Source organism: Erinaceus europaeus, chromosome 7, assembly GCF_950295315.1.
Source record: "Erinaceus europaeus chromosome 7, mEriEur2.1, whole genome shotgun sequence".
Lineage (NCBI taxonomy): Eukaryota > Metazoa > Chordata > Mammalia > Eulipotyphla > Erinaceidae > Erinaceus > Erinaceus europaeus.
The window spans coordinates 91,481,167-91,753,191 of NC_080168.1; the positions used below are offsets into that span (position 1 = coordinate 91,481,167).

General features: G+C 37.4%; 2 protein-coding genes across 2 annotated transcripts; both read right to left on the reverse strand.

Annotated features, from left to right (window-relative positions):
* Positions 1-68,981: 68,981 nt before the first annotated feature.
* Positions 68,982-230,544, reverse strand: TRHDE (thyrotropin releasing hormone degrading enzyme). Its single transcript, XM_060194935.1, has 13 exons — positions 230,483-230,544; positions 194,844-194,909; positions 193,978-194,159; positions 190,001-190,089; positions 181,014-181,147; positions 180,828-180,883; positions 129,348-129,495; positions 126,906-127,003; positions 126,311-126,418; positions 84,497-84,664; positions 83,841-83,981; positions 80,128-80,209; positions 68,982-73,979 (listed from the first exon to the last, which is right to left on the reverse strand). Exons 1-13 carry the CDS (start codon positions 230,528-230,530, stop codon positions 73,836-73,838), a joined length of 1,464 nt encoding a protein of 487 aa, XP_060050918.1. The 5' UTR covers positions 230,531-230,544; the 3' UTR covers positions 68,982-73,835.
* An 18,157-nt stretch (positions 230,545-248,701) lies between these two features.
* LOC107522950 (guanine nucleotide-binding protein G(I)/G(S)/G(O) subunit gamma-5B-like) lies at positions 248,702-251,894 on the reverse strand. The gene is made up of 2 exons (XM_060193518.1): positions 251,698-251,894; positions 248,702-248,741 (listed from the first exon to the last, which is right to left on the reverse strand). The coding sequence occupies exons 1-2, from the start codon at positions 251,892-251,894 to the stop codon at positions 248,702-248,704; spliced, it is 237 nt and encodes a 78-aa protein (XP_060049501.1).
* Between the last annotated feature and the right edge of the window lie 20,131 nt (positions 251,895-272,025).

A 272,025-nucleotide genomic window follows, 5' to 3' on the forward strand; every position in this document is an offset into this window, starting at 1 on the left:
AAATCAAATACAGGGGAAAACCCATAAGACTATTAACAGACTTCTCCACCAAAACTCTAAAAGCCAGAAAAGAATGGCAAGATATCTATCAAGCCCTGTATGAAAAAGGGTTTCAACCTAGGATAATATATCCTACTAGACTTTCATTCAAACTAGATGGAGTGATGAAAACCTTCTCAGACAAACAACAGTTAAAGGAAGCAACCATCACCAAACCGGCCCTGAAAGCGGTTCTAAAAGACCTCTTATAAACAAGAACTTCACTATAATATTTGAATATGTCAGAGCAAATAAAAAATTGTTGAACAATGGCACTACAACACATTAAATCATAATATCAATAAATGTCAGTGGCTTAAACTCACCCATCAAAAGGCACAGAGTGGAAGGATGGATCAGAAAACATAACCCAACCATATGCTGCTTGCAAGAATCCCACTTGACCCAACAAGATAAACACAAACTTAAAGTGAAAGGATGGAAAACTATCCTACAAGATAATGGACCACAAAATAAGGCAGGAACAGTCATTCTCATCACTGACACAATAGATTTTAAATTAAATAAAGTAATAAAAGATAGGCAAGATCTTTACATAATGATTAAAGGATCAATCAGCCAAAAAGATACAACAATTATTAACATCTAGGCACCCAATGAGGGACACCTAAATACATCAAGCACCTACTCAAAGAACTTAAAAATACATCAATAATAATACAATAATAGTGGGAGACTTTAACACCCCACTCTTACACTTAGACAGATCAACAAAGCACAGACTCAACACAGAAACAAGAGAATTAAATGAAGAGATGGTCAGACTAGACCTCTTGGACATTTTCAGAGTCCTTCACCCCCAAAATTTGGAATACACATTCTTTTCAAATCCATACAACACATACTCAAGGATAGAACACATGTTAGGACACAAAGGCAGCATCAACAAATTCAAGAGCAGTGAAATCATCCCAAGTATCTTCTCAGACCACAGTGGAGTAAAGCTAAAATTTAACAATAAACAGAAAATTATTAAAAGTCACAGAATTTGGAAACTAAACAACATACTGCTTGAGAACCATTTGGTCAGAGAGTCACTCAAGCAGGAAATTCAAATGTTTCTGGAAACAAATGAAAATGAAGACACAACCTATCAAAATATTTGGGACACAGCTAAAGCAGTACTGAGAGGGAAGCTCATAGCCATACAATCACATATTAAACAACAAGAAAAAATCCAAATAACCTTACTGCACACCTTAAGAACTTAGAGGAAGAGGAACAAAGGAACCCTAAAGCAACCAGAAGGACAGAAATTACTAAAATTAGAGCATAAAAAAACAACATCAAAAATAAGAGAACCATACAAAAGAAGAATGAAGTTGGTTCTTTGAAAAATTAAACAAAATTGACAAACCCCTAGCCAGACTCACTGAACAAAAAGGGGAAAAGATTCGAATTCATAGAACTGTAAACGATAGAGGAAATATCACAACTGACACCACAGAAATCCAAAAACATGCGAAGTTTCTATGAAGAACTATACACCACCAAGCTAGAGGATCTGGAATAAATGGAAGAATCCCTAGAAGCATATGCCCTTCCAAAACTGAACCAAGAAGAACTACAAAAACTAAATGCACCAATCACAGACAAAGAAATTGAAACTGTTATTAAGAATCTCCCCAAGAACAAAAGTCTGGGACCAGATAGCTTCACAAATGAATTCTACAAAACCTTCAGGAGACTGTTAGTGCCCATACTTCTAAAGCTTTTCCATAAGAACAATGGAACAGGAACACTCTCTTCCACCTTCTATGAAGCCAACATCACTCTGATAACAAAAGTAGATAGAGACACAACAAAAAAAGGAAAACTACAGAATGATATCTCTGATGAACATATATGCCAAAATATTAAACAAAATCTTGGCCAACCAGATACAGCAGCCTATCAAAAAGATTGCTCATCACGACCAAGTGGGATTCATCTCAAGAATGCAAGGCTAGTTCAACATCCGTAAGTCTATCAATGTCATTCACCACATCAATAAAAGCAAAGCCAAAAACCACATGATTAACTCAATAGATGCAGAGAAAGTCTTTGACAAAATCCAACAGCCACTCTTGCTCAAAACTCTACAAAAAATGGGCATAGATGGGAAATTCCTCAAGTTAGTGGAATCCATATATAGCAAACCTACAGCCAACGTCATACTAAATGGACAGAAGTTGAAAGCATTTCCCTTCAGATCAGGGACTAGACAGGGATGTCCACTATCACCATTACTCTTCAACATAGTATTGGAAGTTATTGCTATAGCAATCAGGCAAGAGATAGATATCAAAGGAATACAGATTGGAAGGGAAGAAGTCAAGCTCTCACTATTTGCAGATGATATGATAGTATACAAAGAAAAGCCTAAAGAATCCTGTAGAAAACTACTGGAAGTTATTAGGCAATATAGCAAGGTGTCAGGCTACAAAATAAATGTACAAAAATCAGTGGCATTTCTCTATGCAAACACTAAAACTGAAGAAGAAGATATCCAGAAATCACTCCGACTCATTGTTGCAACAAAATCAATAAAATACCTAGGAGTAAAGCTGACCAAAGAAGTGAAAGACTTGTATACTGAAAACTATGAGTCACTCTTCACGGAAATAGAAAATTATACCAAGAAATGGAAAGACATCCCATGCTCATGGATCAGAAGAACAAATATCATCAAAGTCAATATTCTCCCCAGAGCCATATACAAATTTAATGCAATACCCATCAAAGTTCCACCAAGCATCTTTAAGAAAATAGAACAAAAACTACAATCATTTCTCTGGAACCAGAAAACACCTAGAATTGCTAAAACCATCTTGAGGAAAAGAAACAGAAATGGAGGCATCTCACTCCCAGATCTCAAACTATATTCTAATGCCATCATCATCAAAACAGCATGGTACTGGAACAAAAATAGGCACACAGACCAGTGGAACAGAATTGAAAGCCCAGAACTAAACCCCCACACCTATGGACATCTAATCTTTGATAAGGGGGCCCAAAGTATTAAATGGAAGAAGGAGGCTCTCTTCAATAAATGGTGCTGGAAAACCTGGGTTGTAACATGCAGAAGAATGAAATTGAACCACCTTATCTCACCAGAAACAAAAACCAACTCCAAATGGATCAAGGACCTGGATGTCAGACCGGAAACTCTCAAACTCTTAGAGGAAAACATTGGTGAAAGAAACACTTTCCCACCTAAACCCCAAAGACATCTTTGATGAAACAAACCCAATTGAAAGGAAGACAAAAACAGAAACAAACCAATGGGACTATATAAAATTGAAAAGATTCTACACAGCCAAAGAAACTATTACACAAACAAAGAGACCCCTCACAGAATGGGAGAAGTTCTTCATATGCCATACATCAGACAAGAGACTAATCACCAAAATATATAAAGAACTCAGCAAACTTAGCAACAAAAAAGCAAATGACCCCATCCAAAAATGGGCAGAGGATATGAACAAGATATTCACTTTAGAGGAGATCCAAAAGGCTAACAAACAAATGAAAAACTGTTCCAGGTCGCTGATTGTCAGAGAAATGCAAATAAAGACAACATTGAGATACCACCTCACTCCTGTGAGAATAGCATACATCAAAAAGGACATCAACAACAAATGTTGGAGAGGCTGTGGGGACAGAGGAAACCTTCTGCACTGCTGGTGGGAATGTAAATTGGTCCAGCCTCTCTGGACAGCAGTCTGGAGAACTCTCACAAGGCTAGACACAGACCTTCCATATGACCCAGTAATTTCTCTCCTGGGGATATACCCCAAGGATTCTATAATGCCCAACCAAAAAACATGTATGTACATCTATGTTCATAGCAGCACGATTCATAATAGCTAAAACCTGGAAGGAACCCAGGTGCCCAACAGCAGATGAGTGGCTGAGAAAGCTGTGGTACATATACACAATAGAATACTATGCAGGTATTAAGATCAATGAGCCTACCTTATCTGACCCATCTTGGACAGAGCTAGAAGGAATTATGTTCAGTCAGCTAAGCCAGAAAGATAAAGATAAGTATGGGATGATCCCACTCATCAACAGAAGTTGAGAAAGAAGAACAGAAAAGGAAACTAAAAGCAGGATCTGATTAAATGGAGAGTAGGGCACCAAAGTAAAATCCCTGTGGTGAAGTGGAGGTTGGCCATTGGGCTTTCATGTGCGGCGGTGGGTGGGGAGATGGGGGTTCAGGGGGTGGGGGTGCGTGGTGGGGATGGGACACGGTCTTTTGGTGGTGGGAATGGTTTTTATGTACATTCCTATTAAAGTGTAAACATATAAACCACTAATTAATATGAGGGGAAAAATTGATCATATGTCTAGAACTTCTTAAAACACAGACTGAATTTTTTAAATATATAGCATACAGGTTATTAATAAATTAATGAAATCCTATTTACTTTTTCTATTATTAATTTGCCTTATATTTTGTTTAATTATGTGTCTAGCCTTGAAGAAGACTAGACATCTGAAGAAGCTAGAAGGTTTTTTTCTTTCAACCCCCATAATTCACTTTGAAAAGCATGGATCTCCTGCAGTGGTACAAAAAGAAACAGCTAGTCAGTTACTAAAAGGACTCTGACATTAACTTTCCTGACCATGCCTATTCATTCCATTTGGGACAGCTGAGTATTTTGACATTCCAAAGGATAACTGATACTTTATATTGATGTGCTCCATCCTTAAATTAATGTGCTTACAACTCTACTACCCTCACCTTAGGAAAATTCTTTCAGTGTACTATCCCTTAGGAACAGAATGCATCTTACCATTTTTTTTTCTTACTTGAAGTCACTTGTAGTGGTTCAAAAATCAAATGAAACAATTCTCTAAAGACATTATAATGACACAAACTGAGTTACTCAATTTTTTTACAAGGGTAAATGATTTTTAGGAGGGCCAAAAGGTCTACTGTTTACTTGTTAATACCTATATTGTTCCTGCTAACAGATTTAAAGCAAAATAAGTGCTATTTCAATACAGATTGTGGATCTTTAACTCTGCCTTAAAAATAATTGTGGAGAGTCAGGCAGTCGCGCAGTGGGTTAAGTGCACGGGGCACAAAGTACAAAGACCCAAGTAAAGATGCTGGTTCCAGTCCCTGGCTCCCCACCTACAGAGGAGTCCTTCACAAGCAGTGAAGCAGGTCTGCAGGTATCTATCTTTCTCTCCCCCCTCTGTCTTGTCCTCCTCTCTCCATTTCTCTCTGTCCTATCCAACAACAACAACATCAATAACAACAACAATAATAAAAAGGGGCAACAAAAGGGAAAATAAATAAATATAAATATATATATATGTATATAATTGTGACCCTGAAATGTTGTTTATGTTATTAATACTTACACCTATCTCATGTCAGAAATACTAATATTTCTTAGTCATAAAGCAATTAATAGTTTCATAAAAATCTGTTTTTCCCCCTAATCATAATGTTGAAAATGGAATTTCATATATGAACATGACAAACTTCTCCATGTCTAAACTATAGTAAAAATATTCATTTTGACTTTTGAAAGATAATTTGAACTTCTTTTACATTATGTATGCAATATGTTTTTCATAATTGATTTACTTTGTGGGCTTTTAAAATATATTTATCATAGGATATCATGAACTTTTCATAATTTTTGCTTCTTAAACCCCAGGCAGTATGCATCTTCTGGTTAACCTTCTAATGGATGTAGATGTTAATACATGAAAAAGGAAAAAAACTGTACTTTCTTTCAAGGCACAAGTATTCAGATATCTTACATTCCTCTACTGACCATATCACCAAACAAAGCTATTGCATTATTCCAGATGGAAATACTTTTGAGTCTCTTTTTTTTTTTTCATTGTGCTTAAAAGTGACTTACAAGATTAAAAGAATATAGGGTATAATTCCACACCCCATCCACCATTCAAGTTCTCTGCCCACCCCACCCTCTCAGTGATAACCAACACAATCCTTACACAGTCCTAAAGGCAGTCTATTTCTGATTTTGTTTGTTTGCAGGTTCATGTGTTTCAGTTCTCTAGATTCCACATATAAGCGAAACCATCTGCTAGTATTCTTTTACTGCTTAACTTAGTTTGCAAAGCATAATCACTTCCAGTATGGAAATAATTTTTATAATGATATTGCAACATAAGAATTCAGTAAAAGAATTTTGTGTTCAATAATATTCAAGATTAAGTTTTTGTGCTCTTAAAGTTTATTATTTCTTGTTTTTATATTAACATAAATATAAACACAGGCAAAAAATATACTTGGGTGGGGGAGAGGAAAGTGTGTGTGTCTCTAAGGCCTCTAGCATAGATGATTCTGTTGTTGAGGTAACATTTTAGTTATTTTTGAGATACATATATATATCTTTTACTTCATCATTTTATGAAATAAAGATATATATATATACATATACGTATGCATATACATATATGTCAGAAAACTCATGATACATTTTTGCATAATAAGTACTTGCTCTACTGGGTGAGTTATCTCCAAGCATGCACCTGGATATCTTGTCCTTAGAAATTGCTTTGAAAATAAATAAATGGAACTTTGTTTGTTTGCTGTGATGGCTCTAGATTTAAACAAAAAAGTTTAAAATATGTTAACTAGTGAAAATAAAAGTCAGCTTTAAGAGAAATTTTGTCTCAATTTGATGGTAGATTTTGGATGCATTGCTGGAAAACCTATTTGAAGAATTCTCCCTCGGTTTTATAAATTGAGTTCATTTTCTGACTGATTATTCCCATTGTTTTATATTTAAGGCATAGAAATTTCTATGTGCAAAGATTATGATAAATGTAATACAATAGATGTGTTCCTTTCTATTTCCCTTTGAATATCCCAGCAATTTTTCAAAGCCTTATTATAGAAGAAAATATACATAAGATGATAATGTGAAAGGTGGCATTTTTTTAAAAAATGGTAACTGGGAGCAACTACTGAGAAATGACACCACCTGTATGGTTTTAACTGGGGCAAGATCTTTAGTCTGAGTGAAGAAGTACTTGTTATAAGTTGTGAGATGTCATCTGAGTGACAAAGACTGATGATTATGAACTATTTTTTGCCAAAGAATAGAATACAGAAGAAGAATTATAGACAAAAACAATTTAAACATGTAACATTAACTTACTCTTTAAACAATTATCTCATCTTGGTCTTTTTTTTTCCTATAAAAACTCTTTACTTTTTCTCCCCAAGTCAAGTCACATTTTTAGGTTTCAACCTGAATCTTACTATATGTTAACTTGAAATTATTTGAGTCCAAATAATATACTTTTCCTTTTTAAGACCACTTGATCTTTTAGGCTAGCAATACTGTTGCCTTATTATTGTTTTAAGTAGAAGGCATTTTGAAAATATTTTTAAGAATAAATTTATTGGGGAGTCGGGCTGTAGCGCAGCGGGTTAAGCGCAGGTGGCGCAAAGCACAAGGACCGGCATAAGGATCCCGGTTCGAACCCCAGCTCCCCACCTGCAGGGGAGTCACTTCACAGGCGGTGAAGCAGGTCTGCAGGTGTCTATCATTCTCTCCCCCTCTCTGTCTTCCCCTCCTCTCTCCATTTCTCTCTGTCCTATCCAACAACGACAACAACAACAATAATAACTACAACAATAAAACAACAAGGGCAACAAAAGGGAATAAATAAATTAAATAAAACATTAAAAAATTTTTTTAAAGAATAAATTTATTGGTTACCTAACAGAGAGATATCACATGAATCAGAGAGGAGGAGTTAGAGGAAGCAAAGGAAGAGGAGGAGGAGGAGAGAGAAGCCAGAGAACCACTGAGATATGTGCAAAGCCAGTGATTGAGCTGGAAACCTCAGGCATGAAAATCCAACACAGTACCAGTTGAACTATTTCCCCAAGTGCAAAAATATTTATTAAAGTGCATGAGAAAGAACACAGGCCTTAGGTATTAACATTTTCTTGCTCATATTAATCCATATTGTACTAACTGTATTGTCATCATTAAATTTAAGACTAATAAAATAGAAGTAAAGTCTAATCTAAAACCATAGAACAAGTATCTACATATTTATTTATTTATTTTACCAGGACACTGTTCCATTCTGGCTTATGATAGATCCTGGGATTGAGAAACTCCAGGCATTAATATCTGCTGCACAAATCACAGTGCTATCTCCCTGGTCCTAACTCAGAATTTTTTTTGTATTTTTATTTATTTGTTTGTTTGTTTGTTTATATATGTATTATTGGACAGAGATAGAAATTCAGAGGGAAGGGGAGATAGAGAGGGAAAGAAACATAGAGACACATCTGCAGCCCTGCTTCACCACTCATGAAGCTTCCCTGCAGTTGGGGATCAGGGGCTTGAACCTGCATCCTTGTGTACTCTAATGTGTGCACTTAACCTGGTACACCACCACCTGCCCCCCCTGAATTTTAAAGTAGGAAAATCACAAGAAGCTAACTTTTATGTGCACAAACAGGGACATAAAGTTTGTGATTATCTTCAGGATAATCTTGGTTCTTGGATTTATAATGCCTAAAGTATGCTTAATTTTGCCTTTTGTTGGTGTACATGTGAAAAGGGGGTATTTATTTATTTTATTAAAGAAGTTACATTGACATTTTCTCAGAAGATTTCAATTCTCCAAGAAAGCTGGTATATGTAAAATACTGAGTGACAAAGTACCGAATTATTATTTCCTTTCAAGAAGATTTTCATTTCTTAAAAACAGGCTAAACTTGAAGAGATAACTTTTTTCTAGTTCTTTCATTATTCTAGAATCTTCATACAGCAACAAGATCATTTATGTCAGTTTTGCTAGTACATTGTATTTATTTCATTCAATTTATTTCTCTTATGTCTCAGATGCTATTATAGATCACAGCTGACCTGTTTCCAAGTACTTAATTGTTCCTCCTTCTTATGAACCAAATTGATAAGAACATGCACTTCATAATATTTCGGAAATTTGCCAACACTGGACTATTGATGTTGGTTACAAAGTTTTCCCTTTAATGCTGAAATACTGCTCAGAAATGATTAGAGTGGTGTCTGAGAACTGAAGACCATTTTATTGAGTCTCTTGCTGACATGAATGTATTTGTACAAATAAACATGCAAAAAGAAATGTCATGGGGAGATGTTAAGGGTATCACCATTATCAGAAACAAAAAATATTATGGGAATATTTGAAGAGCTTGGTAGAAGTTTTGAAATGTTAACTAATATTTTTTTAATATTTATTTATTCCCTTTTGTTGCCCTTGTTGTTTTATTGTTGTAGTTATTATTCTTGTTGTTATTGATGCCGTCGTTGTTGGATAGGACAGAGAGAAATGGAGAGAGAAATGGAAGACAGAGGGGGGGAGGAAGACAGACACCTGCAGACCTGCTTCACCGCTTGTGAAGTGATTCCCCTGCAGGTGGGGAGCTGGGGGCTCGAACCAGGATCCTTAAGTCATTCCTTGAGCATTGCGCCACCTGTGCTTAACCCGCTGCGCTACTGCCCGACCCCCGTTAATTAATATTTTAAAAACTTATCAAACACTTGAACTCTGTGCTAAAACTCTCTGAACTTAAGAATTAAGTTCCAGCTCCATCATTTATAAATTGGGCAAGACTTTCTACTCCTAATTTTTAACTGTAGATCATATTGTCACTTACCTCACTATCACTTACCCATGGCCTATTATTGGCAATATTATTTCTGACTTCACAGAAATCAGACTTTAATGGAAGAGAAAATAATTAATATGGATAATGAAATAGTTCATTTCAATAGTGCAGTGCTTTGCTCGGGTTCATGCCTGGTCCTTATCACACTGAAGGAAGGTTAGGTGCTGTGCTTAACTGCCCTCTCCCCTTGCTTGTCTGAGTAAAAACAGAGTGAATCTTCTTCCCACACAAAGACCCTTAATTTAATCTGCTCTATTTCTACCTTTGGGTTTCTGTTGATTAAACTACTTTTCTTGCTCTATATCTCACCACCTTTAAGCCACCAAGTTGAAGATGCTACTAGCATTCCATACTGACTTCCCTGGGCAGATAACCTCACCAGTGTGTCCAGAAACCTCACCTCTCCATAGCCCTACCCCACTAGGCAAAGATAGAAACAGACTGGGGTTATGGATTGACCTGCCAACACCCATGTCCAGTGAAGAAGCAATTACAGAAGCCAGAATTCTCACGTTCTGTACCCCATAAAGATCCTGTGTCCCTGCTCCCAAAGGGATAAAGAATAGGAAAGTTTCGAATGGAGGAGATGGGACAATGGACTCTGGTGGTGGGAAAGGTATAGAATTATATCCCTATTATATTAGAATCTTGTTAATCATTATTAAATCACTAATAAAAATATAAAGCCCCACCTGCAATGGGAAAGCTTCATGAGCGGTGGAGCAGGGCTGCAGGTAGAAAAAGAAAGAAAAAGAAAGAAGCAAATAGATAAAAACATAACCTGTCAATGCCCATGTTCAGCGGGGAAGCAATTACAGAAGCCAGACCTTCCACCTTCTGTATCCCATAATGACCTTGGGTACATACTCCCAGAGGGATAAAAAATAGGGAAGCTATCAGGGGAGGGAATGGGATACGGGAATTGTGTGGAGTTGTACCCCTCTTATCCTATGGTTTTGTCAGTGTTTCCTTTTTATAAATAAAAAAATAATAAGAAAACCCATAATTTTCCAAGGATGTCTAAACTGAAATAATACAGGATAAAACAACAGAGAGTATAGGTAAGAGTATAGATGTCTAAACTGAAATAATACAGGATAAAACAACAGAGTATAGGTAAGGAAAATATTAAGGATGCTAGTGTTTTTAGAAAAGGTACTTATGAATATTCTCATTATGAAGTTGAACACTGTAGAAAGAAGACGCCAAACCATGCAGATTATGGGGGGGGGTCCTATAAGCAGAGAATAGGAAAGTGTTAATTTATAAACTATCATGCCAGTCCTCCATTCCAAACCTTTCAATGGCTTTCCATATTTATAAAACAATCCAAAGCTAGTACCAACACTGAATGAGCCCAAATACAAGTCTGGCCTTTGTCTAATTGTCTAATTTCTCTCACCACTTTTCTTTCACATTTTCCACTATAGCTATAATATGCTATTGCTAGTGCCAAAAAAAAAAGCATCATATTTTTTTTTCTTTTGCTGTCTATCTGGTCAGTGATTCATTGACAAAACTCAACCAAAATTCAGCTTGTAAGGATGTCTGGAAATGCTGTTTGCAGCCTTCTGATTCTATTAATACAAAGAATACAGATGAACAAGTGTGGTGTGAACTACCAATAAACAACTATCCTGTGCCCTTGGCATAATATAAATTGCACAATAAATATTTGAGAAGGTAAAAATGAATATGTCCTCCTAAGAGTATCTCCAATTAATCAGTACCTGCTTGTAAGATTAGATGCAATACAGCAAGGTAGAACTAATGACAATAGAAATGGTCACTTGCAAACTGTATAATAAATAAGCAGCAACAATAGTCTAGAAAATTCACAAGCCAGTACAATTCAACAATCTTTTCATAGGCTGAAGTTGAATTAAAACATCTTATTCATTATCACTCTTATTCCGGCTCCTCTCCTGGGAAATGGATCATGGTGCCAGCTTAAGTTAAGGGTCCTTGGATCCAATGCTGGTGATGATAAAGCTGCTATGAGTGTCATACCACTTAAACCCATGAACTGTGGCAGATCTCTCTCTCTCTCTTTTAATATTCAATTTTTATTAATGGTTTAATATTCATTTATAAGATTGTAAGGTATTTAATAAGGGTATAATTCCATACAGTTCCAACCACCAGAGCTTCATGTTCCATCCCTTCCACTGAAAAATTCCCTATTGTTTATCCCTCTGGGAGTACGGGCCAAATATCTTTTCAAGGTGCAGAAGGTGGGAGTTCTGGCTTCTGTAATTGCCATTTCTACTGAACATAGTCATTTGCAGGTCAATCCATACCCCCAGCCTGTTACTATATTTCCCTAGTGGGGTAGGGGTCTGGAGCAGTGAACTTCCAGGAAGCACTGGTGAAGTCATTTCCCCAAGGAGGTCAGGATGGAACAACAGTAGCATATGGAACTTATTGGCTGAAATGCAGTAAGATGGAAAGCAGGACAAAATGTTTAGTAAACAGGATCCATATAGTAGGACTAGAGCAGATGAAAATAGGGTTAGGGCTTAGGGCAGAAGAAAGCTAAGGGATCTATTTTAGGAATGTTTCTAGGAGCCAGTGTCTTAATAATCTTTGCTTGAGCTTGATAGCTTAACATGGGGATGGGCCTGAAACATAACTGGAACTAGGAAGCATGATTCGGGCAGAGAGTTGCTCATAAACTTGAAAAAAATATATAAAACTCTTTACCACAATGATCTAATCCATATCCATTCATATGTAGCATAGGAGCCTGTACAACCTCTGAGTCTCTGTCAGAATGATCTCAAGGTCCATAGTCACAGAGAACTGGAAGTATTAAATCTACTGTATGCCCTTGAAGTTAATAAGAGTATAATTTTACACTGTTGCTATCACCAAAGGTCTGTGCACTACCCTCCACCTCTCCTAGGTAATTACTGTAGGTTTCCCACAGTCTTGGATATTGGTTGACTATTGTGTTGTGTTTTCATGTTCCTTTGTTTAATTTTCTATATTCCACATGAGTGGAATACCATTCTCTAGTTGCCCTTTGCCTCCTTGCTTACTTCACTAAGCATAATCTCCAATTCCATCCATTTTATCTCAAAGAACAGAAAATCACTTTTTATTGATGAGTAGTACTCCACTGAGTATATGTTCCATAACTTTTATCGAGTTATCTGTTGATTTTTGTTGCTTCCATATTTTAGTTATTGTGAATGCTGCAGCTTTGAACATGAGGGCACATATATCCCTTAGAATTAGTGTTATTATATCTTTTGGTTAAATGCTTAAGAGTGGGATTACTGGACCATAAGGTGTTTTCATTTGTATTTGATAAAGATTTTTCATACTGTTCTCCATAGTGGTGACACCAGTGTGCATTTCCACCAGCAGTGTAATAGAGTTCCACTTCCTCCACATCCTCTCCAACACTTATCCTCTCTCTTTTTATTTATGATGGTCATCATAACAGCTGTGAGGTGGTATCTCAATGTGACTTTAATTTGCATTTTTCTAGTGAGTGAATTGAAGCATTTCCACATGTCTGTGTGTCATATGTATCTCTTCTTTAGAGAACTGTCTATTTCATATCCACTTTTTTTTACTGTTTTTTTCTTTTTGTTGAGCTGTATGAGTTCTTTATAGATGTTTATTATCAATTGCTTGTCTGAAGTGTGCTGTGCAAATAAAGTCAAATAAAATGCAAATAAAAACAACAAAGAGATATCACTCCACTCCTGTGAGAATGCCATACATCAGAAAAGGTAGCAACAACAAATGCTGGAGAGGTTGTGAAGGCAAAGTAACCTCTTGCACTTTTGGTGGGAATGTAAATTTGGTGCAAGTCCTGTGAAGAACGGTCTGGAGAACTCTCAGAAGGTTAGAAATGGACCTACCTTATGACAAGCTATCCATCTTTTGGGGATATATCCTAAGGAATCAAGTACACTCGTACAAAAAAAAAAATCTCTCTTTTTAAATTTTTTATTTATAAAAAGGAAATATTAACAAAACCATAGGATAATAGGGGGTACAATGCCACACAATTCCCACCACTAGAACTCTGTATCCTATCCCCTCCCCTGAGAGCTTTCCTATTCTTTATCCCTCTGAATAATACAGAGTGCTACTAAAACTAAAGCATGACATTCATGGAACAAGGGAATGAAGCCAAAAACATGAATTAGGCAACAGGACAAGAACTAGTCATCAGTATAAAGACAAAGCCCTCCAAATAAAAAATTTGAAGTGGGACTTTTAAAAACAATTCTTGCAGTTGTGGAATATAACTTACTTTTTTTTTTTTTTTTTGCCTCCAGGGGTTATCTCTAAGGCTCAGTGCCCGCACTACAAATCCACTGCTCCTGGAGGCCATTTTTTTCCATTTTTTTTTTAATTGGATAAGACAAAGAGAAATTGAGAGAGGAGAGGAAGATAAAGAGAAGGAGAGAAAGATAGACACCTGACGACCGACTTCACTGTTTATGAAGCACCCCTCCTGCAGGTAGGGAACCAGGGGATCAGACGGGATCCTTGAGAAGGTGATTGCACTTCCTACTATGTGCATGTAACCCGGTGTGCCACTGCCTGACCCCCCCCCCACTGTAACTTTTTGAACAGAAGTTTTTATCCTTTTTTGTTGAAGAATATGTTCTAACGTAAGACTAGAAAAGGCATTAGATTAAAAAATTCATTATTCTAGTAAATTATATTTATTTCAATAAACATTTGCATGAATGTATTATTATATTTTCAGTTCATAAAAACACTCAGTTATCCATGGGCTCAATTTTACAATTTTGTAAACTAAGAATAAGACTTAAGAGGTTAAGTCACATTCTCTAAGATAAACAATTCAGTAAGAAAAACTGATGAAGTCAAATAATGACTTCATTTCATAGCTTATTTTCTTCCTGTTATCTATACTGGTCCAGGTAAAAGTTTCACTAGCTGACATCAAATAAACTAAACATAAAGAAACTAAACTAAACACATACATATAAGAAAGAACATTTTATCAATAATGCAAGATATACTTAGAACTGCCTTTAGAACTTAAGTGGTGAACTGATTTATCTTGTTAATTAAGTTTCTTATATTAGTGTTATAATGCATTTTTTTTTGTCTAGTAACACATTGCAAGCCATGAAAGAATTTGTGAACATTAGGATACTGACTGGTGGGAATGAACATTTGTGACAGCAATCCACAAAATCATCTGCATGAGCCTGAGTGAAAACTATATATGTTACCTCTGTTTTATCAGATCACTAAATCATTATTCTGGAAAACTATATTGATGACAAACTACACATTGGACTTGTCTTCTTACTTATAGAGCAAAGCAAACAAATGACTATACATTTGAACTTTTGAATTCTGGTATTTATTTTTTAATTTTGCAGATTAGTATAATGAAACAGTTATTTTTTTAAGCTGTAGAAAAATACTTCATTTTATGTGCCATCTTTTTATGCCTATATAGCAGAATGAAAACAATGGGCTATCTCTAAGAGGAGTTAGGAATGTAATATTTAAATCAGCAACATCTATTCCCAAGCATATTTTCCTAGTAAGACTGAAGAAAAAATGCAGTCAAGAGGATAAATTTTAATCACAGTTTAAAGATGTAACTGGAAAGAATAATTTAAGTAAATATATTTTTCTCTTTACTTAGATCTTGACAGGTGGTAATGTTTTACATAAAAAAAAACTTTTGTTCTAAAAAAGTTAATATATGTAGCAAAGATTTGTAAGCGATTCTGCTCAATATTCACTTCCCTTGGTTGACTTTCACACTGTTTAGGGAAACCATTACATGTTGTTTCCTACAGAATAGTGTTAGAATTATTGGGGCACTTTAGGGAGTTGGGTGATGGTGCAGTGGGTTAAGTGCACATGGGGCAAAGCTCAAGGACCCACATAAGGACCTGGATTCCAGCCCCTGGCTCCCCTCCTGCAGGGGAGTCACTTCACAAGTGGTGAAGCAAGTCTGCAGGTATCTATCTTTCTCTCCCCTCTCTGTCTTCCCCTTCTCTCTCCATTTCTCTCTCTCCTATCCAACAACAATGACATCAATAACCACAACAATTTTAAACAAGGGCGACAAAAAGGAAAATAAATAAATAAATAAATAAATAAAAAATTTAAAAATTAAAAAGATATCAACAAGAAGGTATATTTCTTGATAAATTATTGAAATTTTTTGCCAGTAATGAATGAAGATTGAGGTAGTTTGCCATTTTAAGGTATCACCACTTCCATTCAATACTATACTAGAAGTCCCAGCAGTACAGTATATATTTCTATGCAAAAATGCATCATGGCTTTTCTGACAACTCAATAACAGAAATAAAGCTTTAAAGTTAATAAAAAATCAACTGTGTTCTCAGAAGAAACAGTTGTACACTTAGAAAATACATATTTGCATTATGTGTACTTACATCTACACAAATTAAGAGATAGGTAAATTATAGAGGCATAAGTAAATAGGGAAATATACATAGATTTTATATACACACAAATATTAAAAGAATAAAATTAGATATTCCAAGGAGAAAACTTGCTCCTAGCAATTAACTTCATAAAATAAATTTAAATGTTTTCACTTTAAATATATTGATGTAATATGAGAAAATACATTATCACTTTAATTACATTAATGCAATATAAGAAAAAAATCTAATTCTACAATAGTTTAAATTTTTAAGTGACAGAGCAGCTTTGATATCTGACCCAAAGAGAAGAACATATGAAGTCATTTTTGCTTTGTATTGAACATACATATTTTGTAGAAAAATATTTAAATTGTCATAGTAATATAGTCTGCTTGATGTTTTTGATTTTTTAAAGTCAATTTAAAGATAAAGCACTTAAGTCTATGATTATAATGACAAAATTGAATGCAAAATACCACATATACAAGACTTTATAGATGAGAATGTTTTCTGGAACATACCTAAAATAAACTTCCTAGCTTATTCCCACTAGAAGATCCCTAATTTTATGTGTTCTATTCCTACCTTTGGGTCCCTGTTTATTAAATTTGTCTTGCTTTATATCTCATCACCTTTTAGCCACCAAGTTGCAGGTGCTACTAGCATTCCATCCTGACCTCCCTGAGCAAACTATCTCATCAATGTGTTCTGAAGTCTCACCTCTCCAGAGCCCTACCCACAAACAGGCTAGGGGTAGGGATAAACCTGTTAACATCCATGTCCAGCAGAGAGGCAATTACAGAATCCAGACCTTCCACCTTCTGCATCCCAAAAAGTCATGGGCCCTTTGGAATATACCTAAAATAGATCTACTAGCTATTTTCAAAAAGGAGACCCCCAATCTTCATTTGCAATATTCCAGCCTTTAGGTTCATGATTAGTCAACAATTTGTATGGCTTTATATGTTAACTCTTTTTTCAGTCACCAGGTTCCAGATGATATCATGATACCAACTGGACTTCCCTGGGTGATGACCCCACCAATATGTCCTGGATCTCTGCTTCCTCAAAGCCCTGCCCCACTAGGGAAAGAGAGAGACAAGCTGGGAGTATGGATCAACCTGTCAACACCCAATGTTTTTATCCCTTTTATCCTATGGTCTTATCAGTGTTTCCATTTTATAAATAAATTAATTAAAAATAAAAACATAAAAAATAATAATTTTGGTCCATACTCCTTGAGGGATAAAGAATAGGGAAGTTTCCAGTGGAGGAGATGGGACACAGAACTCTGATGGTGGAAACTGTATGGAATTATACCCCCTTTTATCTTACAATCTGCTAAATCATTCTTAAATCACTAATAAAAATTCTAAAGAATGATTCCCATAAAATGAAGACACTGAAATAGGAATTTGAAATCAAGCACTTCCCTGGGAGTTAGTAAATAATAATAATAATAATAATTATCAAAGCAACAATAACAAAAGAAAACAAATGAACAACAATAAAAAAAAATGCTAGTCAGCAGGGAAATGAGAAAGTGAAGGAAAAGAAAGTACTAAAAAGAAGCATTACTGATCATAGCATTTCTACCATGCCTGAGCTGGCCTATGGAGACATTCTAGGAGACAATGCAAAACCAGAAGTAGTACAGAGTGTCACAGGAGCCAACAAGCAAGTTAAATGGTTATAATAGGGATGTCAACAGCTTCTACTGAAATGTACACTTTGTACTCAATTCCAGCCATGTATCAAAATAACACCACTGTGTGGCATTTTTCAAGTTGGTGTCCAATCAAAAGAGGACGTGCATGAAACCTATCACTGACTTAGGCATTTGTTCTCTCATTCGCTCTCTCTTTCATTCAGCGTTCATTCTGGATCCCACTCTACTAGACCACCTCTGTTCTAGGTTGTTCTTTCTGTGGTTATCCCAGGCCTTTGTCATGAGGTGCCTAAGTCCTCAGTCACCTTGTCCTCGCCAGGCTTTGGTTGCTGCTGTTGCTCATTCCTAATCCTCACAGGACATGAAAGCCACAAAAGGAAATTTGTATTCCCTGAGTCTTAAAGTAATTCTCACTCTTCCAGTATGCTATACCAGCACAGAGAGGGTCTAAAAACAATCCAGTCAGTTATTCCTGACTGATCTGCTCACATAAGGAGCCTAAAAGGACTCAGGAACAACTTTCAGTTTAGATGAACATTTACTGTGTCTTGTGCATTGGATCGACCTTCCCGTGGTGCATCTCATGAGTACCCATTCATTGGGGAAACTGACGATCCTTCCTAGCCGACTGAATCCACATGGATCCCAGTCACTTTCAAAGCCAGCAACAAGCAGCTCCTGACAGCTTTCAAGCTGTTGGTCCTGCTCTTCGAGTCCTCCAACTTAATGTTGAGGGGCTGTCCTTTGCCAAACACGTTCTTATTGGTCAATTGGCTATACAGCATCAGGCAGATGTTATCTGCCTACAAGAAACACATATAGCAGTCGATGAAGCTGCTCGATTCACCATCAGTGGATTCGATTTAATATGCTATAATGTCCATCCTAAACACGGCCGAGCCATCTACGCCAAATCGTGTCTTGCAGACGCTTACCATACGGCCTCTTCGACCTTCTACGACTCCATTACTATTGGAACTATTCAGCTTGTCAATGTATATAAGCCTCCCAGTGCCTCATGGGATAATGAGGTCCTGCATAGCCCGAATCACCCAGCCGCTTACGTTGGAGACTTTAATAGTCATCACCAAGACTGGGGATATTCCTCCACTCGTGCTGACGGCTCTATCTTAGCCGACTGGGCTTCAGCGAATGACCTCTCCCTATTATACGATCCCAAACAGCCAGGCTCTTTTCACAGTGCTAGATGAAATAAAGACTCATCACCCGATCTGTGCTGGATTAACACAATCAACGGCCAAGCCTTTCCCGCTACAAGACAAGTTCTCAAGATCTTGCCGCACAGTCATCACCGCCCAGCTATCATCCACATTGGTCTCCAGCTCCCACTGATTCTGTGCTCGGAGAAACTAAGATGGAACTTTCGGAAAGCAAACTGGCATCTGTTCAGTGATCTTACCAACAAATCTATTCCTGCAATTCCAATTAACTCTATCCCCTCTGAAGATTCCTACAGGCGCTTCCACCAAACCATCTTCAAAGCAGCTTCCCAAGCCATTCCTCATGGGAGACGTGCTAACTATATGCCTTGTCTTGATGCTGAATGCGAGCAACTACTAAAGCAGTATGATAGTCGGGCGACCCAGATGTGGCTGACCATCTCACTGCCTCCCTGGATGCAGCACGCCAAGCCCGCTGGCAACAACTCACGGAAAGTCTGAACTTCACCCACTCAAGTAGGAAGGCCTGGAAGCTTCTTCACAGACTGGGTGCCGGTAGCCAACCCCCTCCCGTCTCCCATCCTCCCGTATTTACAAACTCAGTGGCCAGTCACCTAACTCAAGTTGGACGTGCTAAGATCGACCCAGTCTGGAAAAGAGAAATTTCCCATGAGTGGTCATCCCACTTCCGGTTATCTTGTCCATCTCCAAAACTCTCTCCCTTTACACTGTCTGAACTGGAAGATGCTTTGAAGAGGGTTAAACCGGGAATAGCTGCTGGCTATGATAACATCACCCCAGAACTCATTCTTAACCTGGGTCCCGTGGCAAAGAAGTGGCTCGCTTCATTCCTGTCCCACATCTTGGAATCTCAGTCTATGCCCAAAGTTTGGCGTCATGCAAAGATTATAGCGGTTTTGAAACCAAAGAAAGACCCAACACTGGCCGCCAGCTATAGACCAATTTCTCTCCTCTCCATGTGTTACAAACTCCTTGAGAGGCTGCTTCTGTCACGTATTTCTCCTCTTACAGAGAAATTCCTATCACCCGCCCAAGCTGGTTTCCGCCCAGGAAGATTTACCTGCGAACAAGCCCTGGCCCTCTCAACTTACATTGAAAATGGATTCCAGAAGAATTTAAAGATGGGTGCTGTCTTTGTTGATCTCACAGCAGCCTATGACATGGTCTGGCACTGTGGTCTCCTAGTCAAGATCTCAAGATGCCTGCCTCCATGGGTGGCCAACACTATATCATTTCTTCTCCAAAACAGAAGATTCTGGGTGCATCTGGGTGACAAGTCTAGCAGATGGAGACTTGTCTCAAGTGGCCTCCCCCAGGGCTCTGTTCTGGCTCCTACGCTATTTAATATTTACATTAATGACCTCCCAGAAACTTCTTCAAGGAAGTTCATCTATGCCAATGACATCTGCTGTGCAACTCAGGCATCCAAGTTCGACATCCTCGAGGAAACACTCATGAAAGACATGTCTCTGATATCTGATTACTGTAAAAAATGGCGACTAATCCCTAGCACTGCAAAAACGGTATCATCTGTTTTCCATCTACACCATGCCTCGGCCTCAAGTGAGCAGCTTGGCGATACGAGAATCCAGCATGAAGCCCAGCCAGTCTATCTTGGCGTTACTCTCGATCGCACTCTGTCATTTCACGAACATCTCGTAAAAACTGCAGCAAAGGTGGGTGCGAGAAATAACATCATTGCAAGACTGGCCAGCTCCTCATGGGGCGCGAGCACTTCCACACTACGATCATCATCTCTGGCATTATGCTATTCCACTGCAGAATACTGTGCCCCGGTATGGTTCCGTAGCCCCCATGTCCACTTGGTCGATTCCAAATTATATTCCTCCATGAGGATAATTTCTGGAACCATCCGTTCCACCCCGGTTCCATGGCTGCCAGTTCTTAGCAACATCGCCCCACCAGATATTCGTGGGGATGCAGCATCATCTAAGTTCATTTCCCACGTCTACGCTCCACCAGACCTGCCAATATATGCGGATATCTTTGCCCACCCTGTCCAAAGCTTGACGTCTCGTCACCCAATCTGGTCCCCTATGCCTAGACTGAACTTCTCTGATCCAGTCTCTTGGAAACAGAGTTGGCAGTCAGCTGAGGTAAAGAACAAAAACCTCATCACAGACCCCTGCAAGCGTCAACCCGGCTTTGACCTAGCACGTTATGATTGGGCCCTCCTCAATCGCTATTGAACAGGCATGGCCTGTGCGCCGCTATGTTCCATCACTGGGGAGCCAGAGACGACCCGAACTGCCCCTGCGGCTCCAGACAGACTATGACCCACATAGTCAACGACTGCCACCTCTCCAGATTCAAAGGAGGTCTTGAAACTTTACATCAGGCTCAACCTGATGCTGTAGACTGGCTAAGGAAGAAGGGCAAATGATAGAAGAAGAAGTAATTCCTAGATTCCCACATCCAATTTAGGACCTTGAGAGCTTGTTTGGAAGTTCTAGCAGGGGTGCTCAGCTACTGTTATGCCCTCGACCAAAGACAAGCCCACCCATATTCAAGGAAGGTAATCCTCTTTGCAGCTTTGGGAGGGACACACATGGAGTGGTGAGGGAGGAAGGGGACACCAGTCTAGCCAGCCAGATCAGCTGAATCAACCCTGGGAATCACTGGGGTGACAGATGTCAGAGCCAGACCGCTTTCAGATCCCTACATCCAATTTAGGTACACAGATGTTTAGCTAAGGTAAACAGAAGGCACAAGGAGCACAAATCACTTGAGTGGATAAATCAGGTTAATGATAAATTAAAACTATTCTACTTTCACCACTTGTTTCATAGACCCCTGTATTTTAGCTATTCACTTTTCATTCATAAAATGGTCATTAGTTCAAAGTCTATACTGCACCATAAACTTCAATGCCCCCCCCTTTTTTTTCTACAGAAATAGCCACTCATGCCTTGATGATTTCATCACTCTCAGGCTGACTTTTTCATTGACAGAAAGAGGTACAGAAAGATAAAGAGGAGGAGCTACACTACAGGATCAGTCCCCCAAGGTATCATGATACTTTATTTTCCTGTGTAACACCCAAATCCAAACCTGGATGCACACATGGCAAAATATCCATTTCAACCACTTTGCTGTCTCTCCATCTTGCAGCTCAGTGTTCTGATACTGCAGAATATATTCCCCAGGATAAACCTCACACACATTGTTGAGCTGCCCTCTCAACAGTGAATACATTTAGTAACTCTTGACCTGTGGATGTCTTGATACCCTGCCTTTCTGCCCTTCCTTTATCCCATAATGTGATTTGTGTTCTACCATCGATTTTACCTTATCATGATTCTTTGACAAGTCAGAGATTCTATTTCCCTTCTGACAATTCCATTAGTTGAAGTACTATAAACAAAATTATATACCAATCTCTAAATGAATGGCTGTCAATATAACTAATAACCAGGTTATATTAATCAAAATATGATGCCATATTAAGGGTTCAGTGTGAAGATAGGTGAGTTCTGATACTGAGCAGTATACTGAAATCTTGGCAATTATCGGATAATATACTAAAACCTAGCAGAATGCATGTTACTTCATCCAGAGATAATCATCATCCAGTCAGTCATGCATATATTAGGATATAAAAACAGATACCGTGTATAGCATATACTAGAAGACTAACTGTATCTATCTAATGTTAGTAGCACCTCTGACATTGACAGTTTGTAATAAAAATTTCCATGAATCACAAAATATCCACAAGCCTTCCTGCTACTACTACATATATCCAAGCTTCCACCCATAAGTTCTTGTCCCCAGTTTTCTGCTTCTGCATTGTGCATATGGATGAATGAAAGTGGTGAGGGGGAACATCTTCCAGTGGACAAACCTTCATGCAGTACATATAGATGTCAACTTTACATTAAGATAGAAGGGATTTAACACACACACACACAGACACACAAACACACACACACACCTGAAGACTGGTGAATATCTTCCCAGGGTGTTCATACATCTTCAAAGTGCAACAGGAGAAAACTGGGACATTTGTAGCAACATAATGAGAAATACATCCATTCTTGAGCTTCAGGTGTTTTGCATGTAAGGAACCCTCACAGAAGATGTACAGGTGCCTCTGTTATCTGAGAGTGGAACTTTCCTATGAAAAACTTCTCTAAGCCAAAACTATGTAACAAAGGAAAGAAGCTATATTCAATGTTTCTCTTTTGTTTTAAAATGAAAAATTCTCTATGGATTTATTTTCAGCTAGTGGAAACAAGCACTACATCTTTCATAAAAAGTAAAGTGGTGTGCAGGGGGGAACAGTGCTGTTGTTTCTCTTCCCTCCCACCTTCCTCACCCTGATTCACTCTATCTGCAATAAAAGGTATGAAAAAGTCAGCCTGAGAGCAATAGAATCACACAGGTGTAAGAGCCTGGAGACTCTAACTCTCTCTCTCTCTCTCTCTCTCTCTCTCTCTCTCTCCCTCTCTCCCTCTCTCTCTCTCCCTCTCTCTCTCTCTTTTTCTCTCTCTCTCTCACACACTCATATACAGTAAATGATATAATTTAAACATTTGGAAAAAAAGGGGGAGGATATCCGTACCTATGAGTTTACAGAGAATTGATGCTATGACCATAGTAAGTAACAAGGTTTCCGGTGATGGGCCTAATATGAATTGTTTCTGGTAAAAGCTATCTTATTTCATTATTATGTAGAAAAAACTCAGTTATTTTCTATAGTTATTTTTCCCAGGTCTATCTTTTTTTTAATTTCACACCATTGTTATACTCACAATACTTAATTTCTAGTAACTAAATATATGGAAGAATATATATATATATATTTATACACATACATACACACACACACACATATGAATTCTCTGGTACTAGCTGGATATTCTGTTGGGCATTACACTAGTTCCCCCCTGCTCTATGCTGCATTGCTTGATGCTGTAGTCTATTTGCATAATCATTGTTTTGCCTGAGACCCACACTGCCTGCAGGGTATTGGTTTAATCCCCACTGGTTAGAACCTTTGCAACAGCAGGAGACCTGCCCTGCCTTCAGGGCATTGGTTTAATCCCCCCACTGGTTAGATGGAAGCTTGCTCTCTCCACCCACTCTCCTAAGTATTTCCTTCTTCCGACCTGCCACTTCCATCTCAGAAGGTATAGAGGCAGATCAATAAAAGCATTGCATTGCATTTCCACTCAGTCACGAGAGTTCCTGATTCCTCTCCCGCTTCGCTGAGTAAGCTGCAGCCTAGTTTGGCTCTGGCCGAGTTCTCTCCAACCCAGAGATCATGTTCCCCAGGAAGAAACATCCTCAGGCTAACCCAGCAATATCCTACAGTGTAACTCAATTCCTGTCCTGTCTACTTGGAGATAATGAAATATTCCACTGTTAAAACGTTCAGTTCCATGAACTGATCTCTCCCTCTACTCCATACTCAACCCCCAAACTTTAGATGCCAGTCATGTGTCTAGGTTATCAGCTGATAACTAACTTCTAACCATCTGTCTATAGACTGGAAGTTCTATTTACCTTCTATTAGTCAATTAATTTGCTGAATTATAGAACTCAATGACACACTTACATACTTCTACCTGTTTGTTAAAGGATACAAAAAGGAGACAGATTACACAGGGACACATCTGAGGAAAGGGTTCTGAGTTTCCATGTTTTCCCACAGTTCACCACATTTCCTGTGTCTCTATTTTTAAAAGTTAGAATCTCACTCAATCCTATACTGGGGATTTTTTTTTCCTTACTGGGGGATTAATATTTTACAGTCGACATAAATACAATAGTTTGCATATGCATAACATTTCTCATTTTTGTATACAATACAACCCTCTCATACTGTGGATTTTTATGGAGAGAAAATCAGAGGCTTTATCAATTGCTAACACCACTTCTAGCCTGTCTCACTTCTTAATATAATAAGGGCTGTTACTGAAGATCCCAGGCTTCTAACCATGACTTGTTTTTCTGCTGACCAGTCCCTATCCAGAAGCCTACCCAGATGCCATCTCATTAAAACAAACAATACGGTTATATAGGAAATTATATGTGTTTAAGAGTTGGGGCCAAAGACTAAACATTAGAACCAAAAGAAATTCCCCTCGGGCATTAGCAGATGTGTACCAGGAACTATATTTACATTATCTAACAATCTTCTAACAAGTTTGTCAAGATGACTTACTACACCGCACCCCTGCCCCCAGCAGAGAAATAACTATCTTGCAGATCTATGAAGTGAATGTAGACTAAAACTCCATTTACCTGTGAACCCCACACAAACACACACACAAGATACTCATTCAATGTTTGGGTTGTATGTTATTAATGCAAATTCAGGACTTGTATGCTAATATTCTCAAAAGGCATAGATACTTCCTCTTTCCCCAGTGTTTGTTACCTACTAGACACTTCTGAAGTGTTTTCCTCTCCTTCAATCAATAACCCTAACTGTGAAAACTGGCTGAACACTGGAATCAAAAATTGTCATTTTTTTCCATTACAAATGTTGGCATCAGGGAGTCGGGCAGTAGCCCAGCGGTTAAGCACACATGGCACAAAGCACAAGGACCAGCATAAAGATCCTAGTTCAAGCCCCTGACTCCCCACCTGCAGGGGGGTCACTTCACAGGCAGTAAAGCAGGTCTGTAGGTGTCTATCTTTCTCTCCCCCTCTCTATCTTCCCCTTCTCTCTCCATTTCTCTCTGTCCTATCCAACAATGACAACATCAATAACAACAGCAACAATAAAAACAACAAGGGCAACAAAAGGAAAAATAAAACATAATAAAAAAAAGAAAATTAAAAAAAACATTGGCATCAATCCTCTAGTTCATATCCTTCTTTGATTATATAGGTCAGAAGTCTATGAACTTCTTCTACAAAAGGGTACATAGCATTGGGTTGTCAGAATAGTCATGATGTGTTTTATATGTTTATCCATGCAAAAGTACATTATGACATTCCAACAACCCAATAAATATTTTATGGCTTTACAGGTCAAACAGTTTGTGTTGAGTCTACTTAACTTGACCACTGTAGCATAAAACAAGGTAAAGTAAAAAAAAAAAAAAAAAAAAAAAAAAAAAAAAAAAAAATATATATATATATATATATATATATATATATATATATATACATAACCCATACTATTTGGGCTGGCTTTGACCCAAAGGTGGTAGCTTGCTAGCCTTCATTTGGGTCAATTAATACCTTTATCGGTTGTCCATGGACAACCTATTTCATGCCTAAGAAATCTATAGTCTATAAGCAAAGATGGATCCCATAAGGTACAAAAGTAAGACTTTGCATATCATTTTGAATAAGCTTCCCACCATAATAACTTCTATTATGTTGTTGATAAGTTAGTACTGCCACCTGATTATCATATATGCCATGATTTTACTGACAATATTGACTCTAGGGAGGCAAGCTCTACTCTGATATATTTTACCATCAATGGAAGCCTACACAGAGAGGTATTTACTGTTTCTCACCATTTGAGGTGTCTTCCTCAGTAGTGATTTCCCTATCGCTTAATAAAAGAAACATTCTTTGAACCTCCCCAAGAAACATAGTCAAATATTATTTTTCTAAGCTCATAAAGTCCCTCTACAAGTTCACTTCTGGGCCTTGTACAACACTGTACAAACATGAATCTACTAAATGTATTTTCTATAGACTATTTTCCAAATCTCAAAGAGCCCTTGTAATAAAAGTCATAAGCGTGACTCATGATCTTATTTCCTTAACTTTGCGGTCTGACTTCTGAGACATTATCCCCAAATCAATAGTGTCTACTATCTAGTCTTACATTCCGTCTTCCCACCCCACACCACTCAAGAGTCATTAGGAGGCATACTAAGCTAATTCCTGGTTGTAAATTTAACAAAAGTTTACTGGGTGTTTTTTTTTTGGGGGGGGCATAGATATAACACTACACTACTTGGGACCAAAAAGTGGCCTAAAGGAAGTGAGAGGAGATGAGGAAGGTCATGAGAAAAGTACACATATAAATAGAATCTTCTTTGTAAGAGACTATATATAGGGAAATACTGATGGCCTAGTACATTCAGAGAAACAAGAGTATTAGAACTTCTCAAGTCCATTTACACAAGTATCTTCATCTAGTTGTCAGAGTCCCATACCTCTCAGGGACTTTGATGTAAGAGAACTATGTATTCAACCTCTTGTGTAATGGTTTCACTCTTAAAATCACATATCGGACCTGATTTTTTTTTTAAGCAGATTTTATCCCATTGGTTTCAAGATTTCAGATTTTCTTTACTGTTAACACAAAGATCTTCTGACTTTTGCACAGTCCCTTTATTATGATAGAAGGTTTGAGTCTTTCATGTTCCTCTTTTAGGATTTTTACAGCAACAGAGGTTAACAATAGCAAATCAATTCTCGGATTCGCATATAAAGTATTTTTCCACATCTTTAAAGCACTAGAAATATAGCACAACCCAGCACTTCTCTTTCACCTGCACTTCATAATTTATCAAAATTATTTGTAATAAAAGCCTCTAGTGATATTATGCACACCAGCATATACCTCACCAACTATTGATAGAACATTATGCACCATCTTTCAGATGTTTGCTAATTCTAGTTCAGATCACTTCTCATCCCTTCCATATTTATGGCAGAGTAAACTAAATGAAGTTCTACTCTTCTTCTCCACCTCTCTCTCTCTCTCCTCTCTCCTCTCTCTCTCTCTCTGTCTCTCTCTGTCTCTCTCTGTGTGTGCTTCTTTCAGAGCTACCTTTGAGTAGCAGTAGGAAATTACTCTAAGAGCCCATCACTATAAGCTTAGGGAGATTTGTTGATGGAGTCATTATTATGATGTAATTGATAACCTCTGCAGTTCCAAAATCTCACATCTATGAGATAATTTCTTAAACTGTTTTTTTTTCATAAGCATGGCCCAGGGAGTCCATTGGAGGACAAACAACTTATTTGAGCATTGTTCCTAAGAAGTATGGGTTTAAAAAAGATAAAGTAAGAAAAATAAAAGAAATAGAACAAAATAAAGTATTCTTAGTAGTCTATCAAAGAAGTTACTAAAATTCATAATTAAAGTGCAATTTTGCTAAGAAACTCACAGAGGAAATATAAGCATGCCTCAAAATTATTGTTCACAATGATGAGGAAGGCTGAAGTTTTTGTCTTCAAACTTCAATCTATCATTGAACAAAGATAACTGCTCCTGAAGTGCTAACACTTTAGTACTTCCAGATGCCTTAAATGTAAATCGGAATAAGCCATGAGACTGAAAGCGGCAGAAGCCTGCAATAGGGCACAGTGATATATAATGACATAGTGCATGTTGAGGGGCTAGGGGCAGGGCATCAATTACATATGCTACATTCAGTAAGCTGATGAGAAGCAAGAAAATGATGAGCGGAGGAAAGATGGATATTTTATTTCTTAGAGTAAAAAGCTAAGATACTGTAACAGACACTCCCAACACTATGATTCAAAGGAGATAAAAGCTAATTTCCATTTCATATTATTCTCAAAATTCCTGGGCTCTTCCATAGACAATCATTAAGAATCCAAGGCTAAGAAACCACGAATTACTTATGGCAGTTCTGTAACAAAGAATACGTGGCTTCCAAGACTACATTTTGATCACTTTTTCAGCCAAGGAAAACAGGAGTGAAAACATATGAAAAGAATAGAAGGTAGAGATTTTCTTAATATGTGGCTTGCAAAAATGTTCTCTTGTTCCAGAAGTTGTCTATTTTAATGATTATTTTTTTCAATTACATTTCTATCTATTGCCCCAAACTATAAAATAGGATATTAATAAGGTATGTGTGTTCCCATCTTCATAGCAGCTTTACTCACAATAACTCAGCCATGGAAACAATCTAAATGTCTATTAACAGAAAAATTGATAAAGATGTGACCTAGAGAAATAATGAGAGAGAAACCTTATTTTTTCTCTAGAAAGAAGGAAATTTTGCCATTTCTAACAAAGTGAACATACCTGGAAAGCACTGTGTAAATGAGATAATATAGAGAAATAAAGACAATACAAATGACATATTATATTATGTATACATGGAATCACAGAAAGCTACATTTCTGAAACAGAGTAGACATTTGTTTACCAAAGACTGGGGGGGGGGGTGAGGAAACTGGAAAAAAGTTTTTCAAAGGGTACAAACTCTCATTGTACAAAATGATTAAGTGCTGGGATTCTAATGCACAACACTGTGATGGTAGTTAACAGTAGCTGTATAATATACATGAAATATGCCAAGATAGTTGATCTCAGTTTCACTCAAAATAAAAAAGAATAGTATTTGATATGAAGGTGTAGCTAACATTACTGTAGTAATAATATTGCAATATGTAAATGTACCAAATCATATTGTTATACACTTTGAAGTAAAGATGTCTTATGTCAATTTATCTCTATAAAATTGACTTACCTTTTAAAGAGTAAAGGAAAATATGAGAGAGAGAGAGAGAGGTTGACTATAAAGAAGTCAATCAAATTCTCATGTTTCTTGAAAGAGAATCAATAGTAACTGGTTAAAGGTAATAGAAGTTTATTCATGAAAACAATCACAAAGTTTTTTTTTTCTAATTTAAAAAAATATAGCTTTGTACTGGAATCCGAGGAATAGACTTAAAATAGACGTCCTGGATTCTTTCCAATTTAGGCACCCTATTCTCATGGGCTTTAATCCTAATATTTTATTCCCTTTTAATTAAACATTTTATCCTACTTTATATTTTACTGCTTTTCAGCTACCAAGTTCCAGAGACTACTACAATCCAATCCTGACCTCCCAAGACAGATGACTTCACTAATGTTCATTTCAGTAGAGAAGCAATTATAGAAGCCAGACATCCAAAAAAAAAATTAGTTCACACTCCCATTTGTGAAAGTGTTAGGGGAAGATGACCAGAGGTCTCTGAACTCCAGTTCCACTGGAACCAGGAACTTTTGTGTTCAGGAAACTTTGTTTTTGCCTTATCTCTAAAAGGGAAGAGAATCTACAGAACACTCAAGAAAGTTAGGTGCTGTTTCTCTTATCTGAGAGGGAAGAAGGTAAAGAAAAATGTCAAAAAGTTGTAACAAATGTAGGTGTGGTTTTGAAAGGAAGTGAAGGCAGGGCCTTAGACCTGAATAAAAATGGACATCATCTTCTACATGGGGTCAGCCATCTTTGCTCACATGCTTCTCTGGTGCACACCTTTTCATCTTCCTGATTAAAAGTTTAAAATATCAGGGGGGGAAAACAGTGAAGAATACTTAGTGATGGGGGAAGCCTTTAACAACAGAATAAAACCGCTAATTTTTGTGATACAAAGAAAAAGAAGGGGAAGAAGAAAGGGAAGATGGAGGAAGACGAACTGGAGGAGAAGAAAAAGAAGGTGGTGGAGAAGGATGAGGAGGAAGAGGCATAGTCAGTGGAGTACTACTCAGCAGTTAAAAGAAGAGAGTATCAATGGAGTACTACTCAGCAGTTAAAAGAAGAGAGTATCAATGGAGTACTACTCAGCAGTTAAAAGAAGAGAGTATCAATGGAGTACTACTCAGCAGTTAAAAGAAGAGAGTATCATATATCCTTTGGGGCTAAATGGTTGGTACTGGCAGTGATTCTGCTTAGTGAAGTAAGAAAATAGAGGACAACTATGTGACAATTTCACTCATGTGTGGAATACAGAGAAATGAAACACATGAACTTGAAAAGAAAATTATGTGTGTATGTATGTATGTAGCCATATAACCATATCTGTGCTCTTGGGAGAATTGTAGTGGTTACTGTTAAAGGGGTGTGGGGCTCAAAACTTAGGTGATGAGAGTGGTGTGGAACTGCACTCCTCATATTTTATACTCTTATAAATCATTATTAAATCACTAATGATAAATATTAAAATTAAAAAGGAATAGCCTTGGGGCTGGCAAGCAGTACACATTGTTGAATGCACACATTGCAGTGTGTAAGGACCCAGGTCCCCATATGCAGGCAAGCTTCATTAAGAGGTGGAAGACTGTTGTAGGTGTCTCTCTTCTTCTCCTTATCTGACTCTCCCTTCCCTCTCAATTTCTCTATCAAAATAAATTAAAAAAATATGAATATATATTAGCTTCTAGATTTGAGCTGTCAGAGGAAGTAAAATTTAATTCCTTATAGGGAGAACCACTGAATCCAAGCCACTAGACCATGAGGCCTCTTGCCATGGTTTTAACAGTAATTAAAATAAAGCTTCAAAATGTAAAAATGACATTAAGTCTTGATAGGCTGATTCAAAATTTTTTAAAAATATGTAACTGCTAAAATCAAAATACACAGCAGAATTTTTTAAACTGTCATCCAATTAGTGTAAATAGTAAAAGATACATGTTAACACATGCTTCATTGTGCTTATAAATACTTTTAGAAAGATATTTATAAATTATTTGTAGTGATTATTATTAAATACTAAAATTATTTTCTGGTCAAGAGTTTATTTCAAGAAGCTTAGGACGGTAAAGAACAGTACTTGCAGTACTTCCAAGCTTTAGAATACAGATTCAGTCTCTCACACAGCACATGCCAGAGTGGTTGTTTACTCTCTCTTCCTCTGCTGTTAATAAATAAATACTTCTTTTCTTATTTTTTATTTATTTATCTTTTCCTCCAGAATTACAGTTAGGCCTTGGTGCCTGCACTATGAATTCACTGCTCCTGGAGGCCATTTTTTCCCTTTTGTTGCCCTTGTTGTTTATCGTTGTTGTTGTGATTATTATTGTTGTTGTTATTGCTGTTGGATAGGACAGAGAGAAATGGAGAGAAGAAGGGAAGACAAAGGGGGGAGAGAAAGATAGACACCTGCAGACCTGTTTCACCACTTGTGAAGTGACCCCCCTTAGGTGGGGAGCTGAGGGCTTGAACCAGGATCCTTAGGCCAGTCCTTGCACTTTGCGCCATGTGCACTTACCCCAGTGGTTACCGCCTAGCCCCCATCAACAATTATTTAGAAAAAGGTTTGACAGCTGAGGTTTGGTTTACATAATAGACTTTCATGCCTGAGACAGCAAGGTTCTGTGCTCAATCCCCAACATGGCTGTAAGCTAGTGCTAACCAATGATCTGGGCAAAAAAAAAAAAAAAAAAAAAAAAATGTTACCAGTAAGATCAGGTGTAACAAAGTAAAAAAAAAAAGTTTCAATAAAAAAAGGTTTTAAGTTTTTATGGATTTTTAAAATCATTTCACTGTATCAATATGTATACAAAATAAGTCCACTGAACTAAAAAATAAAACGATTTTTAACTATGTCTTTCAGTCCTGAAAGTTAAGCTGTTAACTATGTTAAAATTCCTCAATGTTCACTGCAGCTGTCTTCCATCTGCTAGTAGAATCACTGAGTTATAACATCCAGAGTTTCATTAATATGGGGAAAAAGGAGCACTCTTCTTTCTCACATTCCCCATCAGTGCTATCTGACTGACTTCCATCCACTCAGAACAAGACAGTTCTGAGTTAGCATGAATTTATTCATCCATTTATCAATTCATTCATCTCCTTGTAATCTCAAGTCAAAAGCAGCAACAAAATCATTAGAAGCAGCTGATGAAAGCCTCATGACGGTGATGGATGGTAGAAAGAGAATTTCTGGAGACAGCAAAGTTTCAGAATAGGTGTTTGCATTATTTAAGCAAGCCCTACCACGGTCAAAGTTACAAGAGATAAGTTTTAGTCTTGCTTCAATATCTTATGTTCTTTTTCATCATAATACCTTTTGAAATAATAGCCCCTTGAGTGTAAATAGTAAGAACTTGGGGATCTATTAATATTTTTTGTTGAAGCACCTTAGTTGATATGATTATTCAAGAATGGAAGATGTCCTGACATATTGGCTCTGCTTAACATACTTTGTACAACCAAAGAGTTATTTGCGCACTGCAAATACAGTGTGTATTCATGAGCTATGTTTTTAGTATAAGATTTCCATTCCCATATAGCGAAACATTTTATGATGGGATATTTGCAGTTACCTGGCCTGGTTTTGTTTTGTTTTTTTCCTCCAAAAGTGATCAAATTTTCCATATAGTTTAAGTAATTAGGTTTCTATAGTCTTTGATAACATCATTCAGACTCTTACTTTTGCCTGGTGCTTCTGAATACATGGATGCATTCTAAGAAGTTCTTTGAGCTATTTGTACAAGTCACTTAAAAACGTTGTTATTAGGGCTGGAGAGACAGGTTACCTGGGAGGTTGTTTGCTTTGTTGTGTGTGTGATTCATGCTCAAACTCCTGGTATACTTCAAAGGAATACTATGGAAACATCAGTGCCTTGGCCCTTCTCTGATTCTCTGTATCTATCTCTCTATCCAAAAAAGTCAATGTAGAGTAGTGAAGCCCTAGCAATGACTACATATATGTGTATATGCACAAATATTTTTAGTTATTGACTGAATTCTCCTTCTTCTCCTCAAGCAATAGGATAGGATTACTGTGAATTCCGCTGTTGGGTTAAAAGTAAAAGTTTCACTCATAGGCATCAGGTTCAAGAAGCACAAGAGTGAAAACAATAAAAAAGTAAGCATATAACTAAGATCAAAATAGAAAGTTAAGATTCAGAGGACAATACAACTTGAGGCTATTAAGAAACAGGAGTCCAGAGTTATGATGTGAATGCAAGAAAAAGAAAATGTAGAAGTCTTAAGAAAGTGCCTAAAGGTTGTCGGGCGGTAGCACAGTGGGTTAAGCGCACAAGGTGCAAAGCTCAAGGACCCATGTAAGGATCCCGGTTCAAGCCCCTGGCTCCCCACCTGCAGGGGAGTCACTTCACAGGCAGCGAAGCAGGTCTGCAGGTGTCTGTCTTTCTCTCCCCTCTCTGTCTTCCCCTCCTCTCTCCATTTTTCTCTGTCCTATGCACCTACAATGACAGCAATGACAACAACAATAAAAAAACAAGGGCAACAAAAGGGAATAAATAAATATTAAAAAGAATATATAAAAAAAAGAAAGTGCCTAAAATAAATGTTAGGTTTTCATCTGTGACAGTGTTTTCCATTGGCAGGGTCACTGTGTAGAACTCTTCAGCACACACAGTACATAAAGTGACAGAAGATACAGAAAAAAAAAAAGAGACAAAAATCTAGAAGAAAATGAGGTTTTGGAACAAATAAATAGTGGATACCAACTTGAATATGACCTAGGATTTCTGGTGGCAACATTCCCACACAATAGGAGAATATCATGGCAGGGCCCAAGAACAATAAAGTAATATAATATTTTTATTACATTATTATTTTAAATTGATAATGAGATTTTTTCATTTAACTTCATCTCCAGCTATGTACTGAGTTCCAAGTATATATGCTTTTTTTCAGAGAAACAATGCTTGTTTCTGGACGAGGAAACAGACTGCTAACCTTCTTTGCAGAGTAAATGATAGTTTATGAAAATACATAAAGGCATTTCATTACACATAGTTGAGTACATGGCTTTTGAATTACCAAGCCTATGATAAGTAATGAATACCCTGGAGAAATTAGACAAGTGTTCTGATGCTCCAGATTTTCAGTTGACAGTACCAAATCCAGTTACAAACACTGGAGGGATCACTTCCTTATGAAAATGCAGTGTAACATAAAGGAGTATAGAGGTATTCCACCTGCGTTGAGAGCCAATTCTGTTTCATTACATATTGCCAGTGATTTACAATGAAGAAGTCCATCCTCTTCCTACAACTGCCAGAATGAAAGATCCTTCAATTTGAATTCCACCACACTCTATTAGTGAGAGATTCTACCACTGTCAATATTTGTGGGGGAAAAAAGGATAAAACTTTCCAATATTGAAAGAACATATGAGAAATTAGGGAATGAATTAATCTTTGGATATATTTATTTATCATCATTGGATAGATGGTAAATAAATTCATTTATTAATTTATCATAAGAGAGATTATAATTGGAGAATTAATTATCATCGGATAGAGATAGAGAGAAATTGAGAAGGTAGGGGGAGGGGGAGAGGGAGAGAAACACCTGCAAACTTGCTTCACCGCTCGTGAAGCTTTCTACCTTCAGGTGGAGACCAGGGGCTTGAACCTGGGTCCTTGTGTACTGTTAGGTGTGCTCAACCAGCTGCACCACTGCTTGGACCCCCTAAATGACAGCAGAACAGCAGAGCATTTTCTTTTTCTTTTCTTTTCTTTTTCTTTCTTTCTTTTTTTTAACACAGCACTGCTCAGTTCTGGTTTATAGTGGTGGTGGTGGGGGGGCACTGAACCTGAGACTTGGAGCCTCAGGCATGAAAGTCTCTTTGCATAACCATTATGCTATATAGCCCCAAATCTCTGCTATTATTCTTTGAATATGGTTTCTGCCTAATTTCTTTTTTTCTTAAATTTTTTATCCCTTTTGTTGCTCTTGTTTTATTGTTGTAGTTATTATTATTGTTATTGATGTCTTTCTTGGATAGGACAGAGAGAAATGGAGAGAGGAGGGGAGAGAAAGATAGTCACCAGCAGACCTGTTTCACCTCACCGCTTGTGAAGTGACTCCCCTACAGGGGGGGAGCCAGGAGCTCGAGCCAGGAGCTTGAACCAGGATCCTTATGCTGGTCCTTGCGCTTGGCGCCAAGTGTGCTTAATCGCTGTGCTACCGCCGGATTCCCTCTGCCTAATTTCTTCTTAATGTTTACTATCTCAAACAATTTTTTTTGTTTCTTCTAGCTGAAGATAATGCTCAGCTGTTAAAGCTCGTGTGATTAGGTGAATCCACCTGGATAATACAGGATGATCTCTTTATTTAAACCAACCCCAGGTTTAATTTATCAATGAAGTAAATAACTATTCATAGTTTCAAGGGGCCATGGGGGTGTGCATCTTTGGAAAGCCATTAAGAGTGATGGGTGTTTCTCTACCTTAGCTTGATTTCATTATGGGAAATCTGCTGGGGAAAAAAAAAGAAGACATGATAGGATGATCAGCTAGTTGACTGGAGACAAAAGATGCTGTATCTGTTTTTGTTTTGTTTTGTTGTCTATCTAGATAGCAGGATCAGTGTTGGTTTCATTCTGAAATGTGTTCGAATATTACCTCTGTTATTACTAATTCTCACCATTCCTCACAATAATTTCTTCTACCATTTTATTTTCTCTTTTATTTAAAAATTTATTTAATAAAGAAAGAGAGGGAGGGAGTGGCAGAGAAAGAAAGGGAGAACTGATCATCATTCTGGCACATGAGACGGTAGGGATCAAACTCAGGATCTCATGCTTGAGTCTAAGTCTCAAGCACAACTTTCAGGCTTTTGAAAAAAATAATTTAAAATTTTTTATCTTTATTTGTTTATTGAATAGAGATAGCCAGAAATTGAGAGGAAGGGTGAGGGAGAGAGACAAAGAGACACCTGCAGCCCTGCTTCACCACTCGTGGAGCTCGCCCACTGTGAGTAGGAACCAGGGGATTAAACCTGGTTCCTTGTGCATTGTAAGGTATGCTCAACCAGGGGTTCCCCCACCCGGGCCCACTTTTACTTATTCTGACATTAAGGTTGCTGCATGGAATAACTTTCATTTTACCTTTCTCATCCATTCATTCTATTCCTGGTAATACTACTCTTAACTCTACCAACCAACTCTGTGGCTGGAAATAATCTGTCTGTTGAATTCCAAATCATCTTTCAAGAGTTAGGGTTGTTTGCTTTGTTTTAAATGACCTACATAAAATACACTGTCAGCACTCTGGGAATTAAATTTTTTTTCTTTTTCATGTGCCCATTATTCTTTGTATGTAACTCTTTCATGAGAATTGCCACATGATATCTGAGAACAGAAACCATTTATCTGCTTGATTGTTACTCTTCAACCTAATACATCCGTAGAATATTGTATGCTTCAGTAAGTTGTTGGCTAGGGAATGGAGTAAATAATCAATTACCCAGAGATTATTTCTCATAATTAAATCTTATCCCACCAAGAAATATTTCAATAACTGTCACTAACAAGTGTCGTGTCTTTTCCTTCAGTATTCTCTTGAGTACTTAGCACAATAAAAAGCATATTGTAAGCAGTACTTAATTGATTAAATACTGTCAACAGGTGCAATCCTTGCACGTAGTAACGTGTGCTCATCCAGGTATGTCATTACCCAGCACCCCCCCCCAGTATCTCTAAAGTATATATATTTCCTCCTTTTGAAGAGGAATGTCTTTTATCAAAAGAAGTCCATACCTATGGAACTCATTAGATTGTTTCATAGGTTAGTCTAGCTTAGGATTTTATTTTATCAAACATAGACAACAGATACTATTGTAATTACCTTGAAATCAAAAGTGTATTCCTCTGAGTTCTGTACATAGGATATGTTGAAAAGATAGATGATTTTGTCCTAATTCATGTACTTGTTCTAATTGTACAAAAACTACAAGCAAAACTTACAACAGTACTACTCAAAATACCAATATATGCCCCTAAATATGAGAACTCCTCTTCTATCTAATGAACTCAGATTTTAATTATCTAAATTTTAAATATGTATTTATTCTAATATTTATTTGTTGAGAGAGAGAGCGAGAGAGAGAGAGAGAGAGAACACCAGAGCGCGACTTTGATACATGGACTGCTAGGGGTTGAACTATGAATCTCATCCTTGAGAAAATATTCACTTCTTCCCCACCATCTTAGACCCTGATTATTTTGCTGATGTTGGAACAGAACCTCAAGAATGTGTGATTTTACTAATTTAGGTCATTAATTTTATTTTCCATTTAGATATAGGGGGATGTATTTAGAAGGAGGAGACACTGCTGCACTGAAACTGTATCCATTGCCACAGCATCTCCCATGGGGCTTGAATCTGGGCTGTGCACACATCATTGCAGGCATCTCTACCTGGTGAGCTTCCTCCCAAACTCCCCTCCCCCAAATCAACATTCTTTTGAAAAGCAAGTATATTTTTTTCTTAAAGATGCACAGCTTGCCATCAAAAGCAGTTTTTTTTAAGGTCTCACTCTGTATTTATTAAAGATACAGTCATACACAGTTAAACTTTTTTTTAAATCTTTTATCTCAGCTTTGGGATATACCAGTGGTTCCAAAATGTTGCTGCATTCTGGAAAAAACTTTTTTTTTAAATACAAAAACATTGATTAAAAAAAAAAGACTAAGCTAAGAAAGGAAAAAGGTTGGGCACAACAGGTTAAGCAAAGCACAAGGAGTGGCATAAGGATCCTGGTTTGAGCCCCCAGCTCTCCACCTGCAGGGATGTCGCTTCACAGGCAGTGAAGCAGGTCTGTAGGTGTCTTTCCCCTTTCTGTCTTCCCCCCTCTCTCCATTTCTCTCTGTCCTATCCAACAAAATGACAACAATAATAACAACAACAAGGGCAACAAAAGTGAATGAATAAATAAATAAAAATAAAAAGATGTTAAAAAAAGAAAAGAAAAAAAAGGTAATCAAGTTACAGATGTTAAATACAATCCCAAGTGTTTTCCATGTAGGTTTTGTATATGTTCTAACACCTAGAGGATTTTTTTCAGATTTTATTTTTTTACATCTTTATTGCTAAGTGACACACAGCAGCAATACTAACTTTTAAATCTATAGAGCAAACTTTTAAATGCTTCATAGAAAATTATTGGCACAAAATAACAGTCAACAAATGTTAACTGTGATAATTTATTTCCAAATTTTGGGGAGCGTGTGATTGCACATCAATTCAAGACAATTTCCTTTGTAACGATTTGTCCAGCATTGGCAAGAAATATTCTGACTGTTCTTAAAAATCTTGTTGATAATAATTATTTACCCTTTAATTAGAGGAGAAAGAAAACTCTCAATATTTTGTGGTGAAGGGAACCAAATTTTCTTTCTTCATTACTTTTTATTTTTAAGCAATAAGTACTCTGCTCTGACACATGGCAGTATAACGATCAAAACTTGAGGTCTCCGGGGCTTCAGACATGCTGGTCCTATATCATTGATGGCTAATGCTCCCCAACCCATTTTTTTCTAATAATATATTATATTATGTTTCTACTGGTATCTACATCATAGTAACATAGTATAGTAGCAATATGGTAATTTCATGTTAGTAATCATAGACTCTGTTATGTGCCAGACTTTAGAGGTGTTAAGTGGCAAAATGTCTTTCTCTTAGAATGTTTTCATAGAAACAACTAAATTATATCCAATGATTGTTTTATGTTTTTTTTTAATATATATATTTTTTATTTAAGAAAGGATTAATTAAAAAAACCATAAGGTAGGAGAGGTACAACTCCACACAATTCCCACCACCCAATCTCCATAACTAACCCCCTCCCCTGATAGCTTTCCCATTCTCTATCCCTCTGGGAGCATGGACCCAGGGTCATTGAGGGTTGCAGAAAGTAAAAGGTCTGGCTTCTGTAATTGCTTCCCCGCTGAACATGGGCATTGACTGGTCAGTCCATACTCCCAGTCTGCCTCTCTCTTTCCCTAGTAGGGTGGGTCTCTGGGGAAGTGGAGCTCCAGGACACATTGGTGGGGTCTTCGTCCAGGGAAGCCTGGCCAGCATCCTGGTGGCATCTGGAACCTGGTGATTGAAAAGAGAGTTAACATACGAAGCCAAACAAATTGTTGAGCAATCATGGACCCAAAGCTTGGAATAGTGGAGAGGAAGTGTTAGGGGGGTACTCACTGCAAACTCTAGTATACTTCTGCTTTCAGGTATATATTTTGCAGTAGTTTATGGATACGTGTGAACATAATCTCTCTCTCACAGAAACTGGTGTATATCTACGTTATAGGACTTTGTTAGAAAGTGAACCACCTGAGATGAAATTAGAGTGTACTATAAAAGGAAAGGTCTCACCTGAGTAATGAAGCTGAAGGGTTGTCATTCCACATGTGAAGTCTCTGGACACAGTCTGAGGTGAAGCATGTTGAGGTAGCAATCGTTGTGTTGGTTAGGTTGTGATCGGCAGATGCAATATTATTTGGTATGGATTGGGAGACACATACGGGAAAGCAGGCCCTATCCAAGGGTTCCAGGACTGGGGGAAGTAGGGGCTCTATAGTGGAGATGTGAGGTTCCTGCTGTCTTAGGGTTCAAAAAGACAATCGATAGTTAATGTTATCATCACATTATTTGGTAATTAGGTTAACTTTGAAAAGTCCTTTTGTCATGGTTTGCTGTACAGTATCCAGTATCTTGTATATAGCTGTGCTTTTGGATGCTTTTAATCTACTTGGTCTAGCCTTTTGAGAGAGTCTGCATATCAAATACACAGCCTATATATTAAAAAGATTCAGTTTGTGTTTTGAAAAACTTTGAGACATACAATTGATTTTCCCCCTCTCATATTAATCAACTACTGATTTATATGTCTACATTTTGCTAGGAGTGTACATAAAAACCATTCCCACCACCAAAAGACTGTGACCCATCCCTGCCACCCAATCCCACCCCCTACTGGCCCAGAAAGCTGCATGTCTACCCTTCACCACAGGGTTTTTACTTTGGTGCCCTACTTACAATTTGCTCAGGTCCTGCTTTTAGTTTCCCTTTCAGATATTCTTAGTCAACTTCTGTTGATGAGTGGGATCATCCCATACTCATCTTTATCTTTCTGACTTAGTTCACTTAACGTAATTCCTTCTAGCTCTGTCCAAGATGGGTCAGAGAAGGTGGGTTCATTGTTCTTGATAGCTGCATAGTATTCCATTGTGTATATATACCACAGCTTTCTCAGCCACTCATCTGGTGTTGGGCACCTGGGTTGCTTCCAGGTTTTAGCTATTATGAATTGTGCTGCTATGAACATAGGAGTACACACCTCTTTTTGGTTGGGTGTTATGGAGTCCTTGGGGTATAACCCCAGGAGAGGAATTACTGGATCATATGGATGGCCCATGTCTAGCCTTGTGAGAGTTCTCCAGACTGCTCTCCACAGAGGCTTTACCAATTTACATTCCTACCAGCAATGTAAAAGGGTTCCTCTGTCCCCACATCCTCTCCAGCATTTGTTGCTGCTGTCCTTTTTGATGTATGCCATTCTTACAGGAGTGAGGTGGTATCTTAGTGTTGTCTTAATTTGCATTTCTCTGACAATCAGTGACCTAGAGCAGTTTTTCATATGTTTGTTAGCCTTTTGGATCTCCTCTGGAGTGAATGTTTTGTTCATATCCTCTGCCCATTTTTGGATGGGGTCATTTGCTTTTTTGCTGCTAAGTTTGCTGAGCTCTTTATATATTTTGGTGATTAGTTTCTTGTCTGATGTCTGGCATGTGAAGATCTTCTCCCATTCTGTGAGGGGTCTCTCTATTTGTTTAATAGTTTCTTTGGATGTGCAGAAGCTTTTCAATTTGATGTAGTCCCAATGGTTTGTTTCTGCTTTAGTCTTCCTTGCAATTGGGTTTGATTCATCAAAGATGTCCTTGAGGTGTAGGTAGGAAAGTGTTTTACCAGTGTTTTCCTCTAAGTATATGATTGTTTGTGGTCTGACATCTAGGTCTTTGATCCATTTGGAGTTGATTTTTTTTTCTGGTGAGATAAAGTGGTTCAGTTTCATTCTTCTGCATGTTACAACCCAGTTTTCCCAGCACCATTTATTGAAGAGAGCCTCCTTTTTCCATTTAATCCTTTGGGCCCCCTTATCAAAGATTAGATGCCCATAGGTGTTAGGATTTATTTCTGGGTTTTAATTCTGTTCCACTGGTCTGTGTGCCTATTTTTGTTCCAGTACCATGCTGTTTTGATGATGATGGCTTTATAATATAGTTTAAGGTCTGGGAGTGTGATGCCTCCATTTCTGTTTCTTTTCCTCAAGATGGTTTTGGCAATTCTAGGTGTTTTCAGGTTCCAGATAAATGATTGTAGTGTTTGCTCTATTCTCTTAAAGAAGCTTGGTGGAACTTTGATGGGTATTGCATTAAATTTGTATATGGCTCTGGGGAGAATATTCATTTTGATGATATTTATTCTTCCAATCCATGAGCATGGGATATCTTTCCATTTCTTGGTATCAGTTTCTATTTCTTTGAGTAGCGACTCATAGTTTTCAGCATACAAGTCTTTCACTTCTTTGGTCAACTTTATTCCTAAGTATTTGATTGATTTTTCTGAAACAGTAAATGGGAGTGATTTTTGGATGTCTTCTTCAGATTTAGTGTTTGCATAAAGAAATGCCACTGATTTTTGTACTTTTACATCCAATGATTGTATTTGGCATTTATACCTAAACCTTTATATTAAAAAAAAATCCCCCCAAGTGTTTTGAAATTGTATACGTGGGTAGACCCAGTTCCACCAAAGAAATTAGTAATAATAATAGCAGTAGTAACAATAAATTCATCTTACTGTAGCTTTATTTTTGGGGGAGTGTTTGTTTTGCCTCCAGCTTCCATTTTATTATTTTATTATCTAGAGAGAAATTGAGAGGGGAGGGGAAGATAAATAGGAAGAGAGAAAGATAGACACCTGCAGACATGCTTTACCTCTTGTGATGTGATGTGTCTCCACCTGCAGGTAAGGAGCAGGGGCTCCTTGAACAGGTCTGTACATAGTACTTTATGTGCTTAACTGGGTGCACCATAAACTTTTGAAAAATTTTAAGGTCTTGAAGTTTTGTTTATCAGTTGCACACAAACATGTTTCCCTTATATTTTTCTATAAAGTTTTAAAAAATATTTCATTGGACACCTGGGTTGCTTCCTGGTTTTGGCTATTATAAACTGTGCTGCCAAGAACATATGTGTACACAGATCTTTTTGGATGGATGTGTTGGGTTCCTTAGGATATATCCCCAGGATCATAGTGTAGGTCCATTTCTAGCCTTCTGAGAGTTCTCCAGACTGTTCTCCACAGAGGTTGGACCAATTGACATTCCCACCAGCAGTTTAGGAGGGTTCCTTTGACCCCACACCCTCTCCAGCATTTGCTGCTGTTACCTTTTCTGATGTATGACATTCTCACAGGAGTGAAGTGATATCTCATTGTTGTCTTTATTTACATTTCTCTGACAATCAGAAACTTGGAGCATTTTTTCATGTGTTTCTCAGCCTTTTGGATCTCTTCTGTGGTGAATATTCTGTCCAAGTCCTCCCTCCATTTTTGGATGGGATTATTTGTTGTCTTGTTGTTGAGTCTGGCAAGCTCTTTATATATGTTGGTTATTAAACTCTTATCTGATGTATGGCATGTAAAGATCTTCTCCCATTCTGCAAGGGGTCTCTTGGTTTGGGTAGTGGTTTCTTTTGCTGTGAAGAAGCTTTTTAATTTGATGTAGTCCCATAGGTTTATACATGCCTTAGTCTTCTTTGTAATTGGATATTATAATATTAAAAAATATTTCTTTTATGTATGTGATACACACATACATGTTTATCGAAGCTTACACAGGGTTGAGGTGATGAATATCATTATATTCAGATAATTTGATATGTGGTACATGACCATCTGATTCCCCCCCCCCTCCCCATCTTACCACTCATTAAATAGAGGCTAGAAAAGTTCAAATTATCCAAGGACACTGACTAGGAAGTTTTATTCTTTTTTGGTAAACAAAAAATCAACTCCAGTTTACAGCCTAGCTCCCACACACTGAGTTACATTTTGAATGGGAAAAAATATTCAGTCCTCTATGTTTCTATCAACCTTGTGGTCGAGGAAGCTTCCTTTCTTGTAGCTTTCTGTCTCCTATGTAAGTCTATTTCTTTCCATTCTACTCACCACCACCCCCAGGAGAACAACTGGTCAGTGCCCTCCTTCTAATAACATTAAATTAATTCACTGTTCGTGTGATTTTTCTTATGAGTGATTTTAAGTTCCCAGAGAACTAAATATTGACTCACTGAAAAAAAAAAAATCCACACTGAACAATTGCAAGAGAATATTTCCTAAGCATCAAGCTTCCCTTCAACTTTCAAAGTGGGTGTGATGAAAAGAAGTAGACAATATTAGAGAGGCAGAAGTAAAAACATTTTCTCATTTTTTCGCTCTAACTTTGATCAAGAAGTTGCTGACTTCAGTCAGAAAATTTGATGGAAACTCCAAAAATATTGAGAAAATACCCACGCAAACATTTTTTTAGTGTTTATACCTCAACCAAATTGTCAAGAATTGCTTAAAGTATTATATTAAAAAAAAAGTCTTCACTACAGTAATATATTTTAGGTAAAACTATTTTACTCAAATTTATCATTCAGTAATCACTTTGAAGTTATTCTTATGTTATGAATATTTTTGCTGGTTATTTTTGTGAGCTTTCTTATCAGATATTTAACAGTTCACTATGATCTTACTCATTAATCTCTGCTTCTCCTTTGGAAAATAATCTGTGTTTAATGATCGCCTTATGTAATATGCAACAAGGCAATTCTCTCTCATTCATTCCAAAAAGGGCAAGCATTGAAATGTGTCAACAGCAGACATTTTCTCTTCGGCATAAACATTTTGCTGAGTCCTAGCTAAACCAGTCTGGCTGGGTTACATGATATATATTAAATGACCTCTAAAATGAAAACAATTGAAAATCAGTATTTTTTTTGTAATGAGCTAAAGAAATGCCTACTATCTTAGTGAATGAAGGGGTGTATGAATAAACAAATGACTGTTGAAGTAATTAGGCTTTTTGATTATAACCCAGTTTGTAATTACCTCAACTTTTTCTTGAAATTAACAGGATATCAAAATTCCATACAGAAAAACCTGTGTAGAAAGGAATGCCCTGACCCAGAGAGATTGCTCACAATGTAGGGAATATTCCTTGCCATGTATACTGAATCAGGGAAAACTTTAGCGCTGCAATCTCTCTCTATGAATGGATGAATAAACAAAAAAGAAGACCAAAAACAATGAAATCATCCATATCTTTGGCCCTGGCTTCTTAAAAAAAAAATCAAAGTCCTTCCCTTGTTATTGTTATGTGTTCACTTACTAGATATCTATATGATGATCAGTATATTAAAAGTCTGTACACCACAATCTTTGCTTACCACAGGGGGGTGGGGGGAAGGTCCTTCATAAGTTAATAGAGTTAACATCCTAGTAGGAATACAAAAGGGTAAGTTTTTTGTTTTTTAAGAATTTATTTATTTATTAACTTGAAAGACAGGAGGAGAGAGAGACAAAACCAGACATCACTCTGCTACATGTGCTGCTGTGGATTGAACTCTGGACCTTATGCTTGAGAATCCAATGCTTTACCACTGTGCCACCTTCCGGACCACCAAAGGGGTTAAGTTTTGATAGATCATTTTCATGTAAGGTGGAAAGTATGGAGGTTTGCTGGAATGAGTATACAAAAGATAACTAATCGCTTGGTAGAGCATTCATACAGGACAAAACAGTATGAATGTATTTAAAACTGTCCACTCCTATAATTTATTCCTTGTATTTCACCCATGAATACTAAATCTGCATCAAAAAATTACCACATCCCTCCATAAACACTGTTAGTCAAATGTGAAAAGTGTAATATATATAAGCTATTTTTGATTTATTTATAAAATAAAAAATATCGACAAGACCATAGGATAAGAGGGGTACTATTCCTACTACCAGAGTTCTGTGTCCCACCTCCTTTCTTGAAAGCTTTCCTATTCTTTATACCTCTGGGAGCATGAACCCAGGATCATGACGGGGTGCAGTATAATAGCTATTTTTATTATTTACTTTATACAGGGATTGTTCTGAGTTTTATGGACAATAATTCCCAATTCCTATAGTAGGTACAGTTATTAATTAACTCCTTTCATAGATGAGAAAACTGAGGCAAAAAAGTCTAGTTCCTTTCTCAATGTAACTGCTAGAAATTAGAATTTAAATTCATACTCAATCTGACTACAAAACACCCTACTCCTTTAATGATAGAAATGACCTCCCAGAAACTTCTTCAAGGAAGTTCATCTACGCAGATGACATCTGCTGTGCAACTCAGGCATCCAAGTTCGACATCCTCAAGGAAACACTCACGAAAGACATGTCTCTGATATCTGATTACTGTAAAAAATGGCGACAAATCCCTAGCACTGCAAAAACGGTATCATCTGTTTTCCATCTACACCATGCCTCGGCCTCAAGTGAGCTTAATGTACAGCTTGGCGATACGAGAATCCGGCATGAAGCCCAGCCAGTCTATCTTGGCGTTACTCTCGATCGCACTCTGTCATTTCACGAACATCTCATAAAAACTGCAGCAAAGGTGGGCACGAGGAATAACATCATTGCAAGACTGGCCAGCTCCTCATGGGGCGCGAGCACTTCCACACTACGATCATCATCTCTGGCATTATGCTATTCCACTGCAGAATACTGTGCCCCAGTATGGTTCCGTAGCCCCCATGTCCACTTGGTCGATTCCAAATTATACTCCTCCATGAGGATAATTTCTGGAACCATCCGTTCCACCCCGGTTCCATGGCTGCCAGTTCTTAGCAATATCGCCCCGCCAGGTGTTTGTCGGGATGCGGCATCATCTAAGTTCATTTCCCACGTCTACACTCGACCAGACCTGCCAATATACGCGGATATCTTTGCCCACCCTGTCCAACGCTTGACGTCTCGTCACCCAATCTGGTCCCCTACGCCTACACTGAACTTCTCTGTTCCAGACTCTTGGAAACAGAGTTGGCAGTCAGCTGAGGTAAAGAACAAACACCTCATCACAGACCCCTGCAAGCGTCAACCCGGCTTTGACCTAGCACGTTATGATTGGGCCCTCCTCAATCGCTATTGAACAGGCCATGGCCGGTGCGCCGCTATGTTCCATCGCTGGGGAGCCAGAGACGACCCGAACTTCCCCTGCAGCTACAGACAGACTATGACCCACATCAACGACTGCCACCTCTCCAGATTCAAAGGAGGTCTCAAAACTTTACATCAGGCTCAACCTGACGCTGTTGACTGGCTATGGAAGAAGGGCAAACACTAGAAGAAGAATGATAGAAAGTGTAACAAAGTAAAGAAAACTTACTTTGGCTCCTAACCATAGAATTAAATAGTTCTGCCACTGTAGGCAATATTCCTAATCTCAATTTTTATTTTCAGGTCACAGGGTCTTATATATAAATGATTCCCCTGCTCCTACAGATCCTAGGTCAACATTTCCTTCCTTCCTTCCTTCCTTCCTTCCTTCCTTCCTTCCTTTCTTTCCTTCTTACTTTCCTTCTTTCTTCTTTTTTTTTCTTTTCCCCAGAGCATTTCTCAGCTCTGGCTTTTGATGGGGAGGATTGACCATGAGCTTGTAGCCTCAGGTATGAAAGTCTATTTGCATAACTAGTATGCTAACTAGATGGCCCCACTTATCAACAACAACAAAATAGCCTAGAAAATTTTAATCATGTTAAAAACTACCCATGAGGTAAATAATTTTAATTGTTTGCATCTTATGCTGAGTAATTTTGAAAGCCAAACCAGTCAGGAAGTAGCATATCTAGGATCCAGGCAGTGGTGCACTCCATAGAGTAGACATGTTACAACATGCAAGAAGTCAGGGTCAAACCCTTTGCTCCCAACTGCAGGGGTAAAGCTTCACAGCTCGTAGCAGTGTTGCAGGTGTCTGTCTTTTCTCCACCTCTATTTCCCCCTTCCCTCTCAATTTCTCTCTGTCTCATCAATAAGTAAAACTTTTAAATAAGAATTTATATTTTCAGCACTCCCAACTTATTGTTGGTTGCTGGAAATGTATTTTTAAACATCTTTCCCTTTTTAAAAAAATCATCTTAGTTATTTTATATGAGATACATAGAGACTTTTTATTATTGTTGGATAGGACAGAGAGAATTGAGAGAGAAGGAGAAGACAGAGGGGGAGAGAAAGATAGACACCTGTAGACCTGCTTCACCACCTGTGAAGTGACTTCCCTGCAGGTGGGGAGTTAAGGCTCAAAACTAGATCCTTAACACTGGTCCTTGCGCTTGATGCCACCTGTGCTTAACCAGCTGCCCTACCGCCGGACTGCCACATAGAGACATTTTAACCTAAGACAGAAGCCAGAGTATCTCTTCAGCACAGGAGCAGGAGGAAACAAATGAGGAGCCTCAGGCATGCACACTCCAGCTGAAATTATTATTTTTTTTTTAGCATTTCTATAGTGGCAAAAACACAACTCTGTCTCTCTGTCTTCCTATGACACCTAAATTCCTGTCTTATAAGAACTCATTGCATTAGAGGCTGTCCTAATCCAGTGGGACTGCAACCTAGATGGATTAAATCTGCTAAACCTGTATTTTCAAATTCAGTTATATTCCCAGTTATCATAGGTTTAGAATTCCAACGTGTGTTTATATATGTGTGTTTCGGGGAGAGAAGGAGTTGCAATTAAACTCCTAACACTCTCCATCTGGTCTATCTCTCTCTCTCTTTTTTTTTCATTTGCTCCTTTAAATTATTCTTTGCAAATGCAGTCAGAATGTTTCCCAGGTCAGATCATACTCCAACTTTTGCTCAACCCCCCACCCCCACCCCCCAGCCTCATCCCACCAGTTCATATGACTTGAAAAGAAAAGAAAAACAAATGTTCTGCAAAAGGGCAGAAAAAAAATTTAATCTCAGTCTATTCAGACTTGCACGTCATGCACCCACCCCAGGAACACTTCTCAGAACTCCTGTGTTTGGAAATCTTTTCATTCCACCTACACCCAGCCCCTTTTTAGTTCTCCTGTTCTTGTCCAAAAGATATTGCACATGGTGTTTCTTCTAAATGAAATTTTATCTCCCCACCCCTTAACTCCAACAGCCTTAGGATCCATTGTCCCTTTCCCTTCAGTTGTCTACCGAAATATCATTTTATAAGAAACGTATTTGTGGATAATGTCACAGAAATGAGTACTGTGGCACCTTGGTACTTGTTAACTGGTTCCAGCAGATACTGTGAGTGGTGAATAAAGACAAGTACCGAACAAAAATTTTCCCAGAAGAGATGAAAATTGAAACAATGCATTTTTGAACTCCAGAAATCTCACATTTTCTTTAATGATTTATAACCAGTAATGATATATATATATATATATACATATACATATACATATATATATATATATATATATATATATATATATATATACAAATCTATACACACGCAAAACCTTAAATGAGGCAAAAATAAATAAACGTAAAACAATAATCAGGTTAGCTAAATTTTAAGTTCACTTTACCTGTGTGTCCAGGAGCTGCTGCCCTACTGGGGGTAGGGTGGGGAGGGGAGGAAGGGGAGGAGAAGGATGGGAGGAGAAGGATGGGAGGAGGAGGGGGAGGAGGAAGATGGGAGGAGGAGGGGGAGGAGGTCAATGATAGTGATGGCGGCAAAGACAGAGGTGAAGGGAGAACTCTTGGGAGGGAAAGGCCAGCCCCAGCCTTGGAGAAGTGGCCAGACAGCAAACTTGGTGCCCCCCTGCCTGGTGGTGGCCTCATCTTATAGTAATGAGTGAGCGCCCTGTCCGCAGCCACCATCAGGTCCAGCAGGAGCTGAGCAGGGCTGAGGGCAGGAGCTGATGGACCAGTCGTGCAGGAGGGGCGCTGATGCTGCTAGGCCCTCATGCTTGACCAGCCTGCCTGGGGCACACAGAGTGGCTCACCATCCCTGACCACACGCCAGGGAACATGGCCAGCTCCTTCCCCTGAGCTACAGGCGCTGCATACAATATCAGATGCAATGTCTGGAAAAGTCACATGTAGGCCTTTCTCATGAGACCAGGCTGGAATCTTTTTAAAGTCACAGAACATATGGACCTCTGTGAAGAACCCACTGTCCACAAGGCTGTCACAGTGGACCCAGTCCCACTATTTAACTCGGGGACTCTGTGCAGACGGCACAACAGGACAGCAAACACTGAGCACATCCTGCAGGGGCGCAGGGTGTACCTTACACAGGTCCTCTGGACGGTGGTGTTGGAGGCCTGGGCACACTTCCTGGCTTCAGTTCTGGTGGGACATGGAGTTGTCCAGTTCCCTGACTCGTTACTGATCCTCACAACCTAGAGGACCCAAGAGACCCTGGATGTGTCTCAGACTGGACGGCGAGTGGCTCCCAGGAAGGCTGTTTGCTGTGTCCAGGCTGTTCTGCTGGAAACAGAGGATGTGGACCAGGAGAAAACAGTCCAGCTCCTACTCCAATATCTCAGTGCCAAATGCTACAAGAATTGCCTAGTCCATGTCCTCTAGGCTTTTCAGAAACTCCACACACCAGCATCAGGTAAACCCTTAGTCCTGGCCCACAGCCCCCCATCCACTCTCCTGTGGCAGCCTGGAGATGGAGACCAAGGACCTCTCAACCCCACCCCACAAACCCAGTGCCTGCTAGCCTGCCAGCCTGCCTAAATGCTTAATCTTGTGGAATGTGTTACAGCCAAGTGCCTGGTATAACTTCATTTCTACTTTCCCGTTGTACTTAGCATCAGCATCATAGCTCATGTCTCTAAACATCGATTACATATGTATTTATTTTAGATTTGATCCCAAACCCTAATAACCTCCACTTATAGGAATGTACATGTCAACAAAGCAGAGACTCAATTTTGTGTCTGTAGAATTGGCACTTCCAGTGCTTACAAGAGTCCCACAAACTGTCAAATACTTTATGATTGTTGGAAATAACTCTTCATAGGTTTATCAGCTGTGCCAGAGGGAATTTTTTACTGACCATTGCTTTGTGAATAAGCAAAGTTCTATATACCTACTTTTCATCTAAGCAGCTTTTCATCTATTAAGCAAACTCAAATATCAGCACTCCTGATGGGTGTGTGTGTGTGTGTGTGTGTGTGTGTGTAAATTACTTTGAACAATCTGTAACATATTACTGGTTCTCACATTCCCTTAACAATATCCACGTTGGTCAGGCTTCTGGAAAGGGATGGATATGAATTAAATTCTAAAGTGGAGTTAGGTACTGGGAGAGGCACACCTGATATAAACACTTACAAATCAAATGCATTAAGAATTAGTACGTAATAAATTCCTGGAACCTCTAATTTTCAAAAAGGTAAAATCAGGGCTTTCCTAAAAATATTAAATGAACAAGTTATTCATTACTTAGCTCACCAACAGGAAAACAAGAAAAATTGAAACCACAGTAAAAACCTTTATCTTTATAACTTCAATTCTTTAAAAATTCATACATAGAAAATGTTTTCAAGTGTTATAAGCAGAAGATATCTCTGATGTCTTGTCATCCTTCCTTTATGTGTTAATCTTTATCTCCAAAAATGCAAAAAACATATCACCTCAAAATAATCAAAAGAACACATTCCTTAAAAATAAGATAATCCTTGAGTTTACTCTCTTTAGCATTTAGAATTCCACTGAAAAACATATAACTACCTTTAAAAAAATCTTTTGATGACAGCAAAGTAGCCCACTGAATAGTGCACCTTAGTCATGTATGAATCAAGTTTTAGCCTAGTCACCACCACAGGGGAGGAAGTTTCAGTCCTGTGGTATGTTTTCCTCTCTTTCTCTGTCTCTATTTTTTGGTCTGAAAAAGTTGATCTGGACTAGTGAAATTCCTGAGAAAAGAAAAAAAAATTCCTTCAACCTTTCCTAAAACTACTAAGTAAGTAATGTAGTATGCAAAGGCTCACAGGTTTCTAAGAGTGATGAATATTTGAGTGAAGAGGTAGACCAGCTAGAAACAAAAGTCATAAGCAAGTTAAAATGCTATACAAAAAGTTATAGGAAATACAAATTCTCAAGCACAGGAGTGTCTTGAAAGGAATTTTGTTGGAGAAGAATCATTTTAGCAGAGATGTAGTGAATAGAAACTTAGAATTGCATCCATGATGCAAGACAGGGTGACGACAGGAAATAAGAAGAGTGGCATAAATATATTGTATGAGAATTCAACCCTGATCTAGTTCTGGATCATGGAAATTATTAGAATGAGGTTGGGTAGATAGCACTGGAACCTGATGGTCAAAACTAATTGAGCTGACTAGCATACCTAACTGTGGGACTCTATTTTCTCAACTGTGCATTGCTAAGAAAGGATCATTTATTTTTTATGCATGTTTATTGTTTTTGACTATGTTCATACATGACCTTTTTACATTCAAATTATTGCATCTCTCCTTTTATATTTATTTATTTATTTCCTTGTTGTTGCCCTTGTTTTTATTGTTGTAGTTATTATTATTGTTGTTATTGATGTTGTCATTGTTGGATAGGACAGAGAGAAATGGAGAGAGGAGGGGAAGACAGAGAGGGGGAGAGAAAGACACCTGCAGACCTGCTTCACCACCTGTGAAGCGACTCCCCTGCAGCTGGGGAACCAGAGGCTCGAACCCAGATCCTAAAGCTAGTCCTTGCACTTTGCACCATGTGCACTTAACCTGCTGACTTAACCTGACTCCCTGCATTCCCCTTTTTACTGAACCTTAAGCTTTTATAGTTTTCCTAAAATATTTTCCACTCCTATCTCTAGAGAAAGTCATATATAATTTTTTAATTGAAAGTATCTATTCCACTTCTACAAAATTATTTGTAATATTCTATGATGGATGTTATTTATATGACAAGTCTGGTGAATTCCACTAATATTTATTTAGAACCTAGTTCAAATGTAATATTGGGTGCTAATTAAGGGTCTTGTAATACTTATGACAGGCTCAGATAAAGTAGTCTTCTTTCTACAAATATTTTCCATATTTCATTAGATAAGGTTGACATATAACATGTTTAAGTTGTATAATGGAATGATTATATATACTTATATATACAAATTGTAATCAGAAGTTTCATTATTTAAGTTTTAATCAGTATTATGTGTATTTATATATGTAATATATTTTACACATATTTATATAAATATATATATATGTTAGATCAGAAACTATTAAATAGAGGAAAATATTGGCAGAACTCTTTTCCATCTAAATTTATTTATTTATTTATTTTTGCCTCCAGGGTTATTTCTGGGGCTCGGTGCCTGCATTACGAATCCACTGCTTCTGGAGGCCATTTTTTCCCACTTTGTTGCCCTTGTTGTTGTCATTATTGTTATTGTTGCCACTGATGTTGTTGTTGCCAGATAGGACAGAGAGAAATCAAGAGAGGAGGGTAGACAGAGAGGGGGAGAGAAAGATAGACACCTGAAGACCTGCTTCACCAATTGTCTTGCAGGTGGGGAGCCTGGGGCTCAAACCAGGATTCTTGGGCAAGTCATTGCACTTCACGCCAAGTGCGCTTAATACACTATATTACCCCCTAATATAAATTTTACACAATGGAATACTATGCAGCTATCAAGAACAATGAACCCACCTTCTCTGACCCATCTTGGACAGAGCTAGAAGGAATTATGTTAAGTGAACTAAGTCAGAAAGATAAAGATGAGTATGGGATGACCCCACTCATCAACAGAAGCTGACTAAGAAGATCTGAAAGGGAAAATAAACGCAGGACCTGATCAAATTGTAAGTAGGGCACCAAAGTAAAAACCCAGTGGTGAGGGGTAGACATGCAGCTTCCTGGGCCAGTGGGGGGTGGGAGTGGGCGGGAGGGATAGGTCACAGTCCTTTGGTGGTGGGAATGGTGTTTATGTACACTCCTAGCAAAATGTAGACATATAAATCAGTAGTTAATTAATATGAGGGGGGGAATCAATTGTATGTCTCAAAGTTTCTCAAAAGACAAACTGAATCTTTTTAATATATAGGCTATGTATTTGATATGCGGACTCTCTCAAAAGCCTAGACCAAGTAGATTAGAAGCATCCAATAGCACAGCTATATACAAGTTACTGGATACTGTACAGCAAACCATAACAAAGGGACTTTTCAAAGTTAACCCAATTAACAAATAATGTGATGATAATATTAACTATCAATTGTCTTTTTGAACCCTAAGACAGCAGGAACCTCACATCTCCACTATAGAGCCCCTACTTCCCCCAGTCCTGGAACCCTTGGATAGGGCCCACTTTCCCGTATGCATCTCCCAATCCAAACCAAATAATATTGCATCTGCCGATCACAACCTAATCAACGCAACGATTGCCACCTCAACATGCTTCACCTCAGACTGTATCCAGAGACTTCACGTGTGGAATGACAACCCTTCAGCTTCATTACTCGGGTGAGATCTTTCCTTATATAGTACACTCTAATTTCATCTCAGGTAGTTCACCTTCTAACAAAGTCCCATAACCTAGATATACACCAGTTTCTGTGAGAGAGAGCTTATGTGCACATGTATCCATAAGCTACTGCAAAATATATACCTGAAAGCAGAAGTACATTAGAGTTTGCAGTGAGTACCTCCCTAACACTTCCTCTCCACTATTGCAAGCTTGGGATCCATGATTGCTCAACAAATTGTTTGGCTTCGTATGTTAACTCTCTTTTCAATCACCAGGTTCCAGATGCCACCAGGATGCTGGCCAGGCTTCCCTGGATTGAAGACCCCACCAATGTGTCCTGGAGCTCAGCTTCCCCAGAGACACACCTTACTAGGGAAAGAGAGAAGCAGACTGGGAGTATGGACCGACCAGTCAACGCCCATGTTCAGCAGGGAAGCAATTACAGAAGCCAGACCTTCTACCTTCTGCAACCCTCAACAACCCTGGGTCCATGCTCCCAGAGGGCTAGAGAATGGGAAAGCTATCAGGGGAGGTGGTGGGTTATGGGGATTGGGTGGTGGGAATTGTGTGGAGTTGTACCCCTCCTACCTTATGTTTTTGTTCATTAATCCTTTCTTAAATAAAAAATAAAAAATAAAATTTAAAGACATCTAAATTTTCATCTAAATTTTAAAGACATTTTCATCTAAATTTTAAAATTTCATCTAAATTTTAAAGACATTTTCATCTAAATTTTAAAGACATCTTCAATGAAATGAATCCAATTAATAGAAAAGTAAATTAAAAAATAAACCTATGGGGGGGCAGGCAGTAGCAGTGGGTTAAGTGCAAGGACCATCATAAGGATCCTGGCTCCCCACCTGCAGGGAGGGGTCATTTCACAGGCGGTGAAGCAGGTCTGCAGGTGTCTATCTTTCTCTCCCTCTCTCTGTCTTTCCTTCCTCTCTCCATTTCTCTCTGTCCTATCCAGCAACAACAATAGCAACAACAACAACAATAATAATAATGATAAACAACAAGGGCAACAAAAGGGAAAAAATAGCCTCCAGGAGCAGTGGATTTGTAGTGCAGGCACCAAACCCCAGCAATAACCCTGGAGATAATAAAATAAAATAAAATAAAATAAAATAAAATAAAATAAAGCAATGGGACTACATCAAAGTAAACAGCTTCTGCACAGCAAAAGAAACCAGCACCCAAAGAGACCTCACACAGAATGGGAGATCTTTACATTCCATACATCAGACAAGAGGCTAAAAACCAAAATACATAAGGAGCTCACCAAACTCAGGAACAAGAAAACAGATGACCACATCCATAAAAGGGCAGAGGATATGAGTGGAATATTCTCCATAGAAGAGATCCAAAAGGCCAACAAACATATGAAAATATATTCCAAATTATTGATTATAAGAGAAATGCAAATAAAGACGACAATGAGATACCACTTCACTCCTGTGAGAATGTCATACATCAGAAAAGGTAGCAGCAACAAATGCTGGAGAGATTGTGGGTACAAAGAAACACTCTTGCACTGGTGGGAATGTCATTTGGTCCAACCCATGTGGAGAGAAGTCTGCAGAACTCTCAGAAGTCTACAAGTGGACCTACCCTCTTACCTGGCATTTCCTCTCCTGGGGATATATCCTAAGGAACCAAACATACCCATCCAAAAAGATTTGTGCAAACCTATGTTCATAGCAGCACAATTTGTTCATAGACAAAACTTGGAAGCAACCCAGGTGTTCAACAACAGATGAATGGCTGAGAAATTGGTAGTATATATACAGAATGGAATACTACTCAGCTACTAAAAATGATGAATTCACCCTGTTTACTCCATTTTGGATGGAGCTTGAAGAAATCATCTTAAGTGAGATAAGTCAGAAATAAAAGTATGAATAGGGTATGATCTCACTCATAGGCATAAGTTGAAAAACAAGATCAGAAGGGAAAACACTAAGCAGAACTTGGACTGGAGTTGAGGTATTGCACCAAAGTAAAAGACTCTGGGGTAGGGGGTGCAGGAGTCAGGTCCTTGAACATGATGTCAGAGGAGGACCTAGTGGGGGTTAAAATGTTAAGTGGAAAACTGGGAAATGTTATGGATGTAAAAACTATTGTATTTTACTTTCAACCTCAAATCATTAGTCCCCCAATAAAGAACATTTTAAAAAAATCTATAGAAACACACATTTGAAATGTGTAGGTTTTATTCTAATTAGTGGAGAACCACATACCAAATAACACCCTTATTATATTACAGTTAAGCAACTGAAGTTCAAATCATTCCTCTAGTTTTTAATTTAGTATGTTTTCTTCACTTACTTGGACTTTGTCAAAATTAAACATTGGTATTTTAGGTGAATGCCCTTTTAGTAGCTTGACATATTCTAAGCAAATATATGTACTGCAAAAATGCTTAGTTAAAGCTAACCTTTGAAAATTCAAACTGTAATAAGGACATTATAAATGATTCACTAGTGACAGACATATAGGTAATTTTTATGACCTCAGCCATGAATTGTTCTGTAGTTCTCGATTCAAGTGACTACTTTTCACTATGTGAAGCCACAAGTTTCAAAAATAAACCTTTTGCTGATAAGGAGATTTACAGAGAACAAAAAAGCCTGAGTCAACTATTTATCTGGGACCAAATTCTGTGAACTAAGCTTAGTTCAAGCAAAAGGTTTTTAAGCAGTTCATTTATTTTAATATGGTACAAGCACTTTGGAGTTACACAGTAGTTTATACTCACAGTACAATGACAGAAGATGAGGAGAAAGGCCTAGAGGTAGCATTTTATACATTCTTAAGAGATAAGAATTGAGCTTCTGCTAGAAGCAAACTCCCTTCCATGCTAGATGCTTTAGAGATACACAGAGCTACCCTGCAAGGAACTTATCCCTATTATAGAGGAAATAGAGGAGGTGCACTGATCATTGTTATGATAAGTTATATTTTAAGATGAATATTTTGAATACTTTAGGAAGGTGTAAAAGCATTCTTTTCTTTTCATTTTCTTAGAAATTCCAAAAAGAAAATACATTATTTTCTAGGGGGATGACACAGACTTCATGACACGTGAATAGAACATTATTTTTCAAACTTCTGCATACATTACATATACTTAGGGAGCTTGTTAAAATTAAGATTGCTGGGCCATCCCTAGAGATTCTGATTTTTATAGAGGATTTGCATTTCTAACAATTCCCCCAGGTGACTGAGATAAAACAGGCCGAAGTTCTAAACTTTAAGAACACATATTTAGAGCCCTGAAAGATATCATTGACAAGGCATCAGTGAAGGGATAAAATATTCAGAGTAAAGGGATACTAAATAAATATGGCTACTGTCAGGTTTGAGGTCTTATCTGATCTGTAGAAGACTTTGGGATTCTTTCTCCTACCCCAATTAGTCTATTTAAATTGCAATGGTTTCTGACAAGCCATTCTAAAAAAAAAAAAAAAAAAATTGAGACATGGATTAAGCTGACGAAAGAACATATGAAAGATCAATAAGAGGTCTTTACATCACTAGTTGAGATTATGTAAGCAACATTAATATGCCCAAAGGAAAAACTTCACAGGAAAAACTCACAAAGGAAGTCAGCATAGCAATGAATTATTTTGGAACAACTTGTGAAGGTGGTTTTCTATAGATCTGTGCTAAGAAACCCATTTTGCTACTGCCAGACTGATGGGGCCTATTCCTGTAATCCATGAGCAATACTTATAAACTGTCAATTATAGCCATGGTGAACATTCAGCTATCTTTCTATGCTCCATTGCAAGTGACTAGAAGTTCCTTCCTTCCTTGCTTGTCTTTAGCCATAAACTCAGATATTTTTCATTACATTTTGCTCTTATTTACATCCCTACATTTCATCTTACTTGCCATGATATAACATTCTACAAACAAGGAACCCACATATCCTTGTCTAGGTGAGTAGAAGGACTAAAGCAGCAGAGAAAGGATCTAGGGTTCGAAACAAAATTTTGAATTGTTGGAAAAGTCATGACACGTTTTTGCGTAGAAAAATACATCATAACATTTCCGACAACCTCATATAGATTGATGAATTATATGTAGTCAGCCTATAACAGATGTGAGTCTTCTCCTCCTCCACTTCTTCCTCTTCCTCTTCTCCTTCTCCTTTTCCTCCTCCTTTTTTTTAAAAAAAAGATTTTATTTATTAAGATTTTTCTTTTTTAAAAAAAAGATTTTATTTATTTATTAATGAGAAAGATAGGAGGAGAGAGAAAGAACCAGACATCTTTAACCAAAGTTCTGCTCACCTCAGGTTTATGGGACTTTGGAGCCTCAGGCATGAGTGTCTCTTTGCATAACCATTACGCTATCTCCCCCAATGAGATATAAATTTCTAAATGTCTATTGTCACAAAAAGTTTGCAGGGCCAGTAAGATAAATCACTAGAACAAAGAGCCAGCTTTGTCATGCAAGTGACCAAGGTTTAACTTGGCTTCCAACACAGTAGAGGAACTTTTGGTGCTATCATGTCTTTCCCTATTTCTCTATTAGGTCTCTGTCTATCTATCTGGGAAAAAGTTGACCTGGAATACTTAATGACAACAATAAAGCTTGAAGAAGTTTCAAGAGATCTATGACTAAAAGATGATACATAAAGACTAAGAAGTAATGAATAAATACTATGTCAAAAACAAATTGTGTATAACTTGTGTCAGTGTAGAAGACAATTTTCAACAAAGTGAATCATTACACACAATCCAAGTTGCACCAAATTAAGTTTGAACTGCATGAAAAACATGGAGAAATTGGCTATTAAAGGCCAGATATATAGGGACATCTAAACAGACTCACAGCTTTAGGATTCTTTTATACAATAAGTTCACCAAACCATATACTATATTGATCTATGAAAGGAATATATTTCTACCATATTATTTATCTCCAATGTTTCTTTTAAAATATTTATTTATTTACTTATCAAGAGGCCAGAGCAACATTCTGGCTTATATATACTCTGCTGGGATTGAACACAGGATATAATGCCTTTTAAGTGTTGTATAGCTAGCTATGTTGCCTCCTGGGCCACTACAATGCAGGGAACTCTTTAAAGTATTCATAGGGCCAGCAAAATAGTTCACTTGTCTAGTATGTGGTTCTGTCATATACACAACTCAGTTTCACACCAGGCCCTTCTGTATTGAAGGAAGCTTCTGTGCTGTGATTTCTTTAACTCTCTGGCTCTCTGTCTCTATCAAAAATAAATACATAAATAAAAACTAAATGAAAGAAATCATTCATGAAATATTTAAACCAGATTTCCAAAGAGGTGATTTCTCTAGAAGAGAAATACTATGTTTTATCATATAAATTGTATACAGAATAAAAAAAGATCATAAAGTGGAGATCTAATGGGTTACACACTTCTTTCTTCCTAGACACTTGCATTACCCACATGTAAGAAGACATTAGTTCTACATCTTAGATTCTTCCCTTAGTAACTGCTGTTTCTGATAAATAGCATTAAAATAGAAATGGGGTAGCTCAGGAGGTACAGCAAGCAGGTAGAGTGCAGACTGGCATGAAAGAGATCCTGGATTAGATCCCCAGCATTGCATGTGCCAGAGTGATGCTCTGATTCTCTCCTAGATAAATCTACACATAAATAAGTCTAAAATAGAAATACTATGTTTTCATTAAATCAGATAGAATTACATTAGAGTCAGTTTTTTTTTTTAAATAATTTGAGTGAATAAAACAGATGAAAATAAGAGAACGTAAGGTCTCTAAATTTCCTTCAGGTCATTAAATATTTCCTTTATTTTAACCAGTTTCCAAATTCTCAAATTTGACCTTTCCTTTTGCTGAATCTACAGAATGGTCAACAGTCTTCCTCTACTTTCATTTACTAAACAAAACTTATCCTTAAGAGCTCAATGCATGTTAACTTTATCTTTTCATTAAGCGAAAGAAATCTAAAGAGAAATTTTCATTTATAAAAAAGATGAAAAGTGAAATTATGATAGACATTTGTTTGGCAGTGGTCAATCTAAAGACAATATATTTCTTGAACAGCCAAAGTGGCTCCATCCATCAAACTCTTTCTCCAGATATTACTTTTACAGGTTGTGTCTTTATCACATTACCCAGGTTACTATGTACTAAGCATTACTTTAGGATTCATATGTCATTTGGTACCATTGATTTGCTATTCTCTGAGTCTGTAAATGCTAAAATAGCTGTCCATATAAATTAACAGTAATTGCTTCTTCCTTTTATACAATTTCTATCTATAACTTTTCATAGGAGAACACTGTTTTCAGATTCCATGAAAACCATGTACTATATGTTCTCCTATATTCTATTTTGTGCAGAGTTGCCCAGTCAAAAATATATTCTCAACTAAGTCCTATATTTTACATAAATTTACATCAACCTAGCATTTACTATAGGTTTTAATACATAGTAGATTAACAAAAAAGGTACCATTCACTAGCTCCTTTGTAATTATATCTCAGATAATTATTATTTAGTATTATGAAACACAGTAGTAGCATGAATGCCTGGGTACTTCTGTAACTGTGCTTCTACATCATAGTAAAATCAAGGGCAGGGCTTAGGAAGGTTGCTCAGTGGTGGAGTACTTTCCTTGCATGTGTAAGGCCCTGACACCATACGAGAGTCACAAATACAGAAGGGGAACTCAATGAATGTGGGAGCAGTGCTTTGCTCTCTTTATGGCTATTCTTGTGCACTGTAATGTGAGCATAGAACCAGATGCACTACTTTCTGGCCCCATGGCCATTCTTTTATTCTATCTTTATCCTACTCTCTCAGACACAAATATGCCATTAACCTGGGGAGGTAGCTCAGCAGTAGAATGTATGTATAAGACTTTGATTCCAATCTCCAAAACTATATAACTTTTTGGTTAATCAGGAGGTGAAGGTTCCATACACACTATTCATGGTGAGCCAAGAATTTACAAGGAATTTCAGAACTCTTAATCATGTCATTTCTTCAGATTATGTATATAGCTTGTGGTAATAAGGGAGGTAATTATGTGATCTCCACCTGTTCTAATAGGAAAATATCTGATTTCTGAATGAAGACAATAATTTGAGAAGGTAGTAAGCAGATGCAAGTATATGTGAGATTCACAGAATATTAAGAGGAAAAAAATTCTTTGTTATCACAGATATCTTAGTTAACAGTGGACAAAAATCTCTTTAAGAAAATACTATAAATACTTTCATAAAATTATACTTCTTGGTTAGTATAGTTCTTCAACTAAAAATTATTTCTGCGTTGTGCAGTTTGCAACCTTTTGGCAGCTTTATTGTTGAAAAGCCAAGGTACATTCATAATTGCACCACAGTAACATGCATTTATCATTGGCAAAGGTTCTGTACTTCTGTACAAATGAATTACTATAATAGATGTGGCATGAAATAGCATCTTATTATCCTCCCCTTCTTTCTCTCTACCACGCAGGTCAAAGTCCATATCAAATGTTATAATAGATATTTTTTGAACAAATTAAAAGGATGGAGTGAGTTTTAAAGCTTTGGTTTTGTAATACTTTCAAACGATAAACACTTTATATTCTAGTTATGTCTCTAAATCCCCCAGACACTTCCAGCTTTTCATTGATCTGTGATGTTTTTGCTCATGCTTGAGAATCATTGGTTTCTATATTGGCACTTAAGTTGTTCTCAATCTCAAAAATGTGATTGAGAATTTATTATATTTGAAGTTTCTTTCAAGAAATGAAAACAGATGCCATTTTTAACCTGGAAGAATTTACAATCTAGCTCAGAAATAAAACATATTGGCATAGAATTCCAAAGTGTGAAATGATTGGCAAAGTTAGTAGGAACTACATACAGTAAAAGGAGAATCTATTCAGAAGAGAGGAATATCAAATTGGTCTAAAAAAATCAGTTGTGAATAAATCACTGTATAATTTAGAGCATAGGATTTCAAACTGGGTTTATCCAGGTACGCTTAGAAACATTAAGAGAGGAAAAATGATTCCAACCTTTCAAAGTAAAATTTTAAAATGTTTTAGAATAAAAAAATAAACATTTCATGGTGATATGATATTTTGATAACTGCCATTTCAATGTTTTTGAGGTGAGATAAATGGAGTTATCAGAAACAGAAGTGTAGCATCCTGCTAGCATGCCATTTTATTGTCTATAAGGAATCTCAGAGGAGATAGTACATAGTCTATAAGCAGAGGAGTTCTTGCCAGGAAAGAAACATAAACACAGACAAAAGATCAAAGCAACTAAGCAAGTGAGAAACTACTGGTAGTTATCAGGTCTGCCAGCACAATGATATCTGAGAAAAAAATATCCCTATCTCCTGGTTTAAATGGGGACAAAGGTAGCATTATATAGGTGCAGAGTGAAACTGTTATAATGAATGTAAAAAATTCAGAATTCCAGAATTCTCATGATAAAATATAACAAGAATTAAATATTTATTTTCAGTTTGGTTCCCAAAATAGCTAGGAGTCAACAGAATTCTGCCTCAATAGCGTTCAAACTTTGGGTCCTTAATTATGCAGAACAGTTGATTTTTTAAAAAATATTTTCCTCTTTTTTTAATATTTATTTTATTTATTTATTCCCTTTTGTTGCCCTTGTTGTTTTATTGTTGTAGTTATTATTGTTGTTGTTGTTGTTGGATAGGACAGAGAGAAATGTAGAGAGGAGGGGAAGACAGAGAGGAGGAGAGAAAGATAGACACCTGCAGACCTGCTTCACCGCTTGTGAAGCGACTCCCCTGCAGGTGGGGAGCCGGGGTTCGAACCGGGATCCTTATGCCGGTCCTTGTGCTTTGCGCCACCTGCGCTTAACCCGCTGCGCTACAGCCCGACTCCCAGAACAGTTGATTTTTATATTAAAAAAATGCCATATTAGATGTTGTTAGATATACAGTACCTAGGGCATAGCAGGAGATATTTTGCATAATTATAATTTGGCTAATATGCATAATGTCTGTATTATAAAATCAAACTTTTCAAATGATGATAAACATAATTATTAAAGTAGTCATAGCAAATGGAGTATTTGTACACAAGCTTCAACAAAAATTTTGCCTTCACTCAAGTTGAAATTACTGAGACTGAACAGAAACTTAACATAAGGATTCATATTTTAAGTGAATTGGTGACAATATGAGCAGATGCTCATAAATAACATCTAAGTTTAGATATCTTTTGTTACTGATTTTTCTAGTTGTATTTATCCAAAGATAAGTTTTGGATATTTTAGCAATAAGGGAACACCCACTTTCTGGATGTCTAGTTATCTACTGAATCTTAATCAACAGCCTAGGAACTTGTGGCACTTTCTAGTGAACCAAAAATTACAGTATCACACTTCCATCTACATTTCACAAATAAACCCTCAGATATTTTCCCATGTGAAGCAAGATGAGTTTCAAGCCAGCATATTGAACAAGTTCTGTCTAAGAGGGTGCAAAGTGTTTTAATTTGCAATGTGGGATGTAATTTCAAATGATTTTCCTGAGTAATTATACCTGGTTAAAGGGGTCAATATGTGGGCAGTGGCATACCCAGAGGTCAGAGATTCAAACTCCTGGTCAGTCCCCACCTGCAGCAGGGGAAGCTTCATGAGTGATAAAGTAGTCTATCTCAGCTTCCAACTCTTATTTATTTCTCTATAAGAATTAATTTAAAGAAGAAAAAGGAAGAATGAGAGAAAGAAAGAAAGAAAGAAAGAAAGAAAGAAAGAAAGAAAGAAAGAATGAATGAAAAAGAAAGAAAAAAATGGCTGCCAGGATCTGTGGATTTGTCCTATAAGAACTTTTCCCCAGCGGTATCCCTGGAGGAAAAAAAAAAATCTATTATCTGCTCTCAATTTTTGTCACCCATCTCCTCCATCCAAATAGTAGAACTAGATGGTTTCTAGATATTTTAGTGCTTTCAAGCAAGTGTACATACACACTATCTAGAAACCATCCAGTTCTACTAGCCACAGGCAATTTGAATAGGACTGCAACTACTATTTATTTTGAAACCCGTGTTTGTTATACGAAAATTCACATTCACTTCATCCAGTATTTACACTGAAAATATTGAGGTGAGCCATGCACTAGAATAACTATTATTTGTATAATATATCCCTACTATACTCACATTGTCTGTAGTCCTTTCAACAATGGTTGTCTCTGTATATTTGCTGTAAGCTAAAGTCCTCCTGCCATCTTGAATCTAGCTAGCTACTTTGGAATCTCTCTTTTGTGTTAAATCTTGTGTCTACCTAGCAATGGTGAAGCTATTCCTATTAAGATTTAGCTTAAGGACTTTTATGTAGCTCTTTGCTTATTAAGCAATCCAGTCCCCATCCCCCCAGCAGGCAGTTGTTGGAATTCTTGGGTAAACATGAATTTATCATAACTGTATCAATGAAATCAGCCAATATATAAATTCTTATAGATTAATAAAAGCTACTTACTTGGAAGGTCTTACTGTGGAGCAAAAATTCCATTTCTGCAAATAATAGGCTCAATTTTAAGTCACACGAAGATAACTTTATGGCAAAAACTGAAGATTGAAATTGGTAGCAAAATTAGGACAGTAGAAATGTGTGTGTGTGTGTGTGTGTGTGTATGTGTGTGTGTGTGTGTGAGAGAGAGAGAGAGAGGGAGAGAGAGAGAGGCGGGGGAGAATGAGAGAGGGAGATAGAGAGACAAACACACAGAAAGAGGATGAACCAAATGAGATTTGCCTCAAAAGTTCAACTATGTCATTAGCTTTCTCTACCAATTTGCTAAAATGTTCCAGGGATGATAATATTTCATTGTGTGGTAATTTTAACTTACATGTAAGTCTTGAAGTCTAATTTCAGGCATAAAGAAAATGACCCTTGGGGAAAAAAATTTTACCTTTCACAGAGCAAAGGTGCACTCCTTTGTCAGAATATACTGCTGGCCAGGAAGGTAATATAGTGCTTACACAAAGGACTTTCATTCCTGAGGCTGAGTTCCCAGGATTAATGCCTTGAACCACCATAAGCCAAAGTTGAGTAAACAAAACAAAACAAAAAAACCAAAAAAAAAAAAAAAAAAAAAAAAGGAGGAGGAGAACGACACTGCTAGCAGACCATATTTGTATTTAAAAATAAAATGAGGGGCCAGGAGGTGGTACACCTGCTTAAGCACACACATTATAGTGCATAGGGACCCAGGTTCAAGCCCCTGGTCCCCACCTACAGGGAGAAATCTTCATGACTGATGAAGCAGGTCTGCAGGTGTCTCTCTGACTCTTTCCCTCTCTACCTTCTCTATCCCCTCTCAATTTCTGTCTCTATCCAATAATAACAATTTAAAAAATAAAATGAAATATGAGTTCAAACATTTTTATTACTGATAATGAATGTAGATATTGCCATACTAATTAAGACTGCAGAAGACTGTATGGACAATGATAGGACATGGTTCAAGTCAGAAGTCAGGGTGATGTGGCTGACATGTGAAGAGAGAACCACACAGCTCTGCACTGTAGCAATAATTATTAGAGAAGGTCAGTTATCAATCTACTGATTAATGTGTCTCATTACACAGGCTAGTTTATAACACATTTTTATTTCTGTATTAGCTGAAGGAAGTCAAAACAACAGTAGCAACCTTTTTAAATATCTGAAAATTAGGTATGTTGGACAATATTCTATATATAATACTTAGTTATATTCTCTAATGATGAACTATAGTTTGGAATTCCTTTTTAAAATATTTTATCTATTTACTTAATGGATAGATATAGACAAATCAAGAAGAAAGGAAGAGGTAGAGAGGGTGAGAGACACCTACAACACTGCTTCATTGCTTTCAAAACTTCCCTCCTGCAAGTGGTGACTGGGTGATTGAATCCTGGTCCTTGCATATTTTAACATATACACTCAACTAGGTGTGCCATCACATGGCCCCTAGTTTGGAATTCCTTACCACTCAGTTTGGTATGTCTTGTCCAGGGCTCTCAATCCTGAAAGCATATTAGAATGTACCCCTCTTATCCTATGGTTTTTTGTTTCCTTTTTATAAATAAAAAATTAATCATTGGTGTTTTAAATATGTGCTGCAGATGTCCTATATCAGGAATTCTTGTTGATTGTAGTGTGGCCCAGGAAACAGTGTATATATAATTTTAACATGTTAACACGCATGGATTCTGGGTGGCTGTTGGCATACCCAGAGCATGCACATGTTAAAACGCACAAGAACCTATAAGGTGGGAAGCTTCACAAGTGATGAAGCAATATTGCGGGTGTCTCTCTCTCTCATCTTCCCCTTACTGCTCAAATTCTTTATCCATATATATATATATATGTGTGTGTGTGTGTGTGTGTGTGTGTGTGTGTGTGTGTGTGTATAGTAAACTACTGAGGTTAGACAATGTTTCTTGAAGTGTGACTCATCTGCAACTCTTATTCAAAATTCAGATGATATGAGTACGTCCCATACAACACCAACTAAAGCAAAATGTCTAGGGGTGTAGGTCAGACAGAAGTTGCTTCTTAATAAGCTTCTTTACAGTTGTTAGAATTTCTGAAATTTCACAATCACTCAGGTGAGGAAGGCACCTACGCTCAACTCCTCAACTTCCTATTTAGCAACAGCCATTTTTGACTTGTGTGTTTACTCTCCAGTACAATTATAATTTGAACAGTAAGAAAATATATTCTATTAAAATAAAATATATAAAAAATAAATTATAATTATACCTACATAATAATATAAATGTGCATATATATTTCTATTATATATGCATCATATACACAAATAGATAAGAACTATAATACTAATGGGACTATTCTTGATTCTGTCAAAGAAGATTTCCTATAGTTTTACTAAATATCATTGATAATGTTCAAATGGTAGACATGCAGACTCAATTTCTAATGTTCTCTAGATAATACTTAGAAGGAGAAAAAACAGAGACACTGGAAAATATATTTGAGTACTACTTATGAGCTCTGATTATATATATTTTATAGTCCTGTTATTGAAAACTGTTCTTGAAATTCAGGAAGGCTGACAGTCTGTTGAATGCAGAAAACCTATTAAAAAGCAATCTGAAATGCATTTCAGGTGAAATCACTTTTACCAAAGTGCAGATCATTTCATTTATTCTAAAGGCATGTAATTAGACAGAAGACTGAAATGGTACTTTTTTATTTTTTACAATATAGTACAAATACGCACTTCTTTATTTTAGATTCAGCATGTGTATGAATTTGAAAAAGTCCATGTCAAAAGAGAAAGTGTTTTTTCCTTCTTTTCATGGACTTCTATAGTATGTATACCAAGACTTTTTAAAGTGTTTTTTCAAGTGAAAATAAAACATGATAAGAAAGCAGTAGTTGTTATTTATCTTGGCTTTATCTGCACATGTCAGAAAATTAAGACAGTGATGAATTACACATTACTGTAGAAATTTTTATTATCAGAGGCAAAATTCAAATTTGTTTTCCTTAAAATACAGAAGACAAATTTCTTATTTAGAAAAATTCATTTTGATAGTTCTTGGTTATCAAGGGATAAAAATTTCATGTTGAATATATATTGATTCAATTTTCCTGAATAAATTTAAAGGCATACACTAGAAAACATTTATCTGCTAAACTAACACGAAGTTATTTATTTGGTAAATGCTTTAGTAATGTGTATTTCCTGAAAAAGAAGGTACTTATTCTAAAATCATAAAATGTTAGAAAGTAAAAAGTGCTTCTATTTGACATTCTAAATGTCTGTTCACTTGGGGGAAATGGCTTCAGGAAAATAAATCCTTGTTGAATAAATTCAAATTCATTAAAAACAGTTTGGGTAATATTTTAAAAATATTATCTCATAAATTCAGTAGTGTGCAGAAAACAAATTATGAAAACTCAAAGGCAGAATTTCTGTTCTTGATCCACATAACTATACAGTCCTAAAGCTTGGAAGTCCTAACATGTTTTGTAGTCCTGTTTTCAAAGACTTTCAAAACACAGAGGTATTAAAATATAGCAAAGAAAAATAATAAATATATTCATATGTTGCAATATACAGGAAGTATTAAAAAAGATAATATGAGACCATTATACAATGTTTCTAAAGTTAGAATCCAACATTTCAGGAAAATTTCATTAAAATATTTTATACTTATGAAATGCACGATGTTAAGCTTATTGTAAGTGAAATCAAATAACAAATAATAATGAATATTCACACCCATTGGATCATAAGTTATATGAAGGTGGGAACACAATACTGTAGAAGAACAGACATAATACTATATGCCTACTGGGGTTAAAAAGATAGCTTTAGAATGATTAACTTAAAAGAAAATGTACTGCACATTCAAGGCAGATGTTCTTAACTCCATGGTAATATTTGCTATAAAACACTTTGCTTTCATTTACTTATATGACACAATAAAAATGTGTGTGATTAGAGGAAAGTTGACCTGTACAAAACTAGGTCAAAGTAGTTATCTTAAACTGTATCTACTCACAGCAGGACCATGTAAAATATAACTTCAAGTAAATTAAGCTACTTCAGACTATCTATAGTTCTATGCAGAGAGAAATCCTTTTCTGACCTCATCAGTTAGCAAAGAAAATTTCTGACTACATTAATAGATTTCCTTTGAAGACAGCGCTGAGGTTTAAGCTGGTCCACTGTTGAAGAGCAGATTTGCAATCCACCCTTCTCATTTTTCACGGTTCTTTGGATGAAGTACATGCTAATTACCTATTATATCTCAGGACCAACAACAACAAATTGATATAAAATATACTGACAAAAATTCATTTATAGCTGTTTGAATAACCTTACTAAGAAGTGAGTGACAAACCAGAATGTACTTGTCTCTAATGAGACAGTAATAGTGAGAAAGTTGAGTTTCTGTTCAAATCTTCGACAGTGACTGTTCCGCACAGATAATAATAATGTTTCCACGCATGTGAGAGGCGTGGAAGACTTGAATTTGCAGGGTCTTGAATCCTACCTAACACCTACTACCACTTAATTACATAAACCAATCACAACTCTTAGCCTCAGTAAGTTGGGATTGATGACATTTCAGAGTTATTAAATGAAGTGATATCCAATAACGGATTATCATGTAGTATAAACTCAAATTTTTGTTTTTCCCTCATATTAGTACAGCACAAAAATTTTAATCCAAATCAACATGAATGATTTTTTTCTTTTCACTTATTTCATTATTACACAAACTAATAATGTCCAAAAGATAAGTATATTCAGTGTACTAGCACTAATGTATTAAATATTCAATATAAAAATCTCTTCAAGTTCTTTGCTTTCAAAGTTTGGATAAAACCATAACACCTCTTAATAAGGTCCTTTGTGAAGAACATATTTAAAATATGAAAATGCATGTAACCACACATATGCTGTATACTTAAAATTGGAAAATATATGTTCACCAAAATACATGCATATATATATATGTAATTTAAAACAACTTAAAATTTGTTTTTTTCTAAACTTTGAAATAACCTTATAAAATAAAAGCTAGTAAGATGCACTTTTGTTAGATATTTCATGAATATAAGATATATTGAAAAAAATAATTTAATAAAAGTAAACTTTATTATTCAAGGTAATTAAATTTGGGCTGGAGAAATAGCTTACATAGGTATTTCCTTGCTTTGTCATGTGTGTGATCTAGGTTCCTTTTGTTGAGGGAAGCTTCAGTGTTGTGGCCTCTTTCATTCTCTTTCTACCTCTATCCTCAAATAAAAAATAAAAAAGAACAACAATGTAATTAAACTAAAGGTTTCTCTTATATAAGCAAAACGTTAAATTCTAGAATATTTTAAAAGATTATTTTTGTATTTAAAATACTACATATATTAATTTTAATAAAGGCATTATTAGGGCAAGTACTGTTGTGCCTGCCTTCAAGGATATATTACTAATTAAAGTAATATATAACTAATTAACACATTATGAATAGATAAGTAGTGTGCTAAAATCACTTAAGAAAACGTGAACCATTTTTTATACAAGTAGGCTAAGCACTGACCCTGTAACTTACTGATATTTGCTCAAACAGCTTTTCTTAAAAGTAAATTCTACACCAGCTTTAATATAATTATAAGTTTAACCTATGTGATTTTGTTCTACTTTCTAAGTGGTATATATTTTTGTAAAACACAATTAAGTGTTGTGAAACCAAACAATGGCAATTATTCCGATGTGCTGTCAAAATATTTGAGTAAAAAAATAAATGCATAGTATTATATGTACCTAAAAATTATTTAGTACCACTTCTGTAGATGTGAGCATTATATGTTGCTTTTATAATTCTTATTGGCACATTATTTCTCTATGTTACTTCTCCAATAGCTATAAGTTGTTATATCAAGAGAAGACCTAGGATAGTAATTGAGCTATTTTAGGTTTTTAGATTTCTTAGAAAAGGATTTCTCAAAATTTGAGTAACCAACAAATATTAATTAAATATAAAATTTCAACTTATTATGAATCCTTTTACTGAAGATAATGCAGTTCTAAGATTGTGTACATTTTTAAAGAAACTTAGCCTGCATACATATATGCACATATATAAAGTAAATGATCATTAATGTTTTCATAGTTTGACATTATGCACATTAGAAGCACAGATTTTTAAAAATAATACATTGATGTAGATAAATTTTAATTAAGTAACTAGATACTCTTTCAGTATTGGGAAAAATTTATACTTGATTTAATGGGTAGAGATATTCTAAACTTGTCTTTGCATCTTATTTGTAGGAAGGCTGTATTGAGCAACTTAGTTTAATGTTTTTATTTTCAAAATAACAGCTACGTAATTGTTTATCACTGTTACTTGAGGTCTTAGTTTTCTCAAACTATAACTGCTAACAAAATTCTTGGTGTTTTTCTAAAGAATCAAAAAAAGTGTAGAAGTTCTTGAAGATGATATGAAATCTTAAATGTATTGTATAATCTTATAATAATTTTGTAAAATACTATATATTTGTAAATTTAACTATCACAAAAAATCTTGCTTCTATAATTATCTTACAAATAATATAAACCAAAAAAAAATTAACCTCCAGCTAAAACTTCTTGTTATTGAAACTGAAGGAAAAATAAATCAAGCTCTGAAACATTAGTCTTAGAAGTTGAACCTGCACACTTACAAAACTTCAAAGGTTATAGAAAAAAAGGGGAAGATGTAAAAACAGGTAAATTTTTCATTTACAATTCTTAGAGATATTTAATATTTAATGTGGTAGGTAATTTAGTTTTTTCTGAGTCCAGATATTGCTGATATATATATACACACATATATATATTAGCACAATAAAATTTGAGCCTATAGGCTGCACAATTTAAAGTTTGTTTCATGCATACATATTTGTAAAACAGACAAAGCGAGAAAATAACATAAAAACTCTATGTAGAAAATAGAATTTTATAACTACACTTTACAGAATATTCCAAGAGAAGTCATTGGTCATTTTATTATCTTGAAAATATTACTTATTTAAACAACTAAAAAACGTTAAAGTTTGATATAATCTTCAACATTGGAAAGGACAAATATTGAAAAATATGTAGAACAAAAATTCCATTTCAATGCCATTGATAGCACAAAACTGCTTAAAGTATTCTGTGAGGTATTGAACATTGCAGATACTTATACACAATATTTGACATTGTAGCTAGACCAGTTGTTCAAGGCCACTAAAATACTGAAAGATGATTGAGATGATTAACAGTGGGGAGGAAAAAAACCTATAAAATCCCTTCTAAATCAAATTTGGAATGGCAATATCACTCAAAATAACATCACAACTAATAAGAATTTGCACTAATTCACAACACAAGACAAGACATTTGCCTCTGACTTTTTATCTTTTCTATTATATAAACCCCATGGTGACATAGTAAATGTTTTGGACCCAAATGGCAGTGTCTTTTTTTTTTTTTTCATTTTGTAGAATTTATCCCTTAAACATTTAGTATATGCAGTATTTATTGATTGAACTTCATAGCTCATGATAAATGAGATGCCTTTCTGGCTTTATACTAAGCATTAGGTATGTCTTATTCACACGGCGATATTTAAAAATCCATGTTTTAACTTAACATAGTGCTATATCTCTAGGCAATAAAAATAGATTAAATTCAATTTTAGGTGATGGCTGGCATTAGGATTTGCTCCTGTTCACTATAAGTCTACAGTAAATCTATGGTTCTGTTTGCTAACACATACTTTTTTCTCCCTAGTGTTAAGTGACTGTAAGACTATATTTGTTTTAATGACTCACAAGATTTCGGATAGTGAAAAAACTCAGGAAAATAGAAAGTGGTTCTGACACATTGGCGGTTGTATAGGTGTTTTATAATGGCAAAGTTAAAGTGTGCTCAATTTGGAATTTTCTAGTGATGCTCGGAGAGCTGATCTACTGAGCGAGAACATTATGTAAAAACACTTTTGTTACATACCATGCAACCATGAAAAGAACTATTCCAAATTCACAAGTAGAATGAATTTGCCACTGCCAAAGGAAAAACTATGCTCAAGAAAATAACTTTTCTTTGTAAGGGATGGCACAGTTGACATTAAATGTCATTAAATGCTAACAGACCCACTAGAGGTATGGCTTCTCGATGGAGGGTAGAGTCATACAGACACAAAGACCAACACACAAAGAATTTTTTAACTCTCTGAACCACCCAACATGAGATAGAAAATCAAACAAAATGGAAAATAAACACTTCCTTAGTACTGTTAATTAGTTAAGTATGCACTACTGTTTTATGCAACAATTTTGTCCCAAACAATGACAGAACATATATTTAGAATCTGAGGTTGCTACTTAGCAGAATTGAAAGAGTGTTCAGTTTATATGTAAATTGCATTTGAATTCATTTTTATGTAGTAGAATAGATCATTTTCCAGTAAGTAGATGAAAAGATCCATAACAGTTTAGAAATTTAGTCAGGAGATTTCCAGGAAGAATAGTGTTGGGATAGATTCTTAAGTCTTTCCAGTTTACACATTTATCAAAAGGGATGGATTTTCTTTGATCTAAAGAAATTCTTTGCACATGTGCAGTATACATCATACTATATACATACAGGACTTCCTTATGTGCATGAATATATACATACACATCCATATACTTTTAAACTGTATACAAAGCTTTAACTCAAAGAAAATGAATTAGTGAAACAATAATCATTGCAAGACAATTCAAGTGCTGAAGTCAGTGACACTGATGAATTAAAGAGCTAGTTTACATCTCACACTGTCCAGTGTTAATTATATAATTTTTTTGTTTCCCCCAGTTTGTCTTTCATTGCAATGCTGATTGTCATAGAAAAATCTTTGTGCTTTTGCATAATGCCCATTCTGGATGTAACATATATTCACATACAACTCTGGACATTTTAATTAAGCATGCTGGAACACAGGCAGGACCATACAACCATGCACAAATTATTCTGAGTATGTTTCCAAACTGACTGCAACACCAACATGCACAACTATCATATTTGGTCCTGTACAGCAAGGAATGTACAGCTGAAGCAATCACGGCTAGCTTTCTTTGCAAGAGATTCTTTAGAGAACACCCAGCAGAGAAACATATCAGAATGAATAAGACAACAAAATCCTCCAAAACAAAAAAGAAAATTCCTCCCGCATGTTAAAGTCAGGAAATCCAGTCATCTTCCACACAGCACATTTTCTTCATTCCACATACAGCAGGTTTTCTTACAAAATTCTGAAATGAACATCGTATAAGGGAAACATCAGTGTCTCAGAGCTTTTCCTAACCACTGGAAAAGCTCATCTTGATAAAGCATTTTCCAGCGCACATTAGCTTCAACTGTTTCCACAGCTCTTGAGAAAGAGGCAGCAGCGACTCCATCATATGTCTTCATGAAGTTCTTCAGCTGGGAAATCAAAGCATTAAATGGTAAATATGCATGTACTGAAAGACACATAAGTTGTCTTACAATGAACTCATGGTCAACAGCTACGCAGGAGAATCTATTGAAAACAAAATGCCACAGTCTTTACAGAAGGCATGCCTGATATGTGGAGCAATCTAGGTAATGAAATGCAATGTAACAGATTGTTCTAAGTGTGTTGTAATTGCTTGTGCAATTGAAGGGGGGATGCACACATTACAGCTTAAATAGCTTAAACTTCTTGTTTCATAAATATATATTAAAACATATATCTATCTCTTAATATTAGGTTAAGGGGATAACAAAGGTTAGTTCTAATTACAATGCTCATTCACTGTACAAAATAACCTTTAAATTCCCTCTAAAATGAAACAGAGGTGTGGAATACACTATAACACTTTACAGTAAGTTCACCTTTTTGGTTTGTAGAGAGAAATTTATGGTTCATATCTCCAAATAAGCAGTAATGAGGGGCTGACATTATCTCTTATGGCACAGAAAAATATTACTGAAAAGCAGTAATGCTATGAAAATTGTATGACTAGTGATATTACAAACACCTGTGTGACTAGATTTAAGGAATGGAAGAGGACTTGATCTGTTAGCTGGAACATTTTGAGCATTTAATTAAAATAAGTTATAGTTTTTAAATGGTTTGTTCCAATTTTCCTGCATGTAATATTTTTTCTCTAAAAAAATTCACATATTCCTCAAAATGTTCAGGGATCTTATTCCAGGATTTAATAAATACTGGAAGTTTTTTTTTCTCCCCATGTGATATGTCTTAAGAAACTGGCAACTAACCAACAATTGCATTGCTAATAGACAAATGTGAAAAATAAACTTGCAACATAGAAACATTATCTGGTGTAATTAGTGTGGGGTGTGATTCATCAAATTGTGAATGCTACATGGAGACAATGCTAGGAGGAAAATGTAGTATAGCAAGATTGACTGCAGGACAAAGAGAAAGAGGAGAACATGTAAAAAAAAACAAAAAACATTCAGTTGAGGTGAGGACATGGCTCACCCAGTAGGGCACATATTCCTATGTGTGAGGACATGAGTTGGAGATCCGGCACCATGAAGGAATGTCAAGCAGGTGCTGTCTTTTCTCCCTTCCTTTCTTCCCCCCCCCTCCCTTGGTCTAAAAAAGGAAAAAGAAATATAATTGTGACTCAGGATGTCATCCAGCAGCCATTTGCACTAAAAATGGCTCTGGGTTTATACTTAAGTGCTACAATAAACAAACAGTAAAAACTAAAGACTAATGAAATGCTGTCAATTAGTTATTTCTGAATTTAGTATCTAAAAATATGTTCCAGGGCAGCATGTTTATGACATTGTTAGTTTGATTATACAGTGCTGATAGGCTCTCTGAAAGTTTAGGCTCTATTTTTTTTTTTTTTTTTGCAAAACCCTGTAACTAAAGGTTAATCACATCTTAGAGCTGTATTCTTTACATGATTTCAAAATTATTGTTTTTATAAAAGCATGTATAATTTCCACATATAACAAAAATTTATCAGTGTTAGCTTTACAACTGGTTAGATATTTTATCAAAGTTACAAAAAAATTAGGCAAGAGGAAGACAGGAAGGATACTGTAATCTACTGAGGATCTCTAATGTTCCACACCATGGTGTGTGCGTGTGTGTGTGCACATGTGTGTATAATACATATTCATACATATAATAAGAGATTAATGGAAGCATTTGAATCATGCTTTAAAGTTAAGGGGATTAATCTAACAATGTATTTTTTGTTTTTATGTTCAAACTCTGAAATCAACAGATAACAATTTCTTATCTGTTTTGAATTTAGTGGTTTAACTTATTTCAAAAACATGTACATTGCAGTGTACTTCTATACTATAGTGATATACAGACCTGCATATCACAACTGTATACTACAGAGACATAATTTACACAACAAATGTCAAGTCAGGTTATATCTTCTCTTTTCAAGATAGACTCTACATTATTACATACTTTCCTGGGCTGTCACTGAATATAGCAATAATGACAAACAACCCTTTGGAAACACTCTGTGGGCCTCTGGATGAGACAGCAAGGCAATGTAACCATAAAGGAAACTTGATAAGTCATTCTCAAAGGTAAACTGTGAGTTTAGATATCAATATGTTGATATCAAAATACCAACCAAGATAGCAGGTCAGACTATCTTGTGAGAAAACTCTCGACAGAACATGAATCTAGTAGGTCTCAGAGGCTTCATTTCTTAAATCACTATTGAAGTATACCGAATACTTCCCACATGAGCTCAGAGAGCCAAAGGTGACTCATGAATCTTAGTAGTAGTTCATTCATCAGAAGACATCTGTCCCACTTTCCATAGTTGGCATAAATTGATCTCATGTTCTGTGTTCCTCCACTGCTACTCTGGCAAATATGTGGTCTTAGAAGTCTTAGAACTGCTTCGAAAGTGTGACTAGACTGAAATGCAAGGACCCAGATTCAATCCCCCAGACTCCACATGTAGGGAGGAAGCTTAATGAGCAGTGAAGCAGAGCTACAAGTGTCTTTCTTTTGCTGTGCCTCTTTCCCCTCTCAATTTCTCTGTCTTATCACATAGACATTAGATAAATGTAAAAATTACATATTTGAAAATAACTCACTTGAAACTATAGCTTTTTCATTTCTCTATTTGTATTTCTTTATTTCATGAATGGTAACATGTACAGTCAACTGGGTGCACCACAACCCAGCCCCATTTTAACATTTCTTTTGTAGGCTTTCTATTACTTGTATAGTGTGTGTGTGTGTGTGTGTGTGTGTGTGTGTGTCCATCCATGAGTGACACCTACATGTGTGCTACCATCTATTTTTATATGGAAATAATTCACGTTTAGATAATCTTGTAAAATGGCATGTTACATGATACCAGAGTTGTTTAATCTCCCTTTTCTCTTCAACCCAATACACCTATGAATGGCTGTTAATTTTTCTAATATTTTAACATCTAAAAAAAATTCTTATTTTAGGTTACCCTAGACCCCAAGCATCACAAAATAAATTATCTTTAGGGTAGATCGTAAAATCTAAAATTCTCTTAGTAAGTGTGTAAATGAATAGATGTGGCTAATGCCCTATAATGAGGCTTATATTTCCAACATTAGAAGTGTAAATGGAATGTCTGTGATACACAGGATCTATATTTCCTCACAGCAGTGCTGTTTCTTGGGTTCAAGAGACAGGAAACCAATACTGCAGAGGATTCCTTAATGGGAAATAGTACAGAAAAATTGCAAGGGTCTTTAAGGTTCCATGAAGTTGTAATTCTGTTGGCCTAAAATTAAGGATACGGCAAACTGGTCATGGGGGGGGGCGGTTGTTGTTGTTGTTGAATTGCCAATGCCATGTAGTTAAAAGAACACAGTTTCAGATACTAGAATACAGTTTTAGGTGAGGGACTCAGGAACAATGCAGGCTCCTTTATTGAATGCTTCTAAGGCCGATGGGAATAATGAAAAACTCAAAAGAGCCTTCAGAATTAATAAAGATGCTGATCCCGTTTTGATCTCTACATGCTTGAAATGAAGATATGCCATATCCAAAGGAAGCACTTTGGGGTTTGTGCTTACGTAGTTCCCTTTGTTATGAAAGAATGAGACTGGAATTTCTTCATCTCCTTTATATTTATGGAAGGAGGTTATCAGCAATGCAAATCCAACCTCCATCCCACCCACAAGAGTGGTCCCCAGTCCTACAGACAGTGATTTGATGAGGAAAGTATGGAAAAGCCTCAGGCAGCAGTTGTTAAACTACAAAGTGAGAGCAAGCAGCTCTGGGGAAGGGATTCAACTCTTAACACCACAGAGAGCTTGTAGTGTGAAGTGGACTGCTCTGCAGAGAATGGGATAAAAGCTACCCTTTAGTTTCTTCTTTGAAATAGCACTTTTTATTATAGAGGTATCCTGGTACATTTCAAATGCCAATTAAATCAGAGGAAAAAAAGTCAAATATGTTAGTGAAATACATAAAGATAAATGGGTAGCATGTGTTAACATCAGTTAAATGTTGATTGAAGGCGTCCATGCCTGGGGGATTACAGAAACAAGGAAAATATGAAACACAGGCATAATTAGAGGACAGAAGTAGGAAATGGAAAAAGGGAGAGGAGAATAAAGGGTATAGGGGGAGAAGGCAGGAAGGCAGAAAGAAAGGGAGCAAAAAGGGATGGAGGCAAGCAAGGAAGAAAGAAGGAAGATGATCCCTGTGTTTATTTCAATGGCTGCACAGGTTGTGACTAATTGAGTCTTTCATTCCCAGATTGTTGAAGGTAAAATGATGGAATTACAAGTATTTCATTTAAATACAGACAAAATTGGAAGCCCTCATTAATTTAGTTGCTCTTTCTTTCTGTTTCCTATGGATAAGAAAGAAACCCTGCTCATATAGCTTCCTTTGTTAAAAATATAGTAAAACATGTGCTGGGACTTTCAAAAGCAAATCCTTCAGGGTTGGAAACACATGTAGCAGGGATAAAAAACTGAATTTCAAATCATTACAATCAAAGGCTTAACTTTAGTGCATGGTGTGAAAGAATCTAAGTCAGTGCATGGGGGCGGGGGTGATCATACAAAATTGAACAATACTGAAAGATATTAGGGGTGGTGCCAGGGTTGTTAACTTCTAGGGGAATGCTGCTCAGTATGATATACTCTGGGTCACAGCATCATGTATTCTGTGAGTGAGAACTTAGGGTACCATGATTCTCAGTGACAAATCTCAGCTAGTGAATAAGAGTACAGCAAAAGAGAATTTTACTCACTTAAAAAATCTTCCTTTCCTCTCATTGCTTGCAAAGGTATTTCTATCATATTCAATATAAACTAGATCTTTAATAAAGGTTTGAATGCAGTAATATCCAAACAGAGGGTATTTAAATATGCTCTAAAAATATTTGATTCAGAGGGTCCGAGTGGTGGCAACACCTGGTTGAGCACAAATGTTACAATGCACAAGGATGTAGGTTCAAGCCCCCACTCCTCACCTGCAGGGGAGAAACTTTGTGAGTAGTGAAGCAGGGCTGCAAATCTTTTGGTCTCCCTCGGTCTCTCTCTCTTTCTCTCTCCCTCTCTCCGCTGCCCCTCTCAATTTCTGGCTATCTCTACCTGATAAATACATACAGATATTTTTAAAAAAAAGAAAAAATAATTTAAAAAAAGAAATGAAGGAAACTTAGTCTCTGATATATATAGAAAATAAATGTTTGATTCAGGGAGGATGGCTATGGAACATCAGTTATCACACACATTAGTAGACCATGCTCTACTTACCTAGTCTTCCCTGATATACATCCCTGTCTGTTAAAGATGTGAATTAAAAAAAAAAAAAAAAACTACCTGGTTGAAATTTCTACAGAAAAAGGTAAATGTTAGATATGTCACAAACTAACACTAGTCTCAAACTAAACACTAGTCTCTAAAGCTTTTTTTCTACTAATGAAATGTATTTATGGTTGTGCAAGCAGTAAATCAAGTAAGCCATAAATCTCAGTACTTACTCCCAGAGATTCTCCTTTCCATTCACGTGAATGATATCTATTTATTAGACTAGATATCAAGATGAATTGTTATTACATCCAGTTATCCAGTCTAGGCAGAGAGGTACACAACAGTGACAATTGAGAGCTCATCTCAACACCAATCTTGATTCTCTACCCAAATAGTGAGTTATTGTGACAGGATGGTTTTGTTGTAAGTAGTAATTTCTTCTCTCCTTTCCCTCCCCTCTTCTTTTCTATTGCTACCAGGATTATTACTTGGGCTCACTCATTGTTGGCACAAGAAATTTACCACTGCCCCATGGTAATGTGTGCTCTACTTGGTGTGCCAAAGCCTGTCTTCCTGAAACAAACATTTCTAGGATATATTTGAATTACCCTTGCTTGAAAATTACAACATTCAAACATTTATCGAAGATCTATTTTACATTAAATATGTTCAGAGTTAACTTTGCAAATAGTGAGTTGAGTCAGTTTTTATATGTGTGTGTATGCATGTGGGTGGTAGCTGTGAATCTGTTATAAAGAAATTGTTGAATTAAATATATGATTTCATTTGTTTGTAGAAGAAAAATACATTAGACACATCTTAAAATAATTACCTCTTTGAGTTCACCTTCAGTATTAAGAAATTCTGTGACTCCACTGATAAGTTTGGAATTCATAAACAATGCCTCTCCATACCTTTAAAAATAAAACAAAAATTATAGGCAGCGACGTACAAAATACAATTATAAATAACTGTAGAGTCCTTCTAAAGAGTTCTGTTTGATCAATGTCATCTTGTTGTCCTTAATATCTCTGAGTGGCCTGGAAGGACGACAGTAAGTAGACAGAACATCAGATTTGCACATGCCTCAAGTTCAATCCCCAGTATCATATACGGCAGAGTGATGCTCTGGTTCTCTCTTTCACTCTAGTGTTGCCAAATCAATATGTAAAATATTAAATAGAAGGGATATGGCCATTCAAGGCCATTTATGTATGGAATGAAGGAGAATAAAGAGCTATATTTCTGGGACAGGACTTATATTTACTATACATTAAGTTTATTCATGGGCACTGGAGATACCAGAGCTGAGTGCTACACTGCTGTCTCTGTCTTATATGAATAAATACAGATCTAAGTTGGAGTACAAATCTAAGTTGTTTACAGAAGTAGGATTTAAAAATTAGGAATGACTATTATATTCTCAAAGGAAGGCCAGAGAAAGTTTTTATTTTTATTTTTTAATTATACTTTAAAGTAACCTAGCACACTGTCTGATAAAATTGTTCTAATGAACAAAAAGGAGGGCTGGGATTGCATCGCCATCAGTGACACCTAAGTTCCAACCCCTACATCCCACAGGAAGTGCTATGGTTGTAATTTTTCCTTCCCCCTCTATCTCTCTCTCAAAATTAAAAAGTAGCAGCAGCCCAGTGAATATATGCATGTGTATGGCCTTAGTTCCATACATTCACACTGATTTTAAAAGAAAAGGATTGGAAGGCAAATGTGGGAATTATCAGTATGATACACACAGTCTGGGCTGGTCTGTCATAATTTCCCTGGCATCCTTCATTTTAATACCTTAAAAACTGAGTCAAGGGAGTCCAGCGGTAGCGCAGCGGGTTAAGCGCATGTGGCGCAAAGAGCAAGGAATGGCTTAAGGATCCTGGTTCGAGCCCCCAGCTCCCCACCTGCAGGGGAGTCGCTTCACAGGCAGTGAAGCAGGTCTGCAGGTGTCTATCTTTCTCTGCCCCGCTCTGTCTTCCCTTCCTCTTTCCATTTTTCTCTGTCCTATCTAATAATGACGACATCAACAATAATAACTAAAACAACAATGAAAAACAACAAGGGCAATAAAAGGGAAAATAAATATAAAAAATTTTTAAAAACGAGTCAAATATCACAAAAAATCTCCTCCAAATACCAATACTTTTTTTTTCAAGTGGGTGTGAAAATAAAATATTGATTTATTAATTTGTATTGCATACTCCTTCTATCACAGGCATAATTACTTGATTCTTGAACCTCTTGTGAGGCGCAATTTGTGTCAGAAAGTCAGAGGAATTCTCATTTCATTGATTTGTCCCTACTGTGCCAACGATACCTATTTCAAGTCATGATATCTTACATGTAATAAAAGCTGGTAAAAAAAAAAAAAGATTCTGAGATTTTGGATGTAAAAGATTCAGTCAACACTATTTTTTACTGATGCCTTTATTTCTGGGACCTTACGGAATTTAGTTTCTGGGGCCTTCAGTTGTCTCATTTGTAAAGTGAGACTGCTAAACTAGATGACAGTTTACACAGAGAAATCTGCTGCAATTCTAACACCAAACTGTTCTATGGGAAAAGCAAAGTATGCCAAGTAAAACAAATATGCATCCAATAATAATACAAATGATGTCAGTCATCAAGTTTTTGATTTCTGAAGTGGCTTACTACTCAGGAGAAATTAATTCCTTGTTTAAGAATGTTTTACCTGTCTACGGCCATACCACCATGAATATGCCTGATCTGCTCTGATCTCGGAAGAATTTTTTACCTATAAATTGTTTTATACTGGTTTGTGAATAGTAAGGCAAATCTTTTCCTCGAAGTCACTGTACTATCTAGTAGTGAAGCATATAAACAAACATTTTCCATTTTATTGTGGCCAAGTGTAACGGTAATAGAATATGTCTTTTGCTGTGGGGTCTTGGGAAAGCCTTCCAGAAAACACTGGCTTCTAGATTAATTGAAATAGTTCTGAACATCATACATCATAGAAAAAAGAAATTTTAGGCAGAGGACCAACATGAACAAAGTCAAGGCACAACAGGCTGTATGAAGATACCTACAAGCATCTGACATTGATTGTATTAGATAGACAGAGATAGAGAGAGATGAATAGTGCTATGATGAATAAATGGTGTGTAAATCATAAGGTAGGGAGAGCAGACTAAATAAGTAAGGCCTTAGTCAGAGGAAGAAGAAGAAGGAGGGGAGGAGGAGGAAGAGGTAGAGAAAGAGGGGAAGGAGGAAAAGGGAGAAGAGGAGGAATGGTGAAAATAAGAAGAAGCAGATGAAGGCACAGAAGGAAAACAATGGACCTAGTTTTTCAAGTGTACCCCAATAGTGGATCTTACCAGGTAAATTTTAACTATCTAGCATAGTGTAACTGTCTAGCATAGTGTAAAACTATGGTGGAATGTGTGACTTAGAGATACAGTTTGGGAGTTACTGAAAAAAATGTATATATATATATATATACACAATGGAATACTTCTCGGCTATTAAAAATGGTGAATTCACCTTCTTCACCTCACCTTGCATGGAGCTTGAAGGAATCATGTTAAGTGAGATAAGTCAGAAAGAGAAGGATGAGTATGGGATGATCTCACTCATAGAAGTTGAAAAATAAGAACAGAAGGGAAAACACAAAGCAGAACTTGGACTGGAGTATCAATTTTAAAGCTTTTATATGAGGACAACCTGTAAAGGTACATTTTTAAAAAATTTTTTTTATATTTATTTTATTTATTTATTCCCTTTTGTTGCCCTTGTTGTTTTATTGTTGTAGTTATTATTGTTGTTGTTGTTGTTGGATAGGACAGAGAGAAATGGAGAGAGGGAGGGGAAGACAGAGAGGAGGAGAGAAAGATAGACACCTACAGACCTGCTTCACCACCTGTGAAGCGACTCCCTTGCAGGTGGGGAGCCGGGGTTCGAACCGGGATCCTTATGCCGGTCCTTGTGCTTTGCGCCACCTGCGCTTAGCCCGCTGCACTACAGCCCGACTCCCAAGGTACATATTTTTAAAAGTTAATTTATACCACTGTTTATAAGAGAACAGTTAAACTACTTGTTGTCTGAGAAGATTTATATTTGAGAAATGCAGCATTTACATAATCTACAATCCATTTAATTTAAAAATACAATATAGATTTTCAGTGTTATAAATTTTAATTATAGCATTTTAATTATACATTTAAATATAATAAAAGTTTTCGTAAAACTGAGGTTGAAACAAAGTATCTTGGAAATAGAGTCTATTGCCTTTGATTAGCTTGACAGATATTCCAGGAAAGTAGAACCCTTAAAACTTTTGCATTTTACACATTTTCATCTAAAGCTACAGTTTATCCAACTTGAATAAGTGCATAAAGTTAAGAATTATTAAAATAATTCTGAGTGTCACAGTAGAAACAATAGTTATAAAGTTAGACATTTTAATCTAAGTCTATTATCTGCACCTCAGTTCAACAGCAAAAAATTGGGCCTTTCTCATGCCATCTTTAATCTCCTCACTCAAGTACTTATGAACGGTTGAACTCTTATTTTTACCTTGTATTTAATATCTTCCATTTATCTCTGAAAAACTTCCAGGCGAGGTCTCGGCCATGTGGATTTCGAGCTACATGGATTATGACATCAATTGCATCTTGATCCAGTACCACCTCAGAATTCAGAGACAGATTCAGAAGCCTTTGTGAGTAGAATTATAGGGGAAATTTTAATCTGATATTGTAAATATATTTAAGGAACAGCCATTACATAATTTAACTTATCTCATTCTCCAAAAGAACAGTTTACAACTTTAGCAGTACAAATTTATTGATACAAAAGGGTAATTATACAGTTCTTAAATTAATTCATTAATTAAACTCTGATAATATCATCTGAGTGAGAAATCAAAATTCCTGTTTAATGATGTAAACTTGCTTTTAAAATTCTTTACAGTAAACACTTCTCTTTAAGATAATTTTTCTCACATGTAAGCAAGTATGAAAATGTATACAAAATAGATAATTAGAAACAGAGGTATATATTTCAAGTCAACTACCTTTATTTATATTAATATATTAGTTTCCCATAGCTTTAGGAAGATTTATTTTAAGGTAACTAAAATATTCCAGGAGTATAAAAGCAGTTTCAGAAGAGTTTGATTAATAGCAAATACTTTCATTATACAAATACATTTAGAAAGTTAACTGACGAACCTATTTAATAAATTCCTGTCATCACTGCAAGTTAAAGCTTCCAATAATATTTTCTTCTCAGAAACTGCTGTGGTGGAGTGGAATTTCATCCATATGAATTCCCAGACATCTTCATCTAGTAGTGAAACTCCTGTACAGTAGACGATGTCTCTAACATTAAGTGGTATTCTAACAAAACAACCCATGATAGTTTCTGTTAATTAAAACTTCATAGTATTGAAAATAAAGACAGATGCTATTTCACTACATCCATTTTCCAGAGAGAATTCTGTTAATTAGATATCATTATTGAAAGAACAATACTATATATAGCAGTGACATTCCCAAACATTGGAAGTTGAATGAATAATGTATTTGTGTGAAAGGCAATTCTGATTACCATTTTTGAAACTATATTTAAACAAGAATTAGAACATAGATGTTTGAAAAATGATAAAAGTAGCTGTGCAGTGTCACACATGGTTGAGTGAACAGATACCATCTGCAAGGGTTCAAGTTCCTGGATGCCCCACACACACGAAGAATGAAAGAAAGAAAAAGAGAGAGAGAGAGAGAGAAAGGAAGGAAGGAAAAAGAGGAACAAAGAGTGAAAGGAAGGGAGGAAGAAAGACTGAAAGGAAGGAAAGAAGGGAAGGAAGGAGGGAGGGAGAGAAAAAGAAATATAGAGAAAGGAAAAGAAAAGAAAAAACAAAGGAAGAAAACGAGGGGAAAAGGCGTCTAGGAGAAATGAATTTCTCATGCACATACTCCACATTTTAAAATCTAAGTTCTCTGAAAAAAACATTCTGGTACTTTATAAAAGTTAAAACTGCATTCATTTTGTGTGTAATACTTAGTAACCATTTGTTAAAATGTATCCATTGGCATTTGAATGTGATCCTAAAAAAGTGCTTTATCAAATTCAAAGTCACTGATGATCAGGGAAATGCAAATAAAAACAATGAAATACCACTTAATACCTGTGAGAATTTCATACATTAGAAAAGACAAACACCAACTGTTGGAGAAGCTATGGAGGAAAAGGAACTCTCCTACATTGCTGGTGGGGATATAAATTGCTTCAAATTTTGTGGAAAACAGTCTAGAGACTCATAAGAACACTAGAAATGTAGCTATTCTATGTCTCAGCAATTCCTCTCCTGGGGATGTATCTAAAAAAAAGCAAAGAGACCTACACACATCTATCTAGGTTTATAGTAACACAATTTGTAATAGGCTAACCTTGGAAGCAGCACAGATGCCCAATGACAGATAAGTGGCTAAGGAAATTATTGTATATGTACATACAATGGGATACTTACTATGCAGCTGTTAAAATGGAAAGAATCATCTTCTTTGTCATATCTTGGGCAGAACTCGAAGGTATCATGTTAAGTGAGATAAGCCAGAAAGAGAAAGATGAATACCAAATGATCTCACTCATAGGTGGAACTTGAGAAACAAAGACAGTAAGAGAAAACACAAGATGGTATTTGGACTGGGTGTGAGGTATTGCAACAAAGCAAAGGGCTCTGGGTAAGGAGAGAAAGAGATGAGATAAAGTGGCTGTAGGGTATTGATGTATGGTAGTGGAAAAGAAGGTTGGGGGAGAATATATCTTGCAGATATTGATTAAGGGGTGAATCGTTGTTATAATTAAAGGAGTGTCTGGAAAACAGGAGGCAGTATGTGAATGACAACCAGAGTTGTCTTCATCTTATCTGTTAAGCATCAAATAGGTCTATAATCAGCATATTAGGAATTATCAATATGAGGATATCAGGTGGATAATGTTGTTAACAGTATATAAAATGCATGGTTTGGGAGCCAGGTAGTGGCACACCTGGTTAAGTGCTCTGGCACAAGGTCCCAGGTTCAAGTCCCTGGTCCCCACCTGCAGGGGGGGAAAGCTTCATAACTGATGAAGCAGAGCTGCAGGTGTCTCTCTCTGTCTCTCACCCTCTCTACCTCCCCCTCCTCAATCAATTTCTCTCTGTCTCTATCCAATAATAAACAAATAAAATATTTTCTTTAAAATGCATGGTTTTCAGGCATGACTAAAACTATATTATTCTTTCCTTCCCTAGGAAGAAAGTTACTTTAACTTTGCTGACTCAAGCCTTTTCACTTTGTGATAACAGAAGATAAGCATTGTTTCTTTGATTGATTAGTTTTGTTTTAGAGAAACAAAATGAATACAGACATCAGAAGACACTTTCAAAGAACTTCACATATTTTTCTTGTGTTTCCTGTTGAAGACAGTTAACAACAAGTCTTCACAACTGTGATGAAATCGCCCAGTTCTGTTTATGATATGCATGCCACACTATCCCTAAGGAAACTATTGCTGCCGCATTTGTCAAATTCTAGTAGATACAATGTAAGGTTATAAAGGTGGCCCCACTTTACTAACCACAACAAGAAAATTAAGAAATCTACTTTTTCTTGAAGTCAAAATCTACAAAACACTACAGGCCACAGAAAACAACACTATATTATCATGATTTTAATTAAGAGATCAATATGAGAATTTTCACAGAATAACAAAATCACTACTGAAAATCATTGGCTCATCAATCAATACTTATTTTTTCAATGCTAACAGAAAACAGACCTAATAGAAACAGTTTAATTTCTAGCAGAAATCTATTGAACTATTAAAAACTGATTGCAAGGTAGAGCCTATAACACCTGTTTCTAATATCAGCCGTTTTACAAAGAAAAGAACCATAGAAATTTATTTAGGATAGGAAAAACAAAAAGCAGTATTAAAATTATGCTCCCTGGAAAAATGTGAGTAGTATATCTAACAATCCCTGACAACAGTCCATTTTTTTATTTGTTTGCTTGTTTTTTAATAGCTGCTTCTGAATGACACTGAACTGTATAAGACACACATTTGGTGAATAAAAGGCCTGGTTATTCCAGAGCCCTAGGGACTAACTAAAGGTACAGCATATGTGGGAAATAATATGTCTCTTTAATACTAAGTCCCATTGGAATATGTGTTATTTAATCTATATAATATGATTCCTGATTTTATATATATATATATACGTGAGTGTGTGTTACCATATATACATATATGTATATTCATTTATAGTACTCTAATCAGAGTGACAAATTTTTAAGCTATTAACAAAATCAGGATGTTCTATTCATGAAAATCATGTTTTAAATTATCTTGATGGCTAAAGACAATGAGCACAGTATATATCAATTTCTATTAGTAGTAATGACCGTTACTGATTTATGATATTTTGGTTAATAAGACATTGTCTGACAGAAAGTGAAAATACAGGGTCAGGCAGTTGTGCAGCAGGATAAGCGCACGTGGCTTAAAGTGCAAGGCCTGGCTTAAGGATCCTGGTTCAAGCCCCTGGCTCTCCACCTGCAGAGGAATAGCTTCACAGATGGTGAAGTAGGTCTACAGGTGTCTCTCTTTTTCGCCCCCTCTCTATTTTCCCCTCCTCTCTCCATTTCTCTCTGTCCAAAAATTTAAAAAAGTGAAAATAAAAATCCATGAGGTAGTTTACCTATGTGCTATGAGTGCAATCCAGGTTCAAGTTCTTGGCCCTTTGTAATTTGGGGGGAAGTTTTAGTGCTATAGTGTGCTACCCTTTCTGTCTGTCTGTCTGTCTGTCTGTGTCTCTACCTTGTTTTCTTTTGTTTGTTTGTTTGTTTTTATGTATGTATATGTGTCTGCGTGCGCCATTGCAATTATCATTGGTGCTCGGTGCCTGCACAAGTTTTCTATTGATCCCAGGGGATCTTAGTCCTTGTTTTATTTTCCTTTTTTTTTTTTTTGTCCTCCTGAAAGATGACAATAACAGGTGGTGGGGGGCGGGGGTAAAGAGAAGAGAAGGAAAGACACCAACAGCACTGCTCCACCACTCATGAGACTTCCCCCTGCAGATGAGAGCAGTTGGATAGAACTCAGGTCTGCGTATATGGTAATGTGTACACTCTACCAATGCACCAATCAAAGCCTATTTCTTCTATTCTATCTGAATAGGAGCTAGAATTCATTTTGTGTATAGAATAGAACAGAAACTCCAACAAATCACACACACACACACACACACACACACACACACGCACAGACACACACTGATAGTGAAAAACAACAAAAGAAATTTAAATTCAAAAATAACATGTTGGGGGTTGGCAGTAGCAGGGCAGGTTAAGTGCACATGGTGCAAAGTGCATGGATGAGGTAAAGATCCTGGTTTGAGCCCCAGCTCTCCACCTGCAGGGGGGTTGCTTTGCAAGGGGTGAAGCAGGTCTGCAGGTGTTTATCCTTCTCTCCCCCTCTGTCTTCCCTTCCTCTCTCAATTTCTCTCTGCCCTATCCAACAACAACGACAGCAATAACAACAATAAACAAAGGCACAAAAGGAAAAAAAATAGCCTCCAGGAGCAGTGGATTTGTAGTGCAGGCACCGAGCCCTAGAGATAACCCTGGAGATAAATAATAATAGTAATAATAATAATAATGTTCTTAAAACTCTAAATCTAACCAACAGACTGTGCATAATACCAGTGCAGCCAACTTTTAATTTTCCTAGTACTAAACTGGCCACAGAAGTCACTGACTTCTAACTCCTTTTTGTTATTTTTAACTCATAGCTTAATCAGTCATCTTTAAGAAATGTTCCATTATGACAAGACTGGATTTCCAACAATGAGTATCCATCCTTCCCATCAGTTCTGAAGTGATACTTGTTAAAATGTAGCCTCTGGGTGACTAAAAGGATTAGTGGTGTGTTTGAGCTGCTGGCACACTGGTCAGGCAAAGAGATAGAAGAAATTCTGAACAAAGAACAAGATGAAATTTTGAAAGACAACTCAGAAATAAAGTACTGGATGAAATGACAGACCATCCTGGAGTCTAATAAAAGTTGTCATGGCCAAGGGAGGCCTTTGAAAGCAATGCTGCCCGGAAGAGGGACAGATTCTGCATCTGAAGCAGCAGCTGTAAACTCAGAGAATGAATGACTGCATAATTTAGATGTGCTCTTAAGAAGCTGGAGGCCAAGTTTTGGACTTGTCAGCATTTGTTCCTCTGTGCATCGCATATGTATCAAATTTGATTATTATGATAATCACATACATATGTTTACATATATAATATGCAATCTCTTGATGGTCCACTGAAACATGAGCCTTGGGCCCAGATACAAATCTGCAAACTCTCAGGAGATTAAAAAAAAAAATAACAAAGGCTCCGGAGTCAGGCAATAGCACAGCAGGTTAAGTGTGTGTGGCGCAAAGCTCGAGGACCGGTGTAAGGATCCCGGTTCAAGCCCCTGGCTCCCTATTTGCAGGGGAGTCGCTTCACAGGTGGTGAAGCAGGTCTGCAGGTGTCTATCTTTCTCTCCCCCTCTTTGTCCCCTCCTCTCTCCATTTCTCTCTGTCCTATCCAACAACATCAATAACAATAATAACTACAACAATAAAACAACAAGGGCAACAAAAGGGAATAAATAAATAAATATTAAAAACAAAAAACAAAAAAAAGGCTCTATTTGCAGATGAGAACAGGTATGCTTTGTTTAATGTTCATAAGACCTTTTAGAAAAGTAAGGAAAGAGATGATTAACCCACTACCACTCTGGTTTTTCTAGTATCTCTTCCCACTCCCATCAGCTCCTCATTTTCCTTACCCAACCACCAGATAAAGAATCCATGTATAGTTCACAAGATCATTTGTACTCCTCCTCCCTGAAATGAAATAAGACTGGTGAGTACTGAATTTGCCAAGGGCCCTCAGTTCCCAATGTATTCCACTGTTAATGAACACCCCCCCCCCTTGTTGCTAAATTTGTAAAGATGTTCTAATAACATTTTGGCAAAATGATTGCTCTGGGGACAGTTTAAGATCTCTTTGTATAAAACAAAGTCATTAGGAACAAATGAAAAAGCTCATTTGTTTGTAAAGCATGATCTGAAAAACCCACAGAACCCATAGTTATGAACGGTATAAATGAGTCCTGTGAGAATCTTGATGTTAGGATTACAGGGAGAGAGGGCCCCTTTTCGTGAACATGGAAATTGTTTATGAAAATGTGAGCATCCCCACGGTCAATTCTCTTTAAATGCTGCCTCAGTAGTAAATCTTTTAATGGAATTTCATCATCTGGGAAGGAAAGCTGTGCTAGTTTTTCTCTCAATAGAGTATATATCATATACTTGAATACTTGGCTACCCTCCCCTAGCTGTCTTTATACATGATAAATGGAGCAACGCTTAGCCAAAGGAAGTGACTTTATTTGTTTTTAGGGTACAAACACTGCAAAAATTATTGCTTAATTAGTATAACCTATATTATATATTTTTTATCCCATCCTCAGTTTGAATAGGATCATGAGAGTTCATTGGGATGACAGACATTCGGAAAGCAGAAAAGTACAGCATATCTCCTTGAGATGGTTTTGTATTTTATGACATATTTTACCTGTTTGATTTTGCTCAGAAACAAATGCCTAAAAACTAAATGCTTTGGGGGGTAATTAAAGCATGCATCTTTTAGAAAGAAAAGAAATACTGCATTAAAAATGACGGTGCAATGGGACCAAGATTTAAAATCATAGTAAGTTGATACTTCAGCTAGTAAATGAAAAAAGTATCAAGCTTATTGGCAACTTGGAGAAAGTATTAAAAATATTTCCAAAGATTTGTTGATGAAAGTTTCCTCTGCTGCATTATTTCTTAAGATTAAAAAAAAAAAAAAGCATGGATTGCTCAACAATTTGTTTGGCTTTGTATGTTAACTCTCTTTTCAGCCACCAGGTTCCAGATGCTAACATGATGCTGACCAGACTTCCCTGGACAGACAACCCCACTTATATTTCCCGAAGCTCCACTTCCCCAGAGCCCCAACCTACTAGGGAAAGAGAGAGGCAGACTGGGAGTATGGATCGACCAGTCAAAGCCCATGTTCAGCGGGGAAGCAATTACAGAAGCCAGACCTTCCACCTTCTGTATCCCACAATGACCTTGGGTCCATACTCCCAGAGGGATAAAGAATAGGAAAGCTATCAGGGGAGGGGATGGGATATGGAGATCTGGTGGTGGGAATTGTGTGGAGTTGTACTCCTCTTATCCTGCGGTTTTGTTAATGTTTCCTTTTTTAAATAAATTAAAAAAAAACATGGATTCATCTAAAACAAGATACTGGTTTAAGCTAAAAATGGCAACTCAGTATAATATCATAAAAATAATATTTAGTGTGGTCCGGGAGGTGGCACAGTGGTAAAGCTTTGGACTCTCAAGCATGAGGTCCCAAGTTCGATCCCCGGCAGCACAATGCCAGAGTGATGTCTGGTTCTCTCTCTACTCTTATCTTTCTCATAAATAAATAAAATCTTTAAAATAATAATAATAATAATATTTAGTGACATAGCAACATAGTTTGTTTAAAATATTACTTATGTCAGAATATAATACCTATATAATAACAGTGTTAATTAAAAAAATTCAATTTATATTAGAAAAAACTGAAAGAATAAACAAAAAACATTAGTAGTATTTGCCTCTGGCTTAGGAATTATGGATACATCTTTCTTTTCTTAAAACTATATACTGTGAATTAAATAATTTAAGAATTTTTATAATTACTTTGGAAATAAGTAAATGTCCATTTCCATCTGTGAACATAAAGTTATATTATTAGAGTAAAATATAGTCCAATATAAATATAGGAAAACATTACTGAATAATACATAACAATAAATCTGATGGTACTGTTAAAATGTTTCCCAAAGGAAAAATTATCCTTGCTTAAATAAAGAAAAGTGACTATATCAAAACATAACATATAAAAGTTACTTCTGATAAATGTCTAATTCTAAATAGAGTCTCAACAGACCTAGTCTGACCTCCAGGTCTGAGGAAGTCAAGGTCATTTCATTAGAGTTCATTTTTCATTCTAATTGGACAGGGCTAAAACACATGAGTTCTGAGGTCCCTTTCTGTTATATTAGTACAAGATTCTTTTCATTAGCTATTGTATTAACACTGAAATATGGATTTAATTATTTTCAATGATAATTTTTTTCTCAAATCACTAGTCTCTCAAAAAGCCTCACTTTCTTTTACTGACACTTCTTATGCCATAGGGTCAGCTATTTAATTAACTTTAATTTGCAGTTAATTACTTAATTTCAAAGGTAGTTCACTATTCTGACTAAAAAACATAATAGATAGCTTTGATCGAGGCTTCCTCATCAACACTCTGAATTTTAATCTGCCTTATAAATATCTGTGCTTTTACTACTTTTAATATACACAGTTTGTGATTTTAACTATCAGACTGAAAAATAACCTGCATTTACAAAGGGTGACCCTATTCACAGTGTCATCCACCATTCTCTCCTTCTGGTCACATTCTATTTTTTAAATGAGTTCAAGAATCAGGGAGCTTTGGGGTCCTGATACATGATAATGAACCTAACTTGGGAGGGAGGGAGTGTTTTCCAGACATCTGTCTTGGTGAGATGACAAACTGTACCCATGTGTCAACAACTATACTGTAAACCATTAACTTCACAATTAAAAAAAAAGTAAACAACTATTGGTCTGCTTCTAAATTCTGCTTCTAAGACTTCTTCTGTTGCATTGCTTGTGGTGTGGTCTATTTACATAATCATTGTTCTGCCATCACTGGTTTAATCCCCACTGGTTCCCATGTTTTCCTTCTCCCTACCCCCTATCCTACTTACTTCCTCTTCCTGACACTTCCACCTCTGGAGATATATAAGGACAAGATTGTGATTAGAGATAGCTAGATCATACTGCATTCCCGCTCAATAAAGATTGAACTGCGACCCAACCATGAGTTAGTTCCTGGCCATCTCTCTCCCACTCACGAAGCTAGACCGGCAATTGGTGCCCCGAACTGGGACCAGCAAACAACAACAACAACAAAAATGTTGTGCAGATCCCATGTGTACCTTTCTGCAACCTAAACTGGAAAATGGGAATAATATGGGCTATTCATATGATTAGATGAGATCATGTTTATTCAGTGCTTAACATAGTGTCTAGCAGGAATTAAGAACTCAGTATGATTTTTATCTAAAAAGTATTTGTAGCAAAGTGTATGGTAACCAAACAATTGTATCCATGTACAGTAATAACAGTCTTCCTGCCGGGATAGCCTGAGGGTGCTTCTTCCCAAGCAAGTGCTCTCTGGGTTGGAGCCAATGTAGGCTGCTGCGTGGGAGAGGAATCAGGAACTCGTGCCGTGCCGCACTAACGTCGCAGGAGATACAGTCTGGAGCTCTCGGAGCCTGAAAGCAATTCCAAGTGATTTTATTCAGAAAAGCAGCTTGTATATATACTAGCCAAGTAGGGTGGAAACAGGGTGTGATGTAGAGAGGGTGGAGCGAAAAAAGAGATTGGTGAAAAATCAGGGTGTGACAAGGTGAGGGGGCGGAGCAGGCAAGAATTCTACCACTGAACCACCAATGCCCTGGAGGGAGGGTGGTGCTTAGTTAACAGTGGTTTATGTAAATAGACCACAGCTTTGAGTGGGATCAAACCAATGCCATGCAGGCATGCCGGTGCTTAGTTAAGCAGGATTAGAGATAGAAGCTTTAAGCCAGGGGAGCTGGCATACTACCCAACATCTTCCTTCTTTTAATATTACTGTTAATACTACTAGTGGAGTTGATAAAGTAGTAGCACATATTCCACTTTTTTTTTATAATTGTTTTTTTAAAATTTATTTTCCTATGTGTTGCCCTTGTTTTTTATTGTTATTATGGTTATTATTGTTGTTATTATTGATGTTGTTGTAGCTGGATAGGACAGAGAGAAATGGAGAGAGGAGGGGAAGACAGAGAGGGGGAGAGAAACATACACACCTACAGACCTGCTTCACTGCCTGTGAAGTAACTCCCCTGCAGGTGGGGAGCCTGGGGATCGAACCGGGAACCCTATGCTGGTCCTTGCATTTTGTGCCACCTGCACTTAACCCGCTACACTACTGCCTGACTCCCATATATCCCACTCTTTTCCCAGAGTATAAGACTACAAAATCTATACACATATAATATATATATACATATATATATAAACTACACAACTTTAATAAAATGAATAATTGTTTTTAAATGTTTGGCAATACATCTCCAGTTGATGGTATTACAATAGAATGCACTTTTATCATTCCACTTAACTTTACTGATATACTTGTCAGTCAGATATGCCACTGAATCACTATAAAGTCCCTGACAACCAGAGATCATATTGCTACTCAGTATCTCTAAAGGACCCCTAAGAAAATGAGAACAGTATGCTGTGAAGTGTGTGGTAAGTGGACAGTGAAAAGGTCACTATAAAGCTGTGCTATGAGCCAAGCACCTCACAAGAAGTACCTGAGTTTCTAGGAGATTCTCTTATTTTTGCCCAGACAACATTGCCCCCCCACCATTGAACCTTAAATATAACACAGTCACAACATAAAAGGAATGCTAAAATCTCAGAACGAAGGGAAGCAGTCTAGAACAGATTGCAGAGACATTTAAAAAAAAAAAAAAGAGTTGGAGAAATCTGATAGAGAACAGACCAAATATGTAATTACTGTTGGGCCAGTAAAACAGCTCATCTGGACAGTGTGTCAGTTTTGTTTTGCTATGCATGCAACCTGGTTTCAAGCCTGGCTCCTACTTTGATGGGAGAAGGATTGTTGATATATAGTATTTTCCCCTCTTGTTCTCTGTCTCTCTCTTTCTTTTGAAAAAGACAGTCTAGATCTGTGATGCCCCTGAAAGGAAAAAAAAATCCATGTTCTGAAATGGCCTCAATACCTCTTTATATTTCAATTTTTCATATTTACAAAGAATCATAAGATGACTATTCTGTATGAAAGAAGAAAGGTTTCTGTGGGGGGGGATAATACTTTTAATTCTTAACTTGATAAATTTATTTATTTATTTGCCTCCAGGGTTATTGCTGAGGCTCGGTGTCTGTACCAGAAACCCACTGCTCCTGGAGCCTTTTTTTTTTCCTTTTTGTTGCCCTAGTTGTTTTATCATTGCTATGGTTATTGTTGTTGTTATTGATGGCATTTCTGTTGGATAAGACAGAGAGAAATTGAGAGAGGAGGGGAAGACAAGGTGAGAGAAAGACACCTGCAGACCTGCTTCACCATTTGTGAAGTGACTCCCTGCTGGTGGGGAGCCTGGGGCTCAAACCAGGGTCCTTAAGCCCGTCCTTGTGCTTCATGCCATGTGTGCTTAACCCACTGCGCTACTGCCTGACCCACGAAAGATTTATTTTTAACGATGATGAATGAACTTTGTTTTTTATACTTTGTAATTTCTTACATATGGTAGAGCATATTTCACATGACATAGAGAGAGAGAAACTAGAGCACCATTCTGGTACATGCATCACCAGGACTGATCCTGGAGTCTTGGGCATGTAAGACCTATGCTCTATCAGTGTTTTATCTTATCAGCCCCAGTGACACAACTTAAAATAGCTTTCATAATAATAAAAAATATTTTCTAAAAGAATCACTACTTTATTTAAGCTGAATAACATGCATCAATTGACTGTTTAAATATTTACATCCTATACAGGTTAATATATTTATTATGAGCAACATGGTAGACAGAGAGGAGGAAGCAAGAAAGAACATAGACCAGAAGAACACTGTACAGCTTTAGAATAAGGTTGTCTCAGGAACTGAACCTACAGCCTCTGGGCCGGTTCTCAGACATGCAAGTTGGTGTTCTACTGGCTTATACTCTCTCACTGCCATACTATATATATATATAATATTAGTATGAATTTTACTAGGTGGGAAGAGCTATTAATTATAAGGGCTAAGTATCTGGATTGTAACACCATTTTATAGAATATAATTGCTATAGCACAGAAACAAGAAAGTCAGAGACTCAGACAATATAAAAAGAAGAGGACCAAAAGAAGGAAACTTCAAAGAAAAGATAAAAAGACAGAAAGAACATAAGTGAGAAATGCCTAGAGAGGTCAAAATACTCAAAGAGATGATGATAAAAATATGTATGACAAAGACTTACAAAAGCAATGGGGGGGGCATGTAATTAGAAGAGAATTTGTGGCTTCTCTGAAGTTTTTTCTTTGGCCTGATTTGAAACGTCAACTACTGAAAAGCTTAGAAAACTGTGATTTTACATTTCACAATGCAGACTGCCTATGATGTCCAGAATCAATTATACCAAGCAAATCTAAAAAATAAAACTCAAACTACTTTATAACAAAGGTAGAAAAATTAAAATATCGGTGATGACTCACTCTTAAACAGTGAGCCAGCAGGCTGCTTGTATAAATAGCTCTAAGAGCACAAAATAATTTAAATCCTAAGAAGTATACAGTTGTAGTAGAAGTTGTGAAATGGCTGGTAAATTGCCCTATTTATAGACAACTGTGTTAAAGCTGAGATAAATTGTTTCCTGATAATTGTATAGCTATTTTCTATGGTTTCACAACTAATCTGCTCTATCTTGTTCTGTGAATATTTAAGCTTTTTCACTCAGCTTTGGTCAGAGCACTGAAAATCTGGATGCCTGCTAAGAAATCTAACCATAAATCTATTAATGGTGTTGGGGCTGTGTGGTGGCTCACTTGGTTGAGTGCACATATTACTCTGCACAAAGACCAGAGTTCAAGTCCACCTACAAGAGGGAAGCTTCATGAATGGTGAAAGAGAGCTGCAGGTGTTTCTATCTCTCCTCCCCCCTCAATTTCTCAGTCCTATCAAATTAAAAATAATGGTGTTGGGAGTTGGGTGGTAATGCAGTGGGTTAAGCACAGGTGTAGCAAAGTGCAAGGACCAGTGTAAGGATCCCAGTTCGAGCCCCTGGCTCCCCACCTGCAGGGAAGTCACTTCACAGGCGGTAAAGCAGGTCTGCAGGTGTCTGTCTTTCTCTCCCCCTCTCTGTCTTCCCCTCCTCTCTCCATTTCTCTCTGTCTTAGCCAGCAATGATGACAACAATAATAACTACAACAGTAAAACAACAAGGGCAACAAAGGGGAATAAATAAGTAAATATTAAAAAACAATGGTGTTAATTGAATCAAGATAATTAGGTGTCACTATGTTTTATAGACTATTAAGATGAACACTAATGGCAGGGATGACTTATTGGTTATAACAGAAAATCCACAAGCATTGTTCTAAATCAAATCATGACCCAGGACTGAGTGGTTTTTTTTTTTTTTTTGAAATGCCACTGGATGATATCAAGATATATTTTGACGAATAGTGGAATAGTCTGATCTTTTGTATTCTTCATTCAATGGCTAAAAAATACAAGAATTTGTTGTCTCCATGAAAATATTCATCTATAATTGCGAGGCCCTGTGCAAATGCAGCTAACCTTCAACTTGAATACAAGCTCACAATCGTTGAGGTTAAGAAAATGAAGTCAACAACCTGGGAAAACTCAACAGTGGTAAATTAGCTATTTTTTCAGACATGACTGATGCTATGTCATGAGTAGGCAATGAAGAATGCATTTTTATCATTGGGATGCGCGCCACATAAAAATGAATTCTAGTGGGCCAGGCAGTAGTGCACCAGACTAAGATCACATAGTGTGAAGCAGAAGGATTGGCTCAAGGATCCTGGTTGAAACTCCTGACTCCCCACCTGCAGGGGGGTCGCTTAGCATTCAGTGAAGCAGGTCTGCAGGTGTCTTTCTGTGTTTTCCCCTCCTCTCTCAATTTCTGTCTGCCTTATCCAACAACAACAGCAGCAGAAACAACAACCGGAAAAAAAAAAAATGACCACCAGGAGCAGAAGATTTGTAGTGCAGGCACCAAGTCCCAGCAATAATACTGGAGGAAAAAAAAAAATCTATTTTCACCAAAGTACAGTGTGCTGCTGTTTCTGTGTATATGCACGTCAAGCAAACTTCTACAGGTTTTCATAGTTTTAATATATAGATTAATTATATGAGAAAATGCTATGCTTTTTAAAAATATACATTATCCCTGTCAAATCCTGAATGTACTGTTGCTTCAATGAAATACACTTTGATCCTTCTGTTACCTTGTTAACAAAAAAATAAAATAAAATAATAAGCAGTGAAGCAGGTCTGTAGGTGTCTTTATCTCACTCTCTATCTTCCTGTCTTCCCCTCCCCTCTCAATTTCTCTCTGTCCTATCAAAAAAAAAAAAAAAAAAGGTCACTGGAGCACCAAGCCCCAGCAATAATCCCTGGAGGGGAGAGAGAGAGAGAGAGAGAGAGAAAGAGAAAATGAAGAGATAATATATATTGAATGTATTTACTTAGGCCTGCAAGACAACTCACTTAGTGTGGTGCATGATACAGATTTAAACCTGACCCTCACTACATTGAAGGAATCTTGGTGCTGCAGGCTCTGCAATCTGTATATATCTCTCTCTAAAAAAAAAAAAAAAAAAGAAGAAAAGGAAAGAAAAAAAGAAACTCATCCCAGAGCGGAGAAGCCTTAGTGATAATAAACAAACTAGCAAAGTAATGTTATCTACTGATCTACTATATATCAGTAGGGATTCTTACTTTTGTACTTTTTTTTTAATTGCACAAAGAATCTTAAGTCATTAGAAAGAAAAGAGAAGAAACTTTAAATAAATATGAAATAATTCTGACAAATAAGAATGGGTTCTGCTATGGTGTATTGCACCAAAGTAAAAGACTCTGGGGTAGGAAGAGGGTTCAGATCCTGCCTGGAACATGGTGGCAGAGGAGGACATAGAGGAGAGTTGAATTGTGATGTGGAAAACTGAGAGAAAAGTTACACATGTACAAACTACTGTATTTTCTTTTACTGTTGACTGTAAACTCTTAATCCTCCCAATAAAGAAAAAAAAATGAACTCTGCTGTGAATTTTAGGGGTGACTATATATTAGTCTAACTTCATACCAGAAACCATTCCCTGTGGGTTTATTTTAGTTTACATAATTAGAGAAAAAATGCCAGGTTGTGATTAAGTAAAATGGTACCTATCGATTTGTCTGAATTTTGTGAATAACAAGAAGACACTGCCTTTTCCATAACCTCATTATTTCTCCATTTCTGATGAAACTCTCAAAAGTAAGCTGACTTCTAGTGAAAGCTAAAATCCTAACTTGTTATTTATAGTATTTTTTGATAACACATCAAAGAAAAACAATAAAAATGTAAATCACAAACCAAGTTTTAAATATACAGTGGAGACCAAAGGTGTCTTGACTAGTTTCCTTGGGTGGCCACTGGCAAGTTACCATCAAATTGGTAGTTTAAAATAATAGAAATTTAGGGCTGGCCAAACAGCTGAATTGATAAGTGTGCTGCTTTGTCATGCCTTTGACCCAGATTCTAGCCTGGTCCCCACCACAGGGAAAATAGGTTTGGTGTCTCATAGATTCTCTCTCTGCCTCTATCTTAAAAACAAAACAAAGACACCTTAAAGTACCTAATAAAACAGTTTCTATTTAGACCTAAATACCTTCCTCACCTACTTCCTATTACACGTCCCTCAGTCACTCCAAAGCTAACCTAGTCAAAGTAAGGACTGCAAAAGCTGGATAAGGGCAAGAGACTGGCATATCTTAATGATGACTCTTTAGTCACTACCAGGCTACACATCACCTGGGGCTCTAGTCAGGGAGTCCTGGGATTCCCACACAGACATGATGGGCCTAGACCTCTAATAGATCCCTCTTGCTGCCATCACTGGTCATCTCCATCAGGAACAACACAATGGACCTTTGTGGGCCTCTATAAGACCTTGCCCTCAATGTGGATCAACAATGGCAAGAAATGTTTCATTCTCTCGAAGGAGGTTGGACAACATATTCTACCTTCTACTCGAGGAAGACAGGTCCTGAAATGAGTGCAGCCTGGAATGTGCCTAACTGTGACCACAGAGTGTGAGCTCAGACCTATAGGGATGCAGAGGTTACACAGGCTCCTGTGCAGATTATGGGCCCTAGATCCAATCAATGGAGTTTACAGTTAACAATATTTATATACTTTCTGCATATGTTGGAGCTACTCTCTTCTCTGATCCAGCTTTCTAGTCCTTTCTCCAACTATGACACCATCTCCCCAGACAATAACCTGGGTCCACCCTCATGTTAGTTGTTCAGGCTCAGGCAAAAACTAGTAAAATCATGGGCCCCTTTGAATATACCTAAAATAGACCTAGTAGCTTTTTCCAAAACAGAGACTCCAAATCTTCATCTGCAATATTCTTGCCTTTAGATTCATAATTAGGCAACAATTTGTCCTGTTTTATATCTTAACTCTTTTCAGCACGAGGTTCCAGATGATACCATGATGCCAACCGGACTTCCTCGGGCAGAGGACCCCACCATGTGTCCTGGAGCCACACCTCCCCAGATCCCTGCCTCACTAGGGAAAGAGATAGGAGTATGGCTCGACCTTCCAATGGCCATGTTCAGCAAAGAAACAATTACAGAAGCCAGACCTTCCAGCTTCTGTGCCCCATAATAATCCTGGGTCCATAGTCTCAGACAGATAAAGAATAGGAAAGCGGGGGGAGAGGAAGATGGCGGACTGAGAAGTCGCTAACAGCGAGCGCTCTGACCGCATCGTCAGCAACGGTAGGATTTTCTGCCTTTAGCAGGCCAGTTAATAAGGGGGGACACCAAAAAGTGATTACAGTTTAATTTGGATTAAGAATTAGAGTAAAGGTGACATGGACTAGCGGGGTTCCAGAATTCCCAGGCGGCGCCGGGCAAGGCGAGTGCGCCGGGCATTGTCCTCCACCGGCCCAGGAAGGCGGCTCCTCCGCAGGTTGCAGAGCGCGGCGGGCAGAGGACCCTGAGAGAGCACTTTAACTCGGGGGCTTTCCCTTGGGAATCTCCAGGGTCCACCGCGACCCTGAGGGCGGATCCAAAGACTTCTTGAGTATAGCTCTCATTGGATCAAAGGACTTGGAGCTAGTTTTCATTTTTGAGAAATCCTTTAAAAAAGTCTGGAGGGGGGGGTTTCCCGGAAGATGGCGGACTGAGAAGCGGCTAGCCTTGGAGCTCCGGACACATCTCGTGTAAACAATAGGATTTTCTGCCTTTAGCAGGCCAGCCAATAAGGGGCCATAGCAGTGACACCAAGGAGGTGTCTATAACTTAATTTGGGTTAAGAATTAGAATAGGGGAAAAAAATTCTTTTTTCTTCTTTTTAATTTTCAAGCATACCTCCTTCCCGCCCCCCCCCCCCCCCATAAGCAGTGCCTGGGACCAGCTACTAGCAGGATACCCCATACCACCAAACAGGGTTTTTTTGTTTTTTTTTTAAACTCACTGATACACATTTGGGAAGTTCCTCGCACTGCTCTTTAATTACAACCCTTCTTCTTATCTTCTCCCTTTTCTCTCTCTTATCTCTCTCTATCTCTTTTTTTTTCTTTCTATTTTTTATTTATTTATTTATTTATTTTTATCTTGTCATACACTTCTTTCTTCTTTGCCTTTCTGAATTTGTGAATTACTTTGGGGAAGAAATCTGACCCAGAGTGGACTCTCTATGTGTGTATCTCTGCTCTAGTTCCCTTTACACTCTTGTTACCCCTAGAATATACACTGGATAGTAGATTTGCATAACTGTCTATTCTTGCTATCCTCTCTTTCTTTTCTCTTTCTTCACTGGGATTTGGTTACTATTTTTTCACGGACTGGAGAAATTTTTTGGCTAACTGGTAACGATTAAACTTCTTCAATACTTACTTCAGTTGCTACTGTAATTCCGGAGGTTGGTGAGTGCAATTGTCATAAAGGTATTTAGTACAGTGTTACTTGTGCTCAAAACACAATAACTGAGGAACAACAGAGGATTAAAAAAAAAAGAGAGAGAGAGAGAGAGAAACACATAAATAAAAAAAAATGGGTAGATTAAAAACAAATAAAACTGCTACCCCAATGAATGAAGACAAGAGCCCAGAAGAAACCACAAATCAGTCAAAAGTAACCATAGATAAGAAAAGTATGCAAGCAATAATAAACTTATTAATCACAGAAATGAAAACAACATTGGAAGAAAGGAATGGCAGTATTAGAGAAACAACAGTTGAGACCCCCAAGGAAAATACTGATTATCTTGAGACAATTAGAGAACTGAAAGCTGAAATAGCTGTAATGAAGAAAGAAGCTGAGGCAAGGGAAAGCAGACTAACAGAAGCAGAAAACAGAATTAGTCAGACAGAGGATGAGTTAGAGAAAATTAAGAAAGAGGTGAAAGAGCTCAAAAAGAGATTGAGAGACACTGAAAACAACAACAGAGACATATGGGATGATCTCAAAAGAAGTAACATTCGTATAATTGGCCTGCCAGAGGAAGAAAGAGAGGAAGGGGAAGCAAACATTCTAGAGGAAATAATACAAGAAAATTTCCCAGACCTGAATAACAGAAAGGATATCAAGGTGCAAGAGGCCCAGAGAGAACCAAACAGAATCAACACAGACCTGAAAACACCAGGACACATCATAGTCACAATGAGAAGAAGTAAGGATAAAGAAAGGATCCTAAAGGCTGCAAGAGAGAAACAAAAAGTCACATACAGGGGAAAACCCATAAGACTTTCTGCAGATTTCTCAACTCAAACTCTAAAAGCCATAAGGGAGTGGCAAGATATCTATCGAGCCCTGAATGAAAAAGGGTTTCAACCAAGGATAATATATCCTGCTAGACTTTCATTCAAGCTAGATGGAGAGATCAAAACCTTCTTAGATAAACAACAGTTAAAGGAGGCAACTATCACCAAGCTGGCCCTGAAAGAGGTACTAAAAGACCTCTTATAAACAAGAACATCACTATAATACTTGTAATATATCAGAGTAAACAAATTGTTTTTTAGAACAATGGCACTACAATACATTAAATCCATAATATCAATAAATGTCAATGGCTTAAACTCACCCATCAAAAGGCACAGGGTGGGGGGATGGATCAGAAAACATAACCCAACCATATGCTGCTTGCAAGAATCCCATCTGTCACAACAAGATAAACACAGACTTAAAGTGAAAGGATGGAAAACTATCATACAGGCTAACGGTCCACAAAAAAGGGCAGGAACAGCCATTCTCATCTCAGACACGATAGATTTTAAATTAAATAAAGTAATAAAAGATAGGCAAGGACATTACATAATGATTAGAGGAACAATCAGCCAAGAAGACTTAACAATCATTAACATCTATGCACCCAACGAGGGACCATCTAAATACATTAAACACCTATTGAAAGAATTTCAAAAATATATCAATAGTAATACAATAATAGTGGGAGACTTCAACACCCCACTCTCACACTTAGACAGATCAACAAAGCAGAGAACCAATAAAGATACAAGAGAATTGAATGAAGAGATTGACAGACTAGACCTCTTGGACATTTCAGACTCCTCCACCCCAAAAAACTGGAATACACCTTCTTTTCAAATCCACACAACACATACTCAAGGATAGACCACATGTTAGGCCACAAAGACAGCATCAATAAATTCAAGAGCATTGAAATCATCCCAAGTATCTTCTCACACCACAGTGGAGTAAAACTAACTTTTAACAACAAACGGAAAATTATTAAAAGACATAGAATTTGGAAACTAAACAACATGCTCCGTAAGAACCACTGGGTCAGAGACTCACTCAAACAGGAAATTCAAATGTTCCTGGAAACTAATGAAAATGAAGACACAACCTATCAAAATATTTGGGACACAGCGAAAGCAGTACTGAGAGGGAAACTTATAGCCATACAATCACATATTAAACACCAAGAAGAAGCCCAAATGAACGACCTTACTACACACCCCAAGGACTTAGAGGAAGAGGAACAAAGGAACCCTAAAGCAACCAGAAGGACAGAAATCACTAAAGTTAGAGCAGAAATAAACAACATCGAAAATAAAAGAACCATACAAAAGATCAATGAAGCCAAATGTTGGTTCTTTGAAAGATTAAACAAAATGTACAAACCCCTAGCCAGACTCACCAAACAAAAAAGAGAGAAGACTCAAATTAATAGAATTGTAAACGATGCAGGAGATATCACAACTGACACCACAGAAATCCAGAGAATTCTGCGAAACTTCTATAAAGAACTATATGCCACCAAGCTAGAGAATCTGGAAGAAATGGAACAATTCCTAGAAACCTATGCACTTCGAAAACTGAACCAAGAAGAACTACAAAATCTAAATGCACCAATCACAGACAAAGAAATTGAAACCGTTATTAAGAATCTCCCCAACAACAAAAGTCCTGGACCAGATGGCTTCACAAATGAATTCTACAAAACTTTCAGGAAACAGTTAATACCCATACTTCTTAAGCTATTCCATAAGATTGAAGAAACAGGAATACTCCCTTCCACCTTTTATGAAGTCAACATCACCCTGATACCAAAAGCTGATAGGGACAGAACGAAAAAGGAAAACTACAGACCAATATCTCTGATGAACATAGATGCCAAAATATTAAACAAGATCTTGGCCAACCGGATACAGCAACACATCAAAAAGATTGTTCATCATGACCAAGTGGGTTTCATCCCAGGAATGCAAGGCTGGTTCAACATCCATAAATCAATCAATGTCATTCATCACATCAATAAAAGCAAAGCCAAAAACCACATGATTATCTCAATAGATGCAGAGAAAGCCTTTGACAAAATCCAACACCCATTCATGCTCAAAACTCTACAAAAAATGGGAATAGATTGGAAATTCCTCAAGATAGTGGAGTCTATATATAGCAAACCCACAGCCAACATCATACTCAATGGAGAGAAGCTGAAAGCATTCCCCCTCAGATCGGGGACTAGACAGGGCTGTCCACTGTCACCGTTACTCTTCAACATAGTATTGGAAGTTCTTGCCATAGCAATCAGGCAAGAGAAAGAAATCAAAGGGATACAGATTGGAAGGGAAGAAGTCAAGCTCTCACTATTTGCAGATGATATGATAGTATACATAGAAAGACCTAAAGAATCCAGTAGAAAATTACTGGAAGTTGTTAGGCAATATAGCAAGGTATCAGGCTACAAAATCAATGTACAAAAATCAGTGGCATTTCTTTATGCAAACACTAAATCTGAAGAAGAAAACATCCAGAAATCACTCCCATTTACTGTTTCAGCAAAATCAATCAAATACCTAGGAATAAAGTTGACCAAAGAAGTGAAAGACTTGTATACTGAAAACTATGAGTCGCTACTCAAGGAGATAGAAACTGATACCAAGAAATGGAAAAAGATATCCCATGCTCATGGATTGGAAGAATAAATATCATCAAAATGAATATTCTCCCCAGAGCCATATACAAATTTAATGCAATACCCATCAAAGTTCCACCAGGCTTCTTTAAGAGAATAGAACAAATACTACAATCATTTATCTGGAACCTGAAAACACCTAGAATTGCCAAAACCATCTTAAGGATAAGAAACAGAAATGGAGGCATCACACTCCCAGACCTTAAACTATATTATAAAGCCATCATCATCAAAACAGCATGGTACTGGCACAAAAATAGGCATACAGAGCAGTGGAACAGAATTGAAAGCCCAGAAGTAAATCCCAACACCTATGGGCATCTAATCTTTGATAAAGGGGCCCAAAGTATTAAATGGAAAAAGGAGGCTCTCTTCAATAAATGGTGCTGGGAAAACTGGGTTGAAACATGCAGAAGAATGAAATTGAACCACTTTATCTCACCAGAAACAAAAATCAACTCCAAATGGATCAAAGACCTAGATGTCAGAACAGAAACAATCAAATACTTAGAGGAAAACATCGGTAAAACACTTTCCCACATACACCTCAAGGACATCTTTGATGAATCAAACCCAATTGCAAGGAAGACCAAAGCAGAAACAAACCAATGGGACTACATCAAATTGAAAAGCTTCTGCACATCCAAAGAAACTATTAAACAAACAGAGAGACCCCTCACAGAATGGGAGAAGATCTTCACATGCCAGACATCAGACAAGAAACTAATCACCAAAATATATAAAGAGCTCAGCAAACTTAGCCGCAAAAAAGCAAATAACCCCATCCAAAAATGGGCAGAGGAAATGAACAAAACATTCACCACAGAGGAGATCCAAAAGGCTAACAAACATATGAAAAACTGCTCTAGGTCACTGATTATCAGAGAAATGCAAATCAAGACAACACTAAGATACCACCTCACTGCTGTAAGAATGGCATACATCAAAATGGACAGCAGCAACAAATGCTGGAGAGGATGTGGGGACAGAGGAACCCTATTACATTGCTGGTGGGAATGTAAATTGGTACAGCCTCTGTGGAGAGCAGTCTGGAAAACTCTCAGAAGGCTAGACATGGACCTTCCATATGACCCAATAATTCCTCTCCTGGGGTTATACCCCAAGGACTCTATAACACCCAACCAAAAAGAGGTCTGTACTCCTATGTTCATAGCAGCACAATTCATAATAGCTAAAACCTGGAAGCAACCCAGGTGCCCAACAACAGATGAGTGGCTGAGAAAGCTGTGGTATATATACACAATGGAATACTATGCAGCTATCAAGAACAATGAACCCACCTTCTCTGACCCATCTTGGACAGAGCTAGAAGGAATTATGTTAAGTGAACTAAGTCAGAAAGATAAAGATGAGTATGGGATGATCCCACTCATCAACAGAAGCTGACTAAGAAGATCTGAAAGGGAAACTAAAAGCAGGACCTGATCAAATTGTAAGTAGGGCACCAAAGTAAAAACCCAGTGGTGAGGGGTAGGCATGTAGCTTCCTGGGCCAGTGGGGGGTGGGAGTGGGCGGGAGGGATAGGTCACAGTCCTTTGGTGGTGGGAATGGTGTTTATGTACACTCCTAGCAAAATGTAGACATATAAATCAGTAGCGAATTAATATGAGAGGGGGAAATCAATTGTATGTCTCAAAGTTTCTCAAAAGACAAACTGAATCTTTTTAATATATAGGCTATGTATTTGATATGCGGACTCTCTCAAAAGCCTAGACCAAGTAGATTAGAAGCTTCCAATAGCACAGCTATATACAAGATACTGGATACTGTCCAGCAAACCATAACAAAGGGACTTTTCAAAGTTAACCCAATTAACAAATAATGTGATGATAATATTAACTATTGATTGTCTTTTTGAACCCTAAGACAGCAGGAACCTCACATCTTCACTATAGAGCCCCTACTTCCCCCAGTCCTGGAACCCTTGGATAGGGCCCACTTTCCCGTATGCATCTCCCAATCCAAACCAAATAACATTGCATCTGCCGATCACAACCTAACCAAAGCAACGATTGCTACCTCAACATGCTTCACCTCAGAATGTATCCAGAGACTTCACGTGTGGAATGACAACCGTTCAGCTTCATTACTCGGGTGAGACCTTTCCTTTAATAGTACACTCTAATTTCATCTCAGGTAGTTCACTTTCTAACAAAGTCCCATAACCTAGATATACACCAGTTTCTATGAGAGAGAGCTTATGTGCACACGTATCCATAAACTACTGCAAAATATATACCTGAAAGCAGGACTACACTGGAGTTTGCAGTGAGTACCTCCCTAACACTTCCTCTCCACTATTCCAAGCTTGGGATCCATGATTGCTCAACAAATTGTTTGGCTTCATATGTTAACTCTCTTTTCAATCACCAGGTTCCAGATGCCACCAGGATGCTGGCTAGACTTCCCTGGATTGAAGACCCCACCAATGTGTCCTGGAGCTCAGCTTCCCCAGAGTCACACCCTACTAGGGAAAGAGAGAGGCAGACTGGGAGTATGGACCGACCAGTCAACGCCCATGTTCAGCGGGGAAGCAATTACAGAAGCCAGACCTTCTACCTTCTGCAACCCTCAACGACCCTGGGTCCATGCTCCCAGAGGGATAGAGAATGGGAAAGCTACCATGGGAGGGGGTGGGTTATGGGGATTGGGTGTTGGGAATTGTGTGGAGTTGTACCCCTCCTACCTTATGCTTTTGTTCACTAATCCTTTCTTAAATAAAAAATTAAAATAAATAAATAAATAAACAAATAAAAATACTTTGAAAAAAAAAAAAGAATAGGAAAGCTACCAAGGGAGGGAATTAGATACAGGGTTCTGGGGGTGGGAATTGTGTGGAAATGTTCCCCTCTTATCCTACAGTCTTGTCAATATTTCCATTTTATAAATAAAACTAATAAAAATATATTTAAGTAAAAGAAACAACAACAAAAAGCCAAAGCCCCAAAATTTGTTCTCTCACAGTTTTACATCAATAGTCCAAAATCAATATGCCATAAATATTGTCTCTAAAGAATCTGTTTCATATTTCTATCCTGCCTTCTCTAAATCTGGTAATAGCTGGTACCCTTTGATTTACAAACTCATTGTTTCAATTTCTTCCGTTTTCACATGAGTTTCCCTCTGGTCTCTATATGTCTTCTTTATCTTATTATGTCACTCATCATTGGATTTAAAACTTACCCTGACCCCATTCGATCTAACCTCAAAATTCTTAATCACATCTGCTAAGATCCTAACTCCAAATAGGCCAAATTCTCAGATACAGTGTAAGACACAGTTTTAGCTCTTAGAGAACATTAACCAACTATGGCAGTACACAACTTGTGCTCTTATCTTTCCTGCTACAGCCAAGAAATTACAAGTCACTATAGTTTTCACTTTCAGGTGCTTCTTTAAACTACTCTTTTGCTTTATTTTTATGAGATAGGGAGAGGATAGTGATAGAGAAGGAAGAGAAACCAGTATACATTTTGCCTATGGCATATGCACTTCCAGAGATCAAACCTTAAGTTTTGTTCTTTTTTTTTTTCCCCCTTTTGATGCCCTTGTTGTTTATGGTTGTTGTTATTATTGTTGTTGTCACTGATATCATCATTGTTAGGACAGAGAGAAATGGAGAGAAGAGGCATAGACAGAGAGGGGGAGAGGAAGATAGACACCTGAAGACCTGCTTCACAGCTTGTGAAGTGACTTTTCCCTGCAGGGGAGGAGCTGGGGGCTCGAACTGGGATCCTTATGCAGGTCCTTGCTCGCTTCACAACATGTGTGCTTAACCTGCTGCACCACCACCCAGTCCCCAGAAGTTCTGTTCTTTAATGCTGAACTCTCCCAACCCACAGTCAGATGTTTCAGGATATGAATCTTACAAAACAGTATTTGTGTTTATGAAGCATTTCATTAACTCAGAGTACACATCACCCTACTATCCTTAAAAGACTAACATGAAATGTCTTTATTTTCATTTTGAGGTAAAATTTTGTATATAGAATCAGTCCTAAGTCTTAACCAAAAGGGTGGCAGAAAAGAGCAATAAAAAGGGACTATTCTCCAGGTCCCCTGAGATAGAGCATAGGTTCACATGTGCCCATAAACTAGGGTAAAAATACATACCTGAAAGCAGAAGTACACAAGAGCATGCAGGGAATACTCCCCAACACTTCATCTGCACTATTCCAGTCCTTAGGTCCATGATTGTTCAACAATTTGTTTGGTTTTGTATGTTAACTCTCTTTTCAGCCACCAGGTTCCAGATGCTAACATGATGCTGACCAGACTTCCCTGGACAGACGACCCCATCAATGTGTACTGGAGCTCGGCTTCCTCAGAGTCCCACCCTACTAGGGAAAGAGAGAGGCAGACTGGGAGTATGGATCGACCAGTCAACGCCCATGTTCAGCGGGGAAGCAATTACAGAAGCCAGACCTTCCACCCTCTGCAACCCACAACGATCCTGGATCCATACTCCCAGAGAGATAGAGAATGGGAAAGCTATCAGGGGAGGGGATGAGATATGGAGATCGGGTTATGGGAATTGTGCGGAACTGTACCCCTCTTATTCTATGGTTTTGTTAATGTCTCCTTTCTTAAATAAAAAAAAGGGGGACTATTCTGATGTTTCTGAAAGAATCTCATCAGTGCTAACAACAGTGCTTACATTATTTAGGGTAAATGTGGACGAATTTTTATCGCCCTGTTTAATGGATGGAGGTAGTTGCAATAAATCTGATAAACCTCAATCAATGAATCAATCAATGTAATCTACTTTCTGTGGAAGCTGCGAATATTTTTGTTGTTACTTTAGCTCTAGCTTAGTAAATAACAATGATTACTATTGTATGTTTAATAAGTATTACTCCTTGAGTTGCCAATGTAAATCTATATTCACTTAGCACTGTACTTTGATAAACAGTCACACAGTTAAAATAAAGCTTTTCTATAACTAATCAATAAAGATATCTTTTGATAAATGACACAAAAGTTCAGCAGTGTTCTGCCTGAAATTGGTGTGATATTAGGCAAACAATACTAGCATGACAAGAAAATTACTATTGACAGAAATAGGGAAAACCAATTATATAGCAAATGAAAAAAAAAAGTTAAATTAAATCAAGTCTCCTTCAAAGGCACAGTTCTGTAAAAATTAACATACCTTGAAAAATACTATAGACTAGTTTTCTCTATGCATGGCTAGTAGTATAATTTTTTTTAAAGCAAACTGTTGGGCCCTAGGCAGTGGTGCAGCGGGTTAAGCACACATGGTGTGAAGCACAAGGACTAGCTTAAGGATCATGGTTCATGGTTCGAGCCCCCAGCTCCCACCAGCAGAGGGGTCATCTCACAGGGAGTAAAGCAGGTCTGTAGGTGTTTGTCTTTCTCTCGCCCTCTCTGTCTTCCCCACCTCTCTCAATTTCTCTCTGTCCTATCCAACAACGACAGCAATAATAAAAATAACAACTGCAAAAGCAATAAAAATGGGAGAAGTGGCTCCAGGAGCAGTGGATTTGTAGTAGTGCAGGCACCAAGCCGCAGCCATAACCCTGAAGACAAAAAAAAAAAAAGAACAGGAAGAAAGAAAGAGAGAAAGGAAGAAAGAAAAAGTAAAGTGATGTCAGGAAAAAGTTAAAAGTGTTTGGAAAAGGAAAACAAGTGTATGATTATTTTTGCATTCCAAAATAGAATGTAAAAGCATTAATGCATTTAGATTACAACCTAAATGTGACTATATAGGAAAATGAATAGAAAGGGCACTTATTGGAGATATATTAGCTCTTGAGGCAAAGTCCCTGCTATAACAATGAGGACATTTTAAGTATGTCCAGATTAGTTCATCCCTCAAGTAATTCATTTTGTCAACTATCTGTTCCATGATGGACTGAACTGTGTAGCTTGTGTAAAATTCTCCAAAAGGTGAGGAAAAGTAGTACTTTCAGTGTGGTTTCAGATTTAGAAAAAAGAGAGAAAAATGCAGTCACTACTTAATCTATGATCTTGACTTATACAAATGGTAAATCAAGTAGTGATTAATGGTTATGAGAAAAAAAGATTTCCAGAAATTCACAATGCAAGCATTTCATATAACCAACACACTTACTATATTCCCTAAGATGTTCTTCCACACAGTTTTTCGGGAAACGCTTCTGCTAGCTAACACACTCTAATCTTAGAAGAGAGCTTCACTAAAGCTTTGATGAGGGCACATAATCAATTAATGGGAATTTTTGCTCTTCTCTGCAAATGAAAACAATACAGACTGATTAACTGAAGAAAAAAATATGTAAGGTCTACAGAACTTGCAGAGATTTTTCTAAGGTCAGTTACTGATTCTGCCCAATCAGCTAAACTTCTTGAAAGTACCAAGATTTTATTATTAAGAAATGATGTTATTGATTGAATATCTCAAAATTTTTTAAGCACAGACTGAGTCTTTTTAATACATAGGCTGAGTCTTTGACATGTGACTCTCTTAAAAGCTTAGTCCAGGGAGAACAAAAGCAAAGGCGGGAATAGCTACATGCAAACAATGTCAAAGGACATGAAATATGGTGAGGGTGTGTATGATACAGCAAATCCTAACAAAGGGATTCTTCAAAGTTAACCCAATTGCCAAACAGTCTCATTATTGCAATAACTATCTATTGTCTTCTTAAACCCTAAGACAACAGGAATCTCCCACTTCCTCTATAGAGCTTATGTTTCTCCCAATCCTGGAACCTTTGGGCTGGGGCTCACTTCCCTGCATGCTTCTCTCAAGTCAGGCCAAATGATATTGCATCCGCTGATTCCAACCTAATCAATGCAACAAGTACCATCTCAGCATGCTTCACCTCAGACTGTCTACAGAGACATCAGGCATGGACTGCCAACCCTTCACCCTCATCACTCAGGTGAGACCTTTCCTTTCATGGTAGTCTCTAATTCCATTCCAGAAGGTTCACTTCCTAACAAAGTCCCAAAACCTAGATATAGGCCAGGTCCCTTAAGAGCCTATCTTCACATGTATCTATAAATTAGGGCAAAATATATACCTGAAAGCAGAAATACACAATAGTCTTTAGTAAGTAAGTATCAAGTTCATAATGAAATAGAGTCCACTTAAACTTAGATACCCTCCTCACCCACTTCCTATTACAGTTCTCACAATCTCTCCAAAGCTAACCTTAGCAAAACAAGGACTGCAACAGCTGAATAAGGGCAAGAGACTGGCATACTTTAACGATGACTCTTTAGTCACCATCAGGCCATTCCACCAGCTGGGGCCCTAATCGGGGAGTCCTGAGTCTCCCAAACAGATTTGATGGATATAGACCTCAAATCAATCCCTCTCTCCATTGTTTCTGGTCATCTCTATCAGGAACAACAAAATAGACCCCTTTCTGGGTCCCCATAGGACCTTGCCCTCAACTTGGATCAACAATGGTAGAGAATGTTCCATCCTCCAAAGGGAGGATGGACAACATACACTATGTTACACCCGAGGAAGATGGGTCAATATTGGGGCAGCATGGAATGTTCCTACTCATGACCAGAGAATGTGAGCTCAGATCTGGAGGGATGCAGAGGTCACACAGGCTCCTAAGCTAATTATGGGCCCCAGATCACATCAAATTTATGGGGTTTACAGTAATATTTATACCCCTTTCCCATATTAGGGAGCTACTCTTTACCCTGATCCAGCTTTCTGGTCCTTTTCCCAGTGATGACATCATCTCCCCAGACAATAATTAGGATTCACCTGCATATCAGATTTCAGGCTCAGGCAAAAACCAAACCAAAACAAAACAAAAAAACACTAGTATAGCTACAGGGCCTTTGAAATATAACTAAAATATGCCTACTAGCTATCTACAAAATGGAGGACCCCCCAACACTTGATCTGCACTATTCCAGTTTAGGTCCATAATTGTCCAATAGTTTGTTTGGCTTTGTATATTAACTTTCTTTTCAGCCACCAGGTTCCAAATGCTAGCAGGATGCGACCAGACTTCCCTGTACAGACAACCTCACCAATATGCCTTGGAGCTCCGCTTCCCCAGAGCCATTCCCCACTAGGGAAAGAGAGAGACAGGCTGGGAGTATGGATCGACCTGTCAATGCCCATATTCAGCAGGGAAGCAATTACAGAAGCCAGACCTTCCACCTCTGTATACCACAATGATCTTGGGTCCATACTCCCAGAGGATTAAAGAGTAGGAAAGCTATTAGGGGAGGGGTTGGTATATGGAGGTCTGGTGCGAAGCTTTACCCGTCTTATTCTATGGTTTTGTCAATGTTTCCTTTTTATAAATAAAAAATTTAAAAAAAAAGAAGTGATGTTAAGAAGATCATGTCTTAGGAAGGCCATTTTACACACTGCTCCTGCTGCTTACCATTTCCTGTCACCTTGGTGAGAATTTCTGTTTGCTGTAGCCCTCAGGTCAGTTGTCATTCTGTAGAAATATCAACCTCACTGACAGGTCAAATGGTCCATTTCTTGTAAATCTCCCCTCTGGGTTCTCAAAACAGCCAAATTTTTACAGTACTTGTGTGACATCTGATTAGTCTCAGTTTACTCAATGGGCTGTAAGCTTCAGGAAGGCAAAAACCATGCCCTTTTGCTCAGCACTGGATTTACAGGGCCTCTTAGCATGATATCAAGATTCTTTGGAGACTCATGTTTGTTGTTAAAATTCGGAGGCTCTGGCCGGGCTGGCTTGCTTCACGGCGGGTAACAGAGACGCGGAGACAACGGCTGGGCAGGGAAGCTATATTTCTTTATTCAGGAACAACGATTCATAAACTAAGACCAACTAATCACCAAACAGAACTCTGCTGTCTCTTTGCGGTGGCACAAGCACTCTCTCTTACTCTGGAACTCAGGTACCCTCTCTTACTCTGGAACTCAGGAACTCTCCAACTCTGGCACTCCCCGAACTCTCTCTCCAACTCTCGAACTCTGGAACTCTGGTGGGGTCCCTAGGGGCGGGGCCAAGCGGGCCCACGAAATTAACAGGACTGATGCAATTCTCTTAGCGGGGGAGAACTACCCAATGTAAAGCATGCAACACGTGTTATAATGGATACATGGAATAAGCACTGCATTTAGCACTATAGAAATTTAGCACTATAGAAAAACATGTCAATGAGCTTTACTTTTAGAAGTAAAACTGAAAATTAAAACTCAAGTTAACTATTTGCCAGATATCTCATTAGCCAACTGTGAATCAGTGAACTTGCCATTTTCATACTGCAACTGTCATAATGAGGACACAGACTGTTAAAGATTTTATTTGGGGCCTGGGGAGATAGCATAGTGTTTATGCAAAAGACTCTCATGCTTGTGGCTCAGAGGTCCCAGGTTCAATTCCTAGCACCACCATAAGCCAGAGATGAAGTACTCTGGTGTGTGTCTCCCTTGCTCCCACCTCTTCTCTCTCTCTCACTCTATTTCTCTCGGATTAAAATAAAATATTAAAAAAAATTTTCTTCCATAACTTTAAAGAAATAAAGAGTGATAAAATTATAAGATGATAATAATTTTTATGGTAATTATGAACTATTCCAGAGGTTCTTATACTACCTTGGCTTTAAAGTTTCTCATGAGCAATTTGTAAGCCTCTAAGCTGGAGTGGGGTGAAGGCAGTAATGCATAACAAAATGATCAGTGCTATGAACTATTAAATGAGCTATGGATGAGTTATAATTACTGCAAGGTTCATTCCTAGGGCAGTATGGTGATAGGAAGAAGGCAGTAATTCTATTTTTTAAAATGTTTTATTATAGAATAGAAATATTGACAAGACCATAGGATAAGAGCGGTATAATTTCACATAATTCCCACTACCAGAACTCCATACCCCATCCCCTTCCTTGAAAGCTTTCCTATTCTTTATCCCTCTGGGAGCATGGACTCAGGGTCATAATGGGATGCAAAATGTGGAAAGTCTGGCTTCTGTAATTGCTTCTCCATTGAACATGGGCATTGGCAGGTTGAGCCATTCTCCTAGGCTATTCTCTTTCCCTAGTGGGGCAGGGCTCTGGGCACGTGGGGCTCCAGGACACATTGGTGGAGTCATCAGCCCAGGGGAGTCTGGTTGGCATCATGGTAGTATGTGGAACCTGGTGGAGAAGGCTGTTAGTCTTAAAGTCTCTCCTCCCTCTCCAAAGCTATCATAAAAGTAAAAAAATATGTGACCTCACATTTTGTATTGGGAGAAAGTAGCTGATAGCATTATAAACATTAAAACAGATGATGCATTCTATTTCCCCTCACCTACATAGGTCTGTTATGATGAACATCTAGGGTAATCCTGATGAAAACTGTTTCTGTGATAGGTATTGGTAGAAAGGAGAGAGATGCATGACTTGTCAACTAGTGAGAGATAACAGTATAATAATACTTTGAATCAAATATTTAAGACATTTAAGATAGCATACTGGTTATGCAAAACGACTTTCATGGCTGAAGCTCCAAAGTCTCAGGTTTAATCCACAGCATCATCTTAAATCAGAGTTGAGCAGTGTTCTGGTAAAAAGTAAAAGAAATACATAAATATTTAAATGCATGTGAGGATATCATGAGAACTTCTGAAATTAAGATGTAAGCCACTGGGTCAGCAAAATAGTTCACCAGGGTAGTGTGCTGCTTGGTCATGTGTACAACCCAGGTTTGAGCCAGACTCCCAGTACAATGAAGGAAGCATTGGTTTGTGGTTTCTTTTCCACTGTCCCTCTGTCCTTCTGTCTCTATCTCTCTTTATATCTGAAAAAGTCAGCTCAGAGTAATGATGTTCCAGTGAAAACAACAAACAACATAAAGAATGTCTATTTTATAATGCAAAACAGAAAGTAGCTACATTTATAATGGGAAATGCATTCAAGAACCATTAAGAAATATATATATATATATATATATATATATATATATATATATCATCTATAAGAATACATTCACCATAAAAATGTGGACTTTATGCAACATTTACACATCTTTATAGATATATGAATATCTGCAAACCAAGAGACACAGTTCTTTAGATTTGCAGTAGAATGAATTCATTATAAATGAAAAAATATAGCAAAATTAGTAGAGAGAATAAAACAACTTTTAGAGTACACTGTAAATGTTATGTTCCAAGGGCTACAATTCACTGTCACTTTGCAATTTTTAGCCTTATAGACTTTCCCTGGATAATTTCATCTATTCCTCATTCTCTCCATTAATACATATATCTTGCACAGTTATCTTCAAAATGAGTTATTCTTATGTCTAGAAGTAAGGGGAGATTTTTTTTTCTTTTTTGCCTCCAGGTTTATTGCTGGAGGTTGGTGCATGCACTACAAATTCACTGCTCCTGGAGACCATTTTTGCCATTTTTGTTGCCCTTGTTATTATTTTTATTGTTGCCACTGCTGATGCTGGATAGGACAGAGAGTAGGGTAAGACAGAAAGGAGGAGAGAAAGATGGACACCTGAATACCTGCTCCACTGCTTGTGAAGTGACCCCCCTGCAGGTGTGGAGCCAGTGGGGGGGGGGCTATAACCGGGATCCTTACACCGGTCCTTGAGTTTTTCACCATGTGCACTTAACCTGCTGTGCTACCACCTGGCCCCATGGTAGACTTTTAAAGATATACCTAAGGATATAAAGTAGTGACATGACAATCAAATTATTATTTTTTAATTTTTAATTTGTTTATATTTCCTTTTTGTTGCCCTTGTTTTTTATTGTTGTTGTAGTTATTGTTGTTATTGATATCATCATTGTTAGATAGGACAGAGAGAAATGGAGTGAGGAAGGGAAGACAGAGAGGGGGAGAGACAGATAGACACCTGCAGACCTGCTTCACGGCTTGTGAAGTGACTCTCCTACAGGTGGGGTGCCGGGGGTTCGAACCGGGATCCTTAAGCTAGTCCTTGTGCTACAATCAAATTCTACATCCTAAACTTTCATAGTGATGATTTTTAAACCCCCTTCCGCTTTTGTTGACTTTTAGAAGGAAAGTATTTCTTACTGATTCATCTTACATCTTCTGAGAGTGCATTGTACCACTGTGCTAAATAATGTCAAACTTCTAAATACTGGTGTTGATATCTAGAAAAATGACTTTTAAATTCCTTTAATTCCTTGCTTTCATATATATGAAGAAGGGTCTAATTAAATTGCCAGGTGATAATTAAAAAAAAAATTTAGTGACAGATTGCTTTGTGACTTTTGGCACAAAACTCAGAAGGGTTTTGAAGAATTCTTTCACATTGTCACAACAAAACACTTTATATTCCTAAGTAGCTTCACTTAAAAAGGTTTCTTAATATGTTAACAGAAAAATATGTAGCATGTCTGCTTTGCTATGCTTATGACTCAGGCTCAGGCTTGGTCCCAACCACACTGGAGGAAGCTTTACTGATGTGGTATCTTTCTATCTCTCTCTAGCTCTATGCTCTGACTCTGTCTGAAAAAAGTTAGTTCAGAGTGATGAAGTCCCAGCAACCAAAGAAATAATGTGCAGAATCATAACAAAACTTTTTCAGTCTAGTAATAATATTGATATGCTTATATGTTAGTTAATTGGAAAAAGGTAAGCTTCACTCTTTATATTTATCAAATTTAATTTTCACGTTTGAAAATTATAAAGGTTACAATGTATTTTTGATGATTTATTATGTGTGAACAACCAATATAGACAATATCAATACAGAAAAATATCTAACACAAGGTATTATGACTCCATGGAAAACCTATATGAGCCTTTGTCTATGTGCTGTGTGTATGTATGGGCTTTTATTTAATTATTTGTTTATTTATTTACTTCCAGGGTTATCACTACGCTTGGTGACTGCACTACGAATCCACTGCTCCTTCAGGCCATTTTTCTCATTTTGTTGCCCTTGTTATGTTATTGCCATTTTGTTGATGGATAGGACAGAGAGAAATTGAGAGAGGAGGGGAAGACAGGGAAGGGGAGAAAAAGATAGACACCTGCAGACCTGCTTCACTGCTTGTGAGGCGACCCCCCCCAAGATCCCTAAGCTGGTCCTCCTGCTTCATGCCATGTGCGCTTAACCTGTAGCACTACCACCCGCCCCCCCTATTTTATTTTTTTAATTGCAGAGAAGAATGATACAGTGGTCCAAAAAGAATTTCAAGTAAAACCATTACATTGCAATACAATTTAAGGAAAAAGAAAAAATAATAAATTTGTGGCAATTAAGTAAGAATATTATATTTTAAATGGCTGATGGTGGGTATAAATAGCTCTGGTGTTTCAATTCTCTGGGTACATTTAGAGATATTCAAAGAATATTACTGAAAAACAAAAAGAGACTATCATATGCTAGACGTTGAGAGCCATTGCAGAAATTTAACTGTATAGTGATGAGTTTTAGATAACGACTGTAAAATGATATTTGCTTGGAATGTTCCTACTCCTGACCACAGAATGTGAGCTCAGATCTACAGGAATACAGATGTCACATAGGCTCCTAAGCTGAATATGGGCCCCAGACAAAGTCAAATAAATGGGGTTTACAGTCAACAATATTTATACACCTTTCCCATTTTAGGGAGCTACTCTCTTCCCTGATCCAGCTTTCTCTTCCTTTTCCAGCCATAACATCATCTCCCCAGACAACAACTTGGATCCACCTGTATATCAGATTTCAGGCTCGGGGAAAAAAAAAAAAAAAAACAACCAGTATAGCCACAGGCCCTTTGGAATATAACTAAAATATGTCTACTAGCTATCTACAAAATGGAGACCCCCTCCAACTCTTCATCTACACTATTCCAGCCTTTAGGTTCATGACTGATCAACAATTTGTTTGGCTTTGTATGTTAACTCTCTTTTCAGCCATCAGGTTCCAGATACTAACAGGATGCAGACCAGACTTCTTGAACAGACAACCCCACCAATATGTCCTGAAGCTCTGTTCCCCCAGAGCCCTACCCTACTAGGGAAAAGAGAGAGACAGGCTGGGAGTATGGATCGACCTGTCAACACTCATGTTCAGCAGGGAAGCGATCACAGAAGCCAAACCTTCCACCTTCTGCATCCCATAATGACCTTGGGTCCATACTCCCAGAGGGATAAAGAATAGGAAAGCTATCAGGGGAGGGGATGGGATATGGAGTTCTGTTGCTGGGAATTGTATGGAGTTGTACCTCTCTTATCCTATGGTTTTGTCAATGTTTTCTTTTTATAAATAAATACATAAATAAATAAAAATGATATTTTAAAAAGTGTAAGCCCTATTGGATTAGCCAGGTGAATTGTCGTTAATGCTTTCCTCTCACTAATACTTTATATCCAAACAGACATTAACCCCTGCCACTCTTCTTTCCTCACTCATGCTCAAAAATGTCCCTTTTTCATTTTCATCAGCAGCTCTTAGGACTGGATATTTTCCCTGATCTGAATAATTTCCCGTATGATAATCTCTCAGAACACTACAGATATCTTTTTATATCTTTATTTGTAACAACTTTTGGTTATTTGACACTCTCTCTCTCTACCAACACCTTCCCAACAATAATTTTTAGTATGTGTAAAAACACAAACCACATCTTCTTTATTTATCATGAGAGATGTCAAAGTGAGAGAAACCAGAGCACCAGAGTTCTGACATAAGGTGGTGACAGAGATTGAACCTACTGCTCCTGGGGTCTCAGGTCTGCAAACTGGTGCTCTAATGGGCTGGCTGAACTTTCTTCCCAGCCCTCAAATCACACAGTCTCAATGCCAGGCACAGTGAGCACTAGTAAGTTGAAGAAAACTGAAACCTACAGTACCTGGCATGTCTTATCTGTCAGATATATGCTTACATACTGAATACATGAGCACATGGACATATTAAGAGAACTAAAAGAGAGGAACTGTGAGGTGGCTCCTGCAATGTCCCCCTGAAGCTTAAGGCTAGCGGCCTGAACTCAGGTCCCTGCTCACAATAATGTGTGTGCTTTACTGAGTGAGCCACCTCCCAGCCCAGCCCTATCAATCAACAACTGTTACAAATGATCAGGTTTTAGCATTATGAATTTTTGTCAGGGAGTATAACCTGTATGTTACAAATGATCAGGTTTTAGGATTATAAATTTTTGTCAGGGAGTATAACCTGTATGAAACTGATGAAGCTCACTGCAGAAAGTTCTTGAGAATTTCTGGGTATCTTTTATGCTTGCTTTTTTTTTTTACATTCTTTTGAACACACATATATTACTAACATGATAATTTAGAAACCACCATTTTATCATAGGTAATAGGTTTAAAATAAAGCAAGAAGGCTGGAGTGAAAGCCCAGAACCTTTACCAATTATCACAGTCTTGGTAAATTCTATGTTATGTGTGAATTTTGGCTCTGTCTTCTAGACAAAATATATTTTTAATGATCAGATTATGTTCCAAGAGCACTTAGCCAGTGCCTGAAATATAATAAATCTACTAAATGTAATATATTTTTCATTATTATAATTGCTCTGAAAGTTGGATCTATAGCATAATAATCAACTGCATGACTAGTAAAGTTTATATAGTATATGTACTGCCGAGTTTCAGACATTCTCCCCTACTTATAGTTTATATTATAGAGTTACCTTAAATTTTCCAATCTTGAGATAAACTTCTATCTCATTTAAATTCCATATATAGAGACATACAGGGTAGAGACAGAGAGACACTGAGATGGGAGCAGAAGATAGGGAGAGAGAAAAAGATATCTGCAACATTGTTTCACTACTTGTGAAGCTTCTCCCAAAGGATGGGAACAGAGGGCTTGAACCTGGGCCCTTGCACATGGTAACATGTATACTCAGCTGGGTGTACCACCACTTTGCCTCCACTCAATATATATATTTAATTCGACAATATACAAGATACTCTGTTGTATCCAGAAACTTTTCTTAAAAACACACAAACAAGGGGGCTGGGAGTTGGCACACTGGGTTAAGTGCACATAGTATGAAGTACAAGGACCAGTGCAAGAATCCCGGTTTGAGCCCCCGACTTGCCAACTTGCAGGGGCGTTGCTTCACAAGTGGTGAAGCAGGTGTGCAGGTGTCTATCTTTCTCTCTCCCTCTCTATCTTCCCCTCTTCTCTCAATTCCTCTCTGTCCTATCAAAAAAAAAAAAAATTCACCCCAGGAGCCATGAATTTGTAGTGCTGGCACAGAGGCCCAGTGATAACCCTGGAGGAAAACAAACAAACAAACAAATAAACAAAACTAATTAGCTACTAATTTCTATGTTTGGAAACAATATCATGATTGAATGATTTATAGATGCTAAATATTTACTCAATTGGCTTAAAGCATCAAATTGCACCTTTGTAAAAATTATATATTATCAAAGACTAAAATGCTGAGTTATTGTGAAAACATTTACTTCTCCCTTAAGATTCTACTCAAAGGAAACTTCATATTGTCATATTGTTGTTACCTCTATACAGTCCTAATTATGTTTAGAGATTTTCAAATAATAATTCATCCACAATAAGTATACTCTCTGCATTTTACTTATGGACCAATTATTTCTTATTTAGTTGTAATAATCACTGAAAGAAACCAACTCCTGTCCCTTTGATATGTATCTCATACCTTTAATATAGTTATCTACTTTTCTATGCCTATTAAAAATTTATTAGTGATTTAATAGATTGTAAGACAATAGGGGTATAATTCCAGTTTCTACCACCAGAGCTCTGTGTCCCATCCCCTCCATTGGAAATTTCCCAATTCTTTTTTTTTTTTTTTGCCTCCAGGGTTATTGCTGGGGCTCAGTGCCTGCACCATGAATCCACTGCTGCTGGAGGCCATTCCCCCCCCCCCTTTTTTGTTGTTGATGCCCTTGTTGTCATTATTGTTACTGTTGCCATTGATGATGTTGTTGGATAAGACAAAGAGAAATGGAGAGAGGAAGGGGAAACAGAGAGGGGGAGAGAAAAATAGACACCTGCAGATCTGCTTCACCACTTGTGAAGTGAACCCCTGCAGATGTGGAACCAGGGGCTCAAACCGAGATCTGGAGTCAATCCTTGCACTATGTGCCATGTTAGCTTAACCCACTGTGCTACCACCCGACCCCCAAAATTTTCCAATTCTTTACCCCTCTGGGAGTATGGACCAAAATTCTTTTTGGGGTGCAGAATGTGGGAGTTCTGACTTCTGTTATGGCTTCTCTACTGGACATGGGCATTATCAGGTTGATCCATACCCCTAGCCTGTTTCTGTCTTTCCCCAGTGGGGGTAAGGTTCTGGAGAGATGAGGTTCCAGGGAACACTGGTGAAGTTGTCTGCCTAGGGAATTCAGAATGGAATCCTAGTAGTGTCTGAGAGTGAAACTTTTCAGGTGTCACATCCACTTTTGTAGCTCATGTTTTCCAGATGTTTGATATCATTCATACTGTTCTCTGCCAGCAGCTTGGAAATGTGTCTTTTTACTGAGCTATGTCATTCTGCTGAACTTCATCTTCCAATTGTAGCCTAACAAGACCTGAATGTAGCCCAGTCCATTTTTATGCATGACATCACCATTACAATTCAACGCACTATAGCATTTGAATATTTTAACAGGGATCCGAGTGTTGACTCATTCCATTTATCATCCACTATAATTCATGAATTTTTCTCTGGGGCCTTTGCCAATTCTAGATTTTCATCGCACTTTTTTTTTTGGTCCCATTCCCCTGCACCAACTTTCACATCCATATCATTTTCCTGATCCCAATGCCACTGATTCAATCCATCTCCCCGTTTGTATCAAGGGCTTCACAAGATCAGCAATCTCTGCTACTTCCGTGGCTCCTTTCCCCTTTAGGCTTATTAACAGCCATGTATAATTTTATCAAAATATTTCATAACAATATGACTGCACCCTCTTTTGTGTTTTTCATAACAATATGACTGCACCCTCTCTTGTATTTTTCAGAGGATTTTTAAATTGTTCCAGATTAAAAAGAAAGAAAAAAAAAGAAAAAGGAAAAGCAAACAAAGAAACCAAGATGACTGGTCTGTCTCTTTAGACAGAGCTAAAATGAAGCCTGGCCCTCCTTTCACGGACTCTGCACCAACTACAGATCTGCATTTTGTCTCATTAAGTTTTCATTAAAAAGTAGAAACTGAAAATATGATGAAACTTCTGACCTCCACATAGCTCAGTGGGTTTCATATGCCTCCACTGCTAGGTTATCACTTATGAATACTTGGGGCATAGTTCATGGCTGCCTGAGCAAATCTTAGTAAACACAGAGTCAGTTTCATTTGCAGTATGTTGACTTTCCCAGTTGCAAAAGGAAGCAAAGCTGGACAAGATAAAAAGTGCTGAAGGGACTCACAAAAGAACTTTGAGGTGTTAGGTTCAAATGTAATTATTTTTGTCAGGAATAAATGGCAGTTGGAAAAATGAAAATGAGCTGACACCGTATATATGAATTTTGATTTGTAAGGGAATTATGGAAGTGATGGATTATTCAGATTCACACGTCAAAAACTGCTACACTTATTACACCGAACGTCAATCCATGTGCCTTCTATCTGGAGTCACCACCCACCTATGTTAGGCACTCATGCACTTGTAGCTCTGCTTGCACGCCATCTCGGAGCCCTATTTGCCTTTCATGAGGAAGAGTGTGGTTCTCCCAGGCAATAATCCCTCCCTCGTGGGTAGTCACACACTGTCTCCCTTTCCTTTTTGCTTTAAAGTCCAACTTGTCTATACAGCTCTAACATCTATTCAGTTGGCGTTCCACCTCTTCTCTTGGCTATCTGGTTGTCAACTTGTATTAAGATTTGCTCATACAGCTTTGACTTAAAAATATCCTTTTTCCAATTATTTTTCCAGTTATTTTTCAACTGTAGGAAATGGCATTAGGATTAAACCTCTCTCTCTCTCTCTCTTTCTCTCTCTCTCCCTGTTATGGTAATAGAATGCTACAAATTCAGTATTAATTAAATGTTAAGTAGACATATTAACATGAGTAAAGCACTAAGAAAACTATCAACTCTTGAAAAATATGTATGTAGCAAAATACAAACATAAACAAAATGCCAAACAAAAAGCAAAAGATAGGAAGTATAAATGACAATATTTAAATAATTTATTCACCTTTTTCTCATATGTGTACATATTTATGCACATAATTAGATATGCTAATAAAAACTTGTATTTGTTGAGTGAATTTTTATGTTTTTCTTTCCCACAGTTACGTAAGAGAACTAAGAGATGATTACAAATAGGAAAAAAATTGGTAGCATTTAATAGTTCCTAGAATTTCTAACATAAAGGATAATCATTAGTAAGAGTTAAAGAACTGAGGGTGCCTCAGTTCTAGAGAATACTGATGACATATTTAATTACTATGAACAAGTACATGATGGCTAACTTGAGAGATGATGGTTATAAAATATTTTCACTTTTAGTTCAGTATAAGACCAGGAAAAAAAAAAAACTTAAGATGCATATAGGAAAAAATGCTAGAGAAGGTGAGCTGTTGTGACAATTACTAAGACATATAATAAAAAAGAGTACCCTGGGAGAGTTTTAAAACAGGATTGTTACCCTCTGATCTGGAAACAGGCACCAAATTTAAACCTAAGAATTCTCCACAAGACAAATACTGCTTTTTTCCATAGGTAGAAACTCTCGGTAGCTATTTATGTTCATCTAGAACAAATCCCTTTCCTATTGCTTTTGAGATCACCTCAACCAGTCATATTATGGACAAGCCTAGTGTGGCAGGTAAAATAGAATCATCCGCACAAAGTGCCACCCCCCAAGAACACATACACGTTTCTCCCAGTTCCAGTTGGATTTTCACTAATGCAGTGACCAATATGTAGAGAAGAGTAGTTATAAACAACTCTAAGTATCAATAGAAATATAACATAAAGGTACTTGAGACTATGCAGACACTCAGAATCAGCTGAAAGCACTGTAGTAAGCACATTAAGCTGAAAATGTTCATGTTTAATATTCCTTTCACTAGCATTGTGGCATTTATCACAGTATTTTTTATCAAAAATAATTTTATTAAATCACTTGACCACACATTTATATATTAAAGTACAGTATAATGAAATGCTAAGGTTAGACATTAAGGTCTCAGTCAAGGGTGACTGAAATAGTAAAGGTCTTTTTTATAAACTTTTTGCCTTGATTTTTATTTTTTACCATTAGTATTTTAGCTAGCAACTTTATTTATACCATACACTGCCAGTTGTTTTTATAAATAAATACCACAACCTTTAATATGGAACTTTAATGTCTGACCTCTCTATTTTGTTCTTATGGGATAGCACAACTGTTGAAATTCAAAGTAAGCTGACAATTTAGGTATGAAAAATAAAGACCTAGATTAAAAATGAGTTTAAAGCATGATCAAAATATTCCAAAGATAAATAAATGTACTGTAGCTCTCATGCTGCTGCCTTGTAAGCTATGAATTTAAAATGGAGCCCGGTACATCACTGGTTGGCTTTGTTTTACTTTTTTTCTTGTTTTTCTCAGTTGATAAACAGATTGTGTCCACTGAGAATGTGGAAACAGTATGAAGTCATATCAGATAGACAAGCTTTGGCTTCACTTACCTGTTCCTGTTGCTTGAAATCCAATCTGAAATAAGTGTGGATGCCTGTTGGTGACAGTGCTTGTTGCCAAAACTGCATGCCAGCATTATAACTTCTCGACGCAGTTCTCTAGGTTTCGTCAAAAGAAAGACAGTTAAAAAGTTGTGCTACTCTCTGGGGGGGGGGGGGGGAGAAGAGCAAGCAAATCATTACAGAAACAGTAGATGAGAAATTAATTAGCACAAAATTAGTGTTTATATCTGGAAATTCTGTTTGGCTGAGAAGGCAGAATAAGAGTTAACATATTGAGTCTCCTCTGGAAACATTATTGCTATGTATGTGGCAACAGTAATAGTATGAGAGGCACGAGTTCAGATCTCCCCTTTACTAAAAGAGGCAGATCTCAACACATGGTAAGGAAATCCCTTTGTTCTTCCTACTAGGCAGTGAAATGGTACTGCTTAGGAAGTAGTCTTTCCAGGAAAGGAAAATAAAGATGCAGAATGAAAGAAAGCTTATCTCATGCAGCGGAAGTAACAAGGTACTAGTGAAAAGCTTTAGTACAGTTGTGGGGGAGGGTGTGGAAGGAGAAGCACATAAGAAAGTAAAATAGTACTCATGTTGGTAGGATGCCTGAATAAGAGATCCATTAAAATTGCTTCTTGGCCATCCAAGCTTGATGTATGTGGCTGCAACTTGCTTTAAAATGTATTCCTAAAAGAGGGTTAGAGGAAAGTAAAGATAATGTCAGTTTCCAACCTCTCCATACTGATTTAGGATTCTATGACAACATTATAATATTTCCTAAATGCACCTGCTTTAAAATATCAGTGAGATCAATGGCAAGGTAATTCTCTGGCATAATTTCATTTGACTTAGTACTTCAATATAGAAACTTAGGATAAATTACAATAGTGGTGATAGAGATCCACTATTTCAGCCAAATGAGTGACTGAACAATTTGTACTACTAAATTTTTGTGGCAAATAAGAAAACTGAGGGTCATCGATAATGACACTCATTTAAGTATATATATATATAAAACATAAAAATGAGCACTAATATCTTCTTATATCAATACAGCAAGATTAATGCAGAATTGTTATGTAGGCCAAGCTTATTACTGTTTGAACCTGATATACACAGAACATTCTTCAGTATAATGATAGGGTATTTCAAAGTCAACAATCCATTCAGCTAGTGATAATTCCAAATATCAGTATCCAGGTAAGATGGGCTCTCCTCAGTTTAACGTGGTCCTTGAATTTGTCAAAGGAATAAAATCACTGAAATTACAGTAAAAGCAATTCTTCAACTTTTACTGAAAATGAGATATGTGATATGATATACCAAAATATAAATATATTAAAAATGTATTTTACTTAGACTTCTTTTTTCTTAATCCTTTCCCCCTCCTTCCTTCTCTCTTTTTATTTCTTTCTTCCTCTCTTTCTTACTAAATAGAAACAGAGAGAAATTGGAGGGGAGGTAGATAAAGAGGGAGAAGCTGTCCCCCTGCAAGTGGACACCAGGGGCTTGAACCCTGGTCACTGTGCACTGTAACATGTGTACTTAATCAGGTGTGCTACTGCCTAACCCTAAAATGTATTTTACTTATACAGAAGTTTAATATTTCAGTATCTATATGTTAAGGAGAAAAGAGCATAGAGTGAATATTTCTAGAGTAGATAAGAAATTATAGTATAAGTACAATGGCACATGTCCTTGCATGTCTATTGAAAAGTCTTGCAAGAAACTAACAGTAGTCATTCGAGCAAGCCAGGATTAACCCCCATTAAAAAAAATTTTTAAAGAGATGCTTTCATGTAGAATTAGAATAAGAAAGAAAGAAAGAAAGAAAGAGAGAAAGAAAGAACAGGAAGGAAAGAAGGAAGGAAGGAAGGAAGGAAGGAAGGAAGGAAGGAAGGAAGGAAGGAAGGAAGGAAGGAAGGAAGGAAGGGCGAGCTAGGGAGATAGCATTATGGTTATACAAAAGACTTTAATGCCTGAGGTTCCAAGGTCCCAGGCTCAGTCCCCTGCACCACCATAAATGAGGGTTGAGCAGTGCTCTGGTCTTTCTCACTGTAGTTCCCTCATTCATTAAAATAAAATAAAAAAGAAAGAAAGAAAGAGAGAGAGAGGAAGAAAATATGGCCACCAGACAATTTAGATAGCTCTACTAAGCAATTCAGTCTATAATTCAGTGTCAAGTGACTCCAATTTGCAGGCTAATTAGCACAACTAATAAGTTAAAGAAAGGGAATTATTTCATAAGACACAAGCAGGTTCTTCAAACCACTAAAGGATATCAAGAATACTCAAGAGGTGACAGAAAGCACATACAAATATTCTCATACACAAAACACTTCTGGTGATAAGAAATTTAGGCCACAAGAGCTCAGCAGCAATACTTAACCCTAATTTTATTCAAAATGACTGCTGAAATAGACTAGGTGGTGTCAACAATAAAATTTTCTTTTTACCAGGCTTCAAGTTTAGGAAATAAGGTCAGGTATAATTTTTGGAATGTTTGTCACATCTTCATTTCTATTTGGATTATGTGTGTTTGCTCCCCTGTATCCCCTTGGACCCAATTATGAATGGGCTTTTGTCTCAGTGTTGATCTTATCCCTGTTAATTAAGGAAGTGAATTGAATTCACCATGCCCTTTTGGATAAAAATAGTGACTAGGATTCTTAACTGAAACTGTCTATATTCTGTTAAGGTCTTTAGAATCCCTTTACCCAGGTTAAGTTCTTTGTGAACCAAGAGCCCTTTAGCTCCTGGAAAGTAAGTTTGAACTTTAAGGATTTGCCATGTATATTTGTTCTTAAATTCTGAAGCATTAAAGCTTAATTGACACTTTCAGGACAGAACAAAAAGTAGCTTGTATTAAATTTCTTCTTTGAGTAACTATCATCAGTGCTGCACTGAAAATCAGGGCAGAAATGATACCACAAATTAAAAGAAGGAAATAATTCAATATTAGTTGAATACAGCACATTATAAGAAAATACTTTATCTTCTGAAAATAAAGAAGAAAAAAATATCTTTTTACATTGAAGACATTGTATTTCTCCATGCGGTCCAGTAATTTATCTAGAGGATAAAGAGCTCGGCTAGCAGCGTGCCAAGGAAGAAAATCCTTCTCCTCAGACAGGTATCTGATAATCTCCAGGGGAATATTCTGAGGCAAATAGCCAGCTCTGCGTGGTCAAAAAAAAAAAAAAGAAGAAATAAAGAGATAAATAAAGATTATGTTAATTATATGCAGAGAAGACACATGAAGAAGCGAAGATGAAGATTTTACATGTGCATAGAATCGACAGAAAGCAAGATTCATCATAGGATAAGGAAGCCATACTTATTGCTTCAAAAATGTAACTACTTACCTTTCAACCATAAACCTTCTTAGGATGCTAATACACCTCAACAGAGAGGAAGCTGGAGTAAAGGAATTGACATGAGTACAAGAATATATATAATTTTAATAGCCCTACCAGGGCTATTACTGGGGCTTGGCGCTTGCATAAAGACTCTACCACTCCAGCCAGGCACTCCTTGATCTTTACTATTGTTTTGATAGAAGTTTATGATGGGCAGAGAAGTAGGGGGTGGGGAAGGAGAGTGGGGAGAGAAAGGGATGAGAGATATGAGGAGGAGGAGAAGGATGGGAGAGGAACAATAGAGAAGGGAGGAAAGAGGGTCAGGGAAGGGGGAGAGGTCAGTACACCTCTGAGTACTTCTCTATACATGTGACGTTTCTTCTCTACTGATGGGGGAACAGAGATTTGAATACAGGTCCTTGAAGATGGCAATGTGTAGTGTATGCTCTACTGAGTGAGTAAGCACCTGGCTCCTTCTTCAAAACTTCTTTGTTATTAAAAAAAACCTTTATTTTCACTTTTATCACTTTATTGGGGGTAATATTATAAAAACTTAAAAGTGTCTGTTACAGAAGTACCATTCCTGAAATAATTGTACACATTTTATCTATTTTATTTATTTATTTGATAGCGGCTGAGGGAGATAAGAGAGGTAAGGGTAGATAAAGACGGAGAGAGAGAAAGATCTGAAGCATTGTTTAGTTCAGCACTTGAGAAGCCTCCTCCCTGCAGGCAGGGATCTTGAGCAGGGGTCCTTGTATATGTATGTTCTACTAGGTTTGTCACCACTCAGTCCCTTGGTAAGAATTTTTTTAAATTTATTTATAAAAAGGAAACACTGACAAAACCATAGGATAAGACAATCCCCACTACCAGAACTCCGTTTCCTATCCCCTTCCTTTATAGCTTTCCTATTCTTTATCCCTCTGGGAGTATGGACCTAAGGTCATTGTGGGATGTAGAAAGTGGAAGGTCTGGCTTCTGTAATTGCTTCCTGGCTGAACATGATTTTTTTTTTTTTTTTTTTTTTTTTTTTTACAGATGGCGTAAGACTTGATTAGCCGGATAGAGTGGCACTGTACATTTTGCTTGGTTTTTGACCATGATCAAAATCAACTGAGCACATACTTTTAACAGCAGAGATAGATAAATCTGAAAGCTACCAAAGCCCTCTATATCTTTATCTACATTTCACCTACTGGTTATTTTGTGGCATCCTAAAATTTGATGAACTTTAATATTTATGCTTATCGAGGAAAACCTTTTCTTATCTTCAATCAAAGTAAATTTGATGACGTACCTGGTTGAGCATACATGTTACAATGCTAAAGGACTAGAATTCAAGCCCTTGGTCCTCACCAGCAGTATCTCTTTGTCTCTCTCCCTCTCTATCTCCCCTTACCCTCCTCGATTTCTGGCTGCCTCTATCTGATAAATAAATAAAGACAAAGTAAGTTTGATAATTTAATTCAACTTGAAAAGCAGAAACTATTCCACAGATGAACATTACCTTATAACTATTTTATAATATTCCATGATAAAAATCAATTATGAATATTGTACTTCTAATGACTGAGTCTTTGAATTAAAAGAAAAGTGTATCACTGATGCTTTTGGTTCATTCAGGGTATAAGATTTACCACATTTGATTCTTGATATAAAAATGGTAAGGAGATTAACTCCAAATTTCCACAGCATTTCAACATGTATTTTCTAAATGTTTCTAGATTTGTGCCACTTTTTTAATAGACTTTCAATTTTACATAACTTTGCAGAAACAGCAAGAAATTGGGTCATGATAATAATAATCAAGCAAGGACATTTGTGTTTTGTGCTAAGGTAGCATCCTCATGACACAGTTAAATTTTAGTTTTAAGACTCTGTCACCAGTTGAAAGAGCAGTCTAAATTTTATAAAGATAATTATTTTATCCCCTAAAAAGGAAAAAAATAATTTTCAAGATTTCAGGTGTTTCCCTAAGTTATAGTTCTAAATATTACTAAGCATGGTGGACATATACTTAACTCCTAAAATTACATAACCCATATGTAATAGATGATATAATGTTAAAACTGAAGATTTATCTAGACGCTATCATTATTTTAAGAAAAAACTGTAGTAAAAGGAAATTACTAAGTAACCAACTTAGGATTTTAAAATAAGTTTGAAATATTTGAAAAGTTGTCTGGATTTACTTGTTACTGGTTTAAATATATTAGCCTTATGGCAGTTACAATTTATTATTTTATTCCATTTCTAAGTCAAATGGGTGGACACTAATCATTGACTTCCATTTCTGTGGACAACATAACTACAAAATTTAAAGAAGTGGCAAATAGTGTTATAGATAGAGACTTGGACTTGAGAAGGAGGATAGAACTGAGGAAGAAACTGGAAAAACAAATGTTCCCTGTATAATTTGAAGTAAATTATACAGGGAACACACGTGACATGCCTACTAGTAAGAGAGTAGAATAGGAGACATGCTTTTTAGTTCCAAAAACCCATTACCCTTAATTATTTATATGTAACAGGGCCCTTTGAAAAAACTTACTAGAATAGTATGGGCCTATTATAGTTGTGTTAAAATATACTTCACAATTTCATATTCTTCATTCTGCAACTATGTAATATGTACAAAGGCACAAGGTTTCAGTCATGGTTTTTGGTTTCATTACTGGGTCCTTCCTGTTCTGGCTCGACTTTTTGGCACAGCTTTTGCAGATAGATAAAGGCAGTAACAGGGATACACACAGAGAGTGAAGGAATGATATTATTGCCCCAAAGCTTCCCTCAATGAGGCAGTGGCTGGGCTCGAGGCGAAGTTTTGTTTCTGGAAAACGAAGTGCTCTCTAAGGTTAGCTATGCAGCCTGTCCTGAATGTAGATTTCATAAGACAACTGAAATTGTATGATAAAAACAAGGGGTCAAGACATAGCTCAAATGGTAGAGCACACACCTCGCAGTGGGGGAAGCCCTGGGTTTCCATTTGGGAGTGCCATAGTGGCATAGGGGAAACTCCATGGATATTAGAGTAGTGCTTTGCTGTCTCTCTCCTCAAACTGTTTGTCCCTCTCTCTTCTCTTTCAAATACATTTTTAAAGGAATAGAAGATTGAGCCTATAAGGCTACTCGGCATTATTGTGAATGCACAAAACCCTGAATTTGCTTCCTAGTGCAGCATAGAAAATATAAATCAAAAGTGAGAAGAAGTCTGATAAATATTTCAAATAATGGCAAGGAAAGCCTATCATAAAATAAAGAAAGGGAGCAAGTTCTGCTTCAAGTTCTTAAGTGGAAAATTGCTAACTTCTCACCAAAACCCATGTTCTCTACTACTTTCTAGGATAAAATCTAATTCTATTTTCCTTGCTACAACCATATGACAAAGGCCTAGCCTACAGAATCTGACTGTTCTTCATTGCCAGGTCCTCCCATAAAGATGTCCCAGTAGCCTTTTCATGTTTTTTGTCCCTGAAATCACTCTTCCAGATGACTTTGGAATTCTTGCATTGAATATCAACAACTCTTTGTACAAGTACCAGTTTCCACACCCAGTTCTGAAAACAGGATATATACATCTCCCGGTGTTTGATCTAGATACATGTCTGAGTGTTTTTTTTAAGCTGTTACCCTTCTCCAGTGCAGTCCCAAAGTAGAGTAAGAAACAGATTATAACTAAATTCCTCTCATGTTGCATTCTTACAAACATATGCAAATAATTATGCACTACATAATTTAATATAGTTGAATTTAGCCTACAAGATCAAAATATGTAGCTATACTCAATTGGACAAGAAGATGATCAGCATCATCACAAAATTAAGGCTTGTAAGAGATAATGTTTGCGAATAAGTTACCTAGTTTAGATATGCGTTTGTGTAATTGGCTGGTAATGATATCTGTGATTACTACTACTGATAATGCAATCAATATAGGTGAAGTGTGTATAATCCAGTGAATGGAACACAACATTAGTTCAAAGTAATCAGCCCAGTAGGGAGCACACTTAGGATCCTAATGCTGAAATGCTGTTCCTCGAAATGTGCATCATCACAGGGAAATGGTGTTAATAAAATAGAAGGAGATATGCAAATTTTAGAATAATGTATAATGAAGTGTGTTCATTAATATTTTAGAAAAAAAAGATTGCAGACGATAGCTTCCTTCTCTACTATGGAAGGGGGTGTCTGGCATGGGAAAGGATTTAGGGATCAATAGACAGTAGGAAATAGACAAATGAGAAGTTAAAGAAATAGAAGGGGGCTGGGTGTGTGAAACACCAGGGTGAGTGCACCTATTATCATGCACAAGGACCTGGGTTCACCAACAAGTCCCTACCTTATAACAGTGAAGTGGTATTGCAGGGGTCTCTCTCTCTCTCTCTCTCTTTCGGTCCCACTCTGTGTGTGTTGCTCTCAATTTCTCTCTTTCCCATCAAATAAAATGAACAAATGTTTTTTAAAAATGGGAGAAAGATACATGATATACAGGTATCTGGTTTGTTCCTCTATCTTCTATATACATCCCTTTTCTTCCTCCTCCTCCTCCAGCTCCATAGAGCTTGCAGGTAAATACACCTGTAGGCATGTTGGGCTGAGCTTCACAGATGACCAGGGACTCATGGCTGAGCTATACGCAGTATGTCTTTATTCATGTAGAACGCAGCACAATCTAAGCCAAGCTAAACTAAACTAAACTAATATACTTGCCAAGTAGGGTGTAAACAGGATGTGATGTAGAGAGGGTGGAGAGAAAAGTGACTTGTGAAAATCAGGGTGTGTGACAAGGAGAGGGGGCAGAGCAGATGAGAATTCTATCACTGAACCATCAATGCCCTGGAGGGAGGGTGGTGCTTAGTTAACAATGGTTATGTAAATAGAATACAGTGTAAAGCAGGGGGGATTAAACCAAATGAAACAGAAGGGGGTTTTAGAAGCAGAATTAGAAGCATACCAACATAGGCATATAAGACTTATTTTTGGGTGGGGAAGATAACATAATGATTATGCAAAGTCTCAAATGCCTGTGGCTCCTAAGTCCCAGGTTCCATCTCTGTACCACAATCAGAGCTGAGCAGTGCTCTGGGTAAAATAAATAAATAAATAAATAAATACATACATACATACATACATACATACATACATACATAAAATTTTAATAAGAAGGTGATTCAAACCAGAGAGTCTTAATTCTTGAATCTACTGAGATGAGGTCTTTGTACAGAAACGTTCTATTTTGTTGTGAGCTTTTTGGGGGAAATGTTAAAGCACAAGCCTCAGGATCATCAGGGTACTGTACTCTATCTAGACTTCATTAATTAAATATTCATTAAAAATAAATATCTTACTGCATATTTCATAATATATGCAGAAGACACTACCACTGTCCCTCGGGGCATATATTTTTACGCTGGTCCTTGTGCTTTGTGCCACCTGCGCTTAACCTGCTGCGCCACCGCCGGACTCCCCGGGGCATATATTTTTAAAGTAATGAATGAAAAGGAATGCTGAGGAGCCAAGATGACAACTTGGAGGCAGCTGCTGGTATGAGCTCCGAACTCTGACAACAGCAACCAGATAGGTGGGATATTACACTGTCAGCAGGACTGAAAAAAAGGGGTCCTAAGTGTGACACCAAGGAGGTGACTAAAAGAGAGGAAAAAGAAAGGAAATCTTATGATTTTTCCTGAAGTGCACCCCTCCCCTGACCCCAAAACCAGACCCCAGGGGCTGGAGAGCTGCTACTAGGCAGGCTCCCTGCTGAGATTTTTTTCTTTACCAAGATTCCTGGCTCAACAGGGGTGTCATTCCAATTCTTTTCCTATTTGATTTCCTTTTCTCTTTTTTTTTTTTCTAAGTGGAAGGAGCTCTAGTTGAGTAACAAAATATCTGACCGATCAGAGCCTCACCCCTGCCTGGGAAAGACTACCTGGAGGTTTTTTTTTTTTTTTTTACAATTGGAGGTCTTTGCTCAGGCTGCATGAGCTAATCCTGAGCCCACCAAGCTGCAGACTGATGGTTATGGTTTTTTACTCTATTTTATTTTATTATTACTATTATACATATGTGTGTCCCTCTCCCCCTTCTTCCTCAGGGTGACCAAAATTAACTTTTATTGTTTTTTCCATTGCTAGGTGACTGGCTGTCCTGTCCATTACAAGAGGAACTTGTCTCATTCTACCTCTTCCATCTACTCTTCCCTTTTTTCCTCTTCCTAGCTAATTAAAAAAAAAAACCTCTCCTTTCACTGCTGGACCTGAGGTGTTGTTTGGATAACTGGTATTGGTTAAACCGCATCAATCCTTGCTTCAGTTACTATTGTTGTAATTTCTGAGGTTGGTGACTGAATTTGTCATAAGGTGTTTAGCATAGCATGGCTTGTACTCAAAACACAACAGCTGAAGAATGAAAGAAAGGAAAAATAAAAAAACACATCAATTAAAAAAATGGTTAGATCAAGAGCAAATAAAACTGCAACCACAATGAATCAAGACAGGATCCCAAAAGAAACTCCAAATCAGTCAGAAGTAACCATAGATAAGAAAAGTATGCAAGCAATAGTAAACTTAATTATCACAGAAATGAAGACAACTATGGAGGAAAGGGCTATCAGAATTAGGAAATCAACAGATGAGACCCTCGAGAAAAATACTAGCTACCTCAAGGTAATTAGAGAACTGAAAGCTGAAATAGCTGAACTAAAAGGTCAATTAGCAGAACAAGCTAATACTAAATGAACTGAAGAAAGAAGCTGAGGGAAGGGAAAGCAGGCTAACAGAAGCAGAAAACAGAATTAGCCAGACAGAGGATGAGCTAGAGAAAACTAAGAAAGAGGTGAAAAGAGTTCAAAAAGAGATTGAGAGACACTGAAAACAACAACAGAGACATATGGGATGATTTCAAAAGAAGTAACATTTGTATCATTGGCCTACCAGAGGAAGAAAGAGAGGAAGGGGAAGTAAACATTCTAGAGGAAATAATAAAAGAAAACTTCCCTGAGCTGTCAGGCTAGCGTCCAGGAGAGAGAGATGACCCAGGAACCAAGATTGAGGTGGCAAGGCAATTTAAATCTTTATTCAGTGAATGCCCTAGAGTCAGGCAGGAGCACACATAATTAAGCCGCATTGCGAAACAGCAATAGCTAGCAGCATCCTCTCTGTCTGCATGCCCACCCTCCTCCAGGTCAGGACATGGAATAGCCAAGACAGAAACAGAAGGGAAGTGGACTGACAATAACATACATGGCTAGGAGGGGGGTGGAGAAAGGTGGGAGGGGCTGGAAATGGTACACACCCCCTCCCCGATCCTCAGCAACTGTTGCTAGGGTCCAGAGGGCAGAAAGAAGACAGATCAAAGAAATGGAACGGGTGGGGATCTCCCAGGCAAAACAATGATTATGCAGAATGCAGATAGGCCATAGAATCAGGAATGCATGGGGAGCTGGCTTAATGCTTTATGAGGCTCCTCACAATTTCCCAACATCTCCCCCTTTATTTTTATCTAATGGCCATAGTATCTGGAATGTAGGGTGCTTTCTGAGGCAGGGAGTCTTATAGATGGGGAAAACCTTTGGGTTTACTCCTGTCCCTCCTTGTTCAACCTCTCTGTAGAGAGAGACTAACAGGATAGACACACTCCTCAGGTCAAGCCCTGCCAAGCTCAACCACATCCTCACAATTTCCCAACATCCCCCCCTTTCTTCTGTCAGAGGAATTGCAGTGTATGGATGAACAGAAACCTTGTGGGCAGAAACCTGAATGCTATATGCAGGTGTTTTTAAAAGAACTGAAATAAGACAGGAAGCAAATGATAAGTAAGCGTAGAAAGGGTAAGCATGAAGCCAAGGGAAGGCTGGTGGGCTGAGGGGCAGAGCCTGATGGCGAAGGGGTGGGGGCCCACTCTCATACTTAGATAGATTAACGAAGCAGACAATCAACAACAACAACAAAAAACCAGGAGAACTAATTGAAGAGATGAAAAGACATACCTACTGGACATTTTCAGAGTTCTTCACCCCAAAAAACTTGAATACATATTCTTTTCTAATCCACACAACACATTCTCAAGAACAGACCACATGTTAGGCCACAAAGACAGCATTAACAAATTCAAGAGCACTGAAATCATCCCAAGTACCTTCTCAGACCACAGTGAAGTAAAGCTAACATTTAATAACAAACAAAAAATTATTAAAATTCACAGAATTTGGAAACTAAACAATAAACTTATTAAGAACCACTGGGTCAGAGAGACAATCAAGCAATTAATTCAAACATTCCTGGAAACAAACGAAAATGAAGACACAAGTTATCAAAATATTTGAGACACAGCTAAAGCAGTACTGAGAGAAAAAATCATAGCCATAGAGTCACATATTAAAAAAACAAGAAGAAGCCCAAATAAAGGACCTTACTGTACACCTTAAAGACTTAGAGGAAGAGGAACAAAGGAACCCTAAAGCAACCAGGAGGACAGAAATCACTAAAATTAGAGTAGAAATAAACAACATTGAAAATAAGAGAATCATACAAAAGATCAATGAATCCAAATGTTGGTTCGTTGAATAATTAAACAAGATTGACAAACCCTTAACCAGACTCACTAAAAAAAAAAAAAAGGGAGAACACTCTATTAATTTAAATAGAACCATAAATGATGGAGGAGATATCACAACTGACACCACAGAAATCCAGAAAATCATTCAAAACGTCTATGAAGAACTATATTCCACCAGCTAGAGAATCTGGAAGAAATTGAAGAATTCCTAGAAACATATGACCCTCCAAAACTAAACAATGAAGAACTACAAAACCTAAATGCACCAATCACAGACAAAGAAATAGAAACTGTTATTAGGAATCTCCCCAACAACAAAAGTCCTGGACGAGATGGCTTCACAAACGAATTATACAAAACTTTCAGGAAACAGTTAATACTTAATACTTCTAAAGCTTTTCCACAAGATCGAAGAAACAGGAACACTCCCTTACACTTTCTATGGAGCCAGCATTACCCTGATACCAAAAGCAGATAGGGACATAACAAAAAAAGAAAACTATAAATCAATATCTCTGATGAACATAGATGCCAAAATATTAAACAAGACTCTGGCAAACCGGATACAGCAGAATATCAAAAAGAGTGTTCATCATGACCAAGTGGGATTTATCCCAGGAATGCAAGGCTAGTTTAACATATGTAAGTCAATCAATGTCATGCACCACATCAATAAAAGCAAAACCAAAAACCACATGATTATCTCAATAGATGCAGAGAAAGCCTTTGACAAAATCCAACACCTATTCATGCTCAAAACACTACAAAAAATGGGAACAGTTGAAAAATTCCTCAAGATAGTGGAGTCCATATACAGCAAACCTACAGCCATGATCATACTAAATGGACAGAAGCTAAAGCATTCCCCCTCAGTTCAGGGACTAGACAAGGATGTCCACTATCACCAGTACTCTTCAACATAGTATTGGAAATTATTGCCATAGCAATCAGGCAAGAGAAAGAAATCAAAGGAATACAGATTGGAAGGAAAGAAGTCAAGCTCTCACTATTTGCAGATGATATGATAGTATACAAAGAAAAACCTAAAGAATCCAGCAGAAAACTACTGGAAGTTATTAGACAATATAGCAAACTGTCAGGCTACAAAATAAATGTACAAAAATCAGTGGCATTTCTCTATGCAAACACTAAATCTGAAGAAGAAGACATCCAGAAATCACTCCTACTCACTGTTACAGCAAAATCAATAAAATACCTAGGAGTAAAGCTGACCAAAGAAGTAAAAGATTTGTATACTACAAACTATGAGTCACTATTCAAGGAAATAGAAAATGATACCAAGAAATGGAAAGACATCCCATGCTCATGGATCGAAGAATAAATATCATCACAAAAAATATTCTCCCCAGAGCCATATACAAATTTAACACAATACCCATCAAAGTTCCACCAAGCTTCTTTAAGAGAGTAGAACAAAAACTACAATCATTTATCTGGAACCAGAAAACACCTAGAATTGCTAAAACCATCTTGAAGAAACAGAAATGGAGGCAAAACACTCCCAGATCTCAAACTATATTATAAGGCCATCATCATCAAAACAGCCTGTCACTGGAACAAAAATAGGCACACAGACAGGTGGAAGAGAATTGAAAGCCCAGAACTAAACCCCACACCTATGGACATCTAATCTTTGATAAGAGGGCTCAAAGTATTAAATGGAGGAAGGAGGTTCTCTTCAAACTGGGTTGAAACATGCTGATGAATGAAAGTGAACCCCATTATATAACCAGAAACAAAAATCAACTCCAAATGGATCAAGGACCTGGATGTTAGACCAGAAACTATCAATTACTTAGAGGAAAATATTGGTCGAACACTTTCCCACCTAAACCTAAATCTTTGATGAAACAAACCCAACTGCAAAGAAAATTAAAGCAGAAACAAACCAATGGGACTACATCAAATTGAAAAGCTTCTGCACAGCTAAAGAAACTATCACACAAAGAGACCCCTCACAGAATGGGAGAAGATCTTCACATGTCATACATTAGACAAGAAACTAATCACCAAAACATACAAAGAGCTCAGCAAACTTAGCAACAAAAAAGCAAATAACCCCATTCAAAAATGGGCAGAGGATATGAACAAAAATAACCCCATTCAAAAATGGGCAGAGGATATGAACAAAACATTCACTTCAGAGGAGATCCAAAAGGCTAACAAACATATGAAAAATTGCTAACAAACATATAAAAAATTGTCAAAGAAATGCAAATAAAGACAACATTGAGATAACACCTCACTCCTTTGAGAATGGCAGACATCAAAAAGGACAGCAGCAACAAATGCTGGAGAGGCTGTGGGGACAGAGGAACCCTTCTGCCCTGCTGGTGGGAATGTAAATTGGTCCAGCCTCTGTGGAGAGAAGTCTATAAAACTCTCACAACACTAGACATGGATCTTCCATATGACCCAGTATTTCCTCTCCTGGGGATATACCTCAAGGACTCCCTAATACCCAACCAAAAAGATGTGTGTACACCTATGTTCATAGCAGCATAATTCATAATAGCTAAAACCTGAAAGCAATCCAGGTGCCCAACAGCAGATGAGTGGCTAAGAAAGCTGTTGTATATATACACAATGGAATACTATGCAGCTGTTAAGAACACTGAATCCATCTTCTCTGACTCATTGTGGATGGAGCTAGAAGGAATTATGTTAAGTGAGCTAAGTCAGAAAGATAAACACAAGTATGGGATGATCCCACTCATAAACTGAACTTGAGAAAGAACAGAAAGGGAAATTAAAAGCAGGAGTGGACTGAATTTGGAGTAGGGCACCAAAGAAAAAACCCTGGCTGGAGGGTGAGGGTGAATGTTCAGCTTCTTGGGAAAGGGGGTTGGAAAGGTGGGGGGGGGGTGGGACACAGTCTTTTGGTGGTGGGAATGTAGTTTATGTAAACTCCTATCAATTTACAGTCACATAAATCACATAATATGAGAGGGGAAAATTGATTGAATATCTCAAACTTTTTAAAGCACAGACTGAGTCTTTTTTATTTATTTCCTTTTGTTGCCCTTGTTGTTTTTTATTGATGTAGTTATTATTATTGATGTTGTTGTTGTTGGATAAGACAAAGAAAAATGGGCAGAAGAAGGGACGATAGAGTGAGAGAGAAAAACAGACACCTACAGACCTGCTTCACCACCTGTGAAGTGACTCCCCTGCAGGTGGGGAGCCAGGAGCTTGAACTGGGATCCTTATGCCAGTCCTTGCACTTAGCGCCACCTGAACTTAACCCACTATGCTACCACCCAACTCCCGAGACTTTTTAATACATAGGCTGAGTCTTTGATATGTTGACTCTCTTAAAAGCATAGTCCAGGGAGAACAAAAAAAAAAAGCAAAGGGGGGGGGCATAGCTACATGCAAACAATGTCAAAGGACATGAAATATGGTGAGGGTGTGTATGATACAGCAAATCCTAACAAAGGGATTCTTCAAAGTTAACCCAATTGCCAAACAGTCTCATTATTGCAATAACTATCTGTTGTCTTCTTAAACCCTAAGACAACAGGAATCTCCCACTTCCTCTATAGAGCCTATGTTTCTCCCAATCCTGGAACCTTTGGGCTGGGGCTCACTTCCCTGCATGCTTCTCTCAAGTCAGGCCAAATGATATTGCATCCGCTGATTCCAACCTAATCAATGCAACAAGTACCATCTCAGCATGCTTCACCTCAGACTGTCTACAGAGACATCAGGCATGGACTGCCAACCCTTCACCCTCATCACTCGGGTGAGACCTTTCCTTTCATGTTAGTCTCTAATTCCATTCCAGAAGGTTCACTTCCTAACAAAGTCCCCAAAATTAGATATAGGCCAGGTCCCTTAAGATAGAGCCTATCTTCACATGTATTTATAAATTAGGGCAAATATATACTTGAAAGCAAAAATATACAATAGTCTTTAACAATAGTCTTTAGTAAGTAAGTATCAAGTTCATAATGAAATAGAGTCCACTTAGACTAGCTTCCTCACTCATTCCAAAGCTAACCTTAGCAAAGCAAGGATGTAAAAGCTGAATAAGGGCAAGAGACTGGCATACTTTAACGATAACTCTTTAGTCACCATCAGGCCATTCCACCAGCTGGGGCCCTAATCGGGGAGTCCTGAGTCTCCCAAACAGACTTTATAGGGCTAGACCTCAAATCAATCCCTCTCTCCATTGTTTCTGGTCATCTCTATCAGGAACAACAAAGTAGAACCCTTTGTGGGCCCCCATAGGACCTTGCCCTCAACTTGGATCAACAATGGTAGAGAATGTTCTATCCTCCAAAGGGAGGATGAATGGACAACATACTCTGTGCTACACCTGAAGAAGATGGGGCAATACTGGGGCAGCATAGATTGTTCCTACTCATGACCACAGAACGTGAGCTCAGATCTAGAGGGATGTAGAGGTCACACAGGCTCCTAAGCTAATTATGGGCCCCAGATCACATCAAATTTGGGGTTTACAATAAAGTTATACCCCTTTCCCATATTAGGGAGTTGCTCTCTTCCCTGAGCCAGCTTTCTGGTCCTTTCTCAGCCATGATATCATCGGCCCAGACAATTAGGATTCACCCGCATATCAGATTTCAGGCTCAGGCAAAAAAATAACAACACTAGTATAGCTACAGGGCCTTTGAAATATAACTAAAATATGCCTACTAGCTATCTACAAAAATGGACTATTCTAGCCTTAGGTCCATAATTGCCCAACAGTTTGTTTAGCTTTGTATATTAGCTTTCTTTTTTAGCCTCTAGGTTCCAGATGCTAGCAGGATGCATCTAGACTTCCCTGGACAGACAACCCCACCAATGTGCCTTGGAACTCTGCTTCCCCAGAGCCCTTTCCCACTAGGGAAAGAGAGAGACAGGCTGGGAGTATGGATCAACCTGTCAATGCCCATGTTCAGTGGGGAAGCAATTACAGAAGCCAGACCTTCCACCTTCTGCAACCCACAATGACCTTGGGTCCATGCTCCCAGAGAGTTAAAGAATAGGAAAGCTATCAGGGAAGGGGTTGGTATATGGAGGTCTGATGGTGGGAATTGTGCGAAGCTGTACCCATCTTATTCTATGGTTTTGTCAATGTTTCCTTTTTATAAATAAAATTTTTTAAAAATATTTTAAAAAGTAATGTTGAAAAGCTTAATTAAAAAATTACTGAGTTTTATCTATTATTCCTTACTTTGTATTATTAAATGACATTTTATATGCTCTCTATGGGATGATGCTACCACAGAGACTCCAGTTCTCCAATAACTATGGGATAAAACCAGCAATAGACAGGGAAATATTTCTACTAGCCAACCATCTAGTTGAGAGTTGAAAACAAATGTGTGTGTGTGTGTGTGTGTGTGTGTGTGTGTTTGTCTGTTTATGGCATTTTTAAAATATGTTTGGAGAGGTGAAAAGTAGATTACTTATTAAAAGCTTTATGAAGTGAGAGGCTCAAAAGTTGAAAACACACACACACACACACACACACGGATTTCTTATATCCCTTTCTCATATTCCTCCTTCTCTTCCTAGAAGCCTTTCCCTGTTAAACTAACTCAAGGACATTATTTTCTGAGCTCATATTATACCTCTATTCAAATTGACTATAAGGAGGCTTATTATAGCTTTATCACAAAAATGTTATTCTCATTCACTGAACTTTGTTCAAGAAAGCAAATCTATTTTACACATCTTTCTGATTTTTATAGACCACTGAGGAATCTAATATAGCACAGGCAATCAATAAATGTTCCTTAAACTAAATGAAATTATGGCACTAACAACATAGCTTTTAAATACAAGAGGGCTTAATGTTATCTATTTATTTACTGCTAGGGTTTTCACTGGGCTGCCAAGAGTAACAATGACATTTAAAAAGAGTAAAGGGAGACAATCCCATTAAATTTAGACTCTGTAGCCAATTTTATAAGACTCCTGGTCACAACTTGAACATACCAAATATCAATAAGAATAAAAATGGCAATGAATTTAAATCTATCAGATATACTTAAATCCATAAGGTCAAATGATGCCTAACTAAAAACAACACAAAACAAAAGAAAATAATTGGTCACTATGGAACATGCTAGAGAACTGGCTCATTATTTTTGAAGGTGAAAAAATACACAATCAAATATTTACCTTCCTTTTCTTAAAAAATCGACTTGATATATTTCACTAAAATAAAGGACTCTGGAGGTGGTGGGGGTGTAGGTGAAAGGACTTTCAGGTCCTTATGCAGGACGGTGAAAGAGGACCTAGGCTGAGGGTGAGAGAGGTTTTGTAGAAAACCAAGAAATTTTACACATCTACCAACTCTACTGTAAGCCATTAACCCCTCCAATAAATAATTTTAAGAAAGTATCATTTGGGTCACTAATAGTTAAATGAGAACAGTTTCTCTTTAAGAAATAACACTTGTGAATGAAAAAATGAATGAATCATTTTCCAATCTTGTGAATTAATGTGAATCAATCAGTTCAAGCCACTAAAAAGCAATAATTATAAATATTATGAGACAACTATTTATTGCATGCATTCACAGAATCAACTTTAAAGTAAACTTAAAAAAAATTTATCCTGGGGCCTATGCCTATTAATATTTAACAAGGATTTTACATGTCCTCCAGGTCCATGTCAGTTTAAGCTCACATGCTGTGGTCACAATTGGGGCCGTGTCCACAGGCTGCATGACCATCCTTCCTTAAGTGGCAGAGTAGAGTGACCCAGCCTCCCTTCAGAGAGTGAGGCAGTCAATACCAGTGTTACTTTTTAGTTAGGACAAAGTTCCGAGAAGCCCCCGATAGGGCAGAGAGACACCTTCTGAAGGAAGTGACCAGTGATGGCAGACAGAGAGATCTCTTGCAGGTTTAGGCCCTTAACTATGAGTAGGATTACAGGTGATGAGGTGGCTTGTCACTGGCAAAAACAGCCAAACTAGGTAAGCCTGCCTTGCTCGTCACCATCCAGTTTCTGTAGTCCATTCTCTAGCTAATGAGCTTCAACTGTTTCCCAGTTGCTAAGGCCATGAAGGCCATTTGTTATACAATAACCAAATAACTATCCCATATTCTGTTGGACTTAAGTCTAAGAGAGTGTGTTTACAGAGTCCAGCCTTAAGTTAAGGAATACTTAAGTTTACAGTAGTCCATGTCAAGGCTTTTAGTGTTAGCATGATAGTTACAATAGGGACAATTAATTGTTCTTTGCCTGGTGTACATTTGGCAGAATACTTTTAACAAATTGGCAGGGTATATACTAAAGATTAGCAGATAGTGACCATGTTAAGATCCTGACAGATTAAAATTAGAATTGATATGGTACACGGTTAATTATGTATGTGTGTATATGTATCTTCTTTAAATTTGAGAGCCACTGTCTCTGCCCTTATCCAGTTCTCAAGTCCCATACTCTAATGCCATTCTCCGAGATATACCTCAAACCTGTCTTATGGTCAAAGACTGTTAAGAGTCCTAGTTTCCTAAGAACATTTATGCCTAAATAGGCATCCTATCTTCCTCTCATCCCAAGTTTCTTAAATCTCAATGGCTCTGATCGTATACCTTTCAGCCATCAAGTCCAAGATGCTGCCACTATGTCCTGGCCTACCTGCACAGATGACTACATGGTGAAGTGTCCAGAAATCTCATATCTCTGGAGTCCTGCCGTACTAGCGGAGATTAGGGACAGGTCTGTCTGGGAGTATGGATCGACCAGACTACAGGAAGCAGTTACAGAAGATTGAAACTCCCTCCTTCAGCACCCTAAAATAATTCTGGTCTCTACTCCTAGATGGGGAAATGTTGGGGTAAAGGAATGAACAGGTAGAACCTGAGGAACATGGACATTATTGTGACATGCCAGAATACATGCTCCCCAGACACGGGATCTTCCCATACTATCAGAGGAAGAACTTTTGCATAAAAACAAAGTAGTAACAGGTCTGGGTATGGCTTTGAAAATAAATGAAAGCAAGGCTTAGAGGTTTATAAACTGGTGTTATGAGTGTGGTTTCTCTCTCTCTACTCAAGTGAGACTGTCAGCATGTTAGTAAAACTTATAACTAGGTGCCTAGAAACAGTTATGGTACAGTTGGGACAGACAGAATGCAGACTGGAAGAAGCCAATGTAGGAGGAAAGTTTCTCTAGGTACAAGAAAAGGAGGGAATGAAATGAAAAATCCATAGGGGAAAGAATAAGAAAACTGCTGCTGGTGGACTCTCACTTCTGCATTTCAGTATCCCAAATGGTGGACTCTGATTACAGCCAACCTGTTCTCACCTTTACTGGCAGCACCTTGATGGACTCTGTTTGTAACCAATCAGCTTAAAACAGATTAAGGATGGGTACTGAGGTACAAGGGGGAGGAGGTGTGTCAGATCTGCTAGGAATTGGCCTGTAACCTGTTAAGGTAAAATAAACATAACTCTTGCCCTCCAAAAAAAAAATTATCCTGTAGTGATCAAACCCTTAGATTTGACTATCAATTTATAGGTAACAGAAAGAAAGGAGAAACATATCAAAGTGCAAGGAAAATACATTCAGCAACATTGAGACCTTGAGAAGTCATGTAGGATAAAAGTTATTCTTAACACACACACATGCATATTTGAAATCCTTAATAATAACTAAAGGTAGCAAAGCAGAGGCAAAGCCTTAGTAATTTCTGTTTTCCCAGCATATACCATAAAACTTTTGGACCAGTGAAATACTGGGATTTCTGAAAAGTCGTGACAAATTTCTCTATGCAAAAATGTGTTGTGACATTTTCAACAACCCAATAGCTCACTTGGATAAGTGTGTTGTTTTGCCATGTGTGTGACCCAAGTTCAAACCCACATCACTACACGGAAATAAGCTTTGGTGTTGTGGTCTTTTTCACTTTCCCTCTCTCAAATAATAAATAAATAAAAATTAAAACATCTTCACTATAGAGCCCCTACTTCCCCCAGTCCTGGAACCCTTGGATAGGGACCACTTTCCCGTATGCATCTCCCAATCCAAACCAAATAATATTGCATCTGCCAGACACAACCTAACCAAAGCAACGATTGCCACCTCAACATGCTTCACCTCAGACTGTATCCAGAGACTTCACGTGTGGAATGACAACCCTTCAGCTTCATTACTCGGGTGAGACCTTTCCTTTTATAGTACACTCTAATTTCATCTCAGGTAGTTCACCTTCTAACAAAGTCCCATAACCTAGATATACACCAGTTTCTGTGAGAGAGAGCTTATGTGCACACGTATCCATAAACTACTGCAAAATATATACCTGAAAGCAGAAGTACACTAGAGTTTGCAGTGAGTACCTCCCTAACACTTCCTCTCCACTATTCCAAGCTTGGGATCCCTGATTGCTCAACAAATTGTTTGGCTTCATATGTTAACTCTCTTTTCAATCACCAGGTTCCAGATGCCACCAGGATGCTGGCTAGGCTCCCCTGGATTGAAGACCCCACCAATGTGTCCTGGAGCTCAGCTTCCCAGAGACACACCCTACTATGGAAAGAGAGAGGCAGACTGGGGGTATGGACCGACCAGTCAACGCCCATGTTCAGCGGGGAAGCAATTACAGAAGCCAGACCTTCTACCTTCTGCAACCCTGAACGACCCTGGGTCCATGCTTCCAGAGGGCTAGAGAATGGGAAGGCTACCATGGGAGGGGGTGGGATATGGAGATTGGGTAGTGGGAATTGTGTGGAGTTGTACCCCTCCTACCTTATGTTTTTGTTCACTAATCCTTTCTTAAATAAAAAATTAAAAAGAAAAAAAATTAAAACCCTTTGTATTGATTGTGCTTAGAATACCTGTTCCATAAAAAGTTCAAAGCAGTTGTATCTAGTCTGGGATCCTTCTTTACAAAATGGAATAAATGCTATATACCTGCCAAGATCATGAGTGTGTGGGGGGAGGGGACAGAGGGGAGACAAGAAATCTAAGACTCTTGTCTACGGCATCATCACATGAGTGGGGAAAGCCTCATGGCTGAAGAAGCAGAAGCAGAATTCAGCAACCACGTGTTCTACATTTGTATTCTGACCTTGATTTGTTCCTTACAATGACTGCTAAACTCATGGACAGATCACAGCACATTCATTTTACCCTTAGGGACAAAGTACCAAATGGTAGTGTAATTGCCAAGGGAAAATTATTACTCCGTTCTGAATCATTTCCATCATAAATCCAAAACTAGTCAAACAGGCTCTGTCACAGAAAACGACAGGGTTGCTGTACAGTGATGAGAATCTCACATACAAGTGCCCCATAAACCATGAGTATCACAACCCTCCAAAGTCATTCTGAATCATGGGTTTAAATCAAAAGGAGGAAGCAGGCTGGCAGTATGTTGGTCAACACTGAGGAAACAATGGAAATGAGGTGATTTACTCAGCCATCAGCTAGAAGGATATCCCATTCTGCCTTATGTAGATTGTACAACATATGACAAACATTTTGTTCGCTCATCACACATTTAATAATACCATAAATAGAAAGAAGTCTCTTTCATTTAGTAATGATAGCAATCATCCATAGCTCTCTTACAATCAATCATAGGTCCCACTAGTGTGCCAAAGAAATGGATTCTAGCAAACACTGTGAATGAAAGAAAGGAGTAGGGAAGGGCATGCCTTCTGTGTGTGCCTTGTATTTTCTCTTTCTCTAGTCTTGGCAAAATACTCATCTTTATATATGGAGAGATGAAATATCCAACCCAGTTCTTCATGATTTAAAGTGAAATTTTTCTGCCTTTTAGAATATTATACTCTATTCCCATTAGAGTTAAAAGCCACTCAAAACTTTCTCAAATGAAAAGTGGAAGATGAAAATATTTACTATTACAGACATTAAAAAAAAAACTTCAACTATATAATTCATTGTATAGACAAAGGATTAACATCTTTAAAAAGATAGTTAAGGCCACTTAAAACCATCTTTGTTGAGGCAGACATGTTAGACTTCTGATACTCTTGTTTTCCCTTATAAGGCTGCTAAATGTCAATATCAAAACTGACAAAACTGAATAATTTTGCAGAGCCACAGTACACATAAAAAGTAAACAGCTGACATATGAATGATACTATCCAGTTCCTTGATACTTTGAACATAAAAGTTGTTCTATATTAATTTGAGGACATTTTCAAAATTTTTAGGATTAAAGTAAATCAAGACCACTTTGAAATCAGCTTACAACAATATGTATTAATACCAAATTTTGTACTTTGGGATGCTAACAATTCATAAAATCTACAGGGATAAAGATTAAGGATAGCTACAGAAGTCTTACATCATTTAATTTGTTTCAACTTTTAGCATCACAAAATTATGAAGCTAGATTATTTATTCGGAAATGCTTAATCCTATATCCCAAACCAGAAGTGTAAGAGCTTAACCTTTCTTTGATTACCTTTAATGTTCATGATACTCAAATAAGACTTAGGAAAGTAATGATAATGATGTTCTAACTCCTTAATGATGATTAACAATTAGAGAACATTCATGGTATAGATTTACTGTGTTCTAACAATGACACTCATTAATTTTAATAATGAGTCCTATGGTTAAGTCCTTGCTTACTGTCTGAAAATTTACCCTTCATTACCCATAGGAAGCAATTTTTTTAAAGTTGAAGTACCAATGAAAATACGAAACACATAACAAAAATGTGCTAATTAATTCAAAGAAGTATGTGTACTTTATCCCAAAATGAGGATAAAATAAAATATACCTCTTTTCATAACAATAATTGCTTTAACATATAGTATATGTCACTTATTATTCAACATAAAGCTCTGATGCAGATATTCTTGTCACAACATTATAAAGTTAAAAATTGAGGTTAAAAACATATTTATTGTCACAGTTTTTTGTTAGCCCTTAGACAAATTTATAGTCATATTTAATCCTAGAATTAATAGTCTCAATCACTATAATTCATAAACTAAAAGTTAGGTTTGTGAGAAACTTTATATATTAACTATCAATGTGTCTATTTGTTTCAATGATGTAAAATACGTTTATAATCAGACTCAATTAATTGAAGTTGTAGAAAATATATCTTGTAAGCAAATTCTAAGTAATAAAAATTACATGTACAAAAACATTCTTATGGGGGGTTGGGCAGTAGTGCAGCAGGTAAAGCGCACACGGTGCAAAGTGCAAGGACTAGCATATGGATCTCGGTTCGAGCCCCTGACTCCCCACCTGCAGGGGAGTCACTTCACAAGTGGTGAAGCAGGTCTGCAGGTGTCTGTCTTTCTTTCCTGCAGTCTGTCTTCCCCTCCTCTCTCCAGTTCTCTCTGTCCTATCCAACAACGACATCAATAACAACAACAATAACTACAACAACAAAAAAGAGCACCAAAAAGGGAAAATAAATAAAAATAAATATTTAAAAAATTTAAAAAATTCTTATAACAACAAAAAATTTTAAATGAAACATAAGGAGGAGATAGTGTCAACCCTACATAAACCAAGAATAAATGGAGAAGAGAACACTTCCCAATTAATTTTATGATTTGTATGATCATAAAGCCAGTCATCAGAAGAAATAAGAAACACAAAATAAAATTTCCCATTAAAATACAAGGGATTTCTCTCCCTCTCTGACTGCTTGCCTCTACTACATACATTGATATTAATATGTGGCATCTTTTAAAGTGCTAAATAAATGTAAGGTAAACCATAGACATAGATATAATTAAGATGGTAATTTGCTCCAGATTTATTTATATTTTCAAAGCCTTTTTGGTAAAAACTATAAAAAAAAAACTTACATTACAGTTACAGTAATGGAAGGGTAGTACTGACATCATGATAGATGTGTAGATTAATTGAACAGGGTATGCAGTACAAAAAAATTCACAACTAATACAGGCAACTGGTTTTTTACAAAGCCATGCTGTCAATAAAAAATAAGCCTTTTTAGACATTGCTGATACATCTGTCTATATTTATGCAAACAAGCTTTACTTTATATAATACACACAAACAAGCATGAAGTACATCCTTACAAAGAAAGCTAAAGTCACTGATCTTTTAGCTTAAAATAAAAGCAAAGCTCTATAGTACTGAGTTTAGTGCAGGTATATTTATAAACACGAAGGCACAAATTACAGAAGAAAAGAATACAACGGGGCTTATCAAGATTGAAAACTTTCACTCTTAAAAGACAGGAAAACAAAGACATACTATAGTACATCCTGCAAGAAATTTTAGTAAACCATGTAACAGGATAATGGACTTTTCATAATACTTACATACAATTTAAACTTCAACAATAAGACAACTTGCTTTTTTAATGTGTTAAATATTTAAACAGATATTTAGCAAAAGAAATTGTGTAGTGGAGAAGCACATGAAAATACTCTTGGTAACACTGAGAATCAAAGAAATGCAAAAGGAATCAGTATAAATAAGACATAAGCTATACATGATATAATGGCACATGTTTTTAAAAGACTGATAGCTGATGATGATGAGAAGCAAATGCAGTGTGATTTGTAAAGCGGAATATCAGTATCTTATAAAATGAATTAACCATAGAACCTAGAAAGTTTCACTCCGAAGCATCTATAAAAAGGATGAAAAACTTTATATTGGCAGGGAAGATCCAGATAGTGACCACCTAGTAGCTCTGAGATTATTACTGTCTGCAAAACTGAGACAACAGAGGGGGCAACTATAAGAATCACATAAACCAACAAATATAGAAGTAATCTTTGAAACACAGAACCCCAAACATAGAGGAAGAGAAGCACTGGGAAAACAGGAGAGGAGATAAGGAAAAGCCAAAGGCACAGATCCCTCTCTCACAGGGTTCAATGCCAGAGCCAGCAGACAAGCAGGAACCCATCCAACCCAAACCAGAAGTGCTTGAGTTGCTGTCTATACTCTTCTGATGGCCAGAACCTGACTGCCCTGCCTGGAACCCACACTGGGACCCCTAGAGTAGCTGAACCCCCATGTATGTTACCAGACTCTGTATCCTCTACCCTGAGACAGCCAGGCTGCATTCATTCTATATAGAAAGACCTGGGAACTGCTGAACCCACTTCAACAATTGATGGTGTAAAAGAAATATCTTAGTAAGCAAACACTAAGTAATAAAAATGACATGTACAAAACATTCTTTTTTATCATCTTTATTTATTGGAAAGAGACAGCCAGAAATCAAGAGGGAAGGAGGGTAATAGAGAGGGAGAGAGACAGAGAGACACCTGCAGCCTTGCTTCACCACTTGCAAAGTTTTCCCTCTGCTAATGGGACCTGGGGGATTGGAACCCAGGTCCGTGAGCATTGTAACATGTGCGCTCAACCAGGTGTGCCACCACTTGGCCCCCAAAACATTCTTTTAACAAAATTTAAAAAAAATATATAAGGAAGATATTATGCCGACCCTATTTTTAAACTTAAGAATAAAAGGAGGAGGGAATACTGCCAGACCTCAAGTGACCCACCCAGGGAGACACAGTTAGCTTTGGGTCTAGGACAGGACCCAGTGTCACTGATCATCCCAAGGACAACTTTGCAACTGACCTAGGCTGATGATCTGCTAAGTGTCCTATTGAATAACTTTGAGCATGCTGACCTTCCCAGGAGCTACCCTAAGTGTAGCACAGCCCTAGCGAACCACTCATCTCTTAGATTTCAGGGTACCCTGAAGATAGGATAAGAACAGATAGGTTGGAGAGACTAAGGAGATCCATTCTACCAAAAAATAAAGGGGGGGGGGAACCTCTAATAAACCAGAGGCAATTTAAAAAAATGGAGTGGAATCTGAAAGGACTAGTCTACATGTTTTCCACTGAAGTGATAAAACTCATGGAAGAAAACCACAATGGAAGGGAAAGAACAGATGAGGCCCTGAGAGAGAACAGGCACCAAAACCTAGAAGAAAGAAAAGAACCAGGTGCCAAAATAGGTAAATTAATAGCAACACTAACCAATGTGAATGCCACCATAGTCTAACATTAACAACAGAGCTAAAAGCTACAACAGCTGAACAAAGCCACACAATGCATGAACTAAAACCTTCCACAGTTCAATAAAAAGCTATAATAGCTGAACAAAAAGACAAAATAGTGGAACTAAAAATACACTTGAGGGACTTGGAGCCTTAACAATGGAGACTGAAGAAAGAATCAGTAAGAAGGAAGATGAAGAAAGGAAAACTACAAAAAAGAGTGAGAGACCTAAAAAAAGGGGTGAAGATACAACAAAAGCAACACCAGAGACATATGTAATGACTTAAAAGAGAATAACATTCAAATAATCAGCTTGTTACAAGAAGATTAAGAAATAGGGGAAGAATGCATACTTGATGAAATAATTGCAGAAAACTTACCCTAGAAGAAAAACTGAAAATACATAAAGTCATAAGAGGCTCACAGACTACCCCCCAAAAAAAAAAAAAACGACAACAAACCAAAACAAACAAAAAACATGAAGCAAAACATGTTTGGCAAAGACCAAAAGTAAAGAAAAAGTTACTGAAATTAGCATGGGAAAAACTGTAGCATTTCTTTCAGTAAAGCCATAAGCTATCTGAAGAATTTTCAGAAGAAACCCTAAAAGCCAGAAGGGAAGGACAGGAGTTCTATGGAGTGCTAAATTGGAAAGGCTTCCAACCAACAATATCTAGCTAGACTCTCATTGAAAGTGGAATAAAGGCAAATATAATATTATATTATAATAAATATAATTAATTATGATATAATTATATATAATTATTATATGTAATTAATTAATAATATAATAATTATATGTAATTATTATAATAATATTATTATGATATATAATAATTATATGTAATTATTATATAATTATAATTAATTAATATTATATTATAATAAATGTAATATAATATTAATTACAATTTAACCAGCCTTTAGAACAGGAAGTTCTATAAAAGCTCTTATAAAAGCAAACACACACCTACAGTAATGACAATAAAACACCTCAAACTTATAATTTCATTAATTGTTAATGGTCTGAATTCACCCATCCAAACACAGCAGAGTATGAATGTAGATCAAGAAACATGACTTAACCATATGCTCTCTGCAGTAGATCCACTTGACAAACAAAACAAAGACTCAAAATGAAAGAATGGAAAACTATCATACATGTAATGAATCTCAAAGAAAAAGAAGGAGCAGACATACTTATATCTGATACAATGGACTTCAAAAATAAAGTAATAAAAGAGAAGGATGAGCACTACATCATGTTTAGGGCATTAGAAGAAGAGCTCACAATAATCAACATCTTTGCTCCAAATGCGAGGGCAGAAAAATACATAAAGCTGTTACTGAGAAAACACATTGATAGAAACACAATAATAGTAGGGAATTTTAACTCTTCTCTAAAGATATATCAAACAAGCAAAAAATAAAGGGGCCGGGTGGTGGTGCATCTGGTTGAATACACATGTTACTGTGTGCAAGGATCAGGGTTCGAGCCCCTGGTCCCCACCTACAAGGGGAAAGCTTATGAGTGGTGAAGCAGGGCTGCAGGTGTCTCTGTTTCTCTCCCTTCCTATTACCCCCTTCCCTCTCAATTTCTGGCTGTCTCTATCTAATAAATAATTAAGATATAAAATAACAATATAAAAAAGCAAGCAGAAAATAAGTAAAAAAGAGAATTAAATATATAGGAGAGACCTACTATATATTTTACTACTAATATATATATATATATATATATATATATATATATATATATATATATTAAAAATCTTCATCTCAAAAGAGTAAAACATAAATTCTTAAATCTACATGGGTTTATGGTTAGATCATATGCTAGGGTCACAAATAATCAACAAATTAAGGAGCATTAACTCATTTAAAGCATCTTCTCAGACTACAGTGGAATTAAACTTACATTCAGTGGCAAACTCAAAGTGAGATAAAAATCCCAAAATACAGAAACTCAACAGTACACTTATAAATAATAACTATTGGGTGAAAGAGGAAATTAAAATGTTCCTGGAAACAGATGAAAATGAGAACACAAGCTATCAGGATATTTGGGACATAGCTAAACAGGACTAAGAAGGAAATTCATAGCCATACAGGCACATTTGGAAATAAGATAATACTCAAATAAATAACCTGACTTCAAACTTTAAGGATTTATAAAAAGAAGAATAAGAATGCTCAAAGAAAACAGAAAGAGTAAAATAAAAATCAGAGCAGAAATCAATACTACTGAAAATTTATCCAAAAAAAGAGCAATGAAGCTAAGAGCTCATTCTCTGAAAGGGTAAACAAAATAGATGAAAACCTGGCAAGACTCACTAAAATAAAAACAGAGAAGACCCAAATAAACTGTATAGTAAATGAAAGGGGAGAGATCACAATAGACAACACAGAAGTCCAACATATAATGCTAGGCTTTTATGAACAACTATATGCCATAAAATTAGAGAAGATGAAGGAAATAAACAAATTTCTAGACACACACAACTTTCCAAGACTAAATCAGGAAGAACTACAAAGCATGAACAAAGCAATTCCAGCCATGGAAATTGAAACAGTAATCAAAAACGTCCCCAACAACAAAAGTCCAGTTCCAGATAGTTTTAAAATTGAATTCTACAAAACCTTTAAGAAGGAGCTGTTACCTATACTTCTCTGTTGGGCATTAAGCCAGCCCCCTGCTCCATGATGCATTGCTGATAGTATGGCCAATTTACATAATCATTGTTTTGCCTGATCTATCTTCTTTCTACCTCTAGACCCGCCCTGCCTGCAGGGTAACATTAATCCCACCATCTGAAACCCTCGCAACAGTTGTTAAGGAAGCTTCCCCCTCTCCAGCATGCTTTTTTCCTTTCTCCACCCCCTTTCCTAGCCATTTCTATTTCCAACTTGTCACTTCTGGTTTTATCCTATAAAGCCACTTCTATTTCTAGTTCCTCTCTCTTCTTCTCTTCCACTTCCTGACCTAAAGGAGCCTGACACTTCTCAAGTTCTTCCAAAAGTACTGAAGACCCAGGGATATTCTCTAACACTTTCTAGAAAGCTGGTATCACCTTGACACTGAAAGGAGATAGAAAAAAAAAGTAAAGAAAAAGAAAAACAAACAAATAAAAAATACACATTAATATCACTGATGAACATGGATGCTAATTTATTAAACAAAATCCCAGCCAGATATAGCAGTATATTAAAAACATGATACAAAAGAGATTGTACAGAAGAGAAAACACTAAGCAGAATCTAGACTGGAGTTGGTGTCTTACACCAAAGTAAAAGACTCTGGGGTGGGTGTGGGGAGAGTACAAGTCCTGGAAAAGGTTGACAGAAGACTTAGTGGGGGTTGTATTATTATGTGGAAAACTGAGAAATGTTATTTATGCATGTACAAACTACTGTATTTACTGGTGACTGTAAAACATAATCCCTCAATAAAGTAAAAAAAAAGTTTTAAAAAAGAAACCCAAAAAACAAAGAAACAAATAAATAAATAAATAAACTGAGCCATGACAGTATTTTCTTAACCTTTATGCAGGTTACTATGTCATTTTAACATTGCCAAGCTAACACTGTCCTATGATTTAAGACATCTGTACCAGTTCAAAAGACCTAGTGAAATAATTTTTTTTAGTTTTATTTATTTATTCCCTTTTGTTGCCCTTGTGTTTTATTGTTGTAACTATTATTGATGTCGTTGTTGTTAGATAGGACAGAGAGAAATGGAGAGAGGAGGGCAAGACAGAGAAGGGGAGAGAAAGACAGACACCTGCAGACCTGCTTCATCGCCTGTGAAGCGACTCTCCTGCAAGTGGGGAGAGGGGGCTACAACCTTAAGCTGGTCATTGCACTTTGCGCCAAGTGGCCTTAACCTACTGCGCTACCACTGGCCTCCCATGAAATGATTTGAATCATCATAGACCTCTAGCTTATTGTGTCATCCTCATTTTTTTTTTTTTAGTCTGAGATAAAGCATTTTCTCAAGAAAAAAAAAAAAAGATTGTACAAAATGACAAAGTAGGCTTTATCCCAGGGATACAAGGCTGGTTCCATATAAGTAAGTCAATCAATATGATTCACCACATGAACAAAAGAAAATCCCAAAACAACATAATTATTTCAATAAATGCAGAGAAAGCCCTTGAAGAGATTCAGCATCCTGTTATGATAAAAACATTAAAAAGTCTGGAGATCCATAGGAACTTCCTCAAACTACTAACATACAGCAAACCTATAGCTAACATAATGTTCAATGGTGAGAAGCTGAAAGCTTTCCCTCTATAGTCCAGTATAAGGAAGGGTTTGCTACCCATTATCATCTAACTGTTCAGCAAAGATTTGGAAGTCCTAGCCATAGCAATTAGGCAGGAGAAAATAAATAAAGGGATTCATTCAAAAAGAAGTGAAACTGTCACTATTTTCAGATGATATGATAATGTATATAGAGAAATACAGTAGAAAGCTCCTGGAAATTAATGAACAATATACTAAAGGGGCAGGTTACATAATCAATATTCAAAATTAGTGGCATTCCTCTATGCAAACATTTAACTGGAAGAAAACATCCAGGACTCAATGCCTTTTGCTATAGTAGCAAAACCAATAAAATATTTAGGAATAAAGTTAACAAATGAAGTAGACAACTTGTCCACTAAAAACTATGATTAATTCAATGAAATAAAAAGATATACAGAGATATGGAAAGATATTCCATGACCATGGAGAAGAAAAAATAATATAGACAAAATGCCCATCCCGGGAGTTGGGCTGTAGCTCAGCGGGTTAAGCGCAGGTGGCGCAAAGCCAGGTTCGAACCCCGGCTCCCCACCTGCAGGGGAGTCACTTCACAGGTGGTGAAGCAGGTCTGCAGGTGTCTATCTTTCTCTCCTCCTCTCTGTCTTCCCCTCCTCTCTCCATTTCTCTCTGTCCTATCCAACAACGACGACAAGAACAATAATAACTACAACAATAAAACAACAAGGGCAACAAAAGGGAATAAATAAATAAAATAAATAAATAAAATGCCCATCCCACCCAGAGCTATATACAGAAATAATATAATCCCTATAAAATTACCACCAAATTTCTTTAAAGAGATAGAAAAAAAAAGCTAAAGAATTTAGCTGCAACCAAACAAAATCCCTATGACTGTCAAAGCAATCTTGAAAAAAATGGACAAAACTGGACACATTGCACTTCCTAACTTTAAACTATACTACAAAGCAGCTATAACCAAAATTCCCTGATACAAGAATGAAAACAGATGCAGGGACCAATGAAATAGAATTGAAAGCCTAGAAATTAGCCCCCACAGATATGAACAACTCATGTTTGACAAGGGGGCCTATGATATTAAATAGAGATAGGAGAGTCTCTTCAACAAGTGGTGTTGGGAAAATTGGATTGAAACACACACATGAATAAAATTAGATGACCACATATCACTATGCGCAAAAGTCAACTCCAAGTGGATCAAAGAAATGGACATTAGACCAAAAACTATCAGATACATAAATGAAAACATTAGAAGAATATTTCATGACCTAGGTTTCAAACATTTCTTTAGAAATTCAAATTGAACATCAAAGAAAACAAAAATAAAAATAAATCAACAGGACTACATCCAACTAAAAAGCTTCTGCACAACAAAAAGTACCAACACATTAACATAAAGATACCCTACAGAGTGGGAGAATATCTTTATACAACATACATCAGATAAAGGACTAATTACCAAAATACACAAAGATCTCAGTATAACTAGAACAAAACAAACAAACAAAAACAATAAAAAAAACCCTCAGAAAAAGGGATGAGAGCATGTACAGAAACTACTGAGGATCCAAAGTGCTCAAAGCCATCGGTTATCAAAGAAATGCAAATACTTACAATGAGACACCATTTTACACCAGTGTGAATGTTATACATTAGAAAGGATTAACAGCAAAATTTTTTGGAAATTATGTGGGGGGAAAGGGACACTTCTGCAATATAGATGAGGGTGTAAATATGCCTGACACTTGTGGAAGATAATCTGGAGATATCTCAGAATGCTTGAAGTAGACCTACCCTATGACCCAGCAATTTCTCTCCTGGAGATTTGCTCAAAGGAAGCAAAAACACCTATCTGAAGAGATCTGTGTATACCTTTGTTCATAGCAGTGCAATCTGTATTCACTAAAACTCACAAGCAACCCAGATGCCCAATGACAGAGGAGTAGCTATAAAAATAAATAAATAAATAAATAAATAAATAAATAAATAACTATGGTAGATGCACATTATGGAATACTACTTAGCTGTTAAATAGGATGAAGTCAGGTTGGATGGAACCTTAAGACAACATGTTAAGAGAGAAATAATGCTAAGAGCCAAATAGAGAAGGACCATAGAAAAAAACCTCACTTCAAGTGGGACTCAATAATGGGGACAGGAAGGAAGAGCACAAAGTGAAAGGAGGACGGGGCATGGTATATTGCATCAAAGCGAAGGACTGTGGGGAAAGAGAGGGGAGTGAAGGGTGGAAGATAACTTTGGGGTCCTGGAGCATAATGAAATTATACTCATGACTATACTGTAAAGCATTAACTTCCTCAATAACAAATAATTAAAAAATTAAAACCTCCAGACAACTATATAAAAATGATTATTGCAATATTTTCATAGTAGACTAAAATGGGAAGCACAGTAAATGTTTAAAAATATGTCTCATTTTTGTTGTTATTGTTAAGCTCCTTTGGTAAAAGGATCTATTTGCATCCTGTGTCAATTTTGAAAACTGAATACATATCTATGTAAAAACATCAATATTTAAATAGAAGCAGCAAAAACATTTGATGAAATTTAGTCTCCATCATGATAAAAACTTTAAAGGTGATCAGGCAGTAGCACACTGGGTTAAATGCACAAAGCACAAAGCGCAAGGACCTGCTCAAGAATTCCAGTTTGAGCCCTAGCTCCCCACCTGGAGGGGGGCCACTTCATAAGCAGTGAAGCAGGTCTGCAGGTGTCTCCCTTTCTATTTTCTCCTCCCCCCTCAATTTCTCTCTGTTTTATCCAATAAAAATGGAAAAAGTGGCCATCAGGAACAGTGGATTTGTAGTGCATGCACCAAGTCCCAGAGATAACTCTGGAGGGGAAAAAAAAAAAAACCAGCAAATTAAGAATAGTAAGAAACTTCTTCATTCTGATAAAGAACATATTTTACTGATCAATGAGAAGTTATATTTTAAGGAACCCATAGGTATGGGTCTGTAAGTCTGGCAGAAAACTGCCATTTGAAAGTTTACAAAAGATCTCTGGGGCATCTCTTATTCTATACTGTTTCCACCATACTTTTAAATCGTTACATGATTGAATATTGAAAAAGTCTTCATCAATCACTTGTAACCTTCTGTTTCATGGGATAATAAATATTATTTGATGCACATAACATATTTATCTCAGCAATGTCTTCACTTAAATGTTGCTTGAATTAATTTTTAACAAACATCAGCTATGGTTCTTGAAAGGTGAAATTCTATATAACTTCTCAGATGAATAATCTTTCATCATAGAATGACATAAGTATCATGGCTCTGTCTTTGTTATCTGTATGCCTTTCAATTCATATATCCACCATTTATCTACTTGTCAACAGACTCTTTAACATTTGGACAGTATACATAATTTATTGAAATACCATGTATTGCTTTTGTATTTAATGAAACACAAAACTTCATATGAATTTCTCAATTCTTTACACTCTAAAAAATAACTGATAGTCCATCAATGTCAAAATTCAACAGAATTCAGTAATGTTTTAAAAATGGGAATAAGAAACTTTACAATGATGGAAATTTAAAAGTTTGGTAAGCCAGGAATCCAAGGACCTAACTGTTCTGCATAGTAACTCTGTTTCTTTATTAAATCCAATGTCAGTATTAATTGATAAAGGAGAAAAAAATTTCCTCAAAATAGCATGGATAAAATTTATGATCTGCCCTCTCAGCTTATATATCTAACTTCCAACACACACACACACACACACACACACACACACACACACACACACACACACACGGAATATAAAACCCACTGATTTTCACCTGCAGTTCAATTTTGGCATTTCTGACAGTATTCTCAAGAATGCTTCACTAATTTAGAATGTTTTAAATTGCAATCCACATAAACATCTCTGATACTCAATCATTATTCTCTTCAGGGCCAATTAGTTTGAATTTGCCAAGTGTAGGCTGCTAGACTAACATTTTTCTCTCTTATCACAAACTGTTTTTCCCTCTTCCTGGATAGCACTATTACCTGGTGACCTGAAGAGTTGATATTAAGTTTGTTTTATCCTCTCTCTTAATTAGGTAAAACAACTAAGCAACTAGAAGATTCAGCTACTTCTCTCTGAAGGTGAGAATCAAGAGCACCCCAGGGCATTTCCTACTTGGGAGGGGAAAAAAAAAGTACAATTCAAATGTAGTCTGATTCTTGTATTTATTTTTTTTAAAAAAGGTTTTTATTTATTAGAGATTTAACATTGTTTTACAAAATTGTCAGATTTCAGGAGTATTTTCATGCCCATGCTTGGTACATTTAAGTCAACTATGTTTTCCACCAAAGTTTATTAAGTAACACCTATAGTGGACTTTGCTGCATGCAAAAATCAGCAGGCAAGATAGTGGGCAATGATGGGGTTTGATGTTTCCAGGAGCTACCCTACTATTTTTTTTTATTTTTAATTTAATGGATGGGACCTATCACTACTTTTGTGCCTCTGAGTTGGCATGCACTCATCTTTTTAAAAAATACTAAATAGGTTCAGTCATTAATTTAAGGGTCAGGTTTTCCTAATCTTTTGCTTTCTTACATCTACAATAGTGATAGCCTCTTCACTGGTCACTCCATTCCATAGAAGAAAATTTGAAACATTCCACACAAAACAGTTTAGATTGCATATAATTAAGGGAGAAAGCTACATATTTCAAATCCTCTCTCTAGGCTTTAATACATGCCACATAAGCAAAAGTGTGTGTTAATTTGCATTAATCACTCACCTTCATTATACATAATATTAGAACTAGATTTACTTTCTCTTCCTCCCAAGACAGTTTGTTTCTTTTATGTTTTCATGACAATGAGAAACTAATGTAAATTACTCAATTTCCATTACCATTGTCTTAGTTTCCTTATTAAGGTAGCAATGTAACCTTTGGTAAATAACTGTTGAAGCCAAAGAGAGATTTTTATGAGTTCTGGGAGGAAAAAAATAGCAGGTTTTGTTTTGTTCTTCACTTTAGCATTAGCATTGGCTGCTTAACATATGTGTTAAGAGACCTGAGTGTCTTAAGACCCTTATGAATCATGTCCAAAGGCAAAAAGTAAATTTAATTAAAATTAAAATTAAAAAATAACACTTGATGAGCTGGGGAGACAGCATATAGGCTATACATAAGACTCTAATGCCTGAAACTCTAAGGTCTTAGGTTTAATCCCCAGTACCATTGTAAAGCAGCGCTGAATAGTGCTCTGGTCTCTCTTACTCAGTATCTTCCTCTCTGTATCTCTCTTTAATAAGAAAATAAGTCTTTTAAAAATACAGTTGTGTAATTACAATATATCTGTATAATAAATGCAATTATTCCTAAGTATGTATCAAAGACACCAAGTTTTCAATCATCATGTCCTTTTTAAAAGATGAAAATGATTCCTATGATTGTGATGCAGGTAGTTGTTCAGGTCATGCTTAGTGGAGCACAGTAGCAGAATATGCGAAAGATGTGGTGTAGTGGATAAAGCACTGGACTGTCAAGCATGAGGTACTGAGTTCAATACCTGACGGCACATATATCAGAGTGACATCTGGTTCCTTTTCTCTCTCCTCCTATCTTTCTTATTAATTATTAAATATTTAAAAAAAACAATATGCAAAAGATTTCTAGCAATATAGAAAAATATATTAAAGGAGAAACACTGAGATAAAACTACTCCAGTATAGAAATGTAATGTCAGAGGAATAATCAAGGTTTTCTTAAAAGTACATATCACATATATCTATTCAAGTCAAGTCAGTGATATAAATGACCATTTTGGAAACCACTCTGCTTAAATACACTCGTGAGCAGGCAAGGATTTCAATATCTTAGGAAATTTGGAGACCCTGTGTTCAGCCTAAGGGTTAAAAATAAAAGAATAAAATAATCAATAGTAATTTGTGAAAATTTTCCCAGACAGTAGCAACTTTGATGTGAACTACAAAAATATTTGTAATACATGTTACTACAAAGCATACATTTATTTATCTATTCAAACAAAATTTTTAATTATCTTTATTTTCTTTATTGGACAGAGATAGCCAGAAATCTACAGGGAAGGGGGTGATAGAAAGGGAGAGACAGGGGGCGGAGCCAAGATTACTACTGGAAAGCAGGTGCACCTGTGAGCTCTGACAACAACTGATAGAAAGCCTTAGAGATCCTGGGCTTTAGCGGGACAAGGAAGGAGGCATTCTAAATGTGAGACCAAGGAGGTGATTATAATTCTATTTGGACTAAAAATTAGAGCAAAAAGAAAGGAAATTTTTTCATTATTTCTCTCCGCCCCCCTCTCCCCATAACCAGACCCTGGGGGTAGGGAAATGCTGCTAGCAGGCTCCCTGCTAAGCTCTTTATTTATCAAGATTCCTGGCTCATCAGGGGTGCCATTACAATTCTGCTTCTTTCTAAATACCTAGGCTATTTTTTTTTCTCTGAGTAAGGAAGGGAAATAGGCCCAATTGGAGGGACAATTAGCTGATCAAGCAGGCCTCACCCAGCCTGGGAAAGACTGCTTGGAAGTTTTTTGTTTTGTTTTGTTTTTTCTTTCTCAATCAGTTGTCTAGACTCAATGTGCATGTGCTGAGAGCTGTCCAAGCTGCAGACCCACTGCTTGGGCTTTTTACTCTGCTCTATTTTATTATTACTATTATATATACATGCATATCCCTTTGCCCTCCCCTCCCTCAGGTTGACCAAAATTAACTCTTAGTATACTTACCATTGCTAGGCAACGAGGTGTCTTACTCATTGTGAGAGAAACTTGTCTCACTCTTCATACCTCCTCTGTCCACTCTCACCCTTCTCCTGCCTCCAAGCCAATTAAAAAAAAAAAAAACTCTCCTTTCACTGCTTTTTTGATTTACTGTTTTCTTCTTTTCTTTTTTCTTTTCTCTCTTTTTCCGCTGTCTTCCTTCCTCCTCCCTCTGCATTCTGATATTCACTGATACTTATTTGTGAACTATTTCAGGGAAGAAATCTGACTCAGAGTGGACTCTCCATGAGTGTGTCTCTGATATACTTCCCTTTCTCCTCTTGCTTCCCCTAAAATTTACAGTGGACAGTAGGTTTGCATAATTGTCTATTCCTGTTATCCACTTTTTCCTTTCTTTTTCTTTTTCATTTGGATTTTGTTGCTATTTTTTTCTTGAACTGGAGACACTGTAGGGCTAACCAGTATTGGTTAAACTGCTTCAGTCATTGCTTTAGTTACTATTGTAATTTCCAAGGGTGATGATTGCATTTGTCATAAAGGTATTTAGTATAGCGAGGTTTGTACACAAAACACAACAACTGAGGAACAACAGAACATAAAAATAAAGAAACACATTTAAAAAATTGGGCAAATCAAGAGCAAATAAAACTTCTACTACAATGAATGAAGACAAGAGCCCAGAAGAACCTACAAATCAGCCAGAAGTAGCCATACATAAGAAAAGTATGCAAGCACTAATAAATATATTAATCAAAGAAATGAAAAAAACTTTGGAGGAAAGGGCTAGCAGTATTAGGGAAACAACAGATGAGACCCTCAAGGAGAATACTAACTACCTTGAGGCAATTAGAGAACTGAAAGCTGAAATAGCTGAAATGAAAAAAGCAGTTGAGGGAAGGGAAAGCAGACTAGCAGAAGCAGAAAACAGAATCAGCCAGACAGAGGATGAGCTAGAGAAAACTAAGAAACTACAAAACCTAAATGTACCAATAACAAACAAAGAAATCAAAACCGTTATTAAAAACTTCTATGAAGAACTATATTCCACCAGCTAGAGAATCTGGAAGAAATTGAAGAATTCCTAGAAACATATGCCCCTCCAAAACTAAACAATGAAGAACTACAAAACCTAAATGCACCAATCATAGACAAAGAAATAGAAACTGTTATTAGGAATCTCCCCAACAACAAAAGTCCTGGACGAGATGGCTTCAAAAATGAATTCTACAAAACTTTCAGGAAACAGTTAATACTTATACTTTTAAAGCTTTTCCACAAGATCGAAGAAACAGGAACACTCCCTTACACTTGCTATGAAGCCAGCATTACCCTGATACCAAAAGCAGATAGGGACATAACAAAAAAAGAAAACTATAAATCAATATCTCTGATGAACATAGATGCCAAAATATTAAACAAGATTCTGGCAAACCAGATACAGCAGAATATCAAATAGATTGTTCATCACGACCAAGTGGGATTTATCCCAGTAATGCAAGGCTGGTTTAACATATGTAAATCAATCAATGTCATGCATCACAGCAATAAAAGCAAAACCAAAAACCACATGATTATCTCAATAGATGCAGAGAAAGCCTTTGACAAAATCCAACACCTATTCATGTTCAAAAGACTACAAAAAATGGGAACAGTTGAAAAATTCCTCAAGATAGTGGAGTCCATATACAGCAAACCTACAGCCAACATCATACTAAACGGACAGAAGCTAAAGCATTTCCCCTCAGTTCAGGGACTAGACAGTGATGTCCACTATCACCAGTACTCTTCAACATAGTATTGGAAATTATTGCCATAGCAATCAGGCAAGAGAAAGAAATCAAAGGAATACAGATTGGAAGGAAAGAAGTCAAGCTCTCACTATTTGCAGATAATATGATAGTATACATAGAAAAACCTACCAAACCCAGTAGAAAACTACTGAAAGTTATTAGGCAATATAGCAAGGTATCAGCCTACAAAATCAATGTACTAAAATCAGTGGCATTTCTCTATGCAAACACTAAAATTAAAGAAGAAGATATCCAGAAACCACTCCCATTCACTGTTGCAGCAAAATAAATAAAATACCTAGGAGTAAAGCTGACCAAAGAAGTAAAAGATTTTTATACTGCAAACTATGAGTCACTATTCAAGGAAATAGAAAATGATACCAAGAAATGGAAAGACATCCCACGCTCATGGATCGAAGAATAAATATAATCAAAGTGAATATTCTTCCCATGGCCATATACAAATTTAATGCGATACCCATCAAAGTTCCACCAAGCTTCTTTTAAGAAAATAGAAGAAAAACTACAATCATTTATCTGGAACCAGAAAACACCCAGAATTGCCAAAACCATCTTGAGGAAAATAGAAATGGAGGCATCACACTCCCAGATCTCAAACTATATTATAAGGCCATCATCATCAAAACAGCCTGTCACTGGAACAAAAATAGGCACACAGACCAGTGGAAAAGAATTGAAAGCCCACTCTAATTTTTTCTCAGGTAGTTCACTTTCTAACAAAGTCCCATAACCTAGATATACACCAGTTTCTGTGAGAGAGAGCTTATGTGTACACGTACCCATAAACTACTGCAAAATATATACCTGAAAGCAGTAGTACACTAGAGTTTGCAGTGAGTACCTCCCTAACACTTCCTCTCCACTATTCCAAGCTTGGGATCCATGATTGCTCAACAAATTGTTTGGCTTCGTATGTTAACTCTCTTTTCAATCACCAGGTTCCAGATGCCACCAGGATGCTGGCCAGGCTTCCCTGGATTGAAGACCCCACCAATGTGTCCTGGAGCTCAGCTTCCCAGAGACACACCTTACTAGGGAAAGAGAGAGGCAGACTGGGAGTATGGACCGACCAGTCAACGCCCATGTTCAGCGGGGAAGCAATTACAGAAGCCAGACCTTCTACCTTCTGCAACCCTCAACGACCCTGGGTCCATGTTCCCAGAGGGCTAGAGAATGGGAAAGCTATAATGGGAGGGGGTGGGTTATGGAGATTGGGTGGTGGGAATTGTGTGGAGTTGTACCCCTCCTACCTTATGTTTTTGTTCATTAATCCTTTCTTAAATAAAAAAAAATAAAAAAAAAAGAATTGAAAGCCCAGAACTAAGCCCCCACACCTATGGACATCTAATCTCTGACAATGGGGTCCAAAGTATTAAATGGAAGAAGGAGGCTCTCTTCAATAAATGGTGCTGGGAAAACTGGCTTGTAACATGCAGAAGAATGAAATTGAAGTACTTTATCTCACCAGAAAATAATCAACTCTAAATGGATCAAGGACCTAGATGTCAGACCAGAAACTATCAAATACGTAGAGGTAAACATTGGTGAAACACTTTCCCACCTAAACCTCAAGGACATCTTCTTTGATGAGACAAACCCAGCTCCAAGGAAGACTAAAACAGAAACAAACCAATGGGACTACATCAAATTGAAAAGCTTCTGCACAGCCAAAGAAACGATCACACAAACAAAGCGACCCCTCTCAAAATGGGAGAAGATCTTCACATGCCATACATCAGACAAGAGACTAATCACCAAAATATATAAAGAACTCAGCAAACTTAGCAACAAAAAAGCAAATGACCCCATCCAAAAATGGGCAGAGGATATGAACAAGACATTAACTTCAGAGGAGATCCAAAAGGCAAACAAACATGAAAAATTGCTTCAGGTCACTGATTGTCAAAGAAATGCAAATAAAGAAACATTGAGATACCACCTCACTCCTGTGAGAATGGCATACATAAAAAAGAACAGCAGCAACAAATGTTGGAGAGGCTGTGGGGACAGAGGAACCCTTCTGCACTGGTGGAGGGAATGTAAATTGATCCAGCCTCTGTAGAGAGCAGTCTAGAGAACTCTCACAAGGCTAGACATGGACCTTCCATATGACCCAGTAATTCCTCTCCTGGGCATTTACCCTAAGGATTCCATAACGCCCAAGCAAAAGGATATATGTACATCTATTTTCATAGCAGCACAATTCATAATAGTTAAAACCTGGAAGGAACCCAGGTGCCCAACAACAGATGAGTAGCTGAGAATGCTGTGGTACATATACACAATGAAATACTATGCAGCTATTAAGAACAATGAACCCACCTTATCTGACCCATCTTGGACAGAGCTAGAAGGAATTATGTTAAGTCAGCTAAGCCAGAAAGATAAAGATAAGTATAGGATATCTCCACTCATCAACAGAAGTTGAGAAAGAAGAACAGAAAGGGAAACTAAAAGAAGGATCTGATTAAATCTAGAGCAGGGCACCAAAGTAAAAACCCTGTGGTGAAGGGGAGGGTGGCCATAGGGCTCCCCAGCGTGGTGGGGGGGTTGGGGGGCAGGGGTGGGTGGTTGGGATGGGACACAGTCTTTTGGTGGTGGGAATGGTGTTTATGTACACTCCTATTAAAGTGTAGACATATAAACCACTATTTAATTAATATGAGAGGGGAAAATTGATCATATGTCTAGAACTTAAAACACAGACTTTTTTTTGTTTGTTTTTTTTTCCCTCCAGGGTTATTGCTGGGCTCGGTGTCTGCACCATGAATCCACCGCTCCTGGAGGCCATTTTCCCCCCTTTTTGTTGCCCTAGTTGTTGCAGCCTCGTTGCGGTTATTATTATTGCCATTGTTGACGTTGCTTTGTTGTTGGATAGGACAGAGAGAAATGGAGAGAGGAGGGGAAGACAGAGAGAGGGGGAGAGAAAGATAGACACCTGCAGACCTGCTTCACCGCCTGTGAAGCGACTCCCCTGCAGGTGGGGAGCCGGGGGCTCGAACCGGGATCCTTACGCCGGTCCCTGCGCTTTGCGCCACGTGCGCTTAACCCACTGCGCCACTGCCCGACCCCCAAAACACAGACTTTTTAATACATAGGCTGAATCTTTGATATGTTGACTCTCTCAAGAGCCTAGACCAGGGAGAACAGAAGCAACTGGTAGCACAGCTATATAAAAGATGCTGCGTATTATACCCCAAACCCTAACAAAGGGACTTTTCAAAGTTAACCCAATCACCAAATAATGTGATAATAACAATAACTATCCATTGTCTTCTTGAACCCTAAGACAGGAGGAACCTCACATTTCCATTATAGAGCCTATATTTCCCCCAGTCCCAGAACCTTAGGGTGGGGCCCACTTTCCTGCATGCTTCTCTCAATTCATATCATATAATATTGCATCCTCTGATCACTACCCAGTCAGCGCAAGGAGTGCCACCCCAGCATGCTTCACTTCAGACTGTGTCCAGAGACTTTAGGTGTGGAATGACAACCCTTCAGCTTCATCACTCGGGTGAGACGTTTCCTTTCATAGTATTCTCTAATTCCATTCCAGGTGTTCCACTCCCCAGTAAAGTCCCCAAACCTAGATATAGACCAGGTTCCCTGACATAAAGCATATGTTAACATGTGCCCATACACTAGGGAAAAATATATACCTGAAAACTGAAGTACACAAGAGCATGCAGGGAATACCCCCCAACACTTCATCTGCACTATTCCAGTCTTTAGGTCCATGTTGTTCAACAATTTGTTTGGCTTTGTATGTTAACTCTCTTTTCAGCCACCAGGTTCCAGATGCCAGCAAGATGCTGACCAGACTTCCCTGGACAGATGACCTCACCAATGTGTATTGGAGCTGCACTTGCCCAGAGACCCACCCTACTAGGGAAAGAGAGAGGCAGACAGGGAGTTTGGATTGACCAGTCAACACACATGTTCAGCGGGGAAGCATTTACAGAAGCCAGACCTTCCACCTTCTGCAACCCACAATGACCTTGGGTCCATACTCCCAGAGGGATAGAGAATGGGAAAGCTATCAGGGGAGGGGATGGGATATGGAGATCAGGTGGTGGGAATTGTATAGAACTGTACCCCTCTTATCCTATGGTTTTGTTAATGTCTCCTTTCTTTTTTTACTGCCCAATAAGTTATTTATTATTATTATTATTATTTATTTAAGAAAGGAGACATTGACAAAACCATAGAATAGGAGGGGTACAACTCCACACAATTCCCGCCACACCCAATCTCTATATCCTGTCCCCTCCCCACTAGCTTTCCCATTCTCTATCCCTCTGGGAACATGGACCCAGGGTCATTGTGGGTTGCAGAAGGTGGAAGGTCTGGCTTCTGTAATTGATTCCTGCTGAACATGGATGTTGGCTGGTCAATCCATACTTCCAGTCTGCCTCTCTCTTTCCCTAGTAGGTTGGGTCTCTGGGGAAGCGGAGCTCCAGGACTCACTGGTGGGGTCTTCAGTCCAGGCAAGCCTGGCCGGCATCCTGATGGCATCTGGAACCTGGTGATTGAAAAGAGAGTTAACACACAAAGCCAAACAAATTGTTGAAGAATCATGGACCCAAAGGATGGAACAGTGGAGATAAAGTGTTGGGGGGTACTCACTGCAAACTCTAGTGTACTACTGCTTTCAGGTATATATTTGCCCTGGTTTATGGATACGTGTGAACATATGCTCTATCTCCTGGAACCTGGTCTATATCTAGGTTTTGGGACTTTGTTAGGAAGTAAACCACCTGGGACGGAGTTAGAGAATACTATGAAAGGAAAGGTCTCACCTGAGTGATGAAGCTGAAGGGTTGTCATTCCACACGTGAAGTCTCTGGACACAGTCTGAAGTGAAACATGCTGGGGTGGCACTAGTTGTGTTGATTAGGTTGCAATCATCGGATGCAATATTATTTGATAAGAATTGGGAGAAGCATACGGGAAAGTGGGCCCTACCCTAGGGTCCCAGGACTGGGGGAAGTTTAGGCTCTATAGTGGAAATGTGAGGTTCCTGCTGTCTTAGGGTTCAAGAAGACAATGGATAGTTATTGTTATTATCACATTATTTGGTAATTGGGTTAACTTTGAAAAGTCCCTTTGTTAGACATACAATCTTCCCCCCTCTCATATTAATTAAATTGATTTATATGACTACAATTTAATAGGTGTGTACATAAACACCATTTTTGACCACCAAAAGATTGTGTCCCATCCCACCCACCCACCCCCCACACGCACCCCCCTGTTGGCCCAGGAGGCCACACGTCCATCCTCCCCCTCACCACAGTGTTTTTACTTTGGTGCCCTACTTTCAATTTAGTCGGATTCTGCTTTTAATTTCCCTTTCTGATCTTCTTTCTCAACTTCTGTTGATTAGTGGGATCATCCCATACTCATCTTTTATCTTTCTGACTTAGCTCACTTAACATAATTCCTTCTAGCTCTGACCAAGATGGGTCAGAGAAGTTGAGTTCATTGTTCTTAGTAGCTGCATAGTATTCCTTTCTTAAATAAAAAAAAAGAAAAGAAAAAAGAAAAGGAAAGGAAAGGGAGAGACAGAGAAACACCTGCACATTGCTTCACCACTCGCAAAGCTTTCCCTCTGCACTTGGAGACTGGGGCATGGTCCTTACACATGTGCTCAACTAGGTAACTCAAACAATTTTTTAATTATTATATTTTAATATTTATTTCTTTTTGTTGCCTTGTTTTTTATTGTTGTAGTTATTATTGTTGTTTTTACTGATGTTGTTGTTTTTGGATAGGACAGAGAGAAATGGAGAGAGGAGAGGAAGACAGAGAGGGGGAGAGAAAGATAGACACCCGCAGACCTGCTTCACAGCCTGTGAAGCGACCCCCCCCTACCCTCAGGTGGGGTTCCAGGGGCTTGAACCGGGATCCTTAGGCTGGTTCTTGTGCTTTGTGCCACCTGCGCTCAACCTGCTATGCTACCGCCTGACTCCCCCTCACACAAATTTTAACTTGCATTTGGGGGGGAGCCAGAGATGACCCGAACTGCCCCTGTGGCTCCAGACAGACTATGACCCACATAGTCAACGACTGCCACCTCTCCAGATTCAAAGGAGGTCTCGAAACTTTACATCAGGCTCAACCTGATGCTGTTGACTGGCTACAGAAGAAGGGCAAACGCTAGAAGAAGAAGAATCACTTTAATGGGGGAAATATGATTTACAGGATTGTTATTGTTATATGGATATAAATATTTTTCTCCTAGGATAGGTATCTGGGCACCTTACTGGTAGCATTAACACATTTGTAACTCCAGAGTACAGGCTGTTTACTATAAAAATGGAGTTAGCTTAAAGGCTTATGGCAAGTTGGATCATATACTAATTCACTTGCCAGAGTATAAATATCACCCAGATTCAATTCCCTGCCCCCCACTTAAAGCAGTGCTATGGGTATCTCTCTTTTCTCTGTCTCTCACCCCACTCTCTTTCTCTGCCTCTCACCTTTTATAAAAAAAAAAAAATTAATTGTCACCAGGGAATAGTAAAGCTACGCAGACACTGAGTCCCAGCAATAAACCTGTTGGCAAATAATAATAATAGTTACTATTATTATTAGCATAATTACGAATGATGTCAACTTTCTAATCTCAATTATTTTAAATTTTAGCTAAGTAGCATTCACAGACATTAGGTATTAATACTAAAACATTTTCACCTATAGAGCTGAAACACAAATTTGGCACCAGAGGCCAGGGTTATTTATTGCTGGGGCTAGGTGCCTGAATTACAATCCACTCTTCCTGGTGGCCATCTTTTTTCCATTTTTGTTTTTGTTGTTGTTGCTGCTGTTGTTGTTGGATAGGACAGGGAGAAACTGAGAGAGAAGGGGAAGACAGAGATTGGGAGAGAAAGATAGAAAGATAGACACTTGCGGACCTGCTTCACTGCTTTCAAGGGGGAGCCCCCCGCCACCTCCCAGGCTGCAGGTGGGGAAGGTGGGGAGCCAGGGCCTGGAAAGGGATAATTGCACCAGCCCATGTGCTTTATACTGTGTGTGCTTAGCCTGGTGCGCTACCACCTGGCCCACACACATTTGTTTGTTTATTTATTTATTTATTTATTTATTTATTTAATGCTGTTCAATTTAAAAGTTTCCAAGGAAGTTTGCTGGCCTTAATAGCCACACTCCTGCCCTTAATGCTTCAGGATATGTTTAGTTCTTGGAAATTCTTGGTATGGTAAACATACCTAAATCCTTATCCCAAGGAAAACATCTGTGACTCCACCCTCAACAGTTTTCTAAATGTACCTCAGTTTATTCCCTGATCTTGAGTGAACCAGCATATGTCTAGTAGAAAGAGGGTAGCTTTAAAATTCAGGAATCTACTCCAGGATTCTACTGGATTATCCTGGAAAGAATGACAAAGACTCCCTGCTGATTCTAGTACAATGACCTGAAAATGCTTTCAAACTGTTTTCAACATTTACCTGTGGCAAAGTATTGTATAAACTAAGAAGAATTTAGAGATCTTTGGATGTGCATTTTGAAATAATCGCATGCTGAAAGGTATGAAATGAGAGGGCTTCAAGGTAACGTTTCTATGTATCTCAAGAGGAGCATTAGCAGATGATGACAGATAATTAGAATCCTGGAATCCTTCAGAGATAGGAGCAATATGATTTTTAAAGGATGGTTCCCAAATGGACTCCATGGGAGTCAGAGTTCATAGCAGGGAGATATCGGTAACAGCAAGGCAGAGAGGATAACTACAAACTGATTTCAATAGCTTTTGGTCAACAGCAGAAGATTGAAAGAATATAGTCAGCAATAAATCTTTATAACAATTTTATCACTTTCAGAATTTAATAAATATTTAGTTGTCATCTTTTGGCAAATACATACTTGGTTGGTTTAATAAACGATAAGTAAGAACATAATACTACATGGATATATCTCCCAAATAAGCCTAATGCAAATGGGAACAGAATTCTTTGCTCCCTGCACAGTGAGTATTCAATCATTATTAATAATTCCCATGACTCTATAGTAAAACCCAACTAAGAAAGAAAATGTCTATGCTGAGATCATTTAGTACGTTAAAGGGAAATAAAATTGGGTCCAGGAAGGAGTGCTGAAACTAAACACACTTCATAAAATCAGAAATTTTAAAGCAACAGGGAGCATCAGAAGATCAGAATCCTTACTCAAGTTTTGCAAGCAATGTCCAGAGAAAGTGAGGTAGTCTTGGTATTACCATAAACAATCAAGGCAAAAGTTTGGTTGGTCTAAGTGGTATTTAATTCTATTTTAATTATTCTTTTCATTTTTTTTCCCCCTCCAGGGTTATTGCTGGGCTTGGTGCCTGCACCATGAATCCACTGCTCCTAGAGGCCATTTTTCCCCCTTTTGTTGCCCTTGTTGTTGTAACCTCATTGTGGTTATTATTATTGCCATTGTTGATGTTGTTCGTTGTTGGACAGGACAGACAGAAATGGAGAGAGGAGGGGAAGACAGAGAGGGGGAGAGAAAGATAGACACCTGCAGACCTGCTTCACTGCCTGTGAAGTGACTCCCCTGCAGGTGGGTGGCCGGAGGCTCGAACTGGGATCCTTAAGCCGGTCCTTGCGCTTTGCGCCACATGTGCTTAACCCACTGCACCACCGCCCGACCCCCTCTTTTCATTTTTAATGAGAGAGATATAGAGGGAAAGCAAGAGAGAAAGAGAAGGGGAAAGAGAGAGGGAGAGGGAAAGGTAAAGGGGGAGGGGAAGAGAGAGAGGGAGAGAGGGGGAGGGGAGGGGAAGGGGGAGAAGGAATGGGGGAGAGAGGGAGGGAGAAAGAGACCAGAGCTCAGTTCTGAATTGGTGTGCTAGGGGTAGAACCAGGAGCCACAAAGCCTTAGGCAAAATAATTTTTGCATAACCATTATGCTATCTCTCCAATTCTGCAAAGGTATTTCTTATAAAAAGTTTTCAACTCACTCCTCAATTTTCTCAAAAAAAAAAAAATCAGAATACTATCCACATATGGAGAACCCCAGTTTTCTTTCACCTCCTTAATTCACTAAACATAATCTTGTCCAGTCCCATCCATTTTGTCCTGATGGACACAATAACAAAAAAGATTTTAAAAAAGGGAATGTCAAACTGTATCTTAGACTTTGTGAGGACTGTGGTGGTTGGTAGGATAACAAGAACTCTGATGGTGAGTGTAGTTTGGAACTGTAATCGTGGTAATTATAATTATAAATCCTGTAATCTTCTAATCTTGCAGCCCATTATAAAATGACAAAGTTATATTTAAGAATTCAGCATATTGCACATTAAATAAACAGTGTTCAAATTAGAAAAGTCAATCTTAATATAAAAGAGTTTTGGAGATGGTTACCTTTTAGACACATCATTTTTTCTGCATACATAAATAGAGAGTTAGCACATATTTTAGAAGTGAATCTTTAAATAGCAAGCAGGACAGTCATCCAGAAGGCACAAAAGATCTTCTAATAAAACGGCTTGAAAAGAAAAAAAAACACTGCAAACATTTTAAAGCTAATTTGGACTTAGAAACAAAAGTAAAGTGAGGGGCCATGTAAAGTGCATGTATAGCCACATGCAAGGGCTCATTTTTGAGCCCCTGCTTGCTATCTACAGGGGCGACACTTTACAAGTGGTAAAGCAGTCTTACAGTTGTCTATTTCTCTCTCTTGACATTTCCCCTCTTCTCAGAATTCCTTTCTGTCCCATCAAATAAAAATAGAAAGAAGAAGAAGAAAAAGAAAGAAACAAAAGCAATGTGGAAGGATAGGTACTAGATAATATCTGTTTCTTCATGTGCCATTTTATTTTCAGTGATCATGTACTGACTTTCCAGTTTTCCTAAAGTACCACAGATTTATAAACCTAGAAGCAAATGGACAAAAAATGTATACATGTTAGCCTATGAATATACTTCCGTACATTTACTGCCATGATGCCTGTGGTATATATGTACAGATCATTAGATTCACTATGCACTAATGACTACTCACCAATACATAGAATACTATGATAGGCACAATCACAGTATACAAGTTCTTATGACTATTATCAATAAAACACTAATATTTTAAAGCAATAACTACTATTATAAAAAGTTTGCAAAATAAGTAGTAATGTTTTGTCTCTGTTTTTTTTAAAAATATTTTTATTTCCTTGTTGGATGGAGACCACCAGAAATTGAGAGGGAAGGGGGTGATAGGGAGAGAGACAGAAAGACACCTGCGGCACTGCTTCACCACTCGTGAAGCTTTCCTCCTGCAGGGGCTCAAAGCTGGGTCCTTGCACACTGTAACGTCTGCACTCAACAGGTGTACCACCACCCGGCCCCCAATATTTCTCCTTTAGTAAGGCATCATAATTTACTAGTTCTTTAATGGATTAGTATACAATAGGAAAAATAAAATATTTTATAAAGGATAAAATAAGTTCTGACAGCAGTAATGTGATAAAGTGACATGTGTTCTTCATGACTAAAATCTCCAGGAAACTGGTGACCAAATACATCAGTACAGTAACTTCCCAATGCAAGAATGATTATCTTTAGTACTCCTGAATACTCACATAGGTTAAAAAATGATTTTATGTATTCTCAGTATTTTCAACATTTTTATAGATTTTCAAAAATTCCATAAGAGAATACAAATAATCTTAAGAATCCAATCTATTAATTACTATTGAAGATCTCTTTCTTTTTTTATTGCCACCAGCATTTTATTTCTCCTTTTTATTGCCACCAGGGTTATTGTTGGGAATTAGGGCCACACTAAAAACTTGCTGCTCCTAGCTGTCATACCGCTTCTTCCATTCTATTTTATTTGAGAGGACAGAGAAATAGAGTGCGGAGGGGGAGATAGAGTGGGAGAAAGAAAGACAACTTCAGACCTGCTTCATTGACCAGGAAGTGTCCCCTCTGCAAGTGGGGAATGAGGACTCAAACCTGAGTCTTTGTGCATGTTAATGTGTGCACTTAGCTGGGTGTGCCATCATCCAGCCCTCCTATTGCAATTTTCTAATTTACATGTTCCTATTATATGATAAACTAATATTGCAGCAGTTCTACTGGGATGAGTCTGTGCTTCTCATGCCTTGTTAGGGCTACATCATGGCAGAACTTGAATGAATCATGTTAAATGAGAGAATTCAGAGAAAGGGAAGAAAAAATTACCTCAGCCAATAGGTGGGACTATATACTAGAAATAGAAACCACAGGGTGAAACTTAGACTACCTGTGATCTAGTGTAACTGTCAGAGTGTTTAATGGTGAAATTTGGAAGGAGACTGAGAAGGCATTGGGGATTTCATCAGTCTCCAGGTGTTGGCTATAAAATGACTACTGTAGTCATACCCACTCCAGGTGTTCACTGAGGAGACAAAACCATTTTAAGAAGCCACAATAGACAGTACATGAAAATGTAAGTTTTGGTAAATATTTACTAATCTTTTGTCTTTAAGAAAGTCAAAGAAAGTGTAAACTAAACATTGTATTGAAAAGTCAATTCTATCATCTCATGAAGATGAGTCAAGAGATTGTTTCTTGTTGATGTTTATCTATCCACCTTGCTGAAGTCATCACTTATTTGCTAATTCACTGTCACTTCAAACCCATAAGGATTGACGTGGATTATAACTTCAGCTTCCCTTAGTCTTTCTATTGCCTGGATCATTTCATTAAAACCATATATAAAAATGGGCCTGTTTCAAAAAAGCTGTGTGACTTAAAGCAAATGCCTTGACTTGAATCTTGGAATTCTGTTATAAAGTAGATGTAATAAATAATACGCACATATATGTGTATACATATATATACTCATGTTATTGTATTAAACAAATGACCATATATAAAGAACAATGTCTCTACCTTAGATGTACTTAACAGTTACTGTGTTGGCTAGTAGGTCTTTTCTTGTTTCCAAACCCTCCCCCTTGCATCTATCTCTTCCTCTCTTTCCTACTGCTTCTCTTTCAGTACAGTGTTATTCAATATATTCTGACTGATTTTGTTTAATCTTTATTTCTTACTTGAGGGTAAACATTACATCTTAATCAGTATTTACACATATTGTATGGCGTCTGCACACGTTCCTTTGTTTATCTTCATTATTTACAAAGTTTTGGCAATTTAAGATGGTACTGTGTTATGGAAAAGCCCTCAGTTTATTTTGCTGGGAATTAACCCCAGTTCTTATTAAACAATTCCAGTAGTGTGATACAATTTTACAAGGAATTCTCTTGCTGATAAACTGCATAGTTTTGTCATTAGGATTTCTAAAGCAGTAGGCAATTCTGTGATAGAGACACATATAACATCACTATTAAGTAAGAAAATAGTGGAATGTTATTAGAAACTAGTATAATAAAATGTATTTATATAACAGATTAGAAGTTCCTAGATTCTGGGAGTCGGGCGGTGGCGCAGCGGGTTAAGCGCACGTGGCTCAAATCGCCAGGATCTGCCTAAGGATCCCAGTTCGAGCCCCCGGCTCCCCACCTGCAGGGGAGTCGCTTCACAAGCGGTGAAGCAGGTCTGCAGGTGTCTGTCTTTCTCTCCTCCTCTCTGTCTTCCCCTCCTCTCTCCATTTCTCTCTGTCCTATCCAACAGCAACGACATTAATAACTACAACAATGTTAAAACAACAAGGGCAACAAAAAAGGGAAAATAAATAAATAAATAAATAAATAAAAGTTCCTAGATTCTTTAATGTCAAAAAGGTAAATAAAACTCAGATTTTTTAAACACAGAAAGTCATTTTAAACTCTTTACCTTTTTATTGCTGGGTCTTGGTGCCCGCACTATATGAATCTACTGCTCCTGGAGGCTATTTTTTTCCCTTTTGTTGCCCTTGTTTTTCATTGTTGTTATTATTATTGTTGTTGTTGTTGATATGACAGAGAAATCGAGAGAGGAGGAGAAGACAGGGAAGGGGAGAGAAAGATAGACACCCGCAGACCTGCTTCATGCTTGTGAAGCAACCCTCCTGTAGGTGGGGAGCTGGGAGCTCGAACCAGGATCCTTACTCTAGTCCTTGCGCTTTGCGCCCTGTGTGTTTAACCCACTGCGCTACTGCCTGGCCCCCTCTTTGCCCTTTTTATGTATTCTACCCTCTACATAAACTTTTCCATGTTTAACATATTTATTTTATTTATTAATGAGAGAGAGAGAAATAGAGCTTCTACCAGAGAATTAGTCTGACACAAGCAGTGACTGGCATCAAGCTCAGGATGTCATGCTTTTATGTTCAAGGGTTATCCACTGTGCTGCACCCTGGACTGATTGTTTTCTATTTTTAAGATTTATTTATTTAGAGACCAGAGGACTACTCTGATAACATTTAATGTGAGAGGTCTAACCTAGAGCCTCAGGAGACCAAAGACTGCACTTGCTGCTGAGTCACCTCTTAAATCACTAAATTATTTTTTTCTACAGAAACCAACTTCAGTAATTTGATGCCACACTTGGTCATTATTAAGCCTTCTCTATTTAAGGTCACTAGTTTTGATGAATAGGATTATACAAAATCTGGTGTGACTCCTAACATGGAAGAGAATGGAAATTTGATGGAATACAAATATTGTAGAAGCAGTTTCAGGTCACATGTGAGGAACAATGCTCACTCCTAAGGCAAGTTATGTTTGTTTCAGCACAGACATATCTGTAGAAAAATATATCTATAGCAAATATAGCCAGATACCAATGAGAATCACATATGTCTTAATCTGTATTTCATTTAATATAATTTTATTACTTTTTAGTTTATTTTCTTATATCTGATAGGACTAAAATAAACTAAGAAGAAAGGATGAGATAGAGAGTGAAAAAGAGACACCTGCAGTGCTGTTATCACTTGTAAAGCTTGCTCCCTGTAGGTGAAGACTGGGGACTTGAATCCAGGTACTTGAGTATGTGTGTACTTCATGAAACTTGCTACTACCTAACCTATTAACCTGTTCTTTTTAGTATTAGATTATTAAAATTAAAACTCCCTTCATGTGAAACAATACAAATATTAAAAGAACTGTATTTATGTTAGTGTTTACTCAAAATAGAGAAAAATGTTGGGACTTATGATCAAGCTGTTTCATTTAAGGATTATTCCTAGGGTCAGCTTAATATATACAATTAATCTAATTATGGAAATAACACAAACATTTATATATCTAGTATTGGGTTGTCAGAGAAGTGATAATGCATTTTTGCACTGAAAAACCTACGAAACTATTTCATGATTTTTCCCAACAACCTAATACAGCTAAAGACTTCTACTACAGAATATATATAGTATATATTCTGTCCAGAACAACTTTACTCTGTGGAATATTTATTTCAGTCTTGCAGTAAAAGCTTTTCATAATGTATCCCAATCAAAAAATATTTTAAAAGATATACTGGTGTATGTCAGGAAGAAAATATCACTGAGACTTGTGGGCACTTTCCATCAAAAACTAAGTATGGCACCATGATCATTTTGTAGGCTTCATTAATGAAATTGGGAAGAGATTATTACTCTCCAGAGTGTTAAATTGAACTAGCACAGAAAATTGACCAGGCTTCTCCTGATTCAGAAATAGCTTGTGGCTACTATTGATCAAGAGCTTGGACACTGATTATAACTCATATCTAAACACAAAGCACATAAGGTAAAAATTGTTTTCTAAAAGTTTTATTATTAAGAGCATATATAGTATTTAGATTAATAAAGGAAGCCTTATGGGCAAGTGTTTTACTGTGGAGATCCACAGGTATACATACCTGGCTAGGTTGAAAGCATCGTCGATCAAACCTGCACGGTTACTGACAGACAGAACCTATCACATCAACCAGGGGGAAAAAAAAAGAAGAAAGAAAGAAAGAATGGGGAAAAATGGAATTATTTAGGGTTATAATGACTGGTGTTCACATGTCAAAACAGTTCTTTGATGAGCAAATCCAGTTTACCTCATGGTTCCTGATTAACTGATCAGTTAATAATCTCCAATTCCTTAAATCATAGTTGACTCTAAAGTAGCCTGTTTGATTGATGTTCCCCAGTAACCAGTTTCCTTTTTCCAAAGAAGTTATTCTGTGGTGCTCTGAAACAGCATTTTAGAGGGATAAAATACAATTTTAATTTTAAGGGCTAAAATGGTATGAAGATTATATTCTAATACCACATGATGCTAAATTAATAATTTAAAAAGAATAACATCCTAAATTCCTAACTGCAGTCTATTTACTAGTCACTGATTCAGTGCATATAAAATTATGCTAGAAAGCATGCAGTTGGCTATTTATCATTACTACAATTAATTGTTTCTGATAACTGACATTCTGTTCTTGATAAATCCCAAACATATATATTTTTCTTTCTCAAGATTAATATAACCTAGAAACCTACTGAAGTATTCATGTGGCTTCTAGTTAAATTTTATGTAGATATGTGACTGGAATAATATAAAAGGATTTAGATGCAGAGTCTACATATTTTATTTAGTGAGAAAGAGAATAAAACAATCCTTGTCATTTATTTGAAAGTCACTGTTGTTTCTTGCCTTTTTTTTCCTTGTGCATTCTTGGAAATACTAATAAATAATAGGCGTTGCAGCATATCATCAATAATGCTGGAAAAAAGGAACTTCATTTGTTTAAGACTCTAATAACATTTCTACATATAATTAGAACAAAGAAAATGAATTCTGCTTATTGAAATCACTTTAAAAATGGTAACTTGATTATGTACACCAGCTAATTCAATTACAGAAGTCCAGTAAAAGTAATAAAATAACATATATTTAACTCCTTCAGATATGGTAAAAATACAGGCAGGGGAGATAGCATCATGGTTATGCAAACAGATTCTCATGTCTGAAGCTTCTAAGTTCTAAGTTCAATCCCCAACACCACCATAATCGAGAGCTGAGCAGTGCTCTGGTAAAAAAAAAAAAAAAACAAAGAAAGAAAGAAAGAAAGAAAGAAAAGAAAACTCCATTCAACTTTTAATTTCAGTTGTTACTGACATCATATCTTCTATAATTCTAATGATTTTGCTGTTTTTTTTTCATGATTCATGCTTCATAGGAGCTACATAATGTATGAAGATTACTTGGTTTATATTTCACACACATACACACAGTCACACACACACACACAAACACACACAGACAGAGACAGACAGACAGACAGACAGAGACAGTAGGAAACAGGGAAAAAAGCACTGTCTTATTCCTGTAATGACTCAAAATCATATAGTACATACTATAAATCATTTGTGTCAGTTCTAACCTCTAATTCTCATTCCATTATCAAGGTTTATACATATCAAACTACAAAATAAGTTGCACTTTTGTTTTCTTTACACATGAAATCGAGTAATCTATTTATAATTAATCAAATTCAGGTGACATGTTAGCAAATTTAGCCACCAGGATTATCACTGGAACTCAGTGCCTGCACATGAATCAACCGCTCCTGGTGACCATTTTTTCCTTTCATTTTTTCCATTTTGTTTGATAGGACAGAGAGAAATTGAGAGAGGAAGAGGACATAGAGAGAAAGATAGACACCTGTAGATCTGCTTTGCTTGTGATGTAGCCTCCCTGTAGGTGGGGAGCAGAGGCTTGAACCCTGGGTCGTTGAGCATGGTAATGGGAAGGGGTGTACCATGGCCTTGTAAGTGTAAGAGAAATTCTTAAGCCTAAATGTATACTGGACATAAAAATCAAATCTTTAATGCTTCAAATAGCACTTTAATTTCTTGCCATTTTTTCGAAGATTATATGTTGGAAGAAATAAAGAAATGAATCTCGTACAGGTTAATAGAATTGTCCAAAAAATGCTGAAATAGTCCATTTTAGGTCTCTTGATTTCAGTGTCTTTTTGTTTATTATACTACACTCTATTAATAGAAGATACTATAACATTTTTATTGTAATTTGATATATAAAGTTTTCACATCCTCATATTGATCCGTAAAGGAAAAAAAAATAGTATTGTGAACAGGAATCAGGATGGCCATAGGAAAATAGAATTCTTGTCCCCGTCATTTATGTAAAATGTTTAAGCTTAGATAATTGATTCTCTTGGGTTCTCAATTTTCTTACCTGTAAGTTAATGGTCAAAGAATGATATTTAAAGTGATTTCCAATTTTATGCTCGCCAAAGAAGGGACTCATTTTATTTATTTATTTATTTATAATTTTAGAATTCTACTCAACTCATACATAGAACATAAGAAAATTAATCTGGGCCATAAGGAGAATTAGTAGGTGTGCGTACGGTTTATTGTGGAAGAAACTAGGTTTAACACCCACCAAGTATCATCTGAGAGCACCAAGACAGAACCAGGGGTGCTCTGTGGCTAGAAGACTGATGCTTTTGGTCTTTCTCTTTCTCCTTTCCCTTTCTCTCTCTAAAAATATAGACTAAAAATATGACCAGGAAGATAAAGAACTGAATCTGAGCCCGTTGGTGCTTTAGGCATGAAAATCTGCTAAGCTGTCAAGTTTCTGGTAACTTCCATGTGTACAATATATTTTGCAAATTTAATGGGCTTCTTCACACAATTTCAGAAAAGCTTCATATTGTCACCCCATTTTATAGATGTAAAAAAGTTAACAAGAGGGGAGTCGGGCTGTAGCACAGCGGGTTAAGCGCAGATGGCGCAAAGCACAAGGACCGGCATAAGGATCCTGGTTCGAACCCCGGCTCCCCACCTGCAGGGGAGTTGCTTCACAGGCAGAGAAGCAGGTCTGCAGGTGTCTATCTTTCTCTCCTCCTCTCTGTCTTCCCCTCCTCTCTCCATTTCTCTCTGTCCTATCCAACAACGACAATAACAATAATAACTACAACAATAAAACAACAAGGGCAACAAAAGGGAATAAATAAATAAAATAAATATTTTTTAAAAAGTTAACAAGAAAGTATGACATTTAGAAAAACTGAAATAACCTCAGAAATGTTTTAATTAATCTCTTCTGAATTTAGAGAAGCATAATTAAGACTGAAATAATGAGGGATACTATGTCTCATGACCAACTATATGTCTTCAAATAATTAAGAATTTTGTATCAATTTTTTTAAAAAAACTTCAATTGAATTCACTTGTGTTAAGAGCAAGTCAGATATTTTTCACTTAAGAAGGAGCTATTTAAAAATTGTACATAATGTGAAAACACGAAGCTTAAAATGTGAATAGTGGTCCAGGAGATGGTGCAGTGGCTAAGGAACTAGACTCTCAACCACGAGATCCTGAGCTCAATCCCTGGCAGCACATGTACCAAAGTGATGTCTGGCTCTTTCTCTCTCTCCTCCTATCTTTCTTATTAATAAATAAATAAAATATTTTTAAAATGTGAATATACCATCTATTTTTATAAAATTTTGAAATAGTTGTGAATACCTATGGTATTTAGTGTATTTTTAAATGTGATTTTCTGTTTACAATTTATATGGCTGACCACCTTACCTGCTATATTTGAACTTAGTTTTTAATTGTGTTCCATTCAAGAATTTATAGGTATAATAGAGAAATAGGGAAATAATCTCTAAACCCTTGCCTTCATCTGATATGAATAAGATGGGCAGAATTATATTGTTTTTAAGTATGCCATTATTAATTAGATAACTAAAACATGAAGGTTATTACTGTTCATGAAGATTTTTATGTCTTTGTTATAAATGAGATCTTAGGAAAAACGATTCCCTGAAAGATTTTGTAATAGATTTTTAAATACCTTTTTCACTCTAGTTAATTATATCTCTAAAATGTTCTTCAAATTAACTAATGACAAGCAATGAATTTTAAAGAGATCTTTTCCAATATCCTAATGAGGTACAGTATGTGATGAGTACCATAATAAAAAAGTATGGAAGGTATAGCAGTTAAATAATCTATTTAGAATGTATTCAAATGATGCAAGATATAGACTCTATCAAGACACAAAGTAGTTGGCATTTTATAAGATTTTAGACTTTAATATTCTTCCTTTTGTAATAAAAAGTTAAATGAGACCAGGTCACCTCAAGTTGGCTGGTTGAAAAACAACAACAAACAAAAATTCCAATTCAGATTTTTAAAAAGTCAATCTGGGTGATACGAGTAATAATTGAAACAGGTATAGCAGGCGCATTTTCTCAATGAATGAGAATCAAATTAAAGTATGCTCTGAAGAAACAACAAGCCAACATGGTTGTGCTTGATCCAATCTAGCAAAGTGTGTGTGTGTGTGTGTGTGTGTGTGTGTGTGTGTGTGTGTGTGTGTGTGTGTGTGTGTGTATGAATAAAGATGGTCAATTTAGAACAGAAAGATCAATATTTTAGGACAACTTAGGAAATTTAAATTTCTCAGTCCCAATTTTTCTTTGTACAAAAACTATTAAAACAAAATACACTGACCCTGAGGTTCTCCTGCAGAACTGAAGTTACAAAAGTGGCAGAGGGGAAGGTGAGAAAGGGAGAAAGGTAGAATGGGGAAGAAAATTGGCACATTGTGGTGGCACAGTTTAGCAATAGACAAACTGAAAAGATGATCTTGTACATAAAACATATACAGGTCTGTAAACCAATATCACCATAGTAAATGATAATTGCTTAGAATTTTTCTAAATTATCTTTATGAATTTGATAGAGACAGCTATAAATTAAGAGGGGTAGGGGAGATAGAGAGGAAGAGAGACAAAGACACACCTGCAGCCCTACTCCACAACTTGCAAAGCTTTCCCCCTGCAGGTGGGACCAGGGGCTTCAACCCTGGTCCTTGAGTACTGTAACTAACATGTGAGCTTAACTAGGTGTGCCACATGTTATATTATGTTTTTTTATTATTGGACACAGGCAGCTATAAATTGAGAGGGAGGGGAAGATAGAGATGGAGAGAGAGAAGAGGAGGGGGAGAGAGGTAGGGGAGGGAGAGAGGGAGAGAGGGAGAGAAGGAGAGAGAGAGAGAGAGAGAGAGAGAGAGAGAGAGACCTACAGCCCTGCTTCACCACTTGCAAAGTTTTCCCACTGCAGGTGGAAACTTGGGACTTGAACCTGGGTCCTTGCACATTGTAACATGTGTACTCAAAAAAGTGCATCACTACCAACACCAATAATAATTATTATTTTAGAGGCTTGTGAGTCTCCTATGAATCAGCACTTGAGGAAAGCACTAAACACTATATTATTGTTACTGTTTACTTTGTTATTTCAGAATCAAATTATCTTATAATGCAGATCTTTTCTTTCCTAACAATTAACATTAAATTTGTCACTTTCCAGTTGTTGTTAACTGAATAACTAAATAAGAGACATGTTGTAATGTCTTGATTCTCTGAATGTTACTAGTAAAAATAAAAGATAACTTATTTTGTCTATTTCAAGTAACTAAAAGCTTAATTTAAAAATTATTTTAGGCTTAAATGATCTATGTTTTACCCAGGAATTGATTATTCATTTAGAAGGTTTAAAAATTGAGAAGGGAAAAGTTTATGATGAGTCAAAATAATTTTGTAATTCTATATGGCTTTCCCTTCCAATTTCATGAAGTTGTGTCTATATTACTAATAATGAAAACTTTAAAAACATTGATTTCTTTGTTGTAATTAAAATTGTACTTATAAGTAGTATAGATGTCCAGAGAAATAGCTCAGCTGAATGAAAGACTTGAATGACTAAGACTCTAAGTTCAGCCCCAGTATATTATAGTCCAAATAGTAATCTGACTTCTTTCACTTGCATTCTCCTCCTCACATAAAATTTTCTCTCAAGGGAGTTGGGCAGTAGTGCAGCAGGTTAAGCATATGTGGCGCAAAGCACAAGGACCGGTTCGAGCCCCCCCCGCTCCCCACTTGTAGGGGGATGATTTCACAAGCAGTGAAACAGGTCTGCAGGTGTCTATCTTTCTCTCCCCCTCTCTGTCTTCCCCTCCTCTCTCCATTTCTCTCTGTCTTATACTACAATGACGACATCAATAACAACAGCAATAATAAAATAAAGGGGCAATGACAGGGAAAATAAATAAATAAATATGATATGAAAAAGATAAAAGCTAATACCCTTTTTATTTTTCTGGAGTCAGTCATTTATTCAACATAACAAAGAAGGATTTTTTAAGCTCTTTCATTTTTTTATTGAGTGTTACAAAACTTTAGTTGTCACAAGAGTATAATTTCACATCTCCACAAAATATATTAGCATACCTCATCCACCACCAAAGTATCATCTTTCTCCACCCTGGGTCAAGGGATCCCTTCCCCATTCTGCACCTGCCCCTTTTAGAACAGGTACTATTGGGGATACTGAGGCTCAGAGATAAAGCCACTTACATCACTTTGGGGTAGATGTCATCATTTACAGTTTCCCCACTTTCTCTGCTCCACTTGCCTATCTACACAAACACATACACACACACACACACACACACACACACACACACACACACACACACACACACACACACACAAGAGGTACCAGGAGCTGACTGTGATGTTTTCTCTCTCTGTCTCTCTGTCTCTCTGCCTCTCTCTCTCTTTCTCTCTCTCTCTCTCTCTCTCTCCCTCCCTCCCTCCCTCCCTCCCTCCTCTTTTGGGTTTCTCTGCAAAGTGAGCAGGGATCTCTGGTCTGCCCTTGTTAGACCTCCAGCAGCACCAGTTTTTACGACAACAGCATTATAATTTGATACTCCTGCACTTGCTGCCAAATAATAAAGGACTTGAAGACAAAATTGAATACTCTTATAATGAGAATAAGCTGGCAGAATAGAAGGTTTGCTTTCCTTTAGATCTCTCTCAAAAAAATTCTCCCACCCTCACTATGAATGACCAGTAAGAACTGCCCCCACTCTCCGAATGTTTCCAGCTGTGACCATGGACTGCACACACAGACTGACAGGAACTCGCAGGTTTTACAGGCTCCTGTGCTAAATATGAATAGATATGGGCCCCAAGCCAGACTGAAGTGGTAAATAATTAGCTTTATTTATATATTTTCTTCAAGTTTAGGAGCTACTCTCTGCCCTGATCCAGATTTCTAGTCCTATAGTTCTATGCTCAACTCTGACTCCATCTACCCAGACAATATTTGAAATTCACCTGCAGGTTAGACATTAAGCTCCAACAAAAGTTAGCACAGTCATAGGCATCTAGGAGAATACCTAAAATAAGACTTCTAGCTTTTACCAACCCTAAAATCTCTATTCACAGCTGCTCTATTCCTACCTTATGGTTCCTGTTAAACATTTTATCCGACTTTATATCTTACTGCATTTCAGCCACCAAGTTGCAGATACTATTACAATTTCATCCTGAACTCCCTGGGCAGATAGATGACTTCACCGATGTGTCCTGGAACCTCACCTCTCCAGAGCCTTACCCCTAAGGGAAAGACAGAAGCAGACTGTGTATATGAAGTGACCTGCTAACGCCCGTGTCCAGTGGAGAAGCAATTACAAAATCCAGACCTTCCACCTTCAGAACCCCGTACTGAATTTTGGTCTATAATCTCCAAGGGGTAAGTGAAGGGGAAGATCACCAGGAGGCTCTGAACTCCAATTCCATCAAGACCCAGAGAGAAAAGAGGGGGGGGGGGAAGGCACTTAGAGGTAGTAGGTGTGGGGGAACAGGTGGTGGCATACCTGGTTGAACACACACATTATAATGTCCAAGGACCCAGGTTCAAGCCCCTGGTCCCCACGTGCAGGGGGAAAGCTTCACAAGTGCAAAAACAGTGCTGCAGGTGTCTCTCTTTTTCTCTCCCTTTCTATCTCCTCCTCCCCTCTCAGTTTCTCTCAAGAGAAAGCATTTTACTGTCTTTCTAAGTACTATTTAATTTCATGCTTCTAGCAATTCTATGCAGTGATAACTTCAGTCTAATAATTGGACTATTCCACTAATAATTCACTACTTTCATTCACCATTTCATAACAAATTAGGTAGATAAATATAGCCACATAAAGGTAAGAAGGTAAAAATAAAAATAAATAATATAGTGAATATGAATTCAATATCATGTTAAAAGCACTAGCTCCAAGAAATCCAAGAAGGGATAATTTATAATAAGCAGTTAAAAAGGAGAAATGTCAATGAATTTTCAAGTATTTCAGTGCTCCCTTATTATTATGTGAACATTCTTACACAATGTAAATAAACAGAAGCATGCATTTTTATAATGTGACTTAAAATATATCAATATGAACATTTGAATAAAAACTTAACTTGAAATACAAGTATTTACATTTCTGCTTAGTAGATTCGAGTCTCCTGAGAACTTTTTCTATACACAGGCATATTTATGGCTTCATTTCTTACATATACCCCTTGTAATAGCAAAACTAAGGGGAAGAAACCATGTTTAATTAATTACATCATCTAATTTAATAAAAGGCTTATAGGTGTTTAAAATCATGCCTACAAAGCAGCAAAAATAACACCAATTAGCAAAATATAAGGAATCCATAAACAAAATAAAATGTGAAAATGCTTGCCATCTCAATCTAAAAGAAGCATTACATAAAAGACTTTTTTTTTCAATTCAATAGAAAACAGAAATAAAAGGAACCAGTTTCATACTCTGGCATGAAGGATTTAGATTGAATTCAAGAAATAGGTTTCTGACAGTGAATTGAAATAGGTCACTATCTTATTGAAAATATTTAGAAATAGAAGGTTTCAATTTTCTGTGCTACCTGAGATTCGACCCTTCCTAAGGGATGATCTGGAAACTTATTGATACCCCTCCCTTCCTTAAATATGATTATCTAATTCTATGAAATACTGATTCACCTGTCCTTTTAAAAGTAACTTTGCTGAAAAGATTGCAGGAAATTTAATAAAAACATGTCCTATGTTTCAATATTTCTTCCTAACTTGTCTTTTCCACATTTTATAACAACTGAACTACAACAAGAAGTTAAGCTGCTGGACAATTATCTGAAACCAAATAGTTCCTTGGGGTAGAAAATCTATTTTACCTGATTTGTTAGACACCCAAATAATTACTTCTGAAGACACATGGCTCCTATTTCCTACCACAATAGTTAATGGAATCTGCCACAGGTAACTGCAAAAAAAAAAAAATAGAATAAATAATAATAATAATAATAAATAAGGGAAGGGGTTAAGGATAAGAATAGTAATTATCAAATAAGCAGTATTTCCTATATATTTTCTTTTTTTTATTATTATTCTCTTCAGGCAAACTAAAAAATGTACTCAGTAACAATAGTAAGGAGTAAGTCAAGCAGATGACTTCACTCATTTAATGAAACTAAGTAGTCTTGACCTCTAAGAGTTTTAATGCCAATACAAAATTGAGACTGCCTAAAAAATTATTTATTCTTAAAAAAACTGCATTTTGCAATTAGTATAAGAAATAACAGAAACCTATAAATCTGAGCCACACGATATATTGATTATGGTCTAAAAATAATTTCTTTCTGCTTGTCTCTACATTGGATTAATACACATTTCAACAATTTCAGTATTTAGATTTCAACAAGCATCTTATTTATTCTAGAACATTTTCTGTGAAAAAAAAAAGTTTAACTCAACTTACCTAAAATACTATGCAAGTTAAAAGAAAAAAAAGGGGGGAAATTAATTTTATTCCTCTCCTTTAACGTAGATCAATCTGAGAATACTATGAGATCATTTTAATGTGGTGTTTATACATGGAATTTCTAAATTAATGTCTAAAAACTGTTGTCCAGTATGCAAGGAATGAATCAGTCTGAGATATTTTAGAAAGCTTTTTTCTGGGTCAGAATTAAAGCTCACCTGTGTGCTTGTTTTGTCATGTACATGACCCACGGATGAACCCAGCACCCAGCACATCAGAGGAAACCTTAGTGTGCAGTCCTTTCCTCCCCGCCTCTGTTTCTGCTTTGTTTCTCTGTCTAAAAGGAATGTCAGCGTGTAGTAGTGAATTCCCAGCAATAACAACAAAAAAAGCATTTTCTAAGTCAGAAACAGAAGGATGAATATGGGATAATCTCACTCACAGGCAGAAGTTGAAAAACAAGGTCAGAAGAGAAAAAATCTAAGCAGAACTTGGACAGGAGTTGCTGTATTGCACCAAAGTAAAAGACTCTGGGGTGGGTTGGGGTGAGACTTCAGGTCCTGACACAGGATGGCAGAGGACCTAGTGGAGGTTGTATTGTTGTGTGGAAAACTGAGAAACGTTATGCATATACAAACTACTGTATTGGCTAGCAACTGTAAAATATTAATCCCCCAATAAAGAACTTTTAAGAAGCATTTTTGGTAATTTGACTTTTTTCATAATAAAAATTCATACTATTATTTACATAAAGTAAATGAATTTAATTTCAGGTAAGTAGCTAGAAAAAAGCAGACTGGATTTCAAATCAATCCAAGACTAAATTTTCTTTCTTTCTCTAGAATAAAGATTGAGTGTCTTGACTCCTCGTGGCACCATTAGTAACAAGGAGAGCCAACACTATGCAGCATGTGAAAATAAATTTGATTTTTTAAATGTAAATACATATATATATATATATATATATATATATATACACACACACTGTGTGAACTCAATAACTGAGAGTGAGAGGAAAATGCTGTAATTTGCATTATGTAGTAAGGACTTAGGAAGACTATGTACAAAGGGCAGATGAAATTGCTTTTGAAACGTTGATCATAATGTTACAGTGAATTAAGTGAACAAGAATATAACATTAAATACTAGAGCTTTCAACTGCAAGCTCTCTTATTTTAAAATAAAAAAATAAATGTTGAAATTAGCTGAGAGATCATACATTATGCTATTCAGTATTTTTATGCCAGCTTCTCAGGGTACAATATGACCCACATGATTTTATACTGTAGCAAAAGCAAAGTTCTACAGGAGTTACAATTATTTATACAGCCAGGGAACATTTCTGACTTTATATAGTCAGGCTCATGGCAGTTACACCTGACATAGGCTATAGGCTGCCAGAGTACTTTTGTTCAAAATTTGTTCTGTCATTTACATGTCCTTTAAGTTTTTCTGCAACCGTGATGCTTATGCCGTACTGATCATCTGCAAAGGCATGGTTTGAACCCCCTCTAACTTTACTATAGTCCAGTTGCTTTTATGGACTTCCTACAAATCCAGTGTAGATATTTAAAATGTTTAGTCACAGACTAGACATTGGGTGATGAGAGACACCATCTGGCAGCAGCTGGAGGAAACCATGTTAGGTGAAGTAGCACTGCCATTCTTTGACAGTGTGGAAAGGCAACACTGCATTCCATGGGTTCAGACACTGGGACTGCAAAGGGCAGTTTGTTGAAGTAATTGTTTTATTTAATGTGAGTTTTTAATCAGTGATTTAATAATATTTACAGGATTATAAAGTTATGGGGGTATAGTTCAACACCACCAAAGTTCTGTGACTTGCCCCCACACTGATAACCATTTTCTCACAAAGACTTAGAAATGGGGCTGAGTGGTGGTGCACCTGGTTAAGTGCACATATCACAATGTGAAAGGACACAAGTTTGAGCCTGTAGTTCCCACCTACAGGGGGAAAGCTTTGCAAGTGGTGAAGCAATGCTGAAAGTCTCTCTCTGTCTCTCCCTCTCTACCTTCCCCCTCCCTCTCAATTTCGGGCTGTCGCTATCGAATAAAAAAAAGATGATAAAAAATTAAAAATAAAGACTTAGAAGCAGTTTGCAGCATGGCTACTTTGTCTTTTCTGTAACTAGGCCCCTAATAACATGAAACACAGTAAGAAAACATAAAGTAGAAAAGGCACTACAAGCTAAAAAAAAAAAAATCAGACTAATTGTTGAGAATACGGAATGAAAGGACCCTAGAAATATCTATGTACAGGGAATAGCTACGAACATGCTGAATTGTGTACAGAAGATATGTACAATGCTCTAGATTTCTGTGTCCCAAAGTAAGGCAGGTGCACATTGTTTGTCCAGAGCCTATAACAAAATTTCACTTAGGCAAAAGTCTGGCCTGTACCTACTGATGACAGCAATGCCTTGCTAAGCAAAAGGGCCTGATAGCTGGGTGGTTGGTAAGTTTACACGACTGATGGCATAATGGCTCTATGGCTGGGTCCCAGTACAGGATGAGAGTCACAACATACTCCGTAGGTGTCACACAAACATTCTCCAGAAATTGCTTATATTTGTCTAACTTGCTTTGAACTTCTGCTTTTTTTTTTCCCTTCATGTATCTATATCAAATACCAATAAAAAGAGCCCTCAGCCTTCGTTTGCTGCTGCATTCAGGACTTCCTTGTTTATAGGGAAACTCTTGAATATAATCCCTCAGGCCAAGGCTCACTCACTGTATTATGTGTGTGTGTCTTTTCTTTCATTTCTGGTTCATGTCGGGACCTGAAGCCCAACAACAACAACAACAACAACAACAACAAAATCAAAGTTAGAAGTACACTGTCATGAAAAATATGGAAAGCTAACTTATTTTTGATACTAAGTGACATTGACAGACCATTTAAAAACATTTACAGTTTGAACTTCATTGGTTCAATTTTTTTGTTTGTTATTTTGATTAATTTTTGGATTACTGGCTTGTAGGGGACCAACTCAGCCATCTGTCTCCTAACCGAGCCCCCTACATTGGCTTCTGCTCTTGTTCATTTTTTAAGATTCACTTTGGTTAATTCCATTCAATTTACTGAATTCAATTCAAGAAATACTTTCAGTGAAAAGGAAAAAGATGATTGTTAAATTTGGCATGATTTTTTTTTTAATTCTAGTTTCCTAAATAAAAACAACTGACTTGCTAGCACCTTGATGGTTAAAATGTCTATGAATGTGAGTGAGTGAGGACTCTCACATGAAAATTTAAAAACGCAAATTATTTTACTCATGACATTTCAGAAGTGTTATTTCAATGCTATTTTAAATTACTAAAAATTAAACAATGATCAAAGTAATTTTTCATGTTAAATAGCTGTTTTACCTGTTATTATGAAGTGCTTTAGTTTTAGCACTGATGTCATAAATAAAATGCTGTTGGGTAATTATTATTCTATGTTCTGCTGTTGTATTTCCCAAAATGGTGATAACTGGGTAACCCATCTGGAGAGTCCACTGATCCATTACTTCTTGTATATTTACATACTTCCTATTCCTTTTTAAAGCCTTTATAAGCAAAAATATATAGATTAGTTTTATAAACATAATGAACATTAATCCATTTTCATTTTTGCCTTTATGATTTACCTATGAAACATTTAAAACCAATGAAGCTAACATAATGTGTTAGTATAATGAATCTTTTTGCCTTAAGTTAGCTTTGTGAACATACATATAGAGAGAAATAAAAGTTTTATTAGCTCTGAAGAATTTACCTAATGGATGATAAACCGTACTTTATTGTTAAGGCATGCATTTTCAGCATCATTAAATATCAATGTCTATTGTTTCTGGTACCAAATTAAAATGTTATGCACATAGAAATATCTTTAAAGCATCAATATTAGCATCATTAAATATCAACGTCTATTGTTTCTGGTACCAAATTAAAATGTTATGCACATAGGAATATCTTTAAAACATCAATATTTCTCTTAAACATCAGTATCTGATATATTAAAATTATATTACAAAGCATTATCTTACTTAAAAGTAGGCAAGGCATCTTTTACTACCATTTATTGTCTAGGTATTTTAAAATCCCATAATCTTCACAACATATCAAGAATAAAACAAGAAAACAGTAATAGCTAAAGGAAAATATAAAAAGATAAAACTATTAGTGCCGTAAAAGTGATGGATTTCTGGACAGAAGACTTAAATACTCAAAAAAGATTTCCTATATTTTACCTCTGATAGTGTGCTCCAGAGATCATTTCTGGCTGCATTGCCAAACTTGTGAATGGTTAAATAATCCTACAAAGAATAGAAAATGTAATTACAATTCAAAGGCTAAGTAATTATCAGTAAACACATTTATTTCTCAATTCAATTAACCATTTCCATTTGTTGAAATTATATTAATACAAATAGAAATATATGCAAAATGACAAAGAATCCCATTTTAAGATACTCCAAGACATTTGACTATAGCATATTTCTTAATTAAGACATCAAATGATACTAATCTCTCAAAATTATTTTCATGGTCATAATCATTTTCTATGATTTCCAAGGTCAAGGAACCTTCATTAATTTCATGAGTCAACCTCAGTCAATTTCGAAGTAAATACCCTTAGAGTGAAATATTTAGGAGAAATTTTCCCATCAGGCTTTTAAATTTAAGTGTTGAAAAATATTTTGTTTTATTAAAAAGTACTGGGCATACTGAAGAGAGATTGCTTAGACAAAAGAGTCCCTAAAAAGGATAGGTCATCTAACCCAAAAATATTTATTCCCATGACTTTGAAACAATATTAATGTATAGGAAAATCAGCCTCAATTGAATTTAATATTTTCTGGTTTATATTTGCCATTTCCCATCTAACTGCTACTAGTTAAATCTATACTCTTTCAATCTGATTCATTCCTGCTCCCTTCTAAGAAACATGGATTAATGTTTCTATAAAGGTATAATTTAGATATGGCTTCTAAACATTATTTTTTCTCTGAATCAAAGCAGAAAAAAATGAAAGAACATAGTTTTATGCTACCAAAGAGTATTCCTGTCTCCATCTTTAATCCCATCATATCTACATCATGTAGATAGTAAACAAAATTCCTAATTTACATCACAGTACTCAACTCAAAATAATTTTTGCTGACTCCTTTCAACACTTTGTGTGGAATGGAATATTTTGGGGATAGCTAAAGGTTGGGAAGCAAATTTTTTGAAACACAAACTATAGCACTTGTGACAGATTCAGTTTTGTATACAAGGCACAGCACAACACAGTAACTACCTACAAGTATGTATATACATTTTTGATGGGGGGATGCTGGAGTCTCACATTTGTATGACTAAACTGCTCCCAGGCTGATTTTTCCTTTTTTTTTTTTAGACACAGGGAAGAAAGGAATAAGTAAGGGAGAAAGGGAGTAAGGGAAGGAGGGAGAGGGAGAGAGACAGAGAAAAAGAGAGAGAGAGAGGGAAGGAGGGAGAGAGAGAGAGAGCAGGAGGGAGAGAAAGAGGGAAGGAGAGAGAGAGAGAGAGAGAAAAACACCAATGCTTCCTTCAATGCAGTGGGGGGCTGGACTTGAACCTGGGTTGTACACATAGGAAGGGAATACACTAACCAAGTGAGCGATTTCACTGCTCCTCTCTTTTTTCTATTTCAGATAGAGAGGAGAGCCACTAAAGCACAACCCCATCTAAGGTGCTTCCTCTAGTGCTTTCCATGTTTGCTTATGGTGCCAAGGCTCAAACCTGGGTCTCCAGACATGGTATGGGCACATTCTAACAGTGACCTATCTCCCAGCCTAAAATTTAAAACCATGAAAGTACATCATCATATGTAAAGTGGGAGTTAGACCTTTTATTCAAATCCAAGCTCCATTGTGCCCCGGCTAGATATGATCCAGAAACGTGACACAACTTCTTTGTGTCTAGCTTCATCTTTATAAAATGGGGCACTGAAAGTGCCTGTTGTATAATGTATTTCTGAGAAATAAATGATTTAATGTGTACAGTGTCAAAAGAGTAAAGAGTATCTAGTAGACAGAAAGTGTACAGTAAACAGTTAATAGGGCTGTTCTTATCATTTTAAGCTAGACATTAGAAATGTGCATAACAGTTGAATGGTAAATCATTAACCTCCTAATTAAAAATAAAAGAAATGTGCATAACAGAAGGAACGCTCGTCAAAAATAACACTTAACAAATACAGTGCATAAAAATAGTATTTGTCTGCTGTGAGTACAGTGTGAAGTGATATATATATTTTATCACATTCAACCCCTGTGACATGATGAAACAGACATATCATCAAGTTATTAATTAGGACCCTGAAGTCAGATTCCAGCTTATGTCTGAACTTTTACATATTATACAACTTTTGACCCAGCTCTAATATCCACTAGATAACCCACAGATAACTAAGAGGCAGGTTCATTGTCCTTCCCTATATCAACTTCTTTTGGCAACCTTGCTGGTAAAAGTATCCTTTCAGGGGCCAGACAGTAGTGCAGCAGGTCAAGAACCTATGGCATGAAACAAAAGGACCAGTTTAAGGATCCTAGTTTGAGCTCCTGGCTCCCCACCTGCAGGGGGGCTGCTTCACAGGCGGCGAAACAGGTCTTCAAGTGTCTATCTTTCTTTTTTTTTTTTTTTACATCCCACCTCCCTCACTTCTCAGGTGTCTATCTTTCTCTCCCCCTTTTTGTCATCCCCTCCTCTCTCGATTTCTCTGTCCTATCCAACAACAACAATAACAGAAATGGCAACAATAACAACAAGAGCAACAAAAATGGCCTCCAGGAGTAGCAGATTCGTAGTGCTGGCATGGAGCCCTAGTGATAATCCTGTGGGCAAAAAAAAAAAAAAAAAGTATAGATATCTTTTCATTCACCTCAGCCCCGGTTATCTTTGATGCTTCTATTACTACACATTCAGTTAGTGGTTCACAGGTTCACATCTCAAATATTCCCAAGACTTCACCTTTATTTTATTTGGATGACTACTACTGCTCGGACCCCTACTGTGTCCTTTTCAAATCTGATCTCAAACATGCAGATATAACACTTTTCATCAAATATACTCAAAGTCTCTGCTGCATTATTCTAGTGTAATTTAAAAATGAACCTCATAGTCTGCTCCCTCTATACTTTTTTTTTGATACATTTGGTATCTCATTGCTGCCTGCTTTAAAGTGGTCACTTTCAGGCTTCTGAAGCCATGCAATGCATTTTTTTCTCTTTCCTAGTTCTATACATATGCCCTTCTCTGCATATATTCTTTTTCCTACTGCCTACTTTTACTCAGTCTGCAGGACCCAAGTTTGATGTATTTTCTCCAGAAATACTTCTTTATTCACTCACATTCCCTATCTCCTTCTGAGGGTTACATATCGTTTTGTTTTGTTTTGTTTTTTCCTTCCGGGTTATTGCTGGGGCTCAGTGCCTGCACTACAAATCTACTGCTCCTGGAGGTCTTTTTTTTTTTTTTTCCATTTTGTTGTCCTGGTTGTTATTATTGTTGTTGTCGTTGGATAGGACAGAGAGAAATGAAGTGAGGAGGGGAAGAGAAATGGGGGGAGAAAGATTCACACTGGCAGACCTGTTTCACCACTTGTGAAGTGATCTACCTGCATGTGGGGAGCTGAGTGCTCGAGCCAGGATCCTTATGCCAAGTGCACTTAACCCACCGTGCTACCACCCGGCCCCCAAATAGCCTTCTTCTGTGCTCACACATTGTCTATTTGCTTTCCCACAGAGTCTGTGAGCTTGGTGAAAGTTGGAACCCTGTTACTTCTCTTTACTACCTTTTAATGGATATTGAGGTGCTCAGAGTAGTACACAACAGATGCTCAGCATAACTGAGTGACTTCTGAAATTTTTTATCTATTTATTTATTATTGGACAGAAACAGATAAATTGAGACAGGAGAGGGAGATAGAAAGGGAGAGTGACAGAATGACACCTGATGTTCTACTTCAGCACTCGAAGCTTTCCCCCTGCAGTTGGAGACCAGGGCCTTGAACCTGGGGCCTTGTGTATAGTAATGTGAGTGCTTAACCAGGTGAGCCACTGCCTGGCTCCTACTGTTATTTTTTTAAGGAGAGAGAGGTATATTTCTGTATCTGTCAGGTTTCCCTTGAATGTCATATTTCACCATGACTAAAAGACCTAATTTTACTATCATATATAAAATCTGTAATTGCATATGTCACCAAAAGACGGCAGGCTATTGAATATGAGACAATTTCAGTTTTACTTCCTTTGCTAACAAGTGGCATGGATCATAACGCTTGATGTCTAAAAAGCCAGTGGGAATAATAAAGACAAAGAGAAAAGTAAAAAGTGATCTGAGGAAGTAAAACACTATTAACTTTTAAGGTTTGCATGGAAATAATTATGTAATACTTGTTCTCCTATTAATGAGTCCTTTAATATGTCAGAAAAGGGGAATGACTGACGAAAAGGTTTTATCCTCAGAACACAGAGATAAACGTAGATAACTTCAAGATAAACCTAGGATTCATGGATTGGTTTATATGTGCTTAGTGTCAAAAAGTATTCCAACCCTATAATGATGTTTTTAAGAACAAGATTCATCGTCTCCCACTATATAAAGGTATGGCAGAGACTCACTCTTCCAAGTTTCCTTTATCTTTTTTACCTTTATTTTGGCTTCATACTCAGTTTGGGGGCTAGATGGCTGCAATAATACCAGTACCCATATTTAGACAAAACATCACACACCATGGGGCACAGTATCTCCCACAAAAACCACTTTGTAAGAATCTATAAAACTTTCCCTTTGAGCCCTGCATCAAACTCACCAATGATTCTCTTTGTCAGAATTGGATTAGATGCTCTGACTAAAGTCTATTGAGGGAGTGACTGTCAGTATGGTTTGAGGAATTGCACAAGGAAAGACCAATTCTGTGAAGTATGTGGTTGTATAGAATAAGTGGAGGCTGACCCAGTAGAGTGCACACATAACGTTGTGTGAGGATCTGGGTTCCATCCCCACCTACAAAAGGCAAACTTCACAAACAGAGAAGTAGTACTGCAGGTCTCTCTCCCTTTCTCTCCCTCTCCTCGCTCTCCTCTCCCTCTCCCTCTCCCTCTCTGTCTCTGTCTCCTCCCTTTTTCCTCTCAATTTCTCTCCAATATATGTGACAGGAAGGGTGATGAACTCAAGCCCCAGTGATAATTCTTATGGTAATTTGTTGTATGCTTTACATTGGGTTGTTCTAGCTCTCCCCCTGCCAAGAAAATTGGTTCAGCCTGCTAGTTTCGCGGGCCGCTTGTCCCCGTCCCAAGGAACCCTGAGAGAGTTCCAGAGTTCCAGAGTTCGAGAGTGCTTGGCGCTGCCATGGGGAAAGAGGCAAGAGAGTTTTGTTTGGTGATTAGTTTGTCTTAGTTTATAAATCGTTGTTCCTGAATAAAGAAATACAGCTTCCCGGCCCAGCCGTATGTCTCTGGTTGTTTCTGTTACCCTCCCGTGAAGCTAGCCCAGCCAGTTAGAGCCTCCGAATTTTAACAACAAATGGCGCCCACGTGGACCTGACCTGCGCATCTCTCAGATAAGTGAAGACAATTTGGCTACCTATGTACTATGGCCTTCTCTTCTGCTTGTGAAGAGATTTCCAAAGACCTCTGCCCTTTCTTCACGAGACTGTTTCACTGTTTCTGGAACATTTATCTCTGGACCACTCTGTGGTTTCCATTCGCTCGGGAACACTCAGAACAGCCAGCAGAGTCGGGAGGAGCCAGCGGACGGGAGGCGAGGCGCGGAGCTGCTGTTTCCACCTGGTTAAACAGCCAGCAAGCTGGCTGTGCCCAGACAACCCTGCGCACCGTGCCCGCAGCCCCGCAGCCCCGCAGCCCGCAGGAGGCCGACGCCACCACACAGGAGCCCGATGCCAACACTCTAGAGCCCGATGCCAACATGCAGGAGCCTGATGCCAACACGCAAGATCCTGAGGCCAGCCCACAAGAGCCGGCTTTCCACCGAGTGGCGCAGGGCACTGGACGCGGGATCCCTCCACGCTGCTCGGCCACTGTGAGCAGGGCAGCAGATATGACAGGACCATGGGGCAGGGCCGCGGCGGCCTATCATGGCTGCCACCCCTGGGCACCTCGGCCCGCGCGTTCTACAAGGCTGGCCCACCCGCCCTTGTGCTATGAATTCTGGACAGATCCCGAACCTCCCGGGCTCCCTGCTAAAACTGGACACCCTGGTCAAGATCTCCAGCTCCGGTCTGAAGGCAGACAAGCTAGAGTACACAGATATTTGTACAGAGATCTCAACCTGCAATTCCTAGAAGTGGAGCTGCGCGGGAGGCCACCTCCGGATGGTGATCCCCCCCAACAACTAAGACAGTACATATCTAAATTCGTGTTTAAAATGACATGTCTTCGTAACAAAGGTTTCTCTCCTTGTGTATTAATGACTATGTTTATGTGTGTGTTTAAAGTTTGGTAAACAGTAACTTTAAGGCTAAATTCTTACTAGGCAAAGTTAAATAAAAAAGGTTTTCAACGTAATTCTCATAAAGATAAAATTAACTTACATTTAAAGTCTGAGATAAAAATTATCTCAGTTAACAATCAATATATTTTAACTAAGTTGGTCTAAACAAAAGCTGCGCACACCTAAGGTGTGTCTCCATCTTAAGTGGGTGGAACAAAAGGTTAAATAGATTTGTTGATATGTAAAACTCTCAATTACCTTCTCTATTAGAAATGGTAGATTACACAATGGCTATGCTAATTATTCTTATGCTTGAGGTTTTCTTTCATGCGCACACCTAGGGTGTGTCTCCATCTTGAATGGGTGTAACAAAAGGTTAAAAAGACATTGTTGATATGTAAAAGTCTCAAATTCCTTCTCTATTAGAAACGGTAGATTGCGCTATGATTATGCTAATGACAAGTTTTGTTTCATAGTAAGTAAATTGCAGCCAGCTGCCTTTGGGACTCTAGGCTGTTCCCCGCCCCCATACAAATGCCTATCGAGGCAAGTACGCCCCAAATGTTTTTTTTAAGCTGATAAAGTTTTGCCCACAGAGGCAAAAAAAAAATGGTCCCCTCAGGCCTTCCCTTGGCAGCACACTGGTTCTTGTTACTTGCTTACATGTTTCTCCATGTGGCCAGTTTATTTTTTAAAAATGCCTGTATGATATAGGTTTCTGTTCACCCCACACCCCTGATACTGTGGTCATTTAGTTAAAAAGAAAAGGGGAAATTGTTGTATGCTTTACATTGGGTTGTTCTAGCTCTCCCCCTGCCAAGAAAATTGGTTCAGTCCTGCTAGTTTCACTGGCCCGCTTTTCCCCGCCCCAAGGAACCCTGAGAGAGTTCCAGAGTTCCAGAGTTCGAGATAGGATGCATTGGATCGGCCTTCTTGTGGTGCATCCCATGAGTACCCATTCATTGGGGAAACTGATGATCCTTCCTAGCCGACTGAATCCACATGGATCCCAGTCACTTTCAAAGCCAGCAACAAGCAGCTCCTGACAGCTTTCAACCTGACCTGTTGACTGGCTATGGAAGAAGGGCAAACGCTAGAAGAAGAAGAGTTCGAGAGTGCTTGGTGCTGCCGTGGGGGAAAGAGGCAAGAGAGTTTTGTTTGGTGATTAGTTTGTCTTAGTTTATAAATCGTTGTTCCTGAATAAAGAAATACAGCTTCCCGGCCCAGCCGTATGTCTCTGGTCATCTCTGTTACCCGCCCGTGAAGCTAGCCCGGCCAGCTGAAGCTCCGAATTTTAACAACAGTATTTTTTTTAAAAAGTGACAAGAGGGAGTCCACGGTAGCACAGCAGGTTAAGTGCACATGGTGTGAAGAGCAAGGACCCGCCTAAGGATCCCGGTTGGAGCCCTAGCTCCCCACCTGCAGAGGAGTCACTTCACAGGCACTGAAGCAGGTATCTTTCTCTCCCCCTCTCTGTCTTCCCTTTCTCTATTTCTCACTATCCTATCTAACAATGACAACATCAATAACAACAACAATAGCAATAAAAACAAGGGCAACAAAAGGAAAAATAAATAAATATTAAAAAAAAGTGACAAGGGCCAGGTGTTGTTGCACTGGGTTAAGTGCACACAGTACAAAGCACAAGGACCTGCGCTCAAGGATCCTGGCTCCAGGTCCTAGCCCCCCACTTGCAGGGGGTAGCTTCACAAGCGGTGAAACAGGTCTGTAGGTGTCCTTCTTTCTCTCTTACTCTCTGTCTCCCCCTCCCACTATGCAAAAAAAATTTTTTAAATGCCTCTAGGAGGTGTAGCTTTGTATCGCAGGCACTGAGCCTCAGCAATAATCCTGGAGGCAAAAAAAAGTGTCAATATAAGAAAAACCACAAACTGGTTAAGATGAGCCTAGTCCATGAGTAGGTAAGCAGCACTGCTTTCTCCTCTGAGATGAGGGATACAATTCCAGGCCTCAGTGATACTTGGAAGTGGGAAGGAGAATGCCCTCTACCTATTGGATCAGTATAGAAAACTGCAGATAAATCCAAGCCTTACCTTTGCTCTGTGGCAAAAAATTGTACATAAGAGTCTGAAACAATATTAGTATCTATTAAGAATAACTGTACCTCAGAAAATTAAAGTGGGTATTTATCTTTTCACTTTGAGCTTCCAGCATATAAGCCTACTTTTTTTTCCTCCAAGGTTATTGCTGGGACTCGATGCCTGCACTGCAAAGCCACTGCTCCTAGAGGCCATTTTAACCATTTTTGATGCCCTTGTTGTTGTTATTGCTGTTACTGTTGTTGGATAGGACACAGAGAAATTGAGAGAGGAGGGGAAGATGGGGGGTGGAGAAAGAGACACCTGCAGCTCTGCTTTACCACTTGTGAAGTGAACCCCCTGCAGGTGGGGAGCTTGGGGCTTGAACTGGGATCCTTATGCTGGTCCTAAGCCTACTTTGCCACAAATTCTTGGAGGAAAGCAAAGGTCTGCTTCCACCCACAATTCCTCCCACCCCACCCCCACATACATATACTCTTAAAAGAAAATGGACCAAATATTAACTAATTCCTTATTACTTTCCCTGGCATGGAAATCTGCCGGGATAGCCTGAGGGTACTTCTTCCCGAGCTAGTGCTCTCTGGGTTGGAGAGAACTCAACTGGAGCTGATCTAGGCTGCTGTGTGGGAGAGGGATCAGGAACGCGTGCTGCACCAACTTCCGCAGGAGATACACTCTGGAACTCTCGGAGCCGGAAAGCAATTTCCAAGTGTCTTTAATCAGAAGAGCAGCTGTTTTTATACTCTCCAAGTAGGGTGGAAACAGGATGTGATATAGAGAGGGTGGAGAGAAAAGTGACTGGTGAAAATCAGAGTGTGACAAGGAGGGGGCAGAACAGGCGAGAATCCTATAACTGAACCACCAATGCCCTGGAGTGCTTTATGTAAAAGTGATTTATGTAAATAGACCAAACCTTTGGATCAGTAAAATCCCTATATAGGCATATGGTTAAGCAGAAGCCAGGGGGAGATGGCAACTACCCAACATCTCCCCCTTTCTTTTTAACTTTTTGCCATAGTATCAGGAGTGTGGGGCACTTTGTGAGGCAGGGAGACTGATAAGAGGCACACCTTTTTTGGGGTTCTACTGTCCCTCCTTGCTCAACCTCTCCGTGGAGAGAGAGACTAACAGGATTGACACACCCCTCAGGCTCAGGCCCTTCCAAGCTCAACCATATCCTCACAATTCCCCAACATCTTCCTCTTACTTAATGGCCATATATAACTGGGTCAATGTCTGTAAAAGGCTTCATCTCTGTCAGGGGAATAGCAGTGTAGGGGTGAACGGAAACCTGTTGGGAAGAAAGCAGAATGATAGTGTGTAAGTGTCTTTAAAAAGAACTAGCACAAGACGGAGGGATAAGTAAGAGTAGCAAGAGACAGAGTGAGCCTGATGGGTGGAGGAGTGGGGGCCTGATAAGCCGAGGGGCTAGAGGGGTGATCTGGCATTGCAAAATCCCGAGTCAGCCTGCTACAGTCATTCTTCAAGAAGTCCAGGAGTATAAAAGGAGTGTCCAGCAAGTTCTATAGAAGCATCAGTCCAATGTCAACGGCCAGGAAATAAATGCCACACGTCTATCTTGATGGAGGAGGACGGCCACCGGAACTTTTCTTCTCTGTAGAGAGTGACCTGGAACCGCCAAAACATGATGGGCGAAACAGAAGCAGGAAGAGCAGACACCGATGGTTGAGAGAAAGGCAGTAGGAAAGTCTTGTCCTTCGGAGTCTGTGAATCAGGTTCTCCAGATCGTGTCAGGTCACATCATGGGTTTCTGGGGATGGCTGTAATTGTGGGTGATGTCAGAGGTCAGGGATCCAAGATGGATTTCTGTGGATTCTATATGAGCAGATGCTTCTTTATGCGAAGGCTTGTCATAGCTGTAGTCAATTACTTATGAAAAAACTTTGTAACAAATTAGAAGTTTACTACAATTGATAACTCAATGATTATAACTGGTTTAGGTATCTTTATAATTTTGTGTAAAGGTCATCTTACGTGACCTCATGTAGCAGTCTTTATATAGCAAAGTTTTCATGAGACCCCTTCTGTTTCATTTGGTTTAAATCCCCCCTGCTTAACACTATTCTATTTACATAACCACTTCATTCTATTTATATAACCGCTGTTAACAAGCACCTCCCTCCAGGGCATTGGTTCAATCCCCACTGTTTCATGATATGTTTTTCCTCCACCCCCCCTCCTTGTCACACTCTGATTGTCACCAGTCACTTTTCTCTCCACCCTCTCTATGTCACACCCTGTTTCCACCCTACTTGTCAAGTATATATAAAGACAGCATTGTGAGTTTTAGAGTACTTTACCTTTAGTTTAGCTCAGCTCGGCTTAGATTGTGCTGCGTCCTGCATGAATAAAGAGATACTGCCTACAGCTCAACTATGAGTCCCTGGTCGTCTGTTACCTGCCCGTGAAGCCAGCCCGGCGAAAACAACATAACCCGTCGAAAACGACATATGGCGCAACAACGTGGGACCAGACCTGCGCAACTCCCAGATAAGTGAAGACTTTGCCTACCTATGCACTATGGTCTTCTCTTCTACTTACGAAGAGGTTTGCCAAAGCCTCTACTGTTTCATTATGAGACAGTTTCTCTGTCTCTGGAACATTTTACTCTGGGCCACACTTCGGTTCCCTCACCGGGAACTTTGGTTTCTTATGACCGGGATCATAGAGCTTGGGAGATGCACGGAGATTTCTCCTTGGACTTTCTGGATTCCCTCTCCCATGTTTCCTGAGGAAAAGGACTACATTTTGCTCCGGGCCACAGTTTGGTTCTTTATGACCGTGATCGTAGACCTTGGGATATGCATGGGGATTTCCCCTGGAACTTTCTGGACTTCTTCTCGAATGTTTCCCATGGAGAAGGACTACTCTAATTTGAAGAACATTCTCGAGTACCCTGGCAGTTCCCAAGTATGGAGACATGTGGTTAGTTCTACTCTCCTGATTGGATACTTTCTTCGATGGGAAGACACTTTTAAAAATGGGTGCCTGAAGCAATCCAGCAGGAACAGTCAGAAACACCCTAAATGGAATTTCGAGGACCTTTTTGGACTAGGTCGCCCTCCGGGGATTCTTAATCCTACATGGTGAGATCTTGATAATCTGGTTCAAGTTGCGTTTCATAAGAGAATGATTTGAATGACTGAATTTTTGTTTGACATTGACTTAAAAAAAAATGCTGGACGAAGCCATGATTTCTAGAGACATCCAGAAATAATCCAAAAAATTGTTTTTTTCCTCCTTTGATTTCTCTTTTACGTCTTGACATGAATCTGAAACGTTTAATCCTGAAAACTGTATGAGTTATGGGTGGGGCAGATAGTGCAATGATTATGTTAATTATTCTCATGCCTAAGGCTTTTAACCGTGGTTCTTCTGTTTACCTTTCCACATTTTATTGAGTTTAAAGTGTTTTAACAACCTTGAAATGATACTAGAAAGGACTTCCAATTATAATGGAGTTATCAATGATAGTAAACTTCTAATCTGCTACAAGTTTTGTTTGACAAGTAAGTGAATTTCAGCTGTCAAGTCTTCACATGAAAAAGCATCTACTCAAATGGAATTCCCGGAAATCCATTTGGACCCCTGTTCTCTGACATCGCCCCCGGAAACCAATAATGTGACCTGGCACGACCTGAAGAAACAGATTCACAGACTCGAAAGCTCACTCTCTACAGAAAAGCAGAATTCTGGTGGCCAACATTCCCCATCGAGACAGACGTGCAGCGTTTCATCCTCCGGCATTTTCTTCTGTGGTCAGCTACTTTGGACTGACACCTCCATCGGACTTACTGGTACACACTGCTGTGTTTCTCAAAGACTAACTTCAGCCAATTGCCTTGAGACTTTATAGACCATGTCCCCTCGCCTGCAGGCTCTGTCCCAGAGGCAGAAAACTCCCCCTCCTTATTAGGTTATGCCCACAGAGGCATGAAGCGCCCCAAGAGGCAAGAGATGCCCACAGAGGCAGGAAACGCCCTTTGAGGCAAGAGATGCCCCCAGAGGCATGAAGCGTTCCCAGAGGCAAGAAATGCCCTTTCAGAGGCAAGAAATGCCCTTTCGCCTGCTAGGCCTTGCCCTTTGAGGCAAGAAAAGCTCCCCTTGGCATCACGCTGGTTATTGCTGCTCGCCTATTTTGTTTTCCATGTCTTATGCCAGTTCTTTTGAAAACGCCTGTACGATATACGTTTCTGTTCACTCCACAATGGCCATTAGTTAAAAAGAAAGGGGGAATTGTTGGTATGCATGAGACCCCTTCTGTTTCATTTGGTTTAAATCCCCCCTGCTTAACACTATTCTATTTACATAACCACTTCATTCTATTTATATAACCGCTGTTAACAAGCACCTCCCTCCAGGGCATTGGTTCAATCCCCACTGTTTCATGATATGTTTTTCCTCCACCCCCCCTCCTTGTCACACTCTGATTGTCACCAGTCACTTTTCTCTCCACCCTCTCTATGTCACACCCTGTTTCCACCCTACTTGTCAAGTATATATAAAGACAGCATTGTGAGTTTTAGAGTACTTTACCTTTAGTTTAGCTCAGCTCGGCTTAGATTGTGCTGCGTCCTGCATGAATAAAGAGATACTGCCTACAGCTCAACTATGAGTCCCTGGTCGTCTGTTACCTGCCCGTGAAGCCAGCCCGGCGAAAACAACCTAACCCATCGAAAACAACAGAAATCATAGTCAAGTACCTTGACATCAAACAGTGGACATTTCATTAATCCTCCAAGACTGCTGCAAAGATGCAGGTGCAGGTGAAATATTATTGCAGGTGAAGGTGACAATGAGGGATCATTGATATTCCTATCAATGGTAGCAAATGAACCAAACATTCCTCCTGTGGCATAACTTTCACTATGCTTCTTGATATTTTTAAAGCCTCTCTTAGCTACTGTTATCTGTTTTATAAGTCTGATTCTTTTTTTTTTTGCCTCCAGGGTTATTGCTGGGGGCTCAAGAATCCACTGCTTCTGGAGGCTTTCCCCCACCCCTCTTTTTTGTAGTCCTTGTTTTATCATTGTTGTGGTGATTATTATTGTTGTTGTTATTGATGCCGTTGTTTTTGGATAGGACAGAGAGAAATGGAGAGAGAAGAGGAAGACATAGAGGGGACGAGAATGATAGACACCTGCAGACCTGTTTCACCACTTGTGAAGCGACCTCCCTGCAGGTGGGGAGCTAGGGGTGTGAACCAGCATCCTTACTCCTTACTCTGGTAAGCCATGTGCATTTAACTCCCTGTGCTACCACCCGACCCCCATAAGTCTGATTCTTAAGTCTTTCTGATAATGCCAAAGATTAGTGCATATCCTTGTAAAAAATTCCTTTTAGTTTAATTTGGTAAGTTTCTGCTTCTTGTTAATCCACATTCTGGCTAATACAACACTAGTGTATATTAGTGAAAGAATATTTTAAATCTTCTTTTTTAGTACCAGAAAGAACAATTAGAAACTATCTTTCACTACTTATATAAAATAAAAAAGTCACTCATTTTTGTTTCTTATTAAGTCTCTATTAAAACATTCTCTGTGGGTAGTTGGGAGGTAGTGCAGCAGGTTAAGTGCAGGTGGGGAGAAGCTCAAAGACCAGCATAATGATCCTGGTTTGAGCCCCAGGCTCCCCACCTGCAGGGGATTCTCTTCACAGGTGGTGAAGCAGGCCTACAGGTGTCTATCTTTCTCTCCCCCTCTCTGTCTTACCCTACTCTCTCCATTTCTCTCTGTCCTATCTGACAACAGCGACATCAATAACAACAATAATAACTACAACAACAATAAAGAAAACAAGGGCAACACAAGGGAAGATAAATAAATATAAAAAACATTCAGTGTCTTATGAATATGAGTAGTCAGTGTGATGAAAGAAGCGAGTATTTACATTAAAAGAAGAGGCAGACATGGAAAATGGAAAAAAAAAAAAAAGACATAGAAGTTCCATAGACAGGAATTCATAGAGAGTAGCAACAATAAGGGGAAATAAAACTGTCAATATGTAAAATTTTTCTCTTAAGCAAATCTTCAAGTGCAGGGACTTTTAAACTGAAAACCAAAAGCTTTGAGCCTAAGTACTAGCATGTTTGTGTGTTACTAGTGTAAAGTGAACTTAAAGGGATCACACACAAGCAGATTAAAAGGTGCCTGATGACAGCAGTGTCCAACAGGGTTGAATAAAGCTCATTTGAAGCCTGCTCATGCACTTCAGAGGATATTTCTATATTTTTTAACCTTGAAAGATAGACAAAAGAAGACCAAAAATAGTGTCACATGATCACCTACAACTAAAGATAGCTAGACTATAGATCAAGACAATATTTTGGTTAATACACACAGCCTGGTTAAAGATTATTAGATCAAGCAAAAATGAGTGATAAAGCTCTAAACAAACAGTATGCAAATTTGTGTTTACATTTTAGTCCTATTAGAAGAGAATCAAGATTGAAAAGATATAAATAACTACTAACATATTCTTTATCATTGTTATGATAGGATTGACAAAGAAAACCTAGTAAAACATAAACAATCAACAAAAAAATTTTTTTTGAGATACAGTTCTTCTTCTAGCGTTTGCCCTTCTTCCATAGCCAGTCAACAGCGTCAGTACTTTCAAGTCAAAAGAATAAAATAAAAGCAAAAGAACACTGAAACAAACAAAAAGGAGCAGGATTTGGGAGGAAGAAAGTGTCCCTGCAAGATAGCTCATTTGGATAGTGTGCATGCTTTGTCAGGTGCACAACCCAGAGTCCAATCTGGCCCCAATCTGGCCCCTACCTTATTAACGCTAGCTTTCCTGCTATGGTGTCTTTAGCTCTCTCTGTCTTTCAATATGGAAATAAAAGGTTGGCAGGCAGCAGTGAAATACCAGTGACCACACTCAACCACACATTTGAGTTGTATATAAATATATAAAGCACAGAAGTTTACACATATATCCTGCCTTTTGTTATTTATTTTTATTGCCACCACTGGGACTTGGTGCCAGCACTATGAATCAACCATTCCCAGTGGCCATTTTTTTTTCTATTTAAAAATTTTTTTACTATATTTGACAGGACAGAGATAAATTGAGAGGAGAGGGGAGAGAGAACGGGAGAGAGGGAGAGAGGAAGGGAGAGAAAGAAACCTGTAGACTTGCTTCACTGCTTGTGTAGTGGTTCCCCTGCAGGCGGGGTTGGGGGTTGGGGGATGGAACCTAGGTCCTTGCAAGTGGTAATATGTGCTATGTTCTATGTGCACTTAACCGGGTGTGCCAGCACCCAGCCCCCCACCATTTTTTTAATTTATTTTTTCCATTTTTATTTTTTAAATGTTTATTCTAAATTTACTTTTGACACTTCCTACTAGATATAGGCCAAGTCAGACACTTCTCTAAGAACAAAAATGCATTTTACATGTTTTAAAAATCCATGACGCCACTTAACAGGTACAGATTTTTGTGGAAATCAGTATACTTTCTTGAGAAGTTGCTAAATAGCAGAAAATCAGAAAAAAAAAGTAAATCAAAACAGTCTTCTAGTTCATGAAAGGCTTTTTGTTTGTTTTAAATTGTTGCAAATAACATATTCTCACATCAGTTTTGTTTGCAAATATATCTTACTTAGTAATTATAGATCATGCCAATGATGCTTAACATATAGGCACACTGCCAGGGCTGCAATATTGCCAGTGTTGAATTTGTACTCTGTTCTGGAACAAAGTGACATGGTCCTACACCTGTCAGTGAAATATTGTGAATGCAAGTCTATAGGCAAGTTCTGGGGGACAAAAATATTCCCACTTCTCACTTCTGTTACTAGCCTGAAAAATTACTGGGACATAAAAATGAATCTTTTGGTAAAACTGAAGTTTGTGAATTGCTTTTTCTGAAAGCCTATGTAAAGAGTTTTGACCACGTCAAACACACAGAACAGGAAAAAAAAAATACATCCTGACTAGTAAAAACAAAACAAAACAAGCAAAAAAATAATGTACTACCTCTTGTAAGTCAACACATCCACTTATTGTAGGGAATGTACATGTAGCCCCCCCACATCCACTTCTTTTCTCATTCACTCCCCAGTGCTACAGACTAGTTGAGGAAAAACCAAGAAAAAAAATCAGGTTTACCTCTATTTGTCATGTGACCACAGATATGAATTTATTTCTCCAAACCTAACTGCAACTGGAAAAAAACCACAAAATATAATGTAGTACTTATTAAATAGAATAAACAGAAAATTGCATAAAACAAGAAAAGGGGGAGTTGGGCTATAGCACAGCGGGTTAAGCGCTTGTGGCACAAAGCACAAGGACCTTCCCAAGAATACTGGTTTGAGCCCCTGGTTCCCCACCTCCAGGGTGGTCGCTTCACAGGCGATGAAGCAGGTCTGTAAGTGTCTATCTTTCTCTCTCCTCTCTGTCTTTCCCTCCTCTCTCTATTTCTATCCTATCCAACAATAATGACATCAATAACAACTACAACAACAATAAAAAATAAGGGCAACAAAAGGGAAAATAAATAAATATTTAAAAAAACAAAAAAATGATTTGAACAAAAATATCTGCTATACAAAGAACTCTAGATTTAAGAGAATAATCTCAAGGAAGAAAAAAACACCTAGACTCAAAATCTCCTTCAATCTTGCCCAAGAGAAGTCAAAATGTTTGGAAGGCCCAAGGATAAAAAACAAACAAACAAACAAAACATGGATTATCCTGAAGAAAAGAAGTAAATAAAGAAAAATATGTAATGCTTATATATATAAAAAAATTGAGATAAAAGTCTGTATCATATGAAGAAATTGAGAGGGGAGGAGGAGATAGAAAGTGAGAGAAAAAGAGAGACACCTGTAGCACTGCTTTAGCACTTGTGAAGCTTTCCCCCTGCAAGTGGGGAACAGGGGTTTGAACCTGGGTCCTTGAGCACTGTAATGTGAGTGCTTAACCAGGTGCCCTACCACCTGGGCTGATACCAAGTTTCTATAGACTTGATGAAAGCTTGGAAAATTTTTCCTATAACTCTGGAAAAACTGAAACAAGAACAGAAAGGGAAAATACAAAATGAAACCTAGACTGGGTAAGTTGTATTACACCAAAGGAAAGGATGCTGGGAAAGGAGGGGAAGGGAGGGAATGGAGGGGTACTGGAATCCATGATGGTGGGAAAAGGATCTAAGTTGTGGGTGACAGTACTTTTCAGACACTTATCAAAGGGAGATTAGACACTATACCCATGAGTCAACAATCATACTATTAATCATTAAACCCTCAATAAACTGATTTGGGGCGGGTAAAGGGAGAGGAAGGGAGAGGAGAGAAGAGGTTCTGAGTTGAATGGTTCTGTAAGCTGTGGAGTCTTTTATTCAGAGAGCTCTAATGAGGAGCCATGTCCAGAGAGAGGCAGTTCATGGAATGGGAGCACTAATTAGGCTCCTCTGCACAAAACAGTCATGTCCAAGTTGGCAATCAAACAGCAAAAGCATTAAGTTTCAGGTGTCCAGGAAGGAGCAAGATGATTACCAACCAATCAAGAAACATGCACTAAAATTATTTCTTTGTTGTTCACTTATCAACCCACTCCGTAGTTCCAATATGACTGCATAATCAGTGTGGATGAGCACTGAGGGCTCTTCACCATATGTTCTGGATGGAAAAAATGTTCCGTGGAACATTCTCCTATTAACAGTCATGGCATAAGGGGAATTCAAATTTCCCATGGGTACAAAAGCAGAGCTAATTTCCTTTATTCAATGTTAAAATATATTTGTTACTATACTGGTTACTGTTATCTTTATTAAAGCAGGTGTGTGTCTTTCAAAATCTTCCCATTTTTTGCTTTCCTGATTATCCGACTTACACTTCATAGCTTATCTTAATTCCTGGCAAATAGCCTTATTTCCTTTGCAGCTCTGTCCTTCAATTACAGTGATTTGGCAAAAGAAAGAAAGAAAGAAAGAAAGAAAGAAAGAAAGAAAGAAAGAAAGAAAGAAAGAAAGAAAGGAAGGAAGGAAGAAAGGAAGGAAGGAAGGGGAAGGAAGAGAGAGAGAGAGAAAGGCAGAGAGAGAGAAAGAAAGAAAGAAAAAAAAACAGTCCTTCATGAATTCAAGTGTTTTCCATCTCAACCTGTACTCATGCAGCTCAGAAATGCAGGAGTAAATTATGCAATTGAACAATTAAGGTTTATCATAAATTCATGATTACAAAACTCAAATGGACACATGATAATGTCAGGCAGGTATGTCTTTTACTCTTCCCATTCCTGCATCTTCAAACCTCTCTACTGCTAATATGACCTCATCTTAAGCAGCAAATCTTACCTCAGAAAAGCAACACAATAACAGAATTTTTCAGAAACTTCCTTCATTTTCCCATCACCAACTTTCAAAATTCACTCAACTCTCTTTATTAAAGGCCTGTAAATTTCTCAATGACCACTGTCTGGGGTTGTTTTAATTCTCCAGCATTATCACACTCTTGTCTCCCTGACTCATTCTCAACCAGTGCTATAATTCATTCCCATCTAAAAAAAAAAAAAAGTAAAAAAAAAAAAAACTGCCTTAACTTTTTATTTTATTTTTATTTTGGACAAAGGAATAGAGAAATTGAGAGGGAAGGAGAGATAAAGAAAGACACCTGCAGCATAACTCCCCCATTCATGAAGATCCCCTCACCCTTGCAGGTGGGGACAGGCAGCTTGAATCCATACCCTTCTGCGTTATAGGTGGGCTCTACCAAGTGTGTCAACGTCTGGCTCCCTTTCTTACCTTTTAGTCCTTTAACTTAACTTTTAGTCCTTTAACTTTCCATATCTCTCTCTCACTTTATTTCTTACCTTAGCATATTTTAAAATATTTATTCTATATATACTGTCTCCACTAACACATTTCCAATCTACTCATTTTTTCTTTAACTGAGGAGATGCTGCAATACCAGACTGTTATCACAGGGCTATAGTCCAGTATCTCCCAAGACAGGTATGAGCACACCTCACCCATTACCAGATTGCCTATTTCCTTAACCATAAGGTGCTCTGGACCCCTAATTCACATAACACAGAAAGCAATAATGTCAGAAGCTGTCAAGAGAACACTCTTCAGTCTTGATCTCATTCTACTTTAATTTGCATGGAACCCTTTGGGAATTTTATTATTTCTGAAGCAAGTTTTCTCTTTTAACACCAGTGACACCAAACCCTTGACCCTCTGCTTGTCTCTTGCTGTTCCATCTAATCTTTTTTGCTGGCCCTTCTCCTTCTCTCAACTTGCCGTTCTTTCAGTACTTAGGGGTTTCCCAGAAACCTCAGAATCAATTTCAATTACCTTCTTTTCTCACTTATAACATCCTCTCCTCTCCCCACATGGAGAGGCTGGTGATGTAGCTGGTTTACAGCATAATTGTCGACACATAGGTACAACATCTCATCTCCCCATGAAAGGTATCTGCAAGGCATTCTCTCCCCCAACCCAAGTTCTTTTCCACCGTCATGCACCAAGATCCCATCATACCCTCATCCCACTCCTTTCCTTTCTTCCTCAGAGTCCTTTACTTTAGTGCAATACACCACACCCAGTCCAAGTTTCACCTGTGTTTTCTCTTACTGCCCTTGCTTCTTAAGTTCCAGCTATGAGTGAGATCGGCTGGTATTCATCCTTTTCTTTCTGGCTTATCTCACTCAATATGATAACTTCAAGTTCCGTCCAATATGTGGCAAGAGATCCCTTCATCATTTTCAACAGCTGCATAACAGCACAATTTGTCATAACCCAAACATGGAAGCAATCCATCCAGATGTCCAGTGAGAGATGAGTGGCTAAGAAAGCTATGGTAAGGGTTGGGGAGCTAACAAAATGATTATGCAAATGATGTTCTTTATGCCCTAAGGCTCAGAAGTCCAGATTCAATCTCTCGCACTCCATGAGCCAGAGCTAAGCACTAATGTGGTCTTTCTCTCTCTCTCTCTATCTTTCTCCATATCTCTCTCATTAATATAAACAGATAAATAAGACCTTCACAAATACAAAGAAAGTTATATATATATATACATATATATATATATATATACATATCTATCTATCTATCTATCTATCTATATATATATGCACGTGCGCGCACACACACACACACACATATATATAAACCAGAGCATTGGCTTATGGTGGTGCAGGGGATTGAACAACATAGGACATTGGAGCTTCAGGCATGAGAGTCTGTTTATATAAGCATTATGTTATTTACCCCCACTCCCTATCATGTTTTTTAAATATTTTATTTATTTAATAATGAGAAACATAGAAGGAGACAAAAAAAATAAAGAGCCAGACATCACTCTGGTACATGTACTACTGTGGATTGAACTCAAGGCCTCATGCTTGAGTGTCCAATGCTTTATCCACTGCGCCATCTCCCAGACCACCATATCATGTTTTTTATCTAATCCATTATGAGATCCATTTTATTACACCATCAACAATCATTTTTCCCTACTGATTATTATGCATTCAGTATCTCTCACTTGAATATTATATCTTCCTAAAAGGAGACTAAATAAATTTTTCAGGCGGTGGAGTAAGGATTTATGTCTGTAACTGAAAATAGCACAAATTCAAAATAAGACATAAATTTGGCTTAACTAAATAAAACATCTCTTAATTTTATTGTACATTTCCCTTCTTGGTATGCTGAATTGACCCAACAGCCATTACACGTAACCAGAGTATTATTATTATTCTTCTTTTTTACAGAGTACTGCTGAGCTTTAGTTTATGGTAGTGCTGGGGATTGACCTTGTGAGTTCAGAGCCTCAGGCATGAACGTATTTTGCATATACACTATGCTGTCTCCTCACCCCCACGGATAACTGTTATAAATATAAACAGGACAATGTCACATCCCAGTTTGAAACAGCTTAATAGTATCCCAGCACACTTAGACATGGCAGGATACATGAAAAGGAGATCATATGCAGTGCGAGTGTAGAATGTACTAAGCAGGCTGGGTTTTGTTCTTTTAGTTTTCCTAGTTCTTCTCAATCATAGTATGTTTCTTTCTTTTTTCTGACTATACTAAGTTCTTTACTTCTGCCCTTCACACAAACTCTTTTATCTTCCATGAATGATCCTTTCATTACTCAGATCTTTCCCATCCTTTGAGTCCAGTATACATGCCTTTGAGAATGTCCAGAAAACCCAATCTAGAGTTGCCTGATCTACCTATCCAAATGCTCTCTCCAAGCATTCTATTTCCTTCCCAACATTTACTAAATAGGTTTGTTCTTTTTATATTAACTGTCAATCTTACAGTACCACTACAAGATTCATGAGAACAGAGGCTATCTCTACTATGTACAGCAGACTCTGAATACTTGGTATTTATTATAGTACCTGACAATGTGTAGGTATACATTGTGTGGAATAAATGAGTGAGTGTGTTTGATGTGGGAACAACATGAACTGTAGACATAAAGCAAAGCAGAGCTGGTAAAGGAAGAGAAGTCATTGTCCAGACTTAGCAGCACACAACATGGGAAATTATTTTAACACTATAATGTACTATTGTTCTTAAGTGGAAAAATGATCTGTAAAAACAGTCAAAGGGAGAGACCTTAAACAGAAGAGAAAAGAAGAATACAGAGATTTTTAAAAAGAAGCTGGGGTAGATAGCTTAATAGTTGTGCAAGCAGACTCTCATGCCCGAGGCTCTGAAGTCCCAGGTTCAGTCCCCAGCACCACCATAAGCCAGAGCTTAGCAGTGCACTGGTTAAAAAAAAAAATAAAAGAAGATTACATACCTTGTAATAAGTGTATAACACTATTCTTTCTACTATAGGCAGAAACAGAAATAGATAAAGTGGAGTCTGGGATTTATTTGAACCTGCTGTTAAAAGAAGCTCTAAAAAGTGGGTTTAGGATTTGGAATCACAGCACTCCTCATAAGTCATTAATTTGTAACATGTAGTTTTTTAAATTTTTTCATTTATTTTTATTATTTTAATTTTACTTTTAGTGTATTTACTTATTTATGTATGTATTTATTTTGAATAGAGACACAGAGAATTTGAGAGGGAACTGGGAGAAAAGGATGCCTGCAGCACTGCAGGCCAGGTGAAGCTTCCTTCCTACAGGTGGTGATCATGAGCTTGAACCCATGTTCTTGCTCAGAGTAACATATGTTCTTTCAGGTGCACCACTACTCAGCCCCACATGAGGTTTTTCAGAACAATATTATTATTATTTATTTTTTCTTTTGTTGTCCTGTTTTTTATTGTTGTTATAGTTATTATTGTTGTTGTTATTGATGCTGTTGTTGTTGTTGGATAGGACAGAGAGAAATGGAGAGAGGAGGGGAAGACAGAGAAGGAGAGAGAAAGATACTTGCAGACCTGCTTCACCACCTGTGAAGTGACCCCCCTGCAGGTGGGGAGCCAGGGGCTTGAACCAGGATCCTTACGCCAGTCCCACTGCACTACCACCCAACCACCATAACAGTACTTATTTACATTTAGATACAATGTGGGAAAAGAATTTGTGCTTGATGTTGTAATTCTCTGTTTCATTTTATAAACATTCAAGATAATGAAGAGTACGATTTTGACTTTTACATTCTAAAACACATAAATATACAGTTAAAGATGGAAAGCAATAGAATTTTGAAACATTCAACCTCATCTGTGAAAAAACATATAGTGAAATACCTACAAAGCAATTTGTTACTTATTAAATTAATCAAAAATTTATGTTTGAAAATTTACAAGATCCAATCCTGTGTGATTAGCATATTTAAAAGGAGACTATTCTAATTTTATTTCTACTTTTGTATAGGGGTAAAACATCTTGGAAGATTGGCAATAGGCTTCCAGAAATGTATATGAATTAACAGTTGAGAATACAATGGAAGGGGGCTGGAGAGACAACATAATGGTTGTGCAAAAGAGTATTTTGTCTGAGGCTCAAGGTCCGAGGTTCAATTCCCAGCACCATCATAAATCAGACCAGAGAGGTCTTCTGGCCTCTTTTTTTTCTCTCTTTCTCTAACTAATCTATGTATGCATATATATAATAAAATGTTACAAAAGAAAATACAATGAGAGAATCTATGGTTTAAAATTATACAGCACAGTTTATTTAATAAATATTGGAGAGCAACTTAGATACTTACAAACAAGGAAAACATAATTATATTCTTATACATCTATGACATATGACTATTGTTAAACTTGCATTAAAATCATGAGGCAATTATGAAATAATGACTAGCAAGGAAAAGGCATGTTCCCAAGGCCTGAGGGTGTGTGTCTGTGTTTGAAAATTTGCAACATTGCCAAGTACATGAACTTTCAGAAGTAGAGCTTGTTGTATGCTTTACATTGGGTTCTAGTTCTCCCCTGCCAAGAGAATTGGATCAGTCCAGTTAAATTTCGTGGGCCTGCTTGGCCCCGCCCCGAAGGAACCCAGCGAGAGTTGGAGAGTGTCAGAGTTCCAGAGTTGAAGAGGGTTCCTGAGTTCGAGAGTAAGAGAGAGTGCTTGCGCCTCCGCAAAGAGACAGCAGAGTTCTGTTTGGTGATTAGTTTGGTTTAGTTTATGAATCGTTGTTCTTGAATAAAGAAATACAGCTTCCCTGCCCAGCCGTTGTCTCCATGTCTCTGTTACCCGCCCGTGAAGCTAGCCCGCCCGGCCAGAGCCGAAAAATTTAACAACAAGAGCTTAAAATAACAGGAAAAATAAATGCAAAAAAAGGACATGAAAGGAAACTACTGATGTAAGAGCCAAATTGGGTAGAGAAACAAGCCTCTAAGGGAAGTTTATTGTACTTCAGAACTTGCCAAAAGGCTAAGGCTACAAGGACAGAGTCAGCTAGCAGCTAGTCAGCGCATGCGGACCGACATGCACACACACACACACACACACACACACACACACACACACACACACACACATACACACACACAGAGCCATCAGTGTATGGCTTAGACTCTATTCCTGCAGGATACTTGGTACATTGCTCTACTACTCATAAAGCTTCCTCCCTACAGGTAGAGAGCAGGAGGAGCTTGAAGCCAGGATTTGGGGCATAGTAATGTGTATGTTCTACCAGGTGAGTCACCAAAATGCCCCCTACTAAATATGAATCTATAAGGCCTTTCATGATGCTGCAGAAATGCCATAAAGTGACCAAATAGAAATATTGTTTTTAAGTGCCAAGTAGAATTATCAATTACAGCATTTCAATTTTTAATTTAATAAATTTTCATTCAATAAAAATTGTGTTTTTTAGTTAGTGCTATAAGCTACAGTGGTGAATTAACACTTACTTCATAAACTAAATAATTAAAATTAATCAGTGGCTGTAAATAAAGACATCAATTAAAATAGATGAGTAGAAGACTTTTTTCCATTCTCATCCAGATATATAAATAGCTACAACTATTTGATTTTTGAAAGTATTTGTGTTTTTATTAAAAGATTACATTCTTGATTCTCAAATTCATAGAGTATTTCCCCAAATTTATATTTTTTAAGTTTTTTTATTTTTATACTTATTTATTTTCCCTTGTTGTTTTTTATTGTTGTCATAGTTATTATTGTTGTTGTAATTGATGTTGTTGTTGTTGTTGGATAGGACAGAGAGAAATGGAGAGAGAAGAGGAAGACAGAGAGGACGAGAGAAGATAGACACCTGCATACCTGCTTCACTGCCTGTGAAGCGACTCCCCTGCAGGTGGGGAGCCAGGGATCCTTACATGGGTCTTTGCGCTTTGCGCCACGTGGGCTTAACCTACTGTGCTACCTACCGCCTGACTCCCTCAAATTTATATTTCATTCTCTATACTCTACTCATCAAATTTGGCTTTACAGTTAGATCTTTAATAAATTAAATGCTAATTCGGTGAACTATAACAGCTAAACACTAGCATTGTTAGTATTTATCATGTAGTGATAAGTAGTTACAATAAACTTTTAGTGTGTTGACCTTTCCACCTATTGTTTATCTAAAGTAGTGCCGTCATAGTAGTTTAAAAGGAACATGGAGAAATTTGACCAAAAAAACCAAAAAGTATTTATGTTCACTCCTGTTAGAGTAAGTGTGCTTTAGTTATCATCATGTATGAACACAATACTAACTTGTCCAGAAAGGAAATTAACTTTGACACACTGTCTCTGTTGCTCTGTCATTTCCTGGACTTTTCATTTGTCAGTAAACCAGAATGTAAGGGAGCAAGCACTCTCATACCTTAGGTTTGAAATAAAAATCCTCGGAACACATGTTAACATATAACTTCCTCATTGGAACACAAGTTATTGAGTATGTTGTTGCTACTAATAATCCCTATGGTTTTGTGCCTGTCATTACCTTCAAGCTATCAGAATTTTATGAGCACAAACCAATAATAATGATATTTCCCTTTTGCTTTTTATCCACACCTCATTACCCTACAGTGATTTGCATAAGCAATTTCCACCCTGATAATTAGAGCCAAACATCTTGTTGTAGGTTACCTTATGGAAAAGAGCAGTTAAATACTAATCAAGAGGAATATTTCTTTATTTAACATGTTTTGGATGATACTGAATTACCCTCAGTGGTTGAGCAAGAAGGTGACTCACTGGCATAGATTCCATAGCTTGAGTTTATATGAGGCTTAAGGATGATCTTTTTTTTAAATTTCAATTCTATGGTGTTGATAGCAACATGAAGAATGCCACTACTAGGCTCAAATCATTAAAGTGATATATTTTTTTAGAGGATCAAAACAAATGCACCATATATTAATTAATTTTAATACCTACTGAGTCAATTTTATGTGAGGATTTCATAATTATAGTTTTATACTTCTAAAAATCATATAAAAAGAAAATAAAGTAGGGTGAATTAAACAAGTAAAAATGAAACAATGTGAAAGTCATGTAAAAATCTATTAAAATTATTTACTACATACTCTAAAATAATCCTATATTGTTTATGAAAAATCATGAATTAATTCCTAGGAATTTAAACCATGCATTTAAAATGCATTCTAATTTACTGATCATATGCAACAAGTAAATGAAATAAATGTATTTTCATGTAAACCATAAGACACTTAGTAAAAGAGAGATCTGAGAATTGCTGAAAGGTGCTATGGGATGGACATTTTTTTTATTAAAGGAAGAATTTAAAGGTAGTAATTTTACATAAGAGCAAAGAAGGTTTCCAGGGAACATGTAAAATAACAAAGAACTTCAAGAGGAACAGAAACAAAATAATACAGTCAAAATTGAAATACATCGGCCAATTCAGTGGTGGCCCCAGTAGAGTGCACATAAGAGAAGCCAAGTTTAACCTCCTGGGATCCTCCGGCACAGGGGAAGCTTCAGAAGTGATCAAGTAGTGCTACAGTTATCTCTTTTCTCTTTCCCTCTCTAACGCCTCCTTTCTTCTCAATTTCTCTCTATCCAAAATAAATAAAAAAATAAAAACTGAAATATATTTCTATTCCAGGCTCACACTGAAAAAGGAAGCCATCAATAACACCGAAAGTTAATCACTGTCCAAGTGAGAAAGAGAACAGAGGCATATATGACATCTTACTTTCTTACCAGGAAGGGCTTTGCATATGCCTCTAACATTATAATAAAAAAAGAAAAAAAATCACTACATAATATTAAATAAACATGAAACTTCCAAGTGGCTATGCTAGCTTCCTTATAGGATGATGAAGCTTCCTTACAGGATGGGCAAGAAATGAATTTGGAAATATTAATACCACAGATGGGCATGAGGTGATATAGGTTAGAAATGCAAAATGTATATAAAAATATAATTTGAACCTATATGCAAGAGGAAGTTAATGATTACTACAGGGCTTCCTACTGCCTGTCCCACAGATGTAAAGTTCCAATAGCCAAATGTATCATTACTCATTACAATATTGCTAGAAGAAAATTCTGGACTAGGATAACACATACGCTTGGTCTCCAGATGTCCTATGTGTTGTTGGTCTTAAATTAAAAGCAATTTAGGCAAACTGCTGCTTAGATTTTCCTCCGAGTATTTACCATATCCCAGGAGGATTGGGCCAAGGGCAGCTATCATGCAAACAAAAAGTTTGAAATTTTTTAGATAGTAAAATATCTTAAAAATAAATCTGTCTTTTATTTTTCAGTTCCTTATTTTAGAAGAGTGATGACTTTAGAAACTTATGTTTTTATAATTTTTATTACTATCTTTATTTATTTATTAGATAGAGACAGCTGGAAATTGAGAGGGAAGGGAATGATAGAGAGGGAGAAAGACAGAGGACACCTGCAACACAGCTATACCACTTGTGAAGCTTTCCCCCTTCAGGTGGGGACTGGGGGCTTGAACCTGGTTCTTTGCACATTGTAACATGCACACTCAACCAGGTGCATCACCACCCAGCCCCTAGAAACAAAATTTTTAGACACGATACCAGTACTAGTTCACCCACGTACAACAAGATGAACCCATTCGAAGAGGAAATTGGGCTATGACAACAAAATAAACACAATTATGAAATTATGATGGTCAGTGACTGCTTGGTTTTTTTTTCCTCCAGGCTTATTGCTGGGCTCGGTGCCTGCACCATGAATCCACCACTCCTAGAGGCCATTTTTCCCCCTTTTTGTTGCCCTTGTTGTTGTAGCCTCGTTGTGGTCATTATTATTGCCATCGTTGATGTAGTTTGTTGTTGGATAGGACAGAGAGAAATGGAGAGAGGAGGGGAAGACAGAAAGGGGGAGAGAAAGATAGACACCTGCAGACCTGCTTCACCGCCTGTGAAGCAACTCCCCTGCAGGTGGGGAGCCAGGAACTCGAACCCGGATCCTTACACTGGTCCCTGAGCTCTGCGCCACATGCGCTTAACCCACTGCGCCACCGCCCGACCCCCGACTGCTTGATTTTTCTCATTTCTCTCATCATATAACCTTACAAAACTATTGAAAACACTCTGCTCTAACTACAGAAACATTACACATACACATGAGGAGAAGATGAGCAAGTGAGTTAATATGCTAAAATTCCTGGATAAAAGACAGTAATTACTCATAGGCAGAAGTTGAAAAACAAGATCAGAAGGGAAAACACTAAGCAGCACTTGAACTGGAGTTGGTGTACTGCACCGCAGTGAAAGATTCTGGTGTGGATGGGGTGGAGGTCCTGGAACATGAGGGTTTATTGTTATTTGGAAAACTGGGAAATGTTATGCATGTACAAAGTATTGTGTTTACTATAGAGTGTAAAATATTAGTCCCCCAATAAAGAAATTAAAATTTTAAAAAGATAGTAATTAATCAACAGAACACAAATAGAGATGAAGTATCTTAGATTATCTGCTTGCAATTCATTACTACTATCACTACAGCTATAATCTCATGCAATGTATGAGTGGAAATCTAGAGGCTACACATCTGAGGCCCTAGTCAGCAAATCCTGGAATTCCAGCATAGATATGATGGGCCTAGACCTCTAACAGATCCCTCTCTCCACCATCACTGGTCATCTCCATCAAGAACAACATCATAAACCCTTTTGTGGGCCTCTACAAGACCTTGCTCTCAATACAGAACAACAATGAAGAAACTGCCCCACTTTGAAGGGAGGGTGGGTCAACCTCCTCTGCCACTGGTCCTGAAAATGAGAGCAGACTAGAATGTTCTCAGCCATGACTATGAAATCCAAGCTCAGACCAACAGGGATGCAGAGGTTACACAGGTTCCTGTGCTAAATGTGAATTGACATGGACCCTAGGTCAAACTGATGGGGTTTACAGTTAAATGTATTTATATACTTTTCTCATAGTTGGAAGCTATACTCTGCCCTGATCCAGCTTTCTAGTCCTATTCCTAAATCTGACACCATCTTCCCAGACAATACTCTTAGCCTATCAGGCTCAGGCAAAAATTACTAAAGCCATGAGCTCCTTGTAATACATACAACAGACTTCCTAGCTTCTTCTAACATGAAGGCCCCAAATTTCATCTGATAGATTCTTACCTTTAGTTTCCTGATTATTAAACAATTTGCTCTGCTTTACATCATAATGTTTTTCAGCAACCAAGGTGCAGGCGCTATCTTGAAGCCAACCTGACTTCTCTGGGAAGACAACTTCAATAATGTGTACTAGAAATCTACCTCCCCAGAGGCCTACCCCACTAGGGAAAGAAAGAAATAGGCTAGGGATATATATCAACCTGTTAATGCCCATGTCCAGCAGAGAGACAATTACAGAAGGCACAGTCTCCCTACCTTCTGTATCCCACAAAGATCTTTGGTCCATACCCCCATAAAGATAAAGAATAAGGAAGCTTAGACAGAGGCACACCCCTCTGGTAAAACAAATGAAGAACTAAGGAAGCTTCCAATAGAGGAAATGAGGGGATTAGATATGGAACTCTGGTGGTAGAAACTGTACCCTTTTTATCCTTAAATCTTGTTGAGCATTAATAAATCATATAAGAGGGGAAATAAGAATCCTTCATTAGTTATAGTTAAGTTCTTTTTAATTTCTTTCTTATTATCTTTATTTATTTATTAGATAGAGAATTAACTAAAGAAATATTCCAATTTCTTGTACTGGTGTAACTGACAGTATTAAAATTTTCATGGTATGTAGATATCTATCACAGGAAGATTAAGAAACTGCATTCATTTGACAATGACTTTATAAATCATTATTTTCTCTTTAAAGTGATGTGAGAAAGAAAAAAATCTTACAGCCTTGTAAACCAATATTAGATCAACATTTTTTCAAATAATTTAACCTTAGTGCTTTAGCTTATCAGCTAAAGGAAATTAGAGATACTCTTCAGTTATGACTAAAAAGAGTTGTGTATTTCTTCTAGCTTTGTAATCAATGTAACTGAAAACCAGACTGTGATTTGAAATTCTGAGTAGTAGAAATTAGGATTCAAGTAAATTTCATGGCTTTATTAGATCTCTTCAGTGAAAATCAGAGTATTGATTGAGAATGTGTGTGGAATGCTAAGAAATGGAATAAGAACCTAGAAAGTCTAAATCTACTAAGTCTCCTTTAGCATCAAAGTAGCTGTTCTTTTTGTCTCTATAAAAACAAGATTGCCCAGTTCAAGTTTCCGTAACCTAGACTGGGACTGAGTGTGATATAATACCAAAGCAAAGTATTGTGGGGAAGAAGGGAATGACAGGGAAAGAGAGTTTTGTAGACACCTATCATGGAGAAATGAGAAATATACCCATGTGTCAATGAATGTACTGAAAACCATTACCTTGCTAATTAAGTGATTTGAGGGGGGAAGAAAAGGAGGGGTGAGATTCCCTTGCTTTAATCCCCTAAATGTTTAGGCACTAAAGGAAAATTCATCAAGAATGCTTATTTTCAAGACAAAAATCTAACAGGCCTCCAAGGTGATAAGACTCAAAAGTAGTTTCCAGTAATTTCCAGAATCGCAAATAGAAATCATCACCTTAGTATAGATAGAATACACACTGACAGTCTCCAGGAAATTTCAAAACACCTTTAGAAAATGTTATCTAAAACAACTATAGCTTAATAATAAATGTGTAATGCATTTACCACAAGCCATGGAAATGGGCAACTAATATATATTTCTTAATTAAAAAATGAAGAAAGTAGTTTCTAGTAAAAGCAAACAAACAAACAAAAATCTAATAAAAGTCTTGTTTGATTATAGTTATAGTGCACTGTACTATGTGGAAAGTCACATAATGTTAATATTCAATTAGCTGGAAATTCAAGAACAAGGATTCATTTCATGGCACTCAATTTTGCATATTCATCTTACAAATGTCCCCATTACATTAAAGCAGATATCCCATATTAAATTAATTAAGCTTTAATAGTCAAATTAGTAAAGTGCTTTAAACAAACCTTAGGTTCTAAGAAACTGAAATATGGGTGCACGTGGTGCAAAGTGCAAGGACCAGAGTAAGGATCCTGGTTCAAGCCCCCAGCTCCCCACCTGCGGGGGAGTCGCTTCACAGGTGGTGAAGCGGGTCTGCAGGTATCTATCTTTCTCTCCCTCTGTCTGCCTTCCCCTCCTCTCTCCATTTCTCTCTGTCCTATCCAACAACAACTACAACAATAATAGTAACAACAGCACTGATAAACAACAAGGGCAACAAAAGGGAAAAAGGTGGCCTCCAGGAGCGGTGGATTCCTGGTGCAGGCACCGAGCCCCAGTGATAACCCTGGTGGCAAAAAAAAAAAAAAAAAAAAAGAGAAGGCTAAAGACTGAGTAGCTTATCAGACCCAGGATTAGCTAGACATGAAATGACAATCACATGCCTCTACTTCTTCCACTGCTGCATGATTCCTAATATACACCTGCCACTGTTTTGATAAATAAAATATGCATACTATAAGGTAAGCATAGTTTTCAAGATACAATTATTTATTTGCAACATATTATTTATGAACAGTATAAATAACCCAACAACTATTTAAGCTAAATTTCATGTTAAATTTCATATCAAAGTGGCAGTCAACTCATTACTGGAAACCAGGACTGATTTTTAATGACTATATATGTCTAAGCACAGGAAAAAAAAATGTTTGGGATTTTCTCAAAACAACTTTAGAATCCCTTACTCCTAAGGAATATTATGTATACATTAAAATTAAAAAATATATTTTCAATACAAACTGTTATGGATGGTAGAAAATGTAAATTTGTAAGTTAAATATGAGCATACAAAGTATCACATAAACTTCTCAGAAACCTACTAACTTTATTTTCCCCTTCTCCTCCTCCTTCTACTCTTCCTCCTTCTTTTTTCTTGCCTTTTTTCTTCTCCTCTTCCTCCTTCTCCTCCTCAGCATTATTATTTTTGCCACTTAGCATTATTGGGTTATCAATGGGGCTCAGTGTCTAAGTCATTTTTTTCCTTTCTTTGTATTTGATAGGATAGAGAGAAATTGAGAGAGAAGTTAGGCAGACGTAGAGAGGGGGAAAAGGAGACACAGCACTCACTGCTTATAAAGCTTCCCCAATAAAGGTAGGGACCTGGGATTTAAACCAGGGTCTTTGCATGTGGTAATGTGTGTGGTTAATCAGATGTTCTATTGCCTGATCCTGCCTACTACCTTTCTATATTGTATTTAATATATGAATATTATATTTGAAATTTACATTATGTGCATACATTTGTAGTTATATTTATTTATTTTTATAATATTTTATTCCTTTATTTCTTTATTAATTTATTGGATAGAGACAGAGAGAAACTGAGATGGAAAAAGAGAGAGAAAAAGAGAGAGAGAGATTGACCTATAGCAGTGCTTCCCCACTCATGAAGTCTTCCCCCTGTACGTGGGGAACAGAGGCTTGAACATGGGGCCTTACGCATGGTAACATGTATGCTCAATCAAGTACATCACCACCTGACCACAGTTGTATTTATTTTTTAAAAAATGTTTGTTCTATTCCAAAATATGCTGACATATGTCTTAAAGGCAAAAAATTTGTACTGGAGTCGGTGTATTGCACCAAAGTAAGAGACTTGGGGTGGGTTGGGGGGGGTACAGATCCAAAAAGGATGACAGAGGACCTAGTGGGGGTTGTATTGTTATGTGGAAGACTGAGAAATGTTATGTGCAAACTATTGTATTTACTGTTCAATGTAAAACATTGATCCCCCAATAAATAATTTTTAAAAAATGACATAAAATTTGTAAGGAATACAATTTTTTAAAATTTTTTTAATATTTATTTTATTTATTTTTTCCCTTTTGTTGCCCTTGTTGTTTTATTGTTGTAGTTATTATTGTTATTGTTGTTGTTGGATAGGACAGAGAGAAATGGAGAAAGGGAGGGGAAGACGGAGAGGAGGAGAGAAAGATAGACACCTGCAGACCTGCTTCACCGCCTGTGAAGCGACTCCCCTGCAGGTGGGGAGCCGGGGTTCGAACCGTGATCCTTATGCCGGTCTTTGTGCTTTGCGCCACCTGCGCTTAGCCCACTGTACTACAGCCCGACTCCCCAGGAATACAATTTTTAGGTAGACACCTTGAGTCTGGTGCCTTAGACCACTCGGCCATCCTGACACTTGGGATATAATTTTTAGAAGAGATCATCATGATTATGTTTATCTTAAGGGTAACATGAGACCTGAAAGTTAAAGTACTTGGTGGGGGGTAGGGGGGTGGAAAGAAAAGACAGAGAAAGGAAAAATGAAAGGAAGTATTTTTAAAATAGGAAAAATATATTTAAAATTACAATTTGAACTGTATATACCCATAGAGCTAATTCTGGGCCTGCCTGCAGAGAAACTCCTGTTTTTGTTAACACAGACATAGCTGTAGCAAGGATAAAAACAATTAATAGATTTTCCAGCAGAGGTAAACATTGATGGTCCAGATTAGCTCTTCAACAAAATGTAAGCCAGCACTCCCCAGGGTCTTGTGGATGGCAAATATATTAATATCAACTCTGTGACCACTAGTACCTTGACATGAAATGTCTGTTCAGGAGGTCATTTCCAAAAACGCATCCCATACATCTTCATGCACAAGAGATGATAATTTATCACCTAGACATAGGGATCTACTGTAAACTAATCCAAACTGCTGATGATACACTAAATCAGTTTGAGTGATGAGTATAAATAAAGCTGCAAGCAAAGTCCTGAAGGATACAGATCTATCTGATCAATGAGATGTCACAAAGCAAATGAAATGCAATGTTGACAAACACAGCATCCCTCTGTTGAAAATTAACCAAATCAAGTACCAGTGCATAAAGGCATACATTAATTCAAGCTTCAAATGAAAGCTTAATATAATGGAAGTTGGAGAATAAATTATTTCAGATTATGTTTAACAGACTTGGTCAGTAGAACAGATATATTTTTAAAATAAATGTATTTTGCATACACTTTTAAAAATTTAAAAGATATGTAGAGAGAGCTGTTGCTCAACAATAATATATTCCAAATAATATAACTATAGTTATTCAACCTGATGAGCAAATCCATACACATAGATGAGAAAGAACACAATAAAATGTATACAGAAAGTGATTTCACATCAGCTAGCTACCAGGAAATCAAATTCAATCTGTGTTGCCCTTATGAAAGCTTAGATATTTTCTGGAACTGTCATGCTAAAGCTTCAATGGAGAAAAACAAAGGAGTGGGGATAAGGCAGGACATTCCTCCAGAGAGTTGATATTCAGGGAGGGAACTCCTGAGGGAAAAAAAAAAAAAAAAGATTTGCCAACAATGTGATCAGAATAGAGAGTTTAAGGATGAAGCAAATTGGTTCAACAGAGGTTAGTCATTCTGAAGGTGTCTCAAATGGAAAGAATTGATTAAAGTAAAGTTCCACCCCTGCTGAAACAAATCTGTAAAAATAATTTCCAAAAATACATTATTCTTTGAGAAATTCATATATATTCTTTGTTGTGTTTAGTATACATAACTTTGTCATAATATATTAAACTTCAGCTTAGTGTTTTATCTTTCAGTTTATTTTTGAGAAAAGAGAGAATTACACTATTAAAATATGACCTGATCCCATATGTAGTTTATTTAAATTTCAAAATGAAAAGCTTACTACGAACAGATAAGATTGATTGCTCTCTCTGTCTTAGCATAATTGTATTTCAGGTGAACATCAATTTACTTTAAAGGACACTTCTAAGTAGCAGAATGCATCATAAATAATTCATCAATCACAGCTGCTAGAAACATGATTTACTCCAACAGATTCAATGAAATAAAAGTTCTGTTTTGCTATATTGTGTTTACTTTAAAGAGCCTAAATATCTTTTCTGTCTTAGAATCCACTCCGAGACTCCTTATTTCATTCTATAAATAAAATCTATTTTCCTTTCTTTAAAAAATAGTCTAAATTTTATCTAATTGAAAAACATTCAAATATCCTTAGAACACAACTATTTATGCATAACAAGAGTAAAACATGATAAAAATGCATGTTTCTAAAAAATAGCACTAAGGTTTTTTTCAAACACAAAGCAGTAAGAGTTAACATATTCTTTTTCACGTAATATATATATATATATATATATATGCACATTTAAATAGAAGTCGATTTTTAGAAAATCTTCAAAGGTTATGATTTAGAATTTAATATAATTGCAAATCACTATAATTTTTAAGAGCGTGTGAAAGAGATTCTAAATTATGCAATGATTACATCTTACTGGCTGAGGCAAGTATTCTATCTAAAACTTTCATCTGTCATCTGGATACTGCTTACCTTACTCATAGTTTTTCTTCAAGCACAGCAGTTTTATATTAATTTGCGAAGTTGTTAAATATGTTTAACATATACACACATGCGTGCATACACACGGGAAATATGAGAGAATGTGTAAAACATTTTACTTACTTGCAAACCCTTCTGAAATACTGAATGGCCCATAAAATTAGCCAGCATTCTAATTAAAGCAGCACCCTATAGGAAATAACATTAAAAAAAAGAAAAGAGAAGAATATCAACCAAGTAATATGATTCAAAAATTATCCTCTATCATTACAAAACAATTTGTTTCATACCTTCTATTTTATTCTTTAAAATAATGGAGAAATAAGAGCACCGTGAATGTAATACCCCTTTTACAGTTAGCAACTGAATATTTTGTTCTATGAATTTAAAAGCTCTGTGGATATAAAATCAATTGCGAAGAAATAAAAGTTTCCTGAACAGACTCTCAAGTCAATAATAAGCAGTGATTCAGGAAAAGTAAAAATTTTATTGTTCACTATATATGAGAAAATTAATATTACTTGGTTCTTCTACTTACAAACTAATAATCTAATATGGAAGGTATGCCCAAGCTAATAAATAATCAAATACAAATACTGCTTTGGAATATCACAGCTACTTATTCTACTACAGCTTTAATCAAGAATAGACAAAGTTAAAAGTGGATAGTAGCTCAAAAAGTTGGAGTTCCATTCCAGGCTCATAGAAAGGAAGATGGAAACTGAATGCAAGAGAAAAAATAAACCAAAAAACCAGTTAACTAACTCTTGATTCTTCCACTTGCTCAGGAAAATTAATTAACCTGTGTTTTTTTTTAATTTTCTGGATTATAATTTTCTCAATTACAAAATATGGATTCTAACAATTCTGATTTAACATAGTTGTTCTAAATTAATAATTGTAAGGCAGTTCAAATAAGGCCTGGAAAATAGTGCCCATTATAGGAGTGATAGCATTCAGTACAAGAACAATCGGATTATTATTTTTTTATATTTATTTATTCCCTTTTGTTGCCCTTATTGTTTTTTATTGTTGTTGTTATTGACGTCGTCGCTGTTGGATAGGAAAGAGAGAAATCAAGAGAGGAGGGGAAGACAGAGAGGGGGAGAGAGAGACGGACACCTGCAGACCTGCTTCACCGTTTGTGAAGCGACTCCCCTGCAGGTGGGGAGCAGGGGGCTTGAACTGAGATCCTTACACCAGTCCTTGCGCTTCGTGCCACCTGCGCTTAACCCACTGCACTACCGCCTGACTCCCCCACAATCTGATTATTTTATTATTTTTATTTATTATTTTATCCATTTGTTTTCAGAGGCTACATATTAGACATATATATCCATATGCAAGTAAAATACATAACTGATACAAACACTTAGAGCGGTATAAAAAAGAATCTAAGATGATAAAAGGAAAATATTAAAGAGTGTCTACCTCTTTTTGATAACACTACAGAAAAATATCAGTGCAAGAAACAGATGTGTAATCAATATGAAACATTCCAACTAATTGTGTCTAAGTCCGGATAATCATATTTGTTTTTTTTTAAATTTATTTCTTTATTGGGGAATTAATGTTTTACATTCAGCAGTAAATACAATAGTTTGTACATGCATAACATTCCCCAGTTTCCCATTTAGAATACAACCCCCACTATGTCATTTATCATCCTTCATGGACCTGTATTCGGATAATCATATTTGTATATACAGCATAAATAAGGCTCAAGAAGGTACTCTGCTGACCTACACCAAATTGTTTTTACTACAGTAACATGGATTTTAAATAGTAAGAGTATAAAACAAGTGATAGTCTGGTTCTGAGAAGTAGAAAATTTCCTTATGAAGACATAGCCTACTCTGTGGTCATTACAAATCCACAAGCTTCAATACTTTATTTCTTACTAAGTATCTCTTTCTTAGAAGAATAACAGAAGCAACATATAGACCATGCTGCCTATGATTTTTATACAATACTTAGTCTTCATGAAATATTTGAAAACATCTCACAATATCCAATCATCATCAAATGGTCTCCAAACTGATATTCTATTTTTATCCAATAAAAGTGAGCAGGACAGGGCAGAATTTGGTGGAAGACATATTTTCCTCCCATGCTGTCTACTCATTACTTATTCTTTAGCTTTTTCCTCTTTATCTCCTGCACACTTACACAAATCCATAAAATATAGGCACTTATGATTCAATCAGGGGACCAGGTTAGAATTCCCTTTAGAACTTATCAGCTCTGCTTCTTGAATTTCCTTGAAAAGCTCTCCTCTTGTACATTTCCCAATCTAATATACCCACTCCCAGAGTGAAAACTGTCAGTTTTGCAGCAAAGTTAACCCTTGCCACCTGGGGAGTGAGACTGAGATTCTCAAGCAGTCAACTTGAATTTTCCTTCAGAACAGAGGGCCATCATCAGATGATTTAAGTGTTTCCCTCTAGGTAATGATGACTTCGTCTCCTGTTGAGCAATAAAAACTATCAATATAGCACGGTCTAATGGCAAAAGAGTCTTGTCTAATCATGAAGAATGTACCTGGTTTCCTGTTTGCAATGAGCTGGAGCAGAATGCTAACAGAAAATAAAATCTCGAGGACAGCTAGGAAGATAGCTCAACTGGTAAAGCATCATACACACAGTTTCTGGTTTGATGCCATGTGCCACATGTACCAGAGTGGTACTTTGGCTTCTCTCTCTTAAATGTAGGAATGTCACATTTGAATTTCTCTCTCTCATATATAAGAAAGAACTTAAATCATTTTATAAAAGGAAATAAAATCTAGAAACATAATCGCTATTTAAAGGTATGTACATTCATTAAAACCCTATATAATAGTAATAAAATAATAAATTATTGTATACCTGAATTGAAATATATATATTACTTAAAATTCTACAAAGCACAGGGCGAGGTGGTGGCACAGCTGGTTAATTACACACTTTACTATGCTCAAGGACCAAGGTTCAAGTTCCTAATCCCTACCTGCAGGGGGGAAGTTTCACGAGTGCTGACATAGGGTTGTAATTGTTTCTCTGTCTCTCTCTTTCTCTTCCCCTTTATCAAGTTCTTGCTGTCTCTATCTGATAAAGATAATAAAAAAATTTAAAAAAAGAAAACTGAGAAATTAAAAAAAAATCTACAAAGCAGCAGTGTCCTATAATTCAATACCATTTCTATTCAAACCTTGATTTTAAATTTTAAATGTCCTATTTCCTACCTAGAATTTTATTGTCAGATAGGTTCTCCAACTTTCTCCATAGCAAAGTTATCTACCTACCATAAATGGCTTATAACAAAGATCGTACCTTTTGACACAAAGAGAACTAACAAAAAGCCATTTTTCAATAAAACATTTTCCATTAATTATGCCTTTAAAAATATTTTCCACCTATGTAAAAATTTTACAAAATTCTTATGCTTGCATGTGAGTCAAACAAACTGACTGTTACGCAGATGAATTAACTTTATTAAGTGGTCCAGGAGGTGGCAAAGTGTATAAAGCATTGGACTCTCAAGGATGAGTTCCTGCATTCAATCCCCGGCAGCACATGTCCCAGGGTGAAGTCTAGTTCTTTCCTTCTCTCTCTCCACCTATCTTTTCATTAATAAATAAAATCTTTGATAAAAGTAACTATTAAAAGTAACAACAGAGGGCCAGGTGATAGTTCAGCCAGTAAAACACATGTTAACTTGAGTGAGGACTTGGGTTCAAGTCCTATTCCCACCTGTAGATAAATGACAACTTTCATGAGTTATGGAGCAGTGCAGCAGATGACTCTCCTACCTCTCTCCCTCTCACCTCTATAAACGAAATAGAAAGAAAGAAAAAAAGAAAGTAAAAAAAAAACAACAATTACCAGGAACATTAAAGCCATGCACTAACAATGGTTGGGGAAAAAAAGTAAATATATTATGTGTACAAAATTTTAAAAATCTTGAGACTCACTTTAAAGAAAAAGCTCTATATTTTCTATTGTAAATTCCGGAGATATAAGCTTGGAAACTAAGTTATGCTTAGAAACTCATTTAATTTTTTATAGTTTGATTATTTTTCATATAAGTACCCAGTTAAATTTTATTTTATTTCACGTTGTGATTATTTGCATGTATGTCAGTCTGAAAGTCAGTAAATATCTTTGGAGAAAGAAGTATGCTTCCATGCTTTGCCACCTCTTCCCCTGTGTCTGACTGAGAGAGGTATCTCCATGATCACAACAAATGGTTTGGTAGAAAGAGAAATTAGAAGCATTCAAAGCAAATACTTTGTATTCTTATAGATTATTCAGCCAGCATACACAATGTATTATTGCACTGGTGTGCTCTAATGATATATAATCACCTTTGAAGAGAGGCAGAATTTCTCAAATAATTTATTCCTTTAACATATCCTTTATTGAGTAAAGCAGTGTGATTGGTTATTCTGTAGAAAATAAATACAAATGCCTGCCACAAGTGTGTGCTCTCAAGACCTCTAAGCCTCCTAAGTGAGGAAAAATACAACATAGAATAAGATGGATATATAAATAAAATATCCAACTGTGTTCCAGAGAAAGGAGAGAATACACTTGGAAGGATGAAGGGCAGAGTGAATGTGTGTGTGTGTGTGTGTGTGTGTGTGTGTGTGTGTGTGTGTGTGTGTGAGAGAGAGAGAGAGAGAGAGAGAGAGAGAGAGAGAAAGAGAGAGAGAGACCTTTGTAGGTACACTGAAGAATCGAGGAGATTCAAAGAGCTAAGACTCTCAGAGAATTCGCATGGTATGGCAGTGATGACCATGCAGAGATGGAGGTGAAAAGGAGAATGACAGAGAACACAGGACTCAACAGTGAAAGATTTGATGAGAAATAAAATTAAGGCAGATGTTAGGGACACTTTAATATCAGTGCCAATAAATGTGGACTTTATTAGATAATTAGTAAGGACTTTGGGAAGTCAGTGTTTAACTGATACTCCAAGATGTAAATGAAATAACCAGAGAGAAGTAGTAGCAGGTAATAAGATAGTAGCAATGATGACAAAAACTAGAGAGAACTTTAAGAGCTAGAACAGATACTTTTGAATTCTGAAAACTGAATGATCAGAGTATTACAGCATATAAAGAATTCAAAATGGGGAGCTAGTCGGTAGCACAGCGGGTTAAGCCTATATTGTGAAAAGCGCAAGGACAAGCATAAGGGTCCCTGTTCGAGCCCCCAGCTCCTGTAGGGGAGTCACTTCACAGTCAGTGAAGCAAGTCTGCAGGTGTCTGTCTTTCTCTTCCCCTCTCCGTCTTCCCCTGCTCTCTCCATTTCTTTCTGTCCTATCCAACAACAATGACAACTATAACAACTACAAGGGCAACAACAAGGGTAACAAAATGGGAAAAACAGCCTCCAGAAGCAGTGGATTCGTAGTGCTGTCACCGAGCCCCAGCAATAACCCTAGAGGCAAAAATAAATATATAAATACATTAATTAATTAAAAAAAGAATTGAAAAGAAAATCCTGATCAGATGAACTAATACCTACTTGAAACAATAACCCTTTGAGGGATAGGTAGAGGGCTAGAAGAACAAAGGCAGATGCAACCAGATAAATGAATTCGGAGCAAGATGAATGAAGGCATAAATTGGGATTTGTAGTGAAATAACTAACATAAAAGTGCTAATGTGTCAGTGAGAGAAACAGTAAATAGACTCTTAGAATCCTGTATAGCTTCTGTATGGTCTGTACTTGAGTGTCCTTACACATACTCCTGAGAAAAAAATCAAAGCAGAACTGAAATTAAGAACCACAGTGTGATTTTTAAAAAAGGAAGAAAGAAAGAAAGAAAGAAAGAAAGAAAGAAAGAAAGAAAGAAAGAAAGAAAGAAAGAAAGAAAAAAGAAAACGTGTAGAAGTAGTGTCAGAGAAGACATCTTTTAAGAATAGGAACTTCAGGGCAGGTGGCATGTGGCTCACCTGGTAGAGTAAATGTATTACCATGTACAAAGACACAAGTTCAAGACCTGGGTCACCATATGGGTACTGTGGCAGAGAAGAAACTTCACCAGCAGCACAGCAATACTATATTGTCTGATGTCTGTCTCTCTCTTCACCTTTTGTTCTCTGTGTTTCATTTTATTATTATTATTATTATTATTTGCCTCCAGGGTTATCACCAGGGCTTGGTGCCTGCACCATGAATCCACTACTCCTGGAGGCTATTTTTTCCTTTCTGTTGCCCTTGTTGTTTTATCATGGTAGCTATTAATATTATTGTTATTGATGTTGTTGTTGTTGGATAGGACAGAGAGAAATGGAGAGAAGAGGGGAAGACAGAGACGGGGAGAGAAAGATGGACACCTGCAGAACTGCTTCACTGCTTGTGAAGTGACCCCACCCTATAGGTGGGGAGCCGGGGGCTTGAACCGGGATCCTTATGCTGGTCCTTGTGCTTTATGCCATGTGTGCTTAACCCACTGTGCTACCACCCAACACCTTCCCCTCTATTAATTAAAAAAAAAAAATGGCTTCCTAGAGCAATGTGGATAACTTTTGGCAAATAGCAAAACTGAATAAGCAAGTGCTTCAGGTTTCAAGGAAACACTGACTAAGAGAGTCATTTAGATAGACTTGGTGTGAAAGTCAAATTTAGAAACTAATGAAAAAAATAAGAAAGAACAGAAGTATGTTTACATACTGTTTGTGTTTTTCTTCTTTTAATCACTTTACTGGGGGAAATGATAATCTGTATTACAGTTGTCACGTGAGTAGTTTCTTTTCTCCCCATGTATCCCTGCATAGCTCTACCATCAACTGTAGTCTTCCTCTACCACTGCACACTGTGCGCCCATGTCATTTCACCCAAATCCTACCTCTCCACCCCTTACCTTTACAGTCCTTGAATCTGCAGCAACAGACCACAACTAGCCTAAGTCCTGCCTTGTGCTGTCCTCATCCCCTTCTTTTGTATCTGTTTTCCTTTTTAAGAACATAGGATGAAATTTTATGCAAAAAAAAACAACTGATTTCAGAGAGATAAAACCTGGAGTTTATGAACAGATCAAAAGACAGTTGGAGCAACTAGATAAGATACCAGATCACTAGATAGGAAGATAATGACAGTATTGAAAGAAAACAGAACAATTGTCACCCTGTGTAAAGGATTAAGGCAAGAGAGAGAGAGAGAGAGAGAGAGAGAGAGAGAGACAGAGAGAGAGAGAGAGATTTTGAAGTATAAAGCACTGAAGTCTAGGAAATATTATATAGAATAGTTTGTCCAGTCCAATAAGGTGGAGACTCTTAACTTACCACTCTAAATACACTGCAAAGATTTTTTAAAAAGAAGTTTCTGGAAGACATTAGGTATGTTTTCAATAAATATGGGATAATTTATAGCCTGTCACTTCTCAGTAATGTAAGATATAACATCTTAAAGTTATGGGAGAAACCAGAGTTGGGCAGTTCTCTGGTTCTTTCTTCTCTTCCTCTCCTTCTCACCCCCCGAAGAAATTAATAAAATAATTATAATCTCTATTTATTACAACAGAAAATTGAGGCTTGAAAAGATGTGCAGCTTGCTCAAATTAATAGATGTAGTAAATAGTGGAGCTGAATAGCCAGAAGTACGCTTCTGTCCAATTCCACAGTCAGTAATCTTAACCAGTTTGGATCACTTGCTTGTGATCCCAAGCCAAAATAACATGAAATGCTTTAATAACAGTAGGAATAGCCAGAACTTAGAGAATGGGAATTCTTACTTGGAGTTTGGATCAGTAAAATGTTCCCAGAAGAAAATGGAGGGAAATCTACTTAGCTGACATAGCTGGAATGTCTGACAAGTATACCCTGGATTGGGGATGAAATGAAAGGCATCAATTGGCTAACACAGTGGAACAACTTGATGCACTAAGAAACATAATCTTGTTTAGGGCAAGTTCAGTAATAACAAAAAGCTACAAAAGCTGAAAATAGCAATACTTCTCTCAGATGTTGTATGTGGGCATGACAGCTGAAAAACAAATGTTGCTCAGATTTCTACGTGGGTTTCTCTCTTGCATTTACCACCACGAAAACACCACAACCCTCAGTTTACTCACAAGGAATGACTGAGCACAACATGAGAATGAAAATGGACACACTCCACAGCAGGAGACTTATGTGTGGGGAAAACCCTGGCTTGAGGAATCCCCACTTTCCTAGAAGGAAGTTTCGTCAGAGGAGCTACAGTCTGAAACTATAGAAACTACAGACGCAATGCTGCCTCCTCTCTGCACAAATTGTGTATAGAATTGAAGCCTAGTGAAGGTTCCACCATCATTTTCCCTCTAATTTGCCAAATCATAGCGTCTGCTGCTTAAAAGATCAGATCAAGTAGGACAATTGTAAATGCTGAGCTCTAAGAAAGTATAAACTGTTGAACGACAGGGCACTGGGCCAGGTTAATAATGCATACACATCTTTTAATGATGGGAATGGTGTTTATGTACACACCTATTAAACTGTAGTCATATAAATCACTGTTTAATTAATATGAGAGGGGAAAAATTGATTGTATGTCTAACAAAGGGACTTTTCAAAGTTAACCCAATTACCAAATAATGTGATGATAACAATAACTATCCATTGTCTTCTTGAACCCTAAGACAGCAGGAACCTCACATTTCCACTATAGAGCCTAAACTTCCCCCATTCCTGGGACCCTAGGGTAGGGTCCACTTTCCCGTATGCTTCTCCCAATTCTTATCAAATAATATTGCATCTGCTGATTGCAACCTAATCAATGCAATGAGTGCCACCCCAGCATGCTTCACTTCAGACTGTGTCACTTGAGACTTCAGGTATGGAACGACAACCCTTCAGCCTTATCACTTGGGTGAGACCTTTCCTTTCATAGTATTCTCTAATTCCATTCCAGGTGGTTCACTTCCTAACAAAGTCCCAAAACCTAGATATAGACCAGGTTCCAGGAGATAGAGCATATGTTCACACGTATCCATAAACTAAGGCAAAAATATACCTGAAAGCATAGTGCACTAGAGTTTGCAGTGAGTACCCCCCAACACTTCATCTCCACTATTCCAACCTTTGGGTCCATGATTCTTCAGCAATTTGTTTGGCTTTGTATGTTAACTCTCTTTTCAGCCACCAGGTTACAGATGACTTCAGGATGCCGGCCAGGCTTCCCTGGACTGAAGACCCCACCAATGAGTCCTAGAGCTCCGCTTCCCCAGAGACCCACCCTACTAGGGAAAGAGAGAGGGAGTATAGATCGACCAGTCAACACCCATGTTCAGCGGGGAAGCAATTGCAGAAGCCAGACCTTCCACCTTCTGCAACCCACAAGGGCCCTGGGTCCATGCTCCCAGAGGGATAGAGAATGGGAAAGCTATTGGGGAGGGGATGGGATATGGAGATTGGGTGGCGGGAATTGTGTGGAGTTGTACACCCTCATCCTATGATTTTGTTAATGTCTCCTTACATTAACAAAATGGATAAATAAAAAAAGGAGAAAGAAAAAAAAATAATGCATACACACCAGTAAAAAATAGTATACAACACCCACAGCACACACACGCATCCATCTTTTTTCCTTCATTCTCTTTTCAAGAAGTCATTTAGCTGGTATATTCCACACTAGATGATTATTGTTCTTTTCCTGGGTAGAAACAGTTGATAATCAGTTATTTTTAATAATTTGTTCATTTATTCCCTTTTGTTGCCCTTGTTGTTTTATTGTTGTAGTTATTATTGATGTCGTCATTGTTGCATAGGACAGAGAGAAATGGAGAAAGGAGGGGAAGACAGAGAGGGGGAGAGAAAGATAGGCACCTGCAGGCCTGCTTCATTGCTTGTGAAGCGATTCCCCTGCAGGTGGGGAACCGGGGGCTCAAACCAGGATCCTTATGCTGGTCCTTGTGCTTTGCACCACCTGCGCTTAACTCACTGTGTCACTGCCCAACTCCCAAAAATCAGTTCTTTCAACTTACATGTGGGAGAGATTGGAGGAAAGGAATTTGCCTAAATTTGCACAGGTAGAGCAGTAATCCAAACTTTTCTCCAGACTTTTTTTCTATCCACTCAATGGATGAGGGTTTTTTTTTTTAATTAATTTATTTATTTTCCAACATCAGTATTACTTCTTCACTGAGCACTGTCATTGTCACAAGGGTACATTTCCACATTTCCAAACAGGTCCCATTACATTACATCTTCTACCAAACTGTCATCATACTCCACCATAAGGTCTTACATCCCCAATCTGCTCTAATATAACAGGAACCTATGAAATAAGAGTTTTATTGCAACTTTCTGAATTATTGCTTTGTTTGTTTTTATTTCTTACCAATATTACTTACATGATTTTTATGATTAAAGTGTATAGTTCCAAAACACACCCACCACCTTCATATCTCCCAGAGGTAACCAGTGTAGTTCAAACAAGTTTTAAAGACAGTTTGATTGCTTCTGTTCTTTTTCTTTTTCCTTCCTCCAAGTTCATGTATATCTGATCTCTAGATTTCACACAGGAGTGAAACCATCAGGTAACTGTCTTTCATTTCTTTCCTTATTTCACTAAGTATAATCACCTCTAGTTCCATCCATTTTGTCCCAAAGAACACAATATCATTTATTTTTCTAATTGCAGAGTAGTATTCCATGTAATATATATATATATATATATATATATATATATATATATATATCATAAATTCTTTAGCTAGTTATCACTTGATAGACATTTATGATGCTTCCTATAGTTGGTTATTGTGAATAATGTAACTATGAATATAGGGTTGCTATGGCCCTTCAAATTAGTGTTTGAGTGTCAGTTGGATAAATGACTAGGAGTGGCATTGCAGGATCATAAGGTAATTCCATTTTAATTTGTTTAAGGACTCTCCATACATTCTCCAAAGATGCTGCACCAGACTTCATTCCCACTTTATTCCCACCAGCAGTGTAGCAAAAGTCCTTCTTCTCCACAACCTCTCCAATACCCATAATTTCCTGATTGGTTGATGTAAGTCATTCTCTCAGGTGTAAGAGAGTATCTCAGGGTAGTTTTAATTTGCATTTCTATAATGATAAGTGGAGAATTTCTTTCTTTGTCTGTGCATCATGGGACTCTCTTTAAAAAAACAAACAAACAAACAACAACAACAAAAAGTCTGTTTAGTTCTTTGGCCCAACAACAACAAAAAACAACAACAACAAAAAGTTTGTTTAGTTCTTTAGTTTTTTTATTGGGTTCTTTTTACTTCTTTTGTAGATCTGTATAGATTTTTGCTATCTTGTCTTATGTGTGATGTTCAAATATCTTCTCCATTTACAGTGTTGCCTAGTTATCCTTGTGTAGTTTGCTTTTGATGTGTAGAAGCTTTTTAGTTAGATGTAATCCCATTCATTTATTTGAGTTTTCATTTCCCTTTTCCAGAGGGGTTGAGTCTCCAAACATATCTCTGATGTAAAAGTCCTGCAGTTTCACTGGCATTTTCTTCTATAAATCTTATAGTTCCTGATCTAATATCTAGATCTTTAATTAATTTTGATTTGACCTTGGTGTATAATGTTCGGTTGTGGTCTAGTTTCACTGTCAGATTTGCCCAGCAGCATGTGTTGAAGAGAGCTTATTTCCCCATTAAATTGTTTTGGCTCCTTTGTCATATATTAGGTAGTTGTCTATCTGTGGGCTTATTTCTGGGCTCTCAATTCTGCTTCATTGATCCAAGTGTCCGTTTTTACTCTAGTACCATCCTGTTTTGATTACTATTGCTTTGTGGTATAAAATGAAGTCGAGGAGCCTGATACCTCCATATTTTTCCTTTTTTCTCAGAAGTGCTTTGGTAACTTGTGGCTTTTGGACAAGTTGCTCAATTTGTGTGAAAAATACCATTGGAGTCTTTATACGAATTGCATTGAAATTGTAGATTGATTTTTGGTAGAATGGCCATTTTAATGTTTGTTCTTTCAATCCTGGAGCAAGGAATATTCTTCCACTTCTGTGTATTCTTTATTTATTTTAACAATATCCTATAGTTTTAATTGTAAAGGAGCTTCACCTCCTTCATGAGATCCATCTAAGGTATTTTATCTTTATGTGTGCTATTGTGAATGGAATTGAATTTTCCCCTTCCTTCTATTTTTTTTTTTGTATCCAAAAATGTCACAGATTTGTGTGTATAGATTATATATCCTGCTACTTTACTGAATTGATTGATAATTTCCAGTAGTTATTTTGGTAGTCTGGAGTTGTCTAGGTGTATTATCATGTCATCAACGAGTAGTGATAGTTTGATTTCTTCCTCTCCAATCTGTATGCCTTTGATGTCTCTCTCTTTTTCTTTTTATCTCTCTCTCTCTCTCTCTCTCTCTCTCTCTCTCTCTTTTTACCAGAGCACTACTCAGCTCTGGCTTATGGTGATATGGGGGATTGAACTTGGACTTGAGAGACTCAGGCATGAAAGTCTCTTTGCATAACCATTATGCTATACCCCCACCCTGACATCTTCTTATCTGATGATTACAGTGACAAGGACCTTGAAGATTATGTTGAGTAATAGTGGACATCTTTGTCTTCTTGTCAATTTTAGGAGGTAAGATTTAGCTTTTCACCAATAAGAACGATGTCAGTTGTGGGTATGTAGTAAATGGTCTTTATTATGTTGAGGAATTGTCCTTCTATTCCCAAATTCTACAGGGTCTTTATCATAAATTGTGTTGGATCTTGTCAAATGCTCTTTTTGGCATCAATTGATATGACCATGTGATTTTATTTTATTTTATTGCCTCCAGGGTTATTGCTGGGGCTCAGTGCCTGCACCATGAATCCTCTGCTCCTGGAGGCCATTTTTTTTTCCCCTTTTGTTGCCCCTGTTGTGGTCATTATTGTTGTTGTTGTTGATGTTATTCGTTGTTGGATAGGACAGAGAGAAATCAGGAGAGGAGGGGAAGACAGAGGGGGAGAGAAAGACAGACACCTGCAGACCTGCTTCATCACCTGTGAAGCAACTCCCCTACAGGTGGGGAGCCTGGGCTCGAACCAGGATTCTTATGCCGGTCCTTGCGTTTTACACCACGTGTGCTTAACCCACTGCAACACTGCCCGACCATGTGATTTTTATCACTCTTTTTTTTTTTTTGATAAGATGAATTACATTGATTAACTTACAAATGAATCCCATTTGGTCTTGGTGAATTGTTTTCTTGATATGTTGTTGCATTCAGATTTTGTTTAGGATCTTTGTATCAATATTTATCAGGATATAAGTTTTCTCTTCCTGCTTTGGGGATCAAAGTAAAGTTAGTTTCATAGAACTTGCTTGGAAGTGTTTGCAGCGCTTCAATTTTCTGGAATAGTTTGAAAAGAATCTGTGTTAACTTTCTGAATTATTGAAAGGATTAATTCATTGAGTCCAAAACAAGGTACTACTAAAATGCCAATTTGTGAATGATATTTCTACATTAAATATATTTGGAATAATGTGGTATTCTAATATGATGTGCTATAGAAGGATATCTATTGGTTTGGATTAAAAACTGTATTAAAATTATCTGTTCTTTTAAAATTGGTGTTTAATATATTTTAGCAATAATAAGAAATTTAAACTTAAAACTTGGGAAAGGAGAAAACATAGAAATAAAATAGTTAATTCTAAGTATCCTTCATTCACAAGTTGATTAACAAAAAAAAAAGGCAATAAAGAATAAGTAGAAGATGAGAAGAAAGGACAAAAAGAGAAATAAACTTATTTATAAAAGCATTGCCTCAGTCATTCATTCATGCTTGGAACCTTGAAGTCATCTTTGATTTATTACTTCCTGAGGCCAAGTCTCTATCACTTCACAGTTGAATTATTTCACAGCTTCCTGGTGACAACCCCAGATGCATTCTCACCTTCAGAAATCCAACTTATAGACTGCATCAAACTAACCTTAGTAACTTTGGAAGTTAATTACTGTCTACAAACAGTTTTGGCTCTATGTCTATTGAATGTAAAAACTTAGTAATGTTAGATGAGCGCTTTATGTATCTATGATAAAAATGATATTTTTATCTAATACTACTGCTACCTGTACTACTACTACTACTACTGCTACTACTGCTACCTCTACTACTACTACTGCTGCTGCTACTACTACTACCTCTACTACTACTACTACTACTACTACTACCTCTACTACTATTACTACTACTGCTACCTCTACTACTACTACTACTGCTGCTACTACTACTACCTCTACTACTACTACTGCTACCTCTTCTACTACTAATACTGCTGCTGCTACTACTACCTCTACTACTACCTCTACTACTACTTCTACTACTACTACTACCTCTACTACTACTACTACTACTGCTGCTGCTACTACTACTACCTCTACTACTACTACTACTACTGCTACTACTACTACCTCTACTACTACTACCTCTACTACTATTACTACTACTACTATTTCTACTACTACTACTACTACTACTACTACTACTACTACTACTACTACTACTACTACTAGCCCTTCCTCAGTCCCTCCTTCTCTCCTTTCCTTTCTTCCTACCTAGTTACTTCCAAGGCTTCATTGTTTTGGGTTGACTTTTTTCTGACAGAAACCGGAGGTGGGGGGTGGGGAAAGACACTGTAGCACCAAAGAGGAACAAAGACACTGTAACACCAAAGCTACATTCAATGTAGTAGAAGACAGGCTCAAAGCAGTCATACACATGGCAAAGCAGGTGCACAATCCAAGTGAGTTATTTTGCAGGTGCTACATCTAGATTTTCTAAAGATTCATTTAAATCATTCAAATAATGGACTGAAACAGTGTTGGCATATAATATGCTTGTATATAATAAATCTATGCAGGTATTGCCATCATCTTCATCACCATTTTATGTTAGCTCCTCGTTCCCATCAAAAACATTTACTTACAACACTGTCCTACATCTAGGTCACAGAACACAAGTCAGCAAACTCTGGCCCAAGGGCTGTGACTGTTCAGTCTGGTTTACCAAGGCAACTGCAAGCAGGGCTCGAAATTCAACAAATCTAGAATTTTTTATCATAGCAAAAACAAGGGCTAATTTTTAAGTTGGTAATTTTGCATGGCCCAGGAATAATGATATCTATATGACGATATGCTATCCATATGATATAGATATCCATATGACGCTTGGCAGAATAAAGCTTTCCCAACCCTGCCATAGTGGATAACCATGAATACCTGCCAGTATTTCTTCCTGATAACCAATTAAGTCTCTAGTTAAGCTGATCTTATCTTATAATCCTATCTTATTTTGTAGCTTCATTCTTTGTTGTTGCTGTCACAGGAACTTTAGGTTCCAGGTCAATGGCATTTTCAAAGAGAAAGGGTGAGGGTAGAGGTGGTCAGTAGATGGCTCACTTAATAAAGCAGAAAATTTACCATGCTCAAGGACCTGGGTACAAGTTCCTGACCACTACTGTACAAAAAGGAAAAGCTTCCCAAGCAGTGGAGCAGTGCTGAAGTGTTTCTCCTTCTCTCTGTATCTCTCTCCTTCTTTCATTCTCTGAGGAAAAAAATAAAAGTTTACCAGGAATGGTGGAAACATGAAGCCTTAGCTAAGCTCTGGCAGAAAAAAAAATATTGAAAGGCAGGAGACAGGAAGGTGAGAAGGAAGTAAAGAAAGAATGAATAAGCATAAACAAATGAAGGAAAGAAAAAAGGAAGGGAGGAAATAAGGAAAACAAGAAGAAAGAAGGAAAGAAGGAAGGAACAAGTAAGAGAGAGGGAAATATTGGGAAAGACACTAAAGCATTCTTCAAGGCCAGGCTGGAACCTGGGTCTCTTATGGCAATTTAGTCACCTTCCTAGTTGAGCTATATTATTTTACATTTTAAAATAACTTTTATTGTCTTTATTTATTTATTAGATGGTGATAGCCAGAAATTGAGAGGAAGGGAGTGATAGAGAGGGAGAGACACAGAGACGCCTGCAGCACTGCTTCACCACTTGTGAAGCTCTCCCCCTGCAGGTGGGGACTAGGGACTTGAACCTGGGTCCTTCTGCTTTATGATATGTGCACTACCAGGTGCACAACCACCTGCCCCCACCTTATTTTTTTAACTACAGTATTTTATTTAAATTGCAATGTTATATACTAAGCTTTATAGATTATTCAAAATCACATATACATTTCATATTATAATAGAAAAACTTCCCATTAGTAAATTAACTCTCCACTATTTGTATATTTTAAATAAACAAACCAATGAGCTCACAGTCAATATAAAAGTATTCAGTTTTTTTCCCTGTTGTCAAATTCAGCATCTAGCCTACAACGGGGCCTGTTTTTTTTTTATTTGTTTCTTGAAATTTTGTTGTTTTGTTCTGATTATATATTCTCAGGCAAAGACACTTCTACAAAATAATTTACATTAAGACAATGGGGTGGGGAAGTCAGGTGGTAGCACAGCAGGTTAAGCACACATGGCGCTGAGCACAGGAATCTGTGTAAGGATCTTGGTTTGAGTCCCTGCCCCATCCCCACCTGCCAGGGTGTGTGTGTGTGGGGGGTGCTTCACAAGCAGTGAAACAGGTTTGCAGGAGTCTGTCTTTTTTTCCCCCTCTCTATCTTCCCCTCCTCTCTTGATTTCTCTCTATTCTATCCAACAGCAATAACAATAACAACAAAGGCAACAAAAAATGGGAAAAATGGCCTCTAGGAGCAGTGGGTTCTTATTGCAGGCACTGAGCCCCAGCAATAACCCTTGACACAAAAAGAAAAACAAACAAAACAAGACAATAGGAAACCAAAAGTGGACCAGAGTTCCAAGGGCAAGAAAAATGAAGTTTTTCTTTGTTGTCGTTGTTGTTTTGAGTTACAGACAGGATAAATAAAAGTCAGAGAAAAAGCTTTCAGGAGATTTCTAGGAGGCATGGCCATGCAGTAACAGGGCAGAGAACCAATTTCCCCTAAAACAACAAATACTTATGACTATTGAACTTAACAAAACTTACCAACTACAGCTGAGGAAGCACAACATCTGCAGAAGCACAACAGCCTTGAGAGGAAAAAACAAATTTAATACTTCAAGTTCTCTAAGTGCCTAGACCAGATCTCTGAGTAACCGGCCAATACCACTTTGTGCTTTGACATTCACAGCTTTACTCTATCAGCTACTCTTCCCTGATCCAGCTTTCTGGTCCCTTTTCCAGCCATGACACCATCTCTCCAGACAATAACTTGGTTCCACCTGCATATCAGATTTCAGGCTCAGGGAAAAAAAAAAAAAAAAAAAACAACTAGTATAGTCACAGGCCCTTTGGAATAGAACTAAAATATGCCTATTAGCTATCTAGTAGACCTAGATAAATGAAGACTCCCCCCCCAACTCTTCATCTGCACTATTCCAGCCTTTAGGTTCATGATTAGTCAAGAACTTGTTTGGCTTTATATGTTAACTCTCTTTTGTGCCACCAGGTTCCATTATGCCAACCAGACTTCCCCAGACAGACAACCCTACCAATGTGTCTTGGAGCCTCACTTCCCCAGAACCCCGCCCCACTAGGGAAAGAGAGAGACAGACTGGGAGTATGGATCAATCTGTCAATGCCCACATTCAGTGGGGAAGCAATTACAGAATCCAGAACTTCCACTTTCTGTATCCCATGACCCTGGGTCCATACTCCCAGAGGGATAAAGAACAGGAAAGCTATCAGGGGAGGGGATGAGATGCAGAGTTCTGATGGAGGGAATTGTGTGGAGTTGTATCACTCTTATCCTATCGTTTTTTTCAATTATCTCCTTTTTATAAATTAAAAAAAAGTTGACTGAGACTGTGGAAATGATACAGTGCAAGGTCAGTTGTCTGCGTCAATTATACAGTTAAAATTACTGAACGTATGGACTGTAGGCCTATGTATTCAAGCACCTCCACAAATCCTTCAAACCGGGTGCAGCCACTCCAACACTCCTTGTGTGTACTGAAATCGGGTGTGGTGAAACCAAACCAATCAGAGTGTGCTTCTCTCATATGCTCTTCTACATCACTACACATCAGAAGCAACTTTGCTCTTGGAAGTGTTCGTGATTTCTGAGAACCTTTATCTAAGCCACACAATGACCCCTAAATGTATTGCTTCTTGTAAGCCTTCTGATGATGAAACTAAGTGCCGGAGGAAGATGCTTACCATCCAGGAGAAGATAAAACTCCTAGGATATGATCAAAGATAGCAAGAAAATCATGGAGGTTGCCTGCCATTATGACTCGAATGACTCTACCATTTGTTCCATCCCTAAGGATGAAAAGAACATCCTTGCAACTGCTACTATCTCTTCAACAGGAAGCAGATATTCTCTGCCCTACTCCAGCTTTCTAGCCCTTTTCTCAACTCTGGCATCATCTTCTCAGAAAATACTTTTGTCCATCTCCATGTTGACTATCAAACTCAAGAAAAAACTATGAAAGTCAAACACCCCTAGGAACATACCTAAAATAGACTTTCTCATGTCTTTTCACCATATGATCCCTATTCTCATCTGCTATACGAGTACTTTTTGGTTCATGTTCATTAATCATTTTGTCCTGCTTTTTATTTTGTGGCCTTTCAGCCACCAAATTTCAGATGCTACTATGATTTCATGCTGAATGCTCTCAATTTTGTAACTTTCTTTTTGTCTTATAAAAATTAGTGCAAGAAAATAAAACAAAATTTAAATTTCCTGAATGCAGCTATTAAGAACTATGAACCCTCCTTCTCTGACCCATCTTGGATGGAGCTAGACAGAATTATGTTAAGTGAGCTAAGTCAAAAAGATAAAGATGAGTGTGAGAAGATCTCACTCATAAACAGAAGTTGAGAAAGAATAACAGAAAGGGAAACTAAAAGCAGGATTTCATTGAATCTGGAGTAGGGCACCAAAGTAAAAACCCTGGGGTGAGGGTGAGGGTGGATATGAGGCTTCCCAGGGCGGTGGGGGTGGGGTGGGGATGTGATGGAACAGTCTTTTGGTGGTGGAAATGGTGTTTATGTACTCTCCTATTAATTTGTAGTTATATAAATCACTAATTAATATAAGAGGGGAAGAATTGATTATATGTCTCAAACTTTTTAAAGCAAAGACTGAGTCTTTTTAATACATAGGCTGAGTCTTTGATATGTTGACTCTCTTAAAAGCCTAGATCAGGGAGAACAGAAGCAACCGGTGGCACAGCTATATACAAATAATGTCAAAGGACATAAATTATGGTGATGTTGTATATGATACAGCAAATCCTAAAAAAGGGATTTTTCAAAGTTAATCCAATTGCCAAATAATGTGATTATAGCAATAACTATCTATTGTCTTCTTAACCCTAAGACAGCAGGAACCTCCAATTTCCTCTATAGAGACTATATTTCCCCCAGTCCTGGAACCTCTCCGGTGGGGCTCACTTTCCTGCATGCTTCTTTCAATTCATACCAAATGATATTGCACCCGCTGATCCCAACCTAATCAATGCAATGAGTACCACCTCAGCATGCTTCACTTCAGACTATGTCCAGAGACATCAGGTGTGGAATGTCAACCCTTCACCCAAATTACTCAAGTGAGACGTTTCCTTTTATGATAGTCTCTTAATTCCATTCCAGGCGGCATACTTCCTAACAAAGTCCTAAAACATAGATATAGACCAGTTCCTGTGAGATAGAGCATATGTTAACATGTATCCATAAATTAGGGCAAAATATATACCTGAAAGCAAAAGTACACAATAGTCTGCAGGGAGTCAGTATAAAGTTACTAATGAAGTTAGGAACATAATCTAATTTGATTTAGATACCCTCCTCACCTACTTCCTATTATAGTTCTTTTACTCACTCCAAAGCTAACCTTAGCAAAGCAAGAACTGCAAAAGCTGAATAAGGTCAAGCGACTGGCATACTTTAATGATCACTCTTTAGTCACTATCAGGCCACCCCATCAGCTGGGGCCCTATTCCGGGAGTCCTGAGGTTCCCAAACAGACATGATGAGCCTAGACCCCAAATAAATCCCTCTCTCCATTGTTACCGGTCATCTCTATCAGGAACAACAAAATAGACCCCTTTGTGGGCCCCCTATAGGCCTTGCCCTCAACCTGGATCAACCAGGGTAGAGAATGTTCCATCCTCTGAAGGGAGGATGGACAGCATACTCTATGCTACACCTGAGGAAGATGGATCCTGATATTGGGGCAGCTTGGAATGTTCCCACACATGACCACAGAATGTGAGCACAGATCTAAAGGGATGCAGAGGTCACATAGGCTCCTAAGCTGAATATGGGTCCCAGAAAAAATCAAATTGATGGGCTTTAAAGTCAACAATATTTATACCCCTTCCCCATATTAGGGAGCTACTCTCTTCCCTGATCCAGCTTTCTGTTCCTTTCCCAGCCAAGACATCATCTCCTCAGACAATAACCTGCATATTAGATTTCAGGATCAAGGAAAAAAAAAAAACAGTATAGCCACAGGCCCTTTGGAATATAACTAAAATATGCCTACTAGCTATCTACAAAATGGAGGACCCCCCCCCCCCCAACTCTTCATCTGCACTATTCCAGCTTTTAGGTTCATGACTGGTCAACAATTTGTTTGGTCAACAATTTGTATGGTCAACAATTTGTATGTTAACTCTCTTTTCAGCCACCAGGTTCCAGATGCTAGCATGATACCCTCCAGACTACCCTGGAAAGACAACACCACCAATGTGTCCTGGAGCTCCACTTCCCCTGAGCCCCACCCTACTAGGGAACAAGAGAGGCAGACTGGGATAGACCAGTCAATGCCCATGTTCAGCGGGGAAGCAATTACAGAAGCCAGATCTTCCACCTTCTGCATCCCACAATGACCTTGCATCCATACTTCCAGAGGGTTAAAAAATAGGAAAGCTATCAGGGGAGGGCATGGGATACGGAGATCTGGTAGTGGGAATTGTATGGAGTTGTAGCCCTCCTATTCTATGGTTTTGTCAGTTTCCTTTTTATAAATAAAATGAATAAATAAATACTTTAAATTTCCTTAGCCTCTTTCATAATTCTTACATAAGATATATTAAATCGACAAGGATTAGACTCAAGCAAGAATTAGAATCAAATCTCCTATATGATCATGTATGAATTTGTGATTTTATTTTATTTTTAATACTAAGTATTTTATTGTGTCTGCCACCAGTATATATAAAATAATTACCCTTGTGAAATAGAAATCCATGAAAATTCAGACAGATATATGTTAAGAACTGACAGGAGTTTACATAGTATGGCACGTGTTATAGGGGTAAGCTATAGAAACTTTAAATTTAGCTCCTCTTTTGAATATTGACTGGGTCATGAAAAGTAGATCAGAAAACCTTCCAAAGATGTGGTTTACTAAAAAAAGGAACAGACTTTCTGAGGACTGAATGGATTAGTACTTGAAGACACTCCGGTTAGCAAGGGGTCATGTTCTGCAGACAGATGTTTTAAGTCTGCAGCTGCTTGGGAAACCTTCATATGGTTTAGCCAGGCTTCCAGCCAGAGCTTCTGAACCACCTTCCTCATAGCCATGACAATGGAAAAGCCAGACATGGTTAGGCTAGAACCCTAATCGGTTCAACGGTCTGCGGGTAACTGGGTCGCAAGTGGGTCAGCGGGACCTGAATTTGTGATTTTATTTTTAAGTTTCACTTAAATATAATACAAATAAATAAATTCACCTTAGTCAATGCATAATATGTTAAATAGCATAATAAATACTTAATCACAATGCAATATATAATATAATTTGCATTATATAGAGGAAGAGAGAATATTTGGTTTAAAAAAATCACATAAAATTTTACCAAGGGCAATAGGTACAATATAATCAGTTCACTTGGTAGGGTATCTGCATTGCCACAAACATAACTTAAGTTCAGCTTTAACTCCAGACTAAGTTCACAAAGGAAGCATCAGCAGTCTCTCTGTTTCACTCTTTCTCTATTTGAATGCAAAACGTGGCACTGGGCAGTGAACTCACATACATGAAAGGCCTCATCCCATCAAGACAAAAGGAATATATATATTTCACTAAAAATCAGAGAGACAGATGGCCAACAAATACATTAAAGATGTTCTACACCACTCGTCATTGTGAAAATGCAAGAATCATAATGACATTGCACCTCCCACCAGTGAGAATCACTACTATCAAAACAAAAACAAAAAATCAAGAACCAAAAACTGTTGGTGAGGAAGGACATGGAGAAAAGGGAAATCTACACTGTTGATAGGAACAGAAGTTGATGTATTTGCTGTGAAAACTACATGAATTTTTCTCAAAAATTAAGAATAGAAATAGTAATTGACTCATTTATTCCACATCTAGGTACTTATGTGACAATAATAAAACTCTAGTTTGAAAAGATATATACAGAGGTCCGGTGGTAATATCTAATACAGTGCACACACTGCCATGCACAAGAACACAGATTCAAGTCCCCAGGCCCCACCTTCATGTGCTTCATGAACAGTGAAGCAGTGCTGTAGGTGTCTTTCTTTCTCCCTCTCAATCTACATTTCTCTATGTCTCTCACAATAAGAGACTCAGTATTTATTTCAAAGGAAAGAAAGACCATGAAATTTGCTCATAAAAATCCAGCAGTATCTATAGAATTGATCCATGAAGTCAGTCAAAGGGAATAAGGCTGCTTGAAACAGATCATTTCATAAAAATCAAGAAAGCAGGCGCATATGAGCAAAAAATATTTTAGTGCTAATTTATAAAGATATATTTAGAAGAGCAAAAATCTAATCATGGTTAAACCAATCATTACAGGGAGAAACTAGAAGTTGGTCAGAGTTTGATGATTTGAGAGAGAGAAGACAATTGCATGACAAATCTTGAGAGAAACTGTGATCCAGTGTACAAAAAGGGCACTGAATTAAGCAGAAGAGAAGCTAGTCATGCACTCTATCAAGAATCAAGGGAAACAGAATGCAAAGGAATCAACAGGTAGGAAGTATAAGTGGAAGTTGGAGAAAAATGATTTGTCTATTACTTCAAATAACTAAACTTCTCTTATCGTGTGGTCTTCTCAATATTTCCATTTTATAAATGAAAAAAGAAAGGAAGGGTAAAGTAGTGCAAATACTACAAAGAAAAGAAGAAAGTAATAGCTGTTATTGAGAGAAGGTAAGCTGAATTGAGAAGTACTTCTTCAGGTAACTTATAATTCAGAAATGTCTCTAGCAGGTATAGTAAAAAAAACACACAAGAACCCAAGGGCATGTGGAGAAACATATCTTTGACAGAACTGTTTATTATTTCTAGTTCTAATTAAATATATATATGATGGAGATGGAAAGAATTTGGGAGAAAAGGGGGAATAGAAAGGGAGAGAGAAAGATACTTACAGCTCTGCTTCACCAATCATGAAGCTTTTCCCATGCTGGTGGAGACTGAGGGCTTGAACCCAGATAATGCTACAATGAGCATTATAGCATGTAATATTTGCTCTACCAAATGTACCACTGCTTGGTCCCCTCTATTTCTAATTTTAATAGTCTTTAGTAGAAGAAATGACATATCAACTTAGACCCAACTTAGACCCAACTTAGACCCATGAACTTAGACCCATGAATATTGTGTTTTATTCATTTCGTATTGCAATAAGATAATGGCAGAGGTCTGAGTGCAAAAATACGGATGCAACTGTTATGTCTGTTTTTAAAATTTTTATTTATATATTTATTATTTATTGGATAGAGACAGAGAGAAAATGAGAGGTAGAGGTAGAGGTAGAGGTAGAGAGAGAGAGAAAGACAGAGAGAGAGAGAAAGAGAGAGAGAGATACCTGCAACACTGTCTCACCACTATGAAGCTTCTCCTGCATGTGAGGACCAGAGGGCTTGGACCCAGAACTTTTCTGCATTGTAACATATGCATTCAACAAGGTGCATTGCCCTCTGCTCGCCCCTAAGATTGTTATATCTGTATAGTGGCTATCTCTGAAAGGTGGATGGACATACAATTTTATAATAACAAAATGATAGTTGCTAATTTGGGTCTTAATTACATATAATTTGATAGTACTGTTTATTTTTAAAAGTGTGCTTATTGAATTTACTGCATGAGACAGTTGTCAAGACTAGAGAAATGTTTTGCTTCCACAAATGTAGCACAAGGGAACCCAGGGCCCCATACATCCAAGTCCTGTATATTATCCAGTGAACAACCTCTCTTCCTGCTTCTCTGTATTAAAATATGCCTTAATTTCAATGTTTATTTTAAAATAGAACTCTGGTAAAATTACTCACAGACATTCCTTATAATTAACCTCATCTCATTTGGTAAAGTCTCCCATGTTGTTGTTGTTGTTGTTGTTTGTTTGTTTGTTTTTGGTTTTGCCTCAAGGGTTATTGTTGAGCTCAGTGCCTGCACCGTGAATCCACTGCTCCTGGAGGCCATTTTTTCCCCCTTTTGTTGCCCTTGTTGTTGCAGCCTTATTGTGGTTATCATTGTTATTGTTGATATTGATGTCATTCATTGTTGGATAGAACAGAGAGAAATCGAGAGAGGAGGGGAAGACAGAGAGGGGAAGAGGAAAATAGAAACCTGCAGACTTGCCTCACTGCCTGTGAAGCGACTCACCCTCTCATGTTTTGCATATATTTGGTATTCCTTAATCTTAGTGATGAAAGCCCTATGTCCTATGATATGTAAAACTTTCTAGCAGTATTTTGGTGCTAACATATTTTGGTTTGTCTTTAATTTAAAATAAACAGCTGACAGGAAAAAAAAGTAAAATATGTTAAATTAGCTAAATATTTGGGGATAGCCCATAAACAATTAAAATTGTAGTAATAATAATTCTCATTATACATTAATGTATATTATTGAGGATGAGGGAGAGTTTACCCAGTAGAGCTTGAGGTGCTAGGTTCAAGCTCTTGCATCACATGGAAACACCACTGGGGAATTCCATGGATTGTGGAATGGAACTGTGGAGAGACCTCCATTCTCTCTCTCACATTCTCTCTCTGTTCTCCCCAAATAATAAAGAATTAAGAATCAGGGTAAAAATGTCTTTCAGCAATATCACATGTGTGCAAGGTCCAAATTATTAATGAATATACTATGATCTACATTAAAATGTAAATGAATAGTTTTAAAATAAGTGATAATGATATTTTTTTAAATGGAGCTGCATAAGAGGCTGACAGTTCCCAAAGCAATAGCTTGAATGTTATTAATTTAATTTTGTTTTAAGAATTCTGGAGACTGGGAAGATAGCATAATGATTATGTAAAAGGCCTTTATGGCTATGGCCCAGCATAACATAAGCCAGAGCTGCACAGTGCTCTGGTGTTCCACCCTCCCTCTCACTGTATCTTTCTCTGTATCTATCTTTCATTGAAATACAGGAGATTAAATGTTTTAAAATAATTTAGCAAAGCCCACTGTTCATAAAACTTTAAATATTCTATAATACAAAATGTATTTTATATTTGGGAGTCGGGTAGTAGCACAGCGGGTTAAGCACACATAGTGCGAAGTGCACAAGGATCGACTAGCACAAGGATCCTGGTTCGAGCCCCCGACTCCCCACCTGCAGGGGAGTTGCTTCACAAGTGGTGAAATAGGTCTGCAGGTGTCTCACTCCTCCTCTTTCTCTTCCCCTCCTCTCTCCATTTCTCTCTGTCCTATCCAACAACAATGACATCAACAACTAGTAACTACAACAATAAAACAACAAGGGTAACAAAAGGGAATACATATTAAAAAAGAATTAAATATATATTTTATAGCTAAACACAGTAAGCTGTAAAATAATTATACAACTATGTCAACATGATTGCATTTTGTTTTTTTTGTTTGTTTCCTATCAAACAATGAATGGCGTTTTCTCACTGAATGAAGAACAACTATTCCCTGTCAGAGTTAAACTATCACAGTTAGAAACCTATATGAAATTCAGCTAATTGTAAAATATACAACATGAATTAAATGTTAATGAACAAAGCATGTCAAATGGGATGCATAAATAAGACTTTTAAGAAACACTTGAATAATACTGTGATAGTAAATGTCATAAATTAAATACATAATAGAATCATTATAGATTAAAGTTTAGATATGGCTTGAATACAAAACACTTCTCCAATTTCTGTGTAATATAAAAGATGACACAGTACTTCTTAAAGAGGCAGCACTGGATCAGTTGAATGCTAACCACTCAACTAGTGTCCATTAGTAAATAGTATTACACGCCGACACGAACAAATTAGTGTCAGTTGGATATTTTGTCTGAAATTTAAGAGTACAACACTAATTACTAATGAATTATTTATTAATTTGCACACTTCCTTAATAACATAAACATTTGCTATCACACCTAATAATCAAAATGCCAAATGTTCATATTTTTTAAATGCAAAATTTAGTGACTTGGTTAAATGCATACTTTCTAATATTTCTTTTCCAAACTTTATTGGCATTATTTATATTGATGTAAATTATACTGGGATATTTGAAATATATAGAGTATATTCCAGCTCCTTCATACTTTCATTTGATTTTCATTTGATTTATTAAAATAAAATGAAAAAAGTGAATAGGAGTGGAAGCTCCCCACTCCCAACCCTTCCATCGAAGATAGTCTGAGATATTGAATGTGTGTGCTCTATAGCCCAGACTTGATACACTTTTTCTTAAATAACCTTATCCACTAAGCCAATAAATTACAACCATTCATTATAACAGGACACACCTCCATAGCCCACCACTGTCAAGCACAGCAACTACAAGTGAGAAACATGAACTATGGTAGATGATGGGCATTTTTGGGCAACCTTAATGTCTGAAGTGGCTTTGGGGAGTCGGGCAGTAGCACAGCGGGTTAAGTGCACTGGCGCAAAGCTCAAGGAGCAGCATAAGGATATCGGTTTGAGCCCCCGGCTCCCCATCTGCAGGGGAGTTGCTTCACAGGCAGTGAAGCAGGTCTGCAGGTGTCTATCTTTCTCTCCCCCTCTCTGTTTTCCCCTCCACTCTCCATTTCTTTCTGTCCTAACAATGATAACAACAACAATAACTGCAACAACAATAAAAAAACAAAAAGGAAAATAAATAAATATAAAAAAATTAAAAAACTAAAATTAAGAAGCGGCTTTAACAGCAATAAAAAAACAATTCCCCTGCATATACAGTTTCAGAGAAAAAATGTAAACTATGCATGTGATTAACAGTACATTTATTAAGTATAGTCATCCCAGCAACTCCTTTTTTTAGTCTTTCCTGGGGTTTTACCACTCTAAATAAACTCTTTTTTTTTTCAGTTATAAAGAGAATTTGGGGGGGGGAGTGTGAGGAAAAGATACCACAACCCCAGTGCAGTAGAGCTAAGTGTCAACCTGGCTTGTGACAAAGCAAACACACTACCCAGATGAACTATGAACCATCTTGCCAACACCATCACCCCAAACATTTTTGCAATTATAAATCTAATATTCAAGTCAAAAGAATCTGAAATATTGAGGCAATATTTCTAAATCTTCTACAAGCATCTGATAAAACGCATGTTATTGCTACTTCCTGAATTGCTGTGAAAGGGGTTTTAGCAAATATATATATTAAATCAGTCTAGCAAAAGCACAATAGATTGTGTGACCTTTTGCTCCTGAGTAGCTTGATATTTGAAGCAGTGCTCAGAATGGCCATGATATCGACATATAAAATACATTGCAGGGACAAAAACATTATATTGAACATAATTTAGAAACAACCAACAGTGGAAAAAAGTTACAGGTAGAAAAAAAAATGTCAGTGTATATCAGAGAAACCTACATATAAAGATATTTTTAGAAAGAGAGAAAACCAGTCACTTAATAATTTTCAAGTATAGGAAGGCTTCCTATAAAATGGATATGGTCGGGAGTTGGGTGGTAGAGGAGCAGGTTAAGCAAACGTGGCACAAAGGCAAAGACCAGCAAAAGAATCCCAGTTCGAGCCCCTGGCTCCCCACCTACAGGGGAGTCCCTTCACAGGTGGTGAAGCAGGTCTGTAGGTGTCTATCTTTCTCTCCCCCTCTGTCTTCCCCTCCTCTCTCCATTTCTCTCAGTCCTATCCAACAATGACATCAATAACAACAACAATAATTACTACAATAATAAAACAACAAGGGCAACAAAAGGGAATGAATAAATAAATATTAAATAAAATAGATATGGTCAGCGTTTTTTTGTTTGTTTGTTTTTGTTATAGCTGGGGCTTGGTTCCTGCGCTATGGATCCACTGCTCCTGGTGGCCATTTTTCCCATTGTTGTTGTTTTTGGATAGGACAGAGAGAAACTGAGAGAAGAGGGGAAGACAGATAGACTTGTTGACCTGCTTCACCACTGGGGTCTTGAACAGGGATCCTCATGCTAGTCTTTGTGCTTTGCACCATGTGGGCTTAGCCTAGTGAGCAAGTCGCATCTACCCACCTGCCCATCAGTTGATATTTAACTCCACTGAAAGTTAAATATCAACCACAATGGACTGAAAAAGAATGGCCTGAAAGAAAGAAGGCTTTTCTTAACCATGAAAGTCTTACTATGTAACATTAATCATTAATGGAACACACAGATTCTCCAAAGATACTTTCACTAAACTATTTTATTTTCATACTAAGGGTTTAAATATGTATCTGCCAGAAAGTAGAAATTTCTTTAGTAAGATCTTTCATAAACTACAATGCATAGATTATTGGTTAGCCTATCATCTTTAGTTTATTAACTGATTTATCCATATAACTCAGGCTCCTACTAATGGAGTTGCTTCACCATAAGCCTCTTCTACCATAACTCATAGGTCTTTTTGAAAGAAGGCAATAGTCTAAAATTTTCTAACTACTCTTTCCACACAAATGCAAAACAGAAGAAACCTTAGTGTACCCTCTCAAAATTCCTTATAGATGAGTATACTAAAGACACACACAAAAATATAAACTTCAGAAATATAATTCCAAGATATGCTGGACAGATTTTTTTAATTTATCAGGCTAATTAATATTTTAATTGTTCTGTATTTTGATTTGAAAGTGTTAACATTTTAGAAAAGAGTTACCTAAGAAAATGTTAAACAGGGGGCCAGGCGGTGGTGCACCTGTTTAAGTGCACACATTACAGTGTGCAAGGACCCAGGTTCAAGCCCCTGGTACCCCCACCTGCAGGGAGGAAGCTTCACAAGTGGTGAAACAGGGCTGCAGATGTCTCTCTATTTCTCTCCCTCTATATCCCTGGTCCCTCTCAATTTCTGTCTCTGTTCAGTAATAAATCAAGAAAATGTCAAACTAAGAGTCTGAGTGGTAGCTTAGCGGATTAAGTGCACATGGTGCCAAGCACAAGGACTGATGTAAGGATCCCGGTTCAAGCCCCCAGCTCCCCACCTGCAGGGGGATCGCTTCACAAGCGGTGAAGTAGGCCTGCAAGTGTCTATCTTTCTCTCCCCCTCTCTGTCTTCCCCTCCTCTCTCAATTTCTCACTGCCCTATCCAACAACAATGACAGCAATAATAACAATGATAAACAACAAGGGCAACAAAAGGGAAAAAAATAGCCTCCAGGAGCAGTGGATTCATAGTGCCGGCACTGAGCCCCAGGGATAAACTTAGAGGCAAAAACAAAAGAAAAGAAAAGAAAAGAAAAGAAAAGAAAAGAAAAGAAAAGAAAAGAAAAGAAAAGAAAAGAAAAGAAAAGAAAAGAAAAAAGAAAAGGAAAGAAAAAAGAAAAGGAAAGAAAAAAGAAAAGAAAAGAAAAAAGAAAAGAAAAGAAAAAGAAAATGTCAAACTACTCAGGTACTGACCTAAGAACTGAGTATCTTTCAATTTAGAAAGAGCACAATCATTTAATGGGTGAAGTTACTTCATTCTTACTTTAGCAGGACTTCAGATTTTCTAGTCTTTTGCTTTCTAAAACACGTGTATTCTCATTATATATTTTTTGGTTTTATATATATTTTTAGTTATTATTGGATAGAGACAGAAATTGAGAGGAGAGAGGGGAAGATAGGAAAGATAGAGAGGGAGAGAGACAGAGAGACACATGCAGTACTGCTTCATCACTTGTGAAGCTTTCTTCCTGCAGGTGGGAACTGGGGGCTTGAACCTGGGTCCTTATGTATTGTAATGTGTGCAATGAACCAGGTGTACCGCCACTTGGCCCCCATGACTGTTTTTTTCTAAAGAACTTTAAAGTGATGTCATTTGGAATATATAACTTGAATAGTAGGACATTTGAAGCACACATTGACTATTTGTTGGTCTAATTCAGAAACAAAAGAGTTATGTATCTTAGCATATGTTGCATAAAATCTCATGGTGTACAGGTGCATCTTTCGGGACTGATACTAAAAGAAGCCTCCAAGGAAATCTAAGGAAATTCAAGCCAGGAGACTTGAAACATCAAAGGCTTCTTCTGGAACTTGAGGTATACTTTCCACATGAACAAAATGCACTGGAGATAACCATAAATAACTGTGTCCTTCATGTAGATGCAGGATTGCCTGTTTCCTGTGAAACCCAGGACTCACAAGCTGCTTACTCATCCAGACAAAATGTTGCTGGGCCCCCTCTTATAACAGAAGCTTTATTTTGCAGTTGTGCTGAACATCTCATATGTTCTGACACTACTGACAAGGACAAAAGCACGGTATATTTTTTCATTAAGCATCCATATGAGGAACTCTTCAAGGATGGGCTCACACAAGAGGTTGATGAGATTATTTACACAGATGGGCTATCACAGAGTTCAAGAACACACTGATTCAAGCCCCACTTCTCAAACTCCACTACACCATAAAACCAAGTTATCATCCTAGTACATCCGTAATAAAGTATGTATCAGCTGTAAATACCAGTATAACTAATGTTGCAGTAATTAAAATTAGCTCATAATGAATATGGATTAATTAAAATCTACATATCATTTTAGCACTAAGATATATGCATAGAAATTGAAGGGAAATCTGCCTATGGTACAGGCTTCATAATTGAATGATACTTTAATATCCACTGTCATATTCATTCATACATAACATGTCTGATTTTCTGGGAGCTAAGAAATTATTCTACTGTACCAGTATTTGCAGGATCAGGGAAATAATTGCTTGAGTAAGGTTTTCTCTCTCTCTCTCTCCCTTTCTGCTATTCTGACTTCAGGGCTAGTTTACTGAGAGAATGAACTGCCCAGATTAAAGTTTCAACAAACCACCTTCAGCTGTGCTCAAGAAAATAAATTAGCCTCTTCACATATTTCACTGAGAAATGGGTTTCTTTTTTTCCTCGCTTATGTCTAGAAAGTGAGAAGCAACAACTTTAGTTTGAACATTGGAAAGGAGCAGAGCACAATGGGAAGTCTGGTCAATATCACTGGCTTGATAACACCTAGAAGTCACTCAATGAGGTGACTGTCAATCACCACTCCCCCTTGTAGAACAAGTGGACAACATCTGCCTCCAGCTTTTGATTTTATTTTTCAGCAAATAAAAATAGCAAAATAGCAAAGCATGGATGGATTTGGTCCCTAGGGAGTTTCAAAACTTAAGAAACATATGAGCCAAGAAATCAAAGTTTCAACTTGTTTATCACGATGCAAAAATCTTCTGACATTGGGAGATCCTGAGCACAGACTCCATTTTTACGGAGAGACAAATAAATACAATCAGACCACAGTTAGTTAAGCAAGCCCATATAAATCTAATTTAAGGTATGGTTTGCTGAAATGCTATTAAGATAAATGAAGAAAATGTGAAGTTTCAATATCTGAGTAAGGAGAAGAAAATAAGGAAGGTGATGCACCAGAGCTTTGGGAATACCAGTTCTGTAAGTTTCAACTCTTCTCACAAATGTGAAATTCCTCCACTCCTGGCCGACATTTTCATTTAGATAGGGATGTAAAGAGACAGACAGAGACAAGGTGACTGAAGAAGGGTGGGGGAAAGAAAGAGAGGGAATGTGTACCTCAGAGAGTGAGGGAGATATCACAACACTGGAACTTCCTCTGGTGCCACAAAACCTTCCTTCCAGGAGTCAGGGGAGTCAGGCAGTAGCACAGTGGGTTAAGCGCATCGCATGTGGCGTGAAGCACAGGACCAACATAAGGACTCCAGTTCGAGCCCCCAGCTCCCCACCTGCAGGGGTGTTGCTTCATAAGCAATGAAGCAGGTATGCAGGTTTCCATCTTTCTCTCCCCCCTCTCCATTTCTCTCTGTACTATCTAATAATGATGGCGCCAATTACAAGAACAATAATAACTACAACAACAATAAAAAACAACAAGGGCAACAAAAGGGAAAATAAATAAATAGAAAAAATTTTTTTTAAAAAAAACTTTCTTTGGTGCTAGCGCTCAAACCTGGGCCTCAACATAGCAAGGCACATCCTTTAATCTACTGAGTTATCTCTATGACCAACAGGATAAAAGTTTCTTAGATACACTTGTGAAAATACGCAAAACCCTTTCTTCTAGAATTCTGTAAGAAAACTTTTAACACTGTAAATAGATGCCTACACAACAGGTTCTATTATTAACTTCCAAACTTTAGCTTCTTGTACTTGGCAGTAAATATCTACCTCAAGCTTCCCTCCATACTTTCTATCATTTTTTTTTTAATTGTCTGTTGCCACTACGAAAAGTATAAAAAAACATAAACAACCTGGAAATCTAGCACCCTTTCATTCTAGAGCAACTGAACGTCAATTTGAATGTCTTGATTTAACATAAAACAAATAGTAAATGAAAAAAAGCAAGTTAGTCTCACTTTCTTGTTTTGGGGAGAAAAGAAGAAAGTATTCTTTGTCCATAATTTTATTTCTCCCATATTCTTTTTTTGTTTTTATTTTATTTATTTATTCCCTTTGTTGCCCTTGTTGTTTTATTGTTGTAGTTATTATTGTTGGATAGGACAGAGAGAAATGGAGAGAGGAGGGGAAGACAGAGAGGAGGAGAGAAAGATAGACACCTGCAGACCTGCTTCACTGCCTGTGAAGCAACTCCCCTGCAGGTAGGGAGCCGGGGCTTGAACCGGGATCCTTATGCCGGTCCTTGTGCTTTGCGCCACCTGCGCTTAACCCTCTGCTCTACAGCCCGACTCCCTCCTCCCATATTCTATAAGTAACATAACACCATGGCTTTGACTTTCAAAAAGGTCACTGATGAGCTTATGGATAACATTTGGTCCCAAATCTCTAACAATGTTTTCTCAAACAGAAGTAATAAACAAACAAATAAGCAAATAAAACCACCCAACATTTAGCTGCTAAAGCAAACAAAAGCAGAATCAGGCACATAAATTTCATAAAAGAGCAGATCAATGGTCTGTGAGCCTGTGGATTGTCTCTAAAAGAGGCACCAAAGTATGCCTGAAAGAAGAAGTTTGTTGTGTTTCCATGATGTTCTGAACATTTCTGGCTTCTCCATTTGCTATGTGTGCAGCCCAGGCTCAAGACTGGCCTCTACCACACTGAAGAAAGCTTAGGTGTTATGGTCTGTCTCTCAGTCTGTCTCTACCTAAAATAATAATAATAATAATAATAATAATAATAATAATAATAATAATAATGAAAGAATACTTTAAAGGATAATGGTAGTATTTAGTAGAGCAAAACTTTTTAGTACTCCATCCCATTTACTTATTTTTCAAGCTGAACGTTCAAAATTTGTAAATTTTCTAAGTGTTAGGAATCGGAAATTTCATAAACTAAATTTGCATCACTATCATAAGCCTCCAATGGCTTGAGAGGTGCTATGAATTTCTGCCAAAATTGATTCAAAACCTCAGGTATTTAATGTGTACTCACTATCTGTAAGGTACTGAACTAAGATACTGATAAAGCTTTGATTACAAAAGAACTAATTAAACAGGATTTTATTATTTATTTATATTTTATTAATAAAATTATTAAACAAATATTTATGAAGTGTAAAAGCTCTATTAGGAAAGAAAGGAGACTCTACATTTTATGGGCAATGTGCTCTCTCCAAGTAAAAAGGAATCACATGATTAAGAGTTGAATGTAAAAATAAAATAAATAAAGAGTAGAGTAGATAGCATAATGGTTATGCAAAGAGATTCTCATGGCTGAGGCTCCAAAGTCCCAGGTTTAATCCCATGCACCACCCTAAACCAGAGCTAATCAGTGCTCTGGTATTAAAAAAAAAAAAAAAAAAAAAAACTGTTGAGGAATCTAAAAAGCTTACAGTTAATGGTATTTATATACATTTCCCAGATTTGGGGGCTACTCTCTTCCGTGATCCAGCTTTCTAGTCCTATTTCCAACTAAGCTTGGCCCACCTGCATGTTAGCTGTCAGGCTCAGACAAAAATCAGTAAAGTCATGGGCCTAAAAAGACCTACTAACAACATCTTTCCAAAATGGAAACCTCAAATCTCATCATTAGGTTGCTGATTATTAAACAATTTGTTATGCTTTATAATTGTATGCTTTTCAAACACCTAGTTGCAGATGCTACCATGACGCCAACCTGACTCCCCAGGCAGATGACCTCACCAATATACCCTGGAATCCCAACTCTCTGGAGCCCTGCTCCACTAGGGAAAGATAGAAATAGGCTGGGAGTATGGATCGACCTTCCAACACCCATGTCCAGCAGAGAAGCAATTACAGAATCCAGACCTTCCACTTTCTGCATCCCATAATGATCCTGGGTCCATACTCCCAGAGAGATAAAGAATAAGAAAGCTTCTAGTAGAGGAGATAGGTTGTGGAACTCTGGTGGTGGGAAATGTGTGGAATTTTACCCCTCTTATCCTATGGCTTTGTCAATACTTTTTATTTTATAAATAAACAAATAAATGGGCCATGTAGTGGTGCACCCAGTTAAGCACATAAGTTAACAAACATAAGAACCATCCCACCACTGCCCCTGCCCTCCCCCCCACCTCTCCTGCAGGAGGTCTGCTTCACAAGTGGTGAAGCAGGTCTGCAGGTGTCTTTCTCTCTCCCTTTCTAGCTCCCTGTCCCTTTCAATTTCTTTCTGTTCTATTTAATAAAAATTAGAAAGGAAAAACATAAAGGGAAAAAATGGCTGCTAGAAGCAGTGGATTCATAGTGCCAGCACCAAGCCCCAACAATAAACCTGAGGGCAATGATAATTATAACAAAAACAAACATAAAAAAGAAGTTGAACGAAACTGACTAAAATCATATATAGAAATGTTGGTGTGAGGGGCCAGGTGGTAGTGCTGCAGGTTAAGTGCACTGGCACAAAGAATATGAACCGGATTTAGAATCCTGGTTTGAGCCCCTGGCTCCCCACCTGCAGGAGCATTGCTTCACAGGCAGTGAAGCAGGTCTGAAGGTGTCTTTTTCTCCCCCCCTCGGTCTACCCCTCCTCTCTCCATTTTCTCTGTCCTATCCAGCAAAAATGACAGCAATAACAATAATAACAACAATGATAAACAACAAGGGCAACAAAAGGGGGAAAAAAGAAAAGGAAATGTTAGAGTGTGACTCATAACTCGAACATTTACTGACTTGTGTCATTTCAGATAGCTTACTTCATAAGTATGTAGATAGGTTTGTTGTTGCAAGGGTCAAATGACAAAATAAATGTATATATGTGTGAATGCATGTGTGTAACTTATATAAATGTGACTGATACATAATCTGTTAATTGAGGTTATTATTTCAGATAGAAATATCTTAAAGATGTTAACTTTCCCCATGCAGTTTTACCATAATAATTTCCAACTGGAAAACTTTTTTTTTTTACTTCAGAGAGCACTAAAATCTCATCTCTTGATTTTACTCTATTGAATATGAAAATAGTTTTGGTGGCTCTAATTTAGTCACAAAGTTCTTGCTTTAACTGACACATATGTGGAAGGAAAATGATGTGGTAATAACCCTTTGCCCATGCCATCTTAAAACTCTGGGGTTGGAAAACAGTTTGGGGAATATGTAAATAAAACACAGACATTTAACTGCTTGATCATTGCTTTGCTTTGGTTTGCTGTAATTACTGAGTGGAGGATATATATATATCCAAATTTCCTACTTTACACTATATTATTTCTATGGCACTGAACTAGTTGTATCATACAGTAAAATTACAACAGAGGCAACATACAACTGAACTGCACTGGTGTTATGTTTCTGGAAGTATTCCACTTTATGTATTCTAACCTGGTTCTCAGAGTCACCTAAACCTACCAGGATTCCATCCAGTCTGAGAAAGTGCACCTCCACATAGTGCCTCCTAGCTCTAAGACAGTCTTTGTCATAGAAGATTTCTGAAGGTATTTAAGCTGAAGGTATTCAAACAGAGGAAGATAAGCCATAAAGAACAAACTGGGATAGCATAAAAACTAATGGGGAGGGAGGGGTAAAGGAAACAAAAAATGGTTCATCAAAGTAGACTTTGTAGGAACTATGAAATAATGAAGGAACAAAGGATGGAAAAAGTAAGTGAGCCTAAGCCTTCTGTGTATATTTCCCATTTTACTCTCTCTTAGGAATTTTCATTTCTTTCTTGGATATATCTTACTTCTTTGACTCTCTGGATCATACTCAGCAGAGCTTGTTCCATTCTATCTTCCCACTTAGAATTTGCCAGTTTTTCAGAGGAATCCAACAGCAAGGAACACAAAAGCAAAAGTAAGTCAACTGGACTGTAACAAATTGAAAGTAGTCTGCACAGCAAAAAGAGCCATTACCAAAACAGAATGTCACTCAAGGAAAGGGAAAAGAAAGTCATGAGCCCTTTGGAATACACATGAAATGGCTTGAGGTTCACAGCTTTAACGCAGTACTCACTTGACCTACAGTGTCACCTATGGGTTACTAATAGTGGCACTTTTTATGGGGATTTTTTTCCCCTCTTTACTACTACCAAAATGTGAACCAGACAGTTTTGGGGGATCCTGTTGCTGAAGAGTTATTCTGATGCAGTCTCCGCCCCCAGGTTTTACTACTCGCGAAACTCTAGCATTGCCCCCTTCAACCAATCCTGGCCCTACACGTCACCTCTGGTTGTTGCCCAACAAAAAGCCCCCTCACCCCCCCCCCCCCCCCCCCCCCCCCCCGGGCTCTCAGCTCTCCCTCTCTGAGGTCTCACTCCCTGCTCTCCCCGCCCCCCCATGGTCGGCCATTGCTGGCTGGCTCCATGTGGTCTGAACCAAACCCCCCCCCCATCCTATAATAAAGATTTGTGTACCCCTTTGCTCTGGACGTCCGCTCTCTTCTCCGTGGTGCAGCCCGACACCAGACCACCACAACAACAGGATCCCTTGAGATTGAATAAGTTTGTTTCTAGTTCATCTATGTGTTAAAGGTGTAGTATTTTAATAATGTGGCTTTATGAAAGGCCTCCTGTTCAATTTCTTATTTATTTATTAGTATATATATATATATATATATATATAATTTTTTTTTTTTACCAGAGCACTACTTAGCTCTGGTTTATGGTGGTGCAGGGGATTGACCCTGGGACTTTGGAGCCTCAGGCACAGTATCTCTTTACATAACCATTATGCTGTCTACCCCTGCCAACAACTTCTTATCTTTTGGCTTTGTCTTCCATTCCTATTGCTATGAAACCTTGAAAATTTGCTAAAATTCTTCTGGTTGGCAAAGTTCACTTGAGACAAAAGCCAACTTCAGTATTTTTTTGTTTCCAAATATCTCTTACTATTTGAAAGTAAAAAATGCTTTCTATGTAATCACAGTTTACCCTTCTAATTCTGATATAAAGACAATGTAAAAGATGTTGAAAGATGTTCTGTTTTGAAAAAAAAAACAGAAAGACAAAATACACACCATGACTCAGTGCTCACAGGAAGTATGCAATAGATGGATGATCAAAACTATTAAAAAACCATGCAGTCTACAGAAAATTTTCTAAGTAGCTCATTTAGCCTTCCTGAGAGAATCCATAAAACTTTGTTAGACTGGTGGTGGGACTGCAAACTGGTGGAGCCCTACTGAAAAAATTATGGCGGGAGTCAGGTGGTAGCACAACAGGTTAAGTGCAGGTGGCACTAAGCACAAAGACTGGCGAAAGAATCCCTGTTCGAGCCCTGGCTCCCCACCTGCAGGGAAGTCGCTTCACAGGTTGTGAAGCAGGTCTGCAGGTTTGTCCTTCTCTCCCCCTCTTTGTCTTCCCCTCTTCTCTCCATTTCTCTCCATCCTATCCAACAATGACAACATCATCAAAAACAACAATAATAAGTACTACAACAATAAAAAAATGGCAGTGAAAAAAGTATGAAGAGTACTTAATATATATATATATATATATATATATTCTCTGAAAGTCTTCAAAAGAATATTGTCATTATTTCAATGGAAACCAAAAAAAATGCTATATTGGTTGCCATATAAAAATTTTATCTGACTAGGATTATATGTATCTTGTGTAGTAAAACTGTTATGCCCAGAAGTTCGAGTCCTGATCTCACGCAAAGACCAGAATTACATGACAATAGCAAGAGCCTTTATTAGGAAGCTTAAGCTTAGGCCACTGACACCCTTCCAAGCAACGGGAGAGCCTGTGACCTTGATCATTTCTCATCCCACCCTTTTATAGTTATCACAGGGTGGGTACAGGTGGTAATATTTACGCAGAATAAGGAACAGTTGGTTTCGGGTTAATGGCTGTTCTCAATATTTGGGGCTTTTCTTTAACCTCACAAAAACAAATTGACCTTTTTGGAATAGACACTGAGATTTTCATATGTCTTTGGTTAATATAGTGGTGAATTGTTTCAAACTGGGTAGGTGAGGTCCTTTTAGTATTTATTGAAAGCACACAATTGTTGGGTTCATGTGGAAATGGGATAGAAATACAAATGGTCTTTAAGAGTAAAAATAGCTGAGTGAAACTCTTGAATTTAAATATGTAATTTTGGTATCCATATAAATCTTCTGAGTATTTACATAAACCTTCTGAGTATTTACATCAATCTACTAAGTTTTGTGGCTAAAAATCGGTGATGATTATGTTCAGGAGGTTCACTTCCTAACAAAGTCCCAAAACCTAGATATAGACCAGGTTCCAGGAGATAGAGCACATGTTCACATGTATCCATAAACTAGGGCAAATATATACCTGAAAGCAGTAGTACACTAGAGTTTGCAGTAAATACCCCCCAAAACTTCATCTCCACTATTCCAACCTTTGGGTCCATGATTCTTCAACAATTTGTTTGGCTTTGTATATTAACTCTCTTTTCAGCCACCAGGTTCCAGATGCCATCAGGATGCTGGCCAGGCTTCCCTGGACTGAAGACCCCACGAATGCGTCCTGGAACTCAGCTTCCCCAGAGACTTACCCTTCTAGGAAAAGAAAAGAGGCAGACTGGGAGTATGGATCGACCAGTCAATGCCCATGTTCAGTGGGGAAGCAATTACAGAAGCCAGATCTCCCACCTTCTGTAACCCACAACTACCCTGGGTCCATGCTCCCAGGGGGATAGAGAATGGGAAAGCTGTTGGGGAGAGGATGGGATATGGAGATTGGGTGGCGGGAATTGTGTGGAGTTGTACCCCCACCGTCCTATGATTTTGTTAATGTCTCCTTTCTTAAATAAATAAATTAATTTAAAAAAGAATAAAAATAGCTGAGTGAAACTCTTGAATTTCCATATGTAATTTTGGTATCCATATAAATCTTCTGAGTATTTTTCTATTACATCAATCTACTAAGTTTTGTGGCTAAAAATGGGTGATGATTATGTTTAGTATAAAGGTGAATTTTTCAGACACAATCCATTCAGAATCACGACACTGTTCAGTTCCATTGTTTTCTTCTTCTTCTTCTTCTTCTTCTTCTTCTTCTTCTTCTTCTTCTTCTTCTTCTTCTTCTTCTTCTTCTTCTTCTTCTTCTTCTTCTTCTTCTCTTCTTCTTCCCTTCTCCTCCTTCTTCTCCTTCTTCTCCTTCTTCTCCTTCTCCTTCTCCTTCTCCTTCTTCTTCTTCTGGGGTTATAGCTGGGGTTCCCTTGTCTGCCCTAGGAAACCACTGCTCCTGGAGACCATTTTTATTTCCCTTGTTGTTGTTATTGTTATTGCTGTTGTTGTAAAGCACAGAGGGAAATCTAGAGAGCAGGGGAAGACAGAAAAGGGATGAGAAAGATAGACACTTGCAAACCTGCTTCACCACTTGTGAAACAACAGCCCTGCAGGTGGGGAGCCAGGGGCTTGAACTGGTATCCTTAAGCTAGTCCTTGCACTTCACACCATGTGCATTTAACCCGCTGTCCCAGGTTCCATTGTTTTTAACTTATTCTACTATTATCAGTATACACATTACACTGTGAATTTAATTAAATTGTGAATATTTTATCTTTTTAGTTTCCCATTCCTTCATATAAAAAGAAAATTTTATCCTTACCCCTCTTTTCTTTCTACACTCATTTGTCAAAACATTAACCCTTAATGCAAGTTGCCTTATTTGTTTGTTCTTTTAACTCTGAAATTATTTCTAACTTTACTTATACACTTATAACGACTACAGAATTCTATCATTTTGAACAAAATCTTTTCAGAACATTGCAGCGCTTCCATGTGCTAGGGGGAATATACATTGGCTGATTCCCAATTCTTTTTTTAGTTTTTATCTTTAAAGTTATTTCTCTCTGACTCTCCTGTTATAAAACAATTTACGATTCACAGGTCTCCTGACCGAATTGAATTTATATTGCTAGCAGATACCTACCTCACTTTTTTTCTTCCTTTTGTTATTTTTATTTATTTATATATTTATTTATTTTTCTGAGATGAGCAGCAGCTGCCTTCTGGCCTACTGAAATTAAAGTCACATATAGTTGTAGGGTGAGCCAACTACAGAAATGGAATACTGCTTATATATTGCCATTTATCCTAATTGTTGTAATACTTTTCATTCTTAGTTATGGCTACTGATGAAGTATGGCAGGAGCAAACCATTGCAAAACTCATCAGAATTAGTCTTTTCACATAAGCAAAACACTGAAAACAACTGTAGCTGTGAAAGTCTTTCAGAAAACTGTAGAAATGTATTCTCTCTAGAGCCAAATTCTGAAAGCTAAGACTTAACACTGCTGTGGCTCATAATCTTCTTAAAATGTATAATCACCACTTTCTCTTCACAAAAAGAACAGAGGTTTAAAGTTGAAAGCAACATTACACCTTCCTTAAGTACTTTGGAGAAGTTTTTGTTTTTTTTTAAAGGAAAGAAACCTTACAAAAAAAAAAAAATCAAAGGTAACACTAGACCATTAGTTAATAAAACAATGAGACACATGAGGGACAGGAGAAGATAATCATTTGAAAGAGAATAATTTATTTCTGACACTATTGTGAAATAGGTCTATTTTAATTAAACACATAATTTTGCTTTCATTTTGCCAAGTAAATGTTAAATCAAAGAGGTACAGCTAACAAGGAGAAAAAGAAGTAATTAGGAAGAAAGGCAAGTTATTTTTAGCTTTATGATTTAAGGGGGAGAAGATAAGCCACTTAAGTGGCAATGAATGAGTCAAACACGTGCACAAAAGAAAATCTGCACCCATCAGCAAAATGCACAAATTAATAATTTACCAGTAAAAGTGGTAAAGGCATCTGTCACAGAAATGTCAATAAAATCATCTCCTCCCACCATGTACATTTTTTTTTACAAGGGCCAAAAGGCATTTCCTTAAACATGATGTCTGAAAATCACCTCCAGTTTAGAATAATAGTAATTCAAGTCCAAAGGCAAAGCCAA

Coding starts and splice junctions, on each gene's coding strand:
- TRHDE (XM_060194935.1), bottom strand. CDS start 230,530: ATGCTGGCTAATTTTATGGGCCATTCAGTATTTCAGAAGGGTTTGCAA. Junction 84,665..126,310: donor ATTTCAAGCAACAGGAACAG/GTAAGTGAAGCC, acceptor TTGTTTTGTTAG/AATACCACTTAATGTTAGAG. Junction 80,210..83,840: donor TGGAAGATATTAAATACAAG/GTAAAAATAAGA, acceptor TTATTTTTAAAG/GTATGGAGAGGCATTGTTTA.
- LOC107522950 (XM_060193518.1), bottom strand. CDS start 251,894: ATGTCTGGCTTTTCCATTGTCATGGCTATGAGGAAGGTGGTTCAGAAG. Junction 248,742..251,697: donor AAAGTCTGTTCCTTTTTTTA/GTAAACCACATC, acceptor TGAGTTTGATAG/TCAACATGGAGATGGACAAA.